This window comes from Temnothorax nylanderi, unplaced genomic scaffold, assembly GCF_030848795.1.
Source record: "Temnothorax nylanderi isolate EJ_2023f unplaced genomic scaffold, tnyl_v1.0 TNYL_tig0004_pilon, whole genome shotgun sequence".
In the NCBI taxonomy this organism is placed as follows: Eukaryota; Metazoa; Arthropoda; class Insecta; order Hymenoptera; family Formicidae; genus Temnothorax; species Temnothorax nylanderi.
Window position 1 is genome coordinate 698437 of NW_027249066.1, and position 236534 is coordinate 934970.

At 40.2% G+C, this 236534-nt stretch overlaps 11 protein-coding genes and 3 long non-coding RNA genes across 29 annotated transcripts; 8 read left to right on the plus strand and 6 right to left on the minus strand.

The window, feature by feature from the left end:
* Positions 1-1512: 1512 nt before the first annotated feature.
* Positions 1513-22687, minus strand: LOC139773302 (uncharacterized). The gene is made up of 11 exons (XM_071707675.1): positions 22434-22687; positions 5371-6971; positions 4214-4267; positions 3892-4137; positions 3670-3738; positions 3513-3578; positions 3327-3449; positions 3144-3203; positions 2981-3049; positions 2606-2836; positions 1513-2391 (listed from the first exon to the last, which is right to left on the minus strand). Exons 2-11 carry the CDS (start codon positions 6664-6666, stop codon positions 2026-2028), a joined length of 2580 nt encoding a protein of 859 aa, XP_071563776.1. The 5' UTR covers positions 6667-6971; positions 22434-22687; the 3' UTR covers positions 1513-2025.
* LOC139773383 (uncharacterized) lies at positions 16791-39713 on the plus strand. Of its 3 annotated transcripts, XM_071707816.1 has the most exons (7): positions 16791-16951; positions 19415-19523; positions 22695-22796; positions 26548-26790; positions 30121-30321; positions 33148-33303; positions 38208-39713. In XM_071707816.1, the coding sequence occupies exons 2-7, from the start codon at positions 19434-19436 to the stop codon at positions 38271-38273; spliced, it is 858 nt and encodes a 285-aa protein (XP_071563917.1). In that variant the 5' UTR covers positions 16791-16951; positions 19415-19433; the 3' UTR covers positions 38274-39713. The 3 variants fall into 3 exon arrangements, with proteins under 3 accessions (XP_071563917.1, XP_071563901.1, XP_071563909.1); XM_071707800.1 differs by lacking the exon at positions 30121-30321 and having other exon boundaries at positions 16792-16951; XM_071707808.1 differs by lacking the exon at positions 30121-30321 and having other exon boundaries at positions 16820-17071.
* A 113-nt stretch (positions 39714-39826) lies between these two features.
* LOC139773355 (mitochondrial amidoxime-reducing component 1-like) lies at positions 39827-49213 on the minus strand. 2 transcript variants are annotated; one of them, XM_071707773.1, is made up of 6 exons: positions 47056-49213; positions 46254-46793; positions 42556-42854; positions 41843-42127; positions 41017-41294; positions 39827-40826 (listed from the first exon to the last, which is right to left on the minus strand). In XM_071707773.1, exons 2-6 carry the CDS (start codon positions 46255-46257, stop codon positions 40661-40663), a joined length of 1032 nt encoding a protein of 343 aa, XP_071563874.1. In that variant the 5' UTR covers positions 46258-46793; positions 47056-49213; the 3' UTR covers positions 39827-40660. The 2 variants fall into 2 exon arrangements, with proteins under 2 accessions (XP_071563874.1, XP_071563865.1); XM_071707764.1 differs by lacking the exons at positions 46254-46793; positions 47056-49213 and having other exon boundaries at positions 42556-42864.
* Positions 49214-49358: 145 nt separating this feature from the next.
* LOC139773348 (mitochondrial amidoxime-reducing component 1-like) lies at positions 49359-52378 on the minus strand. Its single transcript, XM_071707751.1, has 4 exons — positions 52070-52378; positions 51362-51646; positions 50516-50793; positions 49359-50330 (listed from the first exon to the last, which is right to left on the minus strand). The coding sequence occupies exons 1-4, from the start codon at positions 52376-52378 to the stop codon at positions 50165-50167; spliced, it is 1038 nt and encodes a 345-aa protein (XP_071563852.1). The 3' UTR covers positions 49359-50164.
* A 2873-nt stretch (positions 52379-55251) lies between these two features.
* LOC139773333 (mitochondrial amidoxime-reducing component 1-like) lies at positions 55252-61305 on the minus strand. 2 transcript variants are annotated; one of them, XM_071707738.1, is made up of 5 exons: positions 60946-61305; positions 57501-57799; positions 56782-57066; positions 55926-56203; positions 55252-55739 (listed from the first exon to the last, which is right to left on the minus strand). In XM_071707738.1, exons 1-5 carry the CDS (start codon positions 60947-60949, stop codon positions 55574-55576), a joined length of 1032 nt encoding a protein of 343 aa, XP_071563839.1. In that variant the 5' UTR covers positions 60950-61305; the 3' UTR covers positions 55252-55573. The 2 variants fall into 2 exon arrangements, with proteins under 2 accessions (XP_071563839.1, XP_071563833.1); XM_071707732.1 differs by lacking the exon at positions 60946-61305 and having other exon boundaries at positions 57501-57809.
* Positions 61306-62584: 1279 nt separating this feature from the next.
* LOC139773367 (vesicle-associated membrane protein 7) lies at positions 62585-64743 on the plus strand. 2 transcript variants are annotated; one of them, XM_071707785.1, is made up of 6 exons: positions 62585-62869; positions 63348-63568; positions 63643-63780; positions 63869-64027; positions 64100-64192; positions 64274-64743. In XM_071707785.1, the coding sequence occupies exons 2-6, from the start codon at positions 63365-63367 to the stop codon at positions 64340-64342; spliced, it is 663 nt and encodes a 220-aa protein (XP_071563886.1). In that variant the 5' UTR covers positions 62585-62869; positions 63348-63364; the 3' UTR covers positions 64343-64743. The 2 variants fall into 2 exon arrangements, with proteins under 2 accessions (XP_071563886.1, XP_071563892.1); XM_071707791.1 differs by lacking the exon at positions 62585-62869 and adding an exon at positions 63033-63169.
* LOC139773395 (uncharacterized) lies at positions 64274-193933 on the minus strand. Its single transcript, XR_011718341.1, has 4 exons — positions 193423-193933; positions 172271-172326; positions 112497-112632; positions 64274-65371 (listed from the first exon to the last, which is right to left on the minus strand). It is a non-coding gene; the product is annotated as an uncharacterized lncRNA (long non-coding RNA).
* On the plus strand, positions 65366-86124 carry LOC139773307 (proton channel OtopLc). 5 transcript variants are annotated; one of them, XM_071707688.1, is made up of 10 exons: positions 65366-65915; positions 69241-69563; positions 70524-70777; positions 76657-76884; positions 78218-78420; positions 78852-79168; positions 79806-79820; positions 80006-80171; positions 80248-80527; positions 80784-86124. In XM_071707688.1, the coding sequence occupies exons 2-10, from the start codon at positions 69477-69479 to the stop codon at positions 81487-81489; spliced, it is 2256 nt and encodes a 751-aa protein (XP_071563789.1). In that variant the 5' UTR covers positions 65366-65915; positions 69241-69476; the 3' UTR covers positions 81490-86124. The 5 variants fall into 5 exon arrangements, with proteins under 5 accessions (XP_071563789.1, XP_071563799.1, XP_071563807.1 ...); XM_071707698.1 differs by having other exon boundaries at positions 78855-79168; XM_071707706.1 differs by lacking the exon at positions 79806-79820.
* Positions 89839-121625, plus strand: Otopla (Otopetrin-like a). 6 transcript variants are annotated; one of them, XM_071707641.1, is made up of 11 exons: positions 94196-94422; positions 94481-96585; positions 99425-99669; positions 100020-100159; positions 112367-112709; positions 114083-114191; positions 114284-114444; positions 114528-114684; positions 114813-115318; positions 115409-115736; positions 115867-121625. In XM_071707641.1, the coding sequence occupies exons 3-11, from the start codon at positions 99460-99462 to the stop codon at positions 116559-116561; spliced, it is 2649 nt and encodes an 882-aa protein (XP_071563742.1). In that variant the 5' UTR covers positions 94196-94422; positions 94481-96585; positions 99425-99459; the 3' UTR covers positions 116562-121625. The 6 variants fall into 6 exon arrangements, with proteins under 6 accessions (XP_071563727.1, XP_071563742.1, XP_071563733.1 ...); XM_071707626.1 differs by lacking the exons at positions 94196-94422; positions 94481-96585 and adding an exon at positions 89839-90360; XM_071707632.1 differs by lacking the exon at positions 94481-96585.
* On the plus strand, positions 146461-163526 carry Eyg (eyegone). The gene is made up of 6 exons (XM_071707599.1): positions 146461-147773; positions 154215-154391; positions 159088-159228; positions 160535-160933; positions 161543-161727; positions 161892-163526. The coding sequence occupies exons 1-6, from the start codon at positions 147299-147301 to the stop codon at positions 162468-162470; spliced, it is 1956 nt and encodes a 651-aa protein (XP_071563700.1). The 5' UTR covers positions 146461-147298; the 3' UTR covers positions 162471-163526.
* On the plus strand, positions 187246-190630 carry LOC139773266 (uncharacterized). The gene is made up of 2 exons (XR_011718316.1): positions 187246-187674; positions 190250-190630. It is a non-coding gene; the product is annotated as an uncharacterized lncRNA (long non-coding RNA).
* LOC139772632 (uncharacterized) lies at positions 190990-191983 on the plus strand. Its single transcript, XR_011718177.1, has 2 exons — positions 190990-191510; positions 191715-191983. It is a non-coding gene; the product is annotated as an uncharacterized lncRNA (long non-coding RNA).
* A 1800-nt stretch (positions 193934-195733) lies between the features above and the next one.
* On the plus strand, positions 195734-204786 carry Pvf1 (PDGF- and VEGF-related factor 1). Its single transcript, XM_071707854.1, has 6 exons — positions 195734-196221; positions 199096-199201; positions 202108-202316; positions 202433-202534; positions 203233-203414; positions 204090-204786. The coding sequence occupies exons 1-6, from the start codon at positions 195982-195984 to the stop codon at positions 204247-204249; spliced, it is 999 nt and encodes a 332-aa protein (XP_071563955.1). The 5' UTR covers positions 195734-195981; the 3' UTR covers positions 204250-204786.
* Positions 199319-205653, minus strand: LOC139773400 (uncharacterized). Of its 2 annotated transcripts, none has more exons than XM_071707842.1 (5): positions 205250-205653; positions 204908-205071; positions 201456-201735; positions 200710-201254; positions 199319-200486 (listed from the first exon to the last, which is right to left on the minus strand). In XM_071707842.1, exons 3-5 carry the CDS (start codon positions 201707-201709, stop codon positions 199996-199998), a joined length of 1290 nt encoding a protein of 429 aa, XP_071563943.1. In that variant the 5' UTR covers positions 201710-201735; positions 204908-205071; positions 205250-205653; the 3' UTR covers positions 199319-199995. The 2 variants fall into 2 exon arrangements, with proteins under 2 accessions (XP_071563943.1, XP_071563937.1); XM_071707836.1 differs by having other exon boundaries at positions 201456-201716; positions 205250-205651.
* Positions 205654-236534: the final 30881 nt, after the last annotated feature.

The window sequence follows — 236534 nt, forward strand, 5'->3', positions numbered from 1 at the left end:
CGGGTATCGAAGTGAAATCGTCGAACGCAGACGCATCGATTAGTGAAGTCTATGCGACTATTGCGTGATGCAAATGCGAATCTACGCAGACAAAAAGAATTATTGCGGAACACTCCGTGTTGGAAGCGTGTCGGCTTTAGGATCACTGGTCGGGAGGTCGATTTGAGGGACAAAGGCCGATTTCTTTGAGAGATGAGCGAGGGATTTCAGAATCGCGAGGACTTTCACCAGCAGTTCGAAAAAGTCAAGTGCCGATTTGTGCTGCAGGCAATTAAATCGGTGTTTACGCAATATAACGAGCTTAGGTCCGCATCCCGGCTGCGTTATGCTACTAGTAAATTTCACGAAACCGCGCACGGTGTCAAACGATATTTCCTCATGCGACCCGTAGAGTCGTTAAAGAGATGTAAAGCAGGGTATTCATGAGGGGTGGAGAGCAACAGGTGGGACAAATAGAAGCACAAAATGCTAGTTCACGCGAATTGCGTAAAACCTGTCAATCCATAATAACACCGGAGAGACGTTTGACCTGTTGGCTATATTTCAGAGATGACAAAGACAGAGCCCCAGAAAAATACAGGAGAGAAAGAGAGGATAATCCCAGAGAAATCGTGCTCTAATGTCGCAAAACGTCTCATTGCAAGTGTCTCGGGCTATGCAAATTACCGGTTTCGACAGACCTTTTACGAGAAACGGGCAAATTCCGAAGATCGATGCTTGAAACTGATCGCCACGAACACCGCTCGCAGGGATCGCCAAATTATATTGTCTCGGAATTATGATTAATGACCATGTCGACGATGTGAAAGGGATAGAAGTACAAGGTATAAACATGTATTGCTTCCTAGTAAAAACGAAATAAATGGTTGATATAGCGTCGCTTAGAGACAATCACGTAACTCATCGCTCGTATATCCGGTATCATATATCCGGGATAGATATATTAATGCCTATTGGCTCGTTGTAACGCCTGTATAATTTCGCTGATTACACGTAGTTTCGCGCAGGTCTGATCCAGTTTTTTCTTCATTAGCCACGCGTACGTGCTTCTTTGTCTAGGAACTTAGTTGAGTTTAGTCTTACACAAAATGTCATAAGAACGAGACACGCGAAGAAATTGGCCACATCCAGGAATGCGAAGTGCTCCATTTGTCCGTTTCTTCCGGGTGTTCGGCTCTCGCACATACGTCCCGGACGCGCATATACCCGGATACGTGACATCAGATCCGGGTAATGCGTAAGTGTTGAACGTATGCAAGCAATATATCAGTTTTTTAAGCATACTCCTATATGTCTTTACGTACTATGCTTCGAATGAAACAAATGCAAGGTATCTTTCCGCATAAAAGAGCTACCGCTTCCGTTTCGCTAAATGTATCAAATATCACACCGTCGCAATGTTTTCTAATCGAAAAGTGTGTATTAAAAATCTAGTTAAAAAATAAAGTCAAGTCTAAATTTTTTAGCATTAATAATAATTGTAAAAATAATTGCAAATAATTACGATTAGTCTGTAAGAATAAATATATTTTATTTTATTTACACATATTATATTATTAATAATCATAATTTATAATTAATGTTCTCAATGTTCAATCGTTAAAAGTGCGAATGGCGGGGTGTTCATACATTTTGCGCAGAAAATTATTATTCACAATTTACCCGCAAGATTGCAGGAAATAACAATTTTAAATGAGGTGGAAACGAAAGTTTGCACTGATGACGTGACATTTGTCCTTGCGCGGCTAGATTATCCTGCAATTATCACATAGAAGCTGGTAATACCCACATGATTTCAGCTGTAATGAGTTCGTTGTTGCAAAATAATCATTAGGCTTTATCAGAGAGGTCATGAGCCAACTCCACGGCCGTGACACCTGCGCTAAATGGAGCCTTTCCAAAGAGGCATGCAAAAAAAACCAAGAAGTAAATCCTTTTTACAGTTATATCGAGAATACTGCATCCATCGCGAAAGTAATCCTTGAAAAATCGATAAAGTAATAGACTGCAGGCGAAGTGTGTGATTCAAAATAATTTCTTTATTTGCCGCGCGATTTGTCTTCGCGCGAATGACACGTAAGGAGAATTCGATGGAGGTGAATCGTAAGAACTGGGATGTGAAGCGTAAGAAGAACTGGGAGGTGAGGCGTAAGAAGGACTAGGCGGCGGCGACGGCGGCGCTGCATAAGGCGGCTTTGTGGGTGGACCGTACGTGGGTTTTTCTGGTTCTTGTGACGATTGCGAGGAACTGGCAGACAGACCTGCGCTGGAGCTCGACGATGTGCCGGACAGTCCTGCGCTGGAGGTCGCCGACGTGGCCGACAGCTTCAGAAAAGCGCCGAGGATTTCCTTTAACGGCGCGAGAATCGCGTCGGCAGAACTCCCTGCTTGCTGTAAAAATAGATCGAGAGATTATCTCAGACAAAAATAACGAAAATGCCACTTCTGTGTGCATGAGCATAAATAAATATAAAATGGGAGATATTATCTTTATCTGTTTCAATTCAAATTTTTCTCACAATTGTTAAACAAGTGTAAATTAAATGTATAATGATCAATTAACGCACATCTAAAATTGTGCCATGTGTAAAAAAAAATTTCTTACGGTGGGTCCATAGCCGTAGGATGTGGGCGATTGGTACGTGTCTCTGTTACCATTCTGACCGTATCTATTGTAACCATTCTGGCCATATTTATTGTTATCGTTGTAACCATATGTATTGTAACCGTAGTGACCTTTCTGTTTCGAACCAGCACTGGCACCAGCAAGCACGCCTGACACAACCGAGCTTACTAGAGATTTTACGTCTGAATCACCTGCCGAAGCGGCGAGTTCCTGAATATTAGAAATAATAAGAAAGCGTTTATTTAGTTTTGTGTAAAATGTAAAAAATGTAGAAAAGGAAGAGATTAATCAAGATTAATAAAAATCATTAAATTATAATCATATAAAAGATACGTTGGGTGGTATGATGCGTACTTTACTTAGTTTAGCGGTGATACTGGCGATCAGGCCCGACAACACTGATTGCCCATATGGTCCTTGTGGCTAAAATCGACGAGATCACAAATAGATAAGCAATAATGCAAAATCATAATTGTACTATAATGTACGCAGAAAGGCTTACAAAAATATAAATTACCTTGCTTAAAGGCTCAGCCGATGCTCCAAATACAGATGCCGATCCCTGTTTGCCATCGGGCTGAAATTCATATTAATAACTTCGTTTATATCTGCTTTTACATCCGCGCACGAAAATCAATTTCTTTCTTTCTTCATGATCTACAATTTACGATTCTACAATTTTATAAAATAAAATTCTTACGCCACTAATGCTACGACTCAGCGGACCCGAAAGGGGGCCCGAAAGAGGCCCGATCAACGGCGCTATCAGCTGAATGAGAGGTCCTAAAATGGCGCCGGAATCGCTACCTTTGCCTTCTGGGCCCTGAAGAGATTATTTTGGCGTCAGAGAGTAGACTTTGGAAATTATTACTCGCGGTAAATTTACCTCACTGAGCTTTTGAGAGAGTGGCAATAGAACGGCTGGAATATCGACGCCTCCCTCCTCTTCTGGCTGGAAAAGAACAAACATTAGATCATTGTATAATTAAATCTCCACGAATAATTTGGAGAGGAGACAGAGGAGACTGGTATTTTAATCTTACATCAGAGAGTCCTTCGAGAAGAGGAATTGCACCTTGAATCACTTCTACTATATCGACGTCGGATTCCGGCTAAAATATAATCATAGCTTTCTGTTTTTCACGCTTCACCTCTAATGTTGTATTGCGATAGAATGTCTTGTGCAATCAGAAACATGATTATAAAAAATTCACAAATGTCACGGCTGTACCGCCGTACAAGGTTTTGTCGATACGTTATCTTACATCACTAAGTTCTTCGAGAATTGGTGCAGCTAACGGTAATAATTCGATCAGAGATTGTATAGATCCACCCTCTTCTTCCTCATCTTCGTCTTCGTCTTCCTCTTGCGCTTCTGTTTGCGGTCCTTCGCCATCGTCATCATCGTTCTCATTGTCGGTCTGATCATCGCCGTTCTCATCGTTGCCATTCTCATCATTGCCGTTTTCATTATTGCCGTTCTCATCATTGTCGTCCTCATCATCATCATCCTATAATGATATTTCACGTTATAATATTCATAGAACATGTTTCTATAATAAATAAAAAAATGTATAAACTGCATACGCCTAGTTGCTGAGCTTGAAACGTTTCATTGCGTCTCCCACGATTAGGCGGCGTCTAAAACAAATAATTACATTTTAATTAGTGACATTTTTGACAAATGTTACAATAGTCATTATGTAACCGTGCGACGAGTAATATGTAAATATAATTATTTATGATACCGTTGTATAATACAATACTATTACGTCGAAAGCGTAAAAAAAGACGCACAATTAATTATTAATCTATCGCTTCAGTATTGCATTCTTATTAACGCACAGTTAGATTCATTGATTTATCGATTTCGTCACCAGATCTGTCAACGATAGATTGATAAAGAAAGAATTCGTCACATACATTGGCCCTCATTTGTGCAATAAATTACTGAGACGACACTTTTATACATATTTATAAGAATATGTCCTCACAGGTTGAAAATATTGTGGCTAACGCAACCGAGTGTAAAGTTCAAATTTCACAATTTTTCTTTATAATCGCCGTTCTCTTCTCTACTTACCTCTTTTTGATGACGAGTGCAATCGACTGTAAATTTCAATTTTACAGTTTTTTTTCATAATTATTGTTAATTATCGTTTTTAATTTTTATTTATCTTTTTTTGTGTAATATTGTAACAATGATTATCCGAGGCCGATATTCATAGTCAGATCTTATTTCAAGACCGTCTTAAGTAATATCTTAAGATGCTAATACGGCTCTGTGATTGGTTAAGGACATCTTGAGATTGTACTTAAGACAATCTTAAACATAAGAACCGGCTATAAATACCGGCCTGAGTTAGATGTTAACATAAAATACAAAATATAATTTAATATATAAGAAAATTTATAATTTAGTTCTTAAATATGGACGCGAATCAGTTTCTCCTTTCAAAAATCATTTACTTAAGTGTCGTGTTTGAGCGTGAGTTTGATCTCAATTTTTTACAGTTGTTTCGCAAAAATCATTACGGCAATTACTTTTTATAGTCATTGTGTGAACGCCACTTTTATGAATAGCGACATATTTCTTTTTTCTTTCCAAGTACAATAGATTCATCATTTATCTCACGAAGCATTCTTTACGTCGTAAATAATTTATGTTTATCAGCCTAAACATAAATTATTTAAATTAATACAATTATGTGTATTTAGAATTACGCTGCTTGAGATCTACTCACCTCGTCGAAGGCCACTTGTATCCTCTGCGAGTTACCTTTCAAGATAGAGAGTACAGGCTTCGCGACGTTAATCTGAGTGGTATTCTTCGGCAGTTTCCGCAGAACACCCAACGTCCTCAACAAATCCCCGAGTACGGACGCTTGTCGCTTTAAGGCCGAATTTTGCTTCTTTGTACTCTTCGGTTTTTTCTGGCTTTGCTTTTTCTGCTCGCGTACATTCTGCTCCTTCTCTTCTTCCTTTCCTTTTTTCACCTTTTCCCGCGTTTTCGTTTCACTCGTATCCGTGATGAAATCATTGAAGACGTTGACTTGTCCGGATTCGTTCGGAAGGGTGTAGTTTTGTTGGAAGTATGGCAGAAACTCATTTGGAAAATCTCCAACCGCGGTGTAATCATTCGGCTGTATCCTCGTAGCTGCTGGTAGTTCTTTAGCGATCGTGACCACTGCTTGGAATGGAAAAGTCAACAGAGGTTCACCTATATGCGACAGATTTATTCCAGTTAATCCGTTATTCACGGTGATCGGCAATGCCTGTTCGAATTTGTTATTGTTGGCCTTGATGCGAAGATTCAAGGAATTCTTCATAGCCTGAAGCTTCGCCGGCTTCTCGAAGCCGGAAACATTCTTATTAACGGTGTTCTGATACGAGTTATCAACTGGCAACGGAAGATACGTGTTGGAAGGTGGCTGCGAGAAGAAGTCGAAATTTCCAAAGGTATCAATTTCACTTTGTTGAAAGGAATTCCCGATGTTAAAGTCCACGTATTGTCCAAAATCAGTCGGCCCATTGAAATTCGACGTGGGAAGGCTAGGGGGATCCTGCCGACTGGATGCTGTCGGTCTCATCGCTCCCATGGGCAAAGGGTAAGCGACCACTTTTTCATCCGCTCGTTGCACGTGAGGCTCCTTGAGCCTTCGCGCCGGATAGTTCAGGCCTTGTCGTTTCTCATTGAGAGGTGCCTTCCTCATCATCTCCTGCGACTTCGAGCCTGAATTGCTCGCAAAGGAAACTCGTTTCTCGATTGACGGCGAGTTCTTCAAAGTCGACGAAGTGAAATTGATCTTCGACGCCATCAAACTCGTTACGTACTTGGACCAAGCGACTAAATCTTCTTTCGAAGAGATTTTCAGCGGCAGCTGGATCTCCAAGATCTTTGGGAGAGACGAGAAGCCTTGGTCGTTTTGAAACGGTGAATGTTTCTGAGGTGTCAAAGGCGCCGAGGACGCGAGGTTAAATATTACCAGAATCAGAATGCAGTTCGAACGAGATAGTATCCTCGATAACATGAGAAACATCTTGAAAATCGATATTTCTGCTCCAAAGATTTTATTATTTCATTCGAAAGTTTTAAAGGTTTAAGTACAATTAGTGGACGATTGTAATACCATGATTTTCGATTTTAGAAATTAACATCACATTTTCTTTATTTATATTCCTTGAGTTTTTGACAAATTCTGCAGATGCGTTTAATAAACTCAATAACACAAATCTGAAGGCAGGTGACTAAGTTGAGTTATATAACTTCTCAGATAATAGCGCACTTGTACTTTTAATCTCACACTGCACTCACTATCACAAGCAGGCACAGGGTAGCTGTCCTCTACAAACAACAATTTACATGTCGAATTAATTGAGTATAGACAGCTCGATTTTACCGAAGAAACTAGACGCGCGACGGTCGCGGAAGGAAGAGCTCGTAAGGACACGAGGATCGTACTTGAGGAACTGAACAGTTGAATAGGAAAATGGTTGCTTTATAGGCTGGGCCTAATCAAAGGCCTGTTTTTTCCCTGATCGCGGAAGCATGCACTTTTTTCCATGCACCAACGGGATATCGGGTCCGCTAATCATAGTACGTCGAACCGCGGGGGCGGTCGCGCTCACTTCCGTCGTTGCGTTTTCCACCGACGACGAGGTCTTCCTCTCTCCGGCTTTTGGATAATTACGCGCGCACAGACGGGCGAGTATGTAATGCGAAACGCACGTGATGACAGACGAGACTTTCGTAAGGGACGTGAGTGCCTAATCTTGTAGGAGCACGTGGCAATTTTGTAACATTGTATAAATGGCGAAATTACTTATTTTCTGGAGCTATAGCAGATGGGCATTACATTAGACGATGACGATGACGATGACGAGTGGCTGCACTGGACGTTGATTACCGGCGTGATTAAGTGATTGCGCCCATCAGCGAAAAGGTAAACCATCGTTGAAACCAGTTCACCGTTTACGTCTTCTTCTTCCGGGTGCTCCAACCTCATCGATATCGAATGTTACATCGTAATAGCTTTATTAAACCATTTATTAAACTAGATGTAACAGGCTAGACATAACTGCAGGCTAGTTATTTATTAATTTGTATCGTTAGCAATTGTATTATGTGCATCGTAACAATAAGAACTTGTCAGAAGCAGCTTTCGAAACATACCGATTTCACGCACGCTATAGGACAACTCAATTCTTTAAGGAAAAGTTAATCTTAAGGTCCAGGCTTCGTTTCCGATTTCAAAACTGCATCTCTCCGCTTCGGATACTTCCTTTACAGAGCAGAATCGATTAAAGTAAAACTGTAATAGTAAAGTACTCGGAGATTTAGCTTGGTCACGACCGTGAACGTGATCTTGAGGTACTAACAATGAGAGCGAGTCCCTGTAATGAGTGATGGCATCCCGTTTCTTGCGGGTACAAAGCAAGGACGCGTTCACACCCGCTCACGCTAATGACAGCTCTCACGACCGAGCCGAGTTGAAAGTGGCTGATTTAGCTTAGGGCAAGGTAGAAAGTCACTAAAGATCCGAGACAGAGGATTCCACTTTACAAGCTGCCTTTGTACAATTTACGTTGTGCAACTAGCTAGGATATTCTATGACAGTCGCTGTTAAATCACTGCTAACCAATCATTTCTAAATTAAGATATAAATGTCGTTTAAATTTTGATTCAATGATGTATTACACAGATTGCCTAAAATAATAAATTCCTATAATTTTTAAAAATAAAGATCGGAGTGATAAATAAGTAAAAGTAATAAAGTCAGAATATTTTAATAATGTCAAAACTGAATTTATAAATATTTCCAATAAGAAATTTAAATTATTTAGGCAATAAATCAACGAATAAATAAAAAGTTAAAGAGTGGCTAAAGATGATGCTTGAATTACAAGGACTCATTTATAAAACTCGAAAATACGATAACGCAATAAAAAGAAGCGAGTGTAAAATGTCAATTCAGGATCTTTCTTTAGCAACGAGAAGGTTATCCGGTTGCATTCGGTAACCTTTCACTTTTTCGAAGAAAGGTTTACATAAAGCTTCCAAGTATCACAATCTGTAATTGGACCACAATTGAACGTGACGCCCGAAGAAAATGCACAAAGGAGATCCGGTACAACTAGTAATTACGCGTACGGTATACACGTGCGCAGCATTAAAGAAGTATTACATGTGTACATATATAAATTCTTTTTTTATTTTTAGAGGATTATTATTTTGTTTTTGGAGGATCGCGTTAATCATCTGCGAATTATAAAATTTATATCTTTGGCGAAGGATTTCCTAGTAATATTTAAGTAACTGTATGACACTAATAGCAGGACACGATGAACGACTCGACGTTGTTCAATCGAGCGTGATAAAATCGACGCGGAAAAAAGAATGGAACATACGAGGCCGATGGACTTTCCATTGCACAAATGCACGTTCAGTGTGCACTGTGCTGTCGAACAATTTGCGCGATTCGCAACATCGTGCTTGCAACCGTGTTCTTCCGCCCAATCCTGGTAAAACTATATCCAACAATTTTTGCAATTTTAGACAGGAAAGAGAAACAAAGACCTCAGAACGTAATTGCACATATATACATTAGTTAGAAATATAAAATATAAATAAGTCATATGAACTATATCAAAAAGTTATAATTTAATATATGAATCTTATATTTGTTTCCTTATACATTAAATTACAGTTTTTTTAAGTATACTTTTTGCAGGAAGTATAAAAACAGTTTCGCAAATCAAAGTGGAGACATTAATTTAAAAAAGCGATCGACACAAAAAAACTAGCCTTTTTTGTGCGCTATATTTTGCATCTATAGCCCCTTATTAACGGTGAACTATTGGTAAGTAAGTTAGGAAAAAATAAATTTCGCTTGGCGAAAGATAGAAGTAAATCGCTACTCGGAGAGGAAGTCGAATCAGTCAGCGATGAGGTAAAAACTGGTTTCCCCACGGAATCTACGTAAACTTATCACCGCCATTATTAGCCGCTGATCACCGTCCACCTTTCATTCTCTGTCGATCACTGCGACTTGCACGGTCTATTCTATCTGGACTATCTGTACTAATCAAACCGTTCTTAGCTCCTGGCCAATATACTTCGGTCGTTTCTTCGGAAAATCTTCGCCCTCCGTCGTCGTTTGCCTAGATCATCGCTTAAAATAAGTGAAAGGCTCTCAGATTTGTCAACAGCTCTAACAGCGATCCAATTTAATAAAACGTTCGTCGCACATCAAGAACAATATTTGTGTAACGTCCGGCTTACATAAAATAGTCGGCTTTTCTTTTAACGCTATGTATTTCACGGATATACCGAAGGGGATAGTAAAAACAGAAAATATCACGAGCATGTTATTAAAATTTAATAGATAGCAATTAAAATTTGAAATATTATTGATGTAGATAAAGGTGTCTCCGTCTGGCGAACGTTCACCAAAGCCTTAGCGCTAATCGAGCTCTCTGTCTCACAGTCTTGTCTTAATGAGATAGCTGTCGGTAAAATCGTCGTCATCGTTCAACGATTTCAAGTTCATTAATATTTTTCAATCCTGAAAAAGACCGGACGATTTATACAACAAATAATATTTACTTGACTATAAAATAACAACAATATTCATGCATTAAGATACTACGACGTAAAAACTATTTCTGTCCATTTCTGTCACAATCACATGCATAATCGTAAATTAAATGTTTCCTCAGAATAAAATTCATGATTTATGTTAATCTGACATATTGAAATTATTAAAATATGATAATTAGAGCTTTATTATGGGCTAATAAAATCAGCACAAATGCGAAATTTAGACGTCTTTAAAAAAAATCTGTAGAGACGGAAGAAATAATCATTTATTGCGACGATAAAAACAAAGTCAACACAATTGACATGTAATATGTATACACATATTTATGCGTATAAATATATATGTAAATTGCATTACGGCATCGTATTTAAATGACATACAATATGTCTGTCACATACACTTCAACGTCAAACGCATTAAGTGGAATCAATATTTTCAAGTCTGTTACTATTTTAAGCATAAGCGCAGCATGTTTAAACTATTAGTGAAATTAAGTAAGCTGACAAAAATAGATCGGCAACGTTAATTTCACTTCGCTGCAAACCCATGTAACAATCACGCAGACTCATTACTTTAGCAATAATGATTCTTGCAGAAATACAGGTGAAAAACCGCGAAGCTGAATGACCGCTCTTTTCACCCTTTCGCAAATGCGGCGTAATCGATTCGAAGGATCGAACGAACGGTAAAGAACGTCGAAACATCCGTTCGAGAGAGAAACCTTTGCACCGCGCTGCTGTGCCAATCAATGATCATTTTCACTTTTACCCCGAACGATAAAAAATGCTGAACCGGCACCTAACGTCGCACCGAGCGTGCGCCATGTACAATGCATGAAACTTGTATTTTAGATGCAATCGAGTAGCGCACGGAGAACACGATTGCATGGTGAACCCGGGCCCGCGATCGAACGGCCCCTGCTTTCATGCAAATCTCAAGTAGTGGCAAGGTTAACAACATTCGCGCGACAAACTATTCTTTATACGAACGACGATAGCGGCTATATGTAGACAGGTAGACTGAATGATTGGACCTGTGCTATTTTTTGAGTCTGCGAAATGAAAGAAAAACGATAACGCGTAAAAAGAAACTGTGAAGAAGACACCTATAATGATAGTGATCAGATCAAAGTGCAATAATTTTTCCTTGTTGCGAAATATATCATTGTCGTGAAGAATTATTCTTCTCTAATTTCCGATTTCTACGTGACGAAATGGATTATATATTAGGTTATCGCGTTTTATTTATGAAAGTTATCTTTTGTAACGTGAAAAGAAAAGAGGAGAGAAATTCATTTGCAATGTGGGAAAGGAGAGAGATAAATTAATTCATTCATTATTATTCGTTGCGTTCGCTTTTGCCAAAAACGATTTATGAAATGTGCCGCAAAGCTTGATTGTGCTAAACTTAAAATTGCCTGCCGTTATAATTTCCGGTTCGCAGAGAACACAAAATCGTGCCACATTTTACTTTCACTGGTGACGGGACAATCCGTTTCCGGACCAACGATCAAAAATATTATAAAAGCGCTCGTGGGACTGCAGCGCGTCATGCGAAAGGTGAAACGTGCGATATATGAATCATGAAATAATGAAAGGGGATGTGAGAGCCAATTGTAATTAATACTATAAAGAGTCATAACGAGTTGTAACAGGATGCCTAAAAATTTCTTCAGTCATTGGAATCATAATTTATGCCGTTACATCTAACATTAACTGATTTAAAACAAGCATCAGTGGCTATGAATGGTTCGTAAACGTTCTGTATTAAAGTTCTATTTTTACAAGATTACAGACATTTATACCTCTAACTGTAGCATTTACCGCAGAATGTAATAACATATCTACAGGCAATGTAGAATGATCGAAATATCTTTCATTGAGACGGCTGTTTCTTTCAAGAAGATTTATTAAGACAAATTAATTATTAAATCAAATTAAACGTTTTTAAATTATTCATATCGTTTTATTATACATATTATTTTCTACTCTTATTTTCTTGCTAATCTAATCAACATTTTTTTTATGTTTTCAATATTATGTAATAATTAATTTTTTTTATGATATAAAAATGTGACTTTTATACATATTTTTGCATATGTTTTCACGTAGACTTTTTTCGTTCGCGTTCGATTATCCAAATAATTCGACGAAACCAATGAGAAGTCGTTTATTTCGAAACTGGCACAGTTTTAAAAATCTAGATATAATCGAATGTCTCGAAGATTCGTTAATGCGCGTTAAATTAAACCAAAAGCGAGAAAGAAAAAAAGAAATACAAAGGTGACTCACAAGGTGCATGATGCACAAAAGTGAACGCGGTCTTGTAAGAAAAGAGAGCCTTGGCCTCCCCAGAAACATTCAGAATAGTAATCATCGCTTCGTTTCTTTCGAACTACGATTGCCTTCATAGATATACATATTCATTGTAACGTGGAAGAATATTCTACCGTGTAAATAATATATTAGATACGCGATGGAGACAACGATAGTATTTGCCGGTAATTAATATCCCTTCGTAATCTAAAATCTGTAATATAAAAATGTCAGGTGTACAAAAAAAAAACTGTGCAAAAACTTCTTCGCAATATTTAAAAAATGCCCGATATTGTTACTTTATCATTCACCTATTACATTGGGTACTAGCGCGTAATATAAATTATGTACTCTTTAATCGAATTCTTCAATTATTCCAAGCATTTCCTATTTGCATAGCAACGACATAATTACGGCCTCTTACCAATTTCTTTTGACTATAAATTTTTTCTTCCGGTTTTCATTTTATGTAACACTTTCGAAAAATAAAAAGCATTAAAGTCGTTGATCGACACAGAAGTTACATCAACATTACCGTTTTGTTCTTCACCGGATTTTCTCCACCGGTCGCTATTTGGTCCAAGTATAATTCCGGTATTGGAACAAGCCTCACGTGCATGTGTCGGTCTCTTCAGGTTCCGTGTTACGTGGCGCAAGTTACATCAGCATCGGAAATGCGTTCGCATTATATCTCGCACTATATGTGTCACTCGACAAAACGAAAAAGAGTGTAAACGAACTGTGAATTTCCATGGAAATAATAACTGCTGTAAATAAGGCGAAATGAAAGAGAAGGTCTGTAATCGGACTTCCATGAAAATTGTAATCGTTGATTCTTTATGATTAGAATAAATAGAGAATAAAAATTGGGTAATGATTCTATAATTTGTAAGTAATTAATTGTAAGTGTATTATGTTAGATACGTATATATATGTACGTAATATAGACACGTAAATATTTATATATACACACACACACACACACACAGTATGTAACAATAATGTCATTAAATGTGTATTATTCAAGACAAATCATCTTCTTTCGTCATGAAGGAAAAATAATTGCGTCACCTGTCCTTTTTTTTTGCTGTCATTCCAATTTACTGACAAGTAACAGACGGAAACGTCGAGAGTGGAAAATCAATCCGTCGACAAGCACTCGCAATCCTTAGAACAACGGAAAATTACTATGTTATAAAACGCGACTTAATAAATATATAATTGAAGAGCTAGTAAGTATAATAATATAATATGTATGAATTTAATAAAAGATTGAAAATACTAAAATATTTACGCTACCTAGATTTATTTTTTAAAAATATTAAAGTTATATTTAAGCTCTAAAAGTAATCTAAGCAGCGGCGTAGCGCAAGGGTTCAAAAGCGAAGAATCCAATTTCGATTGTCGGATAATATTTCAAGAATAGTTACATACTTCTGGTTATAGTTACTCTCTGTTACATTTCCGCGATAACGGGGTAACATTTAATTATATATCTATTGTAATTTGCACCTCGGTCTTTTGTAACCAGTGAAAACTTGGATGCACGCAACGTAAATACTTGGAACGTATCGCTTTCGATTTTATTTTGCGGAAACTTTAAGTTTCAAACTTACTTACTTTGGGTAATACCATTAGATGCGTCATTACGAAATATGCTAGATGTTATCCGATTAATTACGACTCATTTGAAGGATGTAATTAGGATGTAGTTTCAAATGAAATAAAATACTTGCAGATTTTATATCAAGATAAGCTGGCTCTTAATTTTAGAGAAAACAACGTGTGAAACATTATAACGAAATTAACACATGAAGTGGGTATATTATAATCATTTAAAAATAATTGAGTTATTTTACTTAAAAATGTATATGTTTGCATTTTGACTCTTTCCATATGTACATAATTTTATGATTTTATGATGAACTGAGGAGAAAGTGGTTATAATATTGCAGTTATGAATACCTATATACAAAAGACACGCGTTACATTTAAATATTGATTTGCTATTCCATTATGACCATGCGCCATGACACGTCGTAGTTGAAAAGATTTATTACAAAACGGAAAATTTCACTCTTTTTAATATGCTTATTTTATTTCGCAAATGAATGTTATATATCATATTCAATATGAATGCGTGATATAATAAAGCTTTCGTTTATAAATACTAAATTTTTTATATGCAAACATTACTATTTCTATGCTCGATTAATCGTTTTTTATGATTTTCTTATCGCTTTATTTTCTTTGCCCTTTCGAGTTTTATAAAGGGTTTTATAGAATAGAGCCCCCCAATTCAGATAATACAAAAACACAAAAATTTGTTCTTTTATTAAATATATCAGTATAAACAGGGACAAATGTGAAGCAGAGATATTCTCCTTGCTAAACGAAGCGTGTCGAAAGTGCATGAGCATTTCTGTAATCCAAATTCCGTTTCCAAACAACTTTGTTGGTAAAAAATTAGGTAAGAAAAATTTCACGTTTGTTAAACAGAGCAGGGTGATAGACGTAATGATCAAATACGATTTTTATCATTGGTTTCTATTATTTTGAAAAAATCAATGGGAGGGAATGATAAACAATAAGTAGTAGATAAGATTGAATTAGGCCAATAACTGACTTTCCACGATTTTGCGTAATTGTACATATTATATATTAATTGCACATATTATATATTAATATGATATAATGATATAATTGTACGTATTATATATTAATTGCATGTATAATATATCAAATACGTAATTCTAATTATCCATCTGTTCAATGTCAACGATATCTACCCGGTAGGAAGTAAGTAATTTAGCGAGTAAATAAAAACTATAAAAATCATAGGTAGGTACAACAAAAAGTATGCAAAATTTCTAAATAAATGATTCGAGGCAATCCTTGGTATAATTATAAATAAAATCTTTACGAAGGATATCCCGATAAGCAATAAGAAATATAATCCCAAGTATTTTACAGTGTACGAACGTAATTGCTTTTTTCCCATCGGAAAGGGTTACCTGTCTCTGTCAAGATGCGTGCAGCAACGTGTTTGCGCAACAATGTGTTCTCCACTTCCTATTATTTATAATAACCACATCTTGTTATAACGAGATATATTACACACGCATTAAAACCATTTGCTTCAACTACGAGTTATAAAACGTGAGAAAAAACAAGACGACGGTGTGGCGTCATTACAACTAAACGGCTTCACTTGAAAAATATTTGTACGACCTGTTAGGATGTTCCATGACCTAAGTGAGAGACGCTTTTTATGTCACGCGCTTTTATTATCAGCACGGCGCGCCGTAATTATCTACCGCGACACCGTTTATACGTTTTAATCGACGAGGATTTATATCTAATAGTCTGTGTCATCAGAAAAAAAAATGAAGTTTCACTGCTGCGATGTGTGCCGCTTTGTAATCCGAGTAAAAGTGATTGTTAGCAACGCATGGATGAACGTAATAAATGATAATCACATGACGTTAATTTAGATGTGTTTTTGTAATTGTCTGCGACAGCTCCGTAGTTGCTAAGCTAAACGATACATAAATCATGTCTCTGTGTGTATCGAAAAATGTGCTTTAAATAAATGTTCCCAGACATTCAGATCGAGTCCTATTTCGTAATTATATACATCTATTCATCAATTACCTACTCAAGATTTTATTTACGCTTCGGTCTTCTGTCATGTCTTACAATGTATGATATACATTATCTATCTACATCTCCGATATGTATGCCTCTTCTACTTTAAGTGACTAATTATCGATTTTATCGATATTGTTACGGAGCTTCCTGCCAAGGGGAGAAACAGATTTACATTATTATAAACGAGAAATCCGATAAGGGAAACCTTGCTGTTTAATTGTCCGTACGTGCGCACATTATTTGAACGCAGCTTTTGAGATAGACGCACTGATGCGGCTGAAGATACTTGTTAATCAAAATGTTAAGTATTCTCTTTATCCAGGAAAAAAATCTTCCTAAATTCAAAACCTCTATTCAATCCGCTAGGCTGCGCAGCAAGAATATTAATTATATATTGTTACATTCGAAAGCCTGTTACACGTGGATGCATATCCTGACGGTCATCTTCGAAGTATCCAACGTTTCGGTGATCGGAATAAAATTTATCAACGTGATCGATCCCTTCTTCAGGATCTCCCGTGCGGACTTGACAGGAGAGAACGCGAGGCAGACGTGGACACAAGTGTAGCGTGGAGGTGGTGCCAGGCCCCTCCTTCTAATAAAAGCCGCTCACTAAGCGCTGCTACACAGACAGTAACAGAAAACCCCGAAGAGAGCACGAGCCCACCGAGAGCTCCTTCAGAGCCCCGCAAGATCTTTTTTTTTTTTTAATTCGATTTTCACGGCGAAACCGTGTGACGGATAAATATCTGTGCGTGGTGAGTTCACACAAATCTCGGCGTTTCTAACTTCGTTCAGCGCCTTTTCCGGGCCGCTGTGTATACTCATCTTCAGTGTTCTCGTGGAGAATTTGCTGAACGCGACGACCACGTGGCCAGGTAGTGATAAGTGGGAAACTTTTGAGTTTTCGTGTGTTCTCGCGGACGAGTGCAGATTTCGGACGACATTTCTATTGCTCAATAGAATTAGATGTATACAGATAAGAGATATCTATATAATTATTAATAAAATGAAAAAATTGCACATTTACTTATTGTTATCCGCGGGGAATTAGTATAATATAGTTTGGCATAATATAATATTATTTTATATTTAATGAAAGTGCTGCTGAGTCACGATTTTCCGGAGAAATCTCTTTCCATCTGGACGCACAGTTTTCTTAGTAATTACTTAGCTGATGAAAACTCGACTTCCTTTCCGTACGAATAATAGTTAATAAAAACAAATGCAATTTTTTAAATATTATTTGTCTTTGTGAGATTAATTGATATAGATTTAAAGGAAAGAATGGAGAGAGTAAAGAGGTACGGAAAAAAGTTGACAGAGTGAAAATCTTGAAATGGACCGGAACAATTAAGTTCCAGATGAAAATTGAAACCCACGACAATCATAGCACAAATTCGATTTGTCCATTCTTGAAGAATATCAATTTTTTCTTTCATATAAGAAGTTTCTCGAAAAAATTCTCTTTACGTCCAGTTTGATTGCACTTACTTATTCTATTTTTATTGCGCACAAAAAGTTAGAAACGTTTTTTAACATCAACTTAGTCGTCGTAATCCTGATTTGATGTTAGTTTTTATTAGATAAATAATTGTCTTCCTGAACACGTAGCTTCACGTATAAAAAATTCCAGAGTATAATTATTTTTGAGAAAAAAAAATGGAAAAAGATCTCCAACTTATTATCCGCATTATCATATCATAATCGCATTGTAGTTTTTCTACGCGATGAAGGTATAGATGGAACGGAGATGCCAATTAAAACTAATTAACATGTGGCCTCGGAAATGGAATATTGCAACATTGTCCTCGATTAGAGGAGTGATGTGTACTGAATCTATATATTGTCTTAATGCCATTATATCGGCATGATCCATCCTCAGCGTGCCAAGTGCACGTGTAGTTATTTGCACATTACATTGACATACACTGGCGAACTTCAAAATTACACGCACATCAACAACTGTTCCGCAGTAAAGGCGAACATCTCTGATTTGTCATCTTGCTTTCCATCTAACAAAATCATTTTGGTAAAGTCACTTATTTTCTATTAAGTAATCTAAGAAGAATTAAATTTAATGTTTATCGTTTCCTTCTTTCTCGTTTGCCAACTACTTCCACACGTTTTTAACCGATTTTTGTCTATTCCGGTCAGCGTTTTTGAGATTTACGTCCACGAAATTGGCAACGATTTTAACCGATTGCAAGGAGCGAGCAAATTTTCCACGAGGCTCTGAAGAGGAAGCGCAGTGAATTAATAAACATAATCCTAATATGGACGTAAAACGCGGTAGGCGCACGAGTGTGTTTTATTAAAATCGCGACTAATTAAGGAGCTCGCGCGCACGTTATCTCTCGCCTTTCCTCCCGCGCCTCCTCCGAAGACGCCAGCAGCGTTCTCCACTTTCATTCCGTCGAAAGTGATAGTCGCGAACGGATCCATGTTCGAGAAAGGAGAGTCATTGCGCCTCTCCCTCTCGCTCTTCTCTCCGTGCGCCTTCTCGTTTCCTCCGTCTTGTCGTGATCCTCGCGAACGATTTCCGCTTTACCTTGCGACTTAGTCTTTACGTGTCTCTATGTGGAAGGGGGTGGGGGGAACAGAGAAGGAGACGTACTGAATAACATTTAAAGAAATTCATGAGAGAAGTAAAATTATAACCCGTGATAGATCTTTCACTTTCATCACGCGCGCATTGTCCGGATATTTATTTTTCCGCGTGCACTGAGAAAAAAAATTGTCTGCATTTTTTAGTAAATATTAGTTTGCATACAACTGTGACTCCATTTACTAAAATAAAGAAAATTTTCCTTTTTAATATATGTGTATTCGCCGAGAAAAAATATATACTAATAAAAAGGAAAATTTTCTTCATTTTAATAATTAGAGTCACAGTTGTGTGCAAACAATATTTACTGAAATGCAGAAAATTTTTTTCTCAGTGTGCTTCGAAGAAACGGTGTATTGCTAGGGAAGCTAATCTAGGGAAATAATCTAGAGAAGCTTGTATGAGATATGCGTACAAAAGATCGTTTCCGAGAAATCTGCACTGCTGCGAATTAACACGAATCGCAAAAAAGATCCAGCGATATAAGTATAAAATTGTGTAAAATGTGAAAAACCGATCGCGAGAAATATGCGATGTTGCAACGCGTTAATGCGCACATTAGCTGCTACCGTAATCGTGAACACCGTGTTAATGTACTATATTGTTTTTGCAGAATCCATCTACGAATCAGGATGAGATTTACCATTCTAACGCTGACGGCTGTGCTTTGCCTCGCATTAGTGAGCTCGCATCCGCTTCCGGAAGACGGGCTCCGATCAGAGGTAAGCACGTGAGCGGCGCATCTCGTGCCTTTCTCTTTTAACATCGCCATCTATTTTGCAGAGATTAATTCGCGACGTTAACAGCCACTTTTCCCATGCATTGTCGCTTAATTATCTAAGGCGAATGGCACGTGGCATGCAACTAACAGAATTCAAGGTCGACGTTCGCCGACAAACGTCACATAGCGCGAAATTTTTACTATCTATTTTGCAATTAGCAGTGCAAGCGCCGATCGATTCCTGCATGACAATTTTATAATGATTTTTACTATATCATGCATGACGATTATAATGATTTTTTACTAAAATTATTGGATTAGAGCAATTTCATTTTCCATTAATCTTTTCCATTAATCTTCACTTCTTCACTGGTCTTTATCTTCAATTCTTTCCCGTCTCCCGATTAAGGAGAAAGTCTGATTTGCAGAAAATATGTCGCAGAGAATTTCTCTGTATCGGCGCATAGATATTACGTGCGGGTTATTAATTATTAAACGATATGGGGCATAAAGCGCGAGATGATTCCTTCTCGGTTGCGAAAGTTCAGTCCACGTTTCGATCTGCGTGCTCGAGCTTAAATGCTCGATGGTTCGATTGATTGGATGGCCGAAGATGATATTTTACTTTCAACGAGTCTTTCACTCGGACAATATGCCGCCGACGAGACTATAGTAGTAACGCGAACGAAACGGCGGGAAAACAATCGCGATTGATATTTTACGACTAAATATCGTATCTGCGGTCTGCAAAAACCGCAAATAAGAATTTGTTTTATTTAACAACACGGTACTCGGAAATGCTGGCAGACGCGGAAAAAATTCTCCTCATTGTGCTCACCGGTGAATACGTTTTATCACGAAAACGCTCTACGCTCGTGAAGTTAATAAAATTTACATAAGATGGAGCGCTTCCATATCGTGCTGTAATAGAAATCTTTTACGTTTGAAATATTATCCATAACACGTCATCGAAAGTTGTTCTGTAATTCTTGATTTTCTTCGAAAACGTGGCACGGCACGATTGCCGTTATTACATGACTTCTGGAATCCATAGTTACTCGAAGAGCTCGCCTTTCTTTCATAGCTCACTTGAACTTACCGTTTACCGTAATTTATTTATAATTACTATACTTTACGTAACGCCGCTACGATTTGAGACCACGCAATGCGCCAGGCACGTGCGTAAGTACGGCGGAAGAGTGATCGCTAGCTGAACGGTTACATGACACTACAATGAGAGTTATTCGTTTGGAAAACATTTCGCGCGTAATGTTCGGAGCGCCGCCGTCGTGGTGAGGAGTTCAATGTTTCGGTTATGCGTCCGTAAAGGAAACGGTGTAACCCTCAAAGTATACGGTCCGACGAAAAGCCGGGTCGTGCGACCGGCTCTCGTCCTCGCTCCGACACTTTCACTGGCCGCGAACACCAGCGCGGAGTTACCGCCGGACACTTTCTTCGGTCGATAGGCGCTCGATGGGAAAGCTGGTGCGTACGCACAAGTGCAATTTAACAACACGGTATGATATACGGAACATTGTGTACAAACAAATCACTGGCCGTACAGTGACCGATCCGTATTTTTCCTCAGTCGAGGAATACGAGATAACGAAACGGGAGATATCGTGGGTGACGTTAGGGATAAGTATAGATACAGAGACATAAATAGCCAGGCAAACAGGAAAAACGGCCTATTCAAAGCTCGAAAGATTTATTAGGACTCGCAAGGATAAGCCGTGGAATATAAAAATATTTAATTGGGGACTGTTAAAATGTTATACAAATAGATAAAAAATTGAGAGGTATATAGTAAGGCATTTAAAGAACGTTGTACGAGAAAGTATAAATGTTATCGTATATATTATCATAGAAGATGATGCATGTATTAATTCTCTCGCCCTCACTTTTCAAGATTATATATTTTTAAGCGTACGGAAACAAACTTACGAGCGAAATTTGTTGGCCAAAGTTGAGACGGGCGAATACGATGGTGATCACATGAATGTGAAACGAGGTTTAAGGGAAAGTGTACCATAATACTTCGGTTGAGCAACATTTGGGTTCGGTGGCCGTCCATTGGCCAATCTAGCTCCATTCGCGAAATTTAATGCGAAACTGATGTAAAATGCACACTGATGAAATCTGAATAGCCTTGTCATGACACAGATTGTCCTTCAATGAGACTGATGTAGCCGAATGTTGATTTTTTCGTAATTTCGACTGAATTAACTATGGAAAAATTTCAGAATTTTGCAAACTTTAATATATTCACATGCGTAATCTTTGGTTTTAAATAAATACTCGAAAATACACTTGTTGCGTGAGCTAATCGATTTTGACGATCGACGTCGACGACACTCGACGAAAATAGCGGCCATCAAAATCGTCATGTATAATGTGATGAATTTTAATCGCGGCTTACATAAATCGGCGTGGAATTGACGAGGATTTTGTCATCGTGTCTTCGTGAAGGAAAACAGTAAAGTAGTCGACAAAAGTCTCCGTTCAATATCCAGTGGCGCTTAAGTTAATGATCCTTGCTTGACTACCATCTAACACGAAGAACGTTACACAACACAATTACCTTAACATTCTCAGACGCACTAAATTCCATGGCCTTTACCGTACATTTTCAGCTCGAGCGGGAAAATTATACGCATCACGGTACTTCCTTATTTGTCTCACTATTTGGCGCGGATATATACGCTTCGCGATATTTTAACGCCACTCTGACATAAACGATGCACAGATCATTTTAACAAAAAAAAAAAAAGGGAAAAAGGATTCCCCTTGGCAAATTTCTTCTTCATTATCATCGTAAATCAAAATTATTTGTCTAACGCTTCGCGAGACACGTACACCCAGTGCTCCATGCACGTATTCCGTAGGTTAAAAGATCCCAGTTCATACATACTTCAAAAGTTGTTGCGTAACTGTAGAAGTCTGCGACCGCTTACTTTGAGTAGATAGGCATTTTCTCGCGTAGCAAAACACCGGCTTATTAATCCGCAAACATGTAGCCTCAAAGATTTGAGATCTACGAGAGCGCACGAGCGATCAAATCTCGATAACGCTTGATATCACCAGCTGAGAAGTGTCGCCGCTGTTATAAAGAATCCAAATTCGAAATTGCTGTCGTAACGGCAGGGCCAACAAGAGAAAAACTTTCTTTCAGGCCCTTGATCGGCTGGTGATGGCCGAAGCCGACAGCGAGGCCGCCCTGAGGAGCAAACGGACGATCGGCATTCTACGACAGCTCTTCCCCGATATTTCCCAGGTGAGCAGTCGTGATACGTGAGTGTCAGAGAAATCCTGCAGAAGGCCAGGACTGGACTGACAACGCCGAGCGGCGTTTTAAGTAGGCGAGGCTGTACATAAATTATCATCGCAGATTATATACCTCGCTCGACAAACACTATCAAGGAGCAATACGACACGTCCTTGATCGATTAGCATTCGGGCAGAAATGCACTAAGAACTTTTGACACTCGCCGACACTAGGACTTTTTGCTTTCGTCTTGATCTTTGTAGATCTGTGCCGTGTAAAGAAAAAAAAATGCGGTATTCGCTGAAGCCTTTACATTCTTACCGAGAAAGTAACGCATACGATTTGAGAGGCAGCCAACGGCATTAGCCAATACTACCCTTTGCTCATTCACTCGTACGCTCACGTATGGATCGATTTGTTTCGATCTCATTCTATACGGGTTTATTTCGCATGAAAAGAGAGCGGAAGCGAATTCGTTATGTGTTCGCGCTTGCAAAAAGAAAATAATTGCGCTTCCGTCGATCCGTTAACTACATGAGATATTTCTCGAGTTCTCGTTTTTCCCTTTTTTTTTCCGAATCCTCGCCTCGATCTCGTGCCAGTTATACAATGAGAATTTTCATGAGATCTCCGCAAACGTTATTAGGGGGAAGTTTCATTACGGTCTCTGAACAAAAAATTGCGCAGTGCGAGGTAATCGTTCGTCGACGGAATAAGAGAAGCTCCCTACCTATAAAAGACTAAACATTCTCGGGAAAGTTCCTTTCTTGCGTGTGAAATTCCTTCTGGCCGCGCTGCCTATTGAATTGTTCACGAATAACTTCCTAATTTGACTAATAATGCGCTATGCGATTTTTTTTTGTCTCGTTAGGAAATGGCTTCCTCGGCGCGTCGGCCAGCGACGGCCGGCCTTCCCTTGCATGCGGTTGCATGTGCGTGCACATGCACGACAATAACGATTGATTTAGTAACGAACCTCGCAGAATAGCGTTGAGTTTAGTTATTCCGCATTGCCGCGAACTTGCGGTTTGCGCGAGCCGGAAGATCGTTTTCGTGAAGGAATGTCGAAATTTCTCCGGTTGTAGCGTCCCTCGAATGATTGGACGAGTGTGCACGACAATTGACGACGGTCTCACGAAATGAGACGGTAGGTCCTCTCGGGTTTTACGGAATATAACTGCATTTCAGGACTCTTTTCTTTAATTCTGTTTTTGTATTTAAAGTTGGGTCGTAAAAATTTCATGGGAGATACCGGCTCCATTGCTCCATTGAGCGTCGAGTATTATGTAAAAGCGCGCTGAACCTGATTTCCTATGACTTATACAGCGCCTTTGAAAGGAAAACCCGGTATTAAGAGATAATATGATAAAACATAATGTATCAATCATACTTAAGCACAGCATCGATCAATCGCACATTCATTATTAGACGGACGATTGATCAGATTAATCGAAAAGATCCTCCGACAGACCGGAAGCAACCTAAGTTCCACATCATTCATAGATAAAAAAGTATCAACGATCACTGCCATGGGTCAATCGATATCATATCATCACGGCCCCAAAGCAAAGCGATGTCTTGAAGCCCGAGTAAAAAAAATAAAAAAAAAACAGGAGGATCGAGCTATCGCCACGCTGCAAGGTTGTCCAAGCTAAGGCCTGTTGTTTTCTAGAGAATCGAAGAAAAAGTCAACTCTATTATCGCGGAAATCATTCGCGTCCTTGGCCCGGTCATCCTCCGTAATGTTCTTGGCGGTGGCGGCGGCGCCGGTGGCGGCGGCGGCACATCCCCAGGAGTCCAGGGGGGCGACGGCACAAGCGTGGAAGGCATGTCGCCCTTCGGAGATGACGATGAGGACGACGAGTCGTCGGGGACCGCCTCGAACGGTTCGAAAGTGTCGATCTCTCTGCCGACGTTTCCGCCCGACGTGGAGGAGATAACGGTGACACAGGGCAGAGACAACATTATCGCTACGACGACCACTGCAGCGACGCCAGGAACAATATCAACAACAGTATCACTGTCAGAAAACGAGGTCACCACTACGCTGTGACTGATCAGCAGCTCGGTAAAAGTTTCGAGGTCATGACCTTGAGGAATCCTCACAAGGAATGCAGAATGCCTCGCAGAATGCCTTTACCGCGCATTCAGGACTGCCGCGGCACGCACGTTGCCTTTGTGTGCTAAATTAATCCACTGGGGTACTCGAGAAAACGAGGATCGAATCGATCGGCCGGCCACTCGATCGACCACTCAGATCTCGAAGGATCATAATGTGAAACCGCTAAGTTACCGCGCAACCAGGACTGCCGCGGTTGCGCACGTTTTTTCGTACATTGCTAACTGTTTTTTTTTTTCGTCATCGTGTCTGCTATTTATCTAGCCATTAATCGATTAATAATGTTGTATTGGCAACTTATGCCGCCACGATCCATTATTGCGATCTTACTCTACTAGACGTACAGAGAGTCCACCGGAAAATTTTATTCTACTGGTTCTGGGTCTTTTCCATCCTGTTATTTCAATTATCTGTTTGTGTCTCTCGTCTGCAATTCATGCTATACATGTGTATATGTTTATATATATATATATATATATATATATATATTCGCAGAAAACTCATTCAAAAACTATACTGCGTCTATCCGAAACTCTCACTTCTTCGTCATCTAACTCGGACATAAATGCAACATCAGATTTTAGTTTTTATCGTCTCGCGTTTTTCTTCCCTCATGACGCCGAGACCATTTTTCAACTTCCAGATCATTTTTTTCATTGTGTTTACGGGTCTTGAAGTTCGTCTCGAGAAAAATCTTTTCATCAACTAGTCTTCTTCGATCTTTCGCTCTGTCATCTCTATTTTCAGTACGCTAATTACGTTTCAGTTATTTGTTGCCGCAGGATAAATCAGTCTAGCTCGCTAACAATCTTGAAAAATACCTTGCTTATTATACGTTTCTTATGTAATACCTGCAGGATTATTGCAGAGATGTAAGACTTATTTAAATAGTATTTACATAGATTATAGGTAATCAATGATCCGATATACTCAGCTTTTTCTTTGAATTGAATCATTGGCTGTTACGTGACATCCGAGGCAGTACAATCCAACATAAAAGTCTAACATATATTTGTCGAAAACGTTCTGTACAACTTGTAATTAATGCTATTTTTGTCGCTTGACTATGCATGTTACAAACTTTATAACGTATCTGTCTTATTTGTTTATAATTCGCATGTTATTTGTTTTTGACATTCTTACGTAAAATTAAAATTTATGGAGCTACTCCGAAAGACTCCGAAGGGTAAATATGATATTAATCATTCTTGCTTTAGCTGTGTGGTGCACGAAAAATCTCGATCGAAAAGTTACATTTACGCAACAGAACGGAAGTCATATACGTCATGAATAATTTATATTGAATGCTGGAATATTACGTGGATCTAACTACACTTTACAGACCCTGAAATTATGCAAGTGGCCTACTTGCCGATCGCGATTTTTTTGTGCACCTCTTCTCGTCGAAGGAATCAATAATGATCAATGATTGATTAATAATCCGAAGTCATTAACAATATCTGTGTCACAATATATTTATCTCGTATGAGTGTCGCTTACGCTACGAAACGCAGTACGCACGTAATAAGATGATGAAACGAATAAAATTACTCTTTGTTCGTTCCGGGGCAAAAAAGTTCGCGCGGGGCATCGCGATTTATCGCTCGATCCTTGTCAGCCATAGTTAACATTTTTTTACAGGACGTGAACCCGGAATCGGAGAATCGAGTGAACGAGATCGGCTCGGAGTCGCAGAACAACGAGGTGCGAGTGCAATTCGCGGACGAAGTGCCGAGCGAAAATTCGCCGCAGGAGCTGACGCCATTGGATGAGACCGAGACACAGGAGGAGGACGAGAACAGGGACAAGAGATTCCTCTTTGGTTTCGGCGGCAATGCCGGCGGTGGCGCCGGGTCGGGCAACTTCCTATTCGACATTATCAGGGTGAGTCGCGGTATCGAGTCTAGATTTTACTTCTCTTTGATAACGCTTGCGTGAAAAATGGAGAACGGAATCGCGCCCGAAGAAAAGACTACGAGAGGATGTGATAAGGAAAAGCTAAAGGAGGCTCGCTGTTGCGTCGTTAACGGTGCGCGCCGCGATCAATCTCGGATAGTCGGATATACACTTGATATTCCAGTAACGAGCGAGTTAACCGCAAGGTCTGCATCTAGCTGCAGACGGCGGTGAAAGTGAGGCAACCGAATTGCCTTTAGCCGCGCCACCGCACCATCTGGTCACTATTCCAAGGTTCCTGACCTAGGCACGATCGGGCCTCGCGATAGAATTACCTTAGTCAAGATTCTCGTCGACCGGAGCCGGTGTCCTTGATTAAAGTCCACCGCGAATCCGCGATTTTATATGTGGGACGATAGAGAGATGCCGCGAGTTAATTAAACCGGGAATTAACGATAATGGAAAATAGATCGGGTAATTTTACCATGATTGCAAATATCATTTGTGGTCGAATCAGTTTTAATCCTTCGTAGTCACACTTGGGTCAATGTGACCCACACTCATTTGGATCTAAATATCAGCTGAATGCCTAGCTTAAAGTGGGGCTTGGTCCGCCATCTACAAGAGTTTGAAGTATCCTCTATAGGTAGAGACCGTTAATCATGTACTCGTTCACGATTTTTTTTCAACATGTTGCCATTTGATTTCTCACAAAACCGCAGTTGTTTTATATTCTAGAATGCTCAAGGTATGTTCCAGAATTATTTAAACCCGATCGGACCGATACCATTAAAATGGCAACCATTAAAAATCGACTGGGTCAATACGACCCAGTGTGACTACCGCGGGATTCTAGAGAAGTGTGACTACGAAGGGTTAATCTTTATTACGAAGAAATACTTTGTATATACTTCTTAGACTGTACAGCTTTCAAGTTTTTTTTTATAAAAAAAATTTCCAATTAAGAATTGAGAGTAAATCACTATTAAATATTCAATAATTACAGTGTGTACAATCATTAACGTTATAAAAGATACGCGTCGACGTTTAAGAATTAGGGCTCATACGCAATGAGAAGAATAAAGAACAAAGAATTAAACATAGAGAGTATTCGTAGTCGCATCTTTTTTCAACACGGTCTTCTCTCTTTTTTCAAGACACGGAATTTTCTCGTTTAATTCCTTGTTCCTTAAAGCGGGGAGCACACACTTCTGCACAACGCATAATGCGTAAGCATAAGAAAATTGATTGGTCCATATACATATGCATAAGGAAATAGACCAATCAATTTTCTTATGCTTATGCATTATGCGTTATGCAAAAGTCTGTGTTTCCCGCTTTATATTCCTTTCATTGTGCATGAGCCCTTAAAGGTCTATCCAGACAAACTTGCATAGCGCATAAACATAAGCATAAGAAAATTGATTGGTCCATATACATATGCATAAGAAAATGGGCCAATCCGTCTCTTTATGCATATGCTTATACACCTATGCAAGTTTTGTCTGGATAGACCTTAAGGTAGGTGCGCGAGGTGTCGCAAGATACCGCTAGATTGCGCATCGAGGTATAACAAGGATTTTTGCGAGAGCGTTCTGCGGTCAGTAGGATGCGATTTATAGATGACTTGTGACGAGCCGATGAGAGATGTCGCGGTGTGGAGAAATGAAACTGTAACCTAACCTAATTATACCGGACGCTCTCGCTGGTCCCAAACGGAGAGTTTATTTACCGCGGCATCTTTAATTTTTGCTTTAAATCTCGTTATTCGTTATCTTGTTAAAGAGATACTTTTTGCTGAAACTAGTATTGATGATGGAAATCACTCGTACCACAATATACATATTTCTTCACCATTGTATTATTTAGTTAATTTAGTATACTTAAAAAGTATACTTGAAAATGTAGTATACTTAAAAAAGTTAAATTTTAATTATATAATTTTAATTTATTTTAATAAATTTATTTCAATTTTAATTAAATTTTTGAATTTAAAAAGGATTTGTTGCATTGATAAATTGTTGTCCTGATAAGTCTAACTGTGCCGGACGTGCCGACGTAAATCATTATTTTCCGTCGCATGTACATTTCCCGTGGTAAATGGATTGTGCGTGTCGTGTCGTCGCGTGGAGGTGCGTGAACAATAACGGTGTGGAAAACCAACGACACACTCGGCGACCGGTTTTTTTTTTCTACTCGCAGCGTCTATATCGGCAAAACGGGTTTTTCGCCGACGGGACAGATGCAATCACGCGAAAATCGAGTCACCGTTTCCAATGGCCGCTCTGTCACCGTTATCCACTTTCCTGGCAAAAAGACGTTATTACGAACGGTTCGAAGCGATTCCAGACCGGTCGGTCGCGCCGCGACCCTTCACCGTTCGCCGATTGAGAAAACGAGAAACTCGCTACGTGACGGACACTTCATTTGTTCTCGCCGCGGATATTCACCTGTTAATGAGCGATAAATTATGCCAGAGATACCTTGCCCTCTTATTTGCATTTACAAAAACAAATTATATCTTATATATGATTTCACTTAAAATTCGCAGCAAGATTTTAACGGTTGTGAAATAAAATTGACATTTAGCATTTAGCACTTAATTATGGCATGAAATTAGACGGAAAGATTTTAACGATCGTGAATTGATGTTTACGGACGGATTTAATTGGGACGTAAAATTAGTCGGAGATTGATATCAGCGATATATAATAAATAAAAAGGCGACTTTTTGAAGGTATCTGGTAGTAATTTTTCCAATGACATTTTAGACCGCGCGACATCGCAATCGGTCAACAACAGGCTTTCAACTATTGCGGCGTGCATATTTATATGTGCAAAGTTCATATGAAGAAATGGTACGCAATACCGCTAACGACATCGACGCTCTCGCTCGTTGATATCGAACCGGCTTTCCTTCCACGTAACCTTCGCCCGCCAGAGACACACGTGTCGTTAAGCAATTAATTCCTCTCCATTTTTCACGACGGCGAGACGAACCGAACTGCGTCTCTGATAATTCATCGGCGGCGATCGAGCGACCATCCCCCCAGGCTCCTACCGGAGGTCCCCACCTCGTCGCAATCAACGGCCCTTTTTAACGAACCACTTTCCAGCCATCATTACAGGACGTTCCAGGATATCGCGCGGAGAGTTCCGCCGGGAGAGATAGCGATCTCTCGCGCGCGATATCGCGCGCGGGGGGCGGACGACCGGCGGAAAATGTGAGCGAGAGAAACGCGATTCTTCCAGCAAGGTGGCAAGGGGGCAACAGAGCGCCAAAGTAAACGAAACGTTCTCGTCTCTGTTCTCGTTTAGCAAGCGGCCGACGGGGCGGCAAGAGCGGCGGGCACGGTGTACCGTGTCGTGGCCGGTACACAGAGCCTCGGGCTCGGGCTAAGCGCCTCGCGCGACGTGGGCCCGGCCGCCCCAGCTGCCGCCAACCCCGCCGGCGGTACTGGCACCCCGACGTCCGGCGCACCCTCGACCGCCGCCCCAGGAGCCGGCATTCTACCACCGGTACGCCAAATCCTTCCGACACGCCTAAGTGTCCGCCGACAGAGTATACGGCGACTGCGCTTCTTCGATCGGGCCCGATAACGCCGGATGCTCTCGCATACGACATACTTTTAGAGAGTATCGATCGTTCGGCTCGACACTTTGATAACAGAGAGTCCGTCGAACGATCTATGTTCGCTCTGAAAGCCGAGGAAAACGATCGCCGGCATCGGAGTGGGCACGCTGTGCGCTTTGTCGCTTCGCGCAAGATGACATGACGCATAATGTGCATTGTGCCGTGAACGGACGAGCGTTTTCTTCTATTTGTCAATGTGAGACAGTGGACGGTTGGTGCTGCACGTATATATCACCAATCGAATTTATCGGGTTCGCTCACTAACTCTCTCTTTCTTTCTCTCACTGCATCTATCTCATTCTACTAATAAATATATGCACTGTAAATGACTTCTCTTTTTCTTCTTCTCCCCCCCTCCCCCTCTCTTTCTCTCTCTCCTTCTCTCTACTTTTATACTTCTTTCATTTCATAATCATTTTCAGCATGTCGTACGTCTTCCAATCGCATGAAAAATCGATATTTATCTCCGGTTTTATTATTGATAACTTAAAGATACGTTTTTAAAGTACAAGTAATTTTCCTGTAAAAAAAAATACTATTTTACCGCTACTACTATATGCATTCATTTTTGCAACGTTTCACACAATCGCGCGCTATATACAAAAGTAGTACAAAGTGCACTCTCTTCATATGCAGCCTGCAATTACGTTGTCTTAATCGTTCTATTATCTTTTTAACCATTCCGTCGCGTAACTCTTCTCTAATCGCAAAATCTCGCTCGCATTGTAAACGCACCTTATCTTTATCCGCATGCCGCACTTTTTCACATATACGCATCACTCTCGACTTGGTTGCGCGACGTCCCTTCGAATCTTCCGACTTACTTTCTAATCAGTGACTTAATTCCTTGCGACGACTTACTCTGAACAGATTACCGACACTCTTCCTGTCTGGCATCTTTCTCTTCTTCCTCACACACCGTTTCTCCTTCCTTTATACAAAGCATCTTACCTGCAGATCTTGCCTGTCTCGCTGCGCATGAATTGCATATCAAGATCTCTAATATACCTGTTGTATACGTGTATATGTTTGAAAGTAATGCAACAAGTTCTCTAATCTGTCGTTTTCCTTTGTACAAAACTATCTTCTTCATTCGCTGTACGACTTCTTTTGTATCCACGCACTTTTTTTACACGTCTAATGTTGCAACGAGGTCTTGCCATGTAATCTGTACAAATTGCGCATCCTTAACTCCTAACTAGATTGTTACTCTATAAATTCCTATCGCAAATATAGAGTTGAAGTACAACTAGTTGACTAAAACGAGTAATATATTTGCACAATATATTCGGCTTGCATTAAAAAATGTTACTAATAGAGTCATCACGATACACGAACATCTACGCATAAAAAAGACTATAGTGTATTTTAGACATCTCTAATCTTTCGATATCTTAAAAAATAATTTGCACTCAGCGACATTTAAAAGATTTAGTAATTAGGAACATAATGTGATTCGTAAAAATCCTTATAATTGCCCAATTCAATTGTTCTCTTCAACTCTGGAATATTTACCGGATAATTTTGCCCCATTCATCTCCAAATCTCCCATCTTGTTCCACCCGGCCAACGGTCCCGACGCAACGCTGACAACCACCGACTAAAACTTGAGAGACTTTTTTTTTTATATGGCGTACTGACCGGCTGATGGACAAGGCCGATTCACTCGGGATCTGGCGGCCGCACCATTGATCAGTGCCGATTCTCTCGTTGTTGTGATCTTCGTACTCGTCCACTGCACCGTAATATATATATCTAGCGGCCCGTAGTTGTATCTTGTTCCATCGTATTTTTGGACGCACTGGAGTAAAACGCACGCAGAGTTTAGTCGGCAGACGAATCGGTTGCCGAGAAATAACGATAATATTCGCGCGGATCTTTCGAAACGTAGAGAGCGAACAATGCTTTAACGATCGTTTACCGAGAAGCCGGAGATTTTCCCGTCGCGTCGGAACCGGTTTGTCTGCCAGGCGGAGATCTGCAATCTCGTAGATATTGTAAATTTGGTAATTGGTCCACGCTCGTGTACAAGCTCGATGCGCTCGTAACTAGAGAATTCGCCTCTGAACGCCAAATTCGATATTACATACGTTGCGCTGCGAATTGCTAGATACGGGACGTATCATCGAGAGCCGATCGTGGACGTATGATTTATCCTGTTGTCACCATTGGGTACTTGGCGATTTCACCTTTTCATGGTGCACGCGCAGGGTGTCCATATAGAAATCCTTAAGCCGGATGTCGATCCACGACAGATCGCTCCGCGGGATCGCCCTTCGCTCAAGAGCATAGCCTCGTGTAATTCTCAAGCTGGGTGAGAAAAAAAAAAAGAAAGACGTATGGACACCCTGCAGACAAAGCCTCGAGTAATTACGAGCCGAAGGAGCGCACGTAAGGATCGTAGCAGCAAGATCGATGGATCGTATGTCGTAGCCGCAAGTAGGAATAAGGATGTGAGAGCACCGTAGTGTCGGGAGCGCTGGAGTTGGACGTGGAGCTGCAATACACACCGCAATTTTATATATCCCCCAACAAACAAACAAACAAACAAAAGTATTGTAATTAATTCCTGTAATACTTGTAATACTCGCTTCCGCCGCGCGTCCCGGAGTCCATCCGAAACGCGAAAGTTTCCGTACACGGCGAGAGGCTCATCCCCTCTGCTTGCCCAGATACCGACTAACGCCGACGGATCTCTGTCGTCTTTCCAGCTGGTGGCCGGAAGCGGAAGTACCCAGCTGGGCGACTCTTCGGGCAGCCCCGAACACGGAAAGGCGGACGAGCATGAGGCCGTACCCGGCCCAGTCACCAGGTTCTTCGTCATCGCTAATCGAGGACTCTCGAATCTCGTTCAGGATCTCATACTCGTGAGTATATAGACGATATTTCTACACTTTCACCGATCGCTAATCGTATCTTTCATTTACGAACGTGGCAGATTTATAAAGTAAAATCTAGCTTCCGCGCAACCCGAATTTTACCTCGCGACCCTAATTAATAATAACCACGTGCGCGTTATCGCTCTGCTTGATATTATTAATATTTTTCTTGTCATGCAATAAAAACGATACAAGTACTTTCTATAAGTGTAGGACATTCAGTGTCTGAAGGAAATAAATAGATTAAATTGGAATAAAAAATAAACTAGAATGTGACTGTGGAGATATACATAATTATTTAGACATTTCAACGTTTATATTCTCAAGGAGAATGTATCATACCGGTGAATTCTTGCGCGCAGTGGGAGGGATAATTGGTGATCGATAATCGTGCGCCGTCACAGTTCAGAGTTAGTGTTAACAATGTGATCATATGCGATTACTTAACATATTTTGAAAGACATCTGCGTCAATCCGGTACATACTACAAGGAGGCATAGCGGGAGCCTTACTCTTTACTCGACCGGACGTCGATTACAGATTTCAAGATTTTAATGACTCAGCTGGCCAGGCGAAAGTAAACCGCGTGACGAAACATCGAACTGTGTCGAAGAGCGTTTGATTAATAGATGTCAAATTGGATATAATCTCGTTAGAGACAATTGTGTTAGAAATAAATCTAACGATATAATTTATTTGGAAATTGCAAGAATCCAATTCCGGCATATGCGTATACGTAACCGGCGCAAACGATTGCGTACGTCTCTGACGTACATTACTTGTTCATATCTCTATTTCATTATCTACGGGAAAACCGCGAGCGATTTCAACATCGGTTTAGAAGCAGGAAAAGAATTAGAAATTTTTCTTTCCTCAGGAATCGCGACGTTCACGGTTCACCGCGTGAAATTCGCGAAGCCTCGCGCTACAAACCCAATAAAAGTGGTTCAAATAAACGCGAATATGAAAAACTTAATATTGCACGTGACGTAATTCCGATTGCGATTCCGCGATAAGCAATCCAATTTGTCGTCGCAACTGACTGCATTTGTCGACACGCGATAATTGCTATTCGCAAACGGATTTGTTTCTTTAACGGATTTGCGAAGTGAAATTCGCGTCGTGGTTTCTTATGTAAAATTGCGAAATTAATTAAAACAGCGACGAAACGCGCAACAAAGCATTGACGCAAAGCACAAAACTTTGTCTTTCAATAAAGAGATATCAACTTGCAACTTGGTCGGATAATTATTAAATGATATATGGAGTGTTCAACGTCTGTGACGAATCGCATTAAAAGTCCATTTGGAAATTGGCAAAAAAGATCATGGATGAAAAATGAGACACACGGTGTTAATCAGATTTGAAACATACCGTACGCGGGAATAGATAAATGGCACGATGGAATTTCATAAAGCATCCTTAAAACTCGGAAATTAAAGAGACATTAGTCTGTCATAATATTTTGCGGAACAAGCTTATGGCATAAACATTATATTAAGGTCGAGTGTTGCGGCGTAAGGCCGCGTTACCTCAATCGGTTGCGATTGTTGATTAAAAGCCGCTCGTAGAGCGGCGATCGCGAGATAAAGGCTTCACGGTGGTCAGTCACGTGTTCGGCTACGCCGAAAGTCGAACAAGCGTAGCGCCGCGACGCGTCGCGTCGCGTCGCGTCGTTTCAGATATAAACCGGGCCATTACGCAAGCGCGCCGTCGGGATCGATGGAAAGTAAAAATGTAAGCGACTTTCTCTATGAAATAGCGCGTCCATTTGCCAGCTGCAACTTATGCAAGAGCCGATCCCGGCACGCAAGATCGCCGGAGGCGACGACTGGCCGCGGCTACTACCATCGAAATCGCGTGCTTTTTCCTTGTGCTACGCGCTTTGTGCGCGGACAACTGCCCTACATTTAATGTATCACAAAGGATCTCGCGTACTAACCGACGGCGAAAACTTGGCTTCGCGAAAGTACGCGAATTTTCTATATCTTTCCGCATTTTCTTTTGCATCCGCTAGAAACCACAATTTCGAAAAAGATGAATGAATATACATGAATTGGAGATGTATGTATGGATTTTGAAAGTTGCCTGATTTCAGCAGGAAAGTTTATTCCGCAGTGTTTAATTTGCATCTCATAAATGCGGAAAGATACGAAACGGCTTGAATCTATTTCTATGACGTGACAGACATCAAAGAGGAAGAAGATGAGAAAGAACTGACATTTATCACTCGCGATATATTTCATGCCGAGCGAGCGGCGCTTTCACTTGACGATTTAATCAATTTTAAGCTCGTAAAATATGAAAGGAGTAGGCTGTAGCTGATTGGACATTGTCCAGCTAGGAGATTATTTAGATTATTCATCTCGCACCGTCCGAACGGTTCTCAACCTGCGGACAGCGTGTGATAAATGATCTCTAAACGATATATCGCGATAGAGTAGAATTTCGCTGTTTTGCGATCATTAACATCTATTTTTCTTATTAGGATAGGATCATTATCATTATAACATAATAATTGACTTCTCGATCTACGATCTAAATTATATTGCGACCGACGAAGAATCGCAGCGCGTGTTTTGCAATGTAATTGATCGATTATAATTTATTAATTGATAGAATATTAATGATAGTCCGAGCAACATCACTTAAGCCATTAAAATATAACAGCCGGAACTGAACTAGCTCAGATCATGCACGATCACGCGAGGATTTTTTTTATTCATTTTGCGGTACGATCCACTATGATTTTTTAAACCAATGATTTTTACGCTCGTAACACTCGGAATTGCCGCGCGAAGCGTGGAAAATGATTCACCTTAGATCATCTGATTGACGTAACCACGACGTTTATTCTTGCTCGGTCATTTGTTACTTCCGTATAATGACTTACGGATTTTGTAATCAGTTAATAGCAGATAATCATAGTTATTATCGGAGATATTAATACGTATACAATAATCACGTATACAAGAAGAGACAGTCTAACGTTAAAATGAATTTTTATTTAATTAATCGCTATTAATTTTATTCCTTTAATTTAATTCAATTTTATTTTATTTTATCCTATTAAATAAATTAAATTTTTATTTTTTATACTTTTATTAACAACAAAGGCATAATTGTTAATAAGATGTGATTGTTTATTACAGTAGTATTTATGGAAGACAATTATAAATATTGAAGAGAGAAAATACTGAAAAGAGGAAATAATACTAATTAATTCGCTATTCTTACATCATCACAAGCTCGCCATAATGTTGTTTACAAAAGTGAAACAAAAAATGCATATAATTCATGAAAGATTTTAATGACCTAAGCTGAGACGCATTACTAATATTATTAACGTAATAAAAATTTGCTTTCCATTTGGATTAATCCTGAGACAATAAATTAAAAATATGTCTAATTGTATTTATAAATATTCTAAGCGTAACGGAACACGCAGATCGCATTAAGCAACAAATGTAAATTATTTCTTAAAGTTTTTTCCTTTAAAGCTGAATAATGAAAGATGTACGTAAGGTAAATGTACCAATGTGTCTGGACGCGTACCTATGTCTGGACATTTTCATCATTTTAATCCTTAAATAAGTTATAACGCGAATTAAAATCAAAGAATCAAAGATAACAATATTTTTCTTATATTATATTTTTATTCTTGATTTTAATTCGCGTTATACTTATTTAAAAACTAAAGTGATAAAGGTGTCCAGACATAGGTCTTAAAGGCCGTGGCACATAGAAAAACGTAGGCAGTGAAACTTAAGCAGTAAGGAAATCAACGGTATGGATTCGCTACCGCTTAGGGCCGTGCCTTAAGTTCTTGACTGTGATTGGCTAATTTGCTTACTGCTTAAGTTTTTCTATGTGCCACGGCCTTAAGTGTCCCGGTATTGGTATATTTACCTTAGAAGAAAAAGAGACAAAATAATATATATATATATATATATATATATATATATATATATATATACATAAAGCAAATTACATTGAAGCCGATCAATGCCGACAACAAGATATAGCGTGTAACAAAGTAAATATAAAAAGAATAATATAATAATTAATAACGGTAGCAAGAGTGCATAAATTATCTTGCGAAATTTATAGATAGCGGAAACACCGGTTTTACGTGTATTACAGTCACAGACTGAAATCACCTCTTAGATTATATATAACTATGTCATGTCTGCAAAGAAATCGTGTAGCGTAAGTAATGTAAATTAGGATTTTGCGGCGACCGATCGACTGTGCAACGGCAGAAAGCCGTAATCGGACAAAGAGCGCGGAGAGAAAGGAGAGAGATCCTGAAACACACTATTGTGCGCCGACCGCCGCGATTCTTTCTTTTCGCGCCGCGTCTCGCGACGGTTATAATTGTTTTATTATGCCGCGATTTGCGGCACGCGTTAATAAATTCTCTCGTGCGAGGCGTTTTGCCTCGCGAGGAGCGTCCGCCGCGCCCGCGCCGCGCCGGTTCGAAAGCGTTCACGGTTCGTGCGTCGCGCGGAATTCTCCGATCCGCTAAACTCTCTTGCGCGTCGCGATTTTGCGCGATTAAACGAAGACGCGAGCAAAACAGGAAGGAGTTGGAAGGAGTTTTACGTTGTCCGCGAAACACGAAACATAACGCTCGTATTTTCTTTCCCCTCTCAAATTGACTCTTGAAAGTTTTTCCCTATAAATGTTAAATAATATAATTTTAAAAAATTAAAAAGATTGCGATGGGTGAGAAAAATAGATTATTTGAGAAATTTAAACACTGCTTTGTCCTAGAAATAAATATCGGATGTAATCCGTAGTAATCGGCAGAAGAGATCGTCGGATCATACGCGAATACTCAAATATTTAATTGCCCGATTGCAATCGATCAATTTGTTTTCAATTTGCAGCGTCTGGCGGCCACGAGCGAGCGCTTCGTCAACTTCAAGGCGCGACTGATCACCTCCATCATCTAAGATCTCACTCGAGGACTGGGATGAGGAAGCACAAGAAGAGGAGCTCCGCCGGCGTTGGTACCGCCACGTGGAGGCACCATCGCCGAGCCGCCTTTGCCAATAGGAGCACGGGTACGACGTTGGCAACAAAACCAGTCTCACGGTGTTGCCCCCTTGTCCCTGAGATCCTGAACTCAATTCCTTCGTCGATGGCCGTCGAGCTTTTCGCGAAAATACAAGACACTTCGCCGCCAAACGCATTCCCCCCTAAGCGATCGACTCGATTCCGTTCGACCTCGTTCACTCCACTGTCTAATTCCCTTTTGTTTCCAGTTTCCATCTACTTCTCACTCTCTGTCTCTTTCTTTCCTTCTTTCGATCTCTCCCCACTCTGCACTTCTGTTATATTTTCATCTTTCAATAAAAATTAGAATAACGATAACGATCAATAAAGAAATTTCCGTAAACGATCGTCGTTTTTGGACGATCGAAAGTTTAATCGTTACGGCGTGGCTCGTGCCGCCATGGTACGATGGAAGCACATCGAGAGAGAGAGAGAGAGAGAGAGAGAGAGAGAGAGAGAGAGAGAGAGAGAGAGAGAGAGAGAGAGAGAGAGAGAGAGAGAGAGACGGTGAAACTGTAAAATCGTTTTGCATTTGTGATACGACACGCTCTCCGTTTAGACAATTCGAACGAAATGATTTATGCACCAACGATCACGGGTCGAAAATTTCTCCGCGCGCGCTCTCTCGAATAGCAGAGAGTCATCCCTCGGCTAAAAATATTTCAATTCGCGCTTAAAATAAGAATAAATAATCTATTTTTTTATATAAAAGGTATATGATACGGAAGGCTTATGGTTTTTTTAACAGGGGTAAAAGACGCGTGCTAATAAAGGATCGAAGAACAAAGTCAAATATTTTTCCCTTCGATTGTTCACGCGCGAACGATACGTTTCAATTTGATCGTCGTCGAGCATGAGACAAATAAGATACTTGTACATAGCTCATCCCCGGAATACAATAGTGCCAGGCAGTCATTGTTTCTATCCATTTGTGTTTCTACCACTGCTTTCTTATCTAATTCTCTCCCATACCTGCATTTCTCTCCTCCCTGAAAATTGCGGTGACGTAATAAAACTTGTGAAATTTAGACAATTTAAATACGTTAAACACTGTTAATTAGAGAGAGAGTGAAACCAAAATCTTTCTTGGTACGTACTTTAGCCGATACAGCTTGTGGAAGCCTGTCACCGCAGTGAACTATCGGAGAAAAAGATTTTTCCCTTCTTGGATTTTCTCGATGCGGGAAAATCCAATAAGTTACACAATTTAACAAATGTAATGTCAGTATGTGAAACTCGGCGTTTCTCGTCCTTATACCGAGCGTATTAATTATTTCTCTATGTAAAGCGTCCCTGTTGTTTTTTGTAGTGCAAATAAATATTATTATAATAAGAAACGAGTTGTGTGTTTTTTTAACTTTACGTATACCAGATAGAAGTTTTTAACATGTTACAATGTGAAATATATACGAATATTGAAATATATATACGCATATACATTATATATAAGTATTATTTGAAAACGCATCAATGATTTATTAGAAATTTTTTTATGGTACAAAAATATAATTAGAAAAATATAGATACAAATATTAATAAAATTGACAAAGTTTACTAGGCTCTAATAGAATTTGCGGATCCGCGCAACAAAATGTTATAATATGATAATATTATACACAAAACGTAGTAGATAATAGTTATTCGTTACTATTATCTTATTCGATTCCTAATTTTACAAGTGAAGTATCGTGCAATATACACGAATTATCGTATCGTGTTTATAATTCATTTTAAAGCCGTATATAATATAACCACTTGATAATGCATCGTATTAAAATATTAACCACTATTAACCCGAGAACCATTGTTTCTCTATAGAAATCATTTGAAGAAAATTTTGCCATTTGTATGAGTGTTTTACAATAAATTTTACTTTGTTTCTATTATAAAAATCGAGAATTTTAAATAAACAATACTCAAGAAACAAATACTGATCTTTCTCTTGATAATATGGCAAAATATATTTTCGAAACTCTAAACGCGCGCTGTTTCATATAATTTCATATAATACAATATTCATGTGATTTCATATAATACAATATTCATGTGATACAAAAATTGAACGTTTATGTCGCGTATAGAATTAGATCCACAGTGCAGACACTTACCATTTCGTAAGACAACAGTTCAATATCACTAACAATTGTATAGTTTTACGATCTTACGGCATCTCTATCAAATTTCATCATTGATTCTGGACTCTGCTTTCCGTTTTTTGTTCCTCGATCGTCAAATCTGCGTCGAGTTCATGTTCCGAAATCTCGCAAGAGTCCCAACGGTATAGCTATGATGGTGAAGTTACAGACGGTGCTTCCTCTTCCGGGATACCTACGTAAATTGAATCACCCAACCGGACCATTCCATTTGGTCCTCGCAGTCCAAGATGAATTCCCATAACTGGACTGTCGCCAACTGAGGGTCGAATCTGCGGATCGTTTATCTGTCTGTAACTGTGCAAACCAAATTTCTCATCATTAGCAGCACGAGACACTAACTAAATTTTTTTTACAAGACATTTTGTGCAAGATATTTTGTGTGTGCTATACATTTTTATCGTTATATTTATGTCGCAATGTTTAACGATATCTTACATATTATTTTACAACTATATATATATTTTATTTTAATATACATATGTACCTTTTCAAAGTCTTCAAAGGCTCCGTATTGGCATGTTTCGTGCCAGTTTCTGGATCTATCGTAGTGAAGATACATCTTGTACAGGGTCTAACGTTTCTCATAATCACGTTCCCAATCTTTACCCAATCCCATTTATCTTCTTCGTAAGCAGTGGCACCCTTGACCACGAAATTCATGCGAAATTGCTGCGGCGTGACTGGTTCGTCCAGTCGGCTATTAAGGTCTGCTACTGAAGCTGCGTTGATCAGACTGTAGCTTGTTTCATCTGGATAGGCTCCCTATTGAGACATTTTTTTCAGTTTTTATTTGGCTAACTAAATAAAAACTAAGGCTAACTAAATGAAATAATTGTAAATAAATTAATAATCGTAATAAAATAGTTCTCTATAATTAAATCTCAAGATTAATATATATTTATAATTATATATATTAATATATTTATAATCATATATAATCATAATCATATTTTTATGTATTATGACTCTCCTTCTTATGTTATATATAAACGACGTTACATAACGATTTTCTTTCCTTGCACCAATCAACGTGATAGATTTATTATATCGAGATGTTTGTCATTGCAATAGTAATGTCAGTGACAGATGCACGACGCAAGAAAACCAATTTAGTCAACTTCGTTAAAGCGGAGTGCATAGCGCGAAGTTAAAGAGCGATCATTCCGTTAGAAACGTCTGTGAGGAACAATTGCAATAGCTAGAAGATTGCTAAGACATTCAAAAATATAAATAGTGAAACGCGTACAAATAAAGGAAGTAATCATATTGAATATAATCGTACATCTTTATTGTTACAAAAGAATACTTACCATGTCTACTGGCTGTTCTAAAGGAAAGACGTTATGATTTCTCTGTCTCACTTGTCTCACCGGTCGCTCTAATGGATAATAGACTAGCCTAAGACCGGTATCCTCCTGGAGAAGGTAGCGTGACAGCCATCGGGCAACTTCCTCACCACAATCACGCGCCGGTACCGCTTGACCCCACACAGCGACTCGGAAACCTTTGCCGCGGAGTTGCGCAAGATCCACCGACACCAACATCATGCCTGGAGCGCGAAGCGTAAGCACAGAACCGGAAATACTAGGTGATACCTTCAACATTGCAGGAAGACTATGGATGAGAGATTCCCTAGTTAGGAATTTGCAACTATTAGCTTGATTTTTAATTGAACAAGTAAAATATGTAACAATGAAAGGAAAACACGGCTGAGTGATCGTGTTTACAGCGCGTATCGATCAGTTGCTTCGATCTACGTTCGGTAGAACATATGTCTAAATTCTCAATAACTCTTTAATTTATCTTTCGTCTATTCCAAAGTATGGTGATTTATATAACATATCGCGACTTTATAACCCAATATACAATAATTCAACGTACACTGAGTTGAATGAGTACAATGAGAATATTAGATAATATAAAAATTTAAAATAATTGGTTATATATAAAATAATTGGAAATAATTACTCTATATTCTCTCTTTCTTATAGAATTAGAGAAAATTAATTCCGCAGCTTCTTACATTGACCATTTTGGGTAGCTGCCTGCCGGTGAGAAACCGGCCCTCGAGATCGATGACGAGCAATGTCCGATCTCTCAACCAACCGGACTTCAATCCCAACGTCGTGCATTCCATCTCTGTCATACGAACTGGGCCGAGTGATTTGACCGGGTACACGACCATATCGCTCAGTTCTCCGACTTTTCGCCACTTCGACGGTGGTTGAGGCTTTTGTTTTCTGTTCCACCACCACCAGATGAAGAAAACCGCCGTGCCGACGCCCACGGCGGCAGTTGTGACGTATGTAAGCCGCGTTCTGTCTGAGAACATATAAAAAATAAAATACAAATTACCATGTTATAATTATACAAAGAATTAAAAAAGAGCCTGATTTTATGTATAATGTAAATTCTCTTTTTATATCCTATTGCAACAATTTGTAATTGGTCGGATTAACAGTTTCGTAATAAATAAGCGGTTCTGTAATATTGTCCGAGAGATCACTTGATTTACTTCTCAAGCGAAATGTTCGATGAACGTGATCGATCACTTAAAAAGTCGTACTCTTTCTTTTCCCGTAACAAAAATTAGGTCCACGCTGCATAACCGGTTTTATGAGTTCCGGAAACGTTTCATAAAATGGGCATTAAACGAGGTCATCTGGTCATTTACCGTAATGACGATTAAATTGCGATGTGTACTTACTCGTTAAAAGAAGGTGGAAGATGACGAAAGTAATTTTAATTGCAAAACATATACGAGTTCCGATGCGTGCGCGTGCGATATCGTAGGACGAAAAATTGGGCTCTGTATTAAAAAAAGAAGAGAATGTGGGCGCGCCTTTATATATTTTAAGACGCGAGATATATGAGATGCGATATACATTTATTGTTTCGCGCTCTTTTTGTGCAGTAAGTACGTATTCCCCGTAATGTAATGATATGCATACGTGCGAGATCGGTTAACGCGTACGCGATACAATTAAGTGCAACGAGGCGCAACGAGCCGCATATAATGCAGAGTTCGTAGAATATTCTTTCTGTGAAGTTTCCAATATCTCTTCACCTAACAGCACATAAACTCTTTTGTTAAGTGTAACATCCATTTTCAGTTATAGGTAAGTGACTGCTCGGGGAGACCCGTTAATTTACGTGCTAAATAACTTGCTAATTAACACTCTGCATGCAAATCACGTAGGTTCACTGTTTCTTTGGTCGCACTGCGCTTTAAACGATATCAAAATATTGCATATATTATAAATTGCAATGGGCAATTTACGCGATGCAAAATTAAAACATAAATTTTGAAGTTTAAAAATAAAAGGACGCATGTCAAATTTTCATAACACAAGGAAAGTGTTCACATGCCGTCGAATTTTCTAACGAGTGAAAATATATGTACGGCGTCTCAAACCTACATTTCTTTATCTTTATTGTATCGATAAAAAAAGATTTCAAAATTCAATGTCTTCCAAAACAAGCAATAATCGCTTTCAAATTATAAAAATAGCATGTCACTTCTGTAAAGCAGATAGACGATTAAAAAATGCTGAGTAACGATAACCGACTCTAAAAATAATTCAGATTGTTCATGTGAGCAACTGGCTGGGCAAGAGAGGAACGATATCTTTATTTTTGTTAACATACTATGTATGAACTACTGCAGTACTCAATTTCCTGGAAATCGAGAGAAACGCTTGATAACGGAAAGATACGGTAAGAGGTGCATGACAGCAGGTGCTGTCGTCCGAGTAACGCGGTCTTCATACGAATGACATGCATGTGGATTCGTCACGATGGCCTTCTCGAACGAATAAGAAGCAACAAAGTATGAATAAAAACAACTTATCTTCGTTTCAGGCTATCCATAATTTTGTTTTGCAAATTAACGTATGTATTTTTCAAGGTGCGTCGCAGGCAAAATATTTTATCGCACGAAATGTGTTTGTAAAGTTAAATTTTTATTCCCGACTGCTGCAAAGGTTGACAAGAAACAGGAGTAGCATTCATAATACCGAGGTCGAAACGATTGTTTCTTTAGTTCTCGGCAACTACAATAGAATTTAAATAATTTTTACAATATAACATTTATTAATTTTAAACATTTGTTAATTTACAATATAATTTGATATCAACTTTCGCTCATAAATTTTTGACTATAAATAGAACGACAAACGTGTATTATTCGATCTCTCTATTCGGGAACACTTTCTCTTTTATAAAAAGGGGGATTCCCCTATTGTGGGCTTCTATGTAGGGGGGGATCGCGAACCCTTCTCGGAATCAATACCGCAAGAAACGTAGCTGTCCCTTTAACGTTCAAGCATAACTAACTTGATAACTTCGTCTCGACTTAAAAAGATTAAATTAAATTAAATTTACGAATTGTTGATAATTATTTATTTGAATGAGATAAGAGCATATCGAAATTACGTAATCATAATAATTAATTGATAATAATGTTTCTATTACAACAATTGATAAATAATAATCGATAATTGACAGTCAAACAAAATATATTATAGTTTTTACTATAATTGCTAACAGTAAATTGCACGTTTCAATAATATATTTAATGGCAAAGTACAGCTATCGATCGTAAGAGGAATAAGACTGGTAGGAACGGAATATGTCTGTCTTTCATAGTAAATGTGCCGTGCGAAACGTCGGATTCCATGTAGTCATTTCCCGAGTTATAATACTTTTCCACTCTTACGCCTTTCTGGAATGTTAGCTGTATATTTATACTGATTTTACTAATTGTGAGTATATATCTCATCGGTAACGTGTGTAAATAAAAACATATTTCTTATCTTACGTTACAAATTATTATAATTTAAATTTCTAAACTATATTCCAAAATATGATATAAAACAATAAAATATCATAAAATATGAAAATATTTTCTACGTTATATGCACATATTCTATATGCAATGCATTATATAGTTAATTAATTTTACTAACTAAAAAATTTTACCGACTGCATCATGAGATATGTCGAAAAATTTGAGAGAGTATTCTTTAAGATAAAGATATTATACACAAATATCTTGGAATTTCTCTCTTCGCTCTCTTCTCCATTCTTGACCTTGATTTACTTGGAAAAATTTATCATTATCAACTTATATAACAAGCAACATCACGAGCGTCACGAGTTCTAAAGTTCCTTATCTTATTCTGTGTTCCATCCACTTCTCTCTCTCTCTTTGTCTCTCTCTCATTTATTACATATTACTTGTTTTATAATTTATTATATCATCTATACATATTTGAATTTTTCACTAACATCTTTTCACATATTATCCTTGATAATATAATATAATTCATACTATTAATAATCATTTAATCAATCTGAAATATAAATAGAAATATAAATATAAATGAAATATAAATCAAAATATTCCTGTATTAAAAAAATGGCCTTTTCAGCGTTTGTCTGGATTTTTATCGTTGCACTTCCATCTGCATCCGCTTCATATTAGTTTTCATTTTTGTTTTACATAATTTCTTATCATATTTTCTTTCGCTCTTTATCAGTCTTAGTACATTGGCCTGTTCTCAATTCCGACTCATTCAACCGGGTGCTTATTCCTCTCGAAACAAAGATCGACCGAAGAGAAATCTTATATCAGTCGCGAAGTACTTTTCACAAATAAAAACAGATGATTGCGGCAATTATTCCAAACGACACTAAACGTAATCTAAAGTAAATATTTACCCATGGTTACCGCCAAGATGGACAACAAAGTCACGATAAGCCGAAGCGACTCTGCAGAGTGCAGACGATCGCGGCCTCAGGAACAATCCTCAGCAAGAATTTTCACCGATTCCTTGGGGGACCGTCCGGGGACCGTTCCCGAGGGATCGACCGACGAACCTCGTCTCCTCGCAGTCTTTGCGGCACTGAATCGAGCTTCACCGGCTTCACGTGCACATCACGACCATCTCCTTTCCTGCGCTGTAGACACCGTTATCTATTCGTGTTACGTTCTGCTATCTCCTTCCACCATTATAGTCACACAGCCAGTGTAGTCGCCGGCGCGTCGACATATGCGAAGCAGAGGGTATCAATGTGGTCTGCGAAGAGCGCGGAGACTGGCGGAGACCGTCGTCCAGAGAGTCCAGAATTAGAACGCGGCTTTCTATAGGCGTGGGTCCGTGGGTGGCCGGGTGGCAGTCCAGGCACATGCGCCGCGCCCGCGCCGGTCCGCTACGGCCGGTGTCGCTCCGGTCCGGTCCGGGTTGGAATAGGAAGACCCTTGAATAGGAACACAAAGATACCAATTGGGTTTTATTTTTTAAAAGTAGTTGCACAACAATTATTTTTCAAAGCAATGTACATATTCTCTTTGCAATTGGCGCAATTTAATTTAAAGATTTCACATCTTTTTTTGAAATACATGTCACTTGAGTTGAGTTAGGTACTTAACATAATTTTGTGAAGGAGAAATAAAGCTACCACTTAAGTTGGATTTTTGAATTTACAAAATACATTGCGTGTACTTGGCGCCTTTTTTTACCTTTTTTGAAAAAGGTAATTTTGTACTGATATCACGCATTTTGTAGTGTTAAGCAGGGATCTGCAAAAAAAATTTTTTTTTTATTATTTACGAAATTAGCAATAACAACAAATTAAATTTTTATTGAATTAGCAAATTAGTAATTAGTCACAAAAAATTACTATTTACATAAAAATTAATAATATTTAAGTAAAAGTGAATTATATGTAGATTAGTTAAAGAATTGGTGATTTGTCAGAGAAAAATTTCTAGTTCGTGAAAGTTAGTATTTAGGTGAAAATGAATTAATTTCGAATAAGATACAAGCCGTTTTCGGTCTAAGCTTAGATCTTAGGCAGCTCAATATTAATTTTTTCGTATATATGTATTATTAATAATACATATATATTCCAACTTTTTACTGCGCGCCGATCACAGCCGGACTTGAAACACAGTTATCGTTGGAACATTGAAAACCCTTCCCTCCCCACAATTAAATCGACGCGATTTAATTATTTAAAAACTGTAAAGAATTTATTGCGAAAAATATTACCTCAGCCAGGATTCGAACCTGGAACATCCCTCATTCCGTGAAGGGTGTCGTACCAATTCGACCACTGAGGCATGTGGTAATATTTATCGCAATAACCGGTTAATAATAGTTTGAAACGTCTTTCTCAGGCGACGTGAAATAAATAATAAGAGAAAACAAGACCGCTATGATACACAATCGAATAAGATCGGCGCGCAGTAAAAAGTTGGAATATATATGTATTATTAATAATACATATATACGGAAAAATTAATATTGAGCTGCCTAAGATCTAACCTTAGAACAAAAACGGCTTGTATCTTATTCGATTGCGTATCATAGCGGTCTTGTTTTCTCTTATTATTTATTTAGTGAAAATAATTATTAATTTTTTCAATAATAAATAAATAGTCTCAGGTAAATTACTTATATTTTAAAAATTATTAATTGGTTGAATATAAATAATTTAATTATTGCAGTTAAATAAGGTTTAAAAAAGATAATTATGAAGAGGAGGGGCTACCTCACCAATTTGGCTGAAATTTCACTATTTTGTGTATTTTGTGCGTAAAACATAAATCTATAAGTTAAAATTGTCGCTCTCAATTAAGTACCAAAATTGATAGTTGCGTGGTTAGAATGTCTGTCATACCGACATGATGTAGACGCACATGATCATGCGTAGTGACGTAAAAGTGCATGAAATTACAGTAATAATACAGTATAACGGCAAGCTGTCCTATAATGGTCTGGCGCCTTACTTTAATTATGTGCTATTATTTGACTTTGTATTTATTATACTTTAAATTTGTATTTATATAGACTTTTCAATATACCATATATTTTCTGCTTTAAAAAAAGCATAAACTCTATTTCTATTATCTTTTTTAACTGTATGGTTAAGAAAGATAATAGAAATAGAGTTAATGTTTTTTTTTAAGCAGAAAATAATTGGTATATTGAAAAGTCTATATAAATACAAAGTATAATAATAGCACACAATTAAAGGCGCCAGACTACTATGAGAGGTTGCTGTTATACTGCACGCATCGAAAAATGTATTTACGAATATTTTACGAGATATTTCATATTTTATATTAAAAGTATCATGACAAAATTTAAAATATCTCAGGAAGTCCTTAATGAAAGAGAGCTTTATTATAGTGTTTTGAAAACGTCTTGACAAGGGCTGCAAGAATATGTAATAACAAATGGAGATTCCATTTAAGAAAACATGGATTACATTGACCTGGCCTTGAAAAAATCGCTCAAAGTCAATTTCATATTTTTATCATTTGTCCCCCTTAATATCCTACAACTTTTATCTAAAACATTTTTCCATATCTAAAGCTGTTTCTGAGATCCAAGGGGCTGGGTCAGACTTTAGAGATACCCTGTATAATAACTATAATTATATTTTAAATATATAATTATGTCTATATTGTGTTTTTTTTCTATTTAGAAAGTGCTCTATTGTGTAAAGCAGCGGAAAATCGAAAAGAAGTTGAGCAAAAGCCATTAAAACTTGGCTGAGATGATACAATTTAACAAATGTAATGTCGTCAGCATGTGGAACTCGGCGTTTCTCGTCCTTGTATCGAGCGTATTATTTCTCTATGTAAAGCGTCCCTGTTGTTTTTTGTAGTGCTAATAAATATTATTATAATAAGAAACGAGTCATCGTGTGTTTTTTTAACTTTACATATACCAGATAGAAGTTTTTAACATGTTACAATGTGAAATATAAACGAATATTGAAATATATATATACGCATATACATATATACGAGTATTATTTGAAAACGCATCAATGATTTATTAGAAATTTTTTCATGGTACAAAAATATAATTAGAAAAATATTGATACAAATATTAATAAAATTGACAAAGTTTACTAGGCTCTAATAGAATTTGCGGACCCGCGCAACAAAATGTTATAATATGATAATATTATACATAAAACGTAGTAAATAATAGTTATTCGTTACTATTATCTTATTCGATTCCTATAATTTTACAATTGAAGTATCGTGCAATATACACGAATTATCGTATCGTGTTTATAATTCATTTTAAAGCCGTATATAATATAACCACTTGATAATGCATCGTATTAAAATATTAACCACTATTAACCCGAGAACCATTGTTTCTCTATAGAAATTATTTGAAGAAAATTTTGCCATTTTTATGAGTGTTTTACAATAAATTTAACTTTGTTTCTATTATAAAAATCGAGAATTTTAAATAAACAATACTCAAGAAACAAATACTGATCTTTCTCTTGATAATATGGCAAAATATATTTTCAAAACTCTAAACGCGCGCTGTTTCATATAATTTCATATAATACAATATTCATGTGATACAAAAATTGAACATTTATGTCGCGTATAGAATTAGATCCACAGTGCAGACACTTACCATTTCGTAAGACAACAGTTCAATATCACTAACAATTGTATAGTTTTACAATCTTACGGCATCTTTATCAATTCATCATTAATTCTGGACTCTGCTTTCCGTTTTTTGTTCCTCGATCGTCAAATTTGCGTCGAGTTCATGTTCCGAAATCTCGCAAAAGTCCCAACGGTATAGCTATGATGGTGAAGTTACAGACGGTGCTTCCTCTTCCGGGATGCCTACGTAAATTGGATCACCCAAGCGAACCATTCCGTTTGGTCCTCGCAGTCCAAGATGAATTCCCATAACTGGACTGTCGCCAACTGCGGGTCGAATCTGCGGATCGTTTATCTGTCTGTAACTGTGCAAAACAGATTTCTCATCATTAGCAGCACGAGACACTAACTAAATTTTTTTACAAGACATTTTGTGCAAAATATTTTGTGTGTGCTATACATTTTTACCGTTATATTTATGTTGCAATGTTTAACGATATCTTACATATTATTTTACAACTATATATATTTTTTAAATATACATATGTACCTTTTCAAAGTCTTCAAAGGCTCCGTATTAACATGTTTCGTGCCGGTTTCTGGATCTATCGTAGTGGAGATACATCTTGTACAGGGTCTAACGTTTCTCATAATCACGTTCCCAATCTTTACCCAATCCCATTTATCTTCTTCGTAAGCAATGGCACCCTTGACCACGAAATTCATGCGAAATTGCTGCGGCGTAACTGGTTCGTCCATTTGGCTATTAAGGTCTGTTACTGAAGCTGCGTTGATCAGACTGTAGCTTGTTTCATCTGTATAGGCTCCCTATTGAGACATTTTTTTTCAGTTTTTATTTGGCTAACTAAATACAAACTAAGGCTAACTAAATGAAATAATTGTAAATAAATTAATAATCGTAATGAAATAGTTCTCTATAATTAAATCAAGATTAATATATATTTATAATTGTATATATTAATATATTTATATTTATAATCATATTAATATATTTATAATCATATATAATTATAATCATATTTTTATGTATTATGACTCTCTTCCTTATGTTATATAAATGACGTTATATAACGATATTCTTTCCTTGCACCAATCAACGTGATAGATTTATTATATCGAGATGTTTGTCATTGCAATAGTAATGTCAGTGACAGATGCACGACGCAAGAAAACCAAGTTAGTTAACTTCGTTAAAGCGAAGTGCATAGCGCGAAGTTAAAGATCATTCCGTTAGAAACGTCTGTGCGGAACGATTGCAATAGCAGGAAGATTGTTAAGACATTCAAAAATAATAAATAGTGAAACGCGTACAAATAAAAAAAGTAATCATATTGAATATAATCGTACATCTTTATTGTTACAAAAGAATACTTACCATGTCTACTGGCTGTGCTAAAGGAAAGGCTTTACGATCTATCTGTCTCACTTGTCTCACCGGTCGCTCTAATGGATAATAGACTAGCCTAAGACCGGTATCCTCCTGGAGAAGGTAGCGTGACAGCCATCGGGCAACTTCCTCGCCACAATCACGCGCCGGTACCGCTTGACCCCACACAGCGACTCGGAAACCTTTGCCCCGGAGTTGCGCAAGATCCACCGACACCAACATCATGCCTGGAGCGCGAAGCGTAAGCACAGAACCGGAAATACTAGGTGATACCTTTAACATTGCAGGAAGACTATGGATGAGAGATTCCCTAGTTAGGAATTAGCAACTATTAGCTTGATTTTTAATTGAACAAGTAAAATATGTAACAATATGAAAGGAAAACACGGCTGAGTGATCGTATTTACAGCGCGTATCGATCAGTTGCATGCTTCGATCTACGTTCGGTAGAACATATATCTAAATTCTCAATAACTCTTTTATTAATTTATCTTTCGTCTATTGCAAAGTATCGTGATTTATATAACACATCGTGACTTTATAACACAATATACAATGAGTTGAATGAGTACAATGAGAATATTAGATAATATAAAAATTTAAAATAATTGGTTATATATAAAATAATTGGAAATAATTACTCTATATTCTCTCTTTCTTATAGAATTAGAGAAAATTAATTCCGCAGCTTCTTACATTGACCATTTTGGGTAGCTGCTTGCCGGTGAGACACCGTCCCTCGAGATTCATGACGAGCAATGTCCGATCTCTCAACCAACCGGACTTCAATCCTAATGTCGTGCATTCCATCTCTGTCATACGAACTGGACCGAGTGATTTGACCGGGTACACGACCATATCGCTAAGTTCTCCGACTTCTCGCCACTTAGACGGTGGTTGAGGCTTTTGTTTTCTGTTCCACCACCACCAGGTGAAGAAGACCGCCGTGCCGACGCCCACGGCGGCAGTTGTGACGTATGTAAGTCGCGTTCTGTCTGAGAACATATAAAAAATAAAATACAAATTACTATATTATAATTATACAATGGATTAAAAAAGAATCTGATTTTATGTATAATGTAAATTCTCTTTTTATATCCTATTACATCAATTTGTAATTGGTCGGATTAACAGTTTCGTAATAAATAAGCGGTTCTGTAATATTGTCCGAAACATCACTTGATTTACTTCTCAAGCGAAATGTTCGATAAACGTGATCGATCACTTAAAAAGTCGTACTCTTTCTTTCCCGCAAAAATTAGGTTCGCGCTGCATAATCGGTTTTATGAGTTCCGGAAACGTTTCATAAAATGGGCATTAAACGAGGTCATCTGATGGTCATTTACCGTAATGACTTTAAATTACGATGTGTACTTACTCGTTAAAAGAAGATGGAAGATGACGAAAGTAATTTTAATTGCAAAACATATACGAGTTCCGATGCGCGCGCGTACGATATCGTAGGACGAAAAATTGGGCTCTGTATTAAAAAAAGAAGAGAATGCGGGCGCGTCTTTATATATTTTAAGACGCGGGATATATGAGATGCATTTATTGTTTCGCGCTCTTTTTGTGCAGTAAGTACGTATTCCCCGTAATGTAATGATATGCATACGTGTGCGAGATCGGTTAACGCGTACGCGATACAATTAAGTACAACGAGGCGCAACGAGCCGCATATAATGCAGAGTTCGTAGAATATTCTTTCTGTGAAGTTTCCAATATCTCTTCACCTAACAGCATAAACTCTTTTGTTAAGAGTAACATCCATTTTCAGTTATAGGTAAGTGACTGCTCGGGGAGACCCGTTAATTTACGTGCTAAATAACTTGCTAATTAACACTCTGCATGCAAATCACGTAGGTTCACTGTTTCTTTGGTCGCACTGCGCTTTAAACGATATCAAAATATTGCATATATTATAAATTGCAATGGGCAATTTACGCGATGCAAAATTATGATATAAATTTTGAAGTTTAAAAATAAAAGGACGCATGTCAAATTTTCATAATACGAGGAAAGTGTTCACATGCCGTCGAATTTTCTAACGAGTGAAAATATATGTACGGCGCCGGCGTCTCAAACCTACATTTCTTTATCTTTATCGTATCGATAAAAAAAGTTTCAAAACTCAATATGTCTTCCACAACAAGCAATAATCGCTTTCAAATTATAAATAGCATGTCACTTCTGTAAAGCAGATAGACGATTAAAAAATGCTGAGTAACGATAACCAACTCTAAAAATAACTCAGATTTTTCATGTGAGCCACTGGCTGGGTAAGAGAGGAACGATATCTTTTTTTTTGTTAACATACTATGTATTAACTACTGCAGTACTCAATTTCCTGGAAATCGAGAGAAACGCTTGATAACGGAAAGATACGGTAAGAGGCGCATGACAGCAGGTGCTGTCGTCCGAGTAACGCGGTCTTCATACGAATGACATGCACGTGGATTCGTCATGACGGCCTTCTCGAACGAATAAGGAACAAAGTGTGAATAAAAACAACTTATCTTCGCTTCAGGCTATCCATAATTTTGTTTTGCAAATTAACGTATGTATTTTTCAAGGTGCGTCGCAGGCAAAATATTTTATCGCACGACATGTGTTTGTGAAGTTAAATTTTTATTCCCGACTGCTGCGGATCCACGACAGAACGTCCAAAAAATAATGTACCACGACAAAACGTACCACGGCAAAACGTCCCAAGACATAATGTACACTCGAAAAAATATCCCACGACAAAACAATCAAATAAATATATATGTCATTGTCGGTTCTATTACACCCATAAAACAATCAAATAAGTTTCCTCGTCGACTGTACAGACGTTTGAATCTGTTTACAATAGCACAAATGCGTACATACTAACATACTAATATATGACCATTTCCACGCGTGGAAAGTTGTAAACCCATGTGGCACCTCGTTTCGCGTGGAAAGTGTATGCGTGGAGGCAGTAGGTTCCAAAAACGAAAAAATATCCTGTCGCAGGATATTTTGTCACGGGGATATTTTTTAAAACATTTTGTCGTGGAATGTTCTGTCGCGGGATATTTTTTTTGGACGTTTTGTCAAACTACCGACTGCTTCAAAGGTTGACAAGAAACAGGAGTAGCATTTACAATACCGAGGTCGAATCGATTGTTACTTTAGTTCTCGGCAACTACGATACAATTTAAATAATTTTTACAATATAACATTTAAGTATTACGTTACAAATTATTATAATTTAAATTTCTAAACTATATTCCAAAATATGATATAAAACAACGATAAATTATCATAAAATATGAAAATATTTTCTACGTTATATGCACATATTCTATGCAATGCATTATATAGTTAATTAATTTTACTAACTAAAAAATTTTACCGACTGCATCATATGAGATATGTCGAAAAATTTGAGAAAGTATTCTTTATGATAAAGATATTATACACAATATCTTGCGCACACCCTCTCCTCTTCGCTCTTTGTTGTTTCAAGGAGCTTACAGGTGACCTGATTATATACTTGGAGCATACCCCGCTTGTATCATATCACTATAGTAACCACGCGCAAAAGTCACGAGCGTACACGAGTTCTTCTAAAGTTCTTATATTATTCTGTCGACGACACCATCCCACTTAGCTCTCTCTACTCTCTCTCTCTCTCTCTCTTGTCTCTCTTCTAATTTCTTACATATTACTTGTTTATAATTTATTATATAAATTTATACATATTTGAATTTTTCACTAACATCTTTTACACATATTATCATGATAAATAATATAGGTAATCTACTATTAATAAGAAAAAAAAAACATTCATTTAATCAATCGAAGTATAAATATAAAATATAAATGAAAGATATAAATCAAAAATACTGATCTTTCTCTTGATATAATATGGCAAAATATATTTTCGAAACTCTAAACGCGCGCTGTTTCATATAATTTCATATAATACAATATTCATGTGATACAAAAATTGAACATTTATGTCGCGTATAGAATTAGATCCACAGTGCAGACACTTACCATTTCGTAAGACAACAGTTCAATATCACTAACAATTGTATAGTTTTACAATCTTACGGCATCTTTATCAATTCATCATTAATTCTGGACTCTGCTTTCCGTTTTTTGTTCCTCGATCGTCAAATTTGCGTCGAGTTCATGTTCCGAAATCTCGCAAAAGTCCCAACGGTATAGCTATGATGGTGAAGTTACAGACGGTGCTTCCTCTTCCGGGATGCCTACGTAAATTGGATCACCCAAGCGAACCATTCCGTTTGGTCCTCGCAGTCCAAGATGAATTCCCATAACTGGACTGTCGCCAACTGCGGGTCGAATCTGCGGATCGTTTATCTGTCTGTAACTGTGCAAAACAGATTTCTCATCATTAGCAGCACGAGACACTAACTAAATTTTTTTTACAAGACATTTTGTGCAAGATATTTTGTGTGTGCTATACATTTTTACCGTTATATTTATGTTGCAATGTTTAACGATATCTGACATATTATTTTACAACTATATATATTTTTTTAATATACATATGTACCTTTTCAAAGTCTTCAAAGGCTCCGTATTAACATGTTTCGTGCCGGTTTCTGGATCTATCGTAGTTAAGATACATCTTGTACAGGGTCTAACGTTTCTCATAATCACGTTCCCAATCTTTACCCAATCCCATTTATCTTCTTCGTAAGCAATGGCACCCTTGACCACGAAATTCATGCGAAATTGCTGCGGCGTAACTGGTTCGTCCATTTGGCTATTAAGGTCTGCTACTGAAGCTGCGTTAATCAGACTGTAGCTTGTTTCATCTGTATAGGCTCCCTATTGAGACATTTTTTTCAGTTTTTATTTGGCTAACTAAATACAAACTAAGACTAACTAAATATGAAATAATTGTAAATAAATTAATAATCGTAATGAAATAGTTCTCTATAATTAAATCAAGATTAATATATATTTATAATTGTATATATTAATATATTTATAATCATATTAATATATTTATAATCATATATAATTATAATCATATTTTTATGTATTATGACTCTCTTCCTTATCATACTATTATATATGTTATATAAATGACGTTATATAACGATATTCTTTCCTTGCACCAATCAACGTGATAGATTTATTATATCGAGATGTTTGTCATTGCAATAGTAATGTCAGTGACAGATGCACGACGCAAGAAAACCAAGTTAGTTAACTTCGTTAAAGCGGAGTGCATAGCGCGAAGTTAAAGATCATTCCGTTAGAAACGTCTGTGAGGAACGATTGCAATAGCAGGAAGATTGTTAAGACATTCAAAAATAATAAATAGTGAAACGCGTACAAATAAAGAAAGTAATCATATTGAATATAATCGTACATCTTTATTGTTACAAAAGAATACTTACCATGTCTACTGGCTGTGCTAAAGGAAAGGCTTTACGATCTATCTGTCTCACTTGTCTCACCGGTCGCTCTAATGGATAATAGACTAGCCTAAGACCGGTATCCTCCTGAAGAAGGTAGCGTGACAGCCATCGGGCAACTTCCTCGCCACAATCACGCGCCGGTACCGCTTGACCCCACACAGCGACTCGGAAACCTTTGCCGCGGAGTTGCGCAAGATCCACCGACACCAACATCATGCTTGGAGCGCGAAGCGTAAGCACAGAACCGGAAATACTAGGTGATACCTTTAACATTGCAGGAAGACTATGGATGAGAGATTCCCCAGTTAGGAATTAGCAACTATTAGCCTGATTTTTAATTGAGCAAGTAAAATATGTAACAATATGAAAGGAAAACACGGCTGAGTGATCGTGTTTACAGCGCGCATCGATCAGTTGCTTCGATCTACGTTCGGTAGAACATATATCTAAATTCTCAATAACTCTTTTATTAATTTATCTTTCGTCTATTGCAAAGTATCGTGATTTATATAACATATCGTGACTTTATAACACAATATACAATAATTCAACGTACAATGAGTTGAATGAGTACAATGAGAATATTAGATAATATAAAAATTTAAAATAATTGGTTATACATAAAATAATTGGAAATAATTACTCTATATTCTCTCTTTCTTACAAAATTAGAGAAAATTAATTCCGCAGCTTCTTACATTGACCATTTTGGGTAGCTGCCTGCCGGTGAGAAACCGTCCCTCGAGATTCATGACGAGCAATGTCCGATCTCTCACCCAACCGGACTTCAATCCTAATGTCGTGCATTCCATCTCTGTCATACGAACTGGACCGAGTGATTTGACCGGGTACACGACCATATCGCTCAGTTCTCCGACTTTTCGCCACTTAGACGGTGGTTGAGGCTTTTGTTTTCTGTTCCACCACCACCAGGTGAAGAAGACCGCCGTGCCGACGCCCACGGCGGCAGTTGTGACGTATGTAAGTCGCGTTCTGTCTGAGAACATATAAAAAATAAAATATAAATTACTATGTTATAATTATACAATGGATTAAAAAAGAATCTGATTTTATGTATAATGTAAATTCTCTTTTTATATCCTATTACATCAATTTCCCGAAATTGGTCGGATTAACAGTTTCATAATAAATAAGCGGTTCTGTAATATTGTCCGAGAGAATCACTTGATTTACTTCTCAAGCGAAATGTTCGATAAACGTGATCGATCACTTAAAAGTCGTACTCTTTCTTTCCCGCAAAAATTAGGTTCGCGCTGCATAATCGGTTTTATGAGTTCCGGAAACGTTTCATAAATGCATTAAACGAGGTCATCTGATGGTCATTTACCGTAATGACTTTAAATTACGATGTGTACTTACTCGTTAAAAGAAGATGGAAGATGACGAAAGTAATTTTAATTGCAAAACATATACGAGTTCCGATGCGCGCGCGTACGATATCGTAGGACGAAAAATTGGGCTCTGTATTAAAAAAAGAAGAGAATGCGGGCGCGTCTTTATATATTTTAAGACGCGGGATATATGAGATGCATTTATGTTTCGCGCTCTTTTTGTGCAGTAAGTACGTATTCCCCGTAATGTAATGATATGCATACGTGTGCGAGATCGGTTAACGCGTACGCGATACAATTATAATAAGTGCAACGAGGCGCAACGAGCCGCATATAATGCAGAGTTCGTAGAATATTCTTTCTGTGAAGTTTCCAATATCTCTTCACCTAACAGCATAAACTCTTTTGTTAAGAGTAACATCCATTTTCAGTTATAGGTAAGTGACTGCTCGGGGAGACCGGTTAATTTACGTGCTAAATAACTTGCTAATTAACACTCTGCATGCAAATCACGTAGGTTCACTGTTTCTTTGGTCGCACTGCGCTTTAAATGATATCAAAATATTGCATATATTATAAATTGCAATGGGCAATTTACGCGATGCAAAATTATGATATAAATTTTGAAGTTTAAAAATAAAAAGACGCATGTCAAATTTTCATAATACGAGGAAAGTGTTCACATGCCGTCGAATTTTCTAACGAGTGAAAATATATGTAGGGCGTCTCAAACCTACATTTCTTTATCTTTATCGTATCGATAAAAAAAGATTTCAAAACTCAATATGTCTTCCACAACAAGCAATAATCGCTTTCAAATTATAAATAGCATGTCACTTCTGTAAAGCAGATAGACGATTAAAAAATGCTGAGTAACGATAACCAACTCTAAAAATAACTCAGATTTTTCATGTGAGCCACTGGCTGGGCAAGAGAGGAACGATATCTTTATTTTTGTTAACATACTATGTATTAACTACTGCAGTACTCAATTTCCTGGAAATCGAGAGAAACGCTTGATAACGGAAAGATACGGTAAGAGGCGCATGACAGCAGGTGCTGTCGTAGGAGTAACGCGGTCTTCATACGAATGACATGCACGTGGATTCGTCATGATGGCCTTCTCGAACGAATAAGGAACAAAGTGTGAATAAAAACAACTTATCTTCGCTTCAGGCTATCCATAATTTTGTTTTGCAAATTAACGTATGTATTTTTCAAGGTGCGTCGCAGGCAAAATACAAAATATTGTATCGCACGACATGTGTTTGTAAAGTTAAATTTTTATTCCCGACTGCTGCGGATCCACGACAGAACGTCCAAAAAATAATGTACCACGACAAAACGTACCACGGCAAAACGTCCCAAGGCATAATGTACACTCGAAAAAATATCCCACGACAAAACAATCAAATAAATATATATGTCATTGTCGGTTCTATTACACCCATACAACAATCAAATAAGTTTCCTCGTCGACTGTACAGACGTTTGAATCTGTTTACAATAGCACAAATGCGTACATACTAACATTATACTAATATATGACCATTTCCACGCGTGGAAAGTTGTAAACCCATGTGGCACCTCGTTTCGCGTGGAAAGTGTATGCGTGGAGGCAGTAGGTTCCAAAAACGAAAAAATATCCTGTCGCAGGATATTTTGTCACAGGGATATTTTTTTAAACATTTTGTCGTGAAATGTTCTGTCGCGGGATATTTTTTTTGGACGTTTTGTCAAACTACCGACTGCTTCAAAGGTTGACAAGAAACAGGAGTAGCATTTACAATACCGAGGTCGAATCGATTGTTACTTTACTTAGTTCTCGGCAACTACGATACAATTTAAATAATTTTTACAATATAACATTTAAGTATTACGTTACAAATTATTATAATTTAAATTTCTAAACTATATTCCAAAATATGATATAAAACAACGATAAATTATCATAAAATATGAAAATATTTTCTACGTTATATGCACATATTCTATGCAATGCATTATATAGTTAATTAATTTTACTAACTAAAAAATTTTACCGACTGCATCATATGAGATATGTCGAAAAATTTGAGAAAGTATTCTTTAAGATAAAGATATTATACACAAATATCTTGGAATTTCTCTCTTCGCTCTCTTCTCCGTTCTTGACCTTGATTTACTTGGAGCAATTTATCATTATCAACTTATATAACAAGCAACGTCACGAGCGTCACGAGTTCTAAAGTTCCTTATCTTATTCTGTGTTCCATCCACTTCTCTCTCTCTCTCTTTGTCTCTCTCTCATTTATTACATATTACTTGTTTTATAATTTATTATATCATCTATACATATTTGAATTTTTCACTAACATCTTTTCACATATTATCCTTGATAATATAATATAGGTAATTCATACTATTAATAATCATTTAATCAATCTGAAATATAAATATAAATATAAATGAAATATAAATCAAAATATTCCTGTATTTAAAAAAATAGCCTTTTCAGCGTTTGTCTAGATATATTTATCGTTGCACTTCCATCTACATCCGCTTCATATTAGTTTTTTCATTTTTGTTTTACATAATTTCTTATCCTATTTTCTTTCACTCTTTATCAGTCTTAGTACATATTGGCCTGTTCTCAATTCCGACTCATTCAACCGGTGCTTATTCCTCTCGAAACAAAGATCGACCGAAGAGAAATCTTATATCAGTCGCGAAGTACTTTTCACAAATAAAAACAGATGATTGCGCCAATTATTCCAAACGACACTAAACGTAAACTAAAGTAAATATTTACCCATGGTTACCGCCAAGATGGACAACAAAGTCACGATAAGCCGAAGCGACTCTGCAGAGTGCAGACGATCGCGGCCTCAGGAACAATCCTCAGCAAGAATTTTCACCGATTCCTTGGGGGACCGTCCGGGGACCGTTTTTGAGGGATCGACCGACGAACCTTGTCTCCCCGCAGTCTTTGCGGCACTGAATCGAGCTTTACCGGCTTCACGTGCACATCACGACCATCTCCTTTCCTGCGATGTAGACACCGTTATCTATTCGTGTTACGTTCTGCTATCTCCTTCCACCATTATAGTCACACAGCCAGTGTAGTCGCCGGCGCGTCGACATACGCGAAGCACAGAGGGTATCAATGTGGTCTGCGAAGAGCGCGGAGACCGTCGTCCAGAGAGCCCAGAATTAGAACGCGGCTTTCTAGTTTCTATTAGGCGGGGTGGCAGTCCAGGTACATACGCCGGTCCGCTACGGCCGGTGCATGTCGTTCCGCGCCGGTCCGGGCTTTTAGGAGTCAGATGCGCGACCAAATTATGTGACAAGGGTCGAGTTCGCTCGAACTCCAATTAATTTAATCAAGCAATATTTATATTTCGTTAATACGAATAAAATAAGTAATTATTTTATGTGATATAAAAAAAATGGCTTCAAATTGGCATTAAAATGGCCAAAAATGATTATAAATCAATCACCTTAACGCTGTTTTAACATCATTTTTATATCATTGTGAGCTTTTGTTCTGGCTGGATGTATTTAGGGATCAATAATATACAATTTTAATTAAAAACTGCAATTTTATCGTTATCATCCGAGTAATAATTGTGGAAAAAATGTAGTTTTATGATAATATATGATGCTATTATTGCGTCGTATATCGTAAATATGTATTATTGATGAAGCATGTATTACAATAAATTATAAACTTAATACTGCGTTAAAAGATAATTATTCAGATATTTATGTAACGCGGTTTTCTACGTGCGTGAATGGCACATGCGATCTGCTACAACCAGTCGCTCCGGACTTTTAGAAATCAGATACGCGACAAAATTATGTATGATAAGAGCGAGTTCGATCAAACTCCGATTAATTTAATTATTCAGTATCTATATTATTTTGTTAATACGGATAGAATAATTAATTATTTTACGTGACGTCAAAATAACGTTAAAATGGCCCCAAAATGGTTATGAAAAGTAATTTTAATGCTACATTGACGTTATCGTGACTTTTTATTTTGCCTGCGTATATTTAGCACTCGTTGCAATTTTATCGTTATCATCCGGGTGGATTACCCGTGCGAGTGATAACTGTAGAAAAAAAATGTAATTTTATAGCAATATATGATATCTTTGCGTAAACATCGTCATAAATATACATTATTTATGAGACATATATACAATAAAAAAATTGTAAATTCAATACTGTACGTTAAAATCTAATTTTTCAGATATTTATATAATCGAAACATTTGTAATTCCTAATCGATAATATCGATATGCTTCGCAATTGTCTCCGTAGTTTCATTATATTCACAATATTTCACTCTTGATTTTTAATAATATATCTCGTCGAAATGTTGATACTGAAGCGTTGTCGCTTTGAATTTCGCGCCCCACAAGTGCGCAAGATCAAGCAGGAACGAACGTCAGGCGTCAGGCGCTCCACTGGCCCCCACCACGCTGCCAGTGATGAACTGTCACCCATGCTCGCTCATCGATGATTTCATGCAAATGTAACTGTCTCACGCTCGCGGGGAGTATTCCGATGTTTTGGCCGAGATTTCCGAAGAGAAGCGACAAATCGATCGATTGATTATCGTTTCTGGATAGGCGGAAACCCGCGCGTTATCAGTGCTACATCGTCGAAGGCGTAAACAGGAAAGTGCGCAGCTGTTCCTTCAATTAAATACTTGGTTTTGCATCGAGGTAGGTCGAATACTGGCTCGCCGATGATCCATCCCACCGTGAAAAAAGTATTCTGATATTGCGTTTTTGCGTCGAAATTTCAAAGTCCGAATAGCTGAAGAGATCTCGGAAACTTACTTAATTTCATTGTTTCATGGACTCGTCGGAGGTTAAGATTGAGAATGCATGCGTTATTTAGGGAGTACTTATGCAGAAATTATTGCTCATACGTCACAGTTAATTCGTGTCATTACCGAGCTGCTTCTAACGAGTGTTGTACTTAAAAGCAGATCAGACATTTGCCCGCACAGCCACATTGCGGTCTGTTGTTTTCAGTCGTGATATGATAAGCAGGTCCCACTGGGAGAATAATATTATCATTTATCGCGTTGGTTAAAGAACAATTGAGTTAATGCCAAAAATAAAAGAAAATATATGTACTATGTGTCTCATCTGATGTTTATCTCATTTAATTAAACGTACGCTTTTTTCGTTACAGGTACTTTTGTCACCAATATGCCGATTTTATATAGCGTGGTGGCCCGCGGGACAATTATATTGGCGAAACATGCTGCGTGCGTCGGAAACTTTGAAGAGGTCACAGCGAAAATCTTGGCAAAGATACCACCGGACAATGACAAGCTCACATACTCGCAAGGGCCTTATCTTTTTCACTACATCTGCGAGGATCACCTTATTTACATGTGCATTACAGACGATGTATGTATACTAGGCATAGATTAAGACAGATATTGCGATATTAAGGATAATACAATAATGAAAGTTGATTGCAGGATTTTCAAAGATCCAGGGCATTTTTGTATCTCAATGAAATCAAGAGAAGATTCTTGACGGTTTATGGACCAGGTGCTCAAACTGCCCTAGCTTATGCCATGAACACAGAATTCGGCCGTGTTTTGGCTAACGAAATGGTAATGTCGGAAATGATTATGTAATCAATGTCTCGAAACGTTGTTCTCACATCCGTCTCATTGCGCCTTACACCTTTTCTCTTTTTAGAAGCATTATAGTGAATCCAAAGATCTTGATAGATTGTCCAAAGTTCATGGCGAGCTGGATGAGCTTAAGGACATTATGGTGAAAAATATCGACAATATAGCGATGCGGGGCGAGCGGTTGGAGCTGCTTGTAAACAAAACGGAAAACTTGTCTGCCAATGTACGTAAAAGTACGCTCACAATTAATGTTAATCGTTGAATATTACAATAAAGTCTAATTTTTTTATTCCAGTCCGTGACGTTCAGAAAGACAAGTAGAAACCTAGCACGTTCCCTATTTTGGAAGAACGTCAAAATCTACGTTATTGTCGGTGCTATTTTAATTGTAAGTTCAACACTGCGATCAGTTTCGAATTTCTATTTCTCTAATTTCTATCGGTATCTAATGTTCATCTTTCTAATGCAGGTTGTAATATATGTAATTGTCTCTATAACGTGCGGAGGACTGGCTTGGCAAAAATGTGTGGGAAATTAATGCATATACATGCGTACGATACAGTGTTCAAACACCGATTGAATATACATATATGGATGGAAGAAAAGTGCGCGGAAATCAAGTATGAGACTGATGAAAACCATTTAGATCCGCGAGGTTATACTATTTACAAATTTAATTGTTACATCTTAGTTTACGTAATACGATAAGGACATTGTACTAAACATATATATATATATACACGCATATCTGCAATATTTATCCATAATGCTTGTATTACGATCATTATTTTACAAGAATCATAACACTATTACAATTTATACTTTGTGGACAAGACGTATATACATATATAAGAAACCCATTTTATTTTTTACACCGAAATATGCACATTATAATCTTATTTTACGAAAAGGCGCAAATAAAAACGTTTTCTTGTTCAAGTCCCACATGTTTTTACAATTCGTTATGCCCCGTCTCTTTAATTATAAAGCGAATATATTTTACATCGGACTATGTAAAACGAGATATAACTACGTCGTTATATCCCTAATTATCTATCGGAATCAGAACATTTACGTAGGAAATTGTGCAAAAAAAACGAAAAAGAAAGAAATATCAAGGAAAATGCTCCGAGATTCCAATTTCCTCTGGAAAATCAACACGGTATCGACGGAACGTCATCCGGATCTCATCCGTCCGTGACGATCCGTGAAGGTCCATCGCTACCGTCCTCTCGCTACGGGGCGTGCGCCGCCGATGCAACGACGTCGACGCTCGGCGCAGCGGCGTGCGACGGGTGGCGGCGTCGTGGCGCGGGCGCTCTCCCGTCGCCGAAGCCCGGGCCATCGCAGCAGCCCGGCGGCTCTCGCAGGATGTCGATGTCTCGCGCGGCGCGCCCTTCGGGAGGTGCCGAAGTGTCTCCGTGCCTCGTATACACGCGCCACGATTGATCGCGTTCCGTCCCCAAACTCTCCGAGATATTTTGGGGAAAACGGTCCTCCCTTTTTTATATTGTCCCTCTTATATTCTCCTTCCCGTTCAACAAGTTTTACAGCTCCTTCCGGAGAGCTGTAAAAAAAAAAAGAGAAAATGAAAAGAAAGTAATCCGTCGACAGGCCGGTAAAAGAGAGAAAAAGGAGAATAACCGACGAAAAGTTTAATCGAGAAACGTGCGTTTCCCGGCCGTTTCGTCTCTCCCCCGCCGGATGGAAAAAAGGGTAGCGGCGTAAAGAAACTCGCGAGGGAAAACGCGCGACCCGTACGCAGTACGCACCCCGTGAGAGACGAGTACGCTTTCGAGTACGCGTACGCGCGAGAAAACGCGTCGGTGCGTGTGTTTACAACCTGTGGGTGGTGCGGCAGCGGCGTTAGGCATCCCCGATTACGGGGATATGGATTCGCGGTGGACCCGGGTGGAGGCGGAAGACGGTAGATGACGGGATCCGCGGCCGAGCCCGGCGAGAGGAGGCGCCGAATGAAAGTGAAAACGCGGGACTGCACGGTGATGGGCATTGCGATGTGAGAGGGAGGATGCGTCGCCCTCGGGAGAACGACGACGAAGGGTGCTGGGAAGATGAACGCCGGAAGGCGACGAATGCCTTGAGCTCTCCCCGTAAGTGCGTTTCTTCCCTTTTCGCCGGCTCCCTTCGAGCGCCGAAGTCGCGCGGCATTCGCGGCGTTGAGAGGAAAAGCTGATATATTGCTGATTCATTAATGCATGCGTTAACGAACTTTCGCTTTGCGTGAAATAAACGCACGAGCGTTTTGTAATTCGATTTCCTCCCGTTCTCGTTCGCGGAACGAAATCGGCGTGCGCCACGTTGAAACCACGGGATGGATTACCATTTATTTACCTTGTAGGTATGAATTATCTGATATATTTTGCACGAAATTTTAAGGCAACGTCGCAAGATCGATCGAACGACGCGCTATATTCTTTAAATAGATGGCCGAAATTTGTGCGAATGTATTTTTGGGTCGATCTGGGGTTGGTTTTTGCTTGTAGAGAAAATATCGTGACCCCAATGGTTCTTGTATTTGAAGTAAATAATTCAAAGAAGAAGTGGGCGTTCGCTAAAATAAGCTTCGAAGTCAGTAGATAATAAAGCAGATCGTTATTTGTTTAAATTCACATTAATTCTACTGATTCTACTTTAATAGAAAATTTTATTTAATTCTACCTTAATAAAATTTCAATATTGGAATATTTATCACGTAAATCAGAAGATATCTTCACCGATTTTATAAATATCATGCTAATGTTAAGTAGCTACGTTTTACAACGTTTCGATGTGGCTCGATAGCTCTCGGCCTATCATTTGGCGACGATTATATTTCATCCCGTTGCGTGCATCTAGCAAACGAGAGACGTATAGTTTAGATAAAACATCGCGAACGCGACAATCACCGGCGCGAAAAGGCAATGAACTGCTACGCGGCATGAACGTGGAGTGGAAAATACGCTACCTTGCGCCGCGGCCGCACGCGACGACGGACGCAACGGAAAATCGTTGCCGCGGAATTCTGGGAAAGCAACAACTGTACCAGAGATAGCGATAATATTAACATTACTGGATATAGAAACCTTGGATCGATTCTCGTAAACGTAATCCTTCCGCCTTGCAACATTTCGTTACACAGTCGCCTTCCTATCGCGTCCCTCGCTTATATATTGTGACGCCTATAAATTATTCTATCCAGATATGAAAGCTATCGCAATGTATCTCTCCGTTTGACACTGGCCATTTATTTTATCCAGCTATTTACTGAAACTGATCTCCTCCTTGAGAATCTATTTATTTTATTATTCCATTTAAAAAAATCTATAAATAATAAATACCGATGAAGCGAGAAATTGAAATTTCCTAATAGCGCGAGAGAAATCAATAGTTTTAATTATTATAATATTTAATATATAAAGGAACAACGAGAAAAAGTGATTATGCGTAATCCCTGAACGACAATTCGCGATCGGTATTATTCTGCGTGCCGCGAAACTATCTGTGTTACTGCGGTCGATCCGAAACAACGTAGGCTTCTGACCCCACGTTTTATTTCTGCTGTGCCCAATGTTTCCTTAATGCGCGCGGGGAGTCATTTTGATGGAGAAATATTCGATGCCGCGTATACCGGCCATAAAACGTTCGACGAACGGGAGGGTCCGTCGTGGAATGGCGTTAGGGACGAGTCTCAGCGGGAAGAATGTTCATTGACGTTAGAGCTCCCTATGTCCTGGCAAGGAAGCGTTTTACTGGCTCCGGTATGAATCACTCGTAGGACGAGACAAATGTCCTCCGAAGGTACGAGGCGTATAGGGTCTGTTTTCTATTGCTGAACTGGCCGCGCTAATTCAGAGTTTATCTTTTTTACTCCACGTTGGAAGGAAAAAGATAACCACTCTGAACTAGTGTAGCCAGTTCAGCGATAGAAAACAGACCCATAGTCTTCCTTCGCAGCGAGCTAAACCGAGCTGTTTGACACAATTCCAACAGATACCTTTTTAATTCAGCTGTAACTCAATCGTTATTTACATCTCGCGCGATCGTATCCTCGTCAATATTCAATTGCAAATGTCGCGATAAATGCGTACGCGATAAAAGCGAGCCGGCATTTCTTCAATTTCCTCGCTGTCGAAATACGAAACGCGACGTTTGACAACGGTGGATTACATTATACGCGAAACCGTATTCGAGTCTCGACGGCTGTAATCGCCGAAAGGGCTTTGGCAGTAACTTTCGCTAGAGTAATTATACATTCCCCGGGCATAAAGAAGCTTGTCTTTAACGGGAGTATCTTATTACTCCGCTAACAACAGAGCTCCGCGAACAGCGAGCTCGCCTATAAGACTTAGAAACAACATGACTAAGCGCCTAAGCACATAAGTCCGCTTCTCCTAAGATAAACGGTAGAACTTCGTAACAGCAGCATACGACGAGATACGTTTCGTACGCTGCACTCGCGTCAATGCATTTTAATTAACCTGCCGATAAAATTTACAAGGCTTCGCTTCGTGTCTCTTGCATTAATAAAATGTCCTATGTACATACAGAACTCTAGTTATCGACTCTGTGGCCGCCGGGGCAACCGTCGCGTCGCGGCCTTATAATTGTGTTTTACAGTTTCGATTGAAATTATCACCAACGCTGCGAACGGGATAATTAACTCGAAGAGAGCCAGATTTAATTTCCTATCTGGCGTAATTAGTTTTCTACAAAGTAACGTCCCTGCAGCGTCTTACGTAATTAAGGGCATCGAGGTCCGCTTCCGAGATTGCCCGGCAGCAGTCCGACGAAGTTTCTTATACGTAAAGCACGCGCATAAGTAATGAAAATACGTCGTAATATTTTATATTGCCCAAAAGGTCAAGAAAATAATTTCTTATTTATTTTATATTCATTCTGTAAGAGACACAATTAGTGAAAAGGATAAATGACTATTTAATAACTGAAGAGCAAGAAAAAGCTGAAAAAGAATGCAGATAAAATGAAAAAATTTATAAATTTCGTGTTATTAGTTACGACCCGTTTATTTACGTGTCACGTGACAATCTTTAAGGCAAAATCAGCTTCGCAGAGTGATATATGCACGCTTGAGCGAAGGGTCTTAACTCTTAAAGAGCAATTCTCAGCAACTACCCCCGGAGATTCTTCGACGACTAATAATCGGGATAAGCATCGAAATGAAAATCATAGCTTCCCGGCGTGTGCTCGCGCGATCGTCTCTTTTGCGAAGGGGTAAAGAGAGCGCGCCTTTGATATTCGGGGGTTGTCGCTGGGACGAGGGGCCACGCGCGTTCGTCGGCTCTTTTCCACCGGGAATATTTTCGCATCGCACGGTCGAGAGCAGCCTCTCGCTTCCTCTCGCGCGAGAGGCGAACAGGTAGAGGAGGCGCGGCGTGGCGTTGAGGCGATCTGTCTCTCAAGGGCCGATTCTTTCAGGCTGCAAACCCGGTGGATTGTGTGCACAAGGGCCCACCCTCTTTAGAATTCCCCGTCCGTAGAGGAGCGAGGAGCTCGTGTCGAAGACAAAGACGAGGGGGTCGGCGCGCGAGAGGGGGTGAAAGGAGCGAGGAAAGGCGCGAGGGAGAGTCGGGGACTCTCTCTCCGAGAGGGAGAGGTGCGGTTGAGCCCGAGGGGTGGTGAAAAAGCGAGAGGGAGATAAGGAGATAAGGAAGATGGGCGAAAGCTCGCCGGATCTCAGCCTCCGGCTACGCCAGGGCAGCTCCGACTCCAGAGACTCCTTCTACATGGACTTCGCACAGGTACACGACGAGGGGAAGGGGGAAGAGATGAGGGATTTTGTAGATTAAAAATCATCTGTCTTGAGCCTGAACCAAGGGTAATTACCCGAAAAGATTTTGAACGGCGCGGCGTGAATCACGGAGCTTCGAGGTCCTTGACTCGCCATTTCACTTACGACGGATTATTACGAGAGGGGCATAATTGCATTTTTACAGATCTTTTACCCTTATATATTTTCGAAATCCACGTTGATTACCTTGTAGGGGACTGTAAAGTTTTATTTTGGTTATATAATTAAATAAATATAATGTAAAAGTATTATAAATAAAAATATAGGTATTATAAATATACTATAAAGGTTTTACAAATATAAAAACTTACATATGTATGAAAATTCAATGATTATTCTTTACGTTCGCGTCAACTGATGAAGAGCGACAGAAGATAATTTCTGAAACATGAGTGTCGCGGAGCTCGATTTTCTATTAAGTCATAATCGAGATCCTCATATCTGCATTTAACCTTTCTAAAATTGGATTAAAGTGCAGCGATGTTTCAATAACTAAAATGTCATACCAATAAAATCACATGCTCCACAAGACAAATTCAATATTCTCGTAAATATTCCTAAAAGTAGGGCAATTGTAAAATTGGCTGTTCCGTGGGAAACAGATAAATCATGTATTCTATTCGATTAAAGGCCCTATTAAATATTTACTTCGCTCACGTGTCATTTCGCATCATATTTGGCGAATACGACGCTTTTTTTATTCCCATTGATTTAACGATATTACATGTAATAAAATCTCTTTAATTTTTGCTAAATTTTATTGACTTATTTAACTTACGCGGCAAATTTTTCGATATCCTAACAATTATCATTTTGCTTTGGAAAATAAAATGTCACTAAGAATTTCAAACTACATAAAAGCACAGCATATCAATAACGATAACGTATATTTCCTGATCCTATTCCACAGGGTATCGATTCCGATATCGAGGAAGTGACGCGGCCGGGCGACAATAATTCCGATCCTATGCTGGAAAATCATCTGGAGGAGAACGGGAACGACTTGCCGCCGATTGAGGACATTACGACGATCCCCGAGGAGGCCTCGGAAGAGTTAAGGGAGGAGGAGGAGGCGGCCGCATTGGAGGCCGCGCTTCGAATGCCAGACGGTGGCACGATTAGTACGGAAATCGAGAAACCGTCGACCGCGATGATCATGCAGGAGTGAGTACAGAAAGTGCCTTTACCCCCGGTACCACTTCTATATGCCATCACTCGAGACATACTTTCCCTCGTTGCTAATTTTCGCGATCGTTAACGACACGCGCGCGACGCGTTTCGCGCGAGTTTCTTAATTAAAAAGCCGGAACAGAGAGAGGCAGTGAATAAACAGACCGAACGAACAGCAAATTTGCGCGGCGAAATGATTTTTTAAAGCGTGAATTTTTAATTGCAATCTTTTAATTTTACATATAATAAGTCAAACTAGGATTAATTAAAAAGAGAAATTATATTAACGTTTTATCGCGCGTCGTACAGAAACGAGATTATTAAGAAACGAGCGTTTCGCCCCGTTGATTCGACCGTTTTGTATCGATTGTTACCGCTTTGTATGCGCCACCGCAACGTAAATTACAGCCTCCCCTAAAGAGCCGGTGTTTCTCCACGTCTCTTCATTGGAGTGACCAACGCCGGCGCGGCGGTCCCGGCGGTCCCGCATTAATCACCGTCTGCGATTAACGCGCATTTCCCTCGGTTCCCAGCGTACGGACCCTGTGCACTTCGTACACTGTGCCAGCAATTAAACTTGATCGTGAAAAATGCCTCGGCGATTTCGCAGCAACACGCCGATTTCCACCGCGCCATCAATCCCACGTCCATTCTACGTGGGATATCCTTTTCATTTCCGATGAACTCGAGGAACTGTCTTGACCCTAATTCTCTTATCCACAATTACTATTACTGATGTCATAACGTAACGATTCACAAGCGTGTTATTGTTTAGAAATATGTACATAATATTGTTTTCGCGCGCAAACTAAAACTATTATTCATATATAATTTCGAATAAACGAGAATTCATCGCGTCTGTCAGTGTAACTGAAAGAAAAATAGCGCGCGGCTTCCTATGCGATATCTCTCATAATGCGACGGCCCTTGTTCGCGCGTTGGCTTTTAGCGCGTTGTTCGTCGCGGCGGCGTCTCCAATGGAACCGATTTACCGGACCGAATGCCAAGTCCCTCTCGAATTCCGGCATGCGGGAGCATGTCTGGTTTGCGCGCGTATTCGGTCCATCCGCGGAACTCGATTACTTCCGCCGGATATCGAACGTGAATTCGCGTGTACGGGAACGACCATCGGCGTCAGAGTTAATATTGACCTGTCACTCGGTTATGGCTTACGCTCGATCTCCGCCCGTGTCTTCCCTCTCGCTTCCGGTTCGACCTTCGGAGGCCTCCTAAAACCACCTTTCCCGTTTCCTCAAGTCTCCGTCGTGTCGGAAACTTCCCGAATCCTCTTCGCCAATCTATCAGAAAAGCAGCTTATTCCGTCGGTTTACATGCAGATTCAATCAACTTAGACATGTACTCAAGACGACATTCGCATTTCGCGCGACGGTAGAAGAAATTTACATCGTGATATATTTTCACGAATTTCTAAGGATATTATATGTAGTACATACATCGACCGAAATGATAAGATTGATTAAAAATAAGAAGAATTTAAAGCAAAGAAATTTAGTTGTTAGAATAATCAACAGACGTCGCGTTAAAGTTATTACAATATCGCAGATGCAATCGTGTATAATACGCCTCGTTTCGTTGGGGGATAAAAAATTTTCCGGTCATACCAGAAGTGTCGGGCGACGGAAAATTTATATTCCACAATCCTCCAACGCGAAAGAGCCTCTCTTACTCGCGTTGAATTTGTCGTCTTGATGGGAAAATGGTAGACGCGGTGGGGCGGGGAAATGCCGTCAGATATTTTCCGGTAAATGTACGAGGGCTGCCGATCTCAAGAGGCAGACGGAATAAAAGTCGAAGCGATGTGAATATTAGAGTACAGTATTTTCATGTATCTTAGATGCGACATATGCAATTTTCTGGAAAATCTCTTAAAATAGAGGAACAATTTATTTAAGAAGAACCGTATTATTAATTATCTAATTTTTCCACTCATTTTTCTCAACAACAAAATTGCACGTATAAAAAAATGTTCTTCATTCTCTTGACTTATTCTTTTTTACTCAGACAGTATTTTTTTATAGTATTACTAGTAGCTGTCCTAATATCTAATATCTAATATCTAATATATCTCACATCTAATATCAATATATTCACAATTCTTCCTCTGCATCTAATACACATTGTCTGTTATTTCCCTTATCTTTTTTCCCCCGAATTCTCCTGTTGATTTCTGTTTTCCCGTCGAGCCCTTTTTCTCTCGAATTCCCGGCACGTAACCGAAACGAAGCGATCAGCTGGCGCGCGCTGACGATGTAACGGCGTGTTACGCCGCTGCAAATTTGATACACCACTAACGAGCTCGCTATCAAACGGTCGCATATCCAGGCAGGGACAGAGAGAAATGATATACGCAGAGAGAAGGATCGATAGATACAATAGTCAGGGAGCCGGTCTGCCCCGGTTAGGGCCTCAGTTTGTGATGCGGGGTCCGTGGAGTGTCGTGTCACGAGCCGGAGGGCCGTGATAGTGTCATCCGTTGGTGAGGGCCGTTCATGAGGGCCAACGTACCACCGAGACGATCGAGGAAAGTGCGAGCCAAGGTCACGGGTATGCTTATCAAGGAGACATCGCTCAGGTATCAGGATTTCGCTCGCGCTCGATATCTGTTGTAATATAGGAGTATAGAAGTGTTTCTCGAAAATTTTATTTATACGCGCCTTCCTGTGTATGATTTAACGAAATTTATAATTAAACGCTGTTATAATTTTGAAGTAAAAATTATATTTTTACGGACACGTCGATTATATTCTTATTTTATAATAAAAAAGAGAATTCTCGCGTGAAAAATTTCCCGTCGCGTGAGGTAGGATAAATCGGAAAACGGGAAGGAAGTAGTATTGAGAGATATGTGCGGAATACCAGATGACGGGTATAACGAAATGACAAGCGATAGAATCGATGTTCCTCTCTGGTGGAAATCTCGGAAGCGTAATTCCCATCGTAATATGCGGAAAGTGACGGAGAAAGAGAGTGGCCAGCGAGTTGGAATTTCTCAGGCACAAAGTTCAAAGGGACTTTTGCGCGAAGAGTCCCCGAGTTTCTGAATAAGAGATGTACTTTGACAATGGCTGTGCGTGGCAATTGAATTCAAATGAAATGCCAGGCGACGTCTTTGCAGAATTTCTCGGAAAGTCGCGAGAAGTGAGATCATGTATGCGACACCGGGTGAAAAATTGCAATTCGTTTTCGTGAGAATATTCGGAAAATATACGTTTATTCGGCAAGTGCGCGAACGGAAATGTGAGTCTTCAGCAAATAATACCTTTAAAAAAGTTTTTTTCATGGGAATAACGAATCCATTACGAGAGAGATCTTTAGTTCCTTTTTCTCCTTTATTTCTAACTTTAGGAAAGAACGCAGTCAGTTGAATTAAATGTAAATTTAATGAAAGCAAGTAAAACGTTGAGTTGTAGCATGTATAATGTCGATCGATTCATGCGCGCCGAACTTTGCCGTCCTCTTTAACGATAAGCAAATTAAAATTGCAAAGAAACCAGGTCAGCGTCGTGTCAAAGTCCGCCGAAAAGAATTTTAATGATGTAATAAATTCAGCCGAGAAAAGTTACGAAAAAAAAGGGAGAAGATGCTGAGGGACGGGATGCCGCGAGGGACGTCGATGGGTAGAAGGTAGCGTAAGAGTGGGAAGAGATCTTCACCAAAGGGTGGGCCGATGCGCCGCGTTCTCAAGCCCTTCGCAACGAGGGACGCCACTCGACCACTGAATCAACCCTCTCAGTGCCCTCTTGTTCTACCCGTTTTTCCCTCGGCCAACGACACCCTCTCTCGCTCCAACGCTTCGCAACGCTACGTGATTATTTCAAAAAGCTCGGAGGCACGAGACGAGCTTCCGTCCGCCTATCGCTGCCTTCGTATATATCACGCCGAAGCCACGTTGCTGCGAAATATTTTTTACACTATTCTGCATGCGCTTGGTAAAAGGTTCGGGGTTCCTCTTCTTACTCTTTTCAACCCTCTCCGACATATCGGGGCTAGGTCAACGGTACGCCGGATCGTTTTTCTCCTAAAATATGCGGAACAACGCTGAATCCCGTCGAAGGCGTCAAAGTGCGCAATTTCTATGATAATGGTTGCGCGACGATGAACAAATCCGCTTTGTTCGCGTGGACCTTTTTTTAAAGTCACTTTGATTAAAATTTGGTGAAATTTATGACTGAGTTAAAATGGCACAGCAGAGAATATTAAAAGTTAGAAAATACAATCTAAGAATGCAAAAAAAGTAATACTGTTGTAATGTCAACAGTCAGCTAGAATAATTGTGACATAATACATTCTTATCAGGTTTTATTTTTATATTGAAATGCAAAATGCATTTGCATGCGCGTGTAAGGAGCGAAAAGCACGTTTTATCACGTGTCGGATTAAATAGATCGGCTACAACTGTTATTAGATAAATGACCCGTGTTAGAAAGTTAACGCTACGTCATCTAATGATACTCACAAAGCCATCAGCACTAGTCGGTCTCTTCCTGCAGCCAGTGTCAATGTAATGTGTCAAACATTATGGCACCGCGTTGACCTTAAATCAGACGGGTGCGTGGGTTTTCACGAAGTGCATACGCACTTCTATGCTTTTATCTTTTTATATCCATATCTATTTATATATATATATATATATATATATATATATATAAGACACAATTTGTTTTGTGCAACGAGCATATTTCGATATTTAATTTTATATTTAAATAAAGATAAATTTCGCTTTCAAGTGTAACACTTATATGTCGTGTGAAAGATGTCTATCTTTATTTTTTTATGCATTTTACGAGATGGAAATTGCGATCAACTTTTCGACCACGGCTTCTTCACCAACATTAGCGATTTTAATTAATTAATTACTCGCTCAATAAGCTCCATATCCTCAATTACCTATTTTTTGAAGTAGAGGCTTTATATAATATGTCCTTCTAGCAGCGATGAATTCATATAACTTTAATTCTACATTCACATAATCTCATGATCATATTCTATTCTTTTTTTAATTAATCGCGTTGATAGTTAATTAACTCATACTCATTGCTGCCATGTATATTATGGCTTTAACAAAGAAATATATGTATATAATATGAGTTAATTAACTATCAACGCGATTAATTAAAAAAAAAGAATAGAATTTGATCATGAGATTATGTGAATGTAGAATTAAAGTTATATGAATTTATCGCTGCTAGGATATATTATATAAAGCCTCTACTTCAAAAAATAGGTAATTGAGGATATGGAACTTATTGAGCGAGTAATTAATTAATTAAAATCGCTAATGTCGGTGAAGAAGCCGTGGTCGCAAAGTTGATCGCAATTTTCATCTCGTAAAAAATAAAGATAGACATCTTTCACACGACATATAAGTGTTACACTTGAAAGCGAAATTTATCTTTATTTAAATATCGAAATATGCTCGTTGCACAAAACAAATTGTGTCTTTAAATTTACATCTTCTTAACTTTAGAATACGTATTCGTATTCTCTAATCGTATTGTAAGTACTAAATGTGATTTTCCATCTTTCTCAATTCACATTTGATAGTTACTGCTTTTATTTAGATATCTTTTTACATTTGTGACAATCGTCAAATATGAATGGATGAAATAATTTACAAAACAATTTGAAAATTCGAAAGAAATTTCTGATATAAAAATTGTTATCCATTATATACTTCTCGCATTGTAGACATAAATCAATCATTTGGCGTAAGATATCTTTCTCTCAATGAAGAAATACGTGGAATACGGACCTTAAGGGATGTCATAATTTTGCGAAAAGTTGAACGAAAAAAAAAAAATAATAACGAGATACCAATAGATACGAGATAATAATAGACATGTTCTATGCAGTTGGCCAGGACTGCCGGTCGCGCTACCGTCACCAGCCTCACCATCCGCGGTAATCGTCTCGCCGGAAACGCTGTCTAGACACAGCAGCAGCTCACCTTCTCGCGTTCACCGGCCACCCCAGTTTGCGTTGGCCCTACCATGCTCCTCACAGCCGATTCCGGCGGTCTGCTATCCGGCGCCGACCTTCCTCGAGGTCACCGACGAGCGGAAGTGGAAGAACCTTGGATGGTGAGTAGCGGATCAAACATTTCACCATCGCATCGAGGTCGATGTACCGTCACCCGATCAATTCGGGCCTTCTCCTAACATTGTACGCCTAATCGAAACTAATTTCTAGCATTACACGCAATTATTAATCTTCTTTTAACCGTTTTCATATTCATAGAATATCATTATTTATACACAACAAAAGAGTGCGTATAATAATTTCATGTAATAACCGCATCCGTGTGTATAATAATCTCGTTTGCAGCAACCCCAACGCGAGGTGCCATAAATATTAATTGAATTATTAAACCCAGAAATTTATAGTTTATTAATTATGTGTAGAAATTTATGGTGTTATTCACGCTTTGCGAAATCATACATTAGCGAATAATACCATAAATTTCTACACATAATTAATAAATAGAATTTTAAAACTGCAAATGCAACGTTTATTTATTCATAGAATTATTAATTCGACGAAATGACTATTATTGATACGTTCTGCATAATAAAATAAATTCTTTTTTATCTTTTCTCATAGCACGAATTTGTTCTTCTGCCGTGCGTTTTGCCAAAATTTGCGACTTCAATTCGCTTTCGTCCTCTGATACACGCGAAGGGGGAATGCCGGTCGCCACGGAAATTTCACGTGATCCTCCAGGTTATCCTGACCGACGTCTGCATCGCAATTACCGGCACTTTATGAATCAAACACACGCGTACAGGCGACCACGCGATTACTCGTAATTGAGCCAATTCTTACGGGGGTGGATGTATTTGCGGCCAATGGTACCTCCGCTTGTAATGTTACACGATGATGGGCATCGAGCTAACGATCCATCATTCGCGCGCGGCTGCCCTCAATCTCTCGTTTTCAATGATTCCTTCGAGAAAAGATGTTTTTTTAATCTGGGTCAGGGCCGAGAAATGGAGCCTTTATATCTACGTGCAGATTTTGCGCCAGAAAAAAATCGTACAAGCGACTCTTTTAATTCCCAATCAAAACGAATAAAAGTAACTTGTTGCGACAATAAATGAGATACGTCTGGATTTATATGTATAAAGGGAATTATATTAGTCCATTCGACGCGGTTCGCTGATTTCAATCTCCCTTCGCCTGATAAAGGCCGGCGCGGTGGGTTTATAGACGGATTTATAAAATTCCTCGTCGGTGCATTTCGAATGGAGATCCGTTTGATAGCTGGCAAGTAGTATAACTGAAGAGGAACGCGCGCGCGGTGATTCCTCAAAGTATACGGCCGGAGATGGATCTATTTCCTCGAGCGAGGATTTAATCCGCGCGCGACGTGGATCCGCGCGTTTCGTTCAGCTTCAATTTCCGTTTCTGCTGCAGCGACGCCCTGGCGACCACTTTGAGCGCGCTGTACGGGAAACTTCTGGTTGTGATGGGGATCGCCTTTCCCATGGCGGAAGTAATATCCACGTACATACCGCCGTCTTTCTACGAGGCATTCTATCTCTACCTCTACTTCGGCAGCATGATCTTCCTCGTGTACATGTACGCCATGCTGTTCAGCGATAACAAGACGAAACCAAGTGAGTCCAAAGACATCACGTAAAAAATTTACTCGAGGCCCTTGTCCCTACCTGCCGCGATAAATATTTCCGACTCGTAGGAAATATCGATTCGGCTTTTACGAGCGAGCGTGCTCCGTAGAGTTCCACGCGCGTGGAAGTAGATAAAGCTCACCGTGGTCAGACCGCCGCTTTGGAAATCGCAGCCTTACATACCGATCAATCTACATTCACGCGCATGGTGACGCAACATTATGTATATATATATATCATTATGATGACCTCGCTTCGCTCCTCTCGTCAAAATTCCTCTCTCGGCCGGCAGCAATCGCCGAAACGAGAGCGATCGCCGAAGGCGGTATACCAATTTCGAACGTAATGACGGCGTTCGTTGCCGCGTAATAACTGACCGCAATTAACCGGTTCTCTCCATAAATCGTAAATTCGCGAAGCAGAGAAGCAGAAGGACGTGTGCGATCTGGACTCGTCGAGATCGTCGAGCGGCGCCGGCGGCGACAGCGACGCGCCTGAGACCGGATACCCGCACGTGAATCCGGTACGTCCGGTCCAGCACTACGGTAGCTTCTATCTGCGAATGGGCGCCGTCGCGTTCGGCATCGGCTCGATGATCTATTCCGGATTGGAATTCGGCCAGTACTTCGAGTTGGAACAGAACACGAAATGTCACAACATCATGCTGGCGCTCACGCCTGCCACGAGAATGGCCTTCATCTTCATCCAAATGTACTTCATATTCCTGAACAATGAGGTGAGTGGGCGCTGAATGTGAATGACATCTGCACGAGCCGTGTTCTCACGACTCGCGACCTTTCTCTTGATGACAAACCCTTTGATCGATTTCAAAGTTAACTTTTCTCAGCGAGAATATCGAGGGTCACTGTTTCTCACTTTTCAACTTTTCAATCTTTAACATTACAATGTATCTTTATACGACTACATTTCGAATTAAAATCGTATTAAAGGAAAACTCATTTAAAAGTAAATAAAAAAAATATTATATAACAACCACAAAATTAATATAACAACAAAGTTTATAAGATTATATGTATAAAAAGTTATACTGTGCATTCTTGAGAATCGCTGCACATGTTATATATTGGAAAACTCCGATGATGTACTGTAACTCGATAGGAAATTCACTGACGGAAGTACCGAGCTAACACAGGCTCGCCGGTTACGGGGTTAATGAAACAGAAGGGTGAACAACCCTGAGAACAATAGTAGAACGTGACTATCCGAACGCTCTAGTGCCCTATCGATATCATATACTACACTTTCTACTTCTATTAATGTCATTCTCACTAACTTAAACTCTTATCGCTTCATATGACGTTTAAAAGCATTAATACGATAAATTTCTATTTAAAAAAATTGCGGATGAAAAGGATATGTTCTTAAAGGTAACTTGTTTCTTTCCTCTGTTATTAGAATCAACCATATTATGTATATATGCAATAATTAACACAGAAATGAATATATTTAATTAAAAAATACGTTGATGTAAATAGAGTGATTAAGATTATATATTTTTGAGAGCATAATTATTTTTACTATCAATCTTACATTAGATTGCCTCATATTCTAGCAAATGAAGGTTCATCGTCATCGCGTCGTTGCGCGTTTCGGACTAATGCATATGATCGGCACGAATCTGTCAGTTTGGCTGAACGTTCTCGTGCAGGAAACGAAACACGAGATCCTCACGTTCTACAATCCGGAGAACAACTCCCTTAGAATCTCCCACAGACTAGGTAAACATGATCTTCCATTAAACATGATCTCTTCCATTACAATTCTACGGATCTGTCTGACTTTCGAACTTTTCAGGCTCGAAAGGAGGCCTTCATCTCGGTGGTCATATCCATTCTCATCATGGAGAACACGTGCGACTACCGCGCGGTCTCAAAGGACCCCATCACATGTTCGAATGCAGAAGGACGAATATAATGGGATCGTTGGTGCAAGACGCCAGTCCCTTCCTCTTTCCCTGCACGATAGAGTATAGCTTGATTTGCGCGGCCATTTTATATGTAATGTGGAAAAACATATCGAAAGTCGGATTCACGCAGCCTGCAACGCCGCCGCGTCACCACGCACACGCCTACAGGTATATAATGACAATACATTCGCCTATATACACGCTATAGTAATAATACTCTTACGGCTGTGGGAACAATACATGCTACAGAAGCACGTAAATGACGTAAATCCCAGTTTACGAACTAATTCCGCTGACGCACAGAGCTTATCAGAGAGTCGATCGCGAATAATATCCTACGTAAAGCAATGCACAATAAAATGCCACTAGAACCTACGTCATTTAATTCACGAACTACAAATGACGAGCTTTTAATTATCCGCAGGAAATCGCCTCACCATTACAGCGTGGACTGCGCCCGCGCGCACAAGGGCCTCTTCGTGGGCATTCTGATTCTAGTGTTGACCATAATCTCCCTCATCCTCTTCTTCGTCCTCATCTCGCGGCCCGAGCTGGTCGGCCTCGCCGTGACCGAGGTGAACATCTGCGAGCTGACGCTCTACGGGATGTCGACCCTGGCGACGCTGATCGGCATGTTCCAGATGCGCAATCTGCGCTACGACGGCAGCAGAAATCTGGAGCTCGACAACATCCTCCTGGTGGCCGCACAGACCGGCATGTTCATCTACTCTACGTTCACTATCATCGGCGGTCACTTCACCCTGCAGAAGCACACGGTCCTCGTGCTGGTCACCGCTCTGGCCAGCGTCGTCCAGACCACCTGCCAGACCATCTTCATTCTGGACGCGTCGAGGCGCACGGTCGCCACCGCCGAACAGATACGCCGGAAGCCGGGCAGGGAGATCGTTACGTTCCTGCTGGTGACGAATCTGGCTATGTGGGCGATCAACACGCTGGAGAAGTCACGGGCGGAATCGCATCCGGTGCAGCTGCATTTTTACGGCCTGTGGGCGTGGACGATCATCACCCACGTCTCCATGCCGCTGGCGATCTTCTACAGGTTCCACAGTACCGTGTGCCTGTGCGAGGTGTGGAAGCGGGCCTACAAGGTGAAACCGACCTACATGTGACGCAAGGGGTCCCGTGAGGTCATATGGAAGACCGGTGGATTCCCACAGCGTCCTAAGAGTCAACTGTCGCGGCTTGATGCCATTGCGGAGAATGATCCGGCGTATTTCATGTGATCGAGAAAAACGTCGAATTGCGAAAATCGTTTTGAAGGGGAAGAATCCGTCGGGCGACGCGTTAAGAAGTAGACATCGATATCTTTAGACGGACAGAACTTTTCTAGGCGTCCGAACATGATTGAAGCATTAATACGTACACGACAGTTCATACGCATGTAATTTGTATCGATTTCAGGGTATATTTCGGAAAGCTAACGGTATATAATAATAAATGGATTCGGGGTCTCGATATTACATACGTAATTTGATCGCTATTAGAGAAGAAGACGTCACGGCAGAAAGATACTCATAGGCTGGTATTCATAGTCGGATCTTATATTTAAGATCGTCTTAAGTCTGGTCAAAGGCAGTCTTAATAAGACTCTATCCAGCCAATGAAATGATCGTATTAGCATCTTAAGGCTCCTGGTCCCTGAGCCGAGAACTCCGCGGTGACGGTAGCGACGTACCGTCGCGGTAGAAATAAGAACTCTCTCCAATGGAGAATAAACGAGAAATGTTGAGAATTGACACGTTGAGAATTCTTGCGTAGTATTTCCAAATAAAAATATATTTGCTTAAAATAACACTACAGATCACTTCAGCATACTTCGAAAGTACTTCGAGTTCTTAAGATTAGCAAGGAATGTACTACGTTCAAGGATCCTTTACCACTCCTTCCGAGTTGGCAGATCGCGTGTGTCTCCCCCCCCCCCCCCCATGTGTCCCCCCATGATTGGGATCGTACAGGCTTCGTATCACGTTCGTTTTACGGTTATTTAATAATTGTCAAGGGAAAGGGATTCCAGCCGAAGTATTTTTGAAGTGTCCTGAAGTGATCTCAAGTGTTATTTTGTGCAAATATCTTTTTATTTGGAAGTACCACGCAAGAATTTTCAACGTGTCGTTTTCTCGCTTCTGACGTCACGATTCAACATGGCCGCGGCAGGTACCCAGGAGCCTTAAGACATTACTTAAGACGATCTTGAAATAAGATCCGACTATGAATACCGGCCATAAAGGCTAATTGTCCCATAAACAGTAGGTTACTTCGTCATTTATCGACGGTCAGTGTTCTAGTTAGTCCTGTACAAATTCATTTCGTCGGTATAAATGTTGGCGACTCCATAAGAATTTACACAGTATCATCAATGATATTATTGTATAATTCTAATATCACTTTCTAAAAAGGATCACCGTCTCGCCGAAAAATGCATGACTCGCGTCGAAAGAACAATTTTAGCAAACTCCAGAAATGCGTATTGTGAGCGTATTGCTGATAAGCCGATTTATCGAAGCATATTATACACGATCTCCTTGATCCCTAGAACACTTTTTAGAGATTTCGACGTAAATAATCCTCTTATCCGCCATTGATATCTGTAAATAGCCTCTGATGACTTCACCGCGCCTGTAAAACCGACACGAAGAGGGAGGATTTGCAAACCACACGAATCAACTTAGCAGAATCGCAGTATTCGTGCGATGAAGGCACATTACGTGTGCATTGATGTCTATCACTTGCCATCACAGCCCTAAGCGATAATTCTACGGAGTAAAAATAACAGAACGAGAGTCACTGTACGAGAGAAGTGAATTTCATTCGATAAAGAAAGAAAGTTCCATCGCGATAGCAGCAAATAAACGATTCCACTGTTATCTCGTATCGATTCCGGCAATACCGTGCGCAATCGATAGGAGATAAGAAAAGCATTTATCTGCTACATGAAAGAATATATTGGGAAGTGAAACAATAAATTGTACTTCTCATCTGACTGGTTAGATCTGCAAATCTCCTCGAAATGGAATTCACTGATAAATGTTGAGTCAATACCTATTATATACATTCTAAATTTTTCTCTTGTAGATATTTAAATGAAGACGTCCTCAATTCAATCGACCAAAAAGAAACAATCGAATACAAAGTTACAGAGAAACATAATTGATTATTATTTTTATTATACATATTCGAATTAACGCTCGCGTTCAGATATCCAAACACATAATTCTGTAGGCGACAAAATGTCCATTCGTTAGAAGTAGGGGCTAGATTTTTCTTAGAATCAATCTGGTCGAAACGTTCGGCATAGGATTTCGATCAACACGGGAACAATGAATCTTCTTCGTTCGATAAACTTTTGTATATCCATTCCGAGTGACGAGCGAGGGTTCGAGAGGAGTCGAATTCCCTCTCTCGAAAGACTGAAATGAATGTCAGGAGAATGATGGTCAGGGCACTAAAACAATAAGCATAAATTTTGATCCACTTTATGAACTGATCGAACCGAGTCCCCTAGCTGTGTATAATCTAAATGTTTGGTGCTCGTAATCCAAGGCACTTGGACACTCTCACGGATATCCGTCTTCCACGTAGTACAAACAACTGCAGCTTAAACAACAATTGTTGCGTATATATGCAATGACTCGACAGCTAAATAAAATAGCGACGGGGAAAGTAGATTACGAGTATGTTTAATAGCGCAAGCAACAAAATCTTGGTAGATTATTATTTGTGAATTTTCGTGAACGTGGATTTCGTAAACGAAATTATTGGCCATTATTACGTGAAACAATTACATAGATCTTAAATGTAATTGAATAAATCTCGCAGGAATTAGAAATATTTTAATATACTGATAAAAGAACCAACTAACTGAAAAGAACCTATTTCTTTCGGTTTTCTATTTAACAAACTCGAAATCGATTCGCACGATCCGCGAACTTCATATTTTCGAGCGCCTTGCACGATGTCCATGTATAATTCAATAAAGAAAGAACCATATAGATATTAACTATTCTAAAAAGAATTTAAATCGCAGAATTTTAGTCCTTTTATATCTAAAAAGATGTACGCACAAGAAGATTTATAAATATAATTTTAGATATATTATCGTAGAAATTGAGTCGTATTATAGAAAGAAAAATAATTAGTACCGCTGTTACGATCGTGACTTATAATACACGAACATTTTATTGTCGTCGTTGAATTTGTATTATCAAGGGAAATTAATTTTGCGTCCGGCTCTCAGAAAACTCAGTGATCAGGATCAAATCGATGCACGAGCGTCCACCGTAGACTCGCGTAATTTTCAAAAGTAGAACGATATAGAGATGAAAAAAGTGAAGACGTTCGAAGTAAGGAGTACAGTACAATGGCTGATCATATCATTAAGCCTTAAAATCCGTCAAGAAGAGTGCTGTCCGAGCTGATAGGAGATAAAGGGGATCAAGATCGATCGCGATCGACACGCGATCTCGAAACTAGAGGCGACCTACTCGAGTTTCTTTCATGCTCAACTGACAGATGTGATGATGAGAACATCACAGAAGCAAGTGAGAATGAGGGAATGAACAAATTGACGTGTGGTCGCGTACGGGTGAATGCGTGTACGCGTGAGCGCGTGTATGTATGCGTGTATGTGCGTGCGTGTGTTGCGAGTGCGTGCTTGTACATGAAATAAAAGAAAAGACAGAGAGAAAGGGGAAGAAGTCGAGATTTAATGGAAATGTAGGCGTTCATGAATAATACGTGTTTCGTGCTAGAAGCTTCGATATCGATTATCGCCGTTGCGAATTCATAGTTATCCGGTCGGTGCAGTCGATCTTTTGTAAGATATAGTTTCTCTAAGACGGCTGTAAATAAATGGTGGAGAATATACAATAAAAGCGAATTCTCTCGGTGTTTAGCGCTAGTTGTGTCGACATGTTTCTTCCTATACACACATATATATACATATACATATATACATATATGTGTACATATATATGCATATATGTACATATATACATAACACATATTTATATATACAAGATATAAATATATTTATTATTACGTTGTTCTATTATATAATATTTATTATAATCTGACATAGGATTTACGTGCGACATGTTACGTTTATTGAGAGTCCCGAGGACTCGTGCCGAGATCCCATGTTCATTCTTTCCTTCACTTCTCCTCTCTCTCCTCTCTCTCTCTCTCTCTCTCTCTCTCTCTCTCTCTCTCTCTCTCTCTCGCCTACAGCTTCGTCCTAAATAGAGCAGTCAGAATACCAAATCGCAATAAGAAGCGATACGAAAAATATCCAAGCAGATATCCAAGCAACAAGACTTCAGAAGTAAATATTAATATAATGATTTAGATTCAGTCGTTACAGCCTAAGTATTTATAATAGTTATATAATGACCGCTCTATATATCTTTGCTTCAAATATTGCAAGAGAAAGCCTTTTGCAGTAGACTCGTCCTTTTCGGATAGACTTCTCTCATGCACATTGTTGACGCGTTTACGATCTCGGCATGAATCCTCCCGTAAAAAGACAAAATCAGGGCGAAATCACGAAGGACGCAATTCGCAATTTTGCGAGTGATATAAGAGGAGAGAGAAAACACGAGAGGAAGTTCTCTTTGCTATATCACGTCTCTGAACTGTACTTTTTCTATGTCCGCATAATCTAGTTCCTACGCAATGTTTGTACTCTTTATACCCTTTGTACTATTTGTACCTTACGAATTGCAATACACTCGTCCGCAATAACGAAACGTTTCTCTTTATTTATCACCAATCGCAAACACTTTCCGATGAAATCGCAATATCAATCGTCATGAAGTTAGAAAGTACAGATAATGTTCAATTGACAAACCGCATTTCTATTACGTTTATTTCACGACGGAAATAAAATAAGGTTTTAAATGTAGGCAATTCGAGATATTTAAAATCAGACTTTCTACGTAATGGTTCGCTTCGTACTACGATTGGCAGCCATTAACAATGCAACGACGACGAGAGAATAATTCAAATAGTGGAGAATCGTGTGGCCGAGCTGACCTAAATACCAGCGATTCCGGAGTCAATTCCGCGAACGCATTCGTGATCTCTCAATGTTGAGGTAAGGCCTTTCTCGGATCCAAGGTCGCCCGATGACCGACCCTCAAACTGAATCTAATGGAAATGAAGTTGAACCGCATTGCGATTCAACTTTCTCTTCGCGGCGCCAATCCATCTCACGCGAATTGAATCTCTAGGAACGTATTCAATTTATTCGATAAACCACACGACTAAATTACGATTGTATATAGCGTAACTGTAACTTTATTGTATATTAATATATGTATAATTGTGTTATATGATGCCACTATCTATAATTCCAGTATAACTTATCTCTAATTCTGCTATTTAACATATAGATGTAATTTATAACGTTAAACAATTCAAATGTTAGAAATGCGTTAGAAACACATTTAAATGGAGTATAGGCTCTTGTGCAGTGCTCTCACGTGCACTTGCATCTTTAATTAATTTACAGACACTATTAACCATTACTTTCGAAATTAATATTAATGAACTGTTAGTATTAATTGCAGTAATAATATTAATGCACTGTCTGGAACAAATTGTGAGCAATATTAATATATTTTACTGCATATTAAATGCTGTTGAACTAGTTGAATTAATTTTACGTTTTAATATTTGAAAATGTACACGCGAGGATGGTAACTGTTCCATATTGGATATGTCGTTGACGTAGAAACGCTCCCCTGAGTACTCTTAAGACGTAATTAGCTAAATTGATATATGGAGTATGAGCTCTTAATTACACCATCAAGTAAACTCGATCGACTAAAATGCCTCACATAATTCGCGCGAGTACAAAAATTGCTTAACGATTGTTGTTTCGTTAACTTTTGATTATAGCCAATACTAAAAATGTTTCTGAATACACGGTATCTCATCGTGTTTGTTAAAGACCTTTAAATATATTCTCGTTGCTCCCTTAGTTTCAGAAATGTACTAAATTACTAGTAATAATAATTCTCTGGACTCAATATTGTTGCTTTAATTTTAGATTGCGTCTGCCTACACAATTACTTGTACAATCCGAATACTTTATATAATTGTATAATTTATAGTACATGTATACTTTGTACAATTACTTGTACAATTTTTCGAGACTTGAAAATACGATGCAAACATTATTTTTGCAACCGAGATCTCTCGTTGACTTCGTAGATTCTCCACACGAGAGCTGCGGCAAGAGCGTGAAATCGAACCCGCGAGAACGAGATGTACGTGTGGACGTGTCTGTGTTTTTATCGTGGCGCGTGAGAGGATCGTTGCATAAGAGAGCGTGCGAACGATACGACCCTTGTGCGCTCGATTTAATGCCCAATGTTTACCGGTTGCAGGTTGCAGGTAGTACTGCTGTCCCGCGTGGGTGTGTTCCCGGTTTTCGTAGGCGTCGTCCGCGATCCGTCGATCGCCTCCTGCCCGGAAAATGCATAAAGCGGGAACGCGGCCGTTCTTACGGGAGCGCGAAGATGTCTAGATGCTTCTAATAATACATAGAAGCGTGTCAGCACTTGTTGCACACATATTATTATTTAGCTAATGCGTAGTAAAAGGAATCGCGCAGTTAGAAATGGATAAAAGTTTCCCCGCTGCTGATCGATAACGTCGATTGTGCCGATTAATAAGATAGTGATAAGCTATAGAGAGGCGTATCGCGATTGCAGCGTATTTCCATATTCTCTATTAATAATTGTTTTCTATGTGCCGCAGCTAAACGGTTAATGTCTCATAAACAGGGAATAACCGATAAAACTGGATTACACGACGATCATGAACGGTGGACTTTAATTATGATGCTTCGTAACAATAAAAATAGCCTGCCAGTCGATTCTACGAGGTAGATGCCGCGTAAAAAGTTTACCCTACTTTCGCTTGCAAATTAACCTCGTTATAACATCACCACGATCCTCTCGATCGGGGCGGCTGCAAAGTAAAAGTAAATAAGCGGCACACGAATATTCATGTTTCGTGAAAAACCAAGAACCAAAAGACAAAGAAATAAGTATTCGCTGTTATGCTGCTGTAAAGCATCGTTTTCCATCCAGCCCGGTGGATGATCGTTCGTGGGGGAAGTACCCGGTAATTACGGACTAAATCCACCCCTCGTCGGTGCTGCCGCCGGGTTCCGGGCACTCGAAAGAGGGTGCATTTTAGTCAAACCTCGCGATACAATCCCGTATCCATCGTTACATGGAGCCGTTTAAGTCGTAATGTATAAAATCAATAGACGCGCCGGACTGCTTCCAAATTGGCTTGGGTTCGTCAACGGCCATAACGGAAAATACCGAAAAGTTTGGACAGAAAGGCAATAACATCCAACACGTTTTCCTATAATTAATTATATCCTATAATATCTTATTATTACGTGCTATTTATACGCGAAGAAACTTTGTTGTTTGATTAATTTGAACGTTAGAATAACGCAGGCCAAATATAATAGAAGATATAAAGAATTGTATGTGAGATTGGATGGACCTAGGTATTTGAAGAGAGAAAATCTAGAAAAGTTAAATATGGGAGATAATGTAAGAGCGTTAATAAGAACGGAATGTGGTAATATGGAGGAAGGTAATAAGTATTGGTTAGAAGAAGAGAAAACATTATGTGTATTCTGCGGACAAAAGAGATAATATTAGTCATTATATAGAGGATTGTGAACATATACCAAAGATTGGTTTATAGAGTTAAGGAAAAACGAAAAGGAAATATAATAGGATAGGTTATGTAAAGACGAATTAGGGCAAAAGGAGAAATGTTGAAAAAACTGTGGAAGGAGAAAGAAGTTAGAATAGGGAAAAGAAGATAGAAATTAGTACTAAGGTTGCATTAAAGCGGTATGGAAAGTATGAGTGTGATATTATTATTATTGTAAACCAAGTCGACTTCTTGGCATAAGCTGAAGTAATAAGGATATTGATTAATTAATTAATTTGAACGTGATGAAGAATGCAATAAAATTTTGAGTATAAAGTTTTCAATTTTTGGTCAGCTATATCTACATAGCTCGCTTCGTGCTTTTTACAAGCGTGAAGTTTCACGATGGGAAAAAAGAGGACAAAAAGAACCGCGCGTGGTTCGTCTCCTCGGCGCGCTCGCGTTAACCCTACCATTCCACCTGTAATAACCCTGAAACCTCCGTCCTCCCTACGCGTCCGTCCCGGTGCCGCGGTGAAGCGAGCCAGGCTCGCTCCACGAGGCTGTTTAGACGCAGCGACGACCATCGTCATCGCTACTACCCCTGCGAGCGGCCAGGCCTACCACCGGCACCGACATCAATATAGGCGCAACAGTACGCTGTCGAAGGGGGACAGAGGAACGTCCACGGGGTGGAAAAGCGGGAATCGCGGGGAGTTAGGTATTGATCGCCTTTCCACATTGCATGGGGGTGGCTTCGCGCGCGCGGCGACCCCCATAACCAACTGAGCGTCGCCATTACACCGCCATGGGCGGCCGCGCAGCGTCGCAGACGTACTGAGACTACTGAGAGTGAGGACAGATCAGCCGGCCGGCACAAACTCGCCGGGAATCGTGCACGCACACGCGAACGGGCGTCAGGCCCACGCAATACGAGATCGCGACGCGAGAAAAGGAAGAGATAAGGGAGGAAGAGAGGGTGAAAAGACGAAGAAGTCGTCCACCGGAAAGGACGGAAAGAGCGGCGGCAGCCCTTCCGAACAGGGCGCAAGCTCGGGGTCTCCTTGTTTACATCCACCCAGCGCCGACCGGCACGTTGCTCCGAACTAGCGCGATCGGCGTTGTTACGTCCAGCGAGGTTTAACATCTCCTGCAAATCGACGGTTAACAGCAAGAATTCGGAGTACTTCCGAGGGGGAGCTTTCCTCGGCGAGGAATCGTCCTACCTTCGGGACGACTCCGGAAGGTCAGGGACTTGCCCATGGCATAGAGCTTCATCCTCGTTTAATGAACACGTGAGTATGTCTGTCATGTGGGATTTCCACGGGTGTCTTACGAGTGCTCTCTTGGGTCTTTGTGCCGGGTGTCTTGTATCGAGATTACGTGTTGCGCGCGCGACGATCGGTGAACTTTTTCGGCTTGTGTCACGTGCATGTCGATGTCTGAAAAGTTTTGCCAATTTGTTCGCAAGCCGTTGCGAATAATAGCGGAGTTTAATTAGATGGTAATCGATCCCAAATATCGCGAGTGAAATATGTAAATGATAATGAAATTGGAGTTTCATAGCAGATAGAAATTACAGAGTTGCTGAATTAGAATACTGATTAGGTATTATAGAATTTGCCGGACGAATGTGGAAGTTTGAACGCGTCGATATAAAATTTCTTGCGCGCGTTGGATATTGAAAACCAATACCAGATGCTCCTAAAGCTATAATATAATTTACAATTCTAATTATTAACACGTATTCAATGCGAACTGCACAAAAACAATGACACGATTTAAGTTAACACCGAACGTAATTTAAAATTCTAATGATTGGACTGATGGGATTGTTTATACGTATGCGCATTTGCAACTGTTACACGCTTTCGCAAATGATCATTGTCAATCATGGAATTTGTTGTGTGGCTCTTAATCAAAATAATGCTACTTTCTACGCTGGTTTCTCGGTCAATGACTTTCTAGCAAAACAATTCCACGCCAGTTGTATCGATTTTTAAATTGGTTGCGTGTAGCAAACGCATGAAATAGCTTACGGCATGGAATGCATTCACATGTAGCCTAGAGGTTTTAGAAAACTCATTGCAAAAAACATAAAGCGATACGATACACATAGAATAATTTACAAAGAAGAGTCATAAAATTAAAATTCAAAGAAGTATACAAAATTTAAACGTAAATAAACATAAAACGCAGCATATGTATAAACAATATAAAAGTACGATTCAATCTATTTCAAGATATTAAATAATTAATATATATATGATTATATATATATATTTAATAAATTTCAATCCTTTTAATTTTTAGAACTCCGTTAAAATTTATTGCGCTTGCTCCACCTATAATTTCCCATCTAAATTATAAATTTTTCACCATGGCGTACGTTTTGAAAAATGGCTCTTACGGTTGACGGCGCCAATTAATCTTGCGTAAACGAGAAAAATATGCGCGGTGTGTTTCAAACTATACGTGAAAGGGAAGCGGTTAACGAGCTGATAAATGCGCGGAGGCTTCGGTTCGACCGTGCCGCGAACCTTGAACTTATCGACCAGCCTGTATTTATATTGCAACGACCCAAAAATCGAGTCAAGGACCGGTGAGTAAAAACGAGAGGATCGCGTTTGGGTCCGGACGCTATATACACGCGCGCATGGTGCATGCGTGTACTACGTTCACCGAGCGTAGCATTGAACTGTAGTTTCATGTGACTAAAAAAAAAAAAAGGAAGACATACTCAAAACCTTGCGAAATATAAATTCATCCATCTCTATTATTGTCTTTATTTGTATCAGTTCACCGTCGGTTTCCTCAAAGTATGATTAAATATCACAATTCCCAATTCGCGAACAATGATAAAGGATAAAAATGCAAAACGCGATTTGATCGAAAAACCGCCGAACAAGAGGTCAAAGAAATCCTATTTCTTTGCATGTATCTAAAACGGGGCTGCTGTCGGGGAACGAGAGAAATCACGATAGATGAAAAGTAAGAACACGTCTATTATTAGTTGTGAATTTCTTTGAAGTTTCAATGGGCGGTCAGAGTATGTGCAGAACTCGAGGAAAACCCTTTGCATGTATTTTGCCGCCCTATAGTGTCCGCAGTAATCTGTCTTCGTTTTCGATATGGTAGACAGAAGAAGACCGGTGTGTTAGACTTCAAAGGAGTCTGATGGACAAGAAGACAAATATTCCGACGAAAAGACACTTTAATAAAAGCCGCGAGAGAAAATTGTAAAATAAAAAAATAAAATTAGTGAAAAATGATACTGCAAAAAATATTGAAACTAATTCGTACTTTTGTACGCGAGTTAATGTCAGCTGTGTTTAAATTTGACATCGAAAATAAGCTCGGCACGAAACGCTTTCGCATATATTATTAAGTTACTCGCCTCGATCTCCAAGAGTATCCACTGCCAACTCGCGATTCGGAAAGAGAAAGGATTGCGACTGTATCGTGCGACCATCATAGAACCACGATTATTCGCGCGGGAGACGCGAAGCGCGACGCGAGTGCCTCGACGCGGCTCAGCTCCGTGCTTAACCATTATAAACCAATATTTCGTTCGATGCGACCATATTAAATCAATTTTCGATAGAATATCTTGTGTGTGACATTAACAAATCACGTTTTATTTAAATTGCAATAGCGGCCACAAATGAATTTAATGTTGAAGTGCTTAATATTGAAGTAAAAAGAAATGTTTTTTACATAGCTTGTTATATTCTTACGTAGATTATATTGTAAAAATGTTATACACAAATCCGTGATTGCAATTGAGTTTTTGGCACGTGAATGCGTCCTGGAGATATTTTGAGAGATTTGTCTCTGAGATATACGTGTTTCACAATGGAGGTAAGAAAATAACAAATAAATTTTCGTGCAGTCCTCTCTCTTCTCTCTATTGTTTTAGTGGTAATTTCATAGCAAAAAGTTTCGTTGCCCGCCTAAAGGCACACATTTTTAAAAATCCAATATTAATGTCATTAATCGGATATAAAATAATGTATTTTATAATAATGTGTTTTTACTGTGTTTCACTTTTTTGTTAAATAAATCTAATGAGAAAATGGCTTTATTTATCTTTATTTATTTTTGTCGATCTTTGAAAATAACAAAAAAAATCAGTTTTTAAATAAATTATAAAGAATCGCGATTAATTGAAAAGTATTATAAAACATATTCCGAGTTGAAAGCAAGTCCGGCACAAATATTTCCGAGATAGCAAAGTCGCAGGCGGAAGGGCAAGGTTATAATTACCTTAATTACAGCGATTACAATGTATATAGCGCAACTGCAATCGAGGTAATGTCGATCTTCATAGAATCGCTGCACGGAAACGCTTTGTCTGTTCATATGTGTCTTCGTGCATAAAAGAGTATATCTTCATTTTTTATTCCAATATTCCAGCTGCGATTCTCTTCGACATATTTATGCAAAATTTTAATAACGCGCGGAATATATATCACATAAAAATAACGTTTTACGTTTCAACATGATTAAAAGACGATCCTATGATCTGTGTGTCGGGAATTAAAGCGGCTCTATTTAAAACGGAACTAAATGGAGGAAGGAGAGAAAGAATTTTGCACCAATTCGGCCAAATTAGGTGGATAACACTCCTAGCAAGTTGGGAAATTACCGACGGTATCAAAGAACGAGCGTCATTGACCAACTCGACGCTGGGAACGCGGACTCTCACGGGGGAGCGGCGTTAGGCGTATAGCCGCCGCGGATCGGTCGATGGATAGTACCTACGTGGGCGTCGCGACGCCGGCGCCGATACGAAGCTCACAGGTGGTCGCCACGCAGTCTGGCTGGTGTTTCGTGTCGGGTGCCGTGCCGTGCCGCGCCGCGGCAGCGCTTCGACGACGGACGAGCTGCCGGCTTTTTCGAGGTCCACGACCGTGCGGGGCTGCTCGAATCGATCCGCGGCCACTTCCGGCTTCCGTTTGTTGTGACGCTCGCACACGCTCGCGCGCGCGGTTTCACCCCGGCGAAAGCAATAACCTCGCCCCCGCGACCTTTGTACATGTGTGCGATTCGATTCGATGGTCTCTCTCACCCCGCGAGAGTCGCACCAACCGCCGCGAGTCTTTTCCGCCATCGTGAGCTACCCCGCGTGCAAGCTCCGCCGACTTCCGTCACGCGCGTCGACATCGTCGCCCGAATGCGCCGGTGGAATTTCACTGATATAGTGAGCCAATTTGTGGTGAAGCCGATCGGAGTAATTGTGATAGTGGGATGAATGAGCCGTCGCAACATTGCTCAACGTTAACGTTTAATGGCCATCGACTTTCGTCGCTGCCATAATTATTCGATCAACATACGATCGTCAGCCTTTAAATAATGTAAGAATTATTTTTGAAATTTTTTCTACATATAGTATATATAATTTATTAACTTCAGCTCTTACTTACCAAGAAGTGGAAGAATTGTTCTACATGACGTATTGAAGAAGAACACGGAATAATGGCTAACTAATAATAAACAGCGACCATGACTTCAAGCTGTTTTCTTCAATCGAAACATATTGATAATTCAGTGAATTACATTTGGCTGTCTGAGAGCTGAAACATATACTGATGGCTTGTCAATATTCATTAATACGTTATGAGTTATGATTAATTCAATACGTTTCCATTGCGTGTTGATTTCGATGCTGGAAATAACTCGATTAAAATTAATAATGTATCATACATGGCGTTCGGTATGTTTGTTTTATATTCAATGATAGGAGGACCGTGTCCAAGTATTCATATCGATCGATTTTAATCTTTTATTTTCGTATACGTTGTTCTCGTGAGGTTTAACATTGAATCTCTTCGATATGCGACGAATCCGTTGATGTAACTTGTGCACATGTACATTCGCAATAAAATACACCAACTTTTAGTTCGAGTCAGGTGCATCTGAGTAGTTGAAAGTTAGCTGTGACTACCGAGTGATTTTGTTTAACTGCGAGGCAAGAAGACCTTAAAGTGAATTGGAATCTATTAACGAGACCGTCCTTGTGCGCCGAGGCACAGGGATAAAATGATCAGCCGGCAAGAACTTAGACTTTGGAACTTATTACATCGTTACAAAGCTCAAAGACTAGGTTCGACACTACGTATCAGCTAAAACGTCTCGACGTCTTGATATCAGGAGCTTTCAAGCTCGGAACCTTATTTCCGAACTCCGATATATTCTTCGGGGCTTCCTTTGTATGAAATATAGGTCCCTCTCCTTGGATTCAGCCTCCTGCGGAAACTTCTGCGTGGTTTAGATCTTATCGAACGTGGGTGCGGAAATAAAGCGAGATTATTGTCTCAAGTTATGCAATGGCACGCGAATTTTGTAACGCAACGCTGTCATGCTTCATATTTTATGTGAGATTTTTCGTTTTTTAAATTACATAAAATGCAAATCCCTTTGAAAGAATTCCTAGAATTGAAAAAATTTGGAGGGGACATTCTTATTCATTTTCGCATGTCCATTTGATCGATCGATCGAAAAGCCTTCCTCCGCACTGTGTCAATAGAAAGGCTTTTACCTATTCTGATTTCAGTCAATTATAACTACGTGCGAAGCGACGTCAAAAAATTCAAATAGAATAATCCTATTAAATCACGACGAGCGAACTCCGCGAGCAATGGAATTCGTCAAATCAAAAAGCGCATTCGGAAAAAAAGCGCGTAGTAACATTTTTTTAAATTTGTTATTTTCATCTGAATATATTAAAAATTTACATTAGTTATGTATTGAACATGAAAGCGATAATTTCGATTGTCGATTTAATAACAATTTTAATTGAACAAATTTCACCCATAAATGCGTCTCGAAATTAATTCACCATAAGTTCAGTAACGATCTGAAAATTGCTCTCGAGACATTCTCGAATCTATTATCCCTCATGTTTCTGTAATCGATTGTTCAACCGTGTAGCTTGTCGCTCGCTGACAGTGCGGAATCTCCAGAATCAGTGCTCTCGCACGAAAACGCCTGAAAACCGCGTCGCAGCGAAGCAGAGGGCGAACGGACGGCAGAAATAATTTCGCGCTCGTCGACATTCACGTGTACGTGCGAAAAGAGAAAAGAGATGCATGCTTCGGAGAGAGAGAAAGGAATGAAAGAAGGACGAAGACGGAGCCGAGTCAGCCGAGTCGCGAATGGATATTCGTAATTAAAGCTACTATTCTCGTCAAAGCGAAAATTTCCAAATATATATGTGTGTGTGTGAGAGTGTGTGTGTGTAGTCGCGACGATGGATGAAAATAGAAAGAGAGGGAGAAAAGAGCTTGCACGACGGAATAAGCTTGCAGTAGACATCGCGACGTCGCGACGTCACCTGAATGTGCATTCGGTTAGGTCAGTTATCGCGGGATCTCAAATTCTCGATCCTCGGGCCTGTACGTATCGTCAATTACACAAATTGCTGTCATTTGGACCGGACGTAACATAAGGTCCGGTTTGTAACTGATGGATGTTAATTATCAATGCCTGGTGACGCGATTATTCAAACACGATATGAGGTAAAATTTGGACATTGCGAATAAAGCGAGATTATCAGTGGATACTAATTTTATAAATTCGACGGTGTAAATACATTTCGAAGAGTATTAAAAGATTATTTTCTACATATAAATACGGTTGTGATATGTTCAAGTTTTTATTTGATAGATAGCCGATAAAGCTAAAATTCCCTCTCCCGTGTGATTCGCGTCGTAAAACATCGCGGCTTCCAATCACTACAACGCTATTTTACGCCGCTTGCCTTGTTCTTACAAAGATAGACTGTAACCATGAGAGGAGATAGGTCAGTAACCGTTCCCAAACCCCACCGCCCTTCCAGTGCTGTACCGTAACAAGGTGACGGGTTTCCTTAATGTTTTAACAAATGTGGATAAACAATTTAACCGATCTACCTTAGACAGAGTTTGTCAATAATTTTTTTTTCTATTTTAATAATAATTTTGTTTGTCTTTTTAATTAAGGGATATAAATAAAAATGAGTTTAACTTTCTGCTCTATCTACATTAAACATATTTCAATCTTGTTCTTATTTTCATTTTTATTCTTTTTATTATTCTTATATTAAATTCTTATACAACTTACTTTAATTTCTTGTTCTTTATAAATAACTTGTTCTTAAATTAAGTACCTTATTTCTGCTTTTTCTTTATTGCACTATCGTTCACAGAAACGTATGTATATGAATGTACATGACGTATAAATATACGTGAGTGTTATCAGTGTGTTGAGTTCGGGTCCACAGATTCGCTAAATCCAAATAACTGTGCGAATCAGTCATCCCTGTGGAACTTTAAAAAACAATCTTCAAAAAACAGTTATGTTAAGGTGTGCCTTCACGGGAGTTGGAGAACAGTTTGCGAACAGATCGCGAATTACTTTATTTCTGATGTGGCCACTTGTTCGTGAACAGCTTACAAACTGTTAATAAACAGCTTGTAGTCGGTTATTTTTAATTTTTCAATTCGGTTGCTGTTTGCGAGCAATTCGTTACAAGTTCGCTTCAGGAGCGATAAGATCAAAAGGAAAGCGACAAGCCCAAAGTGAACACTGGTGCAGATAGCATATTCAGTTTTCGCAGATGTTCGAAAGCTGATCGCAAACTTTTTGTTACGCATTGTTCGTGAACGAGTAGTGTTTGCGAACAGCTCGTCAGCAAAGTTCGCGAACCGTTTTCCAGTGAATGCGTACCTTTAGAGGTGGCACATCTCTTCAAACATATCTCTTCGAGATATACCCGTTCGTTTTCTATCTCGCTCGTTGAGTTCTTCGGAGAGCATCCACGTGGAAAGATGTATGCACGTGACCAGGCGAACTGACGCTAGCGCGCCAATCGCAGCTCCATGTTTGGCGATCTCTACTATGGAGAGAGAGCCAAGAAGCGAGTTAAGCGGCGATGGAGCTTCCTTCTGACACAGTACCAATCCGATCGCGTTTGCACTATCGTGCTTGGCTTTTGCTCAGCTCGCAATCTTTTTCTCGCGCAAAAACGAGTTTTACCCTCGAGAATCTCTTTTTTTTATCGTTAGAGTATTAAACACACGTATTAAAGTGTTCACCATGGGTACCGTGGCATTAAGTAAGTTTAGTGAAACGGCTCGGTGAAATAAATCAATGAGATAATATACAGACTTGAAATCTTTGGCGCGTGAATTTAAATAATGTCGTATTTTGCGTTTGCAAATGTAAGGTTTATAATTAAATTAATGAGGGAAGAATGTCACAAGGCTCGATAATAACATTACAGAAATAAATATGATACATTTCTTGATTAAAGGATAAATGTCATTCGTTGCTTTTAAAAAGCTTACATGTCTGACCTACAACGATCATCGGTGGAACATATACCACAAGCGTTTCATGTTTCATTCGATTATATCGCTATCCTGTAGATACTATTACATCAAAGTCTACGATGAAGCAATTAAGCATGTGTAAACAAAAATAATGATAACACACTTGAGCTTTCATAAAATGACGCTCGTGCCATGTTTTAGAAAAAATTCAATGTAAATTTAAACACCTTAAAAGAGATTACCAATTGTTTCGAGAATTAAAAGTCGTAATTCTCGGCCTTCCAATCCTCTTTTACTTTTCAAAGCATTCGTAAATCGGAGCAATTTGCGAAAGTTTTGTTTCTTACGATCGTTGAAGGCTAAAGATTCAAAGGATCGCACGTACGCCTCAATAAAATCAAACAAACGTCCGACGAAATCCAGCGAAAGGGATTCCATTCCTACTCGTATAAATAAAGCTGTTATTCTTACACTGTGTTGTTATACACTGTGCGTGTTTTTATTAAATCATGTTTACTTAAATTTCTTACAGTTAATAACATGCCTTTCATAAATTTCAATCAAGACTTTATATATAGTCAGGTATAAAAGACATGGAATTTTAATATATTTTCTCTAAGACTCGCAGGAGTGATATAACGGTCATATTCAAATGAAACATAAACTAACTATTTGAGTGATATGCAATTTAAGACAGCATAAGAATATGTATACAGATAAATATACATACCACAATGTTGCTGATAATATTATACATATAGGCACCCTTAACGTTTAGGCAGGTCCCATCCCCAGTAACGTCTATTCATGACGCAGCAACTCGAATCTATGTTTTATTTGGACGACCCTTATATAAGTATACGATTATCGATCTTTCGTAACGAGACAAGTGCCAGGTGTTACAAAAACTTAATCGACTTTCATAAAACTTCATAAAACATGAGCAAGCTTTTGCCATCGCGTGTCGAATATTCAAATGCGTTCTAAGTATTTGATAAATAGTTTTCTCGTGCGTGTTTCTGACTTTAATTTTATTCTTCCTCAGATCGTCAAAGAGACAAAAAGGAAGAGCCTGAAGAGATGCAACGGTGTCCATACCTACATGAGATGAAAGAGCGTTTGCTCTCTCAGCCGACACCAACTGATAGCCTGGACATGGAACGACTCGACGGTGGTACTCCTGTTAAGGAGGCTAATCTGCACAACGATTATCCGGCGCATATGAATCCAGGTGTGATACCCGAACCCCCGGAAATGCCGCCTGATTCTTTGATTGGTACCGTTGTCAAGGTGAGCAATTAAACATTAGCGCCATAATAGATTATATGCATACCAATATAGAATGTCTATAATCCGCATAATCTGTTTAACCAGATCGAGCTTCTTTGGTCAATACTTAGAAACAGTCTTTTCTTAACAAAACTATCGGGACGTAAAGACATTGGTAAAGACCGAATTGACCTAAGAATCTACGGTGAAAAAGAACATCTGGCAGTTTTTTTTTCGAACATAATAAAATAAAATTAGATTGTAATGCATGAAGTATAATTGCATTCAACATAATTTCAAAATACGTAATAATTCCGACGGAAGTTTTATTGGAAATGTTTAAATTTATTCTCGTTATGGTATGATTTCAGCTGAACTCCGATGGCTATGGCTCGCACACCTCGCCGGCGCATGCGAGGCAGCCTCTAGTTCCACAGAATTCAAATAACCCACCCCTCTGCCTCACTCCCACGTATTCCGGTCCTACTGGCATGCTGCCAAAGAATGCGAAGTAAGTATATACATTTTGACGAATACAAGTTCGTAAGGCCCTTGATTATAAGATATATGTTAATGTCTCCATTCTGCGAAATGATATTTAAGATTTTCACGAAACATGTTCAATTCCTCTCTCTTTAATTAGTTGACGATAGTATAATTGGCGAACAATACATATATGAGAAGGTATATTATAATATAATTGAGGGGATATATTATTATTATATAATTTTCTTTCAACGATATTTAACGTATACGTACAATAAGATCCCTTCTGCACTTTATCAATTTGAAACAAACATAAACATCCGGATCATTCGTCTAACCCGAAAATCATCACACCACGTGGAACTCCGATATCGTGCCTCAAGTGCATTGCTTATCATTAAAGAGTCTCTGGAAGCCTTCGAGTGACTTAAAATAGCCTTCGAGATATTTACTTCAAGGCGGTTACACGTTTTACGATCTCCGATACTTGCAGACACCAAGCCCATTCGCTTGGTGTTTTAGCAACCAAGTGGCTTATAATAGAGCCGATATATTTGCGTATTTCAAGCTTATATACTTAGCCAACGTGTATCGATCCGCTACATAATTAGAGAGGTGTTATTAATTGCTTAATAATTATCTTGAAAAAAATCTGATAAAATCGGAGTGTAAAACAAAGCAACTAACATATAAAACGCGGGATATAAATATTTCTACGTGGATATTTCAAACATTAATTTCACATATTTTGCAGGGGCCGTACGTTACTTAATTAGCCGAATGAGCGCGATCTCTTGCGATTGATCATTTACGAGGTGCGATAAGTTCGCATTACGTTAAACGATTTTGCAATAGAGATCATTGAATGTGTCGTAATATGCAAATAATTGACGCAGCAATTTACGGCCAGTCAGCTTAATGGTGCATTAATACGCGCTTTTAAAGAGCAATATTATTTTGAGAGCTTTTTCACGTAGCGATATACGTTAACGATAAAATTGATCAACAACCATTCATCCGACAGATAAAAAATTAAATAATACGAGATAAGATACAACAAAATAAAATTCACCGTAAATTCGTGGATTGTAAATACGAAATTATGAAGATGAGAAAATGAGTTACGTTATTCAATTTTATTATATAAAAAAGACTTGCAAGAGTATTTCGCATTTTTCTTGGAGTATATGAGCTGAACTGTTAAAAACTGATTGTAGAAGAACTTGAAGGGGTAGTTAAGAATTTCGTTCTTTCCCGTTGTGCGCGAGAACGAAATTATTTTCCATTTCAAGATAAATTTTGGACATCATCATTTTTGCGATATCTCATTCAGAGTTTAGTTCTAGAGACGCGGAATCGTGGCAGCACTGCCACCGGGTCTCGAAATCAATACTGCTGTGCGTGAGTGTCTCGCCTGTCGCAATCCTTGAAACGCGATATTATAGCACGCAGAAAAATGTTACAAACGAGCTGTTGCGCCTGATTCAATTGCACAAATCGGGTTACCACGCGATTCCTTAATTCCCCGCTTAATTCTTTTATACTTTGTCGCCACTTTTATATTAACGCGTATGCGTAAAATAAAAGTAACAGGTCGAAGTAAGAGTAGGTAGGCGAAAATAAAATAAATATGAAAGAGACGAAGACGTATATGTGTGTTAAAAGCTAAAACAATTTTACGATTAGTCTTATATTTAAAAGCGGAAAGAGAAAGCTGCAGGTCTTTATTACATTTGTACGAATTTAAACCGCGTTAAATTAAATGGAATATTTATTGATTTATTAATATAAATTATCGCGCTTCATGGTCATTGGTCTCTACTTCCTCAATACAGCTTGAGAATCTGAAAAAGTTGCGACATTGTGGAGCCCGGGATTGAGAGTATGGACCATTGCCAAAAACCACAGTTCTTACCTATACTGGGGCCAAACTTTATTATTTAGTTACTAAATAATATTTAGACGTTTGCTACTGAATATTGCGGAATATCGCGATTACGCTTTTAAATCGACTCCTGCCAATTCGCAGTAAGGCTGATGGCAGAGAGCGAAACTTAGGTTCTTACGTCTATCGTAATAGACGTAAAATAAGGCAGAGAAAACCGTATACGTAATTACACGCATCCATCACACGATCTCTTTTCACGATTTACGTAGTTACGTATAGGGGAGACCGGGGCATCATGAGCCACGGGGTACCGACTGGGTCATTGACTGTTTAGGGTAATCTGGATGGCAGTCATCAAAGTCCGTAGTCTCGAGACGCACGTGACATAAATGGTTTTCGTGATGCGTAAATAATTTTTTAACCGTTTAGAAATTTTAATATTGCTTTTGTAGTCAAATATACACGTACTAAAAATTAGGTGTAACTTTCTAGCATCTTTTGTCATTTTATTACACTACAAATAATTATGTATCATTTATTTTTTTTTATTACGTTTAACCTGTAGCACTATGGGTGACACACACCACCAAGGTTGATAATAGATAGAAAGGTTGATGATAGGTTGATGACATATGTTATTTTTGATTGAAGAAAACATGTCAGAAGTTAGTTTTTCTAAAAAATGTGTTAGTTTAGTTTTTCTATTAAAAAAATGATATTTCAGTAGTGGGTTCTGATATCTTTGTTTGTCCTGCTCAATCCGTAACAGTGTCATAAGAAAACGTATAAAATAAAATTTCTTTTTAACTTTTGTAGCTTTTCGTTATTTCTTGAATAAATAAACCTATACTCCGTCCAACGAGAGATCATGGTTGATCAAAGATAAATAACGATAGGGCCCAGAGCCGCAACAAAGTGTTCGCATTAAATTATTTTTATTTTTAATAGATATTGTCCAACACTATTAAAAATAAAAATAATTTAACGCGAACACTTTGTTGCGGTTCTGTGCCCTGTCGTTATTTATGTTTGATCAATCGTGATTTCTCGTTGGACGGAGTATAATTTTTGTGTGTGACTCATAGTGCTCCAGTGACAGACCCATGGTGCTCCGGGTATGAGGCACCTTGGGTCATTTCTCAAAAAATGTGTTTTAATTTTTTTCTCAAAAACTAATCAATAATAGCGTATTTGCCAAATACACTAAATAAATTTTAAAATATACATAGTGCTTTAATTATTTTTAAAAAATGAGACAAAAAATCTTATATTTAAAAGTATACTTTTCAGAGTTTGAATTTTTGTGGCTCATGGTGCCTCGGTCTTCCCTACGGTTTTCTCTACCTTGCTTTACGTCTACGATTACGATAGACGTAAGAACCTACGTTTCGTTCTCTGTCATCAGCATAACTCAAGAATAACTCGCAACGTGCTTCGAATCTTGGATCATCGATAAAGATCAGTAATCCGATCGAATCGTTACTGTCTTAAGATACTGTCGCAAGCAAAATACATACGTTGCGCGTCTACAACACCTACGAAATTTGTTGCAATACTCTCGGCCGTACATTCGTTTGTGGCTGCGATCGTCAAAAGCCGGCGATTTCGTTCTTCAGCAAGCAAAACGCTTTTTCCAATCACCGCGGCTTCTCGTTCCCGACGTGTATATACACGGGGGCCGCGCAATAAATTCCGCCCAAATCCTCGGAGCGCCGAATCGGCCAATCGAAAAGCAATTCCGGCATTCCGGCATTGACAATCGGTCAGCGCTCCGTCTTCGCTGGCTTGCGCACTTCCGTTCACCGTCATCGTACACCGATCGATCGGTTACAACAACCGGTACTGCTGCGGCATGCACCGAGACACGCGCGCGCGATCGGGAAACTCCTCGCGCGACAGGACGATCTTTGACTCGAGCCGAGAGACGCGGCAGCGAGCCGAGAGGGTCGTACCAACGCGAATTTCGCGCGCGTGAGGAAGGTCAGTGACCCCGGTGGAAGCGTTATCGAGCGGGTCAGTGGGTCGCAGAACCACGGAGCATTTTGCCCCCCCCCCCTCGTCACCGCCCCCCTGCAGCCGCTACCCTCGGCCCCGCGTTGAACTATCTCGCGCCGGCCACCCACCCACCGCCCCCGCCCCTCGACATCTTCCCGTGGAAGAGCAGTGGCGGTGGCTGAATCGAATGCGCGCTTGAAATCTCCTCGACTTTGCAAAAATTTCGTCTTTCACCTGGGGCGGAATTCTCTAGCAGCGGATAACAGCTTCTCTTTCAAATGAATACGCTTTAGCAGAAAACACTGTACTTGACACAGATAGACTCTGAAGTCTTCACGTAACATTTTTGGATCATCTGAATAAAAAAGAAGTCTCGTTATCTAGCACATTACACTTTATATAGAATCGTGTCTTTTAGAAATATTCTAATTTCATTAGCTGATGTCTGACTTATTCTTTTTATTTGTGAATGGACTTTGTGAATGCGCTTTTATTAAAATACGATAAATAATACTTCTGTCAAAGTCAATGGAAAATTCTACGGATAATTTCAGATGCGTTTAAATTAAAGCGCGTCAAAAATTTGACGTTTATTTCACGCAAATAATGATATGCCATCGAGGCTTCTCGCATCCCTCGAATGATGGACTCGTCGATGAAGATGAATTGGAAAAGGGACGGCGAGGAAATTCGTAGCACGACAGCAGCAGCGAATTCCCCGGGACAAAGAGAACTACTCCCCGCTCCTGCTCCTGTCGACAGAAATCACGGAAATGCTCAATAAGCTTTGATGCCAGAAAAGCTTACCTATGCAAATGAAATTAATCCACAAGAGTAATCAGAGAAATGGAAGTGGTTTATTTTACACGTGAAAATTAGCTAATAGCAAAAGCGTAGTAACGCAATTATATCGCCGACGTTCTGCGGGAAAATATACTAGAACGAGAAGTGTGAACTCTCGACAAATTTGCCCCCTCCAAATGAGAAAGCCCTTTTTTTCCTCTTTGCGGAAATGGGATGATGCACCGTTAAACATCCGCAAATTCTTCATCACGATTTCCCGCGTCCAAGACGCGTTTACGTCTGTAAAAAGGGATTTCAAGAAGTGGTCGAAGACGGGGAAGGAAAAATCCACAAAGACGTAAAGACGCGGGACTCTGCCGAGGCGGAGAACGTAGGGCGTCGGAGAACGTATAAGCTGACACGAAGAGGATGGGGGACATCATCTCCCCCGAGGAGGGAAGCGGAGGAGAGCCAGAGAGAGAGTTAGAGAGATAGAGGAAAAAAGAAAGAGAAGCGAGAGAGAGAGAGAGAGAGAGAGGAGGAGAGGGAGAGGGAGAGAGAGAGAGAGAGAGAGAGAGAGAGAGAGAGAGAGAGAGAGAGAGAGAGAGAGAGAGAGAGAGAGAGAGAAAAGAGCACCCCCGCGGCTCTATATAGACCAAAAGCTCTCGCGTTCGCATTGCGCTTGTGCGAGAAGCTGCCGTTGCCCGGGAAGAGACCTCCCGGCCAGCCTCAGTCTCCGGGATGCTGGGGGCGGCGATCGTGATTCTACCCCCATTCTCGTGGCGCTCCGATAACACAGCCCGACTGATTGCAGCGCGGTCCCGTTCGCTCCTCGGCGACCACTCGAATTAGCCCTCGTCTCTCTTGCCTCCTGCTCATCTCGCTCTCGGCTCGGCGCGCGCGAGGAGAGGAACCCCGGGCTCCGTTGTCTCCCTTGAAACGGGTCCACCCTCCGTCTCGGCGCCGCCGTTGCCGCATCCGTCCGATCCGTCTATCCCCTGTCTCCCTCTTTCTCTCTCCGGGGATCCCAATCCGCCCTCCGTCCCTTCTCCGCGTCCACGCTTCACACCCTTTTCCGCCGAAGCCGGGGCGCAGTCACCGCGAGGGCCTTCAGCCAACCGCCTTTGGCAGGTGAGTCTCTCCCGTCATCTGTCGTCGCGGGTGCGTCGCGACGCTCAAAGTGGTGGTCGTTGTCGGTCAGCGGAGCGTACAGTGCACTAGAACCCTGGGAGATTCAGCCGCGCTCGTGTGTGCACGGAATTTTCCATTAGCTCGTTCGACCGAGTACGCGAGATCAGAGACCTACGTATTAGGTCTTAGGGACCTCCGCTTCTTTCTCTCTCTCTCCCTCTCCTTCTCCGCCATTCATCTACCTCTTGCGTACCGCTTGCGTATTCTTCTCGATTCATTTGTAGCCTCAGCTTCCTGTTCCTCTGCAGTTCGATTCTGCATCGGTGATTCTGCCGACGATTCGCAAACTGGAGCGCTATACAGAGTCCTCTTTCCCGCTTTCGCGCAGTCAAGAGAATCGAACGATATTGCTCGAAGATTTATTGTCGTAGATGATTATAGAATATACAAATCAAATATATTATATACATATATGTAACATAAAATATATACTATATCTTGTGTTATATTTTACGTACACATATATGACACGTAATATATTACCGATCATATTACGCAGTACTTCTATCACGAGAAAGGGTGTGCTCCATTTCTGCACTTCAGCAGAAAGAGCGTTAACCGATACGAAGAACCAAAGCGCAGGCGCTTCCGGCGGAAGAGAGGAACAAGCGGTTACGAGATTTAGTCGACCTGAATTATTTAATATCGTCAAGATAATTTGCGATAGTCAATTAGTTAATACGACCGTTTGATTGAACTCGATTAATACCGAGGCGTGCACCAAAATGGCCGCACCAGGTACCAGCGCTTCCGAAACACGACCACCACGTAGGGGGCACTTGAGCTCGCGGGGGTACTAGATCGATTTGTTACGAGATCGTTTGAGTATCTTTTGACGATCGTCAGGAGCTCGTGAGACAAGACGAAATCCACGATGGTGGGCGGTGGCGACTGTAAGGTCGCTACCGTAGAGGTAGAGGCGGCCGCCGGGGGCGACAACACGGCGACACTTCCGGTCACCAGGCCCCTCAATCCGCAAAACTCGCCGCCGAATGCACAGGACAACGCCGAGAAGAACAACGCCGCGAACAAAGAAATGGAGCTGAAGAACGTGCGATCTACCCCGGCGAAAAAGTAAGGCGCACGCTGTAGAAAACGAACGAATAAAAAGATTTTTATTTAAGAATTGTCTCATCTGTTTCGAAGTCGCGAACGTAGCGCTAATATGTATAGATGAAACAAATTTTTTTGCACAACCCGCTTTCTTCGGGACAATCTTACGCGAAGAAGAGGATATTATTGCGAAGCGCTTCTACCGCAAAAAAATCTACACATACTGATATATTAAGTAACGTAACATTCCTCCTTTTTGAGTAAAATTGTCTGAGAAAGAATGGGACGTGCAGCTATTCTTTCCATCCATTACAGCTCGCTAATTTTAACCCTAACAATTTCGCTGAGGCATTAGAACTCCGGATGTTTTTCCACACAAGAATGAAAATCTAGGTCAAGTATAAAAGTCATTTAGTCCGGTTGCGGGACAGATGTTAATGGAGCATAATTATTTAACGACATGTTTATTACGTGCTTGTGAATTTATAAGCTTGCAGCCTGGCGTGACTTACGGTACGGCGCAACAATGATTTTAATCAACCGAAGCATAATAAAGGTCTATTTATTCAAAAGTAACGTAAACTCGAATTTTGTTTCGCGCCTTACAATGGCATGTCAACACTTGTACCGTAGGACTATATAATTACTGATTAATAAACATATGTGACTTTTTTGTCGTTGCACAGATATATTATTACTAGTAATGTTTGCAAAGAAACTTTTCCTATTGTTTCTAATAAACGCATTAATATAATTTCTATAATTATCTCGAGAACAAGCTATTTCGCGAAATATTAATTTCCGGCTACTCGTGTTGCGTATGACAGCGCAAATGCTTCATAACTTCACGAATAGAGATGCATCGATATATCCGTCTACTCGAAAACATCGGTCTCCGAAGAGTGAAAGACAGCGGGCTGTCGAATAACCACAAAACGAACGCAATGCTACGCGAATAATATAAGAATAGACAGTGAAATGAAAGGTACGAATACCATAAAAATATGCTACGTTTGATCATCTACGCAGAATGATATGGTATTAAATACACGTAATAAAATTTTACATACAACTTAATGCAATTTGAAATAATCTTTCAAGGCAATTGCATTATAAACAAAATTTCCGTTAATTCTAGTTTTCGGACCTTCAGGCAATTTGTATTAAATTTATTTGGATTAATCGTCTTATTAGAATACAGAATTTTAATTAAGAAACATTATCGCCACAGAACGATAGAAAGCGTTGGTCATGTTACCTTCGTACTAGTCAAGGAATATCCGGCCTGCGAGAAACAGAGATAGCAACAGAGGGCCCGAAATGGAAACGAGATAGTCTAGTTTGGTTTGCACTTCTATTTACGACATAGTTCGTTAACCCTATGCGGCTGGATATGTGTCGCTCGTATCACATATGTGTACGGCGTGCATAATAGCTATATATACATTTACGCATAAATGACAATTAATTATTTCCGAGAAGTATTGTGTGTGATTAAAATATGCAGTTAAAAAAACAGAGAAAAATCAAATTTCTACATTCACGAAATAATTTCTATAAATTATAGAATTGCAATTAATATAAATTGCGTTTTATCCAAAACAACACTACACTTTTTATTTTTCTTTTGCATTGCGTTTTCTCGTATATCGCTTTAAATTTCTACAAACGACTACTAAAAAAGGAAAGTATGTGTCTATGCCGCGTCTGTATGTATGCGTATGGACTGGTATGTTAAAGGTGTTCACAGGCATGTTGACACAAAAACTATATAGAGCCGCCGATAAATCGGACAGTTCGCGCGCTACTTTTCAATTGACTAATATTGATTTGACGACAAGTGTAGCCATATGCATTTCGCGACGAAGCAATAGGTGGATCTCGGATTACACAGCCGCAGTCGCAATTGCATTAACGCGTCCTCAAGCCGATGCCACCGGCAGTCAATGCGTTGCGCTCGCCGCAAAACAGTGCCGCCACAAATCTCTCGCGGGCTGCAATTCATCCTAAATTTAATTAACACGGAAATTGAAATTTCCATTCGTGTGTTGTGAAATACGGGCGCGCGACTTATATATCAAGTGATTTGTAATAGTTTTGCGAAATTGTGTCGTGCCACACAACAGTGGGTTTGCGAAATTCGTGATAATGTGAGAGTGTTATTGAACGGTTTGTGTATACGGGTGTAAATAGAATTTAAAATATGATTGAGAGATTCGCGAAAGCTGAGAAATTTATTTGACGATTTATAACCGCTAAAAGTTCTATTGATGTCTCAGTGCGGAAATAAGTCAATCGGTCAAAGGGCCCCCTCGTAATCAAAGAGAATCGATGCAAACCCGATTACCGCCAATCATAAAATTACGGCTACAGACGGCTTCTCTCGTTGTTACAGGCAAAGTAAATAGGCCGGAAATAGAGAGTCTGACGAGATGCAGCCTTTTGTGGGACAGAGATAAGAATTTATCGATTGGAGATGTAAATACCGGTTCTCCGTATAATTTTTCTAACGCTTTGTGTAACTCTCAACCCGTAATTTTATAACATTACACACGATATGCGGTGTAATGATTGACTTGACTTAAACGAGTGCGCGATTTCTAATACGCCCAATTCGAATACGCGAATGGTTTGATTCTCCGGATGGTGTGCCGCGAAACGTTTGAAAGGATTTGAGAAAGGATAGAGCCTTGAAAGGGATTGAGGCGAGGTTAAGCCCATAAGAGGGCGAGGAAACAGGGAGGAGCACCGGCGCCGAAAGTAGGTACTTCGAGATATCGACCAGCCAGTCTGGACCGTTCCACGTCCGCGCGCTGTTTCCATTTTCTCGTTCGCTCCTTGTTCGCAACTGGAAAAAGGCATGATTGTGCAACACCGCCTCTTTCACGTACAGCAAAAAAGATTACGAGAGACACTTTTCTTCGATCTCTTGCTCTGCCATTCTTAGCTTTAGAGAGAGCAGAGTTAGTTTGCTAACTTGTGTCCCCAATCGTTACAAGATCAAAGAATCGAAGTAATCTTTCTCGTATTGCTTCCGATATTAAAACGATATGATTATCCGAAACGTAACTTTTTCGAATTTATGGAGATACCGTATTTCATGATTCGATGACTTGATAATGGCGGTTAGCAATGAAGCAAATAGAATGAGATATTGAGCAGTATCCAAGACGAGAAACTCATCCATTGTAATTGAGGTATCCTGCCTACCAGCCTAATTGTGACGAACAATAGCCGCGAAGTCTGTCTGATCAATCCAATTAGGAGCGGGTTAGTTATACGACTCCTCCAGCTAATTAATATCGCGAAACTGAATTTACGCACTGTAATTAACACGCTTACTCCTATAAAACAGATGCGTGCGCAAAACGCCGACGTAACAAATAAATGACGTATACAAGATACACTAAAATCGCCGGATGCATATTTCTCTATTGATTCTTCGACCAATTTTAATAATTGATTTTTCTGTATAGTAGAATCGCTAAGAGAACTTTGATTTGGAGTCCAATTACACAAATACGCGATTAAAAAATGGAAAGATAAAGCAAACGGTCATATTTTTATTGGATAAAATCATCTCTAAACCGGTCGAGGAAGCTGGTGGTCAGATGAATGTCCTCCCCACCGTGATTCCGTGTTACCTTTTATGTAATAAATTATGATAGGTAAAAGCGATAGGTAACCTGCTTTAAATAAAAACTGCGATTCACGCTCTCGTAAGACGGAAAATATCACCGCCTCTACTCTAACACGTGCATCCGGGGAGAAAAAAAAATCCCTGACGCGAGTGTACAAGCTCGTGTGGGACACAATAAAGTCTGCACCCCAACCCATGAAATGCCACCGTGACAAAGGGCGGTTAAGCCCTTCTCTCAACGTAGTAGACGCATCGCATACATACGTGTCGTCGCGCGGCGTCGCGGGCGTCGTTGAGCGGAGCGAAGCGGAGTAGAGCGGCGCGGCGGCGCGGCCCCTCCTGCGTGCGCGCTGCGCGGCCCCGTTTTCCCGTGGAAAAGCCTCATTTCCCGCGCGATTGATTCCCGGTGAGATCGCGCCGAGTTTGCGACCGGCATTATATATAGACTATCGATTGCGCCGCCTAACCTTTGAGTGAGAAAAAGAGCGTAACGAGGATGAGGAGCGCGGATAAGTACGTCCGAGATGTTCGAGCGTCAGTCATGCTCGTCGATTAAAAGCGAATGCACCAGGTCAACTGTTATTGAAGATCGACCGCTTCGCCGCGTTCCGCGTTCCGCGTTCCGCGTAATCGTGCCACTCGTACCAAGATCACGCGATGCGCGATCGAAATTAACGAAACCGTTATACTAATTTGTAAAATACCGTCGAGTGTTCAGATCATGTGTGATCCACAAATGTCAATTTATTAATTATATTACTTCCGGTTGATGAACGGTGAACGGTGCATTGCTAAGTGTGGGCTGGTGTGTCAGTGTTTTTTTTTTGTCAATGACAGATTGCGATGCATAATTATAAAATTTTTGATTGCCAATAGATTAAATAAATGTCATAATTTGATTGCTCGGCTGTTCGATCGTTTGACAGACAATTTTGTTATTATCCACTTTTGATTATCAATAAAAAAATCTTATAATACGCGTGTTATGCAGGTTAAATAGAATATCGAGGGCACGGTAGTTATATTTGGTGAAAACAATGAAAATTCGATGAGCCCGAATGCCATTATGGTTGAAAGGCGAAAGCAGAAATAGCACGTTCGTGCGAATCGACTGCACGATCACAACGAGCGCAACAGTCGACGTTCGTTATATTCGAAGTAGGACACGATGCAAGTGACATATAAATCAATTAGCAATAATAAATAGCTAATATCAATTAAATTAATAGCAATTAATTAGTTAAAAGCAGTGACATTAAATAATAATGAAATTTATCTAAAAGTGACTGTGTAACACTAAAAGATTCTGCGCGTGGAACGCGCAGGAACACGTATAAGCGTTCATTTAAAACGGAAAATAACATTTTGAACTTTTAAAGTCATCTCGCAGTGCCGAATTTTGAGCAAAAATCATCATGGAAGTCGAAGTTGTACCCTTCGTTGATAATAATGGCAAAAAGGACACGCCACGACGGGGTAGCAGAGTGCAAATTGTTCAGAAAAAAGGGTGAGGCCATTATTCGGACATGACATATACGATACGACGAGATAATCCAATGAAACTTTTGTCTGTCGATTTAACTGATTCTTGCTACTGCATAGATTGACTATCATCTGTCAGGTGTCATATTTCGATACTATTACGTTGTGAAAGACAACGCTCACGTCGCTTCTTATTTCAGAACGTCGCTCTTCATCATTATGAGCTTCATCTACTCGAAGCTGCTCATAGTCGTGTGCATCGCCTACGTGATAAGCGAAGTGGTGACGCACAAACTGCCGCTGTACTATTACGAGGGATTCTTCACATACCTTTACGGCATGAGTATCCTGTTCCTGTTGTACGTCTTCTGCTTCCTCCTTCAAGAGAGCGCTTGCTGTGCGAGGGGAAGCGATACGCCACCACCGCCACCGAGACCGCCCAAATCTGGTTGGGCCGCTAAGGAACCTAAGGACAAGAACAAGAAAAAGGATAAGAAGGAAAAGGACCAGAAGCAGCCGAAGCAGACCAAAAAGGAAACTCAGGTTCTCTAAAAATATTAGCTTTTCACGAGAGACGAGGAATCTCTAATCTAATATAAACATACCTAATTAACAATTTTAATTAATGATCGATATTTCGTTAAGGGGTTATAGGAGTGTAGCGAACAGAAAATAGAGCACTTCTCAACATTATATAAAATTTAAAAAGATAGATAGTGTTTTTTTCTGAAAAAACATATTTTTAATAATAAAATTAAGATTCAATATTACAACAAAAATATTGAAATAATTAACAATAGTAGTGTCTTAAATAATCATTATGATCCATGCGCGCCTGCATAATACCTAAGATTTTAGCTTTAGTAAATAATAGATATTTTTTAACTTTACACTTATCATTTTTGGTTCATGGAAGGAATTTTAAAAAATTTTATTTTTTGCGAAGCTAGAGACACATTTAAATATTTGCATTTTCTTGAAAAATGTTTTTTTTTTGTTATAACTTAAGAAAAAAAATTAAAAGTAGGAAAAAACCTTCGTGAATTGATGCGAAATATTATTAAAATGTTACTTAACAATTTCAAATTAATCGGATAAACCATATTTGAATTACCGCGGTCACCATTTTCAAAAATAATATTTTGAGAAAAACGCGTTTAGAGTCGTTAGGACGTAAACTTGGTAATTTTTAATAATTTACTTATAACTTATTAATTTATATCAATTCCATTTTTATGACTTCAAATGAAAAATAAATAAAGAATTTTTAATTGTTTGACATTTTTAAAGTCTTAATCTCTTCGTTCGAAGTAAGTGCGCATGCTTTAATACTTGATTTGTGCACTTATTTATCTATTTATTTTTAATAACATTTTACAACCTTGTAAAGTCTTTTTTTATTTTACACTAGCCTTCATCATGATATAATCGTATTTAACGGATAAAGCAGTAAAATTATTTATAGGGATCTATGTAATGTGAAAGGTTCACAATATGATTGCAACAAGTTTCTAATATTTTGAGCAAGTTTCACGGCTACGACAATGGCACATTACCCGTGAAATGTATTTTAGTTAACGCGTAGCATCTAACAATATGTTACGCGGATATTCTCGACGAGCGCGTAATTGATGCGTTAATTGCTGCTTTTTATTTCGAATGTCTTTACCTAAATTTCTTGTAACAAAAATACAATCTAGTTGCGTTTTATTATTGCGTGCAATTTCAACAAAGATTTGAGTAATTTTTTAACGATATATTATATATGCGTGCAATTCTCTATTAATAGTATATTTATTTTATGTATAAACTATTTCCCAATGTAAAATTAATTAAATTCCGAATTTCTAAAGTAATATTTCTACGAGAATATGTACATTTTGATTATATTATCGTGAAAGGCACCGTTTTTGCAGGATGCGACTGATGTTGAAGCTGGTGTTGCTACACGAATTTTACGGAAACGAAAGACTTCGCAAAATGACCATAGCCATGGAAGCTTCTTCCTCAGAATTGGTGCAATAGGTAAGTTCACAATTTTTTCGGGAATACTAAAAAAATTGTTCTTAACTGATGCAAATAATATCAATAAAAACTGATTAAACATAATTTGTTAGCGTTTGGACTGGGTACTATGGTATACAACGGTTTGGAATTCGGCGCGTTCTTCGAAGTGCCATTTACATCACCCTGCTATCAGATATTACAAGGCATCAATCCGGTACTGCAGATGATCTTCACCTTTATGCAGATGTACTTTATTTTCATGAATTCTCGAGTACGTATTTGAAATTGCGAAACGAACGACAAACCGAAGAAGGGAGAATTAGAAAAATGCAAATTACGATATTCTTTTCACAGTTGAACATCCATCGTTTTAAAGTCATCGCTCGCTTCGGTCTGATGCACGTGGTCGCGACGAATCTCTGCGTATGGATACGCACGCTGGTTCTGGAGAGTCTCAAGGAGATCACTCAGTATCACAAAAAACTAGGCCAGGTTGAGGCGGGGATTCTCGGTAAGCGATCTACATTAGAATTAATCGGTACCATCGTTCGAACCGCCGAAGCGATGGTACGCCAAGTTCAAGTACTCTGGCGATTACGCTGTCGACGTGCCAATATATCGATGTGCCGACATTTGCAGAGAGCATCAAGCAGCACTCGATGCGAAACGCAGGGGCCATATTGGGTACCGAGCCGCGCGACATGGCACAATTACGAGAGGCTCCTCTCACGGCCTCTTCGAGGTCGACGACCGTCGTGCCGACCAGCACGGTTGTGACAGTTGGCACTGCTCTGGGTCGCGTAATGACAACGACAGCCAGATCAATCGCGGACGCGTTCACCTCGCCGTCTCCAACGTCCACCTCGACCACCTGGACAACCCCGTCGACGACGACGCCGTCAACCACCACCTTCGCGTTGCCTAATCTGACGACCACCACAGCGACAACCCTGTCCACTATCCTGACCACGTTCACCCCATCCACCACCAGCACCACCACCACTACCACCACTACTGAGAGAATCACCACTATCCCGACTACAACGAGCACCAGCACCACCACGACTATCACGCCGTCCACTACCACATTTTGGTCGCAAATTATGGAGCTAGTGAGCGCGCCGCAAAGTGACATGGATAACCAAGTACGGATCATGTCTTATTATGTCACTGTGAATAAATGCCGTTGAAACGGTGAACGCTAGAATTAAAAGTCTTCTTCCTCTCTCTTTTAGGTACCGCAGATCTTTGATGTGAGTAACTTGACAAACAGCAGCGAGTATTGGAGCCCGAACTTGGGTATCTACGCGGAAGCTCTGACGGAGGATGGCACAGTGTTCAATTCGTGCGGACGTGTCAATATCATGGGAACCATCGTGCAGGACGCGGCGCCGTATCTATTTCCATTCATAATAGAGTACAGTTTGATCGGAGCGGCAGTGATCTACGTCATGTGGAAGCATATCGGCCGACATCCGCGTTGGCCCCATTTGGCAGAGGCTGATCTTGAACGTCGTCTGGAGGCTATGCTATCTCGAAGAGCCGTCGCTCTTGCTCATGCAGGTAACTTTCTTTCTTTTCCATATCGTGATCATTTTAATTTTGAATATACCAGGTCAAATATTTTTTTGTAGTTTTATAAATATGCATAATCTTTATTTGAGAATCGAGTTATCATAAAAGATATTACTAGGTCACACCAGAGTCGATTGCGTTGGAGCGAGCAAAGGTCTCTTCTGCGGTCTGCTTCTTCTGGTTGGTTCCCTGATATGCCTGATACTGTTCTTCGTGCTGATCCATCATCCGGAGCTCGGATTGCTCGCGATTTATCTCGCTGACGTGTCTCACTGCGTCTTAATGGCATTATCCATCATCGCCATAATCATCGGCTTCATCCGCGTGCAGAGCCTCAAGTTTAAGGCCGAGGAGCAGAGCGATCTTAATGACATCCTCCTGCGCGTCTCCGCCTTCGGTCTCTTCGTCTATGCCGTCTTCAGCGTGATCGCCGGTTCCTTGGCAGCCTTCACGCACGAGCCGAATCTGCTGGTGATGGTGACGGGATTGCTCTCGGTCGCCCAAGTCGTCCTTCAGATGCTCTTCATCGCTGATGTGTCGCGCAGGCGAGTTCACCTGCCGGAGCACGATCGCAGCAAGCCCGGCAGGCAGATAGTCACTTTCCTGTTGATCTGCAATGTGACCATGTGGGTGATCTACACTTTCGAAACCCAGAAGGTTATCGCCAATCCGGTGCAGCTTGATTTCTACGGATTCCTCGCTTGGGCCATTGTGCAGAGGATCACCCTGCCGCTGTGCATCTTCCACAGGTTCCACAGCGCCGTGACGCTGGCCGAGATCTGGAAGACTAGCTACAAGGCGCGTCTGGAGTAGACGAGCGGGGAGTCTCGTCATAGTCAATCGTCCGGAGTGGTCGTCGGTTGGAATAACGAAGGAGCGAGCACAAGCAGGTCAGGATGCTCGACGATCTCGATCACGTACATCGACTTCGGGTCTCGAAAAAAAAGGTGAAGATTGAGAAGAATGAAGGAAAGAAAGAAGAAGCGGAAAAGATCAATTGAGAAGATCGACGGACGGAAAAAAATTGGAAAAATGATGGATCAGCCGGAATAATCGAACATATACAGCGTGTCCGATACGCTCGTTGCACGAAGAAATCTTCGGATGATATTCAAGTCGTTGATAATTGTTGACAGTTCCAAGAATTCAAGTTGGGAAGTTGAAGATATATCTCGTTGAGAAACCCTTTATCGACATCTGAAGAGACGCTTCAGTGATACGCTCAAGGTCGATCTGGACATCCTCGAAGAGGAGCTATCGCGTAAAGTGGAGCCAGACATGATTGTGCCGAGTCGCAAACTATTTCTTTGTCTCCTTTTTTTACGTACGTTATATTTCTTCCTTTCTTTTTATTATGTTCTCAACATTGGTCAGTAGAGATAACAGGGAGAAGGACGGATCAATGACAACCTGGACGATCGACAAATCTTGTTAATCAGACAGGCTTTCGCCGTAACTTCGGCGTAAACGAAGCACAAAACAACAAAAATGTTTAGCGCATACGCATTTTCCTTCACCGCGTTCTCTCACCTTACACGATCTCTATATACTGCCACCAAATTTTCTACTTTTATATGTATGACGTTATATGTACCGTATATGTACCCTCGCCCCATTGTGCATTATCAAGAGCATTGTAGACAATTCGGTTCACTCGTGGGGATTTAGATTGTTCGATATTTCCTGGAATTTTTATTATTTCATTCATTATGTCGGATATGTCGGATATATCGCTGTGATATACTTTTTGTGAAAAACTTGAGTCGGCGTTGAGGCGGCGAATCTCCTTCTATTCATACATTAACGTATATGTTTAACTAAATACTTGATATTTTTATAAATCGATATTTAGCGGACGAGATTAGCCTCTAAGTTTATCGTGTTTGGTTTACGCTCTCCGATATACGTATATCTTATGAGACGTTAATTAATTCGGTAATCAGAATTCGTCGTATCAAACAATTAACTGGCTGTCGAAGCGAACGGCTTTCTACACTTTATCGAAATAATTGCGCGATCGTAAAATCGATGATCGTGAATGGTCGTGATTGTGCATTCTTCGCAGTCTAACTGACGAAATCTCAAAAGAGGCTCGACGAAGAACAGGGTAATTTCGCGGCGTTGTTCGCTTAACGAAAGCAAAAATAGAGCGACGTTTCGGTCTCGCGAAAGATCCTCTCGTTCTCGAAACACTTCACCCAAGACGCGAGTGCTTCCTCGCATTCAAGAGCGCGCAATTAGCGAGAGATCCATCCCTTCAAAAGGGATCCATTCGCACCCGTAAGATCTCTTTCATTGTTTCTCGTTGCGTGCCACAGAGTACAAAATTGTTTTGGAAATTTTTCGAATATTTTACTGTTTATCAACATTTTTTCAACATTCGCGCACTTCGAATGAACACGCCGAAGACATCGCGCGAACCTTCGTCGTATCTTCATCGCGAGCAGTTGGCACACATTTAAAGAACAACATTGAACGAAAAAGTCAATGAGGAAGGAGACCCGTGTTCGAGGCCAACACGAGCGATTGTGTACAGAGAGTATTTCGTTTCAAAACTCGTCGAGTACTGAATGGAGCATATACTCGAAAAGTTTTCGCGAATGTAAGCGGAAGTTACGTTCTATGATGCAGATTGTGTGACTAAAACGTACGTAAGAGCGGCGCGGCGCGAAGGAAGTCAATGATGACTTACGTCAAAGAGGCTTATTTTCGTCGAAAAGCGATCTCGTACGTGTTTGTCCTTTCAATTAAATATTCTCACAGACGGTACGATGTTTGAACGTCAAAGATGTCCATTATGAATGGCTTAATTCTTTGAGGGGCGACGGTGCAGCTTGTGTACTTCATGTATAAGTCACAGTATAATGTATTTAGGTGCCACGACATTTGTGCGTTTCTATGTTGGTGCGATGTGGTTTAATTTGTGAACTACAGTGCCTAAGTTTCACTCTCTAGTACTGCTTCTCTTTCGGAGATCTTGCACAAAATACGCTGACTTTCTCGGGCCCCTGAAAGAGTTAAGGAAGAGAACTTCGGGGGTGGAAAAGAAAGAACGAGATTTATAATCGGTACAGGCGAATAGAGGAGCTCGCACACCACTCACGAAATATAAGAGGTAATTATTCTCATCATTATTGATTAGTGTTTAAGCCTATCTCGAAGAGATATCGATCTTTCGCATTTACTTCGCTATTGATATCATATGTAGATCGTTGAGAAAAGATAACGTTCATCGTATAGAGACTATACTTTGTGAATTCCTCCACAATCCTTGTGAAAATACTCCCTTTCTCCTAAGAGTAAAGCACAACATTAAATTTTATTTAATAAAATTTATACTTAACGCGTAAATTTTATTAAGTAGAACTTTCTCACGCGATGAGAAAAACAATAATATACAAGACACACTCGAAATCCTGACGGAAATCATAATTATACACCAGTCGACGTCTTTAGCTTTCGAGTCTAAATATTTTAATTATTAGAAATAATATAAATAATAAGTAATGCGCTCGTGCGCGAAATGAAAAAAATGTTATTGCACCGCAAACAACTGAAGCAGTTGTTTAACAACCGTTAAGGATCGATTAAACATAATTATAATCCAAGGACGATATTATTAAAAAGTAAACACAATATAAATATATATAGATATAAATATATATATATATATATATTATGAAGACTCTTGTATTAATTTTCATGTGCGCAACTGTAGTTGGAGTGTTGCGTGCGAATGTAAATAATAATAATCACTCTTTGTCAACAAATTATTCAGCAGAGTGTCTGTGAAACGAACGTCATTAGATTGCCAATAGATTGAGGATTAAGCTTAAACAAATTTTTAATTTTTCAGCTGTTATTCTAATTAGTTACTCAAAGTATATAAGCTGATTTTCCCAGAATTATACATGTGGCAAAAAGTACATAATATGCATTTTAACTTAGAAAAAATATATATATATCAGTACAAAGATTATAAAATGCGTATGAACTTCTATAAATCAAAACATTCATGCATGTCTCATACTTCAGTCATTATAGATTTAATTAGAAAAAAAGTGTAGGTGAATCAGCTTGTATGGGCGATAATATGCAATGCTAATTAACACTAAATTGATATGTTGGTCTAAGATCACGCTAAATTGTAAATTGTGAGAACAGATTCGAGTTTGTGAAAATCGTCACAACTCTGTGAAAATTTTAATTTTTTTGCAAATATCTGTGAATCTCTTCGTTTCGTCGACACTTTGCACGATCACATCATAGAAGGGACAAAATCACGACACAACAGCATAGCGAAAGATCTCATTGCGAGAATTAAATTAATTAACAAGGCACTGCCACACCGGACCAACAAAGCCGAAACAAATGACAGAAGGAATTCTGAAAGGGAAAGAGGAAAGACACGCGCAAATGCAGAAAGAGAACCAATAATCCTTTATCAATTTCCCGTAAAGAGAAAAGCTATAAAGAAGATATATATGAAACTAAAACGTTTCCAGACCCTTCCACGTTTAAAGAGTGTGAACGAGTGCGTAGTTCCAATATACGTATGTGTGATTGGAGAGTGAGAAAAGAAAAAAAGAGAGAAAGAGAGCGAGAGAGAGAGAGAGAGAGAGAGAGAACGAGAGAGAGAGAGAGAGAGAGAGAGACGAGAGAGAGAGAGAGAGAGAGAGAGAGAGAGAGAGAGAGAGAGAGAGAGAGAGAGAGAGAGAGAGAGAGAGAGAGAGAGAGAGAGAGAGAGAGAGAGAGAACGAGAGAAAGATAGAAAAAAGGAGAAGAAGAACGGAAGAATACCTGAAACGTTTTTCTTCGGCAAACAACGTCTTTGTATACTCTACCCATGTTGTAAGGAGAAAAAAAAACCACGATTCTCTTGTATATGTACATCAATATCTCGATAGTAGCCGTAAGCCTAATTAGTGAGTCGCGGATTTGCGATAGGGCTAACGAAATGAATGCAATTGAGATTCGCCCGATTTAATTACGAATTGTGCGCGATTGCGTTAATTTAATTTTTGTTCGCAGAATCATTGGCATTACAAATTTATTGCAAATTCGCGCCATTCTATAAATTTTCATTTTCATATAAATCGCATATTTATCATATATAACTATAACAGCATTATAAATATGTTCAAATAAATCGCACGTATGGTACCCGACATTGTGTAAGCAATCAGATTTTCTTTCGTAACAGTGTATTCCAATTACGTTCCATATTTATTGAGATGATAGCATGTTCGCAGCAACTTCGTATATACTTCTATAAGTTCACCAAGTCGCGAATCCGCCAGAAACAGACGAAAAAAGGACAAGAGAGGACAATTTGCATATGCATGCGCGTGCCGGAAGCAAATCCGCGACGCATTATTATTTAACATAATGTAGTGAGTTTTCGATGTCTTCGAGTATAATTACAGTTTGTACACGTATACACGCAGTTTTAAGCAACAGAACATACACACAAACACACACACACACACACATACAACATACACGCGCGCACAAGTGGCATCACTCATGGATTTACCAGAGACACATCAAGAAGGAAGCGAGGACAATGGAAGGCACAGAACGGAAGAAGTTAACGTTTCGTCGGAACAGGCGATAATGACAGACGGAACACAAAGAAATAAAAAATAAAAATAAAATACAGTAAAAGTATAAATTACATGTTGTGGTGTAAGCAGTTCTTCGAATGTCGAGTAGCGACGAATACGTCTGTAAATTCATAAATTCGCTCATTCATCGATTCCTATTTTCCATTGTATACCGTTAAAACCAGTTTCATTGTGACCCGAGTTACATCGTTGCCGCATCATTTGTAACGATACACGATTATATTGGTTAATAAAAGTTATCTAGACGTAATGCACGTCTATTTTATTTTTATCCCAAGCTTCCCGCCCAGACAGCACCATGTCCAAAATCGGGAAATAAGACGTCTTTTAGACGTCTTTTAGGCGTCTTTTAGCCATCTTTTTCGTAAGACGTCTAAAAGATGTCTAAAAGACATCTTATGTCCCGCTTTTGGACATGTGTGCTGTATGGGTTCCTTGTTCCCTTTCTTCATGCAAGCTTCTCCATTACAATCGCATTTCAAGAAGCAAACATTTTCCAATGATGATTAAATTATATATTGTTTGTATAATCCGTATCTCTGCAGGCTTCTAAGACATTTCAATGTTTTTCACATCCGCAAATATTAAATAAATACTGTATATAATGTTTAGCAGAATTTGTAATAGCAAAGAGTTTCTAAACATATTTTAATTCGCAAACTTTTACGCGTGAATGGTCCACAAATCTAGAAAAATATTCCAATTATTATATTTATATAAAACAAAGTATATATTTTTATGTACATAGCGTACACACACACGTAAAATGCGAATCAACAGTCAATAATGACGTTCTCGTAACAGATTCATGTATCTACTGTAGATATATTGTTCCAAATATTTATTAGGACGTTATAAGTAATTCTTACATATAAAATTTAAGTTTCGAGATATTCCCAATACAATGACTTTAATAATAGAAACATATTAATATAATTTGCGAAAATAGCAGAAAATATACGTGTGCCTTGTAATGCAGTTGAATATCATATGTTCACCACGAGATGGTGGTTGTTTCTAGCCAGTCTCGAAAACACAATGTAGAGCGATGCAATCCCACTGCTTGTTTCAATGTTCAAGTTATCATTAATATATTAACACTTTGCATTTATTATTTATTTGTAACAGGATGATATCTAAACTCGCACGCAAATCGTAAGGTTTTTGTTCAGATTTAACGTACACCACGTGAATAAATCAACCCGACTGTAGGTCGGTTGAATTATTAATCGTTGCATTATTAATTTGGATCGTATCATGCTCAAGTCACCTGCGCGTACAAAGTATGTTAAGGACATCATTCAAATGAAATCTGGCACGATTCCTTGTAGGACGATATTTATCGCAGATACATTTAAAATATACCTGCGATAAATGCCAATAAAACGATAGCGACTTTCACCTGTAAACGTGCGGAAAAATTACTTTTTTAATTCATTTTTATTTATCACGCACACAAATGAAGATTTCTTTTTAACATATATTAAAATAAAAATTCAAAGTTACATTTCCGCGAATACATCCAGATGTCAGAAAACCATTATACAACTACAAAAGAATGGCTCGAGAAAGAGTTAATGTGACTACATAAAACTCGGCTTATGTAAAGAATTGCGGAACCAAATGAGCCGGACGTGAGTCAGGAACCATAATTAACAAAATATTCGACTACCATCAGCTCGAGCGGCTAGAGTATAACGCAACGGCGAGCGAGCAACGGCAACGGGAAGACGGAAGGCGCGACGTTCGAGCGGGCGAAATTACTTACAAATGAGAGGTGGAAAACGGCCGGGCCGAAAGAAAGGTACACAAATGCATATGTATGGTAGGCGCGTATCGACGTCGCCAGAAGTGTTCGTTGGCAGGCTGGCCTGGCATTGTGAACGACCGGTAAACAATTAGTCGCGCCGTATGGCGATGAATCATTATTAAAGACGACGATGACGAGCCCGACTGTCCTCAGGCGCTCCGTCGTCGTGCCGGTCATTCGAGCGGGCCTGGTTAACATGCGACATTAATTTGCGTAAGGTGTGTTTTGGGGTGCTACTTGAAAAGGCAGCAGCGGATGTGGGTGCGCAATAGAAAAGAGATGACGTACCGAGAGAGCGGGAAAGGAGAAGAAGAAGAAGAAGAAGAGCACTGGCCCCGGTGAGGCTTCGCCGGGCCTCATTTGCCTTTCAATGCGCTGCTTCCCTTCGTCTTCTTCTCATTGTGCGACACGGCCATTGTCATGCCTCCGTACACGGTGTATTACCTGTGCCTATCCATATTCGTGTCGGCGTGGGTGGCGACCGCGCACGGCAGCCGCGTTAAAAGGCGATTCCTAAAACATGTCTCAGATCGCCTGTCCGTGTCTCGCATTTTTTCAGGATGATCGCTAAAAATTATTCATCTCCGATGTTCATCGCGCGCCGTTACGACTGTCAGGTGAAATTCATGTTTACGGGTCGTTAGGTAAAATAAAGGTGACAAATAGAAGGAAATAATTGTAAGAAACTGTAACTACAGTGAGAAAAATTTGGCTGATAGATTCGTAATAGCGAACAGACGTAAAAAAAAATTCAACGCCTATACTTTTACGGTTCTATTCTGTGTTGGATAAAAATAAAAATAATTCGCGTGCTGCAGATTTTTTGAGCTATTATAGCTAACTACTTGCAAGTTTAACGCGCGCGGATGCTTCGCTACAGGATTTTTTTCCTCCAGCTATTCGCGTTTCTCGCGGGGCCGCAAAGCGGTCTTCAGCTTATTTAACTACGATCCATCATCGAGATAACAAGGCTACTGGGAATTCATCCCAAGTAATCTCGTGCTTGAAAGACCGATAACATTCTACACAGGGAGATTTCTCCTCATCAGTACGCGCGGTTGCGACGTCAAAAATCGCAAGTCTCCGGCGTGCTTCCGGATGCCTGGCGGCTTTCTACTCTAGACTCTAGACTCTAGAGGCAACGTAATAGTCCGTATAATGGCGGGACGGGTGGCGGCGGGTGCGAGTCGAGTCGAGTCGAGTCAATTCGGCTCAAGTCGAGGAAGCGAATCGACTCGGAGACGCCCCGGGCGGCTTAGCGCAGCCGTGCGAAGGTGAGAGACCACAGGCTGTTTGTACCGCTTAGGCTAATGAGGTACAGATGGCGATATTCTTGTGCGCCGTAAGGCGAATTGGAGGGCGAGACGTGAAGAAACGCGGGACACACGCACGCACGCACGAACACACACACATAAACACCGAGAATCAGCCGAATCCGGCGCACCGCGCAAGGTGGCTATATAGGAAGGCGGACGGGCGCGAGCGAAAGGGGTTGCCCTCGTTTGATCTGATCCTTATCTCGGCCAGCCGGTCGGTCCCTCGGCTACCGTCGAGGCGATCGCTATCTCGCCGATACGCACCCTCCTTTTAACCCGGTGTTACGGTGAAACCTGCGGTGGTTGAGTGCACACGCTCGCCTTTTCGGCTGGGCGCAGATGCGCCGCGGCATTGCAGTGCTTGCATACCGGCGCGGATACATCGATCCTTGTCCGATAATACGACGCCCCTACTAACTGATGTCCGGTCGTTTCACGGTGTGCGTACCGCGCGTGTGTTGTACGACACGATAAGCGAGCGCTAAGATTTGCCGCGCGTTAGTAACGGCAAGGAAAGCCTTCGAGACAACCGCCTATCGCACCTTTCACACTGTTAATTTAAAGTATTTCACGCTATCGCGGTTTATGTCGCAATAATAGAGAGGAAGAGGCGAAGAGTAAAGTATTTATTAATTACTTGCTTTATATCGGTTCGTCACAAATACTTAGATGTATTCGATTTTTCGACTAATCTCACTGTCTTTTTCAATAAATATATATTGGTTCTCGAACTTGCAGACTCTCGACGAAGAAAAATTTTTGTCGCGGCGCGAAGGTCCAAATATATAGACGTAATGTAGAAATGCGTAGGGCGAGTTGAAGGGACGCGGACGGCTGAAATGAGAGCTGGCTGGAGCGGACAGTCGCGATTTCACACCGCGGCCGTGATCCGTGATTTCACGGCAGCTGCTCGCGCGGCAGGAAGTGAGACATCATACGTGTGCGCTGGCACTAACTTTCTTGCATAATGTGAAATCGGGGACGGGCCGCTCGTCTTTAAGAACCGACAATCGCCAAAGAACAATGAAACGATGAATCTTCTTCGGCAGCCGGCTCGGTTGGCGTACGGAGTACCTAGATCACAAACTGGCGCTTTCAAGGATAAAGAAGATTATTTTCTACGAAAAACGAAGTATTCTTTTACATAGATTCAATATCAAATCACCGGCGTGTGAAGTAAATCGAAAATATGTATATTCTTCTCGACATTGAAAAATATAAACGAAAAAAAATTGCTGGAGACAAATTGATATAAATATATGAAAAAATTAACGACAAAATTGTGTTTTTTAGCTACTTAAGCTTTAAGATAATAGGCTTCTTAATCTTTCGCTTACTTATTTTGTGATTAATTACTTATTTTGAATATTAAAAGCACTGTTTTAAATGCTTTCAATATTCAAAATAAGTAATTAATCACTAGCCAAATAATCACTTACAGTATTCAATTTCTATAAGGGTTAGACTTATTGTTAAATATTGGGATCACATCAGAAGATATGTTATGTACATTAGTTAAAATTTTTAGAGAATTGATGGCCAGAAAAATGTAAAATTCGATCGTAATCATGGATTGCATGGCATGCGCATATATATACATATATGTCACAGCCTCTTCGCAGGTAAGTCAAAGGCGATAATAGCCTCGGTTGTTGTTTGCACTCCTTCTAAAGGGGGAAAGGGCTTCCGTTTAGGGGCGGAATAAGTGCATCCTTAATTACCTTCTGGCTCGGACCGATAAAAGGATAATAGGCGCATCTTCCCTCTATTTCCGCCGGCCGGTTGCCACGCTCCCGTCTACGGATCCCAACTTTTTAATAGTCGTCATTACGGGCTTTCTCGATATAGACTCGGGCGCCGGAGATGTAATCCGTGGGCATCAAACTGGAACGCGTTCGCGTTCGGTATAATGCGGACAGGATGCTAATTTGATTATTAGTCGGATTGCGGCAGTTACGAATCGCAGAACTGCTAAATTGCGGTAATCACCGTTTCCCGACAGCGCGAGCTTTCTTATCGCGGGAAACGCCGCGCATCGCAATTATACAAACGTTTATATATAAGAACAGAGTAAGTACATCTCGAATTCGAGTGGCACTCGGGGAAATGAGACGAGGGTATCGAAGCGTCGATCGAATTAATGCTTTTTATTCGTCCGTTCGATATACGCGGGCGCGCGGGCATGAGAACTTAAGAACGGAAATCGCAGAAACAATATTCTCGTTGGCGTGCAACAACGTCTACATGAATAAAATCTCTGTGTAATTGTAGATTAATGAGAAATAACACAATATACAATATGAAAATATTATGAATATTTCTATGCTCATATATCCCAACGAGACTTTTTGCGGGCACGAAACGACGTAGGTGGGTACATAAAGTAGGTGGACTGCACACTTATCCGCAACCCCGCACGAGCGTGGCGGCGCAGGCTCGTACTTACGTTAAATTACGGGTAGGCACGCGTGCAAGTACCATTAGTTTTCTCTCGTGCGTATGCCGCCATGACTGGGCAAGGCATCGGCGCGGCGTTTCATACGTTTATGCAAATATTATACGGCTCAGAAGAGCGCCGCAATGACCGACGCGGTTGCTGAGCGTGCGGCGATAGCTGTGCGAAAAATCACGAGTATACGACAGTCGCGCTCGCCGGCAAAAGTCCGATTACGCTCGTTAACGGCACGAATGGCGTTTTCCCAAGCTGTTCGAGTCACACGGGAAGTATAATGACATTTGTATTTCTCTAGCTTTTTTTAACTTTTGTTTTAAGTCTCTGTATGAGACGAACTGATTCTTAAATATTTTAAGCCTTCATCCACTGAAAAACTAATTTCACTTTTCTATCGAACGATATAGGTCTATTGATTCAATCGCGTATTTTTATCAAATATTCTGCAATTTAGCAATCACTTTGTTAAACGAAATTAGGCAAACCATAGAAATTCTTGAATTCTTCTTCCGACAACGAGAAAGTTAAAGGGCCAAAAGTCTATATAGAAACGCACGCACCGCGAATGTACTCTTGCAGAATGTGCATCCGCAGTTTCTCGCGAGTTTCGTGGCCTATCGATCTTCTCACGCTTTCTCCTCTTGCGGTCTAGGGAAGACGAGGGAGATGCCGGTAGCTGCGAGGGAGAAAGAAAGAAAGATAAAGGGAGATCGTAAAACCGCACCAGATCGACAGAGAAGGCCGATCGGCCGAGAGACAGGAGCGACGAGGAAGAGCACTCCACCGTCGGCGTCAGTGGATGTAGAATCGAGGAGGGCGAGGCGGCGCGGCGAGGGAGAAGAATTGAAAGAAGTTATGAAAATAAGGCGAAGCCGGAAGGGGGCGTACGATATGCGCATGCGACGATCGACACGCAAGACAGGCGCTCTAATTTTAGATCTTGTCACTCTGACGCCAGCTGGCGTGTCCCTCCCCGCCTATTACACGCGTTTACGCACACACTAGCTGACGAGCGCAGCGCAAAGCACGCACCGCGCCGCGCCGCGCCGCGCCGCGCCGAGCTGCCCGGCGCAGCGCGCTGCACGCTGCACGCATCCGACGTGACTGCACGTCACGATCATGCACCAACCAGCCTCACGCACGGATGCGATGCGAAACGCGCGAGAGATGGATGCTTACCCGGCTATTACGCGCGAGTCCACGATATCCTCGGCGAGCCGTACGAGAAACCGCATCGTGATCCCGCGATCATCTCCATATGTCTACCAGACGTGCCTCCGTTTGGTTCCGACTGGTTCCGGAACCGGGAACGATCGTTTAACTTTTCGAAACTTTGAAGGGAGAAGATGAGAACTTACATCCTTGCTCGATGCGTTTTGTATGACTTGTAATGAAAAACTCTTTGTATGAATTCTGATGATGTATTCGGAAATCGCGTATTACACTTCGATTGCGAATCATGAAACAACACTTGTCGTGAAAGAGTCACAAGACAGACAGGGGTTAAGGCTTAAGGCAAGTGAGGGCAAGTGTATCGCTCCGTCCTTCGATTTAGACGAAGTAAACATTAATCCGCCACAAGTCGTTTAAACGCTAATTGCAAATCAAACAAGGAACTTGACATCTTCGATGAAATAATTACGCGGTAACGGTAGAAGAGAAAATATAGGATTTCCATCTATGTGAGACATTAAAATAATTACTATTATTACACATCACGGTGGCAGGCTGTTGCAATAAGAAGTCCCGGATTGATCTAAAAGTCTGCGCAATTTACCGGTATGCACGGAATTTTTCTTCCCTGTCGAGGAAGTGCGCGTGTCTATGATTGCCAGTTGAACACGCGGGTTTAACGTCATCCGTTTTGCCGTGAGAAGTGTCGTGAGTCGTGATACAAGTATAATTCATTTCTATAAATCGCGCATTTCCTCGTAGCGACATGTTGGTAAACACGTACGTCCTAATTTGATATAATAATTAACATCTAAACATATAATGCGAAGATAAAGATAATCGTAATTGATAACATACAGCTACTATTTTTCCGATGTAACTGCCGATTTACTTTACTGAAGTTGATTATTATTCTCTTTTCTTCTAATTTTAATCACCTCACTCAATTTTGCTTAATTTCTTGTACAAATAAAAATTTTCTGTTCCCGCGAAGCTTAATGTGTTCTTTATTACTTACTTAGAAAATGCACAGGTAGTCATTAAAAAAAAAAAGGATCTTGTAATTCACGCCTAACGCTTAACGCGTGCACCTGTCGCGAGTCCGGTCCCGGCTTGGCGGAGCGAGCTCAATCTTCCGTATCCGGGAAAGCGTGTCGAGCCGCGTGCAAAGTTCTTACGCAAATCGTAAACGGGCCGCGAGGAGAAAGACCGAATGAATGACAAAGAGGAAGACGAAGCGAGCGCGCCGAAGAAAAGGCCCGTAATTTCCGAGGTGGCATCGCGGTGGCGATGCACATCAGGCTGGGTCAGCTCGATCGCGATAAATTGCGCGGGCTGTGCAAAACGGGGGAGAGAAGCCGGGGCATCGTACTCCGCGGATGTATCTTGCACGAGCGCGGCGTGTATCTAACGGGCGCGCTGATGAGGGAACGGAGGGATGGATGATATCTTCGCGCTCTAGGGTTCCGTGGCAATCGCGAATGGAAAGAAGGCGCACTCATTGGACCTTCACTTCCTCTCATTGTTCTCTATCGTCTCCTTTCCTCCGCGCTGCCGCGAAGGCAGCTTTCTCAGCTCGCCTTAATTCGCCCGGCGTATTCAGAGAAGGTGAAGGAGGAGGAGGAAGAGGAGGTGGGACCTCGATGGTAACAGTGTAACATCCGATTAGCTCATTATGCACAAAGATCGACGTTGATAAATTCGACGCTTCGGCCGCTCGAAATACGCGGTTGCGGGCAATTCCGCTAGTCGCTTCGCGTTACGCTATCCAACACGCTTCCGACAGATATTCCGTGAGATGAAACGATATCGATTATTTCTTGTAGCCTAGCGGTATCGTCGCTAACTACGAAGTGACACTAATAATGAGCTTCCGGGGACACTAATAATTGGTTTCCGTTAGAAGCACCCTAGGATATCGTTTTCATCAAGCGACCAACAAAATTCGCGCAATCTTTTTTTTTTTTATCGAAAGTAAAACGCTATTAAAGTTTAGTATGTGTTTTCAATGCAATTAACAATTTCCAATTATTATTTTAAATATTGATCAAAACTACACGGTTCTTTCTAGCTGTACTGGAAATGATATACGAATTAATAAAAAAATTAGTGTTAAGCGTATTTTCACATACCTACATAGTATTTTTCACATGTATAAGTCAATTTTTTTGTCTGATGTTTTGCGAGGCATCCAAGTCATAATAATTAATGGACTGTTAAGTTTTTATTGAGGATAGCCCGTAAGAATAACAGGTGTATACAATATGCAAGTATGGTTGTTAACGATCCAAGGTTTTTCTGATATGACACCAGGTGCATACTCTCAGGTGGCAAAAACCAGGTGAATCAAGGCTACGCGTGAAAGTTCACAAAACCAGATTGTTTAATTGTAAGCAATGACTATATTAATTTACGCATTAATTCAACAATAGCTATAGGACCTTTTATTCGTATTCAAAAAGGATCCAAAATTAATAAAATTAGCTCCTTGCATTTTCGTTAGATGAGCAAATATCTCGTGCGTGTACGTGTGCTATAAAGATCAGCTATTTATTTTCGATCGACAATATATTCGCGATGATCAAGAAATATATAGGGCAAAACGAGTTTCGTATGCATTCCTAGAAATCTTGGGGGAACAATCGACACGGCGCATCGATCCGCACATTCTCAGGAGTCAGGCGTTCGTAGCCGCCCACCGCTTAGAAAGGTCATAAAGAGAAAGAGAGAAAAAGAAAAGAAGCCCCTGCGTACGATACAATGTCCGATTATCTCGCGATGCGAAGATCCCGTCGATAAATTCGCGAAGCATCAAGCGCCGGGCGCTGCGCTGCCGAGAATACGCCGCAGCTGGTTATACGCGCGCAAATCGCCTCGTACGTAAGATCGCGATCTCTCGCCACCGTCTTAACGGTAACATCTGGCCGCGGTTTCGGCACTTAGCGTCAACCCGAGGACCGCAGATATTTCGATGATGCGTGTTTGTCGGTAGGCAGGCATTCATTCGGCAGGTGGTGACCTACCTGTCTGCCCGCAGGCCGGATGCGGAGGTGGAGAGATTCGGCGCTAGGAGATTCGGCCGTACCGACGAGGCGATACGTCATCGTCGGGTTATCCTTTATCGGAAGGGAGTCAAATTACAGGTTTTCGGCCTTATATTTTTATGATTTCCTCGGATGGCCACGCGTGATAAAAATGACCGGCGGATAAGAAACGTGAAAGGTGTACAATCTTCGGTCGTATAGAAATTGTAACCGTCATCACAATTGACCGGATACAAGCGTGCGAACAATGGGGAAGTTTCGTAATTCTGTAATGAAATTTGCTGGGGAGTGTTATGTGAAAAATTCTCACAGTTATTGATCTGTTGCTTTTCAGTTTTCACTTTTCGACGACATATTGTTTTGTTTAACTCTAAACTTGACAAATAGATAATAAGATCAATACTGTTTATGATCTGTAACATCCGGGGATTAGTCTTAATTTCTTACCGATGCCATTCATTATTCACGTTGATCGTATGAAAGTTGTAACGCCGATTGTCAGAGGGATTATCCTCGTGTTACTTCCTGGGATTATCTCTGAACGGGTAGTTTGTAACGAGAAAGACGCGATGAGACACTTGGCAATTAGCCATACTGAATCGTCTTCTCTCGCTATGCGAAGAGACATTCGGAATTTTAATAACTTCATAAATATGCTAAAGGAAGTCATTATTAGATAATGCCTAACATTTGAAGCTAAAATTTTATTAATAATGTAGCAAGTTTACTGAACACATTGAACGCATATCGATTATTTTATATATATATATATATATATATATATATATATTAAGTTCCTTTTTTAAAATAAATATTACTAATATTACAACGAATATGAAACTTCCGTGTATACATCGCAATGTATATTTTTTTATCGGTAATATTATTTCGTCCTGCAAGATGGTTTTTTTCGCATAATAGAATTAAAGCGGAAAGGTATTTAAAAAAAAGATGCCGCGGCAAATATATCTCTCTTAACAGGCGAGAGCCCCTGATTATACCTAACTCAGGTTTAAGTTTCATTTCTCCACAACCGCGGCATCTTTGATCCGCTATCAATGGATCTTCTATAAAACGTATCCTGACTACTGTAGAACGCTGTCGAGAAATTTGAGTACCTTGAAACGCATCTAGCGGATCTGCGATGTATCATCTTTTTAACTCTTAAACATTGGCGCGAATTTTCATAGCAATAATATCACATATTTTAATTATTAAGTATTAAATTTATTTATGTTAAAAGGAAAATTCTGTTTACCTCAACGTTTCCATATTCTATCATTTATCCTTGATACCGATACTTAACGATTAAAAATAAAAATTTTACAATGCTACAGCTTTGCCAATTTATATTTCTTCTTGCTCTTACATATCGTTCATCGAATTACTCTGCAGCAAACATTATCTAATCGCAATTAATCGGATTAAATTTTTATTATCACTGGTCGTGAATATTTTTAGTCCGTCCTGTTTATCGGCACTATTCGTCATGGTGCACGCAAGCTGCGCAATTGCATAAATAATCACGATTGACGTATGTAATGCAGCCGTTAAGACATATTATTTAAAGCTGCATTTTTGTCTCATGCGCGATGTTGATAAGCTAGATCAAAGAGTAAAAAAAAATTATAAGTCAAACCCAATTTAAACAATTTCGCTTCTTCGACACAAATAATATTTGATTAATATTATCAAGTTAACATTTTACAAGACATATGGGAATATTGCGTGCGGGCAAACTTTCGTTAAACAGGTCACTACGACGCAAAGATGCATATTAAAGATCGAGCAATATTACTTATAAACAGAAATGCAAATGCGAGATTGTCCATGAGAGAAATTTTCAAAAATACGGCAAATAACTAAAGCAAAATTTATCATGTAATATAGGAATTAGAAATATATAGAGTTCCCTCCCGAATTCTGTTGCGAATAGATAGCTTGAAGTTTAATTATACGATAGATCAAAGAGAATCACCGTTATAGAGAATCTCCGCACCGGCACACGTTGCACGCATCATCTTCGCCCAAAAAAGAATACCGTTTATGGACGACGCGCGCTCAAACACGCGGCGTTGTTACGTAATAATACGTTCGGCCGCGACCAACAATTACGGGCTTGACCAATTCGCAGATTAAACAGGCGATTCGATCGAATTGGCGAGTCAGTCGGGCGCGCGTATTACGTGCGGAACGGCCTTTCCGTTGCGCGAGAGCGCATACGGCGGCGGCACGCACCGGATACGCGGCGGAGGCGCCGCAATGAGAATTCATGAATTAAAGGCTTGCTCGCTCGCTCGCGCGCCATGTGCCCCGAGGGCTAACTCGCGGTCTCAAGAATCCCGACGGTGTGGCCCACCTGTTTTGTCCACCCGCCCGGCCCGTCTGCGCTCCTGTTGCGCCCCAGTTGGCACAGGTGTTCATTTAACTCGACTTCAGGTTTCTCTCCCGCCGTCTCCAGCCGTCTCTTTTTGTCTCTTGGCAGCGCGCGTCCTGTCTCTTCATTACAATCGAAGCGCCACCGAGAGTGAGCGCGCGAGCGAGAAGGGGATAGAGAAATAGAGGACAGCAGAAAGAATGAGTTAAGAGGACCCGGGTGAAATTGATAGATGGATAAAAAAAAGAAAAGCAGGACAGATGGACAAACGAATGCATACATAAATGAAATACTACGTAACTACCGAAACGGATCAAACCACATGGGGCACCTGTCACCTTTGTAGTTTCTTTTCAATTCAAAATCAATTTTCAAAATGTCAGATATCATTATATAACTGAGCATTATATAATTTTTTTAACATTTGTTCAAAGTGGAATATCTACATTAAATTCATTAAAGCTTTAATTGTTCTGTCGTATATATGTTCTATTTATAAATTTTAGTTCACAAAAAGTTCTTTATTTTCAGTCGACTAATTATTGGGACATTCTATCTTTTCAATTTTGTTTGTAGTACATACGCTGCGATTATTATCGATGAGTCTCACGCATGAAATACATATTCCACCTAATGAAACAACGACGCACCGTAAATCCAAGTGTGTTATTTCTACACGCATAAACGTTTAAAAATGACACATTTGACTGAAGCTAGTTTTACATGTTTTGTTGCGTGTTAAATAACACGTTTAATCGTATTAAATTAAAAGTTAATATGTCAACCGTGTTAAATGACGTGATTTAAAATGGCAAGAAATGTGTAAGAAGAGGTTCAGTTAAAATAACACACTTGGAGTTGCAGTGCGTATGTACATCGAACAATCGGACATAACAACGATATTTGGGTATGCGAATACGCGAGCGCGTAGATAAGAATAACGGACAGAACAGAGATGATACATTCCGATCCAAATAAATGTCGTTCTACAAGAGCAAGGGATAAGTGCGTGTAACAGACGTTTGATAATTAAATGCAATCAACCGACGACAGGATGTGGCGCGAACTGATTCAGCATGGCCGCGTGGCTTTTTTCATGCCTACTCGTTCGTTTCAATGTGTGTAATCTGGAGGTGTCCGACGCGGTTGAATAAGCTAATCGTATGATGGACACCGATCAGGAAACGCGACGGCGCGACCTTCGTTTTCCAGGATATTATTTCCTTCGCGGGAATCACTGCGCAAACACGATCGAGTCACGAATGACCCTCGCATCGGCGAACTGTACACGATGTGGAGTCTCCGAGAACTCCATATATTTCGCAAATCATAAATTAGAAATAATATGACGATATAAATGAACAAAAACATTTTTTTACTTTATCGTCATTCTCCTCAATAATTGTGATAGATGTGTTTTAATAAGACTTATGTGTTTTAATAGGACTGGCTACCTTCGTCTGTATTTCCCTACCATCAATACAGGCGACTCTATAGGCTCCTGTTTAAATTAACCGATATTATTCCGTTAACGACGCGAATAGTTTGTTTGGACATACCGATGCATGGCCCTCGAAGAAAGGGAACCATGGGCGAGACATCGATCGCCACCTTTACAAAAAGAATCAACAGCGGGTGGAATTGATCAGCTACCGTGTTCCTGCATCTGCTCCTCCTTAGTCAGCCTTTATTATAAGTTAGGAATACAAAAAGTTGCTTCACGCACATTAGTTCCGCGTATCCGATCTTCACGGTGCATATATTGACGAGCGATAACGATCCGATCCAGCCTCGTTTCAGAAAACCTAACTATCCCTTTTATGTCCCATCGAAATATTCACCGAGAAAACTATTTCAACTATCTCGTGTATTTTTAAAACGCGAAGAAACCTTGCAAAATTAGAGCTTAATTTATTTAAAAAATATTTGTTATATTAGAAAAATAAACCATGTTTTGCAGATGATTATAAATATCGAAATAGAAATGTCATACAGTAAAACAAGATTAAATAAAAATTAAAATGTATATTAAAGCGTAAAAGCTAATTGATACATCAATAAATTTGAAGTGAAGGGCTTGTGAGACTTATATTTATTGAGAAATAAAAGAGAATAGAATTATCGTCGTAATCTTATCTCTCTCTCTTTCTCTCTGTTTCCCTTTTTCACGGTACATGCACACGCGTCAAAAGAACATCGGGTCGCATCGCCGCGATCTTCGCATCTTTACGCACCCACGTGCACCTTCTTATCCTAAGCGGCGCAACGTGCATAGCACGCACGATAGGACCGGCGAGGCATTATTATGCGTGTTTATATCTATATATCGAAAAGGGTTGCGCGCTCGCGGTACGGTGGAGAGGCCCGATAGATTCTTCACGATAAGCCGGTGGACTGGCCCACCAAATTCATATGCATGAACCCTTATTATATGGTATTAGCTATGCGCACAGGTGGTTGCCTCGGCTAGATACGATACGGTCGTTCGTTTAATGTGTAACACACTGTCCTTAAAGTATAATACGAAGCCGCTAACGCTGACTGTAAGATGACTTCGGATGACTGCGTCACGTGCGTTATCATAAGCCGACGATACGTTCGAACTCGTTATAAGTTATAAGTAGATGACTAATGAGTAGCTTCGGCTTTTCGATTAACCACACGTGAAAAAAAACCATGTAGAAATATTACAGAATATTATTTAAAAATAAAAATCGTAACTAAACATTAGTTATGAAATTATACGACCGTGTAAGATATACAATCAGACAAGGGAAAACGCCGTAATCGGTCAGGACAGTCACTCTAAAATTAATAATTATTCGGACAAGCAAGATCCAGTCCTGACCGATTACGGCGTTTTCCCTTGTTTGATTGTAAACATTAGTTGTTTCAACAATTATATTAAGTTGCACTAAAAAAGGTATGGTGCATTCATGTCAACCATCAAAATTTTTTAATCATGAATTAATTAATTCAAGTAGTGTTTAATTAAACTAACTAAAATGCTTAGTTGCACGTATCGGACTAGATATTTTTTCGGATTAATAAATTTTTTTTCTCAGTGTATAAGAAATTATATGTCATTTATAGGAACACGTAGCAAATAGAGATGTCATAAAATACTATTTGTATAAAAATTATATTGATGACTGCATATATTAGATCTCGATTAATTATCCGTTATCCGCGAAGTTGACGGAACATCTTGTAAGATGTATGACGAATGAGAATACTAATATAACATTAAGTTTCTATTGTGAATTTCATCGTCTAGAGTCGTTTCACGTGCGCGTCCGATACCACGCGGCGGTAAAATCGCCATAGCGGGCCTCGTTACAACGCGAACAAAAGGCGAAGAAAACGGCCGCGGCGAAGGAGCGGAAGAGCGTGCGATTACGTGTGATCAATATACACGCGGCTACGTTCTGCAGACCGCGTTTCTCGGGTTGAGCAATCGACTACGGCCGCGCCGTTGCGTTCCCATCCGGTCGCATCGACGCGATATTACGCGCGCTCGGGAGAGTTTCGAGTCCCGCCTCGTTTACGTGTGCATTACACGCGCGATGCATTCACAGGTGTATCGAGGGAAAGCGACGTGAACGGTACGGCCGCGGCGGTGGTGACGGCGGCGATGGCGGAGGGAGACGGACCTGTCAGGTCCTCACCGACTTCTTCTCCCTTCTTTCTTTATTTTTTTTGTCGGAATGAAAGCACCGTTGGCATCCCTTTGTCCCTCTCGTTCCGGTGGTCCGTGCGGTCTTTAATTCTCGCGTGCACACCGCGCGCGTCTCAGGGTCACTCTTGGGAAGGAGGACGAAACGCGTACAGACAGACGAGCGAAAGAAGAAGGAACGCATCTACTTATACGTGACGATTCTCGTTTTCGTTTTCAGGAATTAGCATGCGTGAAATGCGATCGCGGTTTGAGAGCGGTCAGGGCAAGTCTGCGAGCGAGCACACCGCCGCTAAATGGCATCATTCAACAATCATTCATTTTTTCTCATGGTAAGATGTCTCTATTATAATTTTCTATATAGTTTAAATTTTATTTTAAGATTTTATTTTAGCAAGAATAATATTTTAGTGAGAGCTAGATTTTGCGTGCACGGAAAAAAAAGATTAGCTACTATAGCTAAAATAAGTCGTAATATATGGATAACTAACATTTTTTGCAGCGAGAACAAAAGGTTTTGCTACTATTGCTAAACTTTAGCTCTCGCTGCAAAAAATATAGCTCTTGCTGCAAAAAAATTAGTTATCCCTATTTTACGACTAAATTTAGCTAAATTTTTTCCCGTGTGGTTTAAGTTTTCGCCATTCAAGTGTACTAATTTCATTAAAAATCGATTCTACTTGCCGTATAAACATATCGTACATCAAGAATTTCAAAAAAAAAAAAAATTTTTTACAATAAATTTCTTCCGCAACTTCTTTGAACAATTTAGAAATGATTATTTCCTAGCAAAAAGTTTGATTAACATTATCGTTTATTGCAAATAAATGTCAAATTTTTAATATTATTTTATATCTTTGTATTTAGACTAATAAGCTGCATATTAAAATTTTATTAAAATAAAATCTACCTAATTAATAGAAATCACATAATCGCTTATTTTCTATTCAAACTTAAATTTGTGACAGGTTAATCGCTAAAAAACTATAAATATCTCAATATTTTTGAGACAATACATATCTTGTATTAAAATTGAACGACTTTCTTTCAGGTTCGCGATGAATATCAGATTGTCGTTCAATTATTGTTCGTGCCAAAGCAATCTGGAAAGAATGGCAAACAGCGGCCGGATTCGATCCCGTCCGGAAATACGCAGATTTCATTTACACGATAAGAACAACGTTAACGCGATATCTCGCCGGAGCGTTAGAAATCGCAATTTTCATAGGCCGGCGTTGAGAATGGGGAGACTTGGTTGCCAACCAATTAGCTGACTTTCACATGGGGGCTGCATGCGAATGTAGCGAATTCTCGCGCTAGGAGGAGGAGCGACGTCGCTGATACGCGTCCGATGTACTTAGAACACCGCCACGACGCCATTTACACGAGGCACGTAATTAGCCGCGCTCTCTTTACCCGCTCGAAATTACTTACAATGTAGCTACCGCGTAGAACTATCGGATGGATGATCAAGTGCCGCCATTTAGCGCGGTAACAATCCTTTTCCCTGCATTAAGCGAGCTCATTTCTGCGCGGAGGATGTGGCTAATAATAGTCCTCCGTTAAGAAAGGAGACCTTCCGCCTGACAAACGACTTAAATATAATTCCAGAATGGATTTTTTGCGACAGTGTGGGCACGACATGTCACTCTTGGAATTACATCGCATTATGCGATAATTGTTCATAGCCATTGTAAAATGTCATCACAACGTGTTTTAATGAAAGCTTATTCTGAACTGTAATTCGTGAATGTCGAGGCTACGTAAATACATAAAAAAATGTACGAGGCCTTGGCACTCTTGGCAGCTATATCGTTTAACAACATGTCTCTACAAAGCTTATCATGGAAAATATGTCTACAGCGAACTCTCATTACAAGTAGTTATACATGTCGCATACACATGTCTTTATACAGTAAGTTTTAATCGTGAACTCAATAAAATATAAAAACTTTTAAATCTCTCGATTATTTGTATATCTGTCCCCTTTATACTTTATGATGGATAACTATAGAAGTATATCGTGCCATAAATAACTGTGGACTGCTGAAAGAATGGTTTTGCTGAAATACTTAAAAATTTAGCTAGATACAGATCTAAAAATAATTTTGTCGGACTATCTGAAATAATTATGTAGAATACACAAGCTGGGTGCTAGCTCAAAAGCTGGATGCTAATATAAAAACTTTTTGCAGCATTATTATCATGTTTGAGTGTCCCTACATAATTATTTTGATAGTTTGACAAAATTATTTTCAAATTTGTATCAAGCTAAATTTTTCGATACTTCAGCAAAACGTTTTTTTCCGCGTATATGTATATATCCTTAATACTCTGCAGATATTTCTGAAATCGTCGATTCATTAATCCTATTTTCCGACAATTAATCCTCGTCTTGTATCCCGTCTACATAGTTCGCGCACCTATCAAAACATTTTCCATCATCGATCATCATCTCTGTGAGGCGTCGAGATGGCGAGCCTCAATTTTCTCGTCTCCCATCTTCCAACAAAAGCGAAACCCGCGGAAACGTCAAGTACTCCACGGCGGTTATCGAATATCCCTTTATCCGCGCATATGCGTGAAATCAACGCAAACGTTATCGCTACGACCCCGACAAGTAACGAGAGTCAGAAAGAAAGGAGAGAACAAGGGAGAGAGAGGCGAAAAGAGAGAAAGAGAGAGTCTCTCACGCGGCCAGCGTACGCAACGATCGGTGATAGCGTAGCCGTCGTCTACGGCCGACCAATCGGTCGTACTATCGCCCCCCACTGGAACCAACTCCGCCTACGAAAGTCCACTCCCATCCATAGCCGCTACCAGCCACGGACGAACGCCACGCCGCGTCGTACGCGACGGGGACCGACGAGTCCGCGGCGCGAGCAAGCGAGCAGCGTACCCAACGAGCCCCCAGCAAAATCAATAGACCAATGGCTACTGGAACGCGTGCGTAATTACCGCTCGTGACGGACATTGCCTCTCTCGCCGCTGCCGGTCCTCGACGTCCACGTGGTGGGGAAAGGTCGCGCACCCTCTCCTCTCCTTCGATCTTACCCCCTGCCCCCTGCCCTCTGCCCTGGCCGGCATCGCTTTACCGACCATGCAACGACCGGCACGGCAAGGCTTCGAGCGCGGATACGTGCGAGCAGCAATTTAGCCGAATCATTCCTGTCGCATGATTTATCACCGTCAGGCGTGCGACGGTGATAATGGTAGGCCTCGTGATAGTGCTCATGACGGTAGTGGCACCCATACGGCGATACTTTATACCGGCGTGGCCGCGGGGCGACCCGAATAAGTGGCGGTGTAAAGTGCCCGCGATATATCTTCTAGGCTCGATGCGTGAGTGCGACTTCGCGGTGTTCTCCGTCGGAGGTAATCGCGAATAATCTTATTTTTTTACATGCCCTCTACGAAAGGGCTCGTATGCGCTCGATATGCGTCTCGCGTCGATATGCATACGTGCGCTACTTTCATTGGTGACTGAGTTTTTATACATCCAGTGGTCGATAATGCAAAGTTTTCTATCATCCCCTTCGAATCTCTTTTATATCTCACGCGAATTTTTTCACAGACGGTCTAGACAATATTCTTGTAAAAATTACTGTAAGATGTATTGAATGCTAGAATGCTAAAATAAACAAGAAACAAACAAACAAAAACTTTTACAGGTGTAAAGTCTGTTCATCCCTTACGAATTCTGTTTTTCGACAACCTGCCTGTAATATAACACTTGGATACATCCTGCATCAGCCTTAACGTTAATAAACGAAAATAAAAGCTAAAGATATACTATTGGCAATTAAAAGGGATGATAATGATATCGTTCCTTATTTTACTTTTTTAGACATTTTTTATATAAGAAGATATCTGTGTTCTCTTTTTTTTATAATGAAATATGAAATTCTGGCGACACATTAATTTTTCCATTTCAGTCAGCGAATTTGTTATCGTTTGATTATTCCTTCATTCCGCACAAGTCTGAGAACAACAAATTAATACATTGATGCAATAATTAATAGCTGTTTTCACCACATGCCTGACTCGTTATTTTTTCGCACGACACACGACCGCGCGTGTTCACGTTGCACGAATGATAATAACAGTCACGAATGTTTTGCGACTTTTGCAACAATGTGGCGCATATGCTGCGTTAATTCGCGGTGAGTAATCGCGCGGCTTGTAATTTGTCGGGGACACGCGGACCTCGATGATTTTATACTTTTCCTTCTTTTGTTCTTTGTATTCAAACGTAACGATTAAACGATTCCGCAAAAATTCCTAACGTAATGCAAAAATAGGAGCATGAAATTGCTAGTCGTTGCGAATTAACGGCGTGAATCTTTCCTTCGGCTTACCGGCGGAAAACACCACCGTCTCTTGTTCAGATAACTTCATTATTCCTAATCCAACAGTTGGTGAAATAAAAATCAATTTATTCAGCTGCCTAGACGCCCTAGACTGCCCTAGACAATTAATTTTATTAATCAGTCAATAATCGTTATTAGTAGCATTCATGCACGCAACTCGCGTCTGATTTGTATGAATGTAACACTTGTTCCCGAAAAGCAAATATTTGACAGTATTCATCTAGACATATTGTTCTAATCGACTTAAACGAATTAAGAACCTATCAAATATAGCTGTTGCTATAGAAAAGCAATCTATTAACTCGCACTTGCAGAATGATCTATTTCAATACGGTAATATAATTGCCGCAATTAATCGGCAAGTAGCGTGATATATACTTACAGTTGCAGAGCTGAATTCTCTCTAAACTCAATACGATATCCTCAAAAGTAAGCTGTCCCGACAGATCTCAAATCTGTTCGATTAATCGAAACGTGCGATGCATTGCAACGTCAAATAAAGAATGAAATACATATACGGACAGGTTTGCATAGCGCGTACTGCGCGGTTACAGTCTCGTGTAATAACCGCCTAAATTTCTTTTAACAAATTTCTTGCGCATTTTATTTATTAGAATTAAGTAATAAGCGGGCGACATCAAGGAAGACATGAGTTGCATGGAAACGTCTCGTTATGCTATCAGGAACTATTATTAAATATATTGCTATATTTAGAGAGCAATGGGTGTATGAAATGGTCTCGCTGTTCCAAATTACTATTATCAACATCTGTGTTTCTACCAATCAACAATTTTCTGCACTAACCGTCATGAGTGGCATTAGTAACACAACTATCTTTGGCATAGTTGTACTTGTATAGATGTACTCGTAATGTACGTTAAGCAGCTATAGCGTATGAATTATAGGTATATAACTTTGCAATTATTCATACGCGTCTCTTTTGAAATCGATCGGTACGCCCGAGTAATTTTTCTTAAAGAATTGATGATCAATACATATGCCAGCAATATGCAAATAAGTGACAATTATGAGATCATACGTTTCATGTACAGGGTGTCTCATAGCTCGCGATCGTAATTTTAATGACATATTCCTGTACAAAAAATAAAGACAAAAATGTTGAGATTATAATATAATACTTTTCAAGTGGGAAACATTTACAGTAGAGATATTACAGTCTCGGCTTTTCGCCTTAGAATTTTTGTCTTATTTTTTTGCTCAGGAATATATCATTAAAATTACAGTCGTGAGACATCCTGTATATCTCTTTATCTCGATTAAACGGATAGAAGTCACAGAATAATTTAATGTATAAAGGCAATTATCAAATAAAGAGCACAATTTCGCGCACGCGCGCAAATATGTACATGAACACATTTGCATCGTATTTAAATTTTTATCTAATACAGAGTATCCTATACTACGTAATATAGAGTATCTTCATTGCGAAGTATTTAGTGGGGTCTTAGGTTCGATTTCGAGGTTTATTCTGTATTTTTCGAATTCACAATTTGCTGCAACAAACGCAATGTACCATTTCCAGATATTGTTGTCAGAACAACATATATTGTCTGTATAAAACTATATGTATAGTTCTATACATATATATAGACATGTATAATATACACGTATACAAATGATACGAGGACTATTCCAAAATCAATCTCAGTTTCGCTGGTAAAAAATTCAAAAATAAGAGAAGAAAATTGTATTTATACAAAATTTACATAACTGCATTACTTTTTCACATATATAGTCGTTACCCAAATTCAGGCTCTTGTACCGTAATATCAGCTCTTGCAATTCCTCGTCAAAGAACAACGCCGCCAGGGTATCCAGCCAGTTGTTGACTCCACGAGCTCCTCATTGGTTTCGAAGCACTGGATAGCCAGCCAGACCTTCATCTTGCTCAAGAGATGGTAATCGCTTAGCGCCAAGTCCGGGATGTAAAAGGGGTGGTTGAAAGTCTCCTAGTCGAATTGCTCGAACAAAACTTTTGTGCGAGCCGCAGTGTGGAACCGCGCGTTGTCGTTCTGCAGGAAAACGACGCCCTTGGTGAGCATTCTGCGCCTTTTGCTTTGGATTTTGATCTGGCTGGCTATCCGCGTTTCGAGACCGATGAGGAGCTCGTGGATGGAGACAACAACTGGATTCCTGATGGCGCCGTTCTTTGACGAGGGATTGCAAAAGCTGGTGCTACGGTACGACAATTAAGTGCAATGTCTGAATTTGGGTAGTGACTATGTGGAAAAGTAATACAGTTATGTATGTAATAAAATTCTTTCTTCTATTTTTTAATTTTTTTTATCAGTCAATCGAAGATTGATTTTGGAATAACCCTTAGGGCCAGAGCACAAAGATTGTCGTATACGGTTACGACAATCCTTGTGCGTAAGGCCCTTATACATTGCACTTGTCGTAGTAAATTGTGAACTTGAAAACCTTGCTTTTCAGAAAGGGAATCTAAATGCGGGATGAATTTCGGGATCGATTCCAGGACCCCATCAAATACGAATCGACCGCTTTCACGCGGACCAACTCACCACATCGTTTACAATAGCTGTAAGAGTATGCAGTAAGACATAAGCAGTAAGCTATTGATCAACCACAGTCGATTATTCTTGAATTGTAAAAATCCCATTAGTCAATAGCTTACTTCTTACGTCTTACTGTATACTCTTGCAGCTATTGTAGAGCCATAAGTGTCTTTGGTACTATAAATATTTTGTAATCTATTTTTCAATACGTTGAGACATTTACGGTTTCATCGATAGTAATTAACATTTGGATATGATAGAGATAGATGATAAATGATTTTAAACTAAGTTTCAAAAGAGAGAATTCATGGCAATATCACATTCTTTGGTCAATTTAAAATAAATAAAGTAAAATAAACTTTATAATTAAATTTTAATTTAAAGATTATATATAATTATAAAGATAAATGACACTCTGAAAATAAAAATGGCACGTTTAAAGTTAGTTTATGTTTTCTACTATAAGAAAATTGTCTTCAAAAGTTACAAAACAATAATACTAAAACAACAATAGTAATTTATCCTCAAATCACAATTAAAACAACGTAAAGCGATTTCTGCCCGCACTTTGCCGTTTTTTAAAAAAGAAGATTTGCTCCGAGTATAAATACGTTCAACCACATTGGTTGTTGCAGCCGACGATTTGCGAAATCATACTCTATTAGAAATATCCGGCGATTTATAATCTCGAGGGCAATTTAAATAGACTCTCCTCGTAAAACTTCTCTATATTGCGCACAGACGATTATTTCGTACCCTAGTCTTATCAGGTTAAATCAGATCGTACCAATCGGTTATCCCCGATGGGTACCTTCCAACATTGACGTCCGATGCCGAAATTGCATAGGGCGGTCTTGGTAACAATCGACGACAAGGATCGCAACCGTATCATACCGGTTACAGAGAAGAGTGGAAGGCCGCTCTTTAAAAGCGTGGGTGACGTGGTAGCGGGCGCACCAGATCGGTGGGCGGCTACCAGATCGCCCAATTGGTCGATCGACTCGGTAATGGTCGGTGGGCGTTGGGTAAGCTCAGATGCGCGGCGAGCAGTGCGCACTTGGCTGGCTTTACCGGCTCTCTCTCTCTCTCTCCTCTCTCTCTCTCTCTCTCTCTCTCTCTCTCTCTCTCTCTCTCTCTCTCTCTCTCTCTCTCTCTCTCTCTCTCTCTCTCTTTCTTACTATGCATCCCCACGATGTTCGTTCCCCACCTGGTCTGTATATCGCATCGACTAGGTCTCGATATGAGAGTTCCCCGTGCCCCGCATTCGGCGTCTTTCACCTCGCGTCCACCCTTTACAATCAGACCTGGTGTAATCAGCAGCTTCTGCGTCTTCAACCGCGGCTACTTTCCCCCGTACTCACCTTCCTCATTCGCACCGCTACCACTACCGGCACGGCGCCTTAAATCTTGATCTCTTCTTCTCGAACGGGTAGAAGCAGAAGAGCGGAGTCTTTTGCGGGAAGAGTATAAGGTGGGGGTAAGGCTAGTCTGGGCGCGCTTCGAGCGGAGCGCGCGGCGGTAGGCAATCTGCTCGAATACGGCGGAGAGCGAGCAGGTTGCCCCGCGTAACGCACTCGCGTCTGGTCGTCCACAGGTGGTGCGAGAAAAGGGTGGCTCGCTGAAAAGAGCACCACGCTGTCAAAGAGAGAAACGAAGACGTGTCGCATACCTTATAGAAGCCGATAACAGGATCCTTCTAAAGAGACGAACCGAGAAACCACGGCATACGAGTCTTTCGGTCCTCATGCTGAAGCACGAGGGAGATAGCTTCGGCGATTTGATCGCGTGACAAGAGAAGCGGTGCATCGTGAGGAACAGTAGAACTGTTGAAGGGACAAAAACGAAGAGAGAAATAAGAGAATAATCGTTTTCGTGCGATCCTGGAAGAAGTTTATCTCCCTTTTACGCTCCCTTTTGTATCAAGGGATCAAGTGTGCGGCGAAGAGACCGAATCTGGTGATCTGTGTGTCGAAGGGAAAAAGATTCCGGTGGTGAACGGAGAACGGGGTACGAGGGGGAAATCGGCCGCGCGTATATGGAACGAGGCAAGTCACGTCACGTTAAATCTTGATCTCACCTCGGCGAGTGAGATCGAGTCCCGGGTCTCGGCGGGAGGGGGGAAAACCTGGGCGCGCTTCGAAACCCCGAGCGGAAGGCAATCCGCTCGAATCCGGCGGAGCGCGAGCAAGTTACCCCGGTGCCGTGGTAGTCCTCGTTGACTGTCATTGGAGAAGGGAGCCCTCGTAGGCGGAAGAAACGAGAGGGCGATCGACACGCGAGGAAGAGTACGGAGAGGGAAGAGGGCCAGGTGAAGGAGAAGAAAGAGGTGGAGGAGGAGGAGGAGGAGGAGGAGGAGGAGGAGGAAGAGGAAGAGAAGGAGGAGAACGTGGTCACGAGCTTCGTTGAAGGAGCGCCTGCGCTCCAACACTCCGCACCTTCGGCTCCTCGGCTTCGACTAGGCCTCGAGTGTCGCGACGACGTAAAAGCTCGCGTCGCGATGCGTCGTGACCGTCATCGCGCGATCGTACGAGAAGTCATTCCGCTCCGCTAATCGGCTCCGTAGCGATTCGTTTGTCAGTCCACGTCACGTGGCAAGTCCGCGAAAACGTGTTTGTGCTGTCGGATGACAGTGGCTGACAGTATGCTTCAGTGGTATACGCGTGACAGTTTGGTGGACAGTTCAATGAGGACGAGTTGAAGTTTTTTCGAAGACAAATGGGAACTGCAGATACTCGGCGAGTAAAGCGGGAATGCTTTGAATTTGTACCGGACTGTGTCGACGTGTACGTAGATAAGGATACAACGACGGGAGAGGAATATTCGAGTTTGACGATGGCGAAATCGGCCAGCAACTCTATTAGTAATTTCTACGGTGTATCGTTTACGCATAGGTCGAAAAATGTTCGTTCAACGACATTGCTCAACGCATAGGAGAATATTATTATTAGGCGCTATACTCCGAACGAGAGTATTGCCAAATGATACGTTAACCCGGAGACACTCGTCAGTATTCTGAGAATCGCGATTGGCGCGAAGGAAAAAATTCGTTGAATGCGAAACGGTAGCAATTCGAAGATAGACGTGGTGCACCCGCAGCAGTGGAGAAAGAGCAGGAGAGGGAGGAGCCGTTGCTGAGCGTGGAGGGGGCGGAGGTGAGATCGTCTGGTGATGATGATCGGTGGCGGCGTCGCGACCCCTCCTGGTACTGCCAAGTCGGCGGCTGCGATCGACAGCGAAATGGTACAGGTCGACGGCATTGGCAGTGGTAGTGTCAGTGGCAGTGCTAGTGGTAGTGGTAGCCCTGCGACGGGCGCGACCACCACGCGCCTCACGAACAATAACAGCAGCGGTAACAATAACAATAACAACAACAATAATAACGGGGAGATTAGCAACAACAATGACGGACACGGAGTCGCGAATTGCACCGGCACGACTGCTTCGAGCGCGAGCGACAAGTTCTGTTGTCAGGACGAGGACGTTCCCGCCAGCACCGGTGTCGCCCGACCTTGGGAACCACCGTCGCCGACCTTCTCCCAGACGAGATCGCACCTGCTGCAAGTACATCCGCCACACCACCACCAACAGCATCCGGCGGCACATCATCACCAGCAGTTAAATGTACCGGCTTCTCTGATCGATGGTGAGTAGGGATGCATTTGCAAATTTGAAGTCGAATCGGATCTGATTATTTTCGTTCCATTCAACTATTTCTTAGTTCTCGCCTTTTTCTTTCGTCGAGTTCTTCTCGTCGAGCTCTCGATTGACTAATCTAGCAGTTATTAAATAAATCATCGTTTGGAACAAGCACAGGCTAATATGCAAATATTATTATAATCGTAGTAATAATCGTTTAAAGATATAAATGAAATCCCCTAGTGTACCATAAACTCATTAATAATTGCTTCATGCTGAACGTTCGGTATAAATCATGATAAGACAAATATTTTTATTGAGTTGCGTAATTTTTTAAGCATTTAAATCTCCATTTAAATATCCGTTATGCGTTATAACAAGTTTTAATACTTGCTAAAAGCGAAAAGCAGGTGCTTCTGTTAGTAATATTTTTCTCGATATTGATTATTGTATCATTTTCCGGTCTTTTTTTGGATATCTAAGATAAAGCGGACATATGTATGTGTAAGCAATGGAAATTAATTAATTTTGTTGTGCCACTATGCTAAATCAATAATTACGGAATATGTCACACGCCATTGTTTACAATCGTGTTTCATGTGCTTTATTACAGCAAAATTGCGCAGTACGGCGTCATTGAAATGTAAAACCGTTGTTTAATGGAGAGACCGGGAGAGACACTTGAATACACTTTTCTGACTATCGAAGAGACAATAATCAATGAAATAAAATAACAATGAAGTTATGTAATAAACGTAAAATACAAGGAGTAAAAATCATGGATTTTGTCAAGCTTCCTTGATACAATAGCATTATATCGGTTTTTTATATAAATTTTGACCATTTCGAGAAACGTTATAAAGAATTAAACAACAAACAAAATGATCTTCTCATTAATTGTATTTTGTTTCATGTAATATGTACGTTATTAATTATATTATTGTATGATATTATTATACATATTTGTATCATTATGTCGTATATTTAATAAACATATAATTTAATCATTATATGTTCTCAAACATAGAAGTTAAACACGTATGACGATATGTATGACGACAAATGAGTATATCGATTATATCTGTCTTGATGAGAGATAACCAAGTAACTCTAATTGAATTATGAATCGCTTCACGATCTTTCGCCGGGCGAACCTTTCGATGCAGGATGGTAAAAGCAATTAACATTGGACACCTGTACAGCCAAACACCTGTACAGGGCTCGTCTCGTAACATTAATGAAAGCATTTCACGCCTTTGAAAACACGAAAAAAATCTCAGAAATATGTATTACGAAATCTTGTCCGTAATTCGGAATAAATTATTTACTTACGGATAATTATTTACGGAATAAAAAGTTGGAATTAATGTTCAACTTGGTCGTGAAAATTGTAGTGGAAGAGTAAGTCGGAAACAGTATGCATATATATGAAATTTCTATTTCAGAGATTCGGAATTATTACAATATTAATCGTTATAGGTATATCATAAAATGTATGTCAAATAAATCAGTTTGCAAAGTTTTGAATACCAGTTCCAAATATCTACGTTATCAGGTCAATATACCTTATATCACTTTTACCGTATGAATATGATCGAGAAACAGAGTTCTTCTTCAAAATACGTTACTCCAAAAAGTGCGAACACATTCAGTTACCGATTTTTACAGCTTATTATTAGCGATCATCGTCGCCTCTTTTTAGCCTCTAATTAACTTGTCAAAAAACAGAATCGCGATTGTATTATACTATATAACAGACTCAGAAACCCGGCCTATGTTGTTTCGTACGAATGTAATGTGGCGACGAATTCCGTGTCCGTTCTCCGCGACACGTGAATGTCTGATACGGGATGAAATGCTCTCGGGCTACTTGCTTCGAGCAGCCCAGCCGCGAAACTGTTGATAAGAGAATAAAAGAGAGCGTGGCGATTGGAAGTAGCGGATATATGCGCCTACGACGACACGTTCAACTACCGCGCGTTCGCGGATCTTTCCGCGGTTCGCACTTGCCAGACGAAGCACGGGGGTTACCAAGTACCGCACTCGTTCGGAACCGGTTTCAATGCGTTGGCAGCGCAGACTACCTCTCTTCGGATCGGCGGACGTATTACTCTCGTTTAACGCTCAATACCCGTCCATCCCGCGGGTACTCTCGATTCTCTCGCGTTCGCGTTCGCAGGGCACTTCGTTCCAGAACCGCGAGATTTTATGACCACACCCAGACCGTTTCGAAGCAGATACCGTGTAGGCAATGGACGTCTTCATCTCCGCAAGCGAGCGAAAAGAAAGAGAGGAAGACACGCAAGAAAAGGACAAGAGGAAATGTGTTTCAAGTGCCCTGGTAGCATATCATAGCATTTGGCATTTCATGCGATAGTTCATATAAAAGATATATATTAATTATAGTCATATCTAATGATTACATTAAAAGTGTAACATTCTTTCCTGACAATGTAGCATTCATCATCAAAATAAAACTTCGTGAATATCCTATTCACGAAGTCTTATTACGTATTAAGTATATGTACGATTTGTTTAAATGTCGGATTATGTTTAAATTAATTCCCTTAAATTGCGATATAATGATAATGTTCGCAAATTAAAAGCTGCAAACAAATCCGACAGTTTGACGTGGCAGACAAAGCGTAGCTCTTTGCTTGGTTCACGGGCGAAAGGCACTAATCCAGTTTAAAACCCGATACGAGTTCACCTCGTTGTTTCCGATGCTGTGCACGATACTTGGCGGCGCAAGATACCGCGGGATTTTACGACCCGGAGTGTTTTGAAACGAATACACCTCGCGGTTAATAGCTGTCTTCGCGTAGCACTTTGTTACGGTTTTGACGACCAATCGTCGAAAGTGTCCGCGAAGATATATGCATTAATTATGCGTAGAATATACTACCTGCTAACTGCCAGGTTATAATTTTGCTAAGAAATGCGATCCTTTTTCGTAGTATCCACCTTCGACGCCAAACTTTATGTTCATCGATGCTTCTAAGTTTCTAATATCACTTAATATAAAAGGCAAATATAGATCAATGATGCATGATGCCGTGAATAAAGTTTATGAGCAATTAGGCGTTATTACGGTACACACGTAACGATAATGCAGTACTACTTGGAGATTTTATGATTACGTCCTAGAATATATTTGCGATAAGTGCCAAGAAATATGGATATCTTCATCTGCAAATGAGTTTCTTCTCAATTCCTTCTTGGATACTATCGTCACGGACTCCACTAATTATCGAGTTATTATGTAAAATGTTTGCTTGTAGCTATGTATATCAATTATCAGTTACATGTACGATTTGCTCTTAATACGATCTCTGTAGAAATTATAGCTTGACAATACAAGTAAGATTACTTTTTTGTGAGACACTGCCCTCGAATATAAACACAGCTATACAGTTGTTTAATATTTGAACTTATTTCGCACGTAAAAAAATTCATAAATAAATATTCCAAGCCCAAATTCTATCTGCAAGATTTTATTCCATACTTAATTAAAATCATTATAGAAGTAAGTCTCTCTTAAAGACGGTCCACATATAAATATAGTTTAAAGTTATGCCATTATATTGCCATTGTATCTCTCATCTCATACTCTATATTCGATTCATTTTCTTTCCACTATACACACATACGCACATATATACGAGGTGTGATCAAAAAGGTGTGATGTTTAAGAATTAACTTGGTTCGCGCATCAAGTGTCGCGGTTTTACTTGAAACCATCTGCGGGCTCGGTCCAGATAAAACCACTCATCGGGAGCGCGAAGCGAACGATCTCACGAGTCACCGAGTCCGCAGAAAGAGAATCAGCCTTCCACTTTTTCTGTCTATTATCTATTACCGCGCCGTGTCAAGCGATCGGTCTTTACCGGCGGCGATTTCGAATGTACCGGATGAATATACCGCGAGGCCTGATGCCAGAACTCGTTCAGAACCGGTTTCCGTCTGGTGTCGATGCAACGACGATGGGACGCATTTCTTTCTGTGCATCGGCTACTTTCGTTTTCACGACACCTCCGATCGCTTTGACACGAAACGAGCGCGGAATGCGCGCCCGATGAGTGGTTTTATCTGGACCGAGCCCGCAGATGGGACAGGCGCGGGGACTCGCGGGATTCGCATAAGTTTTATTCGACGTTTCGAGCGACCATCGCGAACGGGATTCCTCGGAAAATAACTTCGGTAGTACTTTAGTTTTGCAGTATATTCTCCGATAATTTTGCGAGTGTAATTGAGAACAGGATTTTTTCTTAATTAAATAATCATGATTTGTACGCGATTTACGCGACTTCTGATCATTGATGTACAGCCTTAAAACCATCAGATCTGATAACTTTATTTCTCTGGTCATTTTATATAATCTTTTTTTTTAGTGAAAATGTAACGATAATATTTTTAAAATAGTAAGAAGCCAAAGAGACTAAAAAAATAGCAAAAGTGAAGAACACGTAAAATGTTATAACATTTATCGATGTAAAGTACAGTTACAAAACAAATTACAACTAAAATTATTACAAACATACAATAACGTTATGATAAATATGTACAAAAAATATTGCGTCAACTTTCCTCCTCCAGTTTACAGTTAACTGGTTAAATTCTGATTAACTGTATATCTGATGAGAAGCCATTAGTAATTAGCTACATTGACGTCATAAATTGTGCAAAAGCGGCCGTTCGATTACGCGGGTAACAAATTGCGAATGATCTGCATGAGATGCATTTACCGAGCTGTTTGGCAGCCCACTTGGCTCATAAAGGACTAATTAATTAAACGTTCTCACTATGTAAACGAACTGCTGCGTATTCACGCTGAGTTCACTCGTTGAAACCAATTAAAATAACATGATAACAAATGAGCACGACGGACCTGTTTTCTGCCAACACTCACGGGATTTAATTTCGCCCGACGGTCTCTTCTTCCCGCGACGATCGCCAGGCTCTTTACATAAGATTGACTGGATAAAAAGCAATTGCGCCCGTCGTTCGCAAAATGACAGGTACTACGCGCTCTTAATATTGCTATATATCGTTCGATCGTAAATTGGCATCTGCGCGATTCGCGCTAAATGTTGTTCGGATTAGTAGACAGCGCGATTACGAGGAAGCTGAACCTATAATAAGCACATCGTAATTTTGATCGCCCTGCCGGCATAGTAATTAACATTTATCTCTCATTTAATTCATATTATCTTTAAGCTCGCGTCGCGATTTACGCTTGAACCTTCGTTTCGCCCCGTCGCAATTTTATTGGATATGTCGTGTAATTACATTTTCTCTCCTTTAAGATTATTTTCTACGAGTCAATTTTCTACTTAGCATAATAATTATAGTACGTTCGAGGTATCCGTTGCATCAAATGCCCGATTGCTCGAAATTAAGTGAACGATTGTCTTCAGATTATTGTGATTAGTTAAATTGTGAAGTCAACGAGCGATTCTTAATAGCGTCATGTGTCCAATCGTAAATTGTTACTTTCCTTCGAAATGTCATAAATATATTATTTAGCTATAAATCCATGAAAAGGACTTTAATCCGCGCGCATTCTTTCGAAAAAAATTCTTCGCATCTGGTTAACAATTTATTATTTGCATCCATACAACAGACTACATCCATATAATAAACCAAACTCTATACAATCTCTACATCTTTCTTTAATGTATCGAAATATAGTAGAACCGGCAATCAGATACATATTGACTAATTATCATATTATACCGTCAAATTTATTAAATAAACGATCAAGGATAATTTCCTATTAAATCTGAATTTACTTAGAAACCGATTAACTTCTACTAAATTCCACAATATTGATTAATATGTTAATAGCTATCTAAGAGCGAACGATAATCATCAAAAACTATAGATAAAATTATTGATAAAATCACCTAAGATCAAAGTTCTTGAAATATGATACAATGCACTGCTATAAAAAAATGTAAATGTTATGCGAAGTAATGTCGATACGAGTATGAATATAAATTAATTATTAACTATAATTTTAATGACAGGTATCTCTGAGCTTTCAATATTCCGTAAAACCGTATCAATAACGGGATCGCGAGATCACGTTCAGCAATTTAAATTAATGCGCCTGAACGTGAAGTTATTTGACCGTGACCACTTTCGTCACAGCGATTACGCAGGCGATTGTTAATTTAACGAAGCATTCAATTGACTTCGAGAATCCTAAAAGAGATCTTTGTGAGAAAAATAAATTCCCGATTATCTCAAACCAGATAGAATCATCTCTGGAATCTCGTTAACCAGTTCACAGAAAATAATCTAGAACCAAGAATGTGAAAATGTGATAAAATTAACAGTCAAAGATATCCCGAGATTTCGTCCTAGCATTTATTATATTATTAGTTCTTTGGTATGATAATTTTATTATTATACATATTACAACGAAATGTTCCTCTGATTGCAGGTGTGAATTTACAAAATTGCACGGCCGGTCCGTTTGCCAGCGGCAATAACGGCAACACATCGCGGCAACGTCTAATCGAATTGTCACATGGATTAGGAGCGCTCAGGCATTACAACGATCTCGCCAACCACGTGTTGTCATTAAACCAACAGGGCGCAGTCGTTACGAAACTTTTAGGTTCGTAAAGTGTATTTTTACGATTTACCACGAAGCTGCCTTCATGCGAGGAGAATCGCATATTCACGATATTTCTACGCTCGATATTATACTCCATGTTGTTTCTTATCGTTGACGATAAGAATATGCAAATTATTGGGTGACATTCCGAACACGAGAACCTACGTAGGGAAACTACTCCGTTGACATATCGCTATTATGTTCGTCAACCACTATGCCTATCGCGAGTATCGAGCGCCATGCACGCATTACGTACGTACGTAATTTCGATACGAAGTCAAGGCAGAAATCATCCATTTATATTCTACGTTCCGAGAATACCATCGATCCTCCGGAAATGAGAGAAAAAATGGATATTGGAGATGCAGAAGGGAGGATTTTCCAAAGTCGGGAACTATATATTAGATAGATTGATATAAAAGGTTTCCATCGTATTTGTCAAATAAAGTTTTAAGATAATTCTTACTTATGAGAAAAAATAATACTGACATAATGTTTTTTTTCGAACTAAACGCTTTCTTTTCGATCTATTTTTTAAAATAGGAATGAATTAATAATTCTACTTAAATTTTTTTTATATTTTCTAGGATGGTTTCCTCTCTTTCTCCACCTCTCTTTCGAAATTTACATAATTCTCGATTGTACATACTTTTTCGCTGCGATTCGCGCGGCAATTACCAGCGGCCTCAAATGATGCCGCGTTAATATCTTGAGCGATTTCAAGCAAAGCAAAGAACAGGGAATAACGCCAAACTCGCGCGGCATGGTCAGACATAACGAGCGCATCCGCCACTCGAAGCTCGTTAGCTCGCGAAAATTAATACGTAATAACTACTTCTTTCGCGCGTTAAATTTTAGCACCTCGGCAACAAACTTGAATAATTCGTCAATGATTGCGCCAATCATTGGCCTCTCTGCAGCCTTTCAGCTAATGCAAAGCTTCGACTCTCTCGCTCCTCTTTAAGTTCGTAAGTGTTAAATTCGAAATTTTATATGAATTTGTCGTGGTGTATTACTGTATTATATACATTCTTTCTGGTTATCAAATTACATTAGCTTCAATGAAAGTTAACCCATGCCCTTTACTTTATAATTCAACAGAGATTTATATCATTTGCAAAAATTTATCTCAAAAAGACTAATCGCTCAAGGGAACCACACCCTGAGCTTTCTGGCATTTGCGCTCTTCGTGGCTATTCGTGCCGCTCTTCTTCTGCCTTGTACCTTCGACCGCCATATTCCGCAAGTTAATGCAGATCGGGGCGCTTTTGCCGAGATGGGCACGCAAGTACGATCTTGCACGCGAGACCGCGGTGAAACTCGCGGAAATTTAGACCCCGAACGAGATCGGGAATCGTCGGGGTATCCATACGAGTGAACGGAAGCTCGGATCCGTGTTCAAGGAAAGACCAGAAAGACGAGGAAGGCAAGAAGAAGAAGAAGAAGTAAAGACGAGGAGGAAGAAGAAGAAGGATCCGCGCGCCGAGAGAGGTAAACAATAAAAAATGGAGGCGAGCCACCGAGCATCGCCGTGGAACGCCGGAGTTTCTCTCTTTCTCGTAGACCTGGCCTGCCTACCTCGCGGTCCTCGTTAACTTTACGAGCCACTCGTAAAAATACCGTTCGTGGCCTGCTCTCTTGCCGGCGCGCCGGTAATGTCTTCATCTTGCTGGACGCGGAGTCCTTAGGCGTCTTGAGGTGAATATAATGTACCGTAATCGGCCGACCAATTACTTAACGACGGCGAACAATTAATCCCCTCGGCGCGAGCGAGTGGTCCGTGTCGCGAATCGAGAAGGGAGCAAGTGGCGTTACGCGATATCTGGTCACTTCGTCGCCGAGAACAGATATGTGAATTATATCATATCTCGGTATTTTATTTATTCATATTCATCAACTAAAAATACGATTCGATTATATCGATTTTCGTGTCTTCACAGAGATTGCGGTTTTAACTCTTCGCTGCATATCGGTTCAAAAATGGATTGAGAGACTCCAGGAGATAAATGGCCGAAATTTCCAGCGTGCTGAATAAGCTTATAACATGTCACTGTTGTGGTCGTTAGGATAACTGGACGGCAATCGAGCGGACAATGCCGAACTGCCGAAGGCGTTCCGGTTGTTTGCTTGCAGTTTCTATCGCGACGCTCTTCATACACGCCCGCCATGTGTAATTTACGTTAATCTCTCATTATCAATTCATAAAAGAGATCACCTCGCCCGCGAACGCACGCATGCGACGCGCGTTGAATGCAACCTTCTCGCCCCGTAACGATGCCCTGTAACCACGGGCGGCAGGCTGACATCCTCTACTGTGCTCGCGAGAGTAACCTAACCGGCTAACGAAATTGGCTTCGTGCGGTTTCTTTTATTAAAAACGGCGCTCCGTTTAAAAATTTTATGTACGCACGCACGTACAAGCGCGTACACACGTGCATAGTAGCAAAATCGAGGAGGGAGCAAGCCGAACGAGCCGCAACAATGAAAAACGGGGGTCCAGGATGGGAAGAGATCGGCTGGTGAGAGGCAAGGAAAGATAGATACAGAGACGGAAAGACAGAGAGAAGCTAAAAGGACGAAGAGAGGAAGGGACGGGGAGAAAGAGAGAAAGACCGGGATAGCAGGTCGAGACAAGGAATTTGCTCGCGGCATGGATACCTATTAGGTGGATACATCGTTTATATACCCGGCACGCACTTCATCCGTGGGAGCGCACGCGATACCCTCTGCCAGGTTTAGCCGTCATTATTGTTATTAATAATAGTACGTAACGACCGATAATTGCTCAAGTCTGCCTGCGCCTCTGGTTTCCATTACCTCACGGTCCCCCGGCATCGTCCACCGGATTGATGGATACCTCGCTCCGTCCCCTCCGCTTCCGAAGACCCCGATCCTCGGGAAGACCGCGACAGAACCGCGAATGACGGATGATGCATGCGCGTATGAACGACATTCGCGTTCTTCCACGATGAATCCGCGCGTAATTGGGGTCGGAAGGCGAATCTCAATGGGAGCCTTTACGCCCGATGGTTGACGTTGATATTAGCACGCGAGCGTGACTTTCGTTTCTTCGCTTCTATTCGTGTCGCTCACAACTCACGAGAAACGGAGCAAAAACAGCGGATACACGTTGTATCTTAAGCGCAACGTGGCTTTCGATACATATCATTAGTAACAGCGTAACATTGACAAAAAAGAAGAATTTTATAATACGATGCATGACTCTGATTGCAATCTATCCGAATCGCGTATCACTTATCATTGTATAGGGTTTAATAAAGTTACCAAATAATTACCGATATCATGTATCGATATGTATAATGACGATAATAATTTATTTTAGCTGTATATATACTTAATTTAAAGTAATATATATATACTTATATACTTATAATATATACTTAATTTAATTTAGCTGTATATACACTTAATTTAGTTCTAAAACTATCCATAGATTTTTTCGTATGAAATGTTTCATAATATTATAACTCAATGCATTAAAATTTGATTGGTTAGTATATACTTCACTTATACGTCTTTACGATACCTATCAACAATATAAGATCGATGATAGGCATAGCCTTTTCGTACTTATAATATGCTTATGGAGTTGTGCGCGTCTTCGCATTCACTTGCAGATACTAATTAATTCATGACTAATTGACTGCTGCATCTCTCATTGTCTTTCCTACGAGTAGTAAATTATAAGTTCAGTTTCTATGGAATATATGACAGCGACAGATCTAAACGGTAGATTTAAAATACATGTATTCTTACTTATGACCGATATTTTCTTATTTAAAATAAATGTCCTCATACTTGTAAGCGAGAGGGAGAGAGAGAGAGAGAGAGAGAGAGAGAGAGAGAGAGAGAGAGAGAGAGAGAGAGAGAGAGAGAGAGAGAGAGAGAGAGAGAGAGAGACAGAGAGAGAGAGATGTATATTATCTGATAAACTACGATAATTTTTATAAATGGCACTAAGCCTTATTGATCTTAAGCGTGCAATTTAATTCTTAAGCAGACACCTATACTGCGCGATAATGACACTAAAAATTATCACAAGCCAACGCGCAGTGGTTACACGACTGCAGATAATTTTCTTGTATCACGATGTATATTACGTAAGCATCCTCACGCTGTCCTAATTGCTGCATCATGAATCCGCCCAGATATGAAGATAGGATTGATATCCGTTTGTCGGTAACACGCGATGTTAAGCGTCGCGTATTGTGATATTGTCGTGACTTTTGTAAAATAATTTGTCATTTGTATTTTCTCTCTTTCCTATACGTTCTCTCTTTTCTACACGTCACAATGTTTTCTACATCCATCTTAAAAATTGTGAAAATTCTAATGCATCTCACATGGAACAATATCCCAGATGAAATCAAATGTTTACGTGAATGGGACAAATTACATTTAATATGCCATTCAATTCTAATGTATAATATTACAATTATCACTCTTTTCACATCAATCATGCCTTGTGAAAGATACATTCGGATTCCGAGGCGCGTGCATCGCGTGATTTTCGGGAATTACGGCGAGCTTTGCGAGTTTTGGCGTGACCGAGCTGCCGAATAGGGCGCAAAATATAAATGTGCCATGTCGCGGCGCCATTTACGAGCGATTTTATCGAGGGCCAGGAGTTTTGCCAATGCATCGCGTCCTTGAAGCCCGTTTTATCGTGTTTCAGGTACGTTGCGCCCGCCGGGCCTGATCGGTGGCAGTAAGCCGAAAGTAGCGACACCGGCTGTTGTCGCTAAGATCGAGCAATATAAAAGGGAGAACCCGACTATCTTCGCTTGGGAAATTCGGGAGAGGCTAATCTCCGAAGGTAAGATAATGCCGGATCGTCCCTTATCGGAAGACGTATCCAAACGCATATGCATTCAGATTAAATTGAAATAAATTTATGAGCGGTGCCGCATTTAAAAATTATTTGCGAAAAGGAAGCTAATGTCTTGCAAATTGATCATTATGTTTTACGAAAAGAGCGAATACGATAACGTAATAATTGCCCGAAACATAAGCGCTCGAAAGATTGATCAATTTGACTAACATTGACATTGATTAAGATTTTTCGCAATATATCTCTTAGAACGCGCTTAGTCATAACGTTGAGTCTTCACCAGCACGGTGCATAAACTAGCGTGTTCCTTACTTAATTATGCTCGTCCTCTGTAAGCCATGCGAATGCAAACCGCTCATGATTACAGACGTATGTATGAGTAACGTATAATTTAAACGAAAGAATTAAGAAACGCGTTTCTGCGACCTTACTTCTTGACACACATACCATTCTCGAAGTATTCGTGCTAACACGAATATCATAACAATCGTCAGTAAGCTTCGATATGCCTTTTGCTGTAACGCAACGCTGTTACTAAAAAAACTCGACATTATAGCATTAAAAGCGTATGCGTTCAGCGTTACGCTTATAGCATCAACAAAGTTGTTGAAAACTTTGGCCGTTTGTAACGAACTCGTGTTCGTGTAAAGGCCGATTCTCACTAGGTATGGTATGGTCAAGTCACGATCAGCTCAAGTCGCGGTCATGGATTTTTCAGTGCATTTCCACTATTCGGTCATATGACGATCTTCTATCGGTCAATTTTATAGTGCCATCCGTATCATTACTTTGTATAAAAATGCTCCCCACAAGTGTTCGCTTATTAAAATTGCATTAATTTTTTATGACAATTAAAGAACACAGCGTGGAAATGTGACAAAAGAAAAGACATTATTAAAACATAAAAAAAAGAGAAGAATTCTGGACATTATATCCAGAATTTTTATATAGATGACAAATCAAAATTATACTTCATTAGTACTGATATATTCGATTAGTTTTTCGTCTATTCCAGACGAGAAAGAGAAGCTCACTTTCATGGTTGAGCATCTGTTGACCGTCTAGATATCTTCCGAAGGATGATCGCGGTCAAGTGACCGTCGCTTTACTTGGCCGCGACCGACAGGGTGAATGCAAACTCGAAAAAGCGCTGAATTTAATGGCAACGATTCTTGATCGTGATCGTGACCGAACCGTGACATGATAGATAGTGAGAATCGACCTTTAACATATACTTGACGGTATTTTCGCGACTCTCGTTGACCGCAACGTCGTTATTCGCCTGTTCCAGGTGTCTGCAGTAACGCGACCGCGCCGTCGGTTAGCAGCATCAATCGGATACTGCGGAACCGCGCGGCGGAACGCGCGGCCGCGGAATTTGCGCGGGCCGCCGGTTACGGGCTCTACGCGGCCGCCGGGCCGCATCCGTACTTCAATTCGCACCAGCACCCGACGACGAGTCATCATTTGCCGCCGGGCTGGCCGGCGCCGGGAGCAGCCGGACACCCGTGGATGCTGCCGCCTCTTGCCACCGGTATATCCGGCGCCGCCGCGTCCGCTCTGCTTTTACCACCGTCCTTGAGCCCCGGTGCGGCCGCGGCGGCGGCCGCAGCCGCATCCGCGTCCGCCGCGGGTACTTCCGAGCACGCGCTTCACGCCGCCGACGCGATCGCACGTGGATATCTGCAAGGTGACGAAAGAGATGCGCATCGCTCTTTAATGTCGCGACGCGAAATTTGTCCTACTTAAGAAAAAAGTATCCTATACACCTGGGATTCTACGAAAGTATATTCATGCATTTCCCTCCAACGTATTAAATTGATTTATTCAAATAAGTTAAGTTTTGAAATTTAAATTCCTAGATTTGCATGTAATCACTGAAGCGAAAACAAAGAATGAGAAACGTGAGAGAGAGAGAGAGAAAGGTTTTTTATGATTTAATTTTTCATTAATGTTTAAGCGATTTAATATTTGTACAGTTTCTTGCTAAATATTTATGACTATTACAGCATTCATATACATTAAGCAAATAACACTGAGTCATCATTCTACAATTCATAATAGTTTTCTATATGTTGACTTTTCAAAATGTATTATTTCATATTTCTTGTAGAAAAACCAAAGTATTTTTATGTTAATCATATAGAAATATTATAGATATAAATTTTATATTTACTTTGAAATTATAATGTAGAGCATATTATAAGTTTTGTTAATTCATCAATGTAAAAGGATGTTTTATTGGGTTGTTGTACTCAGAAACACAACCCATAGAAAAGGTATTTCTATTAATGTACAGATGGCGACGGAGATGACGGAAGCTTAGACGGCTCGGAGCAGCCTAAGTTTCGGCGCAACCGTACGACTTTCAGCCCGGAACAGCTCGAGGAACTCGAGAAGGAATTCGAGAGATCGCATTATCCCTGTGTGTCCACGCGCGAACGTCTCGCCTCGAAAACGTCGCTCTCGGAAGCCCGCGTTCAGGTGAGAATCTAACCAATAGTTAAAGATAAAAGAGCCGACGCAACGACGCAGGGTCTAATTCGACATTTATGAATTGGAGAAGGCCCTGCGGCGGACAACGGCCGCGTCGTTTCCCGTTCCGATTTGATCACGAGCGTTCTAACGACCTAACTCGTGACTCTTAGGTTTGGTTTTCCAACAGACGGGCAAAGTGGCGTCGTCACCAGCGCATGAACCTCTTAAAGCGCTCGCCACCACCGCCTCCACCACCACCGCCGCAGCCGCAGCCGCCGCAGCAGCAACCGCACTCCGCTACGTCCGCTATGGAAATCGGCCAGCGTACATCCAGCTGCTCCATCGCCGGCATGGGCGGCGAAAGTAGCGCGTTTCGCGCGGTCGTCACCAATTCCGCGACCAGGGACGCCGCCGGCCTCGACAGACCCGAAAGGATCAACAGGCACGAGTCGGTACCGAAGCAACCGGAAAGGAAACCTAGCGCTTTTCGGATGATCAGTCAACTGGTGGGCGACGACTCTTCCGAACTCTCGAGACCGACCAGTCCCGCGTACGACCAGCGGCAGGGATCCGGTCTTGATCCGCGCCCGGGATCGGCGCACAGGATACGCTACGATCAGAACGAGGACGAAGATGAGGAAATTGACGTTCAAGATTCCGACCAGGATGTACCGTCGTCGCCACCGGTCGCTTGGAGAGATCATTGGACTGACCAACAACCGCTGGAACTGACGAAGCACGATCGCTGAACGAGATATATCTCAGTTTGATTTCGAGCGATGCGGTCGTTGAATCCGGAGTGATGTTTTCGCAAAAAAAAAAATCGAGCGACCGCGTTACGGCTTATTTATTGAAAAATATTGGCTAGACAAATTGCATGGATCGGTAACCAGTGTTCGAAGTGCGTCGTCGCAGTTCTCTATCTTTTATCTATTGGTGATTGATAAGTGCAAAAGTGATGAAAATGTTTTTTTTTTTTGCTTTACGGTGCACGAAGCTACGAAAAATAGCGGATATTAGCTAACCGCAAAATGTCGAGCCGGAATCATTGACCTTGTTCAGTCAACACACGAGTGATCGAATGACGAATCGGTAACGTGCTGCATTAGCAACGAACTCGAATTGACGGTTAACGGCGTGTAGCATCAGATGCGACATCGTGTGTATCGTATCCAATATTTTCTCTCTTCTCATTATTGTCGGGCTCGGCTCTTTTTTTTTTATTAGTTGAAGTTTTTAATATCTATGGAACTGCTTATTATACGAATTAATATGAACGATTTCCTACAATCGCTGATGCGAATGAGTGTTGCGAGCTATGTAATATATTAAAACGCAACGTCATCATGTCATTGTAATTATTATCGTTGATTAGATAAGTGATCGATGCATATCGCGTGGCAAAAGCAAACGATGTTAGATCGCTCAAATCTATCTGGGGAGCCGCTCGTGCGAGTAGAAAATAAAAACATACGTCGTGAAGAAAGAATGAGATTCGTTCGAGCTCATTCGGAACTAGTCCTAGCGAATCTTTATGAATTAGGGATATGCGTTAACTATAGGTATTTGAAATAGAAATAAGCGAAAACACAGATAATCCTGTACGAACTGTGTTAAAATAATGTTTATTTAAATGAAACCGTTTGTAAATATCCACACACGGCGTCACAACTCATTTCCTCTTGCAAACTCTTCCAAATTTTCTTTCCAACTATCCTCCGACAGACAAAACAGTTTTCGGCGAGCCATCAAATATCCGCACAATAAAATATGTTATATTGAAATAAATTTACATAAATATCCTACGCTATTGTTTATCGAATTAATCTCCTTCCAATCCTAAGTTAAATAATGATATGAACAAAAAGAACGACAGAATAAAGTATAATTTCTTAACTGTTTATTTTTATTCGGTTTTAAAAATTATTTTAATAATGCAAAACACTTAAACATTTGAATTGTTTGTCCTACTATACACATCTTTACTGATTTACGTTAAAATTACTATAGACTTCAATATGTAAAGTAATCGATATCACAAATTGCCCTAGGTACCCCCTGATTTACGCTCTACGGCAATTATCCTTAGTGAAATAGGTGGAATATATTTCCGCATATCTCCTATAAGGTACAAGATATTCCGCTACGGATCGTGCACCCGAACTCTAATACTCTTCCCGTGCTTATCTCTTATTAAACAGCTCGCGAATACCGACGTCGCGGATATTCTCCACGACCGTGCAGCCGTGTATCTACTTAAATTGCCGTTTTGTCAATGGTGAGAAAAAGAGGAACGAGCACGTACAAGAAAGGTAAAATTACCAATAGTTATCTCCTGCTTAATGTTCCATAGAACATAGTACAAATTTGCCGGGTAACGTTCGACTTCCTGTGTAAAAATTAAAAAAAGATAATCTAATCCTTTTGCGCTCCGCGAATGTGTAATGTTATCCGCCGCGAAAGTATCCGCACGTCGCGTGCTTTCTCGCACTTCGAGATTCCCATTAAAAATCTATATGTATGCTAAAGAACTTAAATTTCGCGATGGAACGTTAGTTCGCGATCGCCGCCGGGACAAATCCATTCCTTCGCGACAACGGAATATGTACTCTGAGATCACTCGAAGACGCGTATCCGAGTTGCGTCGATCCGAAGGATGCACGGAGGCGAGGAGATAGGGGAGAAGGGATACAAGAGGAAGGGGAGAAAAAAGTGCGCGAACGAGGGAAGGCTCATCGACGATTAACTCGAATCTACGGTTTCGTCGGGCTCGCAAATAAGGAATCTGCGCGCGAAACTGGTTTTCTGCGGGGCGACACTCTCTTCCACACGGGCACGGGTGGAATCGCTTGTTGCCGTTGAGAGCACGAAAACATTGGATCCGCGCGACATTTCGGATATCGTGGCCCGCGTCAACGGTCAGCAGGAGCGGCGAATTTATGGCCACGCTCGGCTTCACGAGGCAAGGATACGCCGAGGATACGCGCACGGCAGGACGAGGAAACGCGAACTCCAGCGACTCAGGAGATGAAGAGAAGACCGGACTCCGGGGAGAGGCAAGAGAGAAAGAGAGAGACGTCGTCGACCATGTAATACGAGCGGACTTGTTAATACGACGGATCGACGTAGTACCTTTTCACGCGTATATCTCTTTTTGGTAGCTGGACCCCGAGACGGGGGATTCTGCAAGACTCTATTAGCGCGTGAATGAAACGACTTCGACAGTCTCGTCGGCGATGTGGATAAAATGATACGAAAGACGGTCCTGCGAAAAAAGTCACGAAATCGAGCTTACAAGTGGTAATATGGAGCTCGCAGAAGCGACTGTCACGCGCGCCCGAGTAATTCGAACCGTTCGAAAGTGGATAAAGAAACGGACGGAGGATGCCCAATAACGAAATCAAAACCTGAATAAAGGATAGCGATCGTGTCAGCTCCCTTATTGATAAGAAAGAATGATTTCCTGAACTACTGACTTTGAACAGTAAGCCTGTTCGTTTTCGCTGCACTTCTATAAACTAGTGCAATATAAGTTAGAATGAAAGAAAATATATTTGTTTTATTCTAACATCTAATCGCACAGGCCTAATGGCAAATGATTAGGGTTTGGAGAAAATTCACTTATTAATTTTCTATTAATTAATCGCTCTTTAACTTTTCTATCGATAACCCGGTTTAAGGATCGTCGTAACTTCACCCTTATATGTCTGAAGTTTTCGCGGAGTTTTCAGCTTCGGCCGATACAAACTTCCGCACGCGCGATTCCATTCACCTGCCGTCGCTATACGCTATACAGGCTAAAGAGATTCAACGCAAACAGTCGGCAGAAGAGTGGCGAACGGATATCGGGCGGCATTGTAGTGCCAACAGACTCGCCGAAGGCGTTAATGCTGCCGGTGGGTGAGGATCGGTCGGCGACTCCCGACGCGAAGAAAAGAGACGAGCGCGTGCACGCATGGCACTCGTGGAAGGAGAGAGGTGGGAAATAGAACGTAAAGACGTGCGAGAGAGGGATGAGCCGAGTCTTCGGGTGTTGGAGGAGGCCTCGTCGGAGTGTCGGACACGGTCGAACGGCCGGCCACAGGAAAGCAGAACGTAACAATTACTATCTACGCCCGATCGGCGCGCGGCAAGATTAACGATCTTACTCTCTCGGCGGGCACGTCGGCCCCGTCTCAAGCCCGCGATTGCTTACGGAAGGGGAGCGAGGGGGGGCCAACGTTAAAGTCACCTCCTCCTTTGCTCAATGAGATATTGCCTGCCGAGATAGCGCGCCTTTTCGCGCGCTAAATCGTCCGCTCGCTCCAAATCGCATGTTACCGGGTCAGGCATAACCGTGTATAACCCGCGTGCGCTTTTAAGCTGAGATATTCGAACGTTAATGAGAATTAGGACGAAGGGATTACTGACAGGCATGTCTCGTCGTTCGTTCACCGTAAATTGCGTTAGGCCACTTCCGTCGTGTTGATCCGTGAGAAAATATTCGAACGTGTGATAAAGAGTAAATAAACGGCGTGCGCCTTAATTGACGAAATCGTGCGTTGACATCTAGCACATTAAGACGAAAAGTTTATACGTGGGTAACAACTATCTCGAGATTTTTATTCATCAGGATAACGGTCCCGTGATTTCTTTCTAAGGTGAAAGAGTAATCTGACACGCAGACTTATTACAAACGGCGAAATTATTGAATGAGATACACTCGCTTTTATAAATCATATAAAAATTGCATTTATTTTCAAAATTTCCTTTCAGCAATGTAAAAATGATTAGATGAGCAATATCGCTATATAATATAATCAAGATAATGTGTGTACTCAATAATCGTTTATCTATACAAGTTTGTTTCCTTTAAATCCTCGCTATACCGCCTCGCAAAATATAAATTCGGCGCGAGAGACTACATAAAAATATTCAAATATACAGCTTAATTTAAACGTCGATATATCGAAAGTGTCGAAGCCCCCTCAAAATGATGTTCGCTCGTTACTAAGAATCCAGAAAGAAGAAGGAGAAAAAGGTTTTGACAGAGAGACGAAAGGAGAGGAGGATAAGGGGAGGAGGTGGCGCGATCCGGCAATAATACGCGAGAAATCGTGAATTAGTGAGAGTCTTTTTGAGCGTGCGGACGGAGAAAAGGAGTGCCCGATGATTTCTCGCCCAATTAGAGTCGACCGGGCTATAAACTTCTTCGCGGATAAGATAGGACCCCGGTTTTCTGTGTTCCCGTGTCTGAGGAGAAAGAGGGACCCGTAATGTCCCGCTTCAGCCCGGAAGCCTTCCAGGTCGCATATAGACCGGGAGTTTGACTTGGGAGCAGAAACAAAAAGAAAGAGACAGAGAGAGAGAGAGAGAGAGAGAGAGAGAGAGAGAGAGAGAGAGAGAGAGAGAGAGAGAGAGAAAGAGAAAGAGAGAGAGAGAAAGATGAGATCGAGAACTTAGGCCAGCAGAACGATGAAGAGAGAAAACGAACCAGGGAGACACAGGAAGAAAGATTAACAGAAAGATATGTAAAAAGAAGAGTAAAACAAGAAAAAAAGAAAGAAAGAAAGAGAGAGAGAGAAAAGTGGAAAGAAGTGGAGAAAGGGGATAAAGCTGTGGCGCGGAGGACAGAATCGGGGGGAAAGAGGGTACCTGAGCATTGGGACGGAGCTAATTGGCTCGTCCAGTGCCCATTGAAATCGCCGTGCCGGTATCGCCTTCGATCCACGGAGCACATATACGTGCCAACGTTTCAGGACGATCAATTAAATGGAAATGGTCGGGAGATATCCCACCAGAAACAGACGTTCTCGCACGTTTCACGCTTCGCCGGGTTAATCCATGCGGCGCGGCGCGGCGACCGGCATCGCGGGATCGCCCGAAAACGACTCCCGGGGTTTTTGGTACGAAAGAGAGGGAAATAGAGCGAGTGATTGGGCGCTCGTGGTCGCGTGCATCACGACTCAACGAGCTGTGAGCATAAGAATTCGGCCGAGAGGAATTCACGGTCGGATGACGCTCTCTTTCTTCGCTGCTGTACCTTATGATAATTCTGCGAGATAAGGAAAATTAACGCGCGAATACACGGCGAGTTATAAATATATCGTATTATAATACAAGTTCCAGTAAATCTCGCAGTGTATAGCCGGCCGGGAGATAGTTTCTCGTGAAAAAGTAAATATAATGTAGAATCAATTTTTTTTCATCAATTACGAGATTTTGCGTAGGTTGTGTACAATCAATATTGCATATCTGTATATAGCAAAGCATATCTGTATATAGCAATTTTTTTACCTGACATATTAATGTTATATAGCAGCTATAATAATCTTCACGTAGAAGTGTAATAGCATATATGTAACTTTACTTCCGCAATTAATTATTCTCGAATTTCTTAATGGAAAAGCGACTGAACTAATCGCCGAGTCGAACATGCCAATTGCCCGTCCCGCGTTCCGGAATCGAGAACCATTTTCTATGAGATAAATTTCTGCACAAATATTCGCGTAAATAGCAGGTACCCTGTCGGGACCATTTTAATCCACGTATCCAAATTACTATCGGCGATCTTTCACAGGAAACGTGCTCGTAAAACGGCGTCCCTTTATTAAATCAATTTGTCGGGAATTCGCGGAGTACCTATCTTTAAAATGAGAATCAAAACCGTTCTCAATAATTTAAAAAAGATGAAAACTTTTGCCTATAGAGGTATTTTGTTTCAACGCTAATTTTATACGTTCAACGAGAATGTCACTCCTAAATTCTCTATTATCATAATGTACCATCAGAGTTTATCTATCGATATGTCCCAAAGAATAGCAGCAAGGACAAATCGTCACGGTACAAACACGTGTAGATTTGCGAATATGCCTGACTACTCCTATCTGGCGCTCGTAAAACCTCATATTTCGAGATCTCGAGGTCGAGACTACCGATTTCATTCGAATCATTACAATCTCATACTTCGGAGCGGACCGCGCGATTCCAGAGATTCAACTGGAAGCTTCGGAAACGTCAAACACAAAACTGTCGTTATCGCCGCGGCGCATAAATTTCACCGATATTACCCGCGAATGCAACCGTTCTATTTCGCGCAATCGGCATCGCATCTCCGAAGGAGCGCGCGCTCCCAGGATATAATGCACGCTCCTCGCCATCGCGCACCTCGCCCTTCATTCGTCCACCTCGCTTTGCTCGCGTGCAACCTGCGTATACAACGTAGCTCACGCTCACACGGCACCCCACGCGCGCGTATATGTGCATGCGTGCGTGCGTGCGTGCGTGCGTGCGTGGCGTGCACACGTAGGGCCGGCGACCGAAGTAATGGCGCAGAAGCCGACTCCTACTACTCCCGCGATCTGAAATGAGCGGACTAGGATGGTGTCGACGTGATGTACAGCGACAGGGTCGATAGCGTTACAAGAGCTACTAACCCTTCCCTCCTTCCGAGCCTCCTTCCCTCCACTCTTCTCGCTCTTCTCGTTCGTCGGCCACCGCCACCACCACCACCGCCTCGACATCTCCCAATGCATCGGCGTATAAAGCACAGTCTCTCGTCTCTCGATCAGACCGAGTTCTTCCTTCGTTGTTTCTCTCTCCTCCTCCTCTCTCTCTCTCTCTTTCTCGTCACCTACTCTCGTCTTGTCTCTCGATGCCCATCCCGCCCTCTCGCTTTCCTTATTCACTCACCGCGTCTCGTCCGATTTTTCTGCTCCTTATCCCTCTTCGCCGTATCCCGATATACGTTCTCAGTGTTTCTTCCATTATTTCGTCATCTCATCCCATCTCTCTTTCTCGCGTATTTTTTCTCTTCGTTTCTTTTGCTGCTCAATATCTCGCTACTTCTCGTCATCTCTCACTTAGGGAATAGTCGAATGCAATCGCGTTCAGGTGTGACGAAGATGCCTAGAAACGCGCGTAAAATAACTATCGAGCCACTAGCTTATTATCAGAAACACTAGCATGTTCATATGGAAGCAACAGAGAGACTCACGTGCATTTTTCTGCCACTTTTTTATATTTGTGATCAATTAGATATCTGCTCGAGAATACGGCTAACCGAGGAGAAAGAGGAGTAATCCTTCCCCTTTTTTATCCTCGTCGTGAGATAGAATCGATTATTATCGTACCGACGCTCGGCATACAAATGATTGCGTTATCATCGTATACGCTCGAATTGCGTTATCACATAGCGCGTATGAATTGGTGCTCAATTCGCTGGAATGCAAACGAGAACCGGATGACTTCGGCTGTGCACTCGGCCTCGGCGGCGATAAAATATCGAATTGGGAGTGATAAGCGTGCTGAGAATTGATTGCGGGGAATTTGTTCGGCAGCGATCAGAGGAAGAAAGAAAGAGGGAAAGGATATACACGCGGCTCATATAAGATGCCGTGATGTCACGGCGCGAATGAAGTGGCCAAGAAAGAGGGAAGGAAAAAAGAAGCAGAAGAAGCGGCGCGAACGGAGGAGCGCGGTTAAAATGTAACGAGGTCCGAAGTAAAAAGGACGATTTAATTTATCTGCAGAAAAACAAGGCTACACCGAAGCGACGCGGCGCGCACGATGAGATAACGGAAGATCCTGAATACGAAATTCCCCCCCGGGGGGAATAAAAGCTGGATGCGAATGTCCGACCGTGGATCCACCAATTTGTAATCAATTAAATCTGCCGCCAAATCCCTAAGATAATCTAGCTTCTCACCTCTTAATTTTCTTACAGTGCCGGGTGCATCGTTATCGCCGTTGATCAGCATACGAATTATCGTTTTATCGGCGAAGCGACTCAGAAGCGCGTTGATGAGCAACGAATAAATGGATAAGTGACGGAGGAACATAAACTTCTCTCTCGAACGCGATCGAACGATCGCTACGGAGAAAGTCGGGAGTTTCTCAAAAAGAATCTATAAAAAGTACAAGCTACCTAATCGAGAACAGCGGCGTTACAAAAAGTCTCGGGAATTAACACAAACCGTGAGTTACCGAGAGGTTTCCGTCTATAAATTTTCCCAATAAAAGTTTTCAATCCGATAGAGCGCTCAGTTGCCTAATGGCTGTCTAATGACGATACCATCGTCAGCTTGGAAGGATTCATGTCGAGCGGAAGAAAGAGTGCGAGAGAAAAAGGGGGAAGACCGAGGGAACCCTTCTACCTGCCGGTCGATTGACAAATCGTACTACTATCGTCCATCCAAGATCATTCGGTCCCCGCGTCATATCAAATTACCCCCAACAAGAATTCAAACCTAAAGGCAACCTCAAGGCTGCGCCTGTTCCTACTGTGCTCTACGTTTTCGAAATGGGAACTGCTCGCGTATTCCAAGAAAACGGACGGGTCACATGCATCGTTGTTTGCATCGCGACAAAACGACATGGAGTGCCTCTTAACCATTGATTAATTAAAGTAGAAAATTCTAGTACCAAAATATCGAGATTATGTATAAGCAAAGTTGTAAGCCATAATAAAGTATATATTATGGTTGATCAATATTATCACATGCATATAATTTTACACACTCAAGCCTATAATTACAATTATACGCACATCTATCTTTCATCTATTATTGATTTTAAAGCTCAAAAAGTATTTATTTTTATACAAATTGATTGTATTTTATAGTTTCTTGTTCATTTTGATATTACGTACGCGTACGCTATAGCAATCAGCTAATATTGACAAGCTGATTATTAATAATAAATTTTAGTATCTATAAAGTATGGATAGATAGACTATGAAAGACTAAGATAAAAATTGACATGTTATAAGAATAAAGAAATAAACATGTTTTTCATTAAATAAATTAATTGAAATATATGATAGTAAAATATTTTCTGTCGCTTATGCTTTTGAAACAAATACCTTGAAATTTTGAATTTTTTATGTTAGTTTTATTACATTAGTTTATGTTATATTTAATCCTGAAATAATAAGGAGCCCAAATGTAGACTTTAAATTCCATTAAAAAATTATTTATATAAAAAAAAAAATTTAAATACATTTAAATACTAACAATTATTTCTTACTCCATTACTGTTTTCTCTATTTTTTATTATTTGTCTAAACAAACTTAATAAACCTAATTTTCGCTAAATTTGAAACTTTAATTACATATAATCATAATATTAAAATAACATTAAAATAATGGTAAATTTGGTCAAATAGATTACTAATATCATATCTTCATGATATTCAATCGCGTTTTCTGAAAATCTTGCTATATACAAAGTACTTAGCAAAAAATATAGTAGGATAACATTTTTACTAAATTTGGAAATATTTTTCTCTTTTACAAAATTATTCTATTACTAGGTGTCACTTTTTACCAAGCTTTGTACATATATGCATCTATAAATAATTACACATATTTTCAAGATTAAATAAAAATATCTTAATCTATTCTAGCCCATCTATTTTAAGGCAATGGGGGAGGAATCTATAAAGAATTTATTTATATTATATAATTTATGAGATTACATTTATTTATATTATTCTAACATTATTATATTCTATACAATTCTTATAGATCTCTATTACCTTAAATAAAAGAAAAAATAATTTGTCACTCACCGATACGATGCACAGCAGCGGAGTTGTAACTATACGGAGTTGTAAACTACGTTTATCTGTAAAATACAAATATATTCAAATTATAAAGCGCCAAATAATTAATATTTACCAATAACTAACATTTCGAAGTATAATTATAACATTTATAAAATTATTATAAACAATTAATTGAATAGCAAGTAATAATTAACAAATTATTCACTCCACAGTTGTTCCCGCCGTTGTCTGATGCCTCCCAAGCCTTCTCCTACTCTCAGAGCTTTTTCATTGCATTCAAACGCGCTTAGTCGATGATAATCGCACGACACTTAAGAAAGCACTTGCAAGGATAACGTGCGCATTATACATATTTTATTGCATCGTGATACAAAAAATTACGCAAGAAAGATACAATCGCCGTCAAGTTATAATTCGCTCGCGACTTCTCATAAATTAGCGCAATTAGGCCTGAACAGCAGAAGATTTCATACTGTGCAACGCGACTTGATTAATCAAATCGGGTTATTAACTAACGAGATTATTAACGCGACGAGTTGACCGACAATTAAAATTCAGTTGCATACGCAATACGGCCTTCCGTTATCTAAACTGTTCGACGATTTATATAATTCGAATGAATAGAAGAGAGCGGTTGCACTAAATATCTACCACCATTGCCTCGATACAACGAGCTGTTCATCGCAGTGGTTAATTATGCGTATATGCCGCCGATCGTTTATCGCGATTATTAACGCGGCGATACGCGGAGCAGCTCGCGCGCCACTACCTGCCTGTTTGAGTTTCGACGTGCGAATGATAGCGCGGCGACCTTGCGTAAACACAACGCGTTGTACACTGTGTCAATAAAACGTCAAGGCCGTACGCACCAGACTATACCCTTTACTGTATCGCAAAACGTTTAATGTTCTACAAAACAAATCAACAACGATTATAGTCTATTCCGTATATTTTAAAGTAATTATTAAACCACATTTACACATATCACGACTGTTACTTAATGATCGAACCAATGATTCGTGTATCATTCCGCGCTCTCAATCCGAAAAACGATGGAAAAATTATATCTAAAACAAAGCAAAGAAACGCGATTCGCGAAATTCGAAACATTATAAAGAAATGTTTATTGCCCTAATTACTATCGCGATGCAATAATTTGGCATTTCCGTTCTCTGTCGCAATCTAATGAATAAATGGCGCGAAACGGCTTGACATAAAAATTAGTTGGTCGTACAGGATGACGGTTTTTAAGTGTAGGCGTGATAAGTGTGGTAACGTTTACTCTTAGTACTTGTCCCGACGACGTTTTGAGAGATAATAACGACATATGGAGCTACCCGCGTCGTTATACCTGTCCGCGCGAGTCTCGCCGTGCGAATGACAAAATGCTTACTGAACAAAATGAGCACAACAACGCGTTGTATGTTATACGCGTTTGCGCCACGAAATATTTAATATATTACAAAATCACGATTATGCAAACTGATAAAATACCTTGCTAATTGTTCATAGGAAATGATTGCGTTTTCTTCCAATATTTGTCGTAACATTTCGAAAAGAAACGCAACAATATGCAAAATTGCTTTTGATGTCTGTCTGTTCGAGTCTCGTCGCGTGAATAATAGTAAAGTATATAACCACGTGTATATAACAATGCGCTACAAAATGTACAATGTAATACGAAAAAAGTGTGCCGAATGCTGCGCACCGACCACTATAAAATATTTACTCTATCATAAAATAAAGGCACGGCGAATATTGTATTACCTGCTTTTCAGATTAATTTCGAGGCATGCGTTATTGCATATTAAAAATCCATGTTTGATCAAAGAATAAAGTTCACTTTTATTTTAAAAGTATAAAAGAATATTAATTAATAATTATTATTATCTTTTCTCCAAATTGTGTATATTGAGAGAACAGTGAAACTACATGTGTGATTTTAATAAATCACAGAAATAAAATTAAATCATTACAGGAAATATCACGATCTTGTTTTATTTATTAAAAATCATTTTGTGTTTTTCGTAAAATGAGAAAAAGTTTGAAGAAAATAGTAACAAATTATTTTTGATAAAAAAAATTAATTTAAATTTAGCATTAGATTTAACGATTTTCAATCTAATTAATTGAACCACTGCTATTACCAAGAATTTTAATTACAAGAAAAAATTAAATAAATTTTATGTAACACACAATAAAAAATTGTCATTGGTATCAACTTATTATATTGGTTGATTGCTGTACGGCATATTTACATGTAAGAATTCAAAAGACAAAATTAACTAATTAATAAAAATTACCTAAGCTGTAAAAATCATTAATATGACATATTGATACACGTGCACAGTTATCTGAAGGTATAAACTAAAATCTTTTATCAAAATAAAATCTATTAAAGTTAATTACAGATTAATTTTATCATAAAATTTAGTTTTTATACAAATATTATTATGTAACGATTAGAAAAATAAAATAAGAAACAAAGTATTGACATTTTATAAATATATAAATATGCCTTTGCCTGAAAATAGTGAAATCGATCACAATGCGACGATATCGTCACCTCGGCTCGAGCAGATTCAAATGTTAGCCTTATGCATTATTCCCCGCACGAGGGATGCAAATCGAAGCGATCCCTCATACGGTGTCAGGGGAGGAGGGCAGGGGCGCACGACGATCATCCGATCTATCACATACGCCGCGTGAACTGACTGATTGCCATCATGGATTACCGCAATCATGCTCGTGACTCGAATTTTCAAGCTTTTTAATACATTTCGTTAAAGCAGGATATAGCATACCAGCTAATGCGTTACTTAAGAAATGTAAAAAGAGATCAAACGCATAATATGATTAAAATTTATATTACTAAAGCATCGATCTTTTTAAATTATCCATGCAAAACTTGTATAACATTAACGGCAATATACAATAATTTTCAAATAATAAATTAAAGTAACATTTATGTAAAACATGTTCGATAATTATATAGCGATTGGATCGACTTAAAATATCAATACGGTATCTTCGTGCGTTAATTGGAAGTCTGATTTCAGAGATTATTTTTAAAGGTCGCTGTCGCGCATATGTGTACGTTCTAACGATTTAAGATTGCTACCAGGCGGACTGTGAAGGCGCGAGGGATCGCCTGAGATAGGAAGAAGATTAAAGCTTTTGAGAGTCAAGGATCGGAAAAAGACCTAATTATACGAGGGCACAAAGTAATTGGCTATTAAGAAGCGAGCTACGTGTGTGAGTCGATTTATAAGGACGCTGAGTCATCCGAATAGGATCTAACGATTCTTCGCAGGAGATGTAACTCTTTACGATATAACTGCTATTGGTTACTACATAGCGATTAATTTACATTTTCGTTTGTTATTGTAAAAGCAGATTGGTAATAAAACGACGAAGCATTTAAACGAATTATTCAAACAAATAATGGTACGATTCCATAACAAATCGTTATATACCTATAATGTATCGAGCAGTTAAGATATTATTTAGTACTGAAATAAGATCTTTTCCGATAAGGAAAGAATATAGGTACGTATAGGGATGTGGGATGTTTAACTAAAAAATAGCAGTAGCCGTAGGAGTAACTAAGGTTTATACGACCCGCGTCGTTACGTTGCAGCGATTTAAATGTAAGTAGACTGACGTGACATTTAACAGCCAATTCCGCGCAACTAAGGTCCGCTCCCCCTCGCGAAATAAAACGGACGCGTCAGAAGTATAACGCCTCGTAAGCAAGCGATCCGTCTCGCAGCAACGGCTTCTCGGAAGAAGCAATCGCTACAAAGCATACTCCGAGCCGATTGCTAATGCTCGGCTCACCGTCAACTCTTTCCTTTTTGCCGCTCGATATGGTAGCCAACGTCTCGATGTCGAAGGTGTTCTCCATTTCGCCACCCCACCCCGTTTATTCTCTCTCTTCCTCCACTCCCTCTCCCTCTATCACTCGCCTCGTCTCGCTCCCTCGTCAGAAGTGTGGAGTCACCGTGGAGCCATTATCCCGCTAGCAAGTGGGTTTATTAGGAACGCAGCGGGGGTGGCCTCCGCGTAAGATCGACACCGCTACCACCGCCTCTCGCTCTCGCCTCCTAACAGCAACGGCAGCAACGGCAGCAGCAGCACCAGCAGCAACAACAACGCAACGTGAATCGGTCAGGCTCGTTACCTGTCTCGTGGTCGTTTTTTCTATATCCACCTTCCCTCCAGTCTCCCTTCCCGTGCGTCGCGGTGTGTAGCCCCCTCGCCCCCTTCCCCACCGCCCCATTATTACGAACAATTATTAATGGCCGACAGGCTTTCGCTTCGGCTCGTCAGACCGTCGAAAATGGACGAGCCCCAAAGTGAGAAGCTGTCGGGTGCTACCGGTCAGCCCGGACGCCTCGACCAATTTATTCGCCAGCTCCGTTTGTTCTCCGGGGCGCTGGGCGGCTTTTGTACTCTCTCAGCAAGCGGGAGGGTAACTTTCCTCTCTCACCTTCCTCTCTTTCTCTCTCTCCGATCGGGTATGAGCGTATTTACATGCCGTTGCGTGACGGCGCGATGGCTCTCGGGAGCATCGACACGATAATTTGGAATGGAGGAAGAAATTATCCGGGGAGAAACGCGCAAATGCAACGCGCGATATTGTGTGAGACGCAGCGAAACGATTTACCCTGGCGCGGTTTCTCGGCGCGAATGAAACGAGAGTAAGTGACTTTTATTATCAGTCGGGTATTATAGCGATGCAACAACAGTAGTGAATGAAAAGACGTAGATTAAACTGATGAAAAATTCAATCCTTGTGTGTGTGTGTGTGTGTGTGTGTGTGTGTGTGTGTGTGTTATTAAGATGGCACTGAGTGTAATATTAGTCGCGAATGTTCAACTAAATTGAATTCTTATCTTGCAACTTTTGCTTAAATTAAACATAACACTGTAATCGCTAACCACGCTGACATTTTGATGTTCGCTTCGTATGTAATTCTTGTAAAAAAAGTTAGCTTAATCGACCGAGGAAGGTGTACTTTTTTCGGTTAACCTGATTCTCCACACGCTCGATACTGTTACCCGCAGATTACCGCTGAAGAAGCGGTAATTATCGTAATCACGTGAGTCGAAGACTCATTGCAAGTATAAAACTGTCAATAACGCCCGATGAAAATGGACGGGTTGTCAACTGAAAACAGGCTTTAAATGAGTACAGGGTCGAGTAATGTTATCCTGGTCAATTTGTTTGAAAGATCGTTTACCAAGGCCCAGTAACTTTTAACTGTTTAAAATTCACGAAATAAAACATGAATGACAACGGTACATTAAATGTAACTGAGTGCGGTGTAATATAAAATACGCATATCTCGACCTTTGTTTCTTCACATGAGTTAAAAATAAAAGCAGTAGGCAAATAAGGTGTAACCTGTTATCATTGATTCCTACAAATATTTCCATTAATTGAGATCTTTGCACAAGATGTCTCAAAACCAACAAACGTTCGAATCAATCCGGTGATTTTAAGACATTCTATTTATTTATTGATCGTAAAATTATAATAAATTGATCAGCACCGAATAACTCATATAATAGAACATTCTCTGCAAGAATCTGTTAACCTTTTCAAACCGCAGTCTCCCTTATTATAACAATATCGTAAACACACAAATTAACACGTTACACGGATATTTATCTTCATATCTCGCGATTCGTTTAGCGAAGAAGACCGAAACTGTTTTGTAACAGTCGATAGTCTGTAGAAAAAGTATTGCTTAAACTTTCGTGTTGAAATCGTGATGTGTCAGGTATAGACTTATCAACAGACCGCGATATGTATCAATATAATATCGATATAATATATATTTCTCTAATCTAAATAATGTCTATCTTTCTTAAAGCAACTTCTTCTACGCATGCCTACCTTTCTCTTCTCTAGATTAATTCACTTTTCTATTCTTTATAATCTAATAATTGATTAAATTCCACCCATTCTGACATGAGGACTCGAGCTGAAGAAAATGAGAAGTGACGACGAACGGGCGAACAGGAGAGGAAAGACAGAGATATAGAGAGTCGATTTATATGGGAAGCGAAACGTCGCTTCTGTGTGCACGGGATATACTCTTGTACGAGGCTTGACTTACGCTCTTTCTTTTGCTTCAACATGGATATCTGCTCCCGGTCACTCCTCACACAGCGTCTAACTTGGATCGAGAGTGAACGCGGGGAAAGCCAGACGAGGAGAAACGAAATGGGCCCCGAAGAAAGAGGACGGTGAAGTCCGAGCTAAGGGAGATGAGAGCTGAAGGCATTGTTCGCTCCTTTGGCCCGCGCTCGGAGAGATCTCCCGCTGCGCGAGTTATTTGCCACGATCCTGCTTCATGATTTTTACTCTAATTTGTACCGACAGGGATGGAGCACGCGAGCTGCATTCCTGCCATCTCTACGTCCACCTCTTGAGCCCATGCACTGACCGCCCCGCGATCTCGCCTCGATGCCGATCGCGGGGCCCGTCGTCGTTCCGAGAGCGAACGGCCCGGGCTCTCGGGAGCCCGGCGCGGATCGTCGGGCACAATGGACTCCCTATGATTTCGGTAGCGGTGTTTTTTGTCAGCGCCAAACAAGAGCCCGCCATGGTTAGCCTTGATCGATGGCTGAACTTAGCTGAGTAAGCCTCCGTTTAATTAATTCTTTAATTACTTTCCCCTCCCGAGACGTGCTCATCCCTGGATTCTCTCGGGAGAGAGATGAGAGACTCTCTTGATTCTATGCCGGACGCTTGATTTTAGATCTATCTGATACGGATATAGGATACGCCGTACGGTAGCGAGAACAGTGACGAGGGCGATCCTTCACGAGGAGACGATGTTACTTTTCAATACAATGGTTCTTTTTTTTCAGTTATTCGATTATAGATTTATAGGCTCGTTTTTTCGTCTGCGATATTAATTTAACCGTGCTTGCCTGGTTAATTCGCGAGAAATAGGGTCGAATCTAAAACTGTGACAAAAACTGGAGTCAAGGAAGAAAGAATATCGAAATATCGCCACTTTTATAGGACTATAAAGATCATTTAATAATTGCATTCGCTATACCAATATACGTATATATCTGTTATACGTTATATACATCTGCTTTTGATAAGTACAAAAAGTATATTTTAAAATAACATTATGTACTTGTTGCTTATATCAGAGAAGTGGCACAAAAAGATTAATTTTAACAAGCCAACTTGTTTCTTGATTTTTTACTTCAGTGTCGAGAAAATATCAAATTTCTTGATATTACCACCAATTTTTTACCGAAACAACGTGCCTAATTGTAAGTAGCGTAGGGTAGACATGAACTAGTTATTTCATTACAAATTTCCGTGTCAAACGCTAAGTAGCAGAAAGTAATATCACAAAGTTAGGAGTCATCTACACTAATTGCTCTTAACGGGAAAGTGCGTTTTGCGGTAACGGATTTTGCGCGTTAGTTGCTGTCCAGTCAAGCTGAGAACTTAACTCGTTCTATAAACGCGCGTATTACGGCAGCTAATACCGATGTAACGCGAATTAATCGGGAGCGCGTGCAGGGGTTGTCTGGTTTTTCCTTATACGCGTAATGAGTTTAAGTCGCCTGTGGATGCAACGACGTTTCGATTAATCGACATTTCCATTTCTGACGGGGTTCCTGAGCCGGGAGAAGGAAGATGTACTTTACAGTTACTTATTCTAACGCATTCTAACATCAGTCGCGAGTCGAATTAACTGCCGTGATTTAAATCGAAAGCGATCTATCACGGCGCTAACCTACCGTCATTTAGTTTTTATACTCGCTTGCAGTTTTCTATCTCTTCCACATGAAAATTATAGTCTGATATATTATTATTATTATTATTATTATTATCATACAACTTTTTTATACATAATTCCGCATAATTCCGAACCGTTCACGGCAATCACGATATAGTGGTAATCGAGATGCATTCGTTCTCCACGCGTGCTTTCAGAGTCTCGTACACGAGAGAATCTCGCACGCGTGTAAACGCGCGTAAAACGTTCGGACACGCTCGGCGATGTTTCGAGCTAAGGAGGCGTTAAGACGGGCAGCATCGTAAAATAAGGCGGCGACGTGCTAGATACGAGCACAACGGCGCGTCGTAAAATCAGTCGGTGTCGGTGCAACAGCATAATTCTTCGGGATACTCCGCAGGCTGTGAACTTCGCGACTGGTTTTAAGCGCGGAGAGGAATAACCGCCGTGTGTGTTATGTGGATGTAATTGTTACGAGCAGCTGTCCTCTCTTCTTCTTTTTTTCTTTCTTCCTCTTTCTCTTTCCCCATTTTCTTTCTCTCTCCGCCACCGCAAATCAGTTCTGAGGATCGGTCGGAGGCGCGCACGTTTTACATTGTACGACGAACGCGCGGTGTTCGCTCGTTTATGGCCCATTGGAATCCGGGACAAATCGGAGCGATCCGCTCTTGCTTCATTAATAATCGATTGGTTCCTTCCAATGTGCGATACAATCAATCATACGGCGTCGATTTTACCGTTTAGAAGCTCGAAAGTAGCTTTTCTTTTATTATTATTAACACATGTATTAGTAGTAGATTTTTTTCCCTCGGAATTTGTTCCCACGATGACGTGACAACCTGTTTGAGAAACGAGAGGCGTTTCGCTTCCGGGAGTATTTCTTCACTTTCGCACCGTAAGCCCCCTAAATCATCGTTCGTTATATACGTGCGCGCGCGAAATTGCACGAGAGGCCGAACCGAAGTCTGATAAGAACTGTTATAAACTTTTCTTTTCGGTGCCGCGCGCTTGTCTTCGTGCGAGCACCTTGTTTCCCTTATGGCGCAAAACTACCCGCGGTTGCTGATTGCCCGGCATAAAATTTGTCGTAACCGAGGAATTATCTGTCGGCCGATATCGGGCTAATTTTATGGGGCTGCGTATAATGTTGTGTGTCTCGCACGCCCTGTCGTCCGGTCGCCTAATTTTACGACGCTGTATCCCTCCCGACGACTTTCATCGTCGTGTTTGAGAAGATCACAGTCCCACATTTGCGCGCCTTACCGTTATCTGATCCCGAAAAGTAATGCGCATTTATTAATTCGTACAACAATCTGAGACAAACGCGATACACGGCCCATTTATTACGACACTCTCGTCGCATATTTCGTATTCCCGGCGGCATCAGCCGAACCATACGTTCGAATTCCTAAGTGTGGACCGAGAAACTTGACGTCATAATACCAAAGGCAACTAATATTTTAAAGTTCCGAGAAGAGTAGAGAGATATTCATCGAACCGTGAAGAAGCATACGCGGACGCCTCGTGAAACGGTAGCGAGGGAGGTGTTTGCCACTGTACGAGTGCCGCCATTGCGAACGAAGAATCCGGATAACCGATGCACAATTCGCTAGCTCCTAATCGAATAACTCAAACGCTAATAAGAACACGAAATTAAACGCGAAGAAAAGGACAATAGTTTTGAAAATACACATTTAAATCCACTTAGTGAATTAACATAATATCTACTCGCGGAGTGGATGCCTTCTGGGAAGCTGCGCGATTTCGAGATGACTCGCACAGTGGTGTCAAGACGGACAAAACCTGAAATTTTTAAATCGTCTTTATATATAAGACACTGAGAATTTTTTTAAACAATTTAAATCATTTTGTATGCTAGATATGTACTGTACAATAATTGACCAATTAAAGCATTTCGCGTTATTTTCTCATATTATTCAAAAGTTAAAAATAACAGGAAATAGAAGAAAAAGTACACTAATATTCATTTATGGAAGTTTGCGTTACGTGGATACGAATCATAAACGGTTCTTTTTATAAATTTTTCATATTTGGTTAATTTTCTATATATAGCAATTAAAAAAGTAGGACATTTTGCCGGGAAGATCGCTCTTAGGCACCACTGCGACCGAACGATTATATCAACGAAATTCAGAGGGAAACGCTAAAAAGAAGTTCGGGAGTTAGACTACCGCGTGACGTCGATCTCCGGAGGATTCGACCGGTGTCCAAGAAGCGAGCACGAATTCGAGAGGAGTCGTATGGCTCGTTCGCGGTCGACAGGTTCGCATGCACGGTGACGGGATCGTCGAGGTTCGAAGGAAGACGAAGACGAAGAAGAAGAAGAGGAGAAGGCGGCGGCGGTGGCCGACGTTACCTCGCCGCCATGCCATCCTTCAGCGTTCGCGTTCGCTCCGAGCTTTGCGTGCCACTCAACATTGGCAAGTAATTTCTTGCACGCAATTGCCCGCTACTGGAATTGCCTGGTAGGCGACCTTAGTCCGTCAGTCATTTACTTTTTAAATCGATCCTACCTGCCCGCCCTCTTGCCTCGCCTGTCCGTCCATCCGTAACTCCATACGGCCGACCCTCGTGTGCACGCGTGTGCGAGCACACACGACTCCGCGGCACGCGGAATTTCCCAACGCTAAAAATCGATTCGCGATAGGCGTACTCCTTTTTGGAGGCACGATTTCTCTCTCGCCGCACTCTTATCGCCTGCCTCGCCGTACGAAGGACATTTTAGGGGCAAAAACTTGCGAATTTATATATTATTCTTAAAAAATCTGATTAAATGTACAATTGATATTGACACGAGCTGCTTAATAATCACCAAACGTGATGTATTCTTTATTATTTTCTTTCATTCGCTCTATATGTAAATCCGATGATAAGAGATGTTGCAAGATATATTTATATAATAATTATATGTAGTGAGATTAATTATGCGATGTCTTCAATTGATAAGGTAAAAAAGCTAATTCTGTTATTGACAGCCATCACGTTGTTGCGACAGACCTCGAACGAACGTAAAGCGGTTTCGATACATCGCTTAACACTGCGGTGTTATGGCTGGATTACGTCGCGCATTAATTTTCTTGTCGAGTCAGTCGAGCGTATCAGGATATTCTGTGATGTCGCTACCCGTATCATTAAAGTCGCGAATAAATTGCTCGCCGGTATACGGATCGAGCGATGGTTTACCGAGTATCGCTGAACACCGTTTCTCAACCCTTTAAACTCGCGATAATGGTCATCCTGGGTATTAACCGTGCTTAGGATCGGTGCAGTTCCTGCACTCGGCGCATCACGTGGCTGAGAGGCAAACTTAGAACGGAAGGGATCGATATACACGCCGTTATTTTGCATACGAACCGTGCGAGAAGGTTTCAAGCTAACTAGGTATTTCATAATATTTCAATAATCTTAGAAACTGGTTTTAAAATATTTGACTATTTGATCAATGAATACTTGATCAATTATAGAATATTGTTGTAAAATGTTGTAAAATTTACGATACTGCGCACTGAAAAAAAATCTGGCTCGTTTATTTTCCACCAGAAAATACTGGTTGAATCTACCAGAATCTGATTGAATTAATAGGAATTCTGGTTGCATAACTAGAATTCTGGTTACATTAATTGGAATTTCTGGTTGCATTAATTGGAAGAATCTGGTTTGTTCATTTTCCACCAGACGTCCAATTAATTCAACCAGATTTTTTTCCAGTGTATCATTGTATGGCGTTATTTCACTGTGAAATAACGAAAAAAATGTATAAAGATTCAGTTTATTGATTTGAAGTTCAGAAAAACACTCTATTACACTTTATAGTCGAGAATTATTTCTTAGCGTGTTTGTGTCATGCGAAATGGTCGCGTATGAAGAGACAGAGTGTAATCCTTTCACCGACGTGGCGTTTCGAGCAGCTGGATCGGCCCGTGACTCTAATGCGAGAAAGAGGGGAAGAATTATCTTCCGAATCGAGGCTACCAATAAGCAATAATTGTACGTTTAGCGACCGTGCCGCGTTTGCATTCGTGTCGGCACGACAAGCCGGACCGCCGCGGAGAACTGCAGGGAAACGAGGAGCAAAATGACTATATCTTAATCATCTTTGGTTATTGCCTTTCTAGACCGTGTGCTCGACTTCACTCGTGGGAACCCATCTCGCGAATGTGGAAGAGAAAACGCTCTGGGATCCTTCGCAGGAAATTCGCGGCACGCACACACGCGCGCTTATCATCCGGCAATCAAAATATAGAGCGTCCACAGAGATTTCTTCCGATTTCAAGAATGTATCTGACGAGTATCGTATAAAAATAGTAGAGCAATTTTCACGCCGTTTGATTCTATAACGAAAGTTTCTGAGCGCCTGTGTCTCCAAAGACACTTCGATGTACGCTGGCACTCTTAATTGCACACGCGACTACTGGGATATGAGGAAATTATGCGAAAAATATAAACACGTCAAATTTCATGTTTGGGGGCGAGCCATGTCGGGAAGTGATGCGTACGTGTGAGAAATCGTGTCTACATGATCCGCACGTAAAAGCATTATCGACGCCCATACCCGCAGGGAGAAACTGTCGTTGATCGAGTACGGGATCGACTCAAAAGACACCCGGAGATGCGTGCCAAGGATAAGCGGGCTGTTTCAGTCCGTTTATCGTACGATTTCGTTGTTTACCCCTCTATATAACCAGATTTTTTACTCATAAGAGAAAATTACAGAACCTGTACATGCGGAAAACGTGGATTAAATCATTGAAACTTAAAAAATATATATATATCTGAGTATGTAACTTTCAAGTTACATGGCGCTATAGACGATTACGTTTAACGCCAATTTGATAATCTTTCTTTTGGTAACTAAAAAGGTATATGATCCAAGATTAGAATTTATTTTAGTAGATTAGCAATCTCAGTATCACTTCTCTGTATAATTCAATAACTTTTTTCCTCTAAAGTAAAAACCTTATTAAAATATCGTAAAAATTTTATTAAAATCACGATAAAATGCAATGCAATTTTGAGTTATCACGCGGCATTGTGCTGCATCCATTTTGATCTTTCTATCTGCAGCAACGGATGGCGCCACCAACTACTTTAAATCGATAGAAATAAAATCGCACAAGGTCACTATTGACTTTAATTACTGTTAAAAAAAGAAAAAATGTTATAAGGCTATATGTAATATAAATATTAGTAATATAAAATTTGAAATTATGTATTGTGCAAAATAGGCTTTTGTTCCTACTAGCTGTACTTTGTATTTTTTTAATAAAAAAAAAGAGAAAAAATCTAAGCATTTATCTGTACGGATTATTATACATTATAATATGATAACATCATATTTCTTATAATAACGCCATATTTCTCGCATTGTAATAGACAAATATCGATACATTTTAAAGGTTTCCAAGAAATCTAAACTATTGATAACTGTATCAATAAATTCATAAGTTTACATTAAAATATTTTCAATCGTGTAATGACAGTAATATTTACAATAATTATGTACAATTTATAAACAATAGTAAAATATTCTCTTTTTATTGTAACAAATTATATGATATTTAGATACTCAAAAGCTACCAAAAGTTATATATCACGAGATTTATATAAAAAATGCGTAAAATTTTAGGAAGACATATTAATACGTCGCTCTTACTAAGGATTGCATTGACATATTAATACACATATCCCTGCGTTTAAATTATAGATGATTTGTATACATCAAACGAGGGACGTGATGGAAATTCTAACGACCATGAGACGTGCTCCCATGTGCTCCGATAAAGTAATCTGCATGACGTTGACGAGCAATCTCGCTTATAAGTCGGCTCGCTTTACATTCCACGAAGAGCTTGAATTTTTATTAAAACCAAATATTTTAACAAATACTTTACTGCACTAATGTGCCAGCATACTACGTTGACGACGATCTCACAGAAAGTTATCGATAATTGCTTAAAAACATAATTCAGTGAATGAAGAATAGAGCAAGGAAACCCGTAACAGGAGATGTTCGTGTTAAATTATTTTTAATAGACAAGTATTATCCCAACCATAGTAAACGCCGACAAATCGTCAGACTTGAAACACAATTCTGGTTAAAGTAGTAAAATCCCCTCCCACCGCCCCCCCCAATTAAATCGTTATTTAATTTTTTAATTTATGATCAAATAGGGAATAGTGAAAGAGGCAATCGGAGCCACGCTCGGTAATTATTGCGCAATCAATATATAGTCAATAAAATAAAATATATTAGTCAATACTCGGGGGCTCGTCCAGAATTTGAACCCGGACCCAATTGAATCCCTCTGCGAGAGGTCCCGGGTTTTTATTGACTATATATTGATTGCGCAATAATTACCGCGCGTGGCTCCGATTGCCTTTCTCACTGTTCCCTATTTGATTTATTCAGGAGAGCCTATACTTAGTTTATTATTAATTTATGATGCTAAGCATCTGAAAACTGTAAAGAAATTATATTGCAAAAAATATTACCTCAGGGATTTTACTACTTCAACCAGAATTGTGTTTCAAGTCTGACGATTTGTCGGCGCGCAGTTTACTATAGTTGGAATAATACTTAATTGTCTATTAAAAATAATAAAACACGAACATCCTGTTACGGCTTTCCTTGCCCTATTCTTTATACTAAATTTTAATCCGCGGAGCCATTTGAATATTATAAAAATAATTTCCAAGTATCTCGCACTTAATGCGATATGTTCTTTAAAATCAATTCTGATCTGCCTTTGAAACACGCTTTCACACTTGTGCTTTATTTGTGTTTTGTATTCGCGTATTACAACATTTATATCATCGCAAACAGACTTTTGCTGAAACAAGCTTTCTGTAAGTATGTATTATAAAATTGTGAGAAAAACACAAGTTAAAAAAAATAACCTGGCAATCGTCACATAAGATATTTCTATTAAACTCTAGAGATGATTCTATTACTATAAAGAATAGCCACCGAAGGTTATCGAAAACACTCGCAGACAAAACAGAATGCGCGTGAACTCTGCTCAAAATAGAAAAGCAGCGCATATTTTTCAACCATCACCGGCACGCGCAATTTCTATTCAAATCGCGATTCCTGACGCCCGTCTGACGGAGCTTCGCGACAAAATCACCGTGCAGTTATACGATGCGTCAAACGTTCGAGTTAAATACTGACTCAAAGGCTTTTCTGAACGGCGAAAGAGAAACACGCTTGAAATCGTCATTCAGTGTCATCGGGTTATCGGGCTGTGACCGTCAGTGTTTAAGTCAGCTTAAACACCGTGCGACTTATTAGTTGCCCGGTTAGTTAAGAAGAATGCGCGCATTCTACACGATTCTCGCGCTCGTGATCCTCTCCGCGAGCCTCGCCGAATGTTGGTCTTTCTCGAACGTGGCGACGTCCATCGACAAACTGATACGGCCGCAAAATAATACATCAAAAGTTCTAAATGGGAGTGATGGCGCTATATCGACGGCATCCCCAGAGGTCACGGTACAAGGCAGAATAATATTCGTTCCACGAAGAAATAAAGTCCTCTGTCAACCGGGTCAGCAAGTCGACCGGCGTGGCAAGTGTAGGACAATATGGTGAAACAAAATGATAAACAAGGTACATTTTAAATATAATATTGTCACAATTTCTTATTTTTAATCTGTTATATCATATAGATTCAATTTTTTTTCAGTTAAACAAAGGGAAAAACGCCGTAATTGGTCAGGACTGGATCTTGCTTGTCCGAATAATATATATTAATTTTTGAGTGATTTTTTACGTACAATTCTTTTGCCCTGGCAGAAGAATTAATATATTATTCGGACAAGATCCAGTCCTGTGTGTGTGACCGATTACGGGGTTTTTCCCTTTGTTTGATTGTATATCTTACACGGTCGTATAATCTCATACTTATTTTTTCTTCAGTTTCTAATTATTTATTTTTCCGCTATCCATTAACTAGATAAATCGTAGTGCTGACGTGATTTCTTGTGAAAGAACAAGTAAAGAATATACAATACATTTTTAAATTAATTATTTCTCGAGAAAAACAAATTTAAGCGTAAAAGTAGTGTATTATCACGTACGATAATCGTGCTCGGCAACAAAGATGGCTCGCTATCATCGATAGTGCCAGCGAGGGTTATCGAGAAATGCTCATAGATGAAGCAAAACAAACTTTGGCTTAAATACATCTCTTTCGAAAATTAATAATTTGATAGAAATTAATGCATCATTTTGCGTATCTTATCCTATTATACAATACATACACGTGCCGTATATTATCATTTTCGAACTCAATTGTTCAACAAGCGGGCAATTAAACTTTGCACCTTTCTTTAGCGGGTCAATGTTATATCGATGAATCGTCTAAGTAAAGTTCAAGTTTCAAGATTTCTCGGTATCGTAATCTCGAATCGATGAAAAATCCCGGACACGGCGGCGGACTGATAAAACTGCCGAGTCTGTCTCGTCTTCGCGATATTCCGCGTCGCGCAGATAAAGCAACCTTTTAAGCCGGTTTAAGCGTACAAGGTCGATTTTAATTAGCCCGCTCGTCCGTTTCCGAGTGTTTTGTTTGCGTTCGTTTCGAGGAGGAGGCGGCGACGGCGGCGTCGGCGGTGCAGGCGGATAGAAATCAATCGTCGCCACAGTTCCTCAGCGGCTCTATCGCGCTCGCTGCCTGGCGAGCATCGCGATACGACTTTCTTGTGGAAAATGTGAGATCCGAATCGGCCGGACGTGCCGAATCTGAGTTTCGTGTCGCTGGCTATAGCGTTCCGACGCGATCACGCATCGCCCGCCCGATGAAATTCAAAACGAGACGCTTCGCGTCGTGACTAACGAACTTTGTCATGGGCTGAAACGCTGATAATAATTCTGGGACACGTGTTTCCGAGGCACGAAACAGTAGTACGCGACAAAGTGTCGTTAATCGCACTGTGACTGTGTCGTATTTTATTCGAGGATAACTTTCTATATCATCGGCAAAAATCTCTACATCGATATAATCCCTCGAAGCCTCCTTGAAATGTGTCAAGATTACGCTTAATTACCTATTGCGCGTTACTTCTCGTCGAGTGATACATACGTTTGAAATCTCGAGAAGGTGATTAATATCAGGAAGAAAATTTATGCGCGGCAATCATCGCGCGAATCTTGAAATTAATTCCATCAGATTGAAAATCGCGCGACGTGATCGCAGGATAAATTGCTTGAGAGGCGAGATCTGGACAGGCTTCAGTCGTTGGTTGCGCGTTGTGTACTACAGTCATACGCAACTATGAGGCTTTTATTAGCTATAACGTGCGCGATAGCGTTATTTTTCATCCTGTCGACGCGAAGCACGCGCGCGACCGACGCGAGTGTTTCGCGGGAGGAAAAACGTTTCCTGCGTTTCGATAGCTACAAAATCGAAGCTGGATCAATAATTAATGTTCCTATACAATGTCCACCGGACAAGGTCAAAGTTGGAAATCGTTGTCGAAGCGTCTTTTAGGTAAGAATGAAACCAGAAACTCTTCACAAGCAAGAAAAAAATTAATAATTGCATTGCATTGTTTGCGCAACAAGCGATATTGTTTCTATTATTAAGATCTCAAAATTAATTAGACACAGACTTATTGCTGATCCGTACAATAATTAAATAATGATAGGAATAATATTTTTATAAATAATGTTATATATTATATAACAAACAATAAATGCTATTTACATATTAAATCGTATACTTTATCCAATCATCATTTATATGTTACACGCGTCCGTCAATAATTCCTATCATAAATTGATTCCTACGATGCACTGATGACGTCAAGCACGTTCGCGTTTATGTCTCGTTGATTGTGACGTGACGTAAACTTATAATTCCGATGAAGTATAACGCTTTGAAGTTGATTCTCTTTGCCGGAAGTAGCGACAACTCATCAACTATTCCAGTAGCCTACTCCATCATCAGATGCGCACACAATCGTCACCTCATATCGATCCCTTCATACCCGCGTCAAACTTAAATATGCAATAAATTGCTCAGGCCTTTATTTATAGCCATTCTCTATTTCCGTGTACACTGCATAGTTCTTACTTCCGACCATAGAGTGATGTGTAAAACCAGTATGTAAATCTACCTGCATGAAACAGGTAGATTGACAGTCGAACTGACAACTGACACGATCTTGGTTTTTTGTTACAGAATCTTTATAGATAATTGAACCATTCCTGTTTTTTGAAAGATGACGTCCCCGGAAGAAAACAAGAAGCTTAACAGGATTAAAAGTAAACAAGACTATTATTCTGATCGTCGGGAATAATTAATGGGAACCATGGATCTACGTTAGATGTACCTAATTAATTATATATGTAAGATCTGCAATTCACCAAATCATATTGGCAATAGTGGATTTCATTCAAAATGCAATTGATTTAAGATGTAAAGACTACGAACTAAATTTTGCTGCGCATATTTATCCCCAGAAACGTAAAAAAACAGACTATGATTTTATATTAGACGTACAACAAATAAAACTGAAGTGGGAGTATATTACAGAGTATTAAATTTATACTAAAAAATGAATAGAGTATTTTATTGTCCATAAAACAAGCCATACACTAATTGTTTCTCTTTCTGAACACATATATATACACACAAAAATATATTCAAGATAACTAATTAGATATGTACAAATAATATTATACCTATCTAATTTAATGATAAATGTACGAATAATACTACACAATAATTCATGTAATTTAATTTAAAAAAAATAATATGTAAAGCATATAAGATGAATAATTAAAATATTCATATATATATGTATAAAAATAAATAAAGCATTTTAAATATATTTGTATATGTTTTTTCTTCTATCGTCCGTATTTCCTGAGTTGAGTCATGAAACGAGATTTATTGGCAATGTACGCGTGAAACCCGAATGTGCACGACGCACACAATCATTCTCAACAATTTATCGCGTTGCGGAAGTTACGAGCAAACGCTCGTGCGTAGGCAATCAGGATATGATTTCGACCACTAATTAACGATGACGAAACGGAAAGGAGACAGGAAACCGCACTGTTAGGCCTAAGTTGTATATAAGTACACGAACTAGTGTTATACGAGCCCAGTCCAGTTATTAGCATTTGGATGTTGCAAGCGTACACCGAAGAAGAAGGATAGAAACCTGACGCCAATCCGTCTAATTTCGTCTATCTAATTTGAAATTCGAGAAAGTGATCAGGAGATTGAAGATCGTCTGCAATAATGGCACCCGCCCGTTTGATTCTACTAATTCTTGCGTCGATAATGTTAGTATTTGCGTGCGAGGGACGGCCACTGACTTTCCCTGTAAGAAACCGGACACAGGTGAACTGTCCGGTGGGCTATAGACCTGTTCGTAACGGAGGATGCAGAAAGATTTTAATTACTTAAAATACAACTTCCTCCCTTGCACAAGGTAAATATTCCAACAATCTTTTTGGAGTAACAAACACATATTTATTCTTTTCTTTACATTATTTCTTATTTCTGAAATATATCCTACTTTGCATACTGTATTAGAAGTAAAACTGTTTGAGATAAATAATTTTAATTACTCTGTTGCATAAATTAAAGTAAACCGATTATAATGACGAAATATATTTGTTTTTCTTCATTATAGAATAATGCAAACAATGTCGCAGGATATATTCTTTCCCGGAGGTGTCATATTGGCAACGAAAACGATAATGCTTTTGTTTCTGGTATCCAATCTTTTGATGTGACTTTAAACCATTCAGTAATATATGCATTGCGCGTAGAAGAAATCACTTTAATAAAATTTGGCAATCATCGCCCATCAGAAATGCAGTATGCTGCAAACTAATATGCATCACATAAATATTCTATGTATACTATTATTTTAATAAATAATAACGTCAGAAAAAGTAATTTCTTTCTATCAATCACTTTCTCTCTCCCTCTCTCTCTCTCTCTCTCTTTTCTCGTATTTAAAATCTTTATTAAATCTAGATATAAGTAAATAAAATATAATCAACAAGAAATATCTCATTGTAATAGCGTTATATATTATTTACTATTTAATATATTTACTATTTAATAAAAACTTTTCAATTTGCCAGTTGTCTTTAAACAATTAAATGTATATCAGTACTATAAATCACTATTGAAATAATATTATCGACAAAATAACCAATTTTAATAAATTTAGACTACTCGAAAAAAGATGCCAGATTATGTTTGGTTTAAAAAATATCTCGAATATTGAAAATACTAAATATATATATTAACAATTACTTGCTCTGCATTTATCTTTAATCGATAACAGAATAAATCTCTGAATTTTGTTACCATAATACATGTACGAATATTTATTGTTCTTCATCATGATGATAATGTTAATAATTGTAAAAAGTACCACATTTTAATAATATTTTTAACGCTATATATATATATTAATTAATATTTGCGCACTTTTTAAAATTTACATTCACATTTTGAAATATTAATTATTAGACAGAATTAGTGAGCTTAAAAGTCTTAAATAACATTGTTGTATTACTATTATTAACTATATATATTTCCAAATTTATTAAAATTTTCTTCCAATTTATCTACCGTAGTTATCTCGCGACATCGGCGAAATATCGTTGAAAATTCAGTGTTGGATAAATAAAATTTCTTCGACTCGATTGTCGATAATATAGTAATAACGAGCACATATGCTCGATTCAAATTTAAATATTACAAAGAAAAAATTAATTCTTTGTATAGTAAATAATCTTCTTTTTAATTATGTCATTAAAAATGGAAAATTTTTCCAGCTTCAAGATAATTGTTTCTAATAATTCTAATATTAATCTAGGACTTTCGGAAAATAAGAACAATTGTGTTTTAATTAAAGCTTTTGATATTATAGTTACGACTTCCAATAACATTTTTGTCGACACGCAAAACGGCACGAAATCGAAAAATGGCGATATTCCCTTTCATTATTCAAATATTAATTAACCCGGGAACGGGCGCGTAAAGTGATTTTTACAGTATAAAAAAATGAAACTCACGTCACAGTAATTTTAATGTGCTTCTTTTGTGTTTTATATTTTTTTTGTTTCTCCTTTTTTAAGAAAATTTTGAGTAATTCTTTATGCATATTATTCTCAAATACTAATAATATATTATAGAACAATCAAAAATATGCAACGTAATTATGAACATGTAATTATTTTTAATTTGGATGTAAAAAGCATCTCAAGTGACCATTTAAAATCATGAAAAAAAAATTAGGCGCGTCTTAAAAAGAAAATATAATAAAAGTGTGAAAAGCATATATATGTAATTAATTATAGAAAGCAACGAAGTATACGTACTTGATGACGGCTATACGTTTTCATTGCATTCTGGTAAGGCAGCAAGAAGACGCGCTCTCGATTGATTTCAGGTAGACAGATCCGAGATCGCGCGTCATCGGTGTCAATACCGAAATCGCAATACGCACACAAGCGACCGTGCCGCGAGAAACACTCGCGATTGTTCCTTCCACAGTGGCACAGTTTTGCGGGTCAACCGATATCACACCAGAAATACGGAACGATGCGGTAACGACCTATCCGACGCGACGCGATTCCGCAATTAGCATCGAATCCAAAATCTATCGAGGAGCAACATGGCGGAAACGCGGAAACGAGGTTCGGAAAGCGAAGGATCGCGACATGTCGACGCGCGCCGCGATTGTCGACGGTGTTCGCTGTGTCACAACGAATGTCCGATACCGCGAGAGATACTCGCGATTGTTCCTTCCGCGCGAGATACATTTGTGCACGGCGATAACCGTGAGAAACGCGCGGACCGACTCGAACGCGTTTTCACGTTCATCCCGAGTCCCGACGCACTTCGCATTGCGAAGTTCGCAACTGACCGGCGATTCAAAATCTATCGATGTGGCGCGAATTTCGGTCGATTGTTCGACTTAAAAATAAATCTAGAATGTTATTCGAATAAATAGTCGAGATAATAAATCAATTGGGACAACTTCCTTAATGTGCGGGATGTTTTCGACGTAGAGAATAATGTTAAATTGTCGAAACATGCGGTAGAAATAAAATCCGGATAAACGCGTGATATTCGTAACGTTTGAAATAGCCGACACTGACCGACACCGACACGGACTACTAGCGCCATCTATACGCGAGAGATCTTGTCAGCGCACAATCAAGGTCTTGAACCATCGTACAGATGACTCTGTCAGTTCTGTCATGCTGTTAATTCGATTAATTTATATTTGTGCTGCGATGTATAATGTGATTGTAAAATATTGCTAAATATGCTTGTATACCTACCTGCTGTATCTTTATATTGATGGCCGTACGGAAGAAACGAGGCCTTTGTATTTTTCATAATAAACAAAAACCTAATTTATATTGGAGCTGGATTGTTTCACGAGACCAAGATTCATCCTATGTACCTTTTTTATCAAGAAAAAAGAAAATAATTTATACGCTCACCAATATTGGTCAAATATCTGCAGTTTCAAGCTGTGTTTATCCATATATACATTATTTTATAAGTTGTCACCCCGCTTATTCTTTTCACAAGCGTTTCTCTGCGTCATTAGACAGTTGAGATTTCCCGTCGATCGTTACCTTGAGGTGTTATGAAAATTAATGTTAGAATAAGTCAACTTCATATGCAAATTGTAAACGCCCACATTGTTCACCAACGGGCTCGGTATTGAAAAGTATTCGCTTACCGCATCTGAATTATTCTAAATTGTAGTTGAAGTAATGGTAAATTACGGCTGTGCTCTCCTGCGGATAGCTTGAAAGCTTCCGCAATACTTGTTTATTAAGTAAAGTGTCACCGACACGCGAGTAAAGCTATTTATAACATTCTTTTACTTTAACACTAAAATTGACACCGGAAGATACGATTTTAGTAAATGCAGTATCTAGCGGCCACCCACGCCCACTTTAATTTACGATCAAAATTTTAGGAATGGCACTTATTTCTCTTATATCCAACGGTATCGTGATAAAGGTTTATATACGAAACAATAATAATTCCAGATAGCAAGCTGACATCATTTAACTGTCATCATTTTAACGACATTTCGATGTTAAAATAACGATAAATAACAATAATGTAATAAAATTAGCTTGCTACCTGAGATTTTGTATTAACAGCATTAATTTAATTGGAAACAATCTTGTTCATTTAATACGTCATGCTCTTGTTTTAATAAAACAAGTATTTATTTTATTAATATTGTTAATATTGAATTAACAAGCTTATTTCCAATTAAATCTAATACTGTTAATGCAATATCATTTTTTTTCGTGTATAAAAAAACCAGGTACCTATATAGAGTGATTGAAGACACGATATACGAGCGCGATAAGCAATAAATTTTTCTAACTATTTTATCACTCATGTTCGTCACGTCGTAAGCGCAATTCGCGGAACAGCGAAGTACAAGTCGCGCTTTCTTCTCCTCGATTTCACGTAAAAGCACTCGAACACGTTAATCAATGCCGCGAAAAAGTCACGCCGCTTATCGCTGCCGCTCGACGATTCGTGAGACACGCGGCGCGAGTGAGCGCGCGCGTCCGCTCGCTCGCTCGCTCGCTCGCCCGCTCGCCCGCTCGCCTATGCGCGCGAGGCAAGAAGTAAGCGCGGGACGTGTTCGTCTCATCAGTCGATCGCGGTGCGGGCGCTCGGATACGCTCAGGTGTGCATCGTCGCGTATCGAAGTAAAAAGCCGACCTCGACAGGCCAAGCCGCGAAAGAATCGAACGGCCGGTCGGCGGCGATAACAGCCGAGTGTGTGATCGTTAATAATAATTAAAGACGACGTAACGACTCGTCGACGCGAGTCTCTCGTGCTTGTGAGGAGTGAGGAGAGATCGGAAGGCGAGGCGCCGCGACAGAAAATGCAATCGCGATTCGACGCGTTGTTTGACAGCCAGTCGACGCTGCATCTCGTCGCGAAGATGCTCGTTTTCGCGCTCATCTGCGGCGGAGTCATCCTGGGAGTCCTGGGACAAGTCGGCGCGCAGTATCACGGCGATCCCGATCACATAGTCTTCCCCGGGCCGGTCGGCTCGGGATCGAGGGACAGGGCCCTTGATAACGAGCCCGCGGGGGGTTCCGCGGATGACAGCGATACGCCGGTAAATTGGTACAGATTGACCCCGCCTCTGAATTAAGTCCACGTCGTTGCTGTCCGAAATATAAATTACTTTGAATAATATCCAGTTTCGGAGCAATTATCTCCAAGAGATCACCAAGAGATCGGAAAGGCAAACGCTGACGATCGATCGCAGTTTGATATAATGAATTGTATCACCGGAATCTTTTACTAATTCTCGCGACAAATAATGCCCCAATCTAGTCTTTTTACTTCATCTTCAATTATTTGTAAAAAAAAAAAAGGCGATTGTAAATCAATGACGCGCGCTTTGCACTACTTTTATTTCCAAGACTCACTTTCCGTGGAGGGACTGAAACGACGCGACGCGACGTCGAGGCCGAAGCTGTCAATGTCGAGGATATCCATGATGAAATAATCGCAAGGCGACACGACTTTTGTGATTCCCGGCACGATGTAAAATCGATCATACGTCACTTTGAATGCAATTGTGCAAATATTCAATATCAATTAGCCTCCTACCGTGATCAACCGCTATTTTTTTCAATTATTTGTTTCACGGTTTTTTCATTCAACAGTTCTGCAGCTATTTTTTTCTCGATGCGCGAATTACTAAATAACAACGAACACAAATAAAAGATAATAGTCTGGTTCTAAGGAATCTTCCTCTTTCTCTCTCTCTCTCTCTCTCTCTCTCTCTAGGCGCATAAAAATACAGCGTGAGATAGTAAATCCACGTGCAACTGTAAAAACCTGAGTAAACTAGCTGCCGGCTTACGAGAAATCGTTATATCAACAATTGTTAGGCTTTACACGATAATTATAACATTGTCACCTCGGCTGAGTCAGTAGCGAAATCGAGGCTGCGATTAGTAAAACATAACGGCGCCTCAGCGTTGAACCGCAGGCACAGCCTTGCTTCTTGGCAAGGTCGGAATCAGGGCTATTCCGACGAGTCGAGAGGCTCCTTTCGTTAAGGAAAGATCGCGACCGTTCGCGATCGTTATCGCGAAGTCGTTCGTTCCTTGCGAGAGTTCCACGGAGATTGCGAATGCACGCGAGTTTGGATATCCACGCGAAACGTGCTCGAAAGCCGAAAGCCAGAACGGGTTCAGAATACCGATTTCTCGCGCCAAGGATTGTCATTTCCAGGAAATACAATGTCTTCGGGAGACAAGAATATTTCTCAATTATGCAAATCGTAGAACGCGCCCAACCTGTTTTCTAAATCCCATGAGACTGTATTTGCGTTCGTATCACCTGAAGAAATATTTGTTTAATTCGAAATCAAAGTGGCAACATTACTTCCGGAGACATTACACGTATATTGCGCGAAGAGCATTCATTCTTCGCAAACAACAGAAGATGTATTTCATAAGATTTGCGTTAAATTTCCGGAATATACTCTTGGACTAATTTTGAATCAATTTTTTGTTCGCAAATTTGAATTTTGGCCTGTCAAAGATTATTCTTTTGTACGAATTAAATTTTGAAATTAATATTTGATTTAACACGTAAAATCTCCAACTTAAATCTCCAACTACTTGTCGTATAAATTATTTGCTCTTTTCTTGACAACTATTATACATATATATAGTAAGTATAATAACGATTCAACCGTCTTAGAAACCTGTTTAAATCGTAATACTGAAGCTATAGATGATTTCGCATCTATTCAAAGCAGTAGTTATCAATGACTAATAAAGTAACTATGCAATGCCCCAAAGCTGATATATACGTACTACTTTTATCTACAGATATTTATCAATCGAAATCGATTTCGCCTTTATAAGAACGCGTAATGATTCTTAAGTGACGAAAGCGGTTAAAAATAAAGAATTATTTCTCGCAGAGAGAATTAAATTATACATAAACTAACAAATTTTACATAAAACGTGCAATAGATTATTATAATAAATTAAAATCATTGCTACATATGGAGGGGTAAAAACCACAGTGATGTAAGTCAAATTTTTAAAAATATTATCTCATGTGCATAGATGTAATCTGTACAATATATAAATTGCATCTATGCACACGAGAAAATATTTTTAAAAATTTGACTTACACCACTGTGGTTTTTATCCCTCCATATACAGAAACAAAAAATAGTTAAAACTTGATCATTTCAATCTAAATGCATATGTGAAAAAAGGATTAATCGAAGAAAGCAAATTCCAAAAATGGAGAGTTTTGTGTAACATGGATCATTGACCGATATTTGTTTCACCAGGATGATTTGCTTCTTAGTCACGCGTATTGCAAGTATCCGCGATCGAACAGGATGACTCACAGTCCACGGGAATACCCTGAAGAATTTAATTTTATATTTATTCTTTTAGTCAATATTTATGAGATTGTAGGAAAGAAATAACTATGATTGCGTATGACCCACTACGATTTATCGTCTCTCTGTCTCTTTCCGATCTCGGTGCACGTTCGAATCGAAATGAGTTCTTAAGAAAATCCTATTTTATATTTATCTTTGCTTACGCACTTTAAGTTTTCCAACATAGCTAATGCAGGAAAATTGCTGACCGCAAATTAACAAAGCAAATTAGTAATCACTATTTCCTCAATTTTATAAATGTAATCGATCGTTGTTGATATCGCTAAAAATCTCGGACATTAAATTTTCCAGACCAGCATACAGGACAGAATACAGGAAACTCGTTAAAATATTGAGTATTTTGAAGCAACTTTTATTTTCGATAATTTTTGGCCGCAAGTTTCTCTGCTTAGTCATGTATATTGGTCGCAATCGCACTTATGACCCATCCCATGTTATCGGATTTCGATTAGATTATTTTCTACAAAGGTATATGGGGCACACACATACATATAATATATACATATATTTTATATACTATTATATATATTATAATTTATTTTTTAGATATCGCTCGATTTAGCGACTAGATTAAATTCGATAGACACGTTAGAAGAATTTATGCAGCTTCTTCACGGTGTTCCAGCGAGCGAAAAGGGTATCGCGTTTACCAGTAAGTATAATTTGCTACTGCGTTATCTTTATTACGTGCTATGTGCAAATGCAAATAATGCAATGGCAAATGATAATCTTAAGGAAAACTTGTCATGGAAGAAGGAGCAAATCAAGCTTACTCGTTGCAAATTCCACTTTATTAAATAGAAATATAAATAAAAACTTATTATTATCATAATTAATTGTCGAAAACTAGAAAATACGTCGCCAAAACAAACATTTGGAAATATATTGATATATCGATCACGTTCCAATGTCGCATAATCACATATTAAATTCTTAAATACAGCTACAATCAAATGCATTACAATTATATATTACGGTTATCGTAGGAAAATTAATAGTTTATGGAGATGTGTGCAAATAAAAATATCACGATAAGGTCTTTTATCACCTAAGCTAAATTAAACCGTGGCGCGGTATGTCTTTTGATTGTTCCGTTGTTCATACAAACGCATAGTTATCAATGTGAACTGAGATCATCCCATAATGTGAATCGTATTTTGATATTTTCGGTGCATGTGGATTAAATATTATGCAGCTTCAAAAAAGTATCGTTACAAATTCTTACAGATTTAGAATGTTTTTTTTAACCTTGCAAGAGTTAAATGGTTTCTCGACTAACACAGGAAACAGTCTTTTGTTGTTACGAATGAAAATTCGCCGAGGCGTATCCGACCAATTGATTCAGCTGACAATATTATCTAACCAAGACTAAACACATGCAACTGCCCATCGGCCGCAAACGTATGTGCGATAATTTTATTTTGCATGCCTGCTGTTTCTTGTGTATTAGACATTTTCTTCGACATCCGTATAAATGATCTTGTGGATTTTATACATGACATTAAATGATCTTTTACTTGGAAAGTCGAAAATCAATTTATTCTTCACGTAATGCGCGCAAACGTGCACATTGGGATTTTTTTGCGCTATTTCTTCCTCGAAAGATTTTAAAAAATTTTTACGATCCTCTGAGAAGTTTAAAGGCTGCAGATAACCACCGAAATGATTCACGTCCCGTATTAATGCGTTGCTAGCTTGGATTGCCTCTTCCAAACTTGGCAATTTGCTTGTTTGTATTTTATTTGTATTGTGGAATACCTTAGCCGAAAGGTTCGAAACGTGAGCAGAACAAGCAGTTTCCCGTGCACCGCAGCATTTTGTAGCAACTTTCGGCGAAGCGTTATCGATTAAAAGCGAATATACGATCTGTAGCTTGCATGGTCGTTTCCAAACTTTCTTTTTCCAGAGTTTTGACCAATGATATAAGAACGGAGAATCTAAAATATAATTCATAAAATTTTTAAATATATAATTCTGTTTTAATTTTTAATCATTGATTTGCTTTAATATATCTGACATTTATTGTTCACAAAATATCATATTAAAATGATTTCCGTAATTCCATAATTTATATATATATATAATATAATTTATCTCTCCCAATAAAGTTTAATTTATATAATATTCTATATATATATATATATATATTTCTAATACTACCTGTTTCTGCACTAATTCGTACAAATTTTATTTCTCCATTCGCTTCCAGGTACTTAGTCGCTTTAGCTTCAGCAGTAACAGGTCCATCTCCTTGACCGCACTCTCTGTTGATGGCTCTGACGGTTGGTGCCATTTCCTCTTTCAATTTTATCCTATTAATGTTCTGTATCTTCCCGACGATAGGCTGAGACGTAATCTCGGGCTCGAAAAGATTACGAAGATCATTCTCGTTAAGATCATAATACTGGTCACCCATCTCAGTGATTGCATTCGCACTAAATTCATTTTGATTCACGTCGAAATTGACATTCACGTTGTCACAATCTGTCGATATTCCCAGTTTATCTGTACATTTTTCGACGCAAAATTCGTTTTCATTATAAGCTGCTTTATATATGAAAGCCGCATAGGTCGCTTTATTTTTCTGATAACAATTTTCTACATTTTCATGGGTCGTTGACATTTCAGTCTCGTGTGAAGAATGAGCTTCGCGTAAATAATCGCTCGTGTAGTTAGCGTTCTGATCCAAGGACTGTTTTGTCTTCCTACGCGAAAAATATGTGTGCGTGAAACCATCTTTATCTAATGAGTGTTACACTTTCTCAAATGAATTTATTGCTTAATACAATTTGTGTATAATAACACGTATAAACTAATTTTTGAGAAAAAATGTTGGTTTCGAACAATATAACCGATAAATGCAATTGTGAGTCTGCATAATTTATCATTAATATGAATATTCTTACCAATTTGTCCTTTTGCGAGAAATATCCAAAATTGGCATAATATCAGAAAACGTGTGAAAAGACTCCTTTTTATTGGACAGCATAAAAGCAGCTACGTTCTTTTTCCCTTTAATCACCTGCCCGAACCATTTGAGTTCCACGTGCTCTGCGAGATGGTCCTTAAAACCGGGAACCATTCCATCAGCCAACGCGAAATAACAATTTGCAACCGAGATTGCTTGAGCACGTTCGTTGGTCACTTTTGCGTTGGCCATTTTCGCTCTAAAAAAATAATTGCTACCTAGAGAAAATCTAATATCAGTTTAATATTTCTGATTATAATCTTGCTTATTTTTTTTACAAACTAGTACTATTTTAATAACGTACTACTTTCACTTGTGTTGCAATTGATAAATTAAATGCTGTTCTATCACTAAATTATCTCATTCGAACTCTCATGCTAATACAAGACATTTACAAGACATTTAAAAAATCTGTAATATCTACTTACAATTAGAAATTAATATGCCCAACAAGTTATCAAGGTTTTCTACGTATTATGAAACACATTTTATGTTATGTAAACCGTAGACTATATCATACCTTCGGCAGCGTAAAAAAAAAGGAAAGTTTCCTCAATTATATTCACGATACAAACAAGGATTCTTTCCAGATAGATTCGGAGGCGAGGAACGGTCGAACGCGTTGATGCCGACGCCGGCCAAGTGCATGCCCGAACTGCAACTCGTTTCCCTAAAACTAGACGACGATCCTTCGACGTTCGTCTTCCCACTCTGCACACGGATCAAAAGATGCGGCGGCTGTTGCATTAGTTCTTTGCTCACGTGTCAGCCAACAGCTACGGAGATGCGGAACTTCGAGGTAATCGATCGTTATCGAGTTGAAGAGCACGAACGAAAACGCGCCTATTATTATGAGCAACCAACTCGAGAGAAAGCAATAGTTAAACATCTTTTCCTTTCTCGCGTTGTCTTAAGGTGATCGTGACGTCGATGAGAGATATGAACTACCGGGGACGGCGAATTGTGCCAGTGGAGGAGCATACTAAGTGCAAGTGCGATTGCAAAATCAAGGAGGAGGTAATTTGATGGCGACCGATAATTGGCAGTTAATCGACGCCTTCCTGCTTAACCGGGCCGCACCGGTTCGCAAGTTTCACACCTCATACATCATCCCGTCGTATTGTTTCTCACACGCGACCTATGCATGCACGTACGTACGTACTCGGTACTACGTACGTGCGCGCCACTCGAGAGAGATTTACGTCAGCCGGTCGGCTGAAAGGAACGCGAGCTCCGCTTCCAAGTACCCCGACAATGCACGAAAATACATTAGAAACAGAAGTAATAGGCATTTCAAAGGCGTGAATCACTTTCCACGCGTCCGTCTTCATCCCCCCTCGTCCTTCGGGTGTATTACGAGATTGACATTTCAATTACTTGAGATATTATGTCATCGCGGACGCAAGGAGATCCGAGAGATATAAAAAAAAATGCCAAGATTCTAAAAGGCGTGTTGATACGGTCACTTGCCCGACATTCAACATACACAGTACAATATTTAATCCGCATTACGCTACGGCCGTTTCTCAATATACCAATTTCGCTGATTGCTACAATTGTCGCTTCCTTGCAACGTGCGCGAACGCTCGCGAATAAGTGTGTCAGTGCGGGGGACAAGAAAAATTTAGCCGTGTTTGTACGAGAGCACGTGAAGTGTTGACATTCTTTTTCGTCGATGATTCACGCCGTCGTTTTTTTTTCCTTTTTGCCTTCAGCACTGCAACGATAAGCAGCACTACGAGCCGCACAATTGCAAGTGCACCTGCAGCAACATCGACGAGGAGGAGAAGTGCCGTAAGGACAACGCGAAGATCTGGAACCGGGAGCTTTGCGTCTGCTCCTGCAGGACCATCGAGCCGTGCACCACCGGATACTACTTCAACCCCAACACGTGCAGGTGTGAGCCGACAGAATAGGGGGATACCCGCTAAAAGAATAAGGCGCCCTTCCCTTTCATTGCACTTTACTGACTTTACTCTATCATGATTTGCGAAACATACACGCGAACGCACCGATTTATTTCTCGTTCACCGAAATGACTTATCTCGACCTCGTTTCCGCACGAATTTTTGCAAGTTTCACCTCCTTTCTTTCGTGCACGAATCTACATATGCGTCCCATGTTCGCGCTTTCCTGCTATCTCGCACAGGGTGTTTGCACGTGAGCGAAAGCACTACCAATTTTTCTCTTCGCGCCGACACCTTTCATTGGACGACGTAATTCACCACCAGCATTTCGAGTGATCCAAACGACGAAATGGAGACTTGCTTCTCGTCAAAATTTTTCTCATTGCCTAGTCATTAAACTAAAACGATATACCTCATGTGATCTATATACATATACTTAACTAATATCTATGATGTAACACTCTAAAGGTGGAATGTTTGTATCCTACTAACAATGATTACCGCTTTAAATAAATCGTTAAAAAATAACGACACAAACCGGTAGAGCTGTATGAAAACCTGAGAGAGATTGTGAATGATGTCCTGCACTTCGGTTCACGCAATTTGGCACGATATTTACAGTATATGCTCCGTAATTATGGCACGTAACCGAAAATGTGTTCCAGATGTGGACCGATAATGTTCTCTAGACCGGTAAACAGGTTCCCATCCACGAATTACAATTTCACTAATCGTCGGCCGGAAAACAGGCGGCCCCCTGTGATAATCCCCTTGGACCCATCGGATCCTAGAAGAAAACCTAAGGAAGATCCCGAATACAAGTGACAGGAATTCAGACGGACACGCGACGGATTACAAGACTGCTAAAACGAATCTATAGTTACTTTGTTAATTTCTTTATTACGTAGACGAGACCTCTCATTAATTCCATGTCTAGGAACTAAAAGAGTTGAATTGTTTTACCATTGAGTTGTCGCGATTTTATCACGATGCAAAATATGTTGCAAATTCTGAAACCTTTTGTCTATCACGTTTGCAATGTACATGGTAATATCACTCCTACGACTTGGTGGTGAGATATTACATTCCAAATAGTTACAATTTCACCTCCAAATCGTAGAACGACACAAGCTCTCTTAGTTCCAAGGCATCTCCATGCTAAACTACTGTGTGTTTACGAATAAAGGTCAAGAGACATTGTGATATAATGAGGAGATGACCGCCACAAGATCTTGTCAATGTTATTTATGTCATAGTTATTTTTTGTATTTATTGTCACGTTTCAACACGCAAACTGCTCGTTATTTACCCTACTTGTATACATGTAACATACGTAGCAATAAATTTAGAACGTGACACACATGCAGGACTATCGATTACATCACGTATACTCGTTAATTAGTATTCACATCTAAGTCATATTATAACATGAAATTCGTAATATTAATTACAAAACAAAATGGACAAATACAATCGTTATAACCTATCGTTTCTCCCTGATGAGCGAACGTTCTATGTCCTCTGTGCTTTGGTTTATCGCCTTTTCGCGTTTCTCAGCGTTCCGCAGATATGTAACAACAGCCGTGTTTATTCTCAGGATATCGCTGTAAGTCACGCTGACAGATTTCACGGAGTTCGCTATGTCATCTAAAACACAAAAGTTACATGTACTGACATATAAAGCCATACCGTGGAATCTCGGGTTTTCTCGATAAGAAATATCAATTGTCTACGAAACATTTCCTGTAAATCAAGCATTTCTGTTACTTTACTCTGTTTCCATTGTCCTTTCAATCATAGAAATCGCAGGAGAAAGGTTACTTACCGATAGAAGACGCGATATCAGTGACAGCCGATTCCTTAGTGAACCTGATTCGTTTTGCTTGCTGTTCCATTATATCATCTCGGTATTTCGCGCCGCTCACGGCTACAGCGTTTATCAATCCGCGATATTTTCGTGTTTTGTTGACATTCGTGCGTCCGTCAGCTGAGAAAAGGCGCGAAAACGACCATCGCCGGCCGCCATATTGCATGCATTGGTCAAGCGAGTGTGCTTGCACAAGTACCGATTCCGACATATCAAAGACTAATGACAAGTAAATTTTAAGCAACGAGTCAACGACAATTGCGATTGCGCAGGATGATTTACGAAAGAATATAAATTCGTTCGTTTTAGAAAGGTAAGTTACTCCTTTGACGAGTTTAGTAACTGTCCTTGCTACGTGCGAATGTCTCTCTCCCTCCATATCTCTCCTTCTTTCTTTCGACTCGAAAGGTCACATTCCTTTTTTCCCTATCCAATATCGTTTTCACTGGCGAATGTTTCACTTTGTGCAATCGGGGCGGAATAAAATAATAACAATGAATATTTATCTTTTTCGAAGCTGCGTCGAAAACACGCGCACGATTCTCTTTTTACACGCAGATTATAACTGCAGCGGTGTGCGAGAAACGTAAACCTAGAGAAAATATAAATTTTATTATTCATTAAAATCGTATTTCTTTTAAACCGAGATTATTTTGTGCAATTATAGCAGTTTTTAATGAGATTTCGCCAATATTAAATAAAGAGAAAATCCGTTTTAGAACACGGAGAGTCATCTGGTGGATTCTCGAGCTATCAATTGGAGTACTACCAGATTGCCTCGTTAGATGGTGCATTAATCCAAAAACGTGAACAATGTGATTTTTGGACGCAGCGTAATTATGCTGTATAAAAATATAATTGCTGGCATATCTCGTCTCGCTGCGTTGAATTTTAACGATCTCTTTAAAGAAATTGGATTTGTCAGCTTCAATCTGAATTTGCCCTACATAAAAATTTCGACGTAAAAACTATCGCTAATATTGTAATTTTAATTATATCTCCTTATTAAATATTATGTTGCTTGCTTACAATTCAAAAATTATGTTCTTTTTAATAGAATAACAGATTATATAGAGGCCCTAAGAGAATACAAAAAGATGAGCAATCGTTACATCGTTTAATTATTGTTTGCGATTTCTTTCATTTTGCCGTACAAGAAGTAATTAATCACGCCGCACAATGTCGAGTTTAAATTACTACCCTCTATCGCAAGGTTATCCCCGATTATTTATAGCATCTCCGAAAATTCCACGGAAGCCGAAGACCGTGTCGATCGGCATTGGATGGTTAAATGGCAATTTTGTAATTAGAGGCCTTACAACCGATCCCCGCGCTGCTCGCGCTGATTACAGGCTTGAATTTCGGATATTTTTACCACGCATAATTAATTCGCATATGCGTGATTCAACGATATAAGGGCGCGGACAAACTACGTTTCTTCATTTGCGATTACATCGCGGCCGCGGCCGCGTACTCCCGACTACAATGGCTCGGGATCTCTATGAGAATCAGAATTAATCACACTTGCTTACGGAGCTCGATCTGCCCGGCGGGAATGATTGTTATCTCATGCCGGAATGAGTCCTCGCTGGTTAGGAGAAAAATCGGAGTTGCTCTCGGTGCTTCAGAGTCGATTACATTAAAAAATCTCAGTTCGATACAATAATATATTCGATAATTCTTCCCAGATTATTAATATTAGTAATTAAATATTATCAACTGTCTATCCGACTTGTGTTTCCCCCGAATGTACCCACGCAAACTCTCAAGTTAAGATTTTCAATACATTTGCATTTACTAACAATGACACACGCACAACACACATACATACATACATATGTATGTATATTTCTAATATATGTATGAATGTATATTGCTGCCTCATCTTGAACGCCACCTTCGAACAAATTCGGGCGACTTGGAACTGACGGTCGAGATTTGCCGCGATACCTGCGATTAATCATCGGGGGTTCCCTGATATACACAATTAAAGGTTCCTGGCGAAAGGGGCAGAGAAACGGTAGCCAACTCGGCCGGTCGGCCCCAACCGGCCATCCGTACGATCCGTACCGCGGCGCCATTTTTTTGCGCCATCCGTTATAATTGCCGGGGCCTTGTCACTTTTGCCGTGGCGCGGGCCCCGCAGGGAGGTACCTGGTGTGTACGTTGCCCGTGCCCCGCTCGCTCTCTTGCTGCCGAGGCGGCTTCCTCAAAGAGACGACGAGGCAGGACTGGCTCCTGAGCAGGAGGACGCGAAGGGAGAAATGCGCAACGAGCGGAGGACCAGAAACGAGGTGCACAATGCCGACTGTCCCCGCAAATGTGGATCTTCCTCTCGTCTCGTCGAATCGCCTCAAACTAGGCGCCGACGTGTACAGTACCAGGCAGTCCAGGCACACGACGCGACTTTATATCTTTCACTTCCCTCGGACAAGGTTCCCGAACGCGGGCCAACGTTTTGTCGATAAACGCGTGGCGTGATCCATAATTTGACATTTTGCAATATTTATGTAATGTTAACTCTTTCGCGATGCGGAGCGGTCCGAAGCTAAATTATGGACGACATGAGACTCGCAAAGTCGAATGCCGAGGATGGAATATTTTTTTACGTAAAAAAGAAATGAAAACAAGCATAAAAACATGTGCGTCTATAATCCATTATTGATAATAATTGTCAGATGCATATATGCGCTCATAGCATTCAAAGAGTTAATCGTCTAAGAATCTCCGAAAGAAATATATAAATTAATTATACGTTAATAACATCCTATATCTTATAGCATATAAACATTTATATAGCTTAATCATTGTTGATAAGTTCACGGGAAAAAAGGAGTCGTAAAATATGAACAACTAACATTTTTTTTGCTGCGAGAGCTATATTTTTAGCAATAGTAGCAAAACCGGCCTTTTGTTACTAAAAGAATGTTAGTTGTCCATATTTTACGACTAGATTTGCTACGGTAGCTTTTTTCCGTGTTCGCGGTATAAAATGATATATTTTTTCGTCGATATGAATAAGAAGATATTGATATTCAATCGTCGATTGACTCTCTCGCAACGTCGGAGCTTCAACAGTGCTCTCGTCGTGCTCTCGCGGAACGGGTAACGCTTAAAATTCAAAGGCGATCAGCCGGCCAGTGCCGGCAAAAACCTGTGCGTCGCCTGCGTATTTTACGCCACTTTCTTGCGTGTACGCACGCGTGTAGGTATCTCCCTCCTCTCTCTTTCTCTCTCTCTCTTTCTCCCCCCCCTTTCTCTCTCCCCTCTCTCTCCCCCGTTCCCGCGATCTCTCCTCAAGGACTGCTGACGCGCGGATGGTCCAGAGAAGGAGCCGGCGAGGAGAAAAGTCCAACGATCGTAACACGGTAGCCCGCGCAACACGGCGGTGGGCTTAAATCATATTAAAGCACGTCCAGGCATCTCGCGGGCCATAAGCCCGGATTACGGACGCCGCCCGTTCTCTACGCGAGAAATTCCACAAAGTAACCCGATCACGTTACCCCGGGGATCAATCGGTGGAGGAGGATCTACAAGATCGAGGTTGTGGCGAAAGGATTGACGGACCTTTCGCACGTAATATTTTTCGTGTTTACATTGTCGTATTGGAACGTTATCGCGCTATATTCTATTCTTTGGGCACGACTTGAAATTATTTATAAGTTTAATTTATTGTCGATTGGCTCGGTAAAGTATATCTCAAGTCAAAAGAGAATATGTAAAAGTTAAACTAAAAATCTCGTCTCTGACTCGTCACTCGTCTTATTCGTAGATTTTTGGAAAGTTCGATAAATTTTGTGCGAGAAGGGATCTAACAATAAGTATCGAATAGACTGAGCGAGCTAATCAAACACTAAGAACACTATAATCAGTTGTTCGACGGACACCCATTATCATTATCTTCGAAATAAAAAGAAGATATCGCACCATCGAGGATACGCTGGATACGTTCGCTTTCTTCCTGCTTGATTTGAAGCCTTAATTGGGATACGGACGGCAAGAGCAGCCCTTATCGAAAAGACTATAATCGGCAACTACTTTCCTGCCTAAAAAGCGATACCTGCGTTTCCGCAATTCGTCCGATAATGTCTGTCCCCCGTGAAAGAAAAAAGAGGGAAGCGCTCGCTCGTAGCTTCGGTGTTTCGGTGAAAGACGTGATAGTATGTTACGCCCGTGGATTATGGTAGCGAGATAAATCGCTCGGCATAAATATAACGGCAGAAATGAGGCTCATACCGGTTCGTTTTTTTTTTCACGCGTGGCGTAAAAAGTTGCCTTCGCCGAAATTACACCGGTATCGGCTCCCGGTTACCAGCGTACAGAAGCATCTCGGGCCCATCTATCGATGAAGAAGGGGCGGGAGGGGGAGGGGGAGGGGGAGGGAGGGAGGCATAAGATGAAAGACGGAGCGTATGAGATAAAGTGGTCTCGTGAAACGTTACGAAACAACGTGGGCAGCACCGGTAGAAAATGGCGTGGGCCGCGACTGTCCGAGACCAGGTGGAACGTGTTTGTACAAGATACGGACTGATAAGCCATCACCGAGGCTCAACGAGAGGGTTCGAGTATATAGCTCCGGTCACCGGTTGAAGCCCATCGGAGAAAGTGCATTTATTACACGGATGCTTGAAGAGATTCGTGATTCTCTTATTGAAAAAAACGTTTCTTTTCGCTTGAATTGTAATCGGTTTCCCATCAGCGTTAGAAAATTATTATTTTTCTTTTTTTATTTTGTCCGAAAGTCGATACCAGGGTAAATTTTTCTTCGCATAAAATAAAGCGTGCATCTTTACTATTCAGAGGGTGATAGATATGCCATACATCGTTATATTACGATAACACTTGAAGTCCCCAATATTCAATTGATTCTCGCAGATTTAAATGATGCGCCAGATTTTATCCGACAAGCATACGTTAAAATTTAAATCTGGTTTGCAGTTTTACGATTTTATCACGTTCACATGTGCAAGTCTATTCGGAAATTAAATGTTCATTTCATGGGGAAGGCTTATGCAACGACAGGCTCCGATACGTGCGTCAAGAAAGATCGTGAGCTCTTATGATTCGTTTCGACCATGAGCCAAATGAATCGTGAATCGTAACGAGGGAAATACGAGAAGAATACGTTTCTATTTATATATCCCGATAAACGCGCGTCGCTGTTGCAGGAAATAATCGATGATGGTCCGCACAAAATGAGAAAGGGTATTTAAGGTGCCATATATAGATGAGCAAATCAGAATTAGAGCAAATTGCGCCGCAAAAAGATCGCAGGATGCACAATGAACACCTCGCTGAGGCGACTCGAGATGGAACAAGAAATGAGGAATGAGAGTAGAGCGCAACAAGAGCAAATCGATCGTTTAGGGATTCGAAGCGGATTACTGTTGGAGTAATAATAACGACCGCGACGCGCGCTTGGTGTGCGTGCGTGCATGCGTGCGTACACGCGGCGCACGCGTGTGTGCCGAGACGATGACCGCGTGTGATGACTTCTGAACTACGCGGTCCACTTTTCCTCGGTACAGACACGCGAGAAAGTCAACAGCGTGGACGAAGAGACGAGCTCTCTTTATGAAAGGAATATCAAAATTGAATCGAGAAATATCATGAAAAAAGAAAATATCACAGACGTTAATAGTTGCTTTCAATTTACATCAAAACTCAGATAATTCTCACTCGTGATGTCATAACTCAGTTGAATGCACGTTCTTTTTGCATGCTGTCAAGTGAGATTCAACTGATTGTGAGTTTTTATCCACAATCGAGACCATGTGCTTTAATGAATCTAATAGACTCACATTAAAAGTGAGGCTATGAATCTGTATTATTATGCGATAGCTTTGTCACCAAAATAAGCAGGTAAATACAAAATGACATATCTTACCTGAGTATAAAATACTCACATAACAGAGAGAGCGTCTTTTGGTGTTTCTACATACTAACGTAGGTACACAAGATAAAAATATTTGTTTTGATAGAAAATGATATCTGTTTCTTAAAAATAATTTTTCGTTACGTGGAATTAATATCGTTGCGTAGGACTCTGTGACAAAAGGAGACACGGGAAAACACAAAGTGTAGCGAGGACAGGAAAGAGAAGCGGTTCCCGTAGACTGTGTAAAAATTGAAAAAAGGCGTAAGAGCGGAGGCAGCGTGGAGAAGTACCCGTGTGCCGAGAGGAGAGCGGGACAAAGAAACCTGCTGTTTACGAACTACCCGCGCCTCGTACGCACCAACTGTAAATTACCACGTGTCCGAGCGTAATGCTTGCTTTTACTATTCCCAGGACGAGGCAAAGTGCCTGGGATTTTTCAGCATTATCGTGCGAGAACGATCACGGATACGCTTGGAAATAACGTAATCGAATACGTCTGGACGATAAATAAATCAGAAAACAAATTAGTAATAGCTTTCATTCTGAAAATTGATGCTCGCAGATGCGTCAAACTGATCTTATCGAGAGATTTATTCGAATTTCTAGAGGGCAAAGGGGAATTGCAAGCGATTTAAGTTTGATCGAGGATTTTATTAAGTATTTTTCACGCATTCTCTAACAAATAAAAATTTATTAACACGATGCGATTTTTCGCGACTTTATATAACATGCAACTTCTCGGAGCTTCTCCGAGACAAACCTATTCTCGTGTCTCTCTTCGTTGTTCCCTACGCGTGCCCGAGCGGAAAGAGCGTACGCGCGCGTGTCCAAGCGTGCTCCGGCATCGCCGATCATTCCTCCTTTATTCGCAATCAGCGAGCGAGCGCTCCGTGTGTCGAGGCTTCTATTCGACGAGACTACCGTTCATTACAGCTTCGTTACCGAGTCTCTCTTGCTTTCTCTCTTTTTCTTTCTCTGGCTGTCCGGCCTCAGTATTATGTGTCGGCACTCGGCACCGATGACATTAATGAATCTTCACAGAATAGCGAGTGTATGCCCCTGCGCATTGTGCTGCTCTATGGAAAGCCGGCGCGTTCGCGGGATACTCGATAAGTGGCCGTTCACCAAGGAGATCGCCGACGCTCCTTCCTTCTTGTCCCGCCTTCGCGTTTCTACGAGTTCCGCTTACAGCTTCATCGAATCTCGTTTCCAACCGCGCACTGCTGTACTCTTCGTATCTCGCAAGAGAGCCTCGCAGGGTGTTTAGGCAGTAACGCTCACCCACGTGCACATCGAATGTCGTGACATACGGAGCAGCGATACGAGCAATATTCTATTGAGTACTGCTCGAGTATGCTTTCGTGGGAAGAAAGAAGAAACGGACTCGTATAGTTTCCTCAAGCGAACAAGAAAGCTCTCTTGCGACAGAATAAAAGTATCGGAGAAACAAGTTTATAATTTCCAAATGGATCAAAAATAATAATCTTGTGCGTCAACGGGCCAGCTCCGCGCCGCGGCCGTATACCTTGCCGTGAATCACGTTTCAACATGTCTCACAATCAGTAATATTATCGTGCAACCTAATATTAAGTCACGCAACCTCGTTTCTTTCTCTCGCGCATATAGCATAATAATCACAAACACCTTTTTGAATATAATTAGCGCATCCAGAGCGACGCGTCTCACGGCGAAGCGAATTTTACGAGCCGCGCAGTAGCATTTTTTCTATCAACGTTAAATCGGTACGAGAGAGAAAGAGATAGAGAGAGAGAGAGAGAGAGAGAGAGAGAGAGAGAAAAAAAAGAAAAAGGGCGTTAACAACGAAGGGTGGCAAGATCTGGGCGGGGAAAGGCTTTAAGACGAGAATGATCCAAGAGATCGCGAGTTTCGTGGATCCGGATCCGACGGTCGAATTCGATCCTGCATCTCGCGTGTCGAGACACGCTTCGCTCAAGTGTGCTTCTCTTCTCTCTTTCTCCTTCTCTCAAGTCTCTCTCTCTCTTCGTCAGACCAACAGCTCTCTCTCCTCTCGCAATATCTCTCTCTTATTCTCTCCGCGCGTTTCTCCTTCTCACTCGCGTATATTCACCGTCGTTCTCGTTCACTCGACCAAAACAAAAGAAGCAACTGGACCAGCTTGGAGCGAGAAGCGAAGGGCAGGCAAGAAGGAGAAGAGAGAAAAAGGAGGAACGAATCTCGGGGCAAAGAGGAACCGAGCGTTGCCGGAGGGACAAAGAGAGAAGTGGAGGACGGAGTGAAGGAGGAAGGGTGGAGGAGGAGGAGGAGGAGGACGCAGCAAGAGAAAAAGGAAGAGCAACGCGAGGAGCAACAAAAGTAGCCGTGACGCTGTACAAAGCGAGCAAACCGAACGAGAGGGGCCCGAAGGGGAAAAAGACGAGGAGATCGGCCCTTCGGGCCGATGCAGAAGGGAATGGGGGAGTGCACGAAGAAGAGGCGAGGATGGATGGAAGGAGGAGATGTAGGCAGGGATGTAAGCTGGAGGCTGTCGTACCTCGTCGTACCACTGTCCGCCGTTTCGTATTCACGGCGAAGCCTCGCGCAAATTGATGGAAGGCTCGCATGCAAAAATCGATCGTACAGCAAAATGGAACTGGGAATAATAATCTCGAAAGAATCGAAAGTTAGTCAAATGTCTTTTCAAAAAGATATTCCAATAATAGATTGTCAACCAAACACAAAAAAAATACTAATAGTCTCTCTATAGTAGACAATGTCCATAAATTCTACAATTTATGTTACTATACGATGATCAGCAAATATTGATATTGTCGACGTCATGATATCGTACGATATCACCTCTCATGTTGTGCTCTCTGTTTGCGGTTTTCGCGTGGCACAAAGACTTCCTTCGCAAACGTCACGTTCGTCATTGAGTAGCTTCGAGGAAGTCTCGATGAATCTTCGTGCCGCTGCTGCAGCGAACATGTTCAAACGCGTCTCTTTCGAAAAAGAGGAGACGCGTTTCGCAACAAAGATGTCCCAATCGGAAGTAAGAGAACAGCCGCGTAATTGATTTCACAGAACTTGAATCTGGGTTAAATCCGCGAGACCGAGGAACGACGTGTTTATTTCGACGAGTTTTGCACGAGAATCGACACACATACCGTACGAAAGAACAGTTTTTGACGGAAAGCTCGATTGAACAGTAATTTTTTTTATTATGGTACGATAATACAAAAAATCTCAATAGTATAAAAATTTTTGCGTCATCTCCAAGAAAGTGCAAATGATAATAAATCAAAGCAGTTAAAAGTGAGTTTTCCGTACAATAAAAGATACTAATGTGCAGAGACTCTAATTGATGACTCTTCTTCTCTCTCTCTCTCTCTCTCTCTCTCTCTCTCTCTCTCTCTCTCTCTCTCTCTCTCTCTCTCTCTCTCTCTCTCTCTCTCTCTCGAAAGGCGAACACGTATTAATCACAGCTTGCATCCGTCATTTGCGCTTCCGCTTATTACTACTGCCGCTGCGGTAGCTTCTGTAACACAATCGCGTCCATAGGGCGCTCTTCATGTTCAATTCTTTTATATTTTCTTTTTTTGCCCTGGCAGTTGCCATTGATAATTACAGAGAAGATTTCACGTCACATAAAAAATTTGCTTCAAGTTCAAATCAAACATTCATCTTAAATAAAACAGCTTGTACTATCCGTATTTTTCTTCTAATAATAAGATCTAAAAATAAACATGTCGTTCCTCGGTCTCGCTAATTTATTACCCAGATTCAAATTCTGTGAAATTAATTACGCGGTTGTTCTTTTATTTTCGATTGGGACACTTTGTTGCGAAACGCGTTTTTCCTCTTTTTCGAAAGACACGTTTGAAGAATGTTCGCTGAAGCAGCGTGGCACGAAATAAATATTTTACCTTTATTTATTGCGGTTTAATAGATTCAATGAAATAATTTCATTGAAATTGTTGGGATATAGCGATAGAGAGAACATGATGCAAGACAACGAAGGCAGCGATCTTTGCTCATCGTGGATCGATACGTCCCTGGACCAGCGAAGAGCAGGAGAGGAGGCGAAGAGAGGGAAGAAGAGAGGAGGAGAAAAAAAGCAGAACTGGCAAAAGAGGCAAAACCGCGCACGTTGCGTTACTTCTCCTCCTCTCGCTCGTATCTTATTTTCGTCCGTCCTACTCTCCTCATCGTATGCCCTGCCTCGGCGTCGTCTCTCCACTGCGCGATGTAGTAATGTACAGTATGGCAAGACATAGTATAGATAACGCGCGCAATTGCTTTCCTCGTGCGTCAGCGTATGAGTGAACTCGTAGGCAACGGGTCGAAGCACTTTGCAGCATCTTCCCGGAACTTAGATCTCCCACGATCCTATACTACAAAGCCCCTTATATTTTTTTTTCCACTCCACCAAACCTACGTTAGCGTAACCAAAACGTCATCATTTTTTATTTTCTTTACCTTACTCAAGGAGAGAGAGAAGAGGCGTATAGTTCCGTTATTTTAATTTACTACGAAATATGTGAACGGGCCCGGGAGTAGCAGAACGATAAATAAATCTTCAAGAGTATCGGAGATATCTAAAAAATGCTAAGTTGTTTTGCAAATGAGCCCAGCACCTCGATCAATCCCGTCACTTTGGCGTCGGCGTATCCTGCCGTGTTTCGCCACGGCGTCGCGTCGTTTCTGCATGGCGTAGGTATGTAGCGATGCGCCGAATAAACCTAATAATAATCAACGGATGTCGAGGTCCCTATCTATAGTGAGAACCGAGCCTAGCTGCTTTGTCAACGTGCGCATTTACTAATCTGTGCCAATCTGTGAGCTGTCACCTGCGAACACGGGGTTGATTCTCCATTCGCTAGACATTTACATTAATCAAAGTTCCATTAGGAAAAGTATTACAATCATTCAAGCGGACAAGCAATTTTTAATATATCTGATATGCTATGCTATGATATGACATGCTATGATTTACTTATCGAATGCATCGCGCCGCCATTTGCGTTAATAACTTTAAGCAGAGTCATAAAAAGACAAAAGTTCAGCTATTATAGGTATACAGATGCGAATCGTGATACAATCGAAAAAGGAATAATTTCTTACGTAATAGAACGAAATTATAAGAAATAAATTATTTCTATACAAAAATATTCTCAGTTATAATAATTCAATCGCGTTCCGCAGATATCATATGGATAGCTCTTTTACATTCTATAATATATAAGCGTGATAATTCTCTGTAATCTAGATAATAACAATGGCAGATTAATTTTCCGTAACAGAAGACACTTCTGCTGCGTATCGCGAGCGAAGATTTATTTCATAATCCTGGCGTGGCGTGGCCTGTGTAGCCCCCTTTATTCCTTCATCCGTGGGTAATATGAAATATGGTAATTGGCGTCACCGTAGGGATCGGAACGGTTGATTTAAATTGCCTAATTGTAAGTTCCTCCCGTTCCACGTCTTCTGGGCAGAGCTGATCGGTAGTTGTGTTCTCCGCGGTAGCAACCGCACGTAATAGCATTCGGAAGACATGGGCAAAAAGACGGGGAGGGGCAGAAGGGGAGAGAGTAAAAAAAAAGAGAGAAAGAGAGAGAAAAGAACGGGAGGGCAGAGAAAAAGAAATAAGATGAAAGAAAAAAAAAGTTGCGCGAGAGGGGAGGGGAACGCGCGAGACTTGGAGAAGAGAAGGAGAGAGGTGAAGCGAAGAGGGACATCAGGAGAGATTAAAATCGAAAGCGAATCTTTCTCCTGCTGCAACATCCTCAGACGGCATCTTCGTCCTCCTGACTGATTCACGACCTATTCACCTATAATATCTACTATATAAAACGAAAGAATTTTACAAAACGACACTCAGCCTTTCCAAAATAGGAATTATCCCCAATTCTTTCTCGTTGAGTACAAGCCGATTAATCGTCTTATCATTGCGACGTAGAACGCGGTAAAATATTTTCGCGAAATTTTTTTCCCGTGACGAATAATTCTCGGCGATTAAAGTTAAATATTAATGCGCACATGGTCCTGAGTCACAATCCGTAACTCAACCTTTCTGTCCGCGAAACAGAATCTCCCCGGAGCTTATCTGAAACTTTATAGCGCGGTAGCAGAGTGAAAAATGTTTTTCAAGCGCCGAGATATTACTTAATTCGCTTCACATTTCGTTCGCGCATAAGAGATATTCCGCTTTTAAAATAATGCACGGTCGTAAAGGAGCTTTATGGAGCCGTGTCGAGATTAGTTTTAGGCCCTGGAAGGATTTAAAGCCGGGAGGGAGACCCCTCATCGGGGCCCCTCGGCGATTTTTCTCACACGCACGAGCTGCACACTTTCGGGCCGCGCGATCGTGCACGAACTCCGGCAATCGCTGCGCGAATCGTTGCACGGGATGATTTGACGTAATCGCTTCTTGCCGCGAAAGGATTCGTGGCTACCGCAGCACGCTTATATCCTGACATCGTCGTCCCGTCTCGGGGCGTTCTTTTGCTTTATTTCCTCGTATGCTTTCTCCTGAGCGCCCGTCCTCGTTCGGCCCGTCGTTCGCCCCCGAGGTCACTCGCGTTGCTCGCTTTTTCTCGCGTCTCTCGTTCGCTCTTTCGTCTATAAAAATATGTTTTGCTGGACAAAAATATTTTGTACCTTATGGAATGTTCCAAGAATCACGTTTTCTTTTGGACGATCTTTCGACGCACAGGTTATGTATAATGCAAAGTTTTCGATTAATTACATGTATTACTTTTGCGTGTCGTATATAATTTTATAGTGCAAGAAATTGATATATATATATATATATATAAGATAAATGTACCAATGCCGGGACACTTAAAACCTAATGTCTGGACACCTTTATCATTTTAGTTTTTAAATAAGTATAACGCGAATTAAAATCAAAGATAAAAATATAATACAAGAAAAATATTTGTATATTTGATTCTTTGATATTAATTCGCGTTATAACTTGTTTAAGGACTAAAATTATAAAAATGTCCAGACATAGGTACGTGTCCAGGCATTGGTACATTTACCTTAAGTCTAATAATTTTTATTTATGATACGATATACTATTAAAATGATGTGTGTTATCACTTGGCAACAGGTCGATGCGTGTTATTTAAAATATTCTCTTTTTCTTGTCAACGAAACAGCTCGCATCGATTACAATCCGCGAATGGATTATCGTGCATTTAGCACACTGTTTTTTTTCTGATAGCGTGTCATCAATATCGATGTTTGTCACGAAAGAGAAGGCAATAACGTATCCGCGATAGGTTGTCGGAGTAACGGTTGTAAGGATGTAACGCATTACTTTCATCAACCTGGGCTCTTCGTTCATCCGCAATTTTTATGGTTTCCCGTATCGCGAGTTCCGTCGAGCGATCATCTCGCACTCGCGTGTTTGCGTTTTTCCAAAATAAAACGCGCTCCGTACGCGCGCGGCTTAAACGGCCGCTGAAGTCAAAAAGGCACATCCGTTTGATTCAATTCGCCGTATCCTGGAAAGATTCCCCGCTACCGTCGTAAAACCCTCGTGGACGCTTTAACAACGCGGTCGTATAAGAGACGAGAGATCTCTGGCGTCTCGGATTTGTGATTTACACGTCGTAAAGGACGCGAGCAGGACCGTGCGAGTCTGTTCGTGCGTATACGCACGGGCTCTCTCTCTCTCTCTCTCTCTCTCTCTCTCTCTCTCTCTCTCTCTCTCTCTCTCTCTCTCTCTCTCTCTCTCTCTCTCTCTCTCCTTTTTTCATTCTTTCTCTTTGTCGCGCGCGCGCGAGGACACGCATGTTTACGCATATACGTGCGTGTCGAGCGTCGCATTAGGCACAATAATAATCCTGTGCCAGAGCCGGCACAGTCAGTCGTAAGCGAGCAGTGTGTTGGAACAGTTGATACTACGCACACATCTCTCATAGAAAGGTCGAAAAATTCGCGTGGACATATCTAGAGTCAATGCGAATCTCTCTTCGTTTCCGCCTAGAAAACTTGCGAATACATTCGAGCGAGTTTATTTGTCAATAAATTCGGTTCATTCACTGAGAAAAGATTTTAAAAAAATATTTATTAGGTGGCTCCTAACAGCTTATTTACTTACTTTTTACACATATTTATATAGAATTAGATATTTTTATTTAAATTAAATAAAAAATATCTAATTCTAACTAAATATGTGTATTACATCAAGTAAATAAGCTGTTAGGAGCCACCTAATAAATATTTTTTTAAATTAAAATATTTTTTTCTTAGTGTTGAAATAGATAGATTATATAATAGGCTTCGAGTAAACTACATGCGGCTATAAGACATTTCTTTACTAGAAAACAAGTAAAAAATAGAAGATAATATTTGTGTTTTCATCATTCGAATGATTTTGAGAAAAATATGAGAGCAGCAGGCGCGAGCGTCTCTTTAGTATTATAAAGAAATCAATTGACTGAGAAAAAGTTTAAAATTAATATTTAAATCGGAGACTTATATAAGGAATTACGCAGTAAAATTACAAAGTCGTTGGTTCCTTCCGCTGTCAATCAAATCGATTATATCGGTTGATAACATCTTGACGTAGGAATAGCGCCGTTTTTTGGGCGAAGTCTCTCCGACAAATAACATAGAATTTGAAGGCATATCCAAAAGAGGGGAGAAAGAGAACGAAAAACTGTCTTCCTCTTTTTCTCTCCTCGCAACACTCGCGCTCGAATCGTATACCAGAGATTTATTGGCGTATGGATTTGCATTTTAAATATCCGAAGTGGTACGGGACGTTAAGCTGCCCGAAAAGAATATTCCGCCCTCATCGCCGCCACTATTATCTCTCTCTCGTGAATATTCTTTACTTTTCAAAGACGGATGTTGCGTACGCCCATTGCGCGAAATAAAAGTTCCAGGACTGTGTGTGTGTAATAATTTATTGTCGCGTTAATAAAAGTATTAAAAATAAGTAATGAATAATTTTCTTAAATAAAACACCCTTCGCCTACACGAATTTTGTCTGAAATTTCTAAGAAGGAAGTTAATATGGATTTTGTAATTTTTAAGTAAATAATTTTGCAATCCGTGTAACAAGAAAATAATTTCTACAAAGCTTATATTATCCTCGTATAAGAAAATGTTATTTTTTGGAGTAAATATTATTTCTGTATCGTATCTAGACATTATAATAATCTGCAAAATTTTCGGATAGCATTTCAATAGGAAGATGCGCATAAATTATTTTCGGAACGACTAGAAGGACTTTGGCGCAACGTCGATAATCTTGCTAATAATCCACCACCAGTTGTAGCTTATTAATGCTGTTGGCATCAACACAAAAAATAAATAAATAAACGTGATAATCCTACTTGCGATGAAACACATAATGCTCGAGACAGATGTCTTGGAAAGTACGATTATCTGATATAAGCGACGAGCTTTTGAGAATCGTTCGTTTTTTTTTTTTTTTTAGAATTCTTATTAACCGTAGGTACGTGGAGAATCACAGATATTAAAGATTAAACGATATTAAGGATTGTACGTCAGTTTCTTTTTTCCCCCTCATTCTTTGTTGTCGTCTATATGTATCTTAAATCTTTTCTTTCTTCTCTTCAGATCGTGCCTTTTTTTTAGCGCTCTCGCATCGATCGTCAACAATCCGCGCGGGAGCGACGCGAAATGGGAATAGATCGAGAGAATCTCCTTCTTACAAAACAAATACGCTCAAGCTGCTCAAATATTATTCAGATATTATCGAAATTACTGTCATTACGATACAAGCGGATTTAATACATATCACTGATCACATTTCCGTCGTGAATGTGAACGAGATGATCCTCTCGATTAAATAAAGAGTAAAGATAAAATTTCTCCATTATCCTCGACCACGCAATCCTCAAATCACACACATATATTACCTTTGAAAAGAAAGGAAATTGATTTCTGAAACATGAGATTTTTTAAACTGACTTTAACTTGATATGTGATAACGTTTTTTGCTTGATTTTGTACATTTTTTGGTCTCAAAGACATACAATTATGGTTACAAATGCGATAAGAAAGAAAAGAGAAGCGCGTGTTCCAAAGTTAATATATTTATTAATATTCCGATAAAAAAAGGTCACGTAGTCGTTCGAACCGGGAACCGTGTGAAGTCGAACGCGTCATTTGAATGAATTAAAAAACCGTCGCTCATTGTCAATTCGCGTCACAGATTCCGTGCTTAGCCGAGTTGCAAGATCGCTTTTTCGCATTTTTTTTGTCTGTTTCAAATTTCATGTACTACATACATACGATCGTCAGAGATAACGAAACTATAAACGACAGGCGATCGTCTCTCGATCTGCTACTCATGTCATATATCACGCGATTGGAATTAACGCATATACGTTCCGATTCGAATCCAAGTACGTCGCGCGGTTCGGGAATTCTTCTGCATCGCGCGACCGCGTGAAGTTAGCCACACGTACATCCGTCACGTCACGTAACCGAATTCACGATTTACTTCGTCTAGTTCGGGTCGCGCAACGCCGCGCGCCGGTGCGTGGTCGAAATTCCGCGTTCGTCCCGTCCACTCCGGAACGAATCTCGCGTAAAAATGTCGGAAGTGTCGAATCCGAGTGACAGGCCGTCATATTGACGCGTTGATCGCCCAGCGCGATCGCGCGACCGGCTCGCGTATCGCGACACTGATATGATCCGAGGCCTCGTCGTCGCACTGTCGTCGCGCGTGGAAAGCGCCCGTCTCGCATATCGTAGCCGGGCGATATCGTGAGTGTCACATCTGATGGCATCGAAGAACACCGTGGGAGCATCAGGACCAGTGACGGACATCATCAAGACTGTCAAGAGGACCGACGCGACGCGCCGACGCCACGGATCAATCGACACAGGTGATCACAGGTGATCCCGCTTGCTCGCGACATTTGCAATATTTGCATAACGGTCGCGTCCGCGTCCGCCATGATGGCGCTTTACTTTTCGAATTTTCGTGCCGAGAAGTCGGGAGTGAATCCGCGTTTCCCGTCTCGCGTCTGTTTGTGTGTGTGTGTACTGCCGCATTTTTTTTTCACGACGTCGATCGCATCCCGCCGGATTTATTCATAAATTTTCGTTCGCGCCGGGAGTGCTGAATAAATTTACGAGCGATTATTTTAATCGGTTCGATCGCGTGCAGCTCTTTTAACATCGATCGAAAAATCTGTCGAAATAATGTATCAAGCGCGATCGAGTGAGGGTGTACTAAAAAGTATCGTGTGCGTTAAAAACATTGAGTTAAAATGTGAATAAGTGTTAAAAGACATCAAGGAGCGTCGTGGAATCGGATGCTGTAGTCGGATTAATCGAAAAAGGGAAACTGCTCCAGAATGCTCGTAAAGGTAAGCAATTACTTTTTAATCTTTTTTTTTTTTGTACGGTTGGAATTTGCCGCCGATGTAAGAGTCGAAAATATTTCTCTTGAAAGGAAAAGAATATTTTAATAATATAGGTAATTCTCTAATATTCTATAAATTTTATCTCTTTGAATTTTCTATTCTATATAAATAAAATTTCTTTAAATATATCCAAGATGGAAAAAAAAACAAGATGTACAAAAGTTTTGAATCTAAACTCGATATGCAATTTTTAAGATCCGAGATTTTTAATTCTCCGAAACGTTTTAAGATCGTCTTACGCACGACAACGAAGGTCACAATCTCTACGAAATACATAACACAGATTACGCTAAATCGTTAGGCAATTAAGTTAAAAACGCGGATTTATGATCACTTAACAACGATGATATAACCGCGACAAAAAAGCAATTTTAAACCAGGTAATATTAATATTAATTCGGTGAATAGCGAATAGATATATATATTTTAAAACCAGAAATACGTTTCAAAGAACCCTGTTCGAGGCCGCGCGGCCGGTCGAGTCCGAGGCATGTTTACGGAATTTGTCCAAGTTCGCCGAACTGTTTTGCTCGGTTCCTCGGCTCGCGCCTACCTATATCGGCTATATCGGGACAATATAACGCCAGGCTGCTTGTATGTGTACGTGTAAACCGGTAGAAGGTGTCAGGACAATACGAGTGAGTGCTCTCGTGCGCGTAAGTCAGTGGAGAGCTGCCGATAAGAAACATGCAACGTATAAGCCATTCGAAAGCCCAAAACTTGATCAATTCCTTTTCGTAAATTTCTTAATTTTAGCGTTAGAGCGTACAATTTTTTTATCTTCTCATCAATCTTCTCTGCTTTTTACTCCGTGGTATCGATTGGTTTGGCTTCTGAGAAGCACGTATCAGGCTCGTGGGGTGGTCCCTCTTTACACTATGGCTGCGTTCGGGGAGCGCACTATTAGCGCTATTGCATCATTCCATCTTTATCGCTCATCAAGTGTAGAACAAGGATAGAATAAGCAAATAGCGCTAATAGCGCGCTCCCCGAACGCAGCCTATATATACTGAAATAAAGAATGGTTTTACTGAAGTATCTAAAAATTTAAATAAATACAAACCTGGAATACAATTATGTTGGACCATCTAAATAATTTTATTGGACGCACAAGCTAATTGCTAGAATAAATTTATACTATACAAAAACGCAGCGTAATAGTACAATATCATTTGCAAATTACAATGGGGTACTATCCTTTTTTCGCGTAAGCTTTTTATCTAGCATCAGATGAATAGATAAATGGAATCCAATAAATAGTAAATTACATTCAAAGTCTGAAGGGGGGAAACGTCTAAACGAACTAATAGATTCCGATCACTGAATAATTGTCGAATGATCGTGCAAGGAACGTCCGCGCTTTGGTGGTAGTGATAAATGCGCTTGTTACAAAAATAATCTTTTAGCCAGAAGAGAAACGACCGCGTGCATCGCTAAGATCTCGCCGGATCGTGACTAAAAATGACGATGCGGGCCCGGCTTCTCTCGCCTACGGCGCGGCGGATCGGGATCGAAGCACCCGGGATGATCGGCTGTACTCGTCTTCACGGTCGCCCAGATGCATCGGCCGCGCAAAGATACCGTGTTCGCACACATTTAGATCAAGGACCTTCCGAGATTGGCGTGCGAACAATCCGTACGTTGCCGACGAGAACGGAATCTCCCTATTTTTCTCCGTCCATTAAACTGCCAATAACGCCAATTATAGTATTTTTTTAATTTCTTTACGAAGTTTAATTTCTTTACGTAAAAAGTTCTTATTTCTTTTGTTTTTAACACAAATGCCATTGACGACTTTGTATTCAAAGAGAAATAAATTTCAAATTCAGAAAATCTACGTTAAAGATAAAATAGCGGATCTTCGGGCGGGTGAAGTAAAATTTCAAGGAATTGTTTTCATTCTTCGCGGTTATTTTATCCGACGTTATTAATGGTGTCGAGTGTGAGGGTATCGATAACGACACAAGTGACATTGCGCGCGATTGCAAATTTATATTACGGATCCTCGTAGTCTCGGTGCTTCGTGCCGAGAGCGGAAAGAGATCGAATCCCGTGGGATTATCGTTCCGCATCCGTATGCACGGTCGCAAAGATGCGTGCACACGTGATTAAAGTGTGCTGCGGGTGCCGATACATCGTCGATGCCACTTGTGTCGATCGTTATATAGCAGGTCTAGGGGGAATATCAGCGTAATTTACCTCCGTGTTATTACCGTAACCGCACGCGGCATAAACCAGTCGCGAATTATCATTACACGCAGATAATCTGGTCACTGGTGCAACGTGCTTTTTTTTATATCACTTCTTGATGCATCATATCGTAGGTACACACTATAACGCGAGGTGAATTGTGTGATTTCGGGAATACATAATTTTACGGATATATTTTTAAACGCAACACGATCGATCGTGATTTTCTGATGGACGCCTTAATACAGTGTAACGAATATATGCGCTTTACCGAGCCTTTTACGTATAATCGAGGTAATCAAGATAAATTCATGGAGGGGTTCATCAATAATGATGCTGACAACGTGCGGTGACGGTAGATTAATGGAGCGCAGTATGAAACTTGCCGATGCAATATTCATAAAATATGGGGAGGACCTCGGTCCTCCCTTCCGGGAAAGTGTTGTTTTTCGTGCACGTTCGACAAATTTACGCGAAGGGGACAATGCGGCGCTTCATGCAAATTTGGAAGAACGATAGCATCGCATTGCATTTTCGGGAAATACAACGGGCTCGATCACGCGATCTTGGTGTTCGCCACTTTGACGCGACTGCTCGTTAATCGGGAAGGGCTTCTCAATAAACTTCGTGATTATCGTGATTGCCGGTATGAGCGAGCCGGCCGAAGGAGCTTGCCTCCCCAAGGCTGATGTTTGTGCGCACATCGCCATCGGCCTTTAATGCGCACCGTGACAGACTCCGATGTACGTATCACAGGTGCAAATTGTCGCGATGAATTATCCGGCGATATTATCGAAAAAAAGTTTTTCTTCCACGTCAATAAGTGTAATCGTTAGAAGGGCCAAGAAATTTTTATTTCGCAGATGGTTTCTGCAGATTTTTGCGTCATTTAAAAGTTAAAAGTAGTAATAATAATTAAATACCTTGATTGCTCTGACGACTATAAATATTCGTCGCGTGAACACTTTCGCGCGCGCACTCACATGCACATATACATTCCCACAGCAAAGCATTATAGATTTTTCAATTCTATTAAAACGCAAACGGTGCAATGGATATTTCGCTTAATTTCTGCGGCACATAAATCATACGGGTGATAAACAAACGATTCGTTACGAGGGCCAGGTGTCTCGACCGCACGTACTGCGATCTTCCATAATGAATCTACTATAGTTTCGATGCGGTTAATCCTTGATTACATGTAGGCACGTATACCCGACACGGAGCTCGTAATTTACAATCAGAACGTAGACGATAATTATAATCGCTTAAACCGGGAAATTTTTATGGAGCGAATCTTTCATTACGATATATCTATATCTCTTAAATATAAAACATTTTATTCGTACGTTATCCTAATAATTCAATAAAAAAGCTATATAAATTAAAATATTATAAGAATTAATTCAAATTGAATTTTTTGATCATTCAATAATTCATACTTCAATTGAATTTAATGATCAGACAAGAGATATAATGATCAGACTTATAGTTTTACAGCAGAAACTTCGATCTTCGACAAGAATGCGAGCGGAAAACTCGCATTATACAGGGTATCTTTTCCCCACATAGTTGTTTGCGTATCTGTTCCCCAGATAGTTACACCCGAGGTTACACCCGCACATAGTTGTCTTTAAAGTCCTTTCCGTGATTTCCTGTTCGAATTCCGGCGTCTCGTAAGTAGTCCACTTTTCTCACGAGTTATAACTGCGTTGTTTAAAACCATGTTTCCATATCTCGGCGGCAGCAATTTCAACGGCAACATTACTCCTCCATCCAGCCATCACGAATTCTTGCCCGAGGCATTGCGATATGCTTTGCTACTTTTCTTTATATTCTCTTTTTAAATTCATATATCCAACAGATAATAATCTGCCTTCAGAAATAAATACGAAATATAATGGATCTATTATAATGGATCGATAGATGAAATAATCATTGCTATTTGAACCGCCGTGCGTTTGGAAATCAACAACGCTCTTTTTGTTATTATCAGTAATATTATTGTTAGGGGACTATTCAGTAAAATAAGTATATGATGATTATGCAAAACAGAAAGGAAAAAGCAAGTAAAAATAATTTTATATAAAATAATTAAGTAATTATTATTGAAGACGATTAGAGTAAATGATATTAAATATCTCTTTCGTCAATCACATTTGAAATCTGATCGAACAGTTTTAAAAGTAGGAATGTATCGTTTTTCAAACAAAGTATGTCTTTGTTTCTCGTCTTAACTGCCGCCTCGAATTTCCTCACGTCACTCGATCGACTCCAGCAACATTGTGCCACATGAGCAGGTACTAAAAGCCGAGCTCGGGATGATGCAGGTCATTTCCCGGTCAACGACCGTTCGTAGGGTTGCACCGGACAAAAATCGTTCCCTTCGTAATGCAGACCGTGCCACAAAGTGGTTATCTCTGTCACGCAGCGAGATAGAAAGTTTTGTCCGTACCCATAGCTTCCCACAGAGCAAATACGACCGCTTAGAATGACTTACTGATTCAAAATGTTATTATTATTATTTTTAATTACAAGAGGCTATCGCTCGCATATTTTATGATCTAATTCCTTATATTCTTATCTTATTAATTATTATATAATTTTGAATTATATAATTTAATTATATAATTTTTAATAGATTTACATAAATATGAAAGAAATATTCAACTATTCAAACTGACAATAAGAGCAAACGTTGTATTTCGAATTAATTCACAGCATGATTAATTTTGAATTAAAAGTTGCCTCGGCGTACAGATACAAGCCACATGATATATCCTTCATATTTCCAACATGTAAAATTGCGTACAAGGTAGAATTACAGGCACCTAGCAACATTGTGTAACGTTGAAACTCCATGGTCAACATTTTTCCCGGCGGAGGTTAATTCGGTTTACGACCTATGCGGGATGATCCGTGGAAATTCTTATAGCCGAGAAAAGTATTGCCTCAAGAGCCCCGACTAAGCCAGTATTTTTAAAATCCAACCGTCCACTCCTATATGACAAGAAAATTGTTCCCCGGTAGAAAATAGAAAAGGACGAGTAGTCCCCCACGTAACGCGCCGTCGGTGTAAATCTTCCAGACTACGTTCCCTTATAATTATGTATTAGGTATAATTAAAGATTCCCAACCGTGGAATTCCACTCGGCAACATTGTTGTGACAGAAATAAATCTTGCTTTAGAATCATGATCGCTTCATTTTTTTCTTTTAAGTTGCTAAAGTAGGATTCTTTAAATGAGATCAGCGAAATGATGCCGATCACTCGTGCCGCGTTAAAAATCGAACCCGCAATCGTCTTTTTGCAATTCATGGCTTCAATTTCGTATCGGAGTAAGTGGCATCGCAGATACGATCCGACGACTAGCGAAGCAAATCGAGAGGGGAGGAAACCTTAGCAGAAGAACCTTGGACCGAAATTACTTTGAGGAATGCAATCTCCTAACCTCGCGCAACTCTCACAAGAAGAAACTACAATCCAGTGTGCGCGCCGCAAGACGCATCCTGGGATTCTACGTTAATAAAACCGTCCGTAAAGGCGTAAGAAAAGCCGAAGATTCCGCTTTTTTTCCCACGACTTTTCTTCACCGTAAGAATTTCCTTCTCACCTGCGCTGTTGCTACCCGTCTCTTTATTTTTCGTCTTGAATATTATTTACACTAGGTCGTAATACGTTATGCTAACTTTAACTGTTTAGATTTTAGATTATTGTACCTGATGTAATTCAATAAGACTTAATATTTATTTTAACGAGAAAATATTCTAGAGTCGCTGTTAGAAGATAAAAACTCCACATTTTATCAAACAAGTTATTTATCATTTTATCTATATCAATCAGTTTCTATTTGCTTGCATGCGAAGCATTCATGAATGCATAATGGAAAGCTTGTGATGCGAAAGATCTTGATTTAAAAAATGAAATATTTATAGAAAGGAACTGTTTAAATAAATGAGAAGGCCATGCTTGACACAATGTGCATTTGCCAATAAGTCTGAGATATCATAGATAGAATTTTCGGAAACTCCATAGGTTTGGTAAATGATTATACGAATTAATTGTTTTCTCTGGAATAAATTTCCCAAAAGTTTTGGCGGGACGGCTTGAGATTGCCACGTGCTGAGTCGTTAAGTGGAAGCTTGATAACGAGCCTGTATGTATACGCGGTAGATTAGGTCTTATCACGATGCTTATATGAGCATAATGAAGACCAGTAATCGTCTTACAAAATGTTCATAATAAATAAATACGTACTTTCGTTTTTTTTTTTTCAAGAATATCTTACTTTTTATCGACGAGAAGTTAACAAAACGCGAGAAAAATAATTTGTATTTGAGAATCTGTAATTAGTTTTAATTATTCATTACGCGGAGAATCACGGAGGAAAGAAAAAATTTACTGCGCGATTATTGTATTTGCGAGCACCCCGGGCGAAAATGTTTTTATCGTAGAAACCGCAAATCTCGTAATGACGAAAGTCATTAAACATCGCGTAAATTGTTGGGATCCTTGCGAACAACTCTGTGAGGCCCTCCGCCCTTTTCGACAAACGCCATTATGATCGCGGGGAACAACACGGGGTCGACGGCCCTTTCGTAAACAGATCGCTTACGCTCAAGGCCGCCAGCGTAGTACGTGATGCACACACTTAAGATTTTCGCATACGTTCCCTGCGCGTGCAGAAACGTGCAGAAACTCACAGAAACTCGCCTGCAACGGTTCTCGGCTAGATAATTCTTCTTTTTACACACGGAATTCAAGCTCCTACACTTCGACGATTAATTAAACGATCATGCTAAAGGAATAGATCAGAATAGGGAAGAAAAACAGGAAGGTCGTAATATACACGAAAATTTTATTCGATAAATTTATATGCGACTTATGTTCAAAGATTACAGAGGTTCACTCTATGACATATGATATTCATTCCACATACTAACGCGAATTAACTCGACTAATCTTCAACTATATCTCACGATATTCTTAAACTTTTCAGTACAATGAAAAGCTAAACGGACCGCAAAGGCTCTCATTGACGTTGTGATTTTACACCTACTTATATAGCAAACATCATTCCGATTGCATAGCAAATAATGATCTTGTAATGATAACAAGAGAATTAATCATGCGACGTTTGCTAATTAATAGCGCATGACTGATTCTGAGAAGGCGTCCTTAAGCGCAGAACTATCCGCGACTCACGCACGACTTTTCGCCGAGATGCTGCATCAGCGGCTTAGCATCGGAAGCAATAATGCGGCGGCAAACGTATAAACGGTGCAATTTTATAACGCGTCGTGCATGCCGCGTACGAGAGATCTGTGTGATAAACGTGCTACATAAAACGTAAGTCGCTAATAACAACCATTACTCGATTACTCTCGCGGTTGTCAGAAAGAGCCGTTTGGGCTTAAGCCTTAAAAAGAAGCCTCTGCGTGAGTGAAAATTTTATCGTGGCTTACCAATTACAGAAGCATGTGAGCATTTGTACGTTATTCGTGCACGTCAACTCAGTCAGTCCTACTTAACATTTTATTACATAAACTTATTTCTACAACAAAACATTAACGACTTATCTTTTCATTATATAATTTCATTCAAAGTTCACGAAAGGACGATATAATTCAGAGCTAGAAGAAAATACAATTTTCTGTCCCCAAGAGGAACAAAATGCAGGAAACAATAAAAAACTACGCGAGATATTTCTGCTCGAGCAACAAACGAGGAATAAGCGTTTGGGATTATTCTTTATAGAACAATCTTTATAGGATTCCGTATTTTTTTTTCTTACTTTTGTAAGTTTTACTTTTGCACTTTTATGATTTTAGATGCCTTTTCTCGTGATTTACATCTCTGTATGAACGCGGTTTTTGTTCAGCATTTTTCTTAAATGAAACTCTTCGAATGATTCTACCGAGGTATGCATGCACCGCTGTTCCTGGAAGATCAAATTGCATTCGTCCATTTCGCTGGCAATAAATTTATTTACTGCATATCGTTAGGCAGCCACATGGTACTTCATATTCACCGCAAGAGACGGAAGTATGGTATGGAGATGGAAGTATTAAAGCTATATATTGCGTTGACAAAATAATGCCGGGTTGGTAAATAATTTCAGAACGACGGTCAGCGATGTTTTAATGAGCATGCCCATGCAACCGGTCTTCCGCCGAGATTGCATGTACCCGGACAGAAGTCCACGAACTATCCTTCTCGCGTGAAAGCCACATTTGTCAAAGAATGTATTTGTCTTGTAGTTATATAAGGACAGGTACAGAATTGTCTAATTACGTTGTTGCATGCAAATAAACGGTTGCTACACTCTAAATTTATGAGCCCACATGATTATTAATATTGTTCACGGAGTAACTATTTTACTAATAATTGAAAAATAAAGTTATAATTTATATTAGTTATAAACGAATGTAGATATATTTCTCCAAAAATATCTATTTTATCTTACGTCATAAATGTACAGAACATGATAATATCAATCGTGCGATTTTTAGTCAGCGACAAAGAACTCGCAGAGATATATCAATCCGCAGTTTTTCATTTTCGTTACCCGGTATCTTCCCTCGTGGATCGCGCAGAGCATGTTGTTATCCTCCGGTGCTGCATGGTCTCTACGGTTCCTTTTATTGGCCGCTTATCTCCGACCGATGATGAATCACCCCGGCCAACACGACGTTGTTGCGAGAGAGGGAAGAGAAGGAGAGGAAGCAAGATGGCTGGAAAGCGCACAGAGGATCGCAGTGATGCTCTGCGCGCGATCATGGTGTACGCGTGTGTTAGTGTACGCGTGTATGGTCGTGAAATGGCCGAGGTGCAACGAGAGATAGAGAAGGAAAGGAGGAAGGTTGGTGAAGAAAGAGGAAAGAAGAAAAGAGAGGGAGCGTGCGGAGAAAGAGCATAAGAGAGAGAAAGAGAGAGAGAGAGAGAGAGAGAAAAAAAGCAATGGGAGAAGGACGCGTGAGCATGGTGTTGACCGGGCTTTGAACCCTGGTCCCACTGGAGTACTACGTCGTAGTACGGAGAGCTTGTCCGGATTAGAGTTGGTCTCTCCTACTTGGTTTACCGCACTATGAACCTTGCTCCTCTTCCTTACGCTCTTTGTTTCGTCAAGTTTCTTCTCTTCATATCTTTCGCTATTTGAAGCCGACGAAGAAATAAAATACCGAATCGATATATTCATTAAATTAGTCAAATTATATGTATATAGGATATTCTATAGAGTATTTGATAGAGATTTTACACCTTACAGTCTAGCAGTGTCTTGGTAGACGAATTAGCGAAAGTTAAAGCCATTGAATTCTTATTCTTTATGAAATATTTAATCAATGTGTTTACCATGCATACGATTAATGCATTAGAGAGCATCATAAGTGCGCGTTAGCGTATATATAAATTTACTTTTTAAAATTAAAAATTTTCAAATTTTCAAATTTTTGCTCATAGTTCTTCAACATATATGTCCTACGCGGAGCTTGATAAAACGTACCATGCGTTTCTTCTTGTAAGCTAACTTTATAGAATATCCCAGAGAAGAAAGGGACGATATTTCATCCGCGTCCAGTCTTTCCAGCATCCTCCTGCGCCTATCGCGGTGTCCGACGCGATCATTCGCTCGAGCAGGTCGAGTACCCCGCGTCTCATCTCCCTGTCCTCTCGCGAAGGGATAGATCGTTCTCTCGGCGAGGAAAGGTATTTCCCCCCTCGCTTGTCTATCGAGTACGTTGAACCCCTTCTTCCCGCTGGCGTTCGGCGAAAGCGCAAAAAGCGTTTATCGCGCGGATCGGAACTACCGCTCTCGCTCCGCGGACGAGGCTCGGTTGAAGCGATTTCTGCCGAGTCATGGGTGCACGTCGCACGATGCACCGCGATGCAACGCGGTACCGCGCGGTCGTGTGTGCGTGTTTCGGTCCCCAGTCCAGCTCCTCGTCTTGCGCATCGTCTCTTCTCTCCACGAGAAGAGAACGAGAGAGAAAGAAAGAAAGAGAGAAAAGAGAGGGAGAGAGAAAGAGAAAGCTCGAACTGCAGGTAACTACCGCTCTTCTGCCTTTACCTTGAAGAGGCCGACGGTAGGGGATGGGATGCATCTCCTGTAGGGATGCATGACGGGGACGGGACGCACGGAGGGACGATGTATATACGGACAGGCAGGCAGGGAAGGTGGAGGACCGTTGCACTGACCGGGCTTTGAACCCGCTATGTAGTAAACAACAGGTACGTTGCACCCGTACCCGCAATTTGTAAGAGCCTGTGTGAGAGCATGATGAAGACTCTCTGTATCTCTTTCTTCGTCTCTCTATCTCCTTATCTCTATCTTTCTTTCCTTTGAGGAGTCGCCGTCCGAAAATAATACCGAAAACAACTTCGAATAACGGCCCACGAGACTCCGTCCCCGCCTTGTCTCCCACCTCTTGAATCTCTCGTTTCCTGCCCGATTCGGGCAAGATTGGGAATAGGCCCAGATTGGCTGGGCGCGACTCCTGGATACGGGAATTAGGATCGGTATCGCCGAACGAGACGGCGATTTGATGATTCGATGACGGTGATTTCGCATATGGAAGTCGCTGAGCTTGGACTGGGTCAAAGTTCCGCGCGTTGGAGGAGACTTGTTTACTGAATTAATCGTTCAAAACCTGACGTTTACCTCACAGTCGCGTAAATGTATTCGTTTCATTGATATTTATAAGTGAAAGAAGAGACATTTATTATCTCGAAAAAGCAGTATCTTTTGGACAAGCTGGCGTGTTTCTCTGCAAAATATTTTTATTTGTTTTGGGACTTAATTTTGCTATTTATTTGTTTTGGGATTTAATTTTGCTATTTTATATTACGCTCGCAGTTGTACTCATCTATCAGAAAGCGAACTATCGGTGCCAAACGAGGCCAAACCGTATCTGCGCATAGCGCGACAACTTCCGGTTTACAAGACTCTACCGAGCTTCGATAATTGCGACTTTGTGGGATGATAATAGTATAATGCATTCTAATTTGCTTTTTTAGCAAACGATTTTCCGTCGTAAAAGTGCGTAACGTCTTGCGACGTTAAATATAATTGTTTTACTGTTTGTTCTTTTTTTTTATTCGGATGAGAGTCCTCTCTGTGAATGTACTAGCTCTCCAAAAGAACAGAATGATTACGTGCCAAACTAATCTAGAAACTCCGTCGGTCGACTTATCGTTACAACGCAACGCCAGTTGCGGCGATAAAAATCCATAATTTGTAAAAAATAAATTATCTTTACTGAGAATTAATTCTCAGATTTCGTTACGTTCAACAGTTAGACGTTATTAACTACTCACGCAATGTAATTTTTAATCGACACAAGATTCAAATTATCCAAGATTACCACAAGAATCAAGAGCTGCCAGTTTTACCGACATATTTAGTTCTTCCAGTCACCACTGTAAGCGCGGATGTTGCCAAAACAATTTTATTTTCGAAAGAAACTACTAAATTGTCTGAATTATAATAAAGACTTGAATAAAAATAAAACACAAATGTGCGTCACCGAGAGAATAAAGCATCCAGAAAAGGAACGTTCATAATTTGTAAAATCTACTTTAATCACGTTGTCGTGTTTAAAATAAAATATCGCATTCTTTCTTCAGATTCATTAAATATCAATTCGTTAAGAAAATACATTACCTATTTTTAGCTATTATCAACGTAATTAATCTACAATGTATCTAAAATACGTGTCACCCTGCTTCTCTTTCACAAAACGCTACAAAATTGCTAGTTTAAACGCTTGCAAATCACAGGAAGATCCAAATTACCAGTCAAGGTTCTTTCGAGGACTCTCTAGACCTTAGCAACAGTCGACAATTGCATCAGAGATTGCACTTAGAGATTTGTCGTGATGACACGATAATCATTTTAGAATCGTTGGACAATTTTAGAACGATTATTTCCATATCGCTCGAGTTTATCCTGCTGTAATCCTTTTTGATCTTTCGTGCTGCATATGCCGTACAATAAACCGGAAGTCTCGTGCATATTGCGTTTACCAAGGAGGCGGTCTACTTCGGTGCGGTCCACAAACGGGCGCCTCTTAATCTGTGTGTATGCGTGCGTGTAAAATTTAACATCCTATATTTTTTTACTCTATACTTTTACTCTAAATCTTCATTCGTGAATACGCATAGGTCGCTGGATATAATAATGACGAATCATCACCGTAGCGACAAGTAAAAAGGATCGCTCCGACTAACCACCCATTAATTTCCCATTACGGGAGATGCAGCCGAGTGCACGCTGCAATTTCCGTGCGCATTTTTGCGAGTGTCCACCACTGAACCGAACTTTACGCATCGATTCCCGCAATAAGATTTGGTAACGGAACTGCCATTTCCGACAAAAATTAGGCACTCGCTAATTCGTGTTTTCGTATATCTATATAAATTGATTTAATAAAATACGAAATCTATATAGATATTTTTTTTATATTATCAGTATATATTAGCATATAATTTTATATTACCGCATTTTTATAATATCGATCGATAAATACTAAAAATCAAATTGAAAATAATATTTTCATCAAAGATGTTCATTTCGGAAATCATTTATACGAAATTCGAAAAATATGAATATATTAATAAACATTTTTGACGGCAATATCGAGCACAACTATACTTTCATTGAGAGAAAGCAGGTTCATAGGACCCGTCTCTGATTCATTCAAGAATCAGTGGCGACATGTGAGCGTATCGTCTAAAAATATTGCCGGTGGGCTGAGTCTGAGGTGCGCCTAGCAACAGAGATTGCATAGAAGCATAGCTACAGTGAACGCGCGTGTTTCTACGTGCCGCAACGAGGACACGGGACACGAAAAAAAGAAAAAGAAACTGCGGAGATAGACGTCGCGCGGCCCGCGTGCTATCCTCGCCCACGATTTCGACAATTAACAAAGATTAAGCCTTGTACTTTATCTTCTTGATTCGCGTTTAAAGTCTGACGCGGATGACATTGAAAATACAGAATTAATCTTTTTGAACAAGTTAGGTACCTTTGCGATTTTCCATTTTCCAAGTCCATTTCAGAGAGGTTACCATTATATATAAACTATAAACATATGTAAATATATAAATATCTTTAATTTAAATTAGTTGAAACTAGCGTTGGTTTCTTGTAGAAGTTAACCAATTGTTATTGCAATATTATCGCCGATCCGTAATATTGTATAATATGGTATATTGCATAATATAACGTCGCGCTGTTGCCAAAATCGGAAAAAAATTTCGATCGGACGATATAATAAATTTCAGAAAGATTGCAAAACTCGCCGATTGATATGCAAATGGATCATCCAATTAGGATCGCGCAAACTGGAACCGTGAATATATCGTTAATATGCAATGTGCCGGGATTTTTTTGCATCAACGACTTGCAGTCAGTTTGCGTTAATTTACTTGCAAATTCGGCGACGTGAGGTGTAACCTAGTTTACACTTTATAATACTTATAATGCCGTTTCAGTTTTCGATGAATGTGCTCGTAACGATATCTTTGGACCTATTCCGCTAATTGTATTCGCGACGCAACTGCAATATAAATCGATAATTTATGCAAGCGATAGTTCTTATTAGTTTGATTATAGTCGTGTTAAAATATTGTATATCGTACAAGTATGTGAAATATTTAAAAAATTCAACAAACATACATTCTATAAATATACTCTGTCTTAAATATGTTATATAAAAAGTAAATTGAAAATTCTGAGATGTGCATTAACTTCGAAGATGCTGTATCTTTAATAAACAATGACTTCAATAAGCTT

Coding starts and splice junctions, on each gene's coding strand:
- LOC139773367 (XM_071707785.1), top strand. CDS start 63,365: ATGCCGATTTTATATAGCGTGGTGGCCCGCGGGACAATTATATTGGCG. Junction 63,569..63,642: donor ACATGTGCATTACAGACGAT/GTATGTATACTA, acceptor AGTTGATTGCAG/GATTTTCAAAGATCCAGGGC. Junction 64,193..64,273: donor TTGTCGGTGCTATTTTAATT/GTAAGTTCAACA, acceptor TTTCTAATGCAG/GTTGTAATATATGTAATTGT.
- LOC139773400 (XM_071707842.1), bottom strand. CDS start 201,709: ATGGCCAACGCAAAAGTGACCAACGAACGTGCTCAAGCAATCTCGGTT. Junction 201,255..201,455: donor TCTCGCAAAAGGACAAATTG/GTAAGAATATTC, acceptor TTTTTCGCGTAG/GAAGACAAAACAGTCCTTGG. Junction 200,487..200,709: donor ACGAATTAGTGCAGAAACAG/GTAGTATTAGAA, acceptor ATTATATTTTAG/ATTCTCCGTTCTTATATCAT.
- LOC139773302 (XM_071707675.1), bottom strand. CDS start 6,666: ATGTTTCTCATGTTATCGAGGATACTATCTCGTTCGAACTGCATTCTG. Junction 3,579..3,669: donor TTCTCGAAGGACTCTCTGAT/GTAAGATTAAAA, acceptor GTTCTTTTCCAG/CCAGAAGAGGAGGGAGGCGT. Junction 3,450..3,512: donor TCTCTCAAAAGCTCAGTGAG/GTAAATTTACCG, acceptor TAATCTCTTCAG/GGCCCAGAAGGCAAAGGTAG.
- LOC139773383 (XM_071707816.1), top strand. CDS start 19,434: ATGAGATTTACCATTCTAACGCTGACGGCTGTGCTTTGCCTCGCATTA. Junction 26,791..30,120: donor TCCTATTCGACATTATCAGG/GTGAGTCGCGGT, acceptor GTTCTCGTTTAG/CAAGCGGCCGACGGGGCGGC. Junction 33,304..38,207: donor TCGTTCAGGATCTCATACTC/GTGAGTATATAG, acceptor TTCAATTTGCAG/CGTCTGGCGGCCACGAGCGA.
- LOC139773355 (XM_071707764.1), bottom strand. CDS start 42,864: ATGTTCTCAGACAGAACGCGGCTTACATACGTCACAACTGCCGCCGTG. Junction 42,128..42,555: donor AGCTACCCAAAATGGTCAAT/GTAAGAAGCTGC, acceptor GCAATGTTGAAG/GTATCACCTAGTATTTCCGG. Junction 41,295..41,842: donor TAGAACAGCCAGTAGACATG/GTAAGTATTCTT, acceptor ATGTCTCAATAG/GGAGCCTATCCAGATGAAAC.
- Pvf1 (XM_071707854.1), top strand. CDS start 195,982: ATGCAATCGCGATTCGACGCGTTGTTTGACAGCCAGTCGACGCTGCAT. Junction 202,317..202,432: donor CGGAGATGCGGAACTTCGAG/GTAATCGATCGT, acceptor CGTTGTCTTAAG/GTGATCGTGACGTCGATGAG. Junction 202,535..203,232: donor ATTGCAAAATCAAGGAGGAG/GTAATTTGATGG, acceptor TTTTGCCTTCAG/CACTGCAACGATAAGCAGCA.
- LOC139773333 (XM_071707732.1), bottom strand. CDS start 57,809: ATGTTCTCAGACAGAACGCGACTTACATACGTCACAACTGCCGCCGTG. Junction 56,204..56,781: donor TAGCACAGCCAGTAGACATG/GTAAGTATTCTT, acceptor ATGTCTCAATAG/GGAGCCTATACAGATGAAAC. Junction 55,740..55,925: donor CCTTTGAAGACTTTGAAAAG/GTACATATGTAT, acceptor TGTTTTGCACAG/TTACAGACAGATAAACGATC.
- LOC139773307 (XM_071707688.1), top strand. CDS start 69,477: ATGGGCGAAAGCTCGCCGGATCTCAGCCTCCGGCTACGCCAGGGCAGC. Junction 70,778..76,656: donor ACCGCGATGATCATGCAGGA/GTGAGTACAGAA, acceptor TGTTCTATGCAG/TTGGCCAGGACTGCCGGTCG. Junction 80,172..80,247: donor TAGAATCTCCCACAGACTAG/GTAAACATGATC, acceptor CGAACTTTTCAG/GCTCGAAAGGAGGCCTTCAT.
- LOC139773348 (XM_071707751.1), bottom strand. CDS start 52,378: ATGTTCTCAGACAGAACGCGACTTACATACGTCACAACTGCCGCCGTG. Junction 50,794..51,361: donor TAGCACAGCCAGTAGACATG/GTAAGTATTCTT, acceptor ATGTCTCAATAG/GGAGCCTATACAGATGAAAC. Junction 50,331..50,515: donor CCTTTGAAGACTTTGAAAAG/GTACATATGTAT, acceptor TGTTTTGCACAG/TTACAGACAGATAAACGATC.
- Otopla (XM_071707620.1), top strand. Junction 112,710..114,082: donor AGACCAAAAAGGAAACTCAG/GTTCTCTAAAAA, acceptor CCGTTTTTGCAG/GATGCGACTGATGTTGAAGC. Junction 114,685..114,812: donor GGTTGAGGCGGGGATTCTCG/GTAAGCGATCTA, acceptor CGACATTTGCAG/AGAGCATCAAGCAGCACTCG.
- Eyg (XM_071707599.1), top strand. CDS start 147,299: ATGATGATCGGTGGCGGCGTCGCGACCCCTCCTGGTACTGCCAAGTCG. Junction 147,774..154,214: donor ACCGGCTTCTCTGATCGATG/GTGAGTAGGGAT, acceptor CTCTGATTGCAG/GTGTGAATTTACAAAATTGC. Junction 160,934..161,542: donor CGCACGTGGATATCTGCAAG/GTGACGAAAGAG, acceptor ATTAATGTACAG/ATGGCGACGGAGATGACGGA.